The sequence below is a fragment of the Podarcis erhardii genome, assembly GCF_964252035.2.
Source record: "Podarcis erhardii genome assembly, chromosome: 2".
Classification (NCBI taxonomy): Eukaryota; Metazoa; Chordata; class Lepidosauria; order Squamata; family Lacertidae; genus Podarcis; species Podarcis erhardii.
In genome coordinates, this window is record NC_138498.1 from 78,635,569 (window position 1) to 78,882,998 (window position 247,430).

Here is a 247,430-nt window from a genome sequence, read left to right on the forward strand (position 1 = left end):
CTGATGCCATCAACTTCTTTTCAAAGCTTTCAGAACTCTTCAGCCAGATCGCCAGCTGTCATTCATATTTGTTCAAATGTTAAGCGCTAGTTTTGCAGCTTCAAGCAGGTAGATTGATCTGCTGAAGATGATGGCCCATTGTGTTGGCCTTTGTCAAGGAATCAACTCCTCCGTTTGCTTCCATGTGCACATCCAGCTGGGTTTTTTAAGTCCCTGTATGCCCCACTAAGAAAACCCTCTTATAAGCTTGGCTTTAGCCCATAAGAAGGTAACAGGGAGGATTTTGCTCATTGGTAGAAGAAACCAAGACCCCCAAATTGGCGTTACACTGAAGAGTCAAACAAACTGGGTCAACTTCCCTTTCTCTAAAGGAAACTCAAGCTAATCTGCATAAGGTTTCAATTCTTTAATCTCCTACCTTCTTGAGGAAAGAACAAAAAGCATTTTGCTAGGAAGATGGAAAGGCTGGGGGTTGATTTTTTTCTCTCTCTCTGAGAGAAGCCAGACAGGATGGAATGTTTCACAGAGACTTTGCTTATTGATTAATTTATTAATTAACTTACGTATGTCTCGTTGCATTTACAATCAAAGCATAACATAACACAATAGTTGGTGGGGCAGCACAGGTCAGGCAAGTTTGTTCACCTGACTCGAACACCGAGTATCTATGCTGGTTCCTGATTATTATCCATAATATGTTTCATTCAACAAGGTAATGGTTTGCAACATTGAGGCTGACATAATTAAATTGCATGCAGCAGAGTTCTAAGCATGTTTACTTAGAATTCAGTTCAATGGCTTATTCCGCAGTAACTATATTAACAGCACAGTCCTGTGCACAATTATTTAGAAATGAGCTTCAATGAGTTGATTGAATCTGTGACCTGGCCAAAGCATTTGGCTGATTGGGTGGTTTATTAATGTCAAATATCCTATGTCCTTTTAAAATGTGGTGGGATGTGTGTGTTTTTTTGGGGGGGTGTTATTGGGTGGTTGTTTTTATTTTGATTATGTATTTTGTGGTTTTATATTTTGATTTTATTCTGTTAACCGCCCTGAGACCTCTGAGTATAGGGCGGTATATAAATTCAATAAATAAAATGAAAATAAATAAGTAAATGAAAATGAAAACAAACTAATAAAATGTGCATGTTTGGTCAGATGTACCGTAAGTCTCATTGTGTTCAGTGGAGCTTACTCCTAAATAAGAGTGCACAGGATTTCAGCCTTAGATTAATAATATGGCACCGTACTTAAATTTCAGTTTAAGAGGGTCTGATCTGTGAAATGTGCCTGTGTTTAAGCCTTTATGAATAAAATCTTTCATTGCTCCTATGTTGTGGATGACCTTGCTGTGTTCTTGAGCTTTGCTGCAGACACTTTTTTGAATGGCCTGAACTCAAATTGACCAAGAAAATGAAAGGTGTGTTATCTATGATGTCACCTATATGCCACTGGGCTTGCTACATAGCTAGTTCATAGGAGAGAAATGTAGATTTTGCAGCATTTGGTTGTGAGCGTTGGATAGTGACAAGAGCAGCACATTTTAGCTATGCTGTTTGAGGGATGCCTGTGGAGAAGGAAGGCAAAGCAAGCAGGAAGGGGAGAGTCGCGAAAGAAGGATCGAGTTTACATCTGTAGCATTTCTGTTCTGCGTTCAAACAATGAATGATGGAGAGATGCACAAACAGATTGGATTTGTCATAAAAGACTGACCTGGAAGTGACATGGAAACACATGGTGGAATATGCTAGCGAACAACACCACTCCCACTCAAGTCCTCTAGTAAAGACGGACGGTTAAATCCAGTCAAAGGCGACTATGGGGTTGCAGCGCTCATCTTGCTTTCAGGCAGAGCACCCAGGGGAGGGGAAAGATCTTCCCCACACTTTACAGTGGGCTTTGAAGAAGGAAAGAAACTGGCATTAGTCTCTCTTGATGATTCAACATCTGGAGCAAAGTGAGCTAATCCCAGAGGATCTGGGGGGAAGTATGCTCACTATGAAGAGTTTCTTTGAGTTCTCTTTAATGCATGGTGAACTTGGTGAGGCAACCTGCATGCTAGGCCTGCAAGTCTGGGGCTTTTGCCAGGCCAGAGTGGGTGGGTTGCCAGCAGTGACCCAGCAACAGGATTTATGGGCTGCTGCCATTCAAACTGTATACTATATATAACAAAAGTGCAGCATATGTGAAAACGTATTTCAGGCGCATATTATATATGCCAAACTGCTTGTGTTATACACATTGTTTACTCATTATTAAATCAAGCAAAAATCCATCCACTTTCCTTGCTCTTCTAAATTCATTGTATGGCAACTTTCCTCTGAGAATTTAAATAGCCACCTGCTCAGCAACTTTAGGCTGCACACCTGCACCTATTTTTCCCTGAGATTAAGCCCCATTGAACTCAGTGGAACTACTTCAGAGTAGACACAAAGAGAATTATGGCTAGTTTGACAGCTATAGCCATTCCTGGACCGGGACAGCCTGGCCACAGCAGTTCATGCATTGGTTACTTCCATGAAGTTGTTACAGTAAACGCCACACTTTCCAACAACGAAAAAAGGGGTGCTGGTACTGTGTACCCTTGAGGACCCCTTGGGACTCTGTTTACTTCAAGGCTAGATTATTGCAATGAGCTCTGTGTGGGGCTTTGCTTGCGCTTGATTTGGAAGCTGCAGTTAGTGCAAGAAGGCTGCAGCTCAGTGGCTGAAAGGAGTGAGGCCTTGTGAGCCTATAACAACTGCACTCAGAGATCTGCACTGGTAGCTGACCTGCCAGGCAGAGTTCAAGGTGTTACTAGTATATAAAGCCCTTAAGAACTTGGGACCAGTTTACCTATGAGATCGCCTTACCTCACATATGCCCACCTGACCGCTTCAATCAGTGGAATTGGCACTACTACAGGTGCCACATAATACCCACTCCGCATCTGTAAGAACTCAGTTGTGGCAGCGAGACTTTGGAACTCCCTGCCTATAGATATCAGGCAGGCACGTTCACTGTATTCCTTTCAGCACCTGCTAAAGGCATTCTCTTTTTTAAAAAAAATAATATTTATTAAGGTTTTAAAGGTTACAAAAAGAAAAAGAAAACACACCAAATTAAACACAGACTTGTAACAAACAGAAAAATAGATACAATTAAACCAAAAAGAAAAAGAAAAAGAAAAAAGAAAAAAAATACAACAAACCTTCCCATAGCTTATCTTTCATTTGCTTGTTTCCTTGACCTCCTCGCACCTCCCTTTTTTGTATTCTAGTTCGGTTAGCTATTTCAATAAATCCTTTCCATCCTTCCCAATTTTTATCCTAATACAATGTGACTTTACCTTCCCTCCTTTCATCCATTAACAATCTATTTTTACTTAATCCTTTATAATACTTCTGCTAAAGCCACATAACTTCATTCCAGCCTCCTTCTAACATTCCTTAATTTTACAATGTTTCTGTAAATAGACTTTAAATTTCTTCCAATCTTCTTCCACCGACTCTTCTCCCTGGTCTCGGATTCTACCAGTCATTTCCGCCAATTCCATGTAGTCCATCACCTTCATCTGCCATTCTTCCCGGGTGGGTAGGTCTTGTGTCTTCCAGTACTTTGCAATAAGTATTCTTGCTGCTGTTGTAGCTTATATAAAGAAAGTTCTATCCTTCTTTGGCACCAATTGGCCAACCATGTCCAGGAGAAAGGCCTCTGGTTTCTTCAGAAAAGTATATTTAAATACCTTTTTCATTCCATTATAGATCATTTCCCAGAAAGTCTTAATCCTTGGGCATGTCCACCAAAGGTGAAAGAATGTACCTTCAGTCTCTCTACATTTCCAACATTTATTATCGGGCAGATGGTAAATTTTTGCAAGCTTGACTGGTGTCATGTACCACCTGTATATCATTTTCATTATATTCTCTCTTAAGGCATTGCATGCCGTGAACTTCATACCTGTGGTCCATAACTGTTCCCAGTCAGCCATCATAATATTATGTCCAACATCTTGTGCCCATTTAATCATAGCTGATTTCACCGTTTCATCCTGAGTGTTTCATTTCAACAGCAAGTTGTACATTCTTGACAAGTTCTTAGTTTTGGGATCTAACAGTTCTATTTCCAATTTTGATTTTTCCACCTGGAAGCCAATTTTTTTGTCCAGATTATATGCCTCCATTATTTGATAATAATGGAGCCAATCTCGCACTCTATTTTTTTAGTTTTAATCTATCTCCCTCTTGTCCCAAAATTTCCCAATATTTTGGCCATTTGGCCTCCATATTGAGCTTTTTCTGAGCCTTCGCTTCCATTGGTGACAACCACCTTGGGGTTTTATTTTCAAGCAAGTCCTTATATCTTATCCAGACATTAAACAGTGCTTTTCTGACAATATGGTTTTTAAACGCTTTATGTGCTTTGACCTTATCATACCACAAATATGCATGCCTAAAGGCATTCTCATTAAGATATGCCTAATCAGATATTTAGAAAGTTTGCAGGAGTTCTAATTTGTTTTACCCTGATTTGTTGTGGTTTTAACTGCGGGTTTTAAATTACAGTTGTAATTTTGTTATGTACTGAGTTGAATAGGATTCAAAATGCAGCAGTCTGATTGGTCCTAGAACAATGCAGCAGTATGATTGGTTCGCAGGAGCCACCCAATCCAGCTCCAGCTGGAAGTGAATCCACAACCTGATTTGGCTACAGGAGAATCCTGGAATTAGCCAGTCACGTGCAGCCCATTGTGTAAATAATGTATATAAAGCAGATATTGTGGGGGAATTTCCATTCCTCCTCACCACTATGAGCTGAATAAAGAGCATGAAATCCACTCTCAACTCTGAGTATATTTCAAATTTGTTGTGATTTTGTTTAAGGTTTAAGGTTTGTTTTTGTTTCGTTTTTTACAATCAAGCAGAATACAAGTTTTATGAAATAAATAAAGAAATAATTTGCACTGACAGTTTCTGTGTCCATTTGTATGACTTCTTCACTCTGTGTGAGGGTAATTGTCACCTAGAGTTTTCCAGGCCAAAAAAAGGTCACGTGTCTCGCAAAACAACCACAAATATCATGCATTTTAGATATGCTGTTTAGCAAGGCACTTCCTTGTTTTAATGAAGAAAGCATAACATTGAGGGAATTTTGGCTCAAAGCATCTTAATTCCTCCTTTGCCAGCCTTCGCTTCTCTAAACAGGTCTGTTCACTTCCAGTTGCTAGGAAACATATTTGCTTAACATGATCTGTGTTCTTCTAGAGCACAGACTCCAAGGGCAAAATTATGCTGACAAGAATAGAGCGTATTTTTTCTTTGTGGTGCCCAGTGTCTTTCATACCACATTAAATCTGAGTCCTCTGTACTGAAGCAAGCAGCACTTCTTCTGCTCAACCAGGACATGCTTCTGGCCAGGATCTTAGAAAGAGCATTTAAAAAGGGGAAATCAACAAATGAACTGAAAAGACTAAAATTTTCTTATGATAGTTTCTTACCCTCCCCCCTTCCGCCGCCACCACAAAAAGAGGGTATTGATGCATTTAAATTGTTCACATGCTGCTGTTATTTGAATTGGTCCATTGAGAGAGATTGGTGTGTTTTGTGCTGGGAATTCATTTACTCAAAGTCACTAAAGTTTCGGATTTTTACTTAACCATTTAGGAAGCAATTTTACCTCAGAATAGCTGAGACAACTCTCCCACAACAGACATATGAGGAAGAGGCAGCGGTAGTGCCCACTACAGTTTATTGGCTTCCCACAGAAGGATAGAGACCCCTGCTCTAATCTCTACAGCACATAGGCTCTCAAAGATTTTCACCGCAAGATGTTCTCTTGCTTCCAGTCTGTGTTTCAAGCACAGTGCTTACATTTCAAGCTCTACAGTGGTGCCTCGCAAGACGAAAATAATCTGTTCCGCGATTCTCTTCGTCTAGCGGTTTTTTCGTCTTGCGAAGCAAGCCCATTGACGGCTTAGCGGATTAGCGCTATTAGCGGTTTAGCGGCTTTTAGCAGCTTTTAGCGGCTTATCAGCTTAGCGGATAAGCGGATAAGCGGCTTAGCGGCTTAGAAAAAGGGGGGGAGGGGAAAAAACCCACAGGAACTCGCAAGACATTTTCGTCTTGCAAAGCAAGCCCATAGGAAATTCGTTTTGCGAAGCACCTCCAAAACGGAAAACCCTTTCGTCTAGCGGGTTTTTCGTCTTGCGAGGCATTCGTCTTGCGGGGCACCACTGTATATGGCCTGAGACCCAGGTTTCTGAAGAAATGCCTATTCCTATATCAACCTGTTCAGGTACTGAAATGATCTTTAGCAGTTCCCTTTCAGGTGCCCCTGTCATCTGAGCCATCCATAGACCAGGTGAGCGTTGGCAGGTAACAACTACAGAAAATGATTCTCAGTAGCGCCAGCCTTCCGAGCAAATGACAACATCATGCTATAGCTGAGATTCCTGCATCGCAGGGGGTTGGACTAGATGACCCTTGGGGTCCTTTCCAACTCTTAAGATTCTATCTATGATTGTCTGCCAGGTAACAATGTTTTTTCAAGTTCCTGGCTTTTGACATTCTAGCTGTTTTTTGCTGCTCCTTTCCGTTAGATATCTGGCTCTGTGGTTTTAATCTGTTTGCATCTTATTATTGTTACTGTTCTCATGTAAACTGCTCTGGTAGTACAGTTGAAGAGAAGCATGTAGAATTTAATAAACAAACAAACAATCAAGAACCTTGTACTGTTATGGACGGGACTGAGATATCACCCTTAGGACTATACCACCCTCCTCTCTTCTATTTTCTGCCCAGCAATAAAGAAGGCATGTTTGTTGGCCCGCAATGAAAGTCGAGCAACAGTTTGGTTTGTGCTACAAAAGGGAACCTACACAAAAACAGCATGTGGAAAACCTGACTGTGACATGTTGAGGGGGGAATGGCATTTGAGTCAGAAAAAGAGGGTGACAGAAGTATACTGGAAATATTAGGCCACTATTTTCTAGCAAATGAGATCACAAATCAGAACAAACAGAAGGCAATTTTCTTCTGCGTTTGTTGGCAATAAAACATACCCCCCTCTTAAAGGTGCTTGTTGCAACCTCAGAAGCCTGGAGGCAAAAGCTTATCAGACCTGCAAAAGAACTAAATGAAACACCATATATTAAAGTCAAAAATTATTATAGATTTATTTATTTCTAAAATGTGTACCCTGCCCATCAATGCTAATAAGCATTCCCATTCTAAATTCTGTAATAGAATGAGGGGATAAAAAGAAGTCTGTATTAGAATATGTTGTTAAGCTAAAAATAAAATAAAATACAACTCATTCAGCAATTGCTGGTGCAAAGAAACCTGACCTGGTCTAAAACTGTAGAATTGGAGTGACCTGTTGTAACAGAAGAACTAGCTCCAGCCCCTCCCACTGCCCCACAACACAGTTTCTCATCAGTAACTCTCCTCCAGCAGATAGAAATGAATGACCCATGTACAGTCTCCACTTGGGCTAATTCACAAGACAAAGCTATGGTACTAAACTTGTCTAGCCCCAGGCAAGGGGCATCACACCTCAATTATTGCATCGTTTCCAATACACAAAGCGATGTATGCAACCTTTCTGACAAGAAGCGAAGGCAACTGTTCTTTAGTTATACCTCTCATTTTTAATCTTAAGCACCTATTTCTGTCTAACGGGCAAACACCCCATGCACCTCTTTACTGCTTTCGATCTGATAACTACTCTTCTGCTGCCATGTTTGTCAATCTGGAAAATGAAATGAGGTAGATTTACAGTATTTTTCGCTCTATAAGACGCACTTTTCCCCTCCTTAAAAATAAGCGGAAATGTGTATGCGTCTTATGGGGAGAATGCAGGCGGGAGGCTCTGCTCAGCGCTCCCTTTAAAGAGCCGTTTGGACCGTGTGTGTGGCTCTTGGGGGCTTTTCCCCAAGGAGGAAGAAGGGCTGCCCTTCTCCCTCCTCGGGGAAAAGCCCCCAAGAGCCTCACACACACTCTGCGTGCTCTTTAAAGGGATTTGCATCTAGAAAACAAGGAATCTGGTATGGACTTCCACCATTTATTTATTTATTTAGCTGTCATCTTAAAATATGCAAGGCTAGTGTAGAAAAATGCAATACAGTGGTACCTCAGGTTACAGGCGCTTCAGGTTACATAGACTCCGATAACCCGGAAGTAGTAACTCGGGTTAAGAACTTTGCTTCAGGATGAGAACAGATGCTCTGGCAGCGCAGTGGCAGCAGCAGGAGGCCCCTTTAGCTAAAGTGCTACCTCAGGTTAAGAACAGTTTCAGGTTAAGAACGGACCTCCAGAACGAATTAAGTTCTTAACCCGAGGTACCACTGTACAGCACAATGGGTTTATAATAAAACCAGCATCTTTAATACAACAGTAAAACTGAGGCAACAAATGCTGAAACTAAAAAGCAAACTGGGCCAAACAGTTGAAAATGCATGAGGAAATAGAATTGTCTTGACCTAGCACCCAAAAGATTGTTGTGTCGGTACCAGTCAAACTCCCTTAGAGAAGATATTCCAAAGGTAAGGTCCTCTCATTCTCTCCTCAGGCCTTGGGAGGGTCGTCTTATACATGGGTAGTGCAGAGGGGGGACGGGCGATTGGTTGCATCCATGAGCAGGGTCTAGCGATTGGGTGGGTGAATGGTGTCTGCTGAAAGGGCTGCTTTGGATTGGCTGCTGCTTTGTCAAATGGGCAGGTTATCAGTGGATGTGGCAAGGGATGCTTTGGATTGGCTGCCGCTTTGGCAATTTTGCTTGCGTCCCCCCATTTTCTTAAATTTGAGCCCCCGAAAATAGGGGGTGTCATATACATGGGGGTGTCTTATAGATGGAAAAGTTCGGTAATTTATAAGCATAAACCATCACCACAACTTAGATTAAGTAAAACACAGTGCAGACCTATGCCAAAAACCTTCCAGGGAGGTTTTTTAACAGAGGTTGGATGGCCATCTGTCATGGATGCTTTAGCTGAGAATTCTGCATTGCAGGGGGTTGGCTAGATGACCCTCAGAGTCCCTTCCAAATCTAAGATTCTATGATTCTATTATTCCCTCTCCAGCAATGGTAAACCTCCTGGAATGAGAAGGGAGTAGGGCTGCCTTTGCCCTGGCGCCAGCTGGAAATGCTTCTTTTTTTGCTTTCATGCCAGCAACAGCTGTCATATAAATGGTATGTGTCAATTTAGCAGAAGAATTGGGAATTCAGCAAGAGGGGCTTTAAGAAAATAAAGCAGGAAATAGCTGGGTTGCATTTATGAAGCTGAATCCACCCAGAAGCAGAGTACTATTGTCTACTCTGACTGACACCAGGATACCTCCAGGATATTGGGGAGAGGGGCTTTTTCCAACTGTACTATGTGAGATCCTTTTAACTATATTTGTATCATACAAGTAGTAAAGAACATGTTCAAACAAAAAACATATCCAGCCTTCAAATCATTTGAGCTGAACAGATACACCAAGGGCATTAATCATAAGTGAAACTGAAGTTTTCCGAACACTTTAAAGCTGTAATTTAATTTGGCATAAAATTGCTTTCTGGTCACATGGTATATGTGATCAAACAACTGTGTCAGGATTGTTTTCTAGTGTCTTTGTGTGCCTGCAGATAGGATTATTTTAATCTCTTCATTGTTGTGCCTGGCAGAGTTAATTTCCAGCACAGCAAGTATTGATTAACACTGACCATATTCCCTTCCTTACCCCCATGGTATTCCATGGGGTTTGTGCTTGCTTGATTTCCATCCCCACTCAGGTTCAGGGCTGATATCCAAATTAGTTCCTGAGAGCATGTTTTCGCCACACACAAAATTCAATCCCAGGAATTATGTGGTGTTGTTGCTGAACACCCCCTTGCTGTGCCAAGCAGAATGCCTCCCTTTGATCTTCCCATGGATGTTGCAATGGCTATGTGAGTTCCTGTGATGTAAACAGATGCCCAAAGGCTGCTTACAAATCTCAGTCTGAATGCTCAAATGCCAGCTCCAAGTATAGCACAGAGTCTTATGAAATGGAAAGAGGGCAAAGTATTACAAAGAAAATGGCTTCATTTACTTCATGAAATAGCATTTGTGGCGATTCTACAGTGCTGTGTGTAATAAAATTGCCATTTTTTTACCGGTTATAACCTCTCTCTTTCCGGTTATAACCTCACTCTGGATATTTCTGTCCTGACAGTGCCATGAGAGTGTCTCTAAAGAAAAGAAATACAGTAGTACTCGGGTTACAGACGCTTCAGGTTACAGACTCCGCTAACCCAGAAATAGTACCTTGGGTTAAGAACTTTGCTCCAGGATGAGAACAGATATTGCGTGGCAGCGGTGCGGCGGCAGTGGGAGGCCCCATTAGCTAAAGTGGTACCTCAGTTTCAGGTTAAGAACGGACCTCCATAATGAATTAAGTTCTTAACCCAAGGTACCACTGTAACAGAGTGCAGTTTGGAGTGAAGCAAAGACTGAGAACAACACACTTTTGTTTGTTTAGTCGTTTAGTCGTGTCCGACTCTTCGTGACCCCATGGACCAGAGCACGCCAGGCACTCCTGTCTTCCACTGCCTCTCGCAGCCTGGCCAGACTCATGTCCAACCATCTCGTCCTCTGTCGCCCCCTTTTCCTTGTGCCCTCAATCCTTCCCAACATCAGGGTCTTCTCCAGGGAGTCTTCTCTTCTCATGAGGTGGCCAAAGTATTGGAGCTATAAGTTAAATAAGCAGGGAGACAATATACAGCCTTGCCGTACTCCTTTCCCAATTTTGAACCAATCAGTTGTTCCATATCCAGTTCTAATTGTAGCTTCTTGTCCCACATAGAGATTTCTCAGGAGACAGATGAGGTGATCAGGAACTCCCATTTCTTTAAGAACTTGCCATAGTTTGCTGTGGTCGACACAGTCAAAGGCTTTTGCATAGTCAATGAAGCAGAAGTAGATGTCTTTCTGGTACTCTCTAGCTATCTCCATAATCCAGCGCATGTTTGCAATTTGGTCTCTGGTTCCTCTGCCCCTTCGAAATCCAGCTTGCACTTCTGGGAGTTCTCGGTCCACATACTGCTTAAGCCTGCCTTGTAGAATTTTAAGCATAACCTTGCTAGCGTGTGAAATGAGTGCAATTGTGCGGTAGTTGGACACGACACACAGTTAGAACGACACACAGTTGCAAATAAAATGTTTAAAGTGTGTTTTAAGTGCACTATACAATGTGACCCTAGATGGCGATGGTGAGCCTTATGGAAAATTCAAAGCATTTTCAGAACATTATTTATATGTGCGTAGATTCCACCACAGAGAGAGCAGAGCTGAGCTCTGTAAATTCCATATCTTAGGGTCCTGCCTCACTTTCTAGAGATCTGATGCAGGAAAATGGGTCAGTGTTTCTGTGATGGAGTTTTGAAACAGTACCTCTATCCACACTAAACTTGTATGTACGTAAATAAGCTCAAATATTAGAAAATGTAGGGGACGCGGGTGGCGCTGTGGGTAAAACCTCAGTGCCTAGGACTTGCTGATCGCAAGGTCGGCGGTTCGAATCCCCGCGGCGGGGTGAGCTCCCGTCTTTCGGTCCCAGCTCCTGCCCACCTAGCAGTTCGAAAGCACCCCTAAGTGCTAGTAGATAAATAGGGACCACTTTATAGCGGGAAGGTAAACGGCGTTCCGTGTGCGGCACTGGTGCTGGCTCACCATATGCCGCTTAGTCACGCTGGCCACGTGACCCGGAAGTGTCTCCGGACAGCGCTGGCTCCCGGCCTCTTGAGCGAGATGAGCGCGCAACCCTAGAGTCGGACACGACTGGCCCGTTCGGGCAGGGGTACCTTTACCTTTATTACAAAATGTTAATTAGTCTCCAGTAACCTTCTTCCATAGGAAACCAAGCCTCGATAACCTCTGGACCTTGGGAGTTCTCAGCCCTCAGGGATGTGGGGAGGACATAACAACAAACTGGGCAGTGTATTTACAGTTGCATCATTTATTTTCTTTAGGGTGGTTTTTCTAATGTGCCAGTTGCCCTCTGGCTTCTTTTTCTACTGTTCTGTATGTTGCATTGTGTGATGCTGCAAGATGGCTTTTCTCTCTAATAAGAACCCAGGAAGCTGATTTCTACTGAGTCAGACACTGGTCCAGGTAGCACACAGTACACACTGAGTGGCAGCAGCTCTCCAGGGCTTCAGACAATGAGTCTCTCCTAGTCCAACTTGGAGATGCCAGGAACTGAACCTCTTACCTTCTGCATGCAAAGTGGTTGCTCCATCAATAAGCTTCCTCCTAAAAAACCCCACACCTCTATACAAGGTAGAATTCAAGACAGTGTTCAGTCTATGTATACTGCATAAGTCCTAACCCATGCCTCCACTGTGCCGATCTGAAACCCCGGCTGAGTAGCCCTAGAGCAAGCAGGTTTGTGTGATGGATCAGAACCCTTTAGCAAGTGCCTGCTGGGCCTCATCCTGAGAAGAATATGAACATAAGAAGAGCCATGTTAGATCAGACCAGAGGCTAACCAGGAGCCAAACAGGACATGAGGGCCACAGCAAGGGGTGGGGGCATCTGTCCATTTTTCTCAGTACAGTGGTACCTCGGGTTACAAACTTAATTCATTCCGGAGGTCCGTTCTTAACCTGAGATTTCACTTTAGCTAATGGGGCCGGCACGTGATTTCCGTTCTCATCCTGGGGCAAAGTTCTTAACCCGAGGTACTACTTCTGGGTTAGTGGAGTCTGTAACCTGAAGTGTTTGTAACCCAAAGCATTTGTAACCCGAGGTACCACTGTATCTCATTTTTCCATTCTCTCTCCCCGCCGCCATTCTTAAGTGCAACTATCTACATTTTCACATTAGTTAGTTAGTTAGTTATTTAGTTAGTTATAAAGAGTAAGTACAAACATTCATCCATGAATTTAACCTTAACAGACACATGTTGGCAAAGCATTTTTGCCTAATATACATATTTGTGTGCAATATAACACACCAGAGAGGACGCTCAGGGGCAACTGTGGGTTTGGGTTTGATATCCCGCCTTTCACTCCCTTTAAGGAGTCTCAAAGCGGCTAACAATCTCCTTTCCCTTCCTCCCCCGCAACAAACACTCTGTGAGGTGAGTGGGGCTGAGAGACTTCAGAGAAGTGTGACTGGCCCAAGGTCACCCAGCAGCTGCAGGTGGAGGAGCGGAGACGCGAACCCGGTTCCCCAGATTATGAGACTACCGCTCTTAACCACTACACCACACTGGCTGTGTGGATATCCCTCCCTCATCTCACCATCTCAGTCAGAAGTCATCTCTCCATCTCTCCAATGGCTTCATGAATTATTTCCTTGTTACAATATTCATGTCAAAATGCACAAAATTGTCCTTTTATGTTCATAACAATGCTTCCCTTGTTTTAAAGTCACCTTTGTGCATGGGGTGGTGGGGGTGGTGATGGCTAGACAGGATGGCTGTGTCTCAGCACTGTTCCAATGAGCCCATTGGAAATAAAATGGATAGGTCATCTTCTCTGCCGTCAACCATTCTTTTTTATTATCTTGACAGAACACATGAAGCTCTAATGATCTAAACTGGGTATATTTGAATAGACAGCAAAATGTTTTGCTGCTTACAATTTATTCATATAAGAGTGCCCCCAGAATGCTACTCAACCAGCCTATAAAAGGAGAGCCTTATGTTTCTGAGGCATGGCAGGATTAAGTCCAAACCAGTCCAAGCATGCATTCATGTGACCCTGGTGTGTTCATAGTCCGTTTTGTCTTCTTGAGAAAGCTCACTGAAAGTTTTCCTTTACGAAACTGAAAATCTTATGCAACCAACTTTACACAAAACAGGTTTAAGTGTCTTCCCAAAAGGGTAAGACCACTAGAAAAGGGCTTGTCTTCAAATATTGTTGCATGGCAGGTACTCTTCTCAGATTTAAATAATCTCAGCACTTGTACTTTATATGCCAAGACTGTTTCTACAGAATTTTGTTGCTCCCGGAGTTTTCTCCAGTAACAAAACTCTACTTTTGAAAGTGGGTTCTCCTTTAAATGTGAACCAAATCCAGTAGCTGCTCCACTGCAGTCCATGCCTGTTGTTTACATTCTTGCTCTGGTGTGGTCTTGTTGTGGGCTTATGCTGGTGATTGGCTGGGCATGTGCACCTGGTGAGCAGGGTCAGGGGTCGCCGGCAGTGGTGGCGTTGATATGAATGCCATGGAGGTATGTTTATGCCTTTTGCTGACCTTGGGTGCTTTCTGCCAGCAAGTGCTCTTCCCAGACACCGACAGGGATTTGGTCGAAGCATCCTTAGTTCTGGTGGATTGCAAAAGTGCAGGTTCCTATTTATTTATTATTTATTGAATTTATATACCGCCCTATACCCAGAGGTCTCAGGGCGGTTCACAGAAAAGTTCACAATATATAAAATGAAAATAAAAACAATTACCCAATAACAGCCCCCCCCCCACAAGAGCCACATTTTCAATCAGGTCAATCAAAGGCCTGGTTAAATAGGAATGTTTTTGCCTGGTGCCTAAAGGCATATAATGAAGGAGCCAGGCAAGCTCTCCCTGGGGAGAGCATTCCATAGATGGGGAACCACTGCAGAGAAGGCCCGTTCTCATGTTGCCACCCTCCTGACGTCTCGAGGAGGAGGCACACGAAGGAGGGCCTCAGAAGGTGATCTCAGGGACCGGGTAGGTTCATACAGAAACCTACTCAGGTTCAAATAGATTCATATCCTATAGTCTGGATTGCTCTGATCCCACCACATCCCAGATCATTTTTACTTTCAATATACAAACATGTGAATGATTACATATGTTCTTTCTAAATCAGCAGTCATTATGATGTAATAAGGAACCGGGGGAGGAACCCTCTTGAACATGAAGCATCATTTCTCTGGCAATAAATTCCAACAAGTTTGCACATGAACTCAGGACCATTGCTAGTTCCAACCCAGCCCTTGTATCATGACAGGATGGGTCATCCTGTCAGCTAAGGCAGATGCTGAGGAGAGCAAAAGGGATTGAAATGAATAAGAGAATGTCTTGCTCAATGTAGATAGAAGTGTTCCAAAGTTATTTATAAGTATGCTCCATTAGAATTGCAGGCAAGTAAATTTAGGAACGAAGCCTCTTTTAATAGACTAAACTTCGCCTTTTTATACCCAAGCCAATCTTTCAAGTGTGTATAGTTGTGAAAGCAAGTTGAGGTAATTATGGAGGAGCTCCTGCTTGAGGCTGAAATCCTACTGCTGAATCTTTCAGGGAAGCTGATTTTCATGCGCTGTGCACTCTTTGCTTTGCCTTTAACGCCTGCCCTCTCGTTCAGATTGGAGCCATCAAACCTGGAATCACCAGTGCATTGCTTAATTACTCTAATGAATCGATTTGTGTCTAAAGTGTCTTGGAAAAAAATATGAAGACAGCTCAAAAACAAAACAAAAAAATAGCATCTCAGCTCTCATTTATCACGGCTGGTGGTCAGCGTGCTGATAGGACGAGAATCTGGAATTCTGATATTGCAGATGTAGTTGAGAGGGCTTGATAGACAAATAAGAAATTGACTGTGAAATTGTTCTATGCAAATGTTCTTCCTTGAAAGGAGGTGAATGGCATGTCATCCTGTGGAACGATTTACATGAGCAACAGTGGCAGAGAGCCTCGTGAAACAAGAAAATATAGGCTCAGTTTGCTAGAATGACAATTTTGGTTCTTTGCTATTTTGATGCTTTGCTTTTTTATATTTCTTTTACATTGTTGGTTTTATGATTTTGTTTGGATTTGTATATTTTTGATATCGTTACGTTATAGCAGATTTGTAGAAGGCTGGCATGTGTTCTAACCTGGTTTTCTGTTTATTGTTGATTTTAATTATTTCTGAATGTTTTAAACTTTTTTTTACTGATAATGTCATTGTTTTACATTGTTTACCTTGTTCTCAAACTTAATACGTTCCGGAAGTCCATTCCAAAACCAGAGCGTTCCAAAACCAAGGCGTGCTTTCCCATAGAAAGTAATGCAAAATGTATTCATCTGTTCCAGACTTTTAAAAACAACCCCTAAAACAGCAATTTAACATGTATTTTCCTATCTAACAAGACCATTTCTGGGTTAGGGTTAGGCTTAAATTTAGGATTGGGTTAGTGTTAGTGTAAGGATTAGAATTAGAATTAGGGTTAGGGTCAGGGTTTGGGTCAGGGTTGTCTTATGTTTTCATGTGATTTTGATTCATTCGTGGATGGTTTGCTTTTTTCAATTTGTTGTATTGCTGCATTTTCATGAGTTGCAAGTTTGTTGGCTTTGTGGTTTTAAGACTCCACTTCCCAACTGAGAGATCCCCACCCAGCTCCTACTCCCATGCAAGCAGGAACGGGGACACTCAAAACGGAAGTGTGGCACTGAAAAAGGAAGTATAACACTCAAAATTGACACATTCAGATTCCGAGAAAAGTTCACAAACCGGAACACCTACTTCCGGATTTGCGTTGTTCAAATTCCAAGTTGTTCGTGAACTAAGCTGTTCAAAAACCAAGGTACCACTGTATTCTATTTTAAAAAACCACTTTGACGTTTCTTTTACAATCAAGTGGCATATAAATTTTATGAAATAAAATAATATAAGAAATATGCTGTTGAATGGTCTAATTAATAATAATAATAATAATAATAATAATAATAATAATAATCCAAATTTTAAAATAGCACTACTAACTACTAACTTGGAAGCATATTGAGACATACACCATTTAGAAATCAAGGAAATATATTTGGTTGCTTCTTTCAAACCTAGAAATTCTCATGAAACTCATTACCCCTTGACTCGGAAATCTTAATTTGATTGTGTTAAATGTTCAGGAGAGAGAGAGAGAGAGAGAGAGAGAGAGAGAGAGTGTACACACACACACATTCATTTTAATTCCCCAAATTGTGTTACATATCCTTTATCATAGTTGTATTTGCTTCTGCCTAGGAGATTTGACCAGCAGCTTTAACCTTCTCTCCCTCTGGGACACCAAGGCAAATTTTGGAAGGAAATCATTTTGGAAATTAGCTTGGAGATTTGCCCACTGTGTCTATGGGTAATATAAAATGGCAGGTGCAAGAAACGTAATATGGCACCTGGAACTGATATTCCTAATGTAAACTGCTGGGAACCCTAAATGTCACTGGAGCAGCATACATTTTTTAGTACATTTGTGAGGAGAAGTACCTTGTATATGGGGTGGAAACTTTCGTGTGAAGAAACTCTGTAGGAGAGAGAAACAGACACTTCTCTGAAAGTGATAGCTTTCCTGTTCTGACTGAGCACTAGATAGATAGATCCACAGGACACTGAATGCAAGCCTGGGAATCTGGCTGGCCGTAATATCACAGCAAGTATTTGGGCCCTGCTGTTATGAACAGGTAGCAGGTTGCCGAGGGAATACATTTCAGACTCGGAGGCATCAAGACACATTTGGTTCTGATAGCAAAGTGGTAACCAACTTGCACTAAAAATTCTTTAAAATGTGAGCAGTCAGTGTCATGCTGAAGCCATGAACGCACTCAGGATAATGGTTCTTCTTTCTCTGAAAAGAAAAGTAATTGGGAAGTTTCAAGGAAGAGCAGCTGAGATTCTCTTTTATGAGTGGCACCTTAGGAGAGGATTCTCAGGGAAGGAGGCAGCCTTGAGAAGTTCTGCACAGCAGAACATTCTCAGATTGCCATTCCCCCTGTGTGCCCCCTGAATCAGTTCTAGGGATTCCCTCAGCTTGCTGGAGAAGACCCAGGGAAGGGATGTGTGCAGAGGAAGGAAAGGAGGGAAAGGTCCCATGGACCAGGAGAAATCCTTGCAATGATTGAGTACAGTAGTTGAATACTCCCCAATGGGCTTAAGTTATATGGTGATTGATTTTGTTTAAAAGTTAGAAGAAACTTCTTAATAGTAAAAGCAACTTGGCAGTGAAACCAGCTATCTAGCAGGATCATGGGCTCTCCCTCACTACTTCACGAAAGGATGGACAGTCATCTGTTGGGTAGATGTCATGGACTGGCTGGATGCAGAAGAGGGGTGGGAGACACCAGTTGGGAAGCCCCCAGGGGAAGAAGGCTCAGAGCCAGGAGATTGGTGGTGGGATGACAATGAGTGGTCAGATGGAGAAGAGGTAGCAGACTGGGTGGAAGAGCTGTCAGAAGCTGAAGGAGCAACAGGGTTTAGCCTGGGGCAGAATCAGAGGCAAAAGTGGAGGCTGGAGGCAGCAGGCAGAGTTGAGAGTCAGGCTGGTGAAAAAGCCAGGAGGTCTCTCTCTCTCCTGCAGTGATCAGCTGTCCTCCCCCATCGTCTCCCAGAACCCACAGAAGTATGAAGAGGGCTGAGCAGAGACAGACAAGGTGTTGGAATCTTAGATTGCTTAGGAAGGACCTAGAGGAGCCTTAGAGAGTGATGGGAAGGCAGGGCCCTTCAGTCCTCACAACTGCCTCATTGGGGTAGGACCTACAGGGAAGAGTTGCTGTGCTCACTGAGCTGTTTTGTTTCTTTGAAGACAGAGTTGGCTTCACAGACACCTTGTGAGTTGTTGCTGACCTGCTCCCAGCAGCCGCCCTGACAATTACTTGCACTGAGCAGGATCTTGAGCCAGATGGTCTACAACGTGCCCTCCAACCCTATGCTTCGGATGTGTATCCCATCGCATTTGGTCTGTTTGCTGATAAATCAAGTCCCTAGAATTAATGCCATGAGTAATTACTTCAGTCAAAACTTACTGCTTTGGGCTGATGAAATTTATGCAGCTGACCTGGCAGCCTTGTAACCTTGTAAAAACTCTATTCCTCTGGCCTCTCATCTTTCCTCTCCCCCCCCCCACCGTTCTTAGGTTGAAACAGCGTTGATTGCAAAATTAGACTCCTTGACATAAAGAAAGGACTTGATGAGCGAGGCTTTTAGCATTTTTGTTAAAAAGATATTTTCTGACTGGACAGTAATGATGGCAGCATCATCTGTGCCATCAGCAGCTGCACACACTTCCAGTTTGCTAGTGGAAGGAAACTAGAAATGTATGCAGAAAGAATGGTTTGGATTGTCACACACAAAGCTTATTGGATGTCACTTAGGGTCATCCCCCTTCCCAGTCTGTAAAGCAGGGGTTGCCATTGGACTCCATAGCCAATCATTCCTGATGGCTAGGACTGATGGGAGTTGGAGTCCAGCAATATCTAGAGGCCACTGAGCTATAAAGGGCCAAAGTGGCCGACACATGAGTTCAGCCAAGGGCAGTTGTTTTGAAGGCAATAAGGACATTTACGAGTGAAGATTATGGATTTTATTGATTATGCAGTGAGTCTTGAGCATAAAAATGTGGGATGTGTTACATCAGTACAGTCAATTACAACATGCTTTAGTTCCTAGAGTGGACAGAGATAGGGGGGGTATGTAACTTCCTGTTCCTCTTGTAAATTACTCAGCAGATTAGTTTGACTCTATGAAAAGCAGAGTCACACAGCCATTTTGTCTTCTGTTCAATTTCAGCTCTGTTCAATTCAGTTAAGTTAAGTCTCTGGCTCTCAGCCAGCAGCATTTAGGCCCATCCTCACATAGGATGTGAGCCACTTTATATGTTTGTAACCTGAAGCTTAAAGCCTGCCTTCTAGGATGTGTACTGTGAACAACTCGTGAATAAACTTATTGTTGTACTTTTAAAGACAGACTCGTGAGTCTTAACTGTATTTTAAGAGGGAGAAAAGGGGACACCAAGTTTAATCCATCTGGGCAAGCAGGATTGGATTAGTCATCTTGTAAAGATTCAAACAAATCTAATCAACTAGCTTCCGTGAATATAGAGGGGATTTGCTCTGCTATATCTCCCACTAGAGTGAGTGAAGGAAGGATAATACTTAACAAACATTTTCTTGCCTATTATCCTAAACAACCCCCCAAAAAACACATGCATAATCTACACAAAGTATAAAGCAACAAAACCCTTCCTACTCTGGCTCATGCTTCTTCAGCTGTCGGAGAACCCCATAGAAATGACAGCAGACTAAAGCCTCTGGCCTTGAGCTGTTGCAAAGCACCACTCTGGATCTCTGGTCTTATCCTGACTTTTTGAACAAGGCTCCTGTGGCATATATTTATACTGCTGTGTCTGGGAACATGGGAGACAACCACTGGCATAATCTCAGGTACATCAAAGGCTTGGCCAGCTACCCTCTTCTATTATTAGCAGGGGGATTCAAATCACTGTTCTTTCCATAGCTTTCATCCTGCAAACCCATGAATCAATCATACATCTTGGCAATCAGCCCTGATGAACCTCATGTACTGATAATCATCACTGCCTTATCTCCATAGTCTAAAAATAAGATCATATTCCCTATGACATGTTGAATCTTCATCTACCACATAAAATTACCCCTTAAAGGATGCAGTCTCAAAGGTCAAAATATCACAATGGCTGATTCAAGCTCCATACAGGCCATAAATAAGGCATCAAGTATATACATTTAGATGCCACTTACTGTACATCCCCCAATGCAATACTTTTCCACGTGTTTCCAGTACAACATGTCACCAGAATCAAAATGTCAGCAGTCATGACCTAATTTAGGAAACACAATCTTTCTAAATTCTAGTGCAGTTCTGCCTTTCAGCAATTCTCAAAGACAGAAGATGAAAATTGTAAACCTTAACAATATAACAAGCCATAGAAACAAGTAAGGGTTCAGCATTCTCTCTAGTGACATTCTACTATCACATAAAACAACTTCACAGATGGCGAAACAGCGAGTACAGGGGATGCGCACTTCCTGTTCTCACTTTTTTCTTTAACGTTCAAGAAAGGAGATCACACCTCACATCCAGATTAGTTGCACTTGCTTCCAAAACTGGGACAGCACATGCATCTCCTTGGAGGGATATAAAACACACATGGTGTTCTTTGACATTCCAGAAGAAACATGAGAACAGGAAGGGCCACTCACACTTCAAGTTTCAATGGTACTCATGAAAATGTGTGAAAAATTCATTTGTGCCACTCAGTACTATTGAGGAGGAGGTCATGGCTCTTCTGCTCTGTTGCTTGCTCCCAAGATCCTTCAGTAGAATGTGGATCTAGCACTAGGTCCATCTTTTAAAAATAAATAAGTAAGAAATTTCATTTTATTTCATGACACTAGGCACATGGTGCATTGGATGACAACTTTAGCTTCCTTGTCATAAATCAGGAGAAATAAACATAATAAGAAGTGTCAGATTTTTTTGGCATTCTTGCTGAACACAAAAATGCCCAGAGAGGAAGTTAACACATCTTATCTTACAAGATGAACTGGAGCTTTTAATACAGGATGGTAAATATGAGCTGGTAGGCATTACTGAAATCTGGAAGGATGAGACTCATGACTGGAATGTAGGAATTGAAGGGTATAACCTGTTCAAAAGGAATAGACCAAAGAGGAAAGGGGGGGAGGAGGAGCATTATATATAAAGGATGTGTACACTCGTGAAGAAATTCATGAAAACTGTAGCTCCCTTTTGTGTGCTGGTCCTTTAAGAGTTGTAAAGCTGTAAGATTTGGGGGAAGAGATTACGTTCTTTAGCCACGGCACTGAAACAAGAACATTAATGGAATGTGCCTTACTCTGCTATTCTGTGCTTCTTGGATTTCAGTTTAAAACATAAAGGATTATGGGTTGCAGCTATCTGACATTAAGACTAAGAAAAAATATAGTCAGGGGTCAGGTTTAGATGAAAGCTAATGCAAATGAATGACCTTGCAGGCAGCCTTCTCTTAATCTCATTGTTCAGTGTCACAGGCCCATTTCCAATAATGGGAACTAGTTTAGGTTGCTTTAAAAGGCATTAGACCATTTCATAACAGAGGTCTATCAATGGCTGTTGCCCATGACAGCTAAATGGAGCCAAATTTTCGATACATATCAGAAGCTGGAGGCAAGCAAGGGATGACTATTGCCCTCATAGTTTTTAATTGCCACTGTTGAAGGTGCTTAGCTGAATGTACCCATGCAAGGCAATTGTGATGTTATTAATATTTTGTAGTTAATCTTTTGAAGAGAACAACCCACCCACCCCACCCCACCCCACACCACACCACACATGCACAGGTTATCACTATCTGTTTCTATAGACTGAAATCTTCTTCACACAGATCTATGAAGGAATACACTTCATCCCAAATAAACTTCACCCCATGAAATGTTTCCACATTAATACACTCATGGATTTGTCTTGCAATGCAGCAGGATAAGAAACCAAATTCAACACCCAGATAACAGTCCAGAACATGCGCAACCTCTCCTGCCTCAGATGTTATGGAGAAGGAGATCTGTGTGTCAGCATATTGATGACTCTTTTTCTCAAATTTCCTAATGACCTCACCCAGTGGCTTCATATAGATGTTAAATAGCACTGGGGACAAGGTTGTACCTTGTGTGACACCATAGTGCCAATACCATCTACTTCCGCAGCTTCAGCTTGAAATCAGTATGTTGTCATTGGAAAATGCCAGCAGAAATTCCCTACTGTTCTAATACAGGTGAGGAGAAACTTAGATGTTGCTAAACTACAACTCCCATCAGCCCCAGAAAGCATGGCTAATGGCTAGGGACAATGAGAGTTGTAGTTCAGCAACATCTGGAGAGCCCAAGGTTCCCCACACCTTTTCTAATGGCATTTTTTGAAGAATGTGGCATTTGTAACGTTCATATAATGACTAGGTGGGCATGCTCCGTTCTGTTTTCTGGTCTTTCATGCAGTACTGCCACCCTTTGAAAATAATCATTTGCATGCAAACTTGTTTCTTATCTGTCATTATTTAACACATAGTGGAATTTGCTCATCTCAGGCACTTGACCTTAAATGGAAACAACATCCTCAGCCTTATTGAGAATTCAAGAGCAGAGAACAGCATCCCTCTTATCAGTACCCTTGACAGATAAATTGTCTTGTTCATATTGTTCAGAGAGAGAAGCCAATGCTATATTTAGGCCTTGATTGTATTATTCTGTTTCCTTCATTTTTCTTCCTTGCTTGCAAGGTCTCAAAGATTACTTCTTTCTGAGGCCTCTAGATATTTCTTTATGCCTTTTTATGGTATCTATTCCCCTTCCTTCTGTGTTTTCCTTTCATTGCTCCTGATTTGTGGCTTTATTGTGTTGCCTGCTGCTGCTTATACTGTGTTCATTATGCCATCCAATTGTTTTATCTTTTTCATAGCAGTCTTGGAACATTTGTAAAAAGGTGGGACATAAATCCAAAAATAAATAAAGACGAGTTCAGAGGTAACGACGCTGTGAGCAAAGAGGCAGGAGTGTGGAAAAGAGCCTTGTGAAACAAAAACAGTAAACTGCCCTATAATTATTGCTGCCCATTTATTATAATCTGTTCATTAGGAATGCCAGTCTTTGGCTCATCCCTGAGATCTGTAAAACTACTGTAAAACAAGCGGGGCCTCAGCAAGTGGACGGGTTCTTGGGAAGAATTCTAAGCAATCTAAAACCTTATAGCCAGTGCTATTCTTGTTTTGCACATCGTCCCAAGGAGAAGTATATGGAGGTTGGCAGCAGAACCAGCAGTCTTTGTGTTGGCTCTTTAAGGTAAGTGGATTAGAGAGCACACAGAGACAGGAAACCTGCTAGTTTGCATCTCCTTCAGCTGCCCTAAGCCAAGAGTACCTAATTAGCATGAACATCCTTTCATGCCTTCTCTCGCAGCTCCCAACAAATAATCAGCATGAAGGAAAAAGCAAAAGACTTAAAATGCTTTCAGCGGAAGGACAGAAAACAATTCCTTCTTTGAGTACTGCTGCAATATGGTCCTCTTTGCACGCCATCTGCATGCAGAGAGGACCCCCAAGCACCCACCCTTTGGTGGGTCCACAACTGCCTCAAAGTAGACAAGGGGCCAGGAAACTGATAATCACTCTACACGGACATCTCTTTCTTTCTCTTTCTTTCTTTCTTTCTTTCTTTCTTTCTTTCTTTCTTTCTTTCTTTCTTCGAAATGCAGCTCTGGGGAACTGTAAAAGCCGATTGGAGCAGTGGTGGGGAAAAGAGTACTTAATCTCCCCCTCTCTCAAGCATTTTCCCATTCAAAATTGCACCCTACCCCACTGCTTTCTCCCTTCAGGGACATATTACCTTACATTGTTCCTTGTGTGGGTGGAAAACTCAGCTGCAGAGGCCATTTTGAGTGGAAAATATTAAGACTGAAAGCGTTAGAACCCCCACCCCCACCCAACTTACCGCTGCCATAAGCTTTTACTACATTTTTTTTAGTACAGCGAAACAAAATAAACAAGCTGTTGGGAAATTGTTCGTACAGAGCATCTCAGCTAGTCTGGACCCTGGTAGCTTTGGAAGTCTCCTGGTAGATTTTCAAAGTATGGCAACTGCCAGGGAATGCTTCAAATGTCATGTTATGTACTGTCTTGCAGAGAAAAGGACATTCTTGACCACATGGTCTGTTAGGTCCTTTCCAACTAGGGTCCCCCACCATTTTCCCTATTAGAAAAGGCTCTGTGCTTTTCAACAAGCGACGCTTTCACCATTGCTGAGGATTGCAAAGGGAAGGGTGGCAGCTTTCATCTTAACAGGGCTAAAGTCCACACGAACTATAGTGAGCGAAATAGCTCTCACTAGAAGCATAAATGTGGACTTCTTCATTAAAATAAAGGTCAGAAAGCTTGCTACTCCCATGCTAAGTTTTATTCCATTGGGGTTTAGCATCTTCATAAGTTAAACAAATAGGGAAAGTGCAGATTGGTTAGACTCTTCATCTGTGTGGTTACTTAAGGATAGGGTTGTCATACGTCTGGGATTTCCCAGACATGTGCATTTGGGGGGGGGGCAGCACTGCCATCCAGGCAGATTTTTGCATTTTGGATTAAATGTGTGCGGTTTGGAGGGGTATTTTATATTTTTATAAATATAAAATACATGCACAATGCTCGGAAGGCACTGTGCCCTGGAACAGGAACCAGGCATCAAGTGGCCTGGAGCAACCTGTTGGGGGGTCACACTAGGCCTGGTGTTGTTCCTGGCCACCCCCAGGCCTTCCACAGCTTTCCCGGGGGCGTGGTAGGCTCCGCGCCAGTCCCAGTGGCTGCCTGGCCTTGCATGACCTTCCCGGGGCTGCTCAGACTCCCATCGTGAGCAGGAGGCCAAAGACAGAAAAGGTAAGAGAGGGGAGGGGAGAAGGGGGGAGCAGGAGGGCAAGGAAGGGGTTAGCGTCAGGGAGGGGGTGAGCAAGGGAGATGTGGCATGGGGGGTGTCCCAGTGGTGGTGGAGTGCAGTGGCGTAGCATGGGGGTGCAGGGGGGGCCGGCCGCACTGGGCGCAACATCTGGGGGTTAGGGTTAGGGGGTGCAAATCCACGGGTTAGGGGGTGCAAATCCACGGGTTAGGGGGCGCAAATCCACGGGTTAGGGGGCGCAAATTACTTGCCTTGCCCCGGGTGCTGACAACCCACGCTATGCCACTGGTGGAGTGTCTGGGTTTTTGATCCCTGGAATGTGGCTAGAAAAGCAGGTGTCCTGTGCAATAAGTCAAACCATCTTCTGATGTCATCTTAGCCTTGGACAGGACGGTGAATTTGAAGCTCATCTATGCTGGCCCTGAAGCAGCATAGACTTCCAATAGATTGTGGGTAGGGGAGTGGGGAGCATATATTTGTCAGATATTTGTTCAGATATTAAAGTGTCCAAAGCCACAGCTATGCGATGTGACATATTCTATTTAGCATGACTTTATATATGCAAACTCATGCAAAGCCAGCCATGAAAGCAAGGCATTTGAGAAAATTCAAATTGACAATTCAGAGGGCAGAAGAAATCCACCACTACTCTCCATACATTTCCATGCCTCTTTCTTTTGTTGTCTTGCAGGAAGGCACAAACTTGATGTTATATGACCTAGTCAGAGCTGAGCAGGAAACGTGTTTGTTAACCCTTTCCCCTCTGCATACTTTCAGCTCAAAGTTAGACACCACTTTTTCATCCACCGTGATAAAGACATGGGGCACCTGGCAATAGGCTGGGTGTTTGCAGGCTGCTGCTCTTAGGGAAGGAGCCCAGATGTCTGCATGGCAAGTGTTGTAGCACCCTGCTTGTGGTTAACGCTTAGCTGGAATGAAATATTCAACGCAGCAATAGAGAAATTAAAATAGTAATTTATTTGTCAGACAAATAAATGAGAGGCTCAGTGGTACATGGTTACCAAGCTCTGGCCTGGCCTCCTGCCATTCTGGCCAGCACTTATATTTCCTTAATCCAGCCCCCTTGCTCCTCCTGTGGCTGCCTCTGTCCAATCAGCCTGGTTGAAATTCCTATTGGCTGTTTGCTAGAACCAATCACAAGAGATACACCCATTTCCTCGCCCTTTTATGGAACACAAAGAGCTATATATTGTTACATCTATAAATGACAAATAAGTAGTAATATATCTTACATATGTCTCAACAAGGAATCTTAATTACCAGCTCACCTCTTGCCCTCCTTGCCCTATTGCCTTCTAAAACAGATGGTTAATCTTAAATTTTTATCTTCAACAGATGTCAAGGATCTTGAGTTCACATCAACATTGAAAGATCTCCTTCATTTGATGGTTTCTAAACAAAAAGGCCTGACAACTATATATCAGGAGTGCTCGATGGCGTCTCCTGTCTGGCAGGAGGCTGGGCTCATTTGCCCCTCTGGTCTCCTATTGCAATATGACTCTATGAAATAAGAATCTAGCATTTCTTAAATCCTTTGCATAATTACATTTAAGCCAATATATTTAAGCTAATATATTTCATACATTATCATAGGTAGCCTTTTAAAAGGAATAAGGCCTTTGTAAAGTAAAAAAAGAAACTCAGTAAAAAACAGCTTTAAAAGAAGCCTCTTCAGTTTACACCCCTCCTTTCACAGCCAGCTAGATGCTTCTCCATTGCTCTTGGCCTTTCAACCTTAGGAAGAAGATATGGCTCATTTTACTGGGAGGCAAATGGTATTATTTTCCCCATTCCTAATGGTGTTTATCTCTGCTTTTTTTATCTTCTGTAACATGTAGGATCAGTGTCCTCGCTCTCAGCCTGTAATTTCCTTTTTTTTTTTTTACGACTTTGAGAATTGTTTTCTGCTATAAATCAGGGGGCCCCTTTCCTAGGAGGAAAAACATTGCCAAGGCCTTTTAGGCAGCTGGTCTTTTGCCTGGCATGAAACATTTGAAAATCTTTAAGCTTATTTTAAAATGCAAGCCCTGATTAAACATATAGAAGCTTTGATAAAAATGCAGGCTTATGATTAGATGCCTCATTCCCCCCTTTCAAGCTCAAGGACCTTCATCCCAAGTGTCCTTGATAGCTTGACCTTCATCATATTCCTGAGGTAAAGCTCTGTATAGGGCCATGATATGAGGTAAAGTTTCATTTGAAACCATCTTGCTAATTGTACTTCTAAAACACGAAATGATACATGGCATCATACATAAAACCATTACTACTACTGTCAAGAAAAACAAGCAAGACAATAGTATCCCTTTGAGTCCTGAAACATTAGGTAACCAATTGGTGAGCCATCCCATATCCCATCCTTCCCATGTTTGTACTGGGACATGTGCTATATTCTCCATCTTTGTGGCCAACACACGGATTGCCTCACCATTATCAGAAATGTTAAAGCAACAGGCATTCCCTGTCAAGTTCAAGACTCCACATAGGCCTCCCTGCCTGGCAAGTACATAATCCATTCCCATTTTCAGCTGCAAAATGGCGGCTCTACTTTCATCCAACTGTTGTGCAATAAGTCTCAAACTCTGGGCCGTTGCATTGGTTACAAGTTCCACTACTGCTTGCAATCGAATTATTCTGTTTAGATTATAAATAGAATCCCGTGCCCCTTGTATGAGCTCACCAGGATTCCAGGAGGCAGGATCATAATAGGCTATAATGCGCTCTGGTGGCCAATCATCAGTATCGCTCCAACTTTGGGTACTTCCTCCTGCTATATGAGAAATATCAGCGTTTCTTCGTGTACGCTTGGCCGAACTAGTGGGCATAATCCACATTGGTGGTAATACCCATCCCAAGAAACAAGTCCCACTCCATTTGGAAGGGAGTTTCTTGTATGCCCATTCTCCACATATCCACCACAACCATCGGGTCTGAGGTTTTTGGTACGTGGAGTGCAAAAGGCGAAATATCAAAAGGGGTAGAGAGTTCACAGTGCAGTATGTTAGATTGCCTTTTTCTGTCACAGTTATGTTCCATACCACTTTCCATGCATGAATAAAAGGAGGTGCACAGGGCAAGGTATTCCGAGTTCGATAGGTAGTACCGTTTGCCCAGGTTTGACTATTCTTAATATAATCCCAAGTATAGTGGCAATGGGAGGAGCCTATCATGGTAGGATCAGCTGCATCTGATGATTTATGCACACAGATTTCCCCTTGCACAGGTATAACTCGTATTGGTTTAGTTGAGTTCCATCCGGGGAAATTCTGTACTTCTGTTTGGTGTGGCATTTCGCTTACCATACCAATGGCACTTAATGGTATTGGTAATAAGGGCATACCTCCCTCTGAATCACCTGGCCCAAGAGAGCAAACAAGGCAATTAGTCCTATTTGCAACATTGGCTACCATCTCAGCTAAGCCTACCCACATATTGTGGTCATGGCGGAATCCATATTTAGCAAATTTGGTCAGATTCAAGGACCCTTCCCCTTCCCAAGGGATCAGGATTAATAATAAAATCATGTTGATGTCTAGCATATGCATTCCTTCCACAAAAGATTACCTTATTGTGATAGCAAATAAATATTAGTCCCAATATGATTCCCCCAGTGACAGAAATGGGGAACCACCAAGACCAAAACATATATCCCGAGGATCCCCAATGAGTAATATCCCTTATAATTGTTCCACAAGGGGGCAGTCAATCAATTGTATAAGAGAATCTTCCCGTTCACAGTCGCTGGTTCAGACGCTCCTCAAGCTTCAGGCGTGCGCAGGTCAGCCAGCTTCCAGGTTGTGGCTGCAGCAGGCCGGTCGTCTAAATGTTGCCCGTGACCTAGCCCGTTCCCGGTAGGGCTAGATACAGGGGTTTTTGGAGAGAGTCAGTTTTAAAGGATTAGAGGGGTCACCTTTGCACGTCCAACTGCCTTCAGACTTCTTCAAACAAGAGTGATGAATCCAGGGGGTCACCTCAGCTACCTTCACCGCTGTTGGAGTAGAGAGCAAGACGGTGTAAGGTCCACGCCACTTAGGTGCAAGTGGATCGCGTTTCCACTCTTTCACCCATACGCTATCGCCAGCCTGGAACTGATGAATCGGCTCGGCAATGCTGCACGGCGTGCGCTCAAGGGCCCACCTGTTAAGAGAAACAAAAACACGGGAGAGAGATTGCACTTGTTCCTGTGTCACATGGTCTCCTATTTGTTTAAGGTCAGCTGGAATATCCTGAACAAAGGAGGGCGGCCTCCCATACAGGAGCTCAAAAGGTGACAACTTAAGTCTTTTTGTGGGTGCACACCGAACACGAAACAGTGTTACGGGTAACACATCTACCCATCCCAATCCCGTTTCCTGGGTTAATTTTGCCAATTGGGTTTTCAGAGTCCGATTCATTCTTTCAGTTTTCCCTGAACTCTGAGGCCTATATGCTGCATGCAGTCTCCATTTCACTTGTAGGACTCGACATACTTCTTGTACTACTTGATCAATGAACGCTGGCCCATTATCACTTCCAATGCATCTAGGTAATCCAAACCTCGGGATCAGTTCAGTGAGGAGTCTCTTAGTTACCTCTCGTGCCTTTTCAGTTCGGGTGGGAAAAGCTTCAACCCATCCGGTAAGAGTATCTACAAACACAAGGAGATACTTGAATCCCTTAGAAGGGACCAGCTCTGTGAAGTCCACAATTAGGCTTTCCATGGGGACATATCCCACATGCTGAATTCCAGGAGGTTGTACCGGTCCCTGCCTGGGATTGTTTTTAGCACAAAGAACACATTTCTGTGAAATACAAGTTGCTAATTGTGATAGATTAACAATATACAACTTTCGACTGAGACTCTCTCTGGTTGCAGTACCGCCAAGGTGAGTAGATTCATGATAATTTCCTACAATTGTGCCTGCTAGATGATGAGGTACATAAATCCTATTGTCCGGCAGGATCATCCAACCGTCCTTCACAACCGCTCTTTCCTGTTCAGCCCACTTCCTCTCTTCTGGGGTATAGTGAGGTTTAACTTCTTCTGGAACTACCTCTGGTATGAGGGCTGCTATAAATCCTCCCACAGGCTTTTGGGCTGCCTCTCGGGCTGCTTTGTCAGCAGCATGATTTCCTCTGGTTATTGGATCCCTTCCTCGTCCATGACCTTTGCAGTGCATTACAGCAATCTGTTCTGGAGCCCATACTGCTTCCAACAGGATTTCTACTTCAGGTCCATATTTCAAGGCCTTCCCGTGGGCTCCGATTAGACCTCTTTCTTTCCATAGAGCTCCATGTGCATGCAGGGTTAAGAAGGCATATTTAGAATCAGTATAAATGTTTGCCTTACATCCGGCTGCCAATTGCAGAGCTCTAGTTAAACCTATAAGTTCAGCTTTTTGTGCTGAGGTGCCAGCAGGCAAAGCTTCAGCTTCCACAACTTCCTCATTGGTGACCACAGCATATCCTGCTCGTCTGGCACCTTCATGCAGGTAACTGCTACCATCAGTATAATATACAACATCTGGATTTTTCAATGGTTCATCTTTCAGATCAGGTCTACTGGAATAAACTTCATCCATTATTTGGAGACAATCATGTGATTCTTCATCATCTACCTCTGGTAGGGGCAGCAAAGTCGCTGGATTGAGCATATTCACTACCCGTAGATGAATCCTGGGATTTTCACACAATAAGCCTTGGTATCTAGCCATCCTTGGGTTCGTTAGCCAATAACTACCCTTATATTCCATGAGTGTCAGAACAGCATGAGGTACATTCACATACATCGTCTGGCCGAAGGTAAATTTATCAGCTTCTTTGACAAGGCTTGCAGTGGCCGCTACTGCCCTTAGGCATGGAGGCCATCCTTTTGCTACTGAGTCCAATTGTTTAGACAAATAAGCTACTGGACGGTTCCAACTTCCTAATCTCTGGGTCAGGACTGCCGCTGCAATCCCATTCTGTTCATGTACATACAGCTGAAAGGGTTTTTCCGAATTAGGCAATCCAAGGGCTGGGGCCTCCATAAGTCGTTGTTTGATAACTAAAAAGGCTTGTTTCTGCTCAGGTCCCCATACAAATGGGTCCTTTTCTGCACCTCGAGTGCTTTCATGTAAGGGCTTGGCCAGACTGCTGAAATCAGGTATCCATAGTCTACAAAACCCTGCTGTTCCCAGGAATCCTCTAAGTTGTTTTCTTGTGGTAGGTTCCTTGATAAGGCAAATAGCTTCTTTCCTCTCTGGTCTCAATGCTCGTTGTTGGTGTGAGATGTCAAAGCCCAAATATTTGACCTTTTCTAAACATAACTGTGCCTTTTTCTGGGAAACTCGGTAGCCAGCTTCCCAGAGCAAGTGGAGCAGTTCCTCTGTCCCTTCTTTACAGGTATCAAAATCCTTTGCCGCTAGTATAAGATCATCCACATATTGCAGAACCACCTTTTCTCCCAGTATTGAGGGGTAACTTGTTAGATCCCTCGCCAAGGCAGTGCCAAATAAAGTTGGGGAATTTTTAAATCCCTGGGGCAATCTTGTCCAGGTTAGCTGGCCTTTTGTTCCTGTCAAAGGGTCTTCCCACTGGAAGGCAAATATAGGTTGGCTCTGTGGTGCCAGCCGGCAACAGAAGAATGCATCTTTCAAGTCCAATACAGTAAAAAATGTTGCTTCTGGTGGGATCAAACTCAGCAAGGTATATGGGTTTGGTACATTTGGGTGCAAGGTCTCGATAGCCTGGTTTACGAGCCTCAAGTCCTGTACTGGCCTGTATTCATCTGTCCCAGGTTTTCGAACAGGCAAAAGGGGTGTGTTCCATTCTGATTGGCAGGGCTTAAGCAGACCATATTTTAATAGGCGGTCCAAATGTTTCTGGATGCCCTCTGCTGCTCGCCGGGGTAAGGGATATTGCTTTACAGATACAGGGGTAGCCATAGGTTTTAGGGTTACTACAATTGGAGCTATATTCTTAGCCATTCCTGGTGGGCTATTTTCGGCCCATACTCCTGGTGGCACCTGTAGAGTTCGGAGGAGCTTGTTTAATTCTGTATCCAATGTGGGTTGGACCTGCAAGGCTGACATTAGGCGCCATGATTGTTCCTTAGGTACTGAGAGGGTAATTATTCCTGCTGCTTTTGATGGCAGTTTCATTTCTGGACCTCGAGGAGTGAAGGTGATTTGGGCCTGCAATTTGGACAGCATATCTCTGCCTAAGAGAGGTATTGGACACTCAGGTATATACAAAAACTGATGGGTTAAACGATGTCCCCCAATCTGGCATTCCAAAGGTTGGAGGAAAGACCTCTTGGCTGACTGTCCAGTGGCACTTTTAATGACTACACTTTTAGATGCCTTTTTCTGCAATAGTTCTGGGAGTACTGAGTATTCAGCCCCAGTATCAATCATAAAGTCTATTAAATGGCTCCCTAATTGAATCGTGACCGTGGGCTCCTGGAAGCCTAACTTTATGGAGTCCGGTCTTTCCTAGTCTTGGGTAAAATCCTCTTCTGCCAGTCCAATGAAATTGTCTCTACTCCGTCCCTGTCCAGGTCTCTGATATCTTCCACCTCGGATCATTCCCCGTCCCCGTCCCTGGTTTCTTGGGCCGGAGTCTGGGCCTAGGCCTGGGCCTGGGCGTACTTCTTCCAACCTCAAGGGTTCAGGACACTCCCGCTTCCAGTGACCCTCCTTCTTGCAATTTGCACATTGATTCCTTCCCAGTGCTGGATTCCTTCCTCGCCCTCTCCCTCCATTTAAGGGGCGGTAGTCTTGCTTCACTGCTGTGGCTAGCATCACCATCTTTTCCTTCTGCCACTTCTTCTCTTGTTTCTCAGCCTCATCCCTATTCCGATAAACTCGGCGTGCAATGGCCATAATTTGGCTCATCAGCATCCCTTCCCATCCTTCTGATTTCTGAATTTTCTTACGAATGTCAGAAGCGCACTGGGCCACAAATGTAGCAGTAATCATTCTGCTGTTTTCAGGGGCTTCAGGGTCAAAAGGAGTCCATATACGATAGGCTTCCTGCAGCCTCTCTAAAAAGTCTCCCGGACTCTCATTTGGTTTTTGTTCTACTTCTGAGACTTTAGACATATTAGTGGGCTTCTGGCATGCCCTGCGGATACCTTGCACAAGTGTCTGGCGGTAGGTGGTAAGTCTGGCCAGGTGAATTGCATTGTTTGGATCCCAATTAGGATCTTCCAAGGGAAAGTTGTCCTGAAGATGACGATCAATATTAAAAATATTTCCCACTCTGGCCTGCTCACGCAAATATATCTGTGCCTTTTCAATTATGTCTCTCCTTTCCTCAGTAGTGAAAAGAGTATTTAGGAGCTGGCGACAATCTGTCCAAGATATTTGTTCAGATATTAAAGTGTCCAAAGCCACAGCTATGCGATGTGACATATTCTATTTAGCATGACTTTATATATGCAAACTCATGCAAAGCCAGCCATGAAAGCAAGGCATTTGAGAAAATTCAAATTGACAATTCAGAGGGCAGAAGAAATCCACCACTACTCTCCATACATTTCCATGCCTCTTTCTTTTGTTGTCTTGCAGGAAGGCACAAACTTGATGTTATATGACCTAGTCAGAGCTGAGCAGGAAACGTGTTTGTTAACCCTTTCCCCTCTGCATACTTTCAGCTCAAAGTTAGACACCACTTTTTCATCCACCGTGATAAAGACATGGGGCACCTGGCAATAGGCTGGGTGTTTGCAGGCTGCTGCTCTTAGGGAAGGAGCCCAGATGTCTGCATGGCAAGTGTTGTAGCACCCTGCTTGTGGTTAACGCTTAGCTGGAATGAAATATTCAACGCAGCAATAGAGAAATTAAAATAGTAATTTATTTGTCAGACAAATAAATGAGAGGCTCAGTGGTACATGGTTACCAAGCTCTGGCCTGGCCTCCTGCCATTCTGGCCAGCACTTATATTTCCTTAATCCAGCCCCCTTGCTCCTCCTGTGGCTGCCTCTGTCCAATCAGCCTGGTTGAAATTCCTATTGGCTGTTTGCTAGAACCAATCACAAGAGATACACCCATTTCCTCGCCCTTTTATGGAACACAAAGAGCTATATATTGTTACATCTATAAATGACAAATAAGTAGTAATATATCTTACATATGTCTCAACAAGGAATCTTAATTACCAGCTCACCTCTTGCCCTCCTTGCCCTATTGCCTTCTAAAACAGATGGTTAATCTTAAATTTTTATCTTCAACAGATGTCAAGGATCTTGAGTTCACATCAACATTGAAAGATCTCCTTCATTTGATGGTTTCTAAACAAAAAGGCCTGACAACTATATATCAGGAGTGCTCGATGGCGTCTCCTGTCTGGCAGGAGGCTGGGCTCATTTGCCCCTCTGGTCTCCTATTGCAATATGACTCTATGAAATAAGAATCTAGCATTTCTTAAATCCTTTGCATAATTACATTTAAGCCAATATATTTAAGCTAATATATTTCATACATTATCATAGGTAGCCTTTTAAAAGGAATAAGGCCTTTGTAAAGTAAAAAAAGAAACTCAGTAAAAAACAGCTTTAAAAGAAGCCTCTTCAGTTTACACCCCTCCTTTCACAGCCAGCTAGATGCTTCTCCATTGCTCTTGGCCTTTCAACCTTAGGAAGAAGATATGGCTCATTTTACTGGGAGGCAAATGGTATTATTTTCCCCATTCCTAATGGTGTTTATCTCTGCTTTTTTTATCTTCTGTAACATGTAGGATCAGTGTCCTCGCTCTCAGCCTGTAATTTCCTTTTTTTTTTTTTTACGACTTTGAGAATTGTTTTCTGCTATAAATCAGGGGGCCCCTTTCCTAGGAGGAAAAACATTGCCAAGGCCTTTTAGGCAGCTGGTCTTTTGCCTGGCATGAAACATTTGAAAATCTTTAAGCTTATTTTAAAATGCAAGCCCTGATTAAACATATAGAAGCTTTGATAAAAATGCAGGCTTATGATTAGATGCCTCAGTGTCATTTGCTTCCCTCCTAGCTACTGAACTATGGCATTAGCCATGCTGTGGGTGCTTTTTTGGCAGTGTGCCTCTACAGGGGAGACGAGGCAGAATGGAATTTGTGTCTTCTATTCATGTTGGGGCATTATCAAAACCAACAATGAAATAGGTTGGTGGACACAGAGGCACTTTGTGAATGTTTGTTATTTTGTACTATGTTTACCACATTGATATCACTGCGCTTTCGACACAAAGGTACTAAGAGAGCATAGGATGCCAACCAGGTACATCAATAAAAGCTCTGGAAAATGGTCATTGGTTCTAGGGCACTGGGTTGTTCTGCCTGTGCCTAGTTTAGAAGAGGATCCATTACTAGGCCAAAGCCAAGCAGTCACAGGGGTGTAAAATTTGTTAATTGGCAGGAGAATCCCTGCTGGCAGCTCACAGATCAGTCTATGGATCTATAGTATGGGTGCCACACTGCAATAGGGATTTAGGTGTCAATTCTATCAGTGAGCAAGGCTTGCTTTGCAAACAAGTTACTGAATGTTGACTCATTGAATCTGCCAAGAATTGCCAAAAGAAAATCTTGTTCCCAGGAAGGCAAGACACAGTTTTCAGTCACAGCCCTCTTCTATGCAAAGTGATGGTAACTATTTGTTTAATACCAAGCAAATTTACAAGATTTCCATAAGAATTAGTTATTGGGGGGGGCAACCCAAGAAAAATATGGACCCCCCCCCCCCCAGTTTTGGAGCATGTGCCTTCACTCCAGTTGCCAGACATTAAATTTTGGTTGGGGGTTTGTATTTGGTTGTGAGGATTGTTTGCATATGCATGCATTGCACATATGTATACTGGACATAGGGGGTATGCTGGGAAGCAACGGTGCAGCTATGGGGTTGGCTTGTGCATTCAAAGATGAAATGCCTGCCAATCTCCAGCTCTTGTCTCCCATGTGACCAGCATGAGGTGCTTTGAAGTCGATCTCTTTCTCTCTCTCTTTCTCAGACCAAAGGAAGGTCAGCCAGACCCACCTCAATGTGAATGCAGCTCAGGGCTCGTTTGATTCTCAATGGCTGGCACCACTAGTACCAGATAACAGGATTATCCCCCTACCCCAATGACATTCCCACATGCATTCTCCCATATCAGTGAACACTTGTCATTTGTTTCAAGCAAAGCTGCCCACTTATTTGGATACACCGTTGTCATAATGGCAAGGCCTGCCATCCACTTTTGACAATGAGATAACAAGCAGTTTTTTGCTGTAGAGCATATGGAGGAATTATTTTGGTAGCTGAGCTGTGGATTAGGAAGGGCGCTTCCATGTGACAATTTATTGTGGACCGGGTACTGCTCGTGCATGCAAGTTGTTGCGCAAAGCATCTGCATGGCATTGTCCTGATCAAACTGCTATCTCATCTTTCCCATTTAATCTGAATTCACAATTCCTTCAGAAAATCCAATTTTAAAACAAAACACTGAAATGGTAAATCTGGGTTAAATGCTCAGGCGTGTGGGTAGGAACATGAGGACCAGACAACGCTTCAAATAGAGAACTGCATCGGTAAAGTGGGGAACATGCCTCCCCGTCCCAGTTTGCATCTTGCTTCAGCTATGAACAAAGTGGGCGTTCTTTGGCAAGTCACTCTTTCTCACCCTCAACTCCCCCCCCCCCCCGCCAAACAAAGAAGCAATGTGAAGAACAATAATACTGATTTATGTTACACTTAAACCCAGGTGGCCTTACAATATTCAACCTTCCTATCCCACAGATTTCATCCACCAAAATGATAGCCATTTTGCTAATATTCAACAATTGCAATAAAAAGGTATGTTCTACTTGCATAGAATGTTCTCAAAATGACACTTGGCAAAATGAATTACTGTGTAATTCCCCTATAACTTGTGTTTGTAAACCAGACTTGTTCAGGGCTTAACTACACTGATGGTTCAGAACCACAAATGCATTGCATTATGCCCTTTTTGAATTCTGGATTGCACCTACCTATTCATACATGTTGCATGGTAATTAGGGTCCGAGTCTTCTTTGGAGGAAGGCTAGTCAGGTAGAGTGAGAGCCTCCATTGCCTAAATAATAATAATTTTTTATTATTTATATCCCATCCATCCGGCTGTGTTGCCCTAGCCACCCTGAGAAGCTTCCAACACACACAAAAACAAAATAAAACATCGAACATTAAACATTAAACATTAAACAGTTTCTGATTCAGGGCCTCCTTCAGATGTCTTCTAAAAGTTGTATGGGAGGGTGTTCCACAGGGAGGATGCCACTACCAAGAAGGCCCTCTGTCTGGTTCCTTGTAACTCCTAAGATGGGAGGATGTAAACACCGACTTGCTTCTGTTTCTTCAGTTTTCAAAGTAAAGTTTTTAATGACTATACAAATGAGGAACAGTTGTTGTTTTTTAAAAAAGAGAATCATATTCATTTCAAATGAACTAACAATTATAATTCATTTTTAAAATTTATGTTTTTACTGCACACTACATTAACCATATTTCTATAAAATTTACAGCACTATATTTTTAAAAGAAGAAGAGCTTAATGAAAATGTAATCAAAAAGCCATTTACAGGACACTTTGCTGTGCATGAGCATTTGAGTCTGTTTTCCTTCACATTTGTATTGTTTTTACTGGGATGTTGTTTGTTTTTCTACCTTGCTCCTGGGGGGGGGGGGGAATGTAACCAGAACAGCATACAAAATTATCATAATCAGCATAGAAAACAGCAGTAAGGAGGAAATATGGTATGTCAATATGTGGAACTGTCTATAATATAACAGGTGTTACACATGAAAAGTCAATCAAAATAAAAGCCTTCCTTCAGTTTCCTACAAAAGAAAGTGTGACAGATTTTGAATGAGAGAACAAATTTTAATTATTTGTAGCAATGGGTGGACCTGTCAATTTAGGTTTCTCATTTGTCCCAGTCTTAAATTCAGTTCTCCACTGTTATGTACTGAGTTGAATAGGATCCAAACTGCAGCAGTCTGATTGGTCCTAGAACAATAGGATTCAGAATGCAGCAGTCTGATTGGTCCTAGAACATTGCAGCAGTATGATTGGTTGGCAGGAGCCACCCAATCCAGCTCCAGATAGAAGTGAATCCACAACCTGATTGGCCTACAGGAGAATTCCAGGATTAGCCAATCACGTGCAGCCCATTGTGTACATAATGTATATAAAGCAGATACTTTGAGGGGACTTTCATTCCCTCCTCACCACTATGAGCTGAATAAAGAGCATGAAATCCACTCTCGACTCTGAGCATATTTCATCCACACTTCCATATCAGCTTGCGAATTTCTGTTTTAAAATTCTTCCTGAAATTTCATTAGCATTTTAGTGTGAATTTCTCCTAATACACATTTTTGTAGGCAATTGTGCCTCACAGACATCTATTTGCAAAGCAATTTTCCTTAATACGGTGCATTTTTTAATTTTATATGCATTTTTCTGCTGCTGCATACTTTTTACCATAGTATATGGATCTTTATACACATTGTTGTTGTTGTTTAGTCATTTAGTCGTGTCTGACTCTTCATGACCCCATGGACCAGAGCACACCAGGCACTCCTGTCTTCCACTATTACCTGACAGAATAATTGCATTGCAGAATTCAGATCAGTGCCCCTTAGGATGGATGCCTGTCTTCCAGTTTATGTATCATTTCATAAAGCGTGTATTAGGTAGGCTCATCTTTAAATGTGGACTGAAGCTAATCTCCCCCGCCCCTCCCTAATTCTTTGTAAAACACACTGAGAACTTGTTAAAGGGCTGGCCTATTACTCCCTACAATAAAAATATTTGGCTCTGGAAAGAAGAAGGATAAGAGCAAGAGGTCATAGGGAAGAAATCAGAAAGAACAGACGGCTAATCACTTTGTTCCTCCTTCTCTCTGTGTGTGTGGCCTTGGCTCCTTTTTTATAATGACACCATGGGGACATGAAAGTGTGTGCGAAAGAGGGTCTGTGAAGGGTGACTGAACTACATACTAGAAGATGCTACTTTTTATCCTAGCAGCTACTGGAGCCACATTTAACCTACATCAAATGAGGAAACTCTTTGCATACTCACTAAGGCAGTGTTTCCCAACCTTTTTTGGGCAAAGGCACACTTGTTTCATGAAAAAAATCTCGAGGCACACCACCATTAGAAAATGTTTAAAAAATTAACTCTGTGCCTATATTGACTATATATAAAGTAACTCTCTTTAATAGGAATCAAATAAACACAAAGAAAGTATTTTATAATTACTTTATTATGAAATAGTAAGTACCGTATTTTTCGTCCCATAGGACGCTCCGTCCCATAGGACGCACCTACTTTTTTGAGGGGGGAAATAAAGGAATTTTTTTTTTCCTTTATTTCCCCCCAAAAAAACCAGGTCGGGGAACAGTGGGATGGCGGTGCTGCGCCTCCCCGCTGTCCCCCGAGCTTGTGGGGCTGGCCCATGTCTGCCTGGCGCGAGGGGCGCTCTGCTTCAGGGCGCCCCGCGCGTCCGGCGGCAGGCTACAGTCCGCAGCATGGGGAACCCTCTGTTTCAGGGCGCCCCATGCGCCCCCCGGGTGCGCAAGGCTTGCCAACACGAGCGCGGAGCACGGGGCGTCCTCCGAAGGGCGCCCCGTGCTCCGCGCTGCCAGCTGCCACCCGCAAGCCTTGCGCTCCTGGGGGGAGATCCCCCGGGTGCGCAAGGCTGGCCAACACTAGCGCGGAGCACGGGGCGTCCTCCGAAGGGTGCCCCGTGCTCCGCGCTGCCAGCTGCCGCCCGCAAGCCTTGCGCTCCCGGGGGGAGATCCCCCGGGTGCGCAAGGCTGGCCAACACCAGCGCGGAGCACGGGGCGTCCTCTGGAGGGCGCCCCGTGCTCCGCGCTGCAGGCTGCTGCCCGCAAGCCTTGCGCTCCCGGGGGGAGATCCCCCGGTGCGCAAGACTTGCCAACACCAGCGCGGAGCACGGGGTGGCCTCCGAAGGGTGCCCCATGCTCCGCGCTGCCAGCTGACGCCCGCAAGCCTTGCGCTCCCGGGGGGAGATCCCCCGGGTGCGCAAGGCTTGCGGACACCAGCGCGGAGCACGGGGCGTCCTCCGAAGGGCGCCCCGTGCTCCGCGCTGCCAGCTGACGCCCGCAAGCCTTGCGCTCCCGGGGAGAGATCCCCCGGGTGCGCAAGGCTTGCGGACACCTGCGTGGAGCACGGGGCATCCTCTGGAGGGTGCCCCGTGCTCCGCGCTGCAGGCTGCTGCCCGCAAGCCTTGCGCTCCCGGGGGGAGATCCCCCGGGTGCGCAAGGCTTGCGGACACCTGCGTGGAGCACGGGGCGTCCTCCGGAGGGCACCCCGTGCTCCGCGCTGCAGGCTGCTGCCCGCAAGCCTTGCGCTCCCGGGGGGAGATCCCCCGGGTGCGCAAGGCTTGCGGACACCAGCGCGGAGCACGGGGCGTCCTCTGGAGGGCGCCCCGTGCTCCGCGCTGCAGGCTGCTGCCCGCAAGCCTTGCGCTCCCGGGGGGAGATCCCCCGGGTGCGCAAGGCTGGCCGACACCAGCGCAGAGCACGGGGCGTCCTCTGGAGGGCGCCCCGTGCTCCGCGCTGCAGGCTGCTGCCCGCAAGCCTTGCGCTCCCGGGGGGAGATCCCCCGGGTGCGCAAGGCTTGCGGACACCAGCGCGGAGCACGGGGCGATGGGATGTGGGAGGGAGCTCGCTCCCCGCCCCGCGTGTGCTCGCCGCCGCCGCCCCGCCTCTCGCCGCCCGACTCGCCCGCCTCCCTCCCACGGCACACCAGCCGACGTCCCGCGGCACACTAGTGTGCCGCGGAACACCGGTTGGGAAACACTGCACTAAGGAATAAATACCATTGAACCAAATGGGACTGACTTCAGCACCAGTTTAGACTGCAGTTGGGGATTCCCACAACTGAATTTTCAGAAAAATAAAGATTGGACAAAGAGGTTCTTGCCTCTCTTGCGTCCCACCCTGTGAACCCTCATTTTATCCTGATACATGTTTACCACTCAGTGAGAACTTAGGCATCAAACCACAGACTTTTTGACCACACTATTTATTTATGGGGTGGTGCACAACAACTGCTGTAAGCATCTCTATCTTTCACATGGGTAATAGATTAATGCTGTACAACTTTATAAATGAAAAAAAGGCTTGTGGGATAATCAGATCATTAAACTCTTAATATTTAGCAGCAGGGAGCCTGTTACTGGAAAAACATTTCCTGCTGGTTATTCAGCTTGCAAAAATCTATAATTAGAAATGCTGCAAATTGAATTTATCTTAATAATATTGCAGAAATACTTGCATTAATATAGTGGATTAAAACCTAAGTGAAAACATTTGTAATGGTCTTCTTCCCAAAGGGGTGTGTGCGTGCGGGTACATGTTCAACTCCAGGTTGACAGATTGCAAACCTTGAAAAGTATCCAGAACGGACACAAGATGACAGAATTCTGCCTGGCAAAATTCTCCCTATCACTACATGCCTACTGCTGCTACTGTCACCATTTTTAAGGACTTTCCAGCCTGCCATTAATAAGGCATGTATACCTCCCCCAAACCACAACATCAAACCAATAAAGTACAACATTGAAATTTCATGCTTTAAAATAGCAGCAAAGAACAGTTAGCATTCAAATAACAGTGACAGATAAAACAAATGTAAAAAATAATTTAGGGTTTTCCTAAATAACAACAGAGAAGAAGCCATATGAATTTTTTTGGGGAGGGGGAGGGCAGAAGAAGTCTTGTCCCTCTTAGTTCTCAACCTAACCTCTTTCATGTCTGGACCAGAGAGCAGAGCTTCAGATGCTCATCTTACAGATGAGGATACTGTGGGAGATCTCAGTAGGTAGGACACACCTAAAAAAAAGTGCTACTAATATCAATACTGTATAAAGATAGGTTTGTTAGATGGGAAATCTTTATCAGTTGATGACTGGTCAACCATGAGACCTTTGGGTATAGGGTGGTATATAAATTAAGTAAATAAAATAAATAAATCTGAATCACAGTTTATTCAGACGACACTCTAAAATGAACATTGATTGGTTGGCCTCTGTTCTATGAAAAAACATGTTTGAGAGACTAGATTGCATCCCAGGTGGGTATAAAATCCAAGGTAATTAACAGGAACCCTCTAGCAATTTATTCCTGCAAAGAGGTGCCTATTAAAATAAAAAAGGTAAAGGTACCCCTGCCCGTTCGGGCCAGTCTTGCCAGACTCTAGGGTTGTGCGCTCATCTCACTCTATAGGCCGGGAGCCAGCGCTGTCCGCAGACACTTCCGGGTCATGTGGCCAGCGTGACAAGCTGCAACTGGCAAGCCAGCGCAGTACACGGAACGCCGTTTACCTTCCCGCTAGTAAGCGGTCCCTATTTATCTACTTGCACCCGGGGGTGCTTTCGAACTGCTAGGTTGGCAGGCGCTGGGACCGAACGACGGGAGCGCACCCCGCCGCGGGGATTCGAACCGCCAACCATGCGATCGGCAAGTCCTAGGTGCTGAGGTTTTACCCACAGTGCCACCCGCGTCCCAAAGCCTATTAAAATACAAACGTCTATTAAAATAAAAAAATGGAACTGTCAGTAATTGATGGGACAGTTTCTGAAGGCACTGGTTACCCTGGTGTTTGACACTTGAGGTATATATTTTTAGGGCCCACCTTATTTCTGAGTTTGTAAGCTATTTAAAACTATTTTTAAAATTGTGTTTTAATAGCTGTAACCCATACTGGGGCCATTGGATGAAAGGTGGAATTACTACTACTACCAAAAGGAAATGCTCAGCAATCGATGCAGTTGGGTAAAGGTGGACTTGGTGAGTCTGTGCCACATACCTCTTCCGTCTTTTGATTAAAGCAATGCTCATTCCTTTATTTGCATTTGAATCCACAATCCAATGAATTCTGAGGCAAGGTCAACTCTTTCTTAAGCCAATGTAGCCCCTGTTCCCTGGTTCGCATAGATGCAATCAGCAATGCTGATTCGGGTTGCACTTCACCTACACAGCAATTTAACTGGTGAGGGTAGGTGGAAAGGAAATTAAAGCTTGTTAGTACAATAGGACAGCAGAAGGGTATAAAAGGGAGGTGAAGGGTGAAAGTAAAATAAACCATTTAACTGAAAGCAAGTGAGATTTTTTAAAAAAGAAACCAACAGGGTTGTGTTGCTCTTGTAATCTGTATTTAAGCATCTTACTGAGCAAGCCTAAACATGCTTATTCAGAAGTAGGGCCTATTGAGGAGGGTGGTCGCAGAGAGGAGTATGTTGGGTTTGAAGCAGTGGCGTAGCGTGGGGTGTCAGCACCCGGGGCAAGGCAAGTAATTTGCGCCCCCTAACCCGTGGATTTGCGCCCCCTAACCCATGGATTTGCGCCCCCTAACCCTAACCCCCAGATGTTGCGCCCGGTGCGGCCGGCCCCCCCTGCACCCCCCATGCTACGCCACTGGTTTGAAGGGCTGCCCAGTCCTAGTCCAGTTTAAAGGTGAAGAACCGTAAGGAAGAAGAACAGGAACTTTGAACTTGCTCATCAACATTTAGTACCTGAACAGCTCAACTGGTCAGTCTTCCCCACTATGGTGAAAAGCATTTCTCTTTCTAAATTTTACAGGTGGCATTTAGCTAATTTTTACTCAGAGTAGACCTGTAGATATTAAGGGGCCCAACTCATATTCATTTCAGTGGGTCTTTTCTGAATTAAACTTAGTTGAATACCACTCTACAACTATACATATAAATTAACATATGCAAATAATGTCCTCTCTTTTTGGCAATGGCCAGTCTACCAAAGAGTAACCCCTTTGACCTCAATGGGCTTTCCTCTAAATAAAGTAACTCCTTTGTAGCTTCCTCTGAAAAAAGGGAAATGGTTTAGGATTGCAGCTTTATTACCACAGCTGTCCAACTCCTTGCCCCAAACCCCATCATTCCTATTCATTGGAATTTTTTTTTAAAAGTTCAGGAAGTAAATTTTGTACATAAAATGCATTGCAGTTGACAGAATGCAAGGATATTGTGCTTTTTATAGTCTTAAGACTAGATTTGTAAAAACTGGATGATCTCATTCATTATAATGAATCCAGTACATTTTGTTTACAGGCATTTAATGTCAGAGGGGGGAAATAGACTCAAAAGGTTTTGACATGTAATTACATGACGTCTCATGAAGCATCATGTTCAGCATTTCAGATCATTTGAGAAAACAGATATGATGCAGCACAGCATTTTATATAAACTCTAAACCAGCCTAAAATAATCACTGTTTGCACTAAGACATGCCGTGGGAGAATAGTGTCCTTGTCCACAGTACAAACAAAGGGGAAAGGGGAAACGGGGAGGCATGGCTGCAACCCTGAGCAGAATACTGCAACCACGTGGCAATATTTTGTTCCAGGGTCTCACTTGTTCTCCTTTCTTCTGATACGCAGGGGTAAATGCCCTTGCTTATGTAACCAAAATAGCACTGCTCTCAACAAGAGGGAACCCCATGGTTTAGCACCATTCATGCAGGCTTTGGGGGGACCCTGTGGGTTGCAGAAGTACAAAAAAAAATAGGGAAAAGCCCTAAGGGGGAAACCCCAAAACAGCTCAAGGAGGACTGAGTTCAGTGGCCACTGAACTCCGCTGAAGAGCTAAACCGCTGAAAAGCTAAACAGAAAACTGGGTGGGAGCTTGTAGGCTTCCCTTAGGCATCTGGCTGGTGACTGTGAGAACAGGATGGTGGACTAGAAAGGCCATTGGCCTGATCCAGCAGGCTATTATGTTCTTTTCTGTGCTCAAGGGCCCCCAGAAACCTGAAGCTGGCCTTTTACTGATTGCCTACTGGCTCTGTTCATCAATAAGAAACTAGCAGAAGAAAATGGCATTGGTGTACTGTAAAGCAACAGAGGAATGTTTGAATGGGAATTATTGGCTAAAGTAACTTTGCTGATAAATGTGGTCTAGCTTTTCACTTTAAAACCACAAAACATTTTTATAAAAATGTTAATGACTTACGTTACTAGCACTACCCTAGAGACATACAGTGTGTTAGCATAAAGTCAAATTTTGCTATCACATTTAATTACGGTGTGCTGGATCTCCAGTTAAAAAGGAGGTCTTTACAGAAGCACAGAACTTCCAAATAAAAACGTTCTTTAACCTTGACAGACAAGGCGATTAGAACAAGGATTTGTTACTTGCAAGTATTGTTTTTATATAAAGCTTTCGTTTTCATATACACATTGCAAAATCATGCAAGTACCAGAAGTAAAATACTGAAATTTAGAAGTGTAATTTGTGATGCAAAAATAGCTGTCTGGTTAGGTAACCACTGCTTTTTAACAGCAAATGCAGCATAACTAAGACTTTTATGTTTTGTCACCTATTTCACAATTGCTGTAAGATCCATAAAGTGCTGCAAAACATGAAGGCATTGTGAAAAAGTCCCGAGGGAGAAGCTAAAGAACTGTGACAGCGTTCATCGTTAGAACTTCATTTAAATATTTCCTCTTTAACGTGCAACATCAAGGGTATGATGTGGCTTTGTTTGGTACATGTAGGTTATTACAGCACACATAATCCTGCATTACAGTTCCAGCACAAGGGCAGCACCAGCTAGTGTGCTACATAAAAATAGTGGCAGCCCAGCATGGGGGTAGACAACTTTCAGCATCAGGGGGAAGCAAGAGAGGTGGGAGTGCTGCAACCAACACAGCTGTACATCCACTCAGGGTTCAAATCTGCCCTCAGCCATGAAGTGTCGGGAGCTTGTCCTACACTTGAGTAGGACCCTCGTAGAGACACATGCCTAACTGGCATGTTCTCTCCCTCCTGGTTGGTGATTCGGGAGCTTTAAAAGCTTTCTTCAGCCCGAACATCACAGCGACCAATGTCAACAGACATCGACACAGGGATCCGCAGAGTCTTCACAGCTTGCGTAACAGACCTCAGCAACTCAGCATTTTGGCTAATCTACTTTATTTACATATAAACACACACGGAACACTGCAACATGGCTCCCTCTCTCTCTAGCATCAGACAGCAAAGAGGAAAAAAAGAACAAAGGACAATAGTCCCACTTCACGGAACACAGTAACACAAACATCCTGTCTCTGTCACTTCCCACACTGTGGCGTCAAAACATACACTATCATAATAATAATAATAATAATAATAATAATAATAATAATAATAATAATATTTTTTTATTTATACCCCGCCCTCCCCAGCCAAGGCCGGGCTCAGAGCGGCTTACAAACAATAATAAAAACAAGAAGAATGATTACAACTTAAAAACAAAAATAAAATACAACATTAAAATAATGGAACATTAAAATATTAAAATGTAGCCTCATCGCAGGAGGAGAAGGAAAAGAAAAAGAGAGAGAGAGAGAGAGAGGGAGGGAGGGAATCAAATTGGCTCCAAGCCAAAGGCCAGGCGGAACAACTCTGTCTTACAGGCCCTGCAGAAAGAAATCAGATCCTGCAGGGCCCTGGTCTCATGAGGCAGAGCATTCCACCAGGCCGGAGCCAGAGTTGAAAGGCTCTGGCTCTGGTTGAAGCCAATCTAACTTCCTTAGGGCCCGGGACCACTAGGGTGTTGCTATTTATGGACCTTGAGGCTCTCCATGGGGCATACCGGGAGAGGCGGTCCCGTAGGTACGAGGGTCCTAGGCCGTGAAGGGCTTTAAAGGTCAAAAGCAGCACCTTAAATCTGACCCTGTACTCCACCGGGAGCCAGTGCAGCTTGAAAAGCACTGGGTGAATATGCTCCCATGGCAGAGACCCCGTGAGGAGCCTCGCTGCAGCATTCTGTACCCGCTGGAGTTTCTGGGACAGCTTCAAGGGCAGCCCCGCATAGAGCGAATTACAGTAGTCAAGCCTGGAGATGACCGTCGCATGGATCACTGTGGCCAAGTCGGGGCGGGAAAGGTAAGGGACCAACTGCTTGATGCGGCGAAGGTGGAAAAATGTCGCCTTGGCTGTTGCTGTATCCTGCGCCTCCATGGAAAGGGAGGCGTCAAGGATTACACCCAAACTCTTAACGGAAGGCAATGGCACTAATTGGGCCCCCGCAAGAGAAGGGAGTTGGTCCCTCATCCCCATGCCATCCCGACCTAGCCATAGGACCTCTGTCTTCGAAGGATTTAGTTTCAATCGGCTCCCACGAAACCATCCAGCCACAGCTTCCAAGCATCTGGTCAGTGTGTTCGGGGTCGAGTCGGTGTGGCCATCCATCAGCAGATAGAGCTGAGTGTCATCAGCATATTGGTGACAGCCCAGCCCAAAGCTCCGGATAATCTGGGCAAGGGGGCGCATAAAGATGTTAAAAAGCATCGGGGAGAGAATTGCACCCTGCGGCACTCCACACACCAAGGAGTGGCGCGACGACATTTCCCTCCCTAGTGCCACCCTCTGTCCCCGACCAGAGATAAAAGAGCACAACCAGTTACAGGCTATGCCCTGTATCCCCACGTCTGCGAGGCGGTGGTCCAGAAGATCATGATCGACCATGTCAAAGGCTGCTGACAAATCTAAAAGGACCAGCAGTCCTGACCTGCCTCGATCCAGTTGTCTACGGAGATCATCTGTTAGGGCAACCAGAGCCGTCTCTGTCCCAAAACCAGGACAGAAACCGGACTGAAATGGATCTAATGCCGATGTTTCCTCCAGAAACCTACCAAGCTGTTCAGCAACCGCTCTCTCATTTACCTTACCCAGGTATGGAAGATTTGAAACTGGGCGGTAATTGGATAGGTCTAAGGGATCTAATGAAGTTTTTTTTAAGAGTGGACACACCACTGCTTCCTTCAGTTCCCCTGGGAATGTCCCCGTGTCAAGGGACAAATTGATAATTTCAACCAGGGGGGTCCGCACAACATCTGGACACTCCCTAATCAGCCAAGACGGGCACGGATCAAGGAGGCAGGTGGTGGGCCTACCAACTTGGAGGAATCTATCCACATCAGTAGGGAGTATCCGATCGAAATGGTCCAACACTGGACCTGAAGTCAGTCGAGGGGCCTCCAGTTCAGTCACTGTATCTAAATTGGCAGGGAGGTCACGGCGGAGCAACAGGATAGACAAAAATCCCATGACTGCAATCATGGAGCAGGAATTCTAACATAAAGCTTACTGCGTGACCTTGGGCCAGTCCCTGCCTCTCAGGCTCACCTGCAGGCATGCCGCCATTCCGCAGTTCAAACCATGCTCAAGGCAGCTTACAGCATGAAAAAATACATTAACTACAACATAAGAAAAGTAGTCATAAACAAAAATTTAAACATTTAAAAATACAAAACCAGACTGAACAATTTCCACATAAATCACAACAAAATAAGATGCCAAAAAACCCAACAGCAACACCCCACCCCCAACAAAGCCCCAGCCCAACAGTCTATTCAACACCCTCAGCTCTTGTAGCTGAAGTTAGTCAGGGCCTTGCCGTCCCAGGACAAGTTGAAAATGAAGGGAGCAAGTCTTCCAGAAATCACAGCCAAAATGGTCTCTGGCCTCTCCAGCTACCTCAGCTTCTGTAGTGAGAATCAGCCAGGGCTCCCAGGCCAGATGGAAAAGGGCAGCCAAGATGGTTTATGGCGTCTTCAGTAGCCTCAGCCTAACTTACCCCCTACCAGGGCTAGTGGCTGTGGGGATTAAATGAGAAGGGGGAGGACCATGTATGCCAGTTTCAGTTCCTTGGAGAAAAAGGTGGGATATAAATGCAGTAAATAAATGATTATGCTTGCATAGTAATGGCTGTGACACACATGCCTCCAACACTGCCTCCTGATGCCTAAATAATAAGGATATACAGTCCCATCCTTCTAGCTCCACGTTTTGACTACTGTCAATTTCATGGAGCTGATAATCTCACTGGCTGCCACTCCAGAAGGACACAACTGTTACCCTTGTGGTGGAATTCAGGATGAACTCTTTAGCTGGGGCTTCCCACATCTCAAGCCGACTGTCTTTCTTCAGTCTCCCAGCCCTACATGATTCCTGGTACAAGATCTGTTGCCTCTAATTCCTGACCACCAACAATTATCCCACTGCTTTCCATTTACTGTCAAGAGGCTTAAGGGGTGATAGCCAACAAATAAACAAATTATTGCAACTACAAAAAGTGAACATCTGCTTAGTTTGGGTTCAATGGAAGTGCAGGCACCCAGGGTAAACTAGTGGCCTTTCTCAACCCAAAACCTTGAGGTTTGAGGACAATAGATGTGAGCAAAAGCCTTTTGTTGTCTTTCTAAGCTTGCCAGCCAATCCTTCCCTGTGTTTAGGATCTCCTGATGGGGATCTTAGCTACATTCTGCTCACCTCTTGCCCACATAAACAAAATGCAAGGAGAAGTATTTGGAAGCAACAAAAGGATGCAGGATACAAGGAGTAATTAGATACATCTGTTGAGAGCTTTCCTCTCTTTTGTGAGTGATAAATAGGAAAACTCCACTTGCCATTTGCAAAGCTGCAGTGCTCTTTCCGTTTTTAATTTTGCCAAGTGAACTTAGAAATTAGAGATTATTGTAGGAACCGATACTTAATGAGTGAGCATCATTTAGAATATTCAGCGTTCCCTTACCGCCATCCAGTTTCCAAGCCCTAAAAAAAAAAAAAAATTAAAATGCCACTAATAGGTTCCAGAAATATGTAGGATTGGATGCAAAAACAATAGACCTAGGTTACAGCTGTTCCTGCAGCTGCCATAAGCCTCAAATACCCCAGCCATGACAGTGATTGATAGCCAAATTACAGTGCCACTACATTTTTGTGTCAGACTAATTATTACACAATGCATCAGTTGCTCCAGGGAATTTCTCTCATTTAGCTGTACCCGAGATTAATTCCCACTCTCCTCTAGAATAATGTTGAATAAATTAGTGTGTGCAACTCCTTGCCTACGTATGTGTGTGCATGTTCATATACTTGCCTGTGGAATACTTTCTGGATGAGCCACAAACTATTAGAAAACAGAATTTTTAAAGACTGTAAGACGAGTCTGCTGAATCAGGCCAATGGCCCGTCTAGGCCAGCATCTCTTCTCATAGTGGTCAACTAGACGCCTGTGGGAAGCCCGAAAGCAGATCCTGAACGCAACAGCACTCTCCTCTCCTAGGACTCCCAGCAACTGGTATTCAGAGACATACTGCCTTTGACAGTGGAGGTAGAACACAGCCATCATGGCTTGTAGCCTAAAAAATTAATAAATCCAGAGGCATACCATTTTGGGAGTGTACGTGAACAATCGTGGAGCAATGGTTATATATTGTAAGTTCCAAATATGTCCAACTTTTAAGAAGGATTTTGTTAACAAAGTACCCCAAATATCCCTTGGGCACAAAATTGTTCTGCGTCATACCCTTACGTTTCTCTTCATACAGCAAATTACCATGCTTAATGCTTCTTATTAATTACATAAGAAGGCAAATTCTGCTCTCATGCATGCTGAAGTAAGATTGCTAACTTTGCCAGCGTTTCTGTGAATTCATAAGCTCGGAAGAATCTGTCCCAGGAAGGGGAAGGCTTCTGCTATAATCTCTTCATTCATTGTGTGCCTGAGGGTCTAATGATAACACTTGAAACGTAGTGCATAATAGCTTCAAAATACAGTCTGAAATGAGCTGCTAATCCTTAGCAAAGCTTTGTGAGTAAACAGGTTCTATGGACAGAGCGAATAATAACTCCTATATAGTTAAACGGCTCCATTTTCTTGCTTCGCTCTCTGACACTTTTCCTAAATTGTGCACTTGGGAATAGCTTTTTCCTTTGTTTGTTTGGTAGTGGTGAGTAAAACCTAGAATGAAGAGTGGGTATTTTTAGTGTAAACCACTATGTTTCTGAAAATAAAGAAAACTAAAGCAAAAAAAAAGTCAGGGTAGGACCAAAAAGTAGAAATCTGAAACATGGCCTTGCTATGTCACCATCTCTAGCTGTTCGCTCTGTGAAGAGTATGCTAATATTGTGCAGAAAGTGCACTGGTGGAAGTTACAAAAGTATAAGACTGGGACAATAGCTAATTACAACATTGCTATTAAATGATGGGCTTAAAACAGGATTAAATTAAACCCCCCGTAAACGAGACACATCAACTCACGCTGGTACATGAACCAAGGGTTCTTAGAGATATGAGCTTCCTTTTGCTATAAAGGGGTCTTCCAGTAAAATCCTATCCTAGATGATGATGGTCATAGGAGCAAACTCCTAGGGCCTGAGGGGGCTTCACCTCCCCCCTCAATAATATATTTGAGAGGGCTAGTGTCCCCCAAAGTTGATGGGCATTGCCATTCAAATGGTGTGTGCGCACCGCATTGTGTGATCAATTATGTGGGGTGGGGCTTACCTGAGCACCCCCAATATTTTATTCAAGTTGGCACCCCTGATGATGGTACCTCTTCAAGGTCCTCAACCTGTGGGGTGTCTGGCTCATTCTTAGAGGTGTCTGGTCAGGGCTAGGCATGGCGACAGCAGAGGGTGGTGAGAAAACCAGGTTTGACACATCAAATTTATATTAAAGGGAATGATAAGTGTGCTGTTTTGTTTCGTTGTTTTGTTTAAGATTGCTGGACATCTTTTCTAAATATTTATTATTTTTTATAAAGATAGAACACTGCTATACACTTTGGAGCAGTTTCCTTCTGCTCAGTCACCAAGATCTGCTAACCAGTTTCAGCCATTTCTTCTGACTAACAACATTGGCTCTTCAGTACTTAAGGATATGGTGAACTGTTCCCACAAGCAGCTGTTCCATCCTCACTGTGGACGAGGCCCTTTGTCCTGTGGCACAGCAGCTCCAAGATGGTGGAGAAGGAGGGATTCCTGTCCTTCCTACTTCTCAGAACCCATCAAAAGGAACCTTGGCTGCCAGGCAAACAAACATCCATGTATGACCATTGCCTGGTTGTTGCGGCTGCAGTTCCATCACTGGAGGGGTGCTTGGGCAAGGTAGATGTAATCTGATGACAAGTTAGCAAAGCTGTGGCATACTTTGTGGTTTTCTGGGTTGGCCTAGTGATCTGTAACTCCCTAATCAGGCATGACCCTGCCTGACCTTTTCCCTCAGGTAGAGTCCACCTGTGTAAAATGGGCAACAAAGCCTGGGTGGCAGCCTGTGCTGTGGCCTCTTAGTTTGCTTGCAGTTGTACATGGGGTTGATGGGATTTAGGCTGCTTCACTTCTCTCTCTTGTGACAGAAATGACATTGGGCACAATCAAAACAGGAGGGTCCATAGGGGCCTAGCCTTGTCTAGACCCTAACCCCTGACTTGCCCAGTGGGATGATGAGGATTAAAATTTGTATACCACCCTATACCCATAGATCTCAAGGCAGCTCACAACATAAAATGGGATCCTGGATGCCTGGCCTGCCCCACACCAGGGTCCAGACTGGCCAACTCCCCAGGGTACTGGGTGCCTCCTAACCATTCCTACTGCAAGGGCTGATTGGAATGATGAACCAGTCCTTATCCTGCTGCCATGCCAACCCCAGTTACCTGCTGTCCAATCCATAAAGCTGTGGTCTTGTTACACCCAGCACTGTTGCCTATGGTGACTTATTTCCACCTCTCCCACGAACTGCATATCTGTGACTGCCGGACAACAGGGCTACTCTGTAAGCTGCTTGAATAATATGGAAGTGCTAAAAAATTAAGATGCAAGGCAGGAATCTAAGCCCTTGCCTCCCAGCCCACCCCGTTTTGTCATTTAAAGGATGTTCTTTTCTCAGTAAGGAATGGTGCAATAAATTGCAAGAGAAAAACCAGGATCAATGAGTGGCCAAAATAAAAAGAAAAAATCATTGCTAACTGGAATTTGAAACAACTGCACTTCAGCTTAGCTTTGCATGCAAAACAGTTAACGATTTACTGCAATGCATTTTCATGTCAATTCATGTACAATAACTGGACTGATTTCATGGCAGCAGATTTCTACCAGGGCTATACTTATTTTCATTCTCTTCTGAAATGTTCTGCACATGAGCAGATATGAGTGAACTTTAAAGGGTGGTATTAGTTGCTCAGCCAGAGAACACTTTCCCCTTGCTCTTCATTTCTCCCCCTCATTTTTTCTGTTTTGCTAGGCCTAGTAGTACCCACTAATATGCCTGAAGCCACATCAGTCCGGTCAAATGAAATGTTCCATTTCAGCATGACACGTGCTCTTGAAGCTTCAAGAGTCACGGCTTCCTTTATTCTAGAGATATTGTTGAAACATGTATATGCCTGCAAGTTATTTGCAGGAGGGCACCAGCAAACCCTCCTCACTACCAAAAAGATCCTCTGTTGGGAATCGGGTATGGAAAATGTCTCCCTTCTCACCATATGCCCTAGCCGGGCCAAGGGAAGTAGCCCTTCCAGCCTCACCAGCCAGCTGAGAATTTGTATTTGCACTCTATGGGGATAATTCTTGCCAGTAAGATAGCAGAACCCATGTCCAGATTCTTCTAGTACCACAATATACTTCTGCAAGAGTTGGGGTTCTTTACCGTAAGTAGAGAAAATCCCTTGCCCCATTCTGCTCTCCCCCTCCCCACCCCACCCACAGTTAAGTGCAATGGATGGACAGACCACTTTGTTAATATATAGAAGGGAAGAACTGTGAACTCCCTGTGAAATTTGTAAGGCAGGGACAGGAGGACAAACTGTGAACAGGAAGGAAGATGCTTGCACAGATAGAACAGTTACCTTAGTGCAGGCTTCCTCAACCTTGACCCTCCAGATGTTTTTGGCCTACATCTCCCATGATCCCTAGCTAGCAGGACCAGTGGTCAGAGATGATGGGAATTGTAGTCTCAAAACATCTGAAGGGCCTGCCTTAGTGCTACATTGAAAACAGCCCACTGAAAGCACACTTAAAGCACACCATTTTGACTGGCCTAATGAAGGTGTTGCTCTACTATGGATTTTGTAAAATAAACAAGTAAATATGGGTCAGCTACCTGCAATTTTTATATTACATCTGGCCCGCTCTGGACAACTGGAAACAACAGAACATGCCTTTTTTCACTGCCAGTACTATACAGATATACAAGCTAAGTTCATCTTGCCTGTACTGTACTACATAAATTTCCAGGTTGCACAGAACAACTTTATACCTCTCTGCTACTTCAAGATGAAAACCCCGATGTTACATACTCAGTTGCTAGATTTTGCACTACCGTGATGGATATATGTCGAAGGATAGTTTGCCCCACAAACTAGGCCCAAAATGCAAGGCCTGTGCTCCTCACGCTCCCTCCCTTATAGTCGCTTTTAACCATTTGTCCTTGATTCTAACTTTTAAAGTTATGTATGCTATAATTACCTTTTAACTACTAGTTTTTATACCTTACCTGTTTTAAGTCTTATGTGTTCAGTTTATTTGTATGTTTTATCTTATGCTGGTCTGTGACTGAAATAAAGTTTGATACTGATACTGATACTATATTACAGTGGTACCTCGGGTTAAGAACTTAATTCCTTCTGGAGATCCATTCTTAACCTGAAACTGTTCTTAACCTGAGGTACCACTTTAGCTAATGGGGCCTCCTGCTGCTGCCGCACCGCCGCCACACAATATCTGTTCTCATCCTGAAGCAAAGTTCTTAACCCGAGGTACTATTTCTGGGTTAGCAGAGTCTGTAACCTGAAGCGTCTGTAACCCAAGTTACTACTGTACAGTAAATCTATGTATCTCTGTTACCTCTTAGGCAGACCACTTCCTCTCTATGTTAGAAAAATACTGGGGCCTAATTTGAATAGTAGACTGTCTGGCATCTGGTGGGCTCTGGAATTGTGTTGTGCTCTGGAATTGGCCCCTCCCTTCGGTTGTTCAGTTAAGTTCAGTTGGAGAGGCCAACTGTCATTCTAGCTTTATTCTTGCCTCAAGATGTTGTTTTAGTTTCTCTCAGACAGGATGTTATTGTGTTACAATTTTATTATTATTAAAGCTTTGTTTAACATGCGTGAGCCGCTTACTTTGCTGAAAAAAAAGAAACTCTGCTGAAGAATGGTGGAATATCCTAAACAGGGTGAGTGAGGGGATATTCCCAGTCTGACAGTTGAGTTTATTTTTATTTTTATTTTAATCACGCGGCCCTCCACAACACTCTGGAGTCCATTTTACTCAAGCGTGTGTGCCTTCATTCCAAAAGAGAACTTATTTTGTTCACTTGCAAAGTTTTATCAACTACAGTGGTTCGCTACTTTAAAATGATTTGGGTCATTCTATTCACTCTGTGTGTGTGTGTGTGTGTGTGTGTGTGTGTGTGTGTACATTTCCTTATAACCACATTTGTTGAAGAGGGCCACCTCCCATGTGCACTTCTTGCACTGTTTTTGCTCTTGACAAGCTGTGTCAGGTTACACCATAACGCCACATCATTTTACTTATTGCATTGTGCCTAGTGCAGCCTAATGCTATTTGACACAGTACGCAGGATAGCTGCAAACAAACACATTTTTCTGTCAGCTGTCTTCTGTTTTGAAGAGGAAGAGGCCAAATCAGAGCTATTTTAACACTATAGTGGATAATGGTTAGAAGGAAGTGTGGCAGAAGTAGGGTTTCATATGAAAAGTTTTCAAGGGGAAAGGAAATAGGTTAGGGGGCAGGATCATTGGGCACCTGCCAAAGCAGAGGGTTCCCCTGGGTCCGTTCCTCCTTCTACTTGTGGTCACTTCCTGTTCACCTGTCACCTCTAAGCAAGAGAGCCGTGAAGAAAGGAAGAGGCAGAGCGGTCACTCACCTTGATCCCTCGCTTTGGCCAGATGTAGAAAAGAAGAGGGGGGCTGGTAACATTTTGCTCAATGGCCCGTTAAAACCAGTACTAGAGCAGATTAGTGTTCTGGGGTGAGCAACTTATATCTGAAGAACATTGAACCCTGTAAACTCTAGCCTCCTGTGGAGCACTGTCCTTTTTTGGCTCTTAGAAGCTACCACAGAAGACAGAGAGGTACTCTCTGAGGAGACTCTGGGAGAGTTGTTCCATAGTTCTGTTTCTATCTCACCCTACCACAGTGATTGTTGGTAGGGAAGGTAATGTGTACACACACAAAAAAAATTTTTTTTTTTGAAAATTGAAATTAATTAATTTTACTTTTGTGTTCAATAGCCTTTGCTGTGTATTAGTGTTTCCTGTTCTACATGCAGTGCCCATCTGAAAACAACACTGGTCTTGGTGCCTTGTGTTATAGTTGATTCCCTGATTACACCCATATCCTTTTCCACTCCACCTAAGAAATAGCAGCTGATAGGCTCCTGAGTTCATTTGAAACACTATTCAAAAACTATATCGTTCAAGCAAGACTGATTATAACATGTCCGGAAAGGCAAAACTGTCCGTTCGGATCAAATCAGCACTCAGGGGATTTGTTGCTAAGATTTATTTGAAGAATGTGCCAAGAATTAAGAAAGTGTATAGGCAGAACTTCCTCCTTCATCCTGGAACTATAAACCCCCATTTATGTGTGACCTAATTTATAGTCGTCTATAGTTCACACAGGCCGTGTTTCCTGTATTTCTGCTTTGGAGATCAGCTGAGGCAACACTGTTAGGTGACTGGAAATATCAAGACAACAACCCTGTGTGCCTATTGGCTGTATCCAAAATAAACAAGGAACAAAAAAGGCAGAAAATAAACACCAGACAAAAAAGAACCCCCATGGGGATAAAAACAAGTTCTATCCAGCTGATCACGTTCACTAACCACAAAGGTTCAAGGTCTACTATGTGCATATTGCTATTTGGCCTAGATTCTACTACATTTTAAACAACAATTTCAAAAAACTACAAGAAACCTGGCAAACTATTCAAATATTACTTTTGCCGAGAGCAATAGGTAATAACACAAAATCTGAAGTTTGTGATAATCAGTGACATTCAGTTCAAATGAAAGCTGCTCTGCAGATTGGCTCTAGTATCTTTACAGATTCCCATTTTCACAGGGATTAATGTACCCTTGCAGGCCTTACTTATATTTAGAACTGAAAACTGAGACTCTCACAATGCAGCACTGTCAGTGTCAGCTCAGAAGTCCTACTGAGTTCAGTGGGATTTACTCCTAGGTAAGTGTACATCCAGTTGCAATCTCAGGCTCCAAATAAGTGTCTATGAATCCAATTTAGGACATTTTTGAGCAAACACCAGTGATATTTTCTCTCTATTTTTATTACTTCCCCTTGTATTTTTATTATGCTTTTCTTTTATCATAGGACCCAAAACAGTATACATATCCTTCCCAGGTGGTCACCCATCCAGGCACTAACCAATGTTTCAGCAAGTAATGGCCTCATTTGTTTTAGACCAGAACCAGGAATCAGGCCCAACTCCCAACCAAGTAAATGCTTTTAGGTTTCCATGGGGCCACAGTCATCTCTGGATACAAACCGTGTAAGGAGGATAGGAAAGGGTTTAATGGACATAAAAGAGGACATAAAGTCCAGCCAACTAGAAATCCCCAACTAGAAATCCCCTGTCCATGGAACAGGTGTGAAGTGCAATACTGTGCTGAAAGAATAATTTAGTACTGGAGATGTACTATTGCCCACTGACCAAAATGCCCAGGGTGATCTTCCCAGGGTGATCCTGAGATGGAAAATTAAATCTAGAAGGCATCCAAAGGAAGAAATGTAGTTGTAGTGGGTGACTTCAATTTCCCTTACGTAGATGTTCTGCTTATGACAAAGGGTTCATTACTTTCTAGATTCCATAAAAGACTGTGGCCCTGGACTCACTCTTCTGTGGTGGCCAAGGCCTGGTGTGAGATGTGTTGTTGAGTCAATTGGAAACAGCGTCCATGGTACTATCAAAGTCAACATACATGTAAGTAGAATAGGAACCAGGGTTGTGGAAATCTTTCCGTTTCAGTTACTTTCCGTTTCTCTCAGTTTCTCATGTTTATGCACACTTTACCTTAAGTATATGCATTTTTGTACACATTACTTAACTAGAGAACTACACTGCAAAATTTGGAGAAGTGTGCACTTTGAAAGATGGCTATCTTTCAGTGCTCATGCTATTTTTCAAAAGTGTAAATTTAGGTAGATTTCACCTTTAAATGTGAACCAAATCAAGTTTCTCCCTCATCCCTGAAAGGAACAAAGACATTCTACACAGAAGTTTAGAAAGGTTTCTTTGGTGGTAGTGGTTGTGGGTGGATGGGGTGGGCTGGCAGAACATACCAGAAAATGTATTAAATCAGATTTATATACTGAGCTTATCACAAGTAGAAGAGGGGGAAAGAAAAGGAAGGACTATGGGCGCAGGTATTGGACAGGATGTGTTGGTGTGTCCCAATGTCAAACAGGTGAGCCTTTTACTTATCACTCTCAATGTCTTCCCCTTCTTTCTCAGCTTGTGATTTTTATGTGTGAAGCATGAGAGACAGGATTCTAAATGAAGCTCTTACACAATCCTGCAGATAAACACATTTCATGCTGAGCGCAGGCTGGAAAATAAAGGGAGGATTATAGCTCAGGTCCTTTGCTGTTTTGAAGCGGATCACCCCAGGGCAGCAATAGAAAAGAATTTAAAACAAAAGTTCGTAGTGATTCAGAACAAAATCTTCTGACCCTTCAGAAATGGCAGTACTGTTTTCCAGTACTTTGGTCTCTATAATGCAGAAGATTAAATATCTTCACTAAATATGTAAACTAATTTGTTCAAGTGTATCTTGGAAAAGTGAAAACTTACCATTCCTCTATAATCGGGGAACCAATCTCTTTTTCACTCAGCCACTTGATAGCTACTTCTATTTAAATAGACTCTGTACTTCTGAATGTAAACAGTTCCTGTCAATGCGAGCATTCAGCAGCAGATCCTGCCACTGGGTGGAGCACATTGTGTGGGAAGAGGAGCAAGGATCTTCTTGTGATGCCCCATTTCTGCGACTCGCTTCCCTGGGAGGTATGACAGACCCCATGGTTCTTTGACTTCTTCTAGTTATTTCTCTTCATCCAAGCTTTTTAATGAGGCCAAATGTAAATTGATGAGTGTCTGCTTGCTGTATTGTTTAGGTTTCACTCATGTCCTGCTTATTATGTGCTTCCCATTTGTATCTGGTTGGCCACTGTGAGAACAGGATGCTAAGCTAGATTGCCTGATCCAGCAAGGTTCTTCCTATGTTCTTAACCCAAAAAGTATTGACCGCTAACTGATGAACAAACAAAAAAAAGTAACTTTATGACCTGGAACAATAACGTCAGCATTCCCCATACTTCTGGCAAACCTTTAACCTCAAACATTAAGAGTTTTATTATTCAGCATTCTTCTTATAGAATGGTTTATGAAAACAAACCATTCCACCTTGAGAATGAAGCTCATCTCAGTTGTTTCGTTATGAGCTTGCTTTGAGCCGCTTTTAATATAGTTATACTTCTTCTGAATTACCTTTTCTCATTCTTCACTATTAGTAAAGGCAAAGGGACCCCTGACCATTAGGTCCAGTCGTGACCGACTCTGGGGTTGCGGCACTCATCTCGCTTTATTGGCCAAGGGAGCCGGCGTACAGCTTCCGGGTCATGTGGCCAGCATGACTAAGCTGCTTCTGGCGAACCAGAGCAGCGCACAGAAACGCCATTTACCTTCCCGCCGGAGCGGTACCTATTTATCCACTTGCACTTTGACGTGCTTTCGAACTGCTAGGTTGGCAGGAGCAGGGACCGAGCAACGGGAGCTCACCCCGTCACAGGGATTCAAACCGCCGACCTTCTGATCGGCAAGTCCTAGGCTCTAGTTCGCTTTTGTTAAAATGAAATATATTGTGTTCCTTAGTTGGGGATGTAGTCATACAATTACCTATAGCCATTCTTGGCAATTCCAGAAGAATTAAAGCTGTTGTGGTATAATATCTGTCACAAGGCCATTGGACCATGTAGCTCAGTGTTGTATGCACTAACTGGCAATGGATGACAAGGGTTTTAGACACAGAACATTCCCAACCCAACCTGGAGGTGCCAAAGGTGGAACCTGGAACCTGCATGCAAAAGCAAATACTCTACCACTGAGCTACAGCCCCTCCAAGCTTGACTGAATATGGTGTGTACATCCATTCAAAGGGTGTGTTCAAGCTGGCACATCTCCATGCCAGGACAAAAGTGTGGTGGGTAAGTTTGGCCTTACCATCAGCCTGATGAAGACCACCTTTCTAGGTCAGGATGTCACCATGTATCAGCATGGTGATCACATGCTTGATGTGGTAGACAATTTTGTCCACCTGGGTTCCACCATAACCAGTATCCTCTCCATCAACACTGAGCTGGACAAGTGTATTGGCAAGGCAGGTATGATAATGGCTCGTCTCTCCAAAATGGTATGAGAAAATGTGTCTACCAGGCTTGCATTTTGAGCACACTGCTTTATGAACGTGAGTCGTGGGCAACTTATAACCAATGCCAGATTAAACCCTGTGGAGGCCCCATGGCAGTCGAAAACTCAGGGGCCCCCCTCATGTGTGTGCTCTAGTGGGATAGCATTGAACTAAGAAAGCTTGACTGTATTTTTTTCAAGATCAAATCAATATTATTTTGATCCGTTGTTGCAGGGCCCCTAAAAAGCATGGAGCCCATAGGCCTACTCTGCCTATTTGGTAATCCAGCACTACTTATGACCATCAGGAGCAATGCCTCAACACCTTCCACATGCACTGTGTCTGGCAGATTTTGGGTATCACATGGCAGGACAGAGTTTCAAATAAAGATGTTCTCTCTCAAGCCCACATTCTTAGCATGTTTACACTCCTGTCTCAGTGATGTCTACACTGGCTTGGTCAAGACCACAAAATGGAAGGTGGCAGGATCCCCAAGAACTGATAGAATTCCTGCTCCATTATTGCAGTCATGGGATTTTTGTCTATCACATGACGGTGTATGTTTTGACTCCACAAAGTGGAAAGTGACAGAGACAGGATGTTTGTGTTACTGTGTTCCGTGAAGTGCGACTATTGTCCTTTGTTCTTTTTGCGTGTCGAGGTCCCCAGGTCCACCCCAATAACTCACACATCACACAGAAATTTTTGTTTAAGATTTTTGGCATAATTTTGGCCACAACTTTATTAAAATACAAATTTGTGAGTGGTTGCGTAGGCATTGGTTGCGACTAGCTGCCCCCACCATGGGGGACAGTCTGACATTCCGCACGATGCGAAAGTCAGAATGGGGGAATACACATAGCTCATTGCTATGGCCCGAGCCCCCTTGACAGAGTGGACAAGCAATAGTTAGCTCCCAATTCCTTTAACGGAATCCCTTGCAGCAGCATTAGAGGGGCAGGCACAGCCAATCCATGCCCCTCAACCAACCAAACCATAAACCAATGCCTAACCGCGAACCTTACAAGTTGTGACGATTTGCTACGCAGTAGGCAAAAACCAAATGGCCCAGCCAATCAGCCAGATGGACAAAATTCCTACCAGGCCCCCGCTCCAAAGCAGACGACCCCATGACAGGCATAGCAAGGTCAAAGCAAACAACCCTATTCTAGGGAGGGAGGGATGGGCAATCCAATGCACTGGCAAAAAGAGAAAGCCCTAGCCTCGTGCAAGGAGTTTTACTATTTCTGGCTGTCAATCAATAAATGGCAACATTAACTTCTTCCCAATAACAAGGGAAGCCCCAATCGCATCAGTGGCCAACGATCAATTAGCCTGCCCCCCAACTTTGGAGTGTCCTGGCAGCCCCCACCGCAACACGTGCTCTCCATGAAGGAGAACACGCTTTCTCTTTGCTGTCTGATGCTAGAGAAAGAGGGAGCCATGTTGCAGTGCTCCATGTGTGTTTATGTGTAAATAAAGTAGATTAGCCAAAATGCTGAGTTGCCATAGCTGTCAACCTTCCCTTTTTTTGCGGGAAATTACCTTATTCCAGCGCCGTTTCCCGCTGCTATCCCAGATTGTTAGATATCCTGTAGACTGTCCCCAGGACAGGTGAGGCTGCTGATCCCTTATTTTTGAGGCTGCTGATCCCTTATTTTCAAATCTGAAAGTTGACAGCTATGTGAGTTGCTGAGGTCTGTTACGCAAGCTGCGAAGACTCTGAGGATCCCTAAGTGTGCCGATGTCTGTTGACATCGGTCGCTGTGATGTTTGGGCTGAAGCTCCCGAACAATCGACCAGGAGAGAGAGAATACGCCAGTCGGGCATGTGTCTCTGCCAAGGTCCTACTTGAGTTTAGGACAAGCTCCTGACAAGAACGTGCTCCACGGGGAGCTGGCTTCCAGTACCAGACCCATTGGCAGGCCAGCTTTGTGTTACAATGATGTCTGCAAACGTGACGTGAAGGGTGGCAACATTAACCCCACCCCACCATGTGGGAATCACTTGCAGATAACCACAGAGTCAGGCAGTCAAGTCATATATCAGTGACCAGAGGAAAAAATGACCACTGGGAGGACTGCAGATAGAAGAAATGCCTTAGTGCACTTGCAGCAGCACAACCGGATGCCTTCATCTGCCCTGGCTGCAACAAAACATGTCTCTCCCATATTGGTCTCTACTGCCGCAGCAGGTGCTGCAACCTTCCAGCAGTTTGACTTCACCCCCAAAGGTGCACTCCTCCATTTGTCTCCTGAGACAGACAGATGCCAACAACAAGTAACCAAACAAGCTATAGGCGTCAACGTAATTCAAAGGACAGTCATAAAACAATTCATATGCAGGCACAGAAATATTGTTCGGATCGGTCAGCTGCTTGGCTCATACTATTAAACACCTAGGAAAAATGTTTTCAGGTGTGCCTGTGCTCTTCCTAAACAGGGAAATTCACACGGCATTTTTCACCTCTCATCGCATGAAGGTCACGGTTCCGCAACACTTAATCGTTATTAATGCAATCTTTTAATACAGTTTGTGCTGCGGATATTTGCTGCAGGGTTATACATGGGCTAAATGAATTGTTTGCTGTAGAGATGACTGCGGTGCAGTGAGAAAGTGGGATATTGTTTGTACAGATTGCTGAACCCAAAAAGAAAACCAGAACGTTCTGCATATATTGTGGGCAGCTTAAAAACCAAACACAATTCGGCTAGATTAAAATAGGAACGCGTTGCCCCCATATAATGAGGGACATTATGTAAAGCCCAGAATATGTTTCTGGAATCGCTGCAGATTGCATTTAGGAACATCATCTCTCCTTGATTTCCTTCTGGTGGCTGAATTGCCACCTAGAGAGCAAGGGGCTGCAACGCCCTGGCAGCCATCATAAAGAAAAAGCTATGCATGGAGAAAGGGTTCTCAATTTATTTTCAAAATGTATGTAAACCTGCTATGTTATGGAAGTTACTGATTATATAATAGCAGCACTTTGGGAACATAAAGAAACACAGCCTGAGTTGACAGCTCCTGCCTCTTTATTACGTTATGTCATTCTTTAAAAACCCAAATATAGTTCACCTTTTCCAGCAAAGGGTTTCAGTGTGCAACAGAGGGTGCCTGTGCAGTTAAATAGAGAAGAAAGCACTTGTCAAAACGGGTTGTGACTATTGTTGGCAATTGTGAACTCAGCACGGCATGGTTGCCTTTTTTAGATGTGTGTATGTATGTAAATCACCAAGCTCTGAAGGCCTCATTGCCTGCTATGCATATTACATCTCAAGATAACCGGGAGATGGATGTTTATAAATCAGAGTTATCAGTGAAATATAGTAAAGCTATTTTTATTGTGATCACTGAAACATCAAATGCTCAGAGGAAAGGTCATACCTCTTCAAAGAACATAATGTGTATTCATCATAATCTTTCAAAATAAATTAACAATTGGGCTTTTCGTTTTTGAGTAAACAGTGCCATCACATGGCAAGTAAACAAAAATGAATGCAGAAAATGGATCATTGGGTTTGCTTCCATTTATAGAGGAACAATGTCAAGACGCATCCTTCCTCTAATGTGCTTTTTTATAGCTTTTCAGCACCCTGTGAATACTTTTTCATTCACCCACATTTTTAACTCAGGCCGCAAATAGTTTTATACTATCTCTGTTGCAAACTTTTTTCCTGTCTTTCATTGTTTATTGTTTATTTTAATTATCATATACTGTATTTTTAAAATTATAATTGGTATAAGCCATGAGGAAATATTTATTGATGGGTGGCTATAGAAATTTTGGGTCATGTCCCAATCTCTTCCCCCCCCCCCCACCTGAGAATAGAGGAATAGAAAAGCATGTTTTTTCTTCCTTTCCTTTTACCTAAAGCATCCCTGTGCAGGGCAGGGCAGGGCGGTTTTCTTTAACCTTGCAGCATACACCCACCCAATTCTAATCTCCCAGGCATAGTTAGAGACTTGAGCAGGCAAATTCTGTCTCCCAGTTCCCTTTCCTCCCCACCCCATCAGCATTTTGGTATTCAATACATCCTATAAGCAAACAGGTTTATGTCAGAACATTTGATCCTGCCCCTTTTCTTTTAATTTATAAATGTGTTTCTAATTATATACTCCTGCATACCTAAGGAGTTCACTGTCTTGTTCTGGGGTAGCTCCATTTCACTTCCAAAATGACATCTTCCCAAGTTTCCTATTATTATTTGGGTAGATGGGAAGATGCAATGACATTATGACAGCGTAATTAATCTGGCAGCAATTAAATTACACTGTCCTAATGTCATTGCATCTTGTACCTCTTACATTCTTGTGCCAACAATGTTACCTAACAAGTTCTATTAAGAGGAATACTAAGAAAACGTCACAAGCCACTTTTCTTTTTAATTGGCTACCACAGTTTTAAAATATCAGGAAAATGATGCCCCCTAATAATCAGAATGGAACGAAGTTTACTGGGCCTAATGCAATATTGTGGTATCTCAGCATTTCTTTCTTCTGTAACAGCCAGAAAGGCTGCCTTTTCAATCTTATAAAGAGGTATCCAATACCTTTCTATTAATTAGAGAAAAGGTAGAAACTGAGAGCAGATACTAACAAGAGATTATCTCCAGCTGTCACTGATCTGTAGCAAAGTGCTTTCATTTCAGTGAGTCTCTTTAAAATTTACCGCATTTTTCGTTCCATAAGACACACTTTTTTCCTCCTTAAAAAGTAAGGAGAAATGCCTGTGCGTCTTATGAAGCGAATACGTGGTCCCTGGAGCCAAATTGCCCAGAGGCAAAAAGCAGATCATGCTTTTTTTTTTTTTAGGAAGAGGGAAGGGGATGTTGAAACAAAGCCACTGAGCAGTTGATCAGCAAGTGAGAGATAAGGGGCGCTCGCGATAAAGGAGGCTGCCTGGGAGCGGGGAGGTAAAGACAATGAACTTGCAAGGAGAGGAGACAGGAATACTAAAACAAGCAATGAGGAGAGAAATTAGAAGAAAAGGAGGAACAAAAAACTGCTCCAGCTAAGGAAAAGACGCTAAGGCAAACAAGAGGGAAGGGGGTGTTGAAAGGCAAGCTATCAGGAGGGAGACAAGAGACGCTAGCAATAAAGGAGGCTGCCTGGGAGCGGGGGAGGTAAAAGCACATGGATCCTCAGGATTTTTGCATTGGGTCACCCCAAATTCTCCATCAGATCACATAGCATGCCCATGGCTACAGCCTGCACCAAAAAAATCACGCATCCATCGTTTCGTGGGGCCGCAATGGCGCAAAAAGGTGGTTACAAAGCACGGATCCACATGGATCCTCAGGATTTTTGCACTGGGCTACCCCAAACTCACCGTCAGATCACATGTCTGTGGCCACAGCACGAACCACAAAAATCATACATCCACTGTTTCTTTCAGAATATTTTTTTTTCTTGTTTTCCTCCTGTAAAATCTAGGTGCGTCTTATGGTCAGGTGCATCTTATGGAGCAAAAAATACAGCATGATGAATTGAAAAAAATGTTTAAAATAACTTTTGTAAAAACAAACAAACAAACCCAGAAGCCTTTTATTCAGAATTATAGGTACTGACATTCCAAAGGAACAGAAAAGACTTTTCATGTATGTGACAACAGCAATGCAGGTGCTACTAGCCCAGAGATGGAAAGAAGACATAGTCCCTACCAGAGAGGAAGGGCAACCCAAGCTGTTAGACTATGACGAAATGACAAAACTGACCAGAAGGTTCAGGAACCAAGAAGACCAAAACTTCAACGAAGAATGGGGAAAAAATGATAATTTATCTAGGAGACCACCGTAAGCAGATGAAAACCTTAGCAGGATTTTAATAACACTTGTAATGTAGCGAATATTATGGATAATGTGGAAAGATATAAAATATGGACTATGAAATAATATGCAGTTGAGAAGGTGGACAACAGGATCCATGGAAGGGAAGGTGGGAAGTCCAGAGATTTGGAGAAATCTCTAAATAGGGATATGTAATTTGGATTGTTATAATTCTATATTTGTAAAATCAAATAAAAATTATTATATATGTAAAAAGGGAGGCTTGGGCGGTGGTGAATTGGGTCGGCACCTTCCCATTTCATATCGGGTGACGAAACAGGATGGCACCATCCTTGCCTGTCCCTCAAAAATGCCATATAAGAAGAGGAAAGGAATTTCTGCAGCAGGGCACTTTCCCTCCCCTCCTCTTCTTGAATGTACACTCTGTAAAATGGAAGACCCTGCAGTATGAGGAGAACAGTCTTATAGCACACAGTCAACCCAAATGGAGGTGATGATCTTCTTGTCATTGCCGCAGTCCCATCCTTGAAACTACAGTCTGTAAAGAGGAAAGGAGACACTCTAAGCAGAACAAGAGGAGAGAACTGCCTTCTACTAAGCTCATTCACAGGGCCATCTTAAGCATATGCGGCGCCAGGGTGCAAAGATCCACCCAGCAACACTAGGTTGCCCAGAGTTGTCAACCTTTTTTAGGGGGGGACCCCAAAGTTATTGACTTTTTTAAGGAAATAGTTGTTTACCTTTAGAACGGCTGTGGGACACAGGGACTCACAGCGCCAACCAAAAGGGGTGCCAGCGCCCCACGCACAGGGGTGTACGAAGGGGGTGCGGGTTCCATGCTGGGGGGGGGAATGTCGGGTAGGACGCATAGTCACTGCGCTGTCCGCCCGCTGCCTCCCCCCGCGTGGCGGTTAACTGTTTCAGCTGCGCGCACAGCACCCAGAACGCCATGTAACTTTGTGGCCACTGCGATGCATCCTGTTACGTGCGCCAAGCTGTGGGTTCCTTTGCCGGCTTTTCTGCTGTCGGCGCATGCTCCCAGCACCGTCCAACGTGGGGTTCCAGTGCAGAACAATGGAGAATGCAAGCAGCATCGGAGGCAACATCTCTGGACAGGATCCGTGTGCTCCTATTCATCGGGTTTTGTTGCTGCCTTCAGTGCTGTCAGCACGCGGCAGATCCCACCACAACGTTACACAGCGCTCTGGGCACGGCGCCAAAACAGTTAGCTGCCATGCAGCTGGGACAAGAGCCAACAGCCGAGCGGAGCCAAGCCTGCTGCTGCGGCTCGGTGCAAGTTCAGGGGCAAACGTTGGAGTCCAGGGAAGAGCCACCTGCAGCAAAAGAGCCTTTGGCACTCCGATGGGCTCTGCTCCGCTCAACTGTCGGGGCTCTTCCCTGGACTCGGCCCCGGACTCTCAGCCTGATGTCCCTGAGAGCCCGGCGCCCTGGTGCCGTGCACCCCTTGTGCCAACGGTTAAGATGGCCCTGCTCCTGTACAGGATATAGCAAGTGCCAGATTTATGTCTAGGCTAAGTAGGCTGAATCCTAGGGCCTCTAAATCTAGGGGGCCTCACCAGCCTGCCCGCTCCCCAGCAGGCAACCTCCCCTCTCCCAAAATTGCAAACCCAATACTTCATGCAAGGGCAGGGCGACTTGGGCCTCTAAATCCAGGAAGCCTCACCAGCCTGCCATCTCCCCAGTGCCACAGTCTCCCCTCTCCCAAAATTGGAAACCCAAGACTTCATTCAAGGGCAGGGAAACTCAGGCCCAGCTACTATGAGACTCAGGGCTAGCCAGTGGGGGCCCAATTTGAAGAAGTGGGGCCCAACTTTAGGTTGGTTTGGGTTTTTTTTGTAGGGCCCCAGTTCACAGCCAAAAGGGACGTGGGTGGCGCTGTGGGTTAAACCACAGAGCCTAGGACTTGCTGATCAGAAGGTCGGTGGTTCAAATCCCCGCGATGGGGTGAGCTCCCATTGCTCGGTCCCTGCTCCTGCCAACCTAGCAGTTCGAAAGCACGTCAAAGTGCAAGTAGATAAATAGGTACCGCTCCTGCGGGAAGGTAAACGGTGTTTCCGTGTGCTGCTCTGGTTCACCAGAAACTGCTTAGTCATTCTGGCCACATGACCCAGAAGCTGTCTGCGGACAAACGCCGGCTCCCTCGGCCTATAGAGCGAGATGAGCATGCAACCCCAGAGTCGGTCACAACAGGACCTAATGGTCAGGGGTCCCTTTACCTTTTTACTTAGTTCACAGCCAAAGTCTGCAAAATCTCATAGATATAAATAAAATCCATCTAGTTTGCCCTGGGTGGGTCCCCCCTTAGGAGCGGCCCGCAGGGCCCAATTTGGCCCAGTTGTTTCAATTGCCTTGAGGTCAGCCCTGATGAGTCTGTGCAGGGGTTGGACTGACAAGCCCTGCACCTTCTAGGTCCCTGGTGTCACTATTCAGAGTATAGACTCAAGGACTTGTAATGGAAATAAAGGGGGGCACTTATTGGGAATCAGTTTTGTCACCTCCCCTCCCCAAAACCAATTGGGTACTACAAACAGTGACCCCTGTTGATTGTTTCTTTGATTTGTGGTATTATTTTATTTCAGATACAAATATGGAAGCACTTTGCCATTTGGTCCCACCCAATGCATGCAAATGTTTGTATTCTATTATTTTCCCCCTTCCATTTAATAGTGTCTTTAATTTTTTTTAATCTAAACGGAGAATAATGGATGGACACACAAGTTGTGGCATTTCTTTTCTTTTTATTTAATAGGCTTTGATTAAAGTCTTTGAAGTGGATGAAAGCTTGCTGTTCCTGCTGGACTGTATTGTAGTCTTCTTTTCTTTTCACACTGTGGCAATTTTAATTTTATTTCTTTGTGCTTTCCTCACTTCCTGTATTTATGTATGATTGAAAATTCAGTAAAAATATTCAAGGGGGGGGGGGAGAAAAGAAATAAAATAAAAATGGCAATTCTGGAGAGAGACTTAAAACTCCCTCTCATGGGTGTTTGAGTTAGGGCATCACCATTCCAATTCTTCCATCTTCTGCTTAAAAAGCCTACAGTGGCTGTAGTGAAGTGCCTATGCAATTGCCTCATCCTCCTGCAAGTCTTTGCATATATGTACATATAGAAACACGTGCAGAAGGATGAGACACATAGGCTGTATTCACACAACATTTTATTCTAGAATGGAGATTGAGTACAGTGGTGCCTCGCAAGACGAAATTAATCCGTTCCGCGAGTCTCTTTGTCTTGCGGTTTTTTCGTCTTGCGAAGCACGGCTATTAGCGGCTTAGCGGCTATTAACGGCTTAGCGGCTTAGCAGCTTTAAGAAAAAGGAAACAAACTTGCAAGAACTCGCAAGACGTTTCATCTTGCGAAGCAAGCCCATAGGGAAATTTGTCTTGCGAAGCACCTCAAAAAACGGTTTTTCGTCTTGCGAGGCATTCGTCTTGCAGGGCACCACTGTACTTGTGTTTTTTTCTACACTATACGCACACAATCTAGATCTACTTCATATCTTTTTGTCCCTGAAAAGTGCTTCTGCATTCTGAAAATAAAAGCTCATTGTGGATTGATTCTGCCTTACCCTGCAGTGTATTCATCTGAAAACAGATATAGGTGGCCTCAGCAAAGCGGAGTGTATCTACACCTGTCCAGTGATGTTTTGGGTGGGTGTGTACCAAAATCACAATGACCACATCCTTCTTCATTCACCAGTGCAGGGAGGAAGGGCACAGGTAACCTAATCAATGAAAGGGTTTTCAAATGCGTTTCAAGTAGCCTCTTTCACTAGGGCCACTATCAAAACTCCAGACATGCACATCAGAATCCACACAATCCATGGTCTCTCTCTACACACAGCTCCAGCAATTTCTCCCCTGGATGCTGTCATCTCATCATCATCATCGTCATCATTTTATTTGTATGCCACCTTTCCATAGTTAAAACAATGCTCAAGGCGGCTTACAACATGACAAGATTTACATAATTACCAACATAACAAAAGTCATAAACAATAAACAAAACACATCAAAAGGTACACAACCAAATGGAAAACAATTTCCACATAAATCATAAAATCTAAAACTAAAAAATACATTAATATCAATTACAATTTAAAATGACATAGATAAAAAATAAAAACAATTTTTAAAAATGAGCCCTCTCTGTCGAGCAGCAGCAGCAGTAGTGCTTTATGGAGCCTGTCAGGCCCCGTCCCAAGCCAGGTGGAGAGAGGCAGGGCAGGGCCCTTCAGGCTCCCAGCCTTCTGCCATGCATCACTCCAGCCACCCCTCTACAAATCCTTAATAATGAGCTTGTTGGACTGCAACTCCCATTACCTCTGACCATCAGCCATGCTGACTGGGGCTGATAGGAGGTAGTGTCCAACAACACCATCTCAAGGGCACCATGTTGGCACTCCCTGTTGATGATGATGATGATGATGAAATTATTCTAATTTACCCACCCTCCACCCTAAGGTCCCAGGGTGGGTTGCAACATTAAAACACAATATTAAAAGCAATTTGTGTAAATTTGTAAAGTTGTGTAAATTGTTTTACACAACTTATGGAAAGCAATAGGGAGAATGTCTCTGAGGAAACTATAATCAGTGTTTATATTCCATTAGTTTTGAATGTTTTCCCAAGGAAATCTCTACAATTTCAAATATTTATTTCTTCCCTTGAGCTCATAAACTACTAGAAATTATAACTGCAAATGTTGAGAGTTATAGCAAAATGAAAATTATACTCACAGATGATAGTCTCATTAGAAACTGCAATAGCCATACTATATCGTGTGTGTAGCGACATTAAAAGGAATAACAGCAATGAGGGATGCCCACTGTAATCCATTAAGATGTTCTAGTATCAGTTTCTAAGACTGAGTCCATACCAATGCTTTCTAACTGTATTTATATCAGTGCAGTGTTTCATGAACTCGTGTGCTATTCAAAGTTTTGGATTTGGCTCATTCCACATTCTGTATTCTCTTGTGCCATTTGAAGAACTGGTAACTCATCAGGAGGTGGTTCACTACTGGATCTTCCTGTTGAACTCAGTTTTGACTCTCTGTGTTAGGAAGGACACATCTGGTCTCTGGTTAGGATCAACTCATTGTTCCTGTTGTTAAGTCTCCTGGATTACACATTACTTGGTTGGAGAACTGCATTGATAGTTGAGAATTTCAAAAGACTGATATATTTTGGCTCACATATTTGGTTAAAATCAGGTAGGCTCACCTTTCAATGCAAACTGAATTTCTCCTCAATCCCTACCAGTGAAACCTCTGTATTATTATTTTTTAAATCATATAATTGTAGAATATTTTGCTTCCATGCAAGAATTTTGTCCTGAAATACATAGTATAACATCAATGGAAGATGCCTTTGAGCACATGCAAATTTTCTTTCTTTTATTTTATTGAGGACCTGGCCAAGACTCCATCATGTCTAGAGCAATAGCACGGAAATACCTTTGAAAACAAGGAGTTTCCTTTCTGCTCTAAAGGAGCAGACAGTCTTCATTTTGAAAACTGCACAAGGCATTGCTGAAAGAAATATTGAGAGAATGCCACACACACACACACACACACACACACACACACACGCACACACACCACACCCCTGCCCTATCTCTCCATTACTTCATACCACCTAGCCCAATGGTAGTCCCCACAGACCCTTTTGCTTATAAACTTTCAGTGTAGTATAGGGAACGGATTGGGCACTTGCTGCCAGATGGCATTCACAGTCTACAGATTATGAACATACTGGTTTGTCATCATGGGTGTCATAGGAGCCAACTCCTAGGGGCTGAGGGAGCTCCCCCCCCTTCCCTGAAATATTTGAAGGAGCCAGGGGCCCCCAAGTTGGTGGGCGTTGCCATTCAAATGCTGAGCATGCACCTTGTCATGTGATAGATGATGCGGGGCACAGCTTACCTGCCCTTCCCAATATTTTATTCAAGTTGGCACCCCTGATGGGAGTAATTGTGTGTAGTCTCCTCACACTTCACAGGCTGAACAAATTGTTGTTAGAACTTCTGGAGGCAGGAGCTGGGTAGTTAAGTGCTTACAGTAAAGTCATAAGGGGAGAATAATACAAAAAGCAGAGATAAAATAAATAAATAAAATCAATTTGAAATTTACAAGAGCCAAACACTTTGCACCAACTAACTTGTAGATGTAGACAATGTCTCACATGGTGATACCATTTTAAATAATTTCTGCTCTGCCACCACATGGTGTCACTGGTGCTTTGCAGCATGAGGAACGCATGAGTTTTAGGAACATAAAATGATCATTCCAAGCAGTACACAGAGGAAGAACATTAATACACGAATCAATGGTTCTCAGGACAGCGACCAAGAGTAATGAACTAGAAACCATTTTAACAATAAAGAATAAATACATTTTTTCAGGTTGGGAAATAAATCCCATTCTACTAAACTGCATGTTCAGAACATACACTAACAATTTCATACAGAGTAAAATGCTGTTGGTGGCTGTGCTCTCAGTGCATGCAGACCCAGGCTGTGCCTTTTGGCCTTCCATTCTGCCATTTTGTTTGTAGGAAGCTGAAGAAATATTTGTGAGGCCAGACTGACACGGGTTCCAACAGCTATGGTGGAGAAACAGAGGGAAATACTTCAGATTGTAACCTCCCCAGATTTCCAGTGGTCCCAAGATGATGGACACCCTTTAGTATAATGATTAGTGGACATTTCTTTATAGATAAAGATCAGGCAACTGTCTTCTTTACGTATAGCAATAAAAACTGGGCCACTCTCATGGGCTCCATGGAAGATATTAATCCTTTGAGGAAGAGTTAACTGCAACAGCTGGTCCAGGCAAAGTGAAATGACTGCTTCAGGTGGCAAATGAGTAGCATAGTGGTGAGAGCCCCCTTGCTGTTTGTTCTAGGGCAGGAGTGGGCAAACTTTTCTGCTGGTGGGCCGGATCACCTGCACCTGCGTCGCTCTTTCCCCGCTGGCTTTCAGAGCCATAATGGGGATGGAGGAAGTGTCTACGGCTTCCTATTGGCTGCAGGAGCTTCCTGCAGCCAATAGGAAGCCGTGGCTGTGTCCCGGAAGTCAGTCCCCGTGTGGTTTAGCTTCTCATGGGGACTCACCAAGCGGGCGACAAGGACCAGGGGCTGGTTTAACAACCCTCACAGGCCGTATCCGGCCATCGGACCGTAGTTTGCTGACCCCTGTTCTAGGGCCCCTGACCATACATTCAATTGGAGCTATATAGGGTACATCACAGGTGTACAGTAAAAAGTAAATTGCCACTTAATTTCTGTATGTGGAAGAGGAACATCATCTTGTCCTTCATCCCAGACAGCAAAGTGTATTGGGCCAGCCCTGAGGGCATGGCAGGAACTTGCTGGTTCTCTCACCTTGGAAGGTGGTCAACTCTCCTTCATTGGAGGCTTTTAAACAGAGGCTGGATGCCCATCTGTCAGGGATTATTTAGCTGTGGTTTCATCCTTGCAGGGGGTTGGATTAGAACAAGCATCCCCAAACTTGGCCCTCCAGATGTTTTGGGACTACAGCTCCCATCATCACTAGCTAACAGGACCAGTGGTCAGGGATGATGGGAATTGTAGTCCCAAAACATCTGGAGGGCCGAGTTTGGGGATGCCTGGATTAGAATAACCTTTGAATCCTCTTCCAGCTATACAGTTTTATGATTCTTCTAGCCACAGAGTGAAGGGCTCTTTCAGCATGCCTCTATATTATGGGCAATGTATTATTTGGAGTAGTGGGTTGACTCCATTTCAGCTCTAATCCTCTCTCCCTCGTCTCCCGCTGTAGCATTTGTTAACATTAGGCATGGTTCTTCTTGATTACTTTTACATAGGAATTTGTTTTAAAATCCACCCCCTAAACAAATTTTGGATAATTATTTCCTACTCAGCATCACGATCACAATTTAGAGGGGCAGCGGCAGACTTTCACATGCACATTGCAGAATGTAAAAATATAGCATGCGCAGCCCACATGTAATGGCTCCCAGTCATTACGCATGAAGGCATGCATGGAACTTTACAAAATGCAGGAGGACTGTTCCCTGCTCAGGAAGCTTAAAATCTCAAAATCTGACACAGGGGAGAAACAGAGGAGGAGATGGGGGGAAACAAGCCCTTCACAGGCTTTATTTTCCATGCTCTGATAGAACACATGAAGGGGAGAGAGGAGCTGTGTAAGTTAGCTATGATCCCAACATGCTCATGACACTCATAGCACTTGGATGTTTCAAGTGTTCAAGAGAGCATGCAGACACTGGATGTGACCACAGCGGCAAGGTAATGTTGGAAAGATGCTGGGATGGTGTGACCCCCCCCCCACTCCCCATGTGCATCCTAAATACAAGGAGGACAGTGTCTGAATAGGACAACCCATTTGCAGTACAGTATGGGAACTAAGAGATTGTTCCCTTTTTTGGAATGGACTAGTCCACAAAACCTTATGCCATTATAAGGTATCACCAAGATAATATGGCTACCTTACCCTTCCCTGTGGAGCCAATTACCATCAACAGTTATAAGGTTGTAGTGACCTCTGCTTCAGAGTATCTGAAGAAGTGTGTATACACACAAAAGCTGATAACTAGAAAGCTTAGTTGGTCTTTAAGGTGCTACTGGAACATCTTTCAATAATTTTTTTTTAATCTTTCATCATAGTTATTTATGGCTACCTATGAAATTCATTTGGAATTAAGTCTCTCTTTTCTTTTTGTCAACAAGCCTTCTAAGTTCACCTCTTTCCCAGTCTGTATCTGTATTGGAATTGTGTTAAGATATCTTAATTTTTTTATTGTTTTATCACTTGTTTAGGAAGCAGGAAGGGATATAAATTTAATAAATAAAATATTAAGTCCATTGACTTCAGAGTACCCCAATAATCGGACCAACTCTTTTCAAACACTAGCTCTGAAGAATCAATGACAATAACACTGAACTTGTGAGCCAAGGCAATTTTCTCTCCTGTAGCCCTCTTCAGTAAAAAGTAGTCCTCACCACCAACTGAAAGGTTAAGCAATAACAAACTGAGAGAACTTGCTCTTCACACACTCCTTTTTGTCAAGGAGATAATGTGCCACCCTGAACCTGCTGTGATTCAGCACATTATATACTTCAACTCAGAAGCATCTACTGCAGGAACGCATTGTTCCTGGGGAAAGATAATAAAGCAACAACACCCTCAGTGACACCAATCTTCAGAGTCAAATATTGGATTTCCTTAATCAAACATCACTAAAACAGCAAAAGTCACTCATGTACACTTTCCTGCTTATGGAAGGAAACCTGAAGCTTTCTATGTTTAATGGAATAGGAACGTGTAGCTGAGTAAGGCATTCTGTTCTGCAGCAAATCGACTATCAGAATGCATAAGGTGATATGCAATGTTCTCCATACTTGGAACAGACCCAGTGAAATCAATGGATTTAAATCTATTAATTTCAAGGAACCTACATTGAGTACAGCCTAGCTGGATATCATCCATAGTTCCCAGAACTGGAGATGGGAACGAAAGGAGTAGACGGTCGCCAGAAATTATACATGTGGTACATTTCTTCTTTCCCCAACCTGTCTTTTTAAGACTGCTCAATCTCCCTAGTACACCATCAACTGTAAATGGAGAAGTGAAAATAAAACAAATTTCCATTTGCAAACATATTTTAAGAAGTTCTGGACTTTGACCATCTCTAGACTATTTTCACCTGGGCATTCTCCTGGTTATTTGACTGCCTTGTGGTTGGCTGGCCAATGCCAATTACCAATCAAGCCTACCAGGATCAGGAACACTTTATTTATTTTTTCAGATAAATTTTTATTATTTTCTTTATATATTCTTTTCCCAGCAATCCTTATTATCACAATATAATCCCTTTGACTCTGCCGAGTCTTGACTTCCCTCCCTCCCTGCCGTTGGTATATAAATCACATTCTTATCACATATATTATTCTTATATCTCTACTATTTTACATTGAAGGTATTATTCCAGTCCTGCTAGTGTCTTTAAGTTTTTACAGGTCTCCTTTAAATATTCAATAAATTTACTCCAATTGTTCTTGTATCTCTGGTCCTCTTGGTCCCGAATCCTCCCTGTCAATTTGGCAAGTTCCGCAAAATCTGTCATCTTCACCTGCCACTCCTGGATGGTTGGTATATGTCTTGTGTTTTCCATTTTTGGGCCAGTAGAGTTTTTGCGACGGCTGTGGCATACATAAACAAATTCTGATCTTTTATTTTAATCTCTCTTTCCACTAGACCTAGCAGAAATGCTTCTGGTCTTTTGGGAAAAGTGTACTTGAATATCTTTTTAAGTTCATTATAGATTTATTCCCAGAATCTTTTAACCTTGTCACAGGTCCACCTGTCCCCATCTACTTCTTTACATTTCCAACATCTTTCTATACATTTTAGCCAGTTTTGTTGGCATTAAATGCCATCTATACATCATTTTTAATAGATTCTCCTTCAAAGCCATACAGGATCAGGAACCCTTTAAAGCAGACTGTTGCCATACAGTCTTTTGCCGATTGCCCGGTGCTGCCTCAGTACAGCTGTGCACTTCCATTGCTGGAAAATGGTTTTTCCATGCGAACCAGGAAGTGACCTCTCCAGGCAACAGAACAACTCTTCTCTTCTTATCTCTGTGGCTGCAATCCTCTGAGTGACTTGGCCACCATTAGGTAGTTGAATGCACATGTGTACTCCATCTGTTTCCCTCCCACCCTGCCTCTGCATAGCCCCAGGCACTAGCAATCCACTCTATGCCACTGTTTAAACCTACCAGTTTTAAGATCAAAGTAAAGGCTATCTCATGTTTGTTCAAACTCTGCGAATCTGTGAAACTGGGAGCTAAGGCAGATGCTTTAATGATGGGAACATGAGAAGAGTAAAACCAGAGAAACTAAATTCTGCTTGACTTCCAGAAGCAGGTTGTACGATGTGTAAAAGGCCATGTAAAACATGAACATTAACAGATAAGGAAAAGTCCAGAAAAGAGAATAAAGTGCTGTCTGAATGCAGGCTGGCAATAGCACCTTGTTTCCTGTACTGTGATTATAATTACTCCTCAGTGGAAGGCAAGCTTGCAAAGAGAGAAGCTTTTTCATTTGATAACTGCCACTTCTACTGGTCAAGTGAATTGGCCCTAAAAGCAGTAACGTTAATATTTAATGCATACCAATGGCCATTCAACCACCACTTCTGTTTCATCGCTGTAGCACTATTTTCTTGGGGCCAGGAAAAAAAGATGGAAAATAAAATAAATTTTCATTTGCAAACATATTTTAAAAACTGTGCAGATGTAAAAACAACAACAACAACAACCACACTACCCTGTTCATTGCACTGAAGAAGTGCAAACTGCAATGGATAATTCTACTTTTATCAGTCTTTTTGCTATTTCCCCCATACATACATTCTTTTTTAGAAACAAAGGTAGCATTTTGATATAATAAATAAATATAATACTCAGAAGTCTGCAAATAGGGTCAGGTGAGAATAATAGCCGAGTGCTGAACACATACTTTGCATGCAAATGGTTCCGGGTTCAATTGCTGACTTCTCTAGTGTAAAGGAGGCAATCTGGAGCTCTGGATGAGATTGTGAAGAGCTGCTGTTGGTCAGAATAATGGGCTAATCAAGGTTGTGGAACCTGTGGCCCTCCAATTGCCATCAGCCCCTATGGTCAGGGGCAATGGGAACCACAGCACAACATTTGGAGAGACACAGGTTCCCCAGCCCTTGGGCTAGATGGACAGATTGTCTAAATTGGCATAAGGCAGTTTTCTATCTTCTCTGATATCGGATGCTGGAGAATATACCACTTTAGCAACCATCAACTTAAATCCGCTATCTATCGCATCAGATCAATAGTTGCCTCTTCACGCATTTCAGAATGCAATTTCACAGGGACATCTACTACAAAAAGGAGACAAGTGTCACTTTCTGGTGCCCATACCTGAAAGATGATGCAAGTCACTCTTGGATACTGCAAAGCCTTGAGAGTAACCACCACTCAAACCAGAAGAATAACTGCAATCCATTGGATTTATACATTGGCATTCGAGGTGAGGGCATTGTTTTTAGAGGGAGTGTGTCCATATATTAGACTAGAGGGCATTCACACTCCACATCAGACAGCAGAATCAATAACAGACCTTGTGTTAATAGCTCAGCAGTCTGCCTTTTTTATGTTTTATTTCACTTATAAGCTGAAATCCTTCTCTCAGTCAAAATTGCCTAAAACCAAAAACGCCAGACATGGAAACCCAGTAGGCAAAAGGCTCTTGACATTACTTTTGGATTTCTGGGGAAGAGGGCTGAAGAATTGGTACTTTAGCAAATAATACCCTTCCTGGAAACATGCAATTTTTTAAAGAGCATATTTCACTTACCATAATTTGTGTCACAGGCATCTCACAGGTGACATGAGTTTGTTTGTTTTTTAAAGAGTGGGAAATGTGGGTAAGTGATGGCCTACATATTTGACATTATTTTCTTCTTTTAGACTGCAATAATATATATTGTTCTTGTGCAGAGCTGAACTGAGACAACCTAAAGCCCTTATATCACAGCTTGCCATGGAGGGCTTGGGGGAGGGAGAGAAAGAAAAGCAAAGGGTTCCCCCAGTCTGTGTAACCTAATCACTGGTGGAGGAAGGGGTGTGTGGTGGATGTGGTCTGCCCCAGGTGCCTTCCCTGAGGGGTGTGTGACATCACCGTGCCACCCCCCCCCCCGGGATGTTCAACGCTTGCCCTGCCCCCCAGGTGCACAGCATGTACACCGCTCTGGGTGCCGGATCAGCTAGCTCCACCTCTGTGTGCTGTGTGCTTTATCTGAAAGTGGCTTTGGGATATAATACAAGTTTGCATTGAATGCATAGAATCATACCCTCCAACATTTATCCAATGAAAATAGGGATGTCCCATTCCATAATGATAATTTTACTGTTTATAGCCCACACATTTTACTGGACTACCCCAGCCACTCTGGGCACCTTCCAACATATTTAAAAACATAATAAAACATTAAACATTAGTGGGGAAAACCTTCCCTATACAGGATTGCCTTCAGACGGCTCAGGGGCCAGATAAATCCATACCCTCCAACATTTTCCCAATGAAAATAGGGACATCCTAAGGGAAAGTGGGACATTCTGGGATCAAATCAGAAACCAGGACAGCTTCTCTAAATCAGGGACATCCCTGGAAAATAGGGACACTTGGAGGGTCTATAGAATTTGCTCATTTCAAGATGCTCTTATCTAGAACACTGTCACAATATTTCTGCCAGGACACACCTAGCAAAGCATTTGTGGGACTCATTGGTAAAGGAAGTCTTATGAGATGACAAAGAAGGACCTCAGATGATACCACAGGAAATGTATGACAAGGCTGATTTTAGGAACACCAGAAGTATTTTTCCAGGAAGCAAGATGCTCACACATACTCCCAGAAGTGTGCAGAAGCAATCTGACAATTTGGCACCTGGTGTTTACAAGATGTGCTAATTATTTCCCCATCACAGATCGCTTTAATTGTATACAAAAGCAAGTCTGTTCTGTACCTGCCTGGCAATCCAGGAGTACTTATTTAAAATGCTCTTCATAATCTGTTTCAGAGCTTCCTCCAATTAATCGGAAAACATGGAGCATATTCAGCAGACTTAAAGAGCTGGGTGTAGGAAATGCCCCCACAGAAATTAAGAGACAGGTTGAGTTCACATTGTACTGGTCTTCCAACAAGTACATACTGGTATTTTGTCTCCTTTCTAGTAGAGAGTCCATGTGTAAGATCTTTGCTAGATGTGATGGCACAGGTGGTGAGTCATGCTATTTATTCAAGAGGAGAAGATGGAAAGATAGAAAAGTGTGTTTGCATGTTACCACAAAATAATATCAGCACGATCCATTCCTCCTTCTGCATGAACTCTGGATAGGGGAGGTGTTCTGCCAAAAGTTTTGTTTGCCGAGGCAGTAGTTCTTTTGGATTCTGCTCCTGGAGAACCCTTAGACACAGCAGTGAATGATTCCACCCAGAGCTGGCTGATGCCCAGCAACCTCTCGAGATATTTTGATCTAAGCTGGGTTCTCCCTGACAGCACCCCCAGCTGTCATATTTATAGTCTGTATCCTGCTGAGTTAGCTAACTGGTGCATTACTTAGGCCAATGTGAGAGGCCTCTGGGATTCTCCCATAAGGATCAAAGGGATGGATCATGAGGCTGTAGCTGTAGCTGTAGTCTCATGACCCTGCCTCTCAAGGTCACAGCATGTGACTTCACCCAAGTGATATCTAAGAAAGAACAATCTATTAATCAGGGGTTGTTTTGTCTACTGTGCATTCACATAATAACTGCTGAGTCTAGTGGAATATAATTAATGTTCTCATGACTCAAGCCCACACTGTTTAACTTCAAGCAAATGCTAAGTCCAGGCCTATGTCAGGCACCTTTGAGGGCATCAAAGGGGGTAATTGCTGCACATCTTTCCTAATTCCTCATAATACAAAGGTCTTCTGGATATGACCCAAAGCAGGATGAGAACTTCACAATGGATCCTTCATTTGAAATCCGTGTTGTCTCTGAGAACTAAATTTAAAATACATGTCAGATAAAAGCATTATGAACAACTTTGTATCCAACTAAATCATTGTGCAAACAGAATGACTACAACTCACACAACAGAACTTCCCCTCCCTCTCCTTCCCTTGGACAACCCTCAAATCTCCTGGGACCTTGTAACCAGGATTGTAAACAGGGTCGTTTGCCAGAGCGTTTTGAGGGGCAGGCCTGGAATGCTGTCTCCACAAGAGACAGACAGCACGGGAGCTGCTGCAGTGACTTGCAAGTCCTGTGCCATGCTTGTTTTCCTGCCTAAGAATGTCCAAAGCTACACCTGCAGGAAGTGCAAGCTGGTTGCATTGTTGGAAGAGAACTGGGTGCTACTGGGAATGTCTCAATAGAGGCAAGTGGACTGTCCTGGTACAGCAGCACAGGTGGCATGCCCCTGGGGAGGAGGAAGCTCGCCCATTGCAGATGACGAATGCTCGGAGGAACATGACACACATAAGCAGGATTGTCAAGAGCCATGCCATGACACTGGAGCTGCAAAATTGATTCCATTACCACTTCTTTTATCATGCACCGCTCAGCAGCTGATGCATCTCTCTCATTAGTCCTACACAAAGGCAGACCTAGTTTTCAAGTGACAAGCAAAGAAGGTCGTTCCAATTACATTTATACCAATCAATGTATCTAATGGCCATTAGGCTGTATTGTAAGCTACTGTAAATGTTTCAGCCGTATATCCCATGGAAGCTGAACATTTTACTTTGCTTTCCTTTAAGCACCCATAAGAAAAAGATAAGAGAGCATTTTAGTGCTGAAAGCCTGATTCATAGCGTATTCAATAAGACCATTTCTTACCTCTACAAATTGGTACAAATTGAGTAGAATCAAAGCTGAAAGACTTTTTTAAAATGGAGAGTGTTGTCTTTTCCCCAGTGATCAATCAAAATATTTTTAAAATTCTTGGTGCTGTAAAAAGCTCAAGCCCATTTTTCAGCTCTGGGTGTATTGAGCTGATATCTGCTGCTTTGTTCTATTAAGATTCTCATCATATATTAGCTGTGAGGGAGGCACTTTTCTTCCCCATGTGACTGAGGTACTAGTTAAATTAATAATAAGGCTTAGATTACCACAGAGAGGACATAGTAAAGGCACAAAAGCAATTGCTTTAGGATAGATTCAGACGGTTACTAGCTATAAGATGACTTCCGGTGGGGAGTTCTATCATGTAGCTGAACCCTGCAGAAAGGGTCCAGCTACATCACTACCCATCGCTTATGGGTGGTTAATTACAAGCCTACTGGATGAGCAGTGTGACCAAGTTCCCCACAGGGAACTAGACTGCGCAGTCAATTCCTGCAAAAACCAGCTGGCTGTCAGGGACTTGGGAAATGCTATGCAAGGGACTTCGACAGGTGGGTGGGATAACCCACCTGTCAATCATCTGATCTCATAATGACACCAGGTGACGACTGACAGTGGCATGTCCCATCCCGTGTTGGAATACTTGGGTAGAGACTGATAAGGATCTAGCCCAGGCTTCTTTGACCTCGACCCGCCAGATGTTCTGAGACTACAATTCCCATCATCCCTGACCACTGGTCCTGCTAGCTAGGGATCTGAGACTACAATTCCCATCATCCCTGACCACTGGTCCTGCTAGCTAGGGATCATGGGAGTTGTAGGCCAAAAACATCTGGAGTGCCGAGGTTGAGGAAGCCTGATCTAGCCTGTCTGGCCTGAAATGTTCCCCACCCCTGGCCTAGAAGGATGTTATAGCTGATAGTATTGACAGCCATTGAGAGATCATGCGGAATCCAACAAAGGCAGAATCCCCTCTCCCAACACAGATTTTCCTTCAGACCAGCTGAGGCAGTTTTAGTTCAAAATCCAAGGCAGAATAATGATTGGGATGGAGCTGAATAATTGGTTTCATCCATGACCCTCTGGATCTGTGAGGAGACTGTACATGCAGATAGAAAACATTGCCCAAATACAGAAGATTTGATGCAGCAATTGTTGTTGAGGTCAGCCAGGTCTAAGATTAATTTATTCATCAGTGGTTTCACCATAGCTTCTCTAAAAGCTGTGGAAGCCAACTCCTCTGTCAGTGAAACATTGTCTCCAAGCAATCTGTTTCAGAATCTTTGATTACAGTGAACAATGACTGAGCATAAATGAAGCCAATCTCACTTCTGTAGGGATTCTATACAAAAATATCAACAAACCAAGGAAAAACAGAATTTGAGAGACAACTGAATCTTCTTCCAAGTAGATTTCTATATTTCTACTACTAACATTTCTGACTGTTCTCTGTATTCTGAAGAAAAAAGTTTTAAAGAATGAAAACCCTTTCATTATTTAAAGAATGAAAAATAACAGAAGCTTGAACTTAGCAAAAATGCAGCAAGAAGTACTGATGGCGCACACGAAATACAAATGCTCCCCTCCCACCTTTTTGAACTTCCCCCTTTTGAACTGCAACTGACTGAACCAACGAGCTCATGTAAATGACGCAAAATGTTGCAGAGGAAAAGGGCAACTTGTCCTTTTCCATTACTTCTGCTCAACTGACAAGTGCATCTATGAATTTTGTTCTATTGTGCCATTGAACTATTGACAGGAGAGTTCTGTCATCTCCTTTGGAAGCAGGTGCCACTTGTTCTATACACTTCCTCCTTTTCATATAGTGTTTCTTCGTCATTGTGAAGTTCAGTCTCTCACATGTGTCGCCTCCCCCCCCCCGCCCTCTCGGAGTTGAGAGCTCTGAGAGGGTTGAGAGACACTTAGCCATGAAACCAAAAGTTGTGCTGAACAAGAGAGCTCCATAGGTGGAAGGAAGAAGCAGGAAATCTTGTCTATATGCAAAATTAGTGTGGAGTCAAGGTATCCATTCTCCTTTTATCTCATTTGCAGGGTATGTTGAGTCATTGGCAGTGTGCATGTCATACATTTAAAGCACATTCTCTCCCTCCCCCCCCACACTCCCCACTATTTCATGGAGCTAAAATTCCCAGCGCCCCTAACAAACTACAGGGTATGAGGTTGGAAGAAGAAAGAGAAGCTCCCAGGTGGGACCTGGGCGGGGTTACCTTTCTCTGTGTTGGTCAAGTTAAGATTTACTTGTGAAAGAGGACTTTGTATGCTTCTTCTGCTTCTTCGTTTTTCTTTCTGTTTAGCGGTTTTTTATTGTAATTATCAATAACATCTTATAAATAAAAACGGGGAAAAACAGAAACAGCAATCCTTAAGAAAGCAATTAAACACTGATAGAATTAAAACTATATATATTCTTAAAAATAAAATAAAAAATAATACAGTACGGCCTCACCTCAAAAAGGATATTGTAGAGTTCAGAAAAACTGAGAAAAGGGCAACCAAGGGAAGACATGATAGAGATCTAGAAAATTATGGCTCTCATATAATACTAAAACTAGGGGACGTCCAGCGAAGCTGAATGTCAGAAGATTCTAGACGAACAAAAAAATGACTTCTTCACTCAGAACACAGGGAAACACTGTGATTTGCTCCTATAAGAGGCAGTGGTGGGTCTACCTCCACGGTTGGAGGCAGTATGCCTCTGAATACAATGTGCTGAGGATTACAAGTAGGGAGAGTCGCTGTTGCACTCATACTTGGCTTGCAGGCTCCCCACAGGAATCTAATTGGCCACTATGAGAACAAGAAGCTAGGATAGTTAGGTATTCTTATGTTCTGATATTAACCGCATCTTTTGGTGATTCTTTACTATCTTATCAGATCTTCTGGGTGGCTGAATTATTTTTCTTGAGTGTATTCCCACAAGAGGGGAGAGAGCCATGAAGCGTACAGAAGATTACAGACACAATACATTCAGCAATTAATTTTTCTTTCCAAATATAGACACTGGACTATTCAGAAGCTCGCTTCTCTTGTCTCCTTTTAGGCTCATTCCAAACTGTAAACTAACACGTAGTGATGTGAAATGTTTATCAATCCATCACAAAATAAGATTATAAATGTTTGGATTAAAGAAAACTATAAAACATTATTTCAGCACTTGTTTCAGACATTCCTTCCTTTCAGAAAATGATCCTGAGTTACCAGAAATACAGTGCGTTCATAAATTCAGTTAGAAAATGCTGCCAGACTCATTTCACAATAAGCTAGTGTTGGAATATCAGTTGCATTTCTCTTACTCCCCACTACCCTGCAGTGAATTTCAGTGGCTGCTTTGTTTTTGGGTTTTTTAATGCAACATGCTGCAACTATTTATTTTACTGGTGCATTTTAAACAAATTATTTTCAAATTAAACAAATTATTTTCACTCACCAACAATTCTAATAAGGCTCAGAGTTCCTCTGAAGAGAGCAGAATGCTTATCAAGAAAAGCTCGTGATGAGAATAAGCATCATTAGTCCACACAGTTCTGTAATTGTGCATCATAGTGATGACCAGATAACTACAACTGACTCAATATTCTTGTTACATTGTTTTGAGTATTTTGCAGTGTCACTGGCGTGTTGCTTTGTTATTTGTGTGTGTTCACAATATTGTCATGGATGCTGCGTCCAGCAATTAGCCACGCCAGACACTAACTGAGGGCCCCAGTGGCTCGGCTATGCTACCTTACAACCCTTCTTGTCCAGCCTCCGGACAGCTCTTTTAATGCTGGGCTGGTGGTGGTACCACCTTTGAATGGGAGACAAGCTCAGCTCCCATTCAGTTAATTTGTTTCCAGTAGACCAGTATATTCCTGTTTCTATGAATTCTACGAATTGTCACCTTTATAACAAAAACTAGAAACAAACCTAGTCAACAGGTTGAGAAAGTAGTTTAACTTTTGTTAGATCATGTTCATTCTAATAACTTTTGCCAAATCATAGTATCTACAATACAGACTTCCCCTAATGTGTATCCATTATGGATGGTCTTTGTGGATTATTAGCCCAATAAGTGGTTCAATAATTCCAACTGGGAAAAAGTAGCCTTCTGTAGTGAGCAATGAGCAACAGGAGTCCATTTCCCCACTGCTAATATTTGAATCAGCAGGAGGATTTATCTCAGGACTGCAGCAAGGTAGAAAAGAGTTAAATTCCCTCTCCGCGCCTTCCCAAATCCTGTTGATTATCAGCCTGCCTTCTGGCCCCAAGCTGGTGCAATTTGAATTTTCAAAAAGTCTTCACTAAATGCAAAAAGGTGTCCAGCAGTCCACCTTTACACTTGAGAGACAATTTATCACAGGGGGTGAATGCTGGCAGAGGAAATGTTATATGTCATGCTATTCATAATTATCCTGATGAGGTATTTGAGAAGGGGAAATCAAAGTGAGCATCCCTGATGAGTCTCCATTTCCTAGATGAGCCTTGCAGCTCAAGAGGAGGAAGCAATTTACAAAAGAGCGTGAGTAAGCAAGCCCTCCCCATATATAAGATTATGATATAGCCAAAGGACAAAACTTGTTAGCCTGAAAAATCAAAACTAGATTCAAATTTGATGGGTGAGAAAAATCAGAGCTGCAAAAAGTAAGCAACAAAATGCTTCAAACCTAAATTCTGAGATCTCAGATAAATTTCATTCTTTGGCTGCATCAATAGATTTTCTGCATATACTGTAGTAATTGTACATCACAGCTATTTTACCCCTGCAAACTGCATTATAACTATAGCAGTGGACTGGTGTGGGTGGGTGGATCAACGGACACAGCTGGAGGAAATACAATCAGTGGGCCAACAAGCCAGTGGATTAATGAAAATCGAATGGACTGGGGACTTTTTGGTTTTGTTCATAGTTTTATGGAAAGACAGTATGATACAGTTTAATCTCAAACTAAATGGCCCCAGCAACTAGGACCCCCACCATGGAAACACACATTCCCATCCCCAGCACCCAGTTATCTTAATAACCAATGGCATCTTCTATTTTACAATAGAAAATAGAAGATGCAATTATTTCTGCTCAGAGGAAAGGACATCTTAATAATTCAGAGCACATACAAAGAAAGACACAAGAACTAGTGTTAATAATTTATTATGATAGAATTTTAATACAGAGCTTAATAATAATCATAATAAAAATGAAGTACATAATTTGTCAGAGATGTCAGTGTGGTCATCAGAGATAATTTCAAGTTATATTATTCCAAGTGAAAGTCCATACCTATGCATATATACAGACTGGGATTTATAATTATTGCTTTTTAGCTGCTTTGGGGGGGGGTATTCTTATTTATTATCATTTCAAAAGTCAGTAAGTAGCAATTCCTCTTCCCTGTTGCCCCTAAGAATCCTCCTTTTAAAATAGTTTCAACCAAGAGCGTCTAGCATGTGTGTGATTTATAGCTACCATTAATAACATGAGTCTATGACACAATTCTGGATTCCAGCTGCCCACCCTTAGCCTCTTCCAATTGTTTTAGTTCTACTTCTGTGTGGTTCAGCCAAGACTCCTCCCATCCTTTTTCCTTCTAAGTTATAAGAAGTTCTGTAGCCTCAATGTCAACACCAACACCTGTGACTCATCCCAGCTGTTTCTTATCTGCCTTATCCAGTCACTGGGGGGGGGGGAGAGCTGCTATTTGATCTGTTGGCAAGCCCTGTTGACTGGGGCTCTGGTTCTGTCTCTAAGCAGGTGAGAAACACAGGGTGCAGAAGGGCAGGCCCTAGAAGTCCTTAACATGTCTAGCTTGTACCTGCATTACTGATAATCAGATCTCTATAATCAGATACTATAAGAGATCCCAAGGCATTGCCTGAGAGGACATGGTGCAGCCATCTTTTGAAGCTAAGCTGGAGATGGCCTGGGAACACCACATTTCTGTGATGCAAAATAGATGAGATATAATAAATGTACTAAAAAAACATTATTATCAGTTTCATAGCTAGGTCTGTATAGAAAATGAGGTATAAATCAGGGCTGGCCAGCTTGCTGGAGTACCATTTCCATCCTTTCTGATCATTCACTAAGCTGGCTGGGAGTCCAACAGAATCTGAAGGGACATAGGCATAAGTAACTAGCAGGTCCAGCTCAAAATGTGTTTTAATAACATTTTTAATTAATTTTTCATTTTATACATCTTAAAATAAACATTTTACATAATACCATGTAACAATTGACTTCCCTCCTTCTCCTTTCATGGTTCATTTTACTTATCTATCATTTCTGCATATTTTACTATGCCAATCTGATCGTTTCTCCATTTTTCAACCTTCAAATATTTGCCATACTGTTGAATTTATCTAAATGCTACGGGCGTTTTCAATTGTACACAATTATTTTCTAAATATTCAGCCAAAAAATGCCACTCCTCTTTGAATAAAGATTCTTCTTGCTCTCTTATTCTGTAAGTTAAACCTGCTGCTTCCACAAATTCTGACATCTTAAGTTGCCAATCTTCATTATTAGGGATCTTGCTCACTTCCCATCATGGCAAAGTAGGTGCCTTTGAGAAGCCCACTAGGAAGACATGGTGGCACTGTTCTTCACCAGCAACAGGAATGTTGTGAGTAAATTGTGTAAAAGAATAAGTGACTTACCCACCTCTTCTTTCTAGGGATGCTTTAATAATTGCCAGCAATATATTGTTATAGGATCTCTATCAGAGTAATGTGAATAGAGCAATCATTGTGGGTGTGCCTTGAAGCAATGTTGGGTCTCAGTTTGGCTTTGAACAAATGAATATTGTGGGCCAAAATGGTTGGCTGATGTCCCTGAACAATCTGTGGGTGTCCATTTATGGGAAATAACGCACCGAGACATATTCACTTGCATTTCATCCTACCATGCAAGGCACACACACACATATCAACATCAATAAAAGCTGAAACACAATCTCGCATACAGATGTTTGTCATCCCCAGTTCCTGACTTTGGGGTAGAATGTGTTTGTCAGTAGCTGCAAAATGTGTAGCCTTTGTTGGCTCCAGAGCTGCAGCTAAACTGTCAAATAGTTACTGATATGATAACATATGACTGCATTTGTATATCTTAATGACAAGATTCCAGAAATGATGGGCAGACAAGCTGAGCTCCTTGTTGGGGGGGAGGGGGTGGCCCTCTATGATGCCATCTATTAAGCCTGTACTGAGCCATATCTGAAAATGTTGCAAGGTACAGTATTGTCATTTAGGCTGAAGCTAGTGATAAAGAGTTTACCTCTGTCCAGCATAATTTATATACATTATTGATTTCTGTATATTTTTGTTTTACATCTTGGAATACGAGGTTACAAAAATGAAAACAAATTTTTATTATCTGCAACGTTTTCCACTATTAAGTATGGAATTCCTCTCATATCCAATGCAGTTTGCCTTCCTCCCGAACATGGCATCTAATGCAACACTTCTCTGGAAATCTATTGAAATACTATTTCCTGAAATGTGGTGGGGAAATGTGAAGAGCTTTATATCATGGAATTTCAATTACTTGACAGGATGTAGCAATATTTAGCCAACAGATGTGTGCCCGGAATTCTTAAAGACAAAGGGCATTCATATTGTAGCTGTGCAGCTAAAACTGACCACCAGGAGATAATATGAAATTTTGGACTGGACCCAGAATGTTACAAAGAGCTAATGGATGGTGTCATTTGAAACTTCCCATTGCTGTATTAAACCTAGGATGAGAAGAAAACCAATGAACCAGAAATTAATTGCAATAGGTTAAATGTCAATACGTCAAATAGATTGACTCCCATATATTAGTATTACATATTTATTAGACGGTACCTAAGCATATATAGGTCATCAGCTGCCACAGGAATACTGTATACTAGAAGTTACCTAAGAAAATATAATGTATTAGTTGCGTCAGAACTGTGTTTTGGAAAAAGAAATGTATTACTCTTGATACTACATGAGCCTGTTTTTTGAGATCTTCTGGGTAAGCCTTTCTCTGTGTCTCACGACTTTCACATACATGGTGAGGACAGAAGTGAAGGCCCTCATGGCTGCTGCTCCCAGATTGTGGAACTCTCTTCCACAGAAGGCTAGGTTTCCCCCTCCTCTGTTTTCATTTTGCCAGCAGAGAAACACTTTTTTTGCTCAAGAAGACTTTTGGCCACTAACTGGCAAGTGTGACAGAGACTTCTGAAGGTAGGTGTTGCTCCAACACTTCTTTTTCTAGAAAAATAGCACTGGGTTCAGGAACAGAAAAATTTAGCTCTTTTTAAAATTTCCTGATGGAGCTGTGCTTCAAAATTTTGTGGAAATAAGGAGCTGGTAACTATCAACCAACTTCAGCATCATCAAACTTAAAATATTCTAGGGAATCGGGTTGTTCACACATTGTGGAATGTGTTGTGCAACACATTTATTATCGGGCAAATGATAAATTTTTGCAAGCTTGACTGGTGTCATGTACCACCTGTATATCATTTTCATAATATTCTCTCTTAGGGCATTACATGCCGTAAATTTCATACCTGTGGTCCACAACTGTTCCCAGTCAGCAAACATAATGTTATGTCCAACATCTTGTGCCCATTTTATCATAGCAGATTTTACCGTTTCATCCTCAGTATTCCATTTCAACAGCAAGTTATACATTCTTGATAATATCTTAGCTTTGGGTTCTAATAGTTCTGTTTCCAGTTTTGATTTTTCCACCTGGAAGCCAATTTTTTTATCCAGATTATAAGCCTCCCTTATTTGAAAATAATGAAGCCAATCTCGCACTTTGTCTTTAAGCTTCTCATAACTCTGCAGTTTCAGTTTGTCACCCTCCTGTTCCAGAATTTCCCAATATTTTGGCGAATTGGCCTCCATATTGAGTTTTTTCAGAGCCTTCCCTTCCATAGGTGATAGCCACCTTGGGGTTTTATTTTCAAGTAAGTCTTTATATCTTATCCAGACGTTAAACAATGCTCTTCTGACAATATGATTTTTAAATGCCTTATGTACTTTAACCTTGTCATTATTCTTTGCAGTTCCAATTATTAGCTAAAAAAATTACCAAGGCTGGATGAGAAGAATGATGATACATCACTTCCACTTTTTTTGTTTATCAGCAATAAAGGTAGAAAATATATCACTCTCTTGATAATCAAATGTAATTTGTTCTTCCAAAGGTCAGACATTTGTCAGGAATTTAAATCATCTTCTGGATAACACTGGACAGCATATAATCAAACCAGCGTAATAAGGATGGGGAACTATGGCCCTCCATATGTTGTTGGGTTCCAGTTCCCATCAACCTCCACCAGCATGACCGGTGGGATGGGAGTTGATGATGGGAGTTGGAGTCTAACAACATCAGGAGAGGCCCAGGTTGACCACCCCTGCTCTACAATCTGGGCCTCAGAATAATTTTAACAGAGATGGTGTTCTATAACAATGGTCCACCAAGTTCAATAAATAGGCTGTATATTCAACAAGCACGAATGTTCTTAAGCACACTAAAAAGCAATGCAATTTAAGAACAGGATTACAGTGTAAACTTGAGCAGGGCCGGCCTATCCATGAGGTGAACTGAGACAGCCGCTTGAGGCATCAGTAACTAAGAATTGCCAATGTGGACACCACTGGTGGAAAAGTAAGGAGAAGCAGCTGCGACGGCAGCTTTTGGGTTCCTGCAAGATGTTTCAAGAGCCCCATGGAATCTCACAAGATCTTGTGGGACTCTCGTGAGATATCAGCAGAAGCCACTGCCACATGACCCAATAAATGAGGCTTTAGCAGCAAGTGGGGCAGCCATGCAGTGCAGTACTTTCCTGTTTTGTCTCAGGTGGTGAAACAGGATGGGCCACCTCTGAATTTGAGTATTATTTTCCTTGTCCTATAAAAGCTGGTACTGTTTCTTTCTGGTTCCTTTCTGATTCAAAGTGTATGAGAAGCATTCTGCCTTTATTAAGTCTGGCTCTCATCTGTATAGAGCTGAGAGAAAATTTATCAGAAGACATTTCCCCCGCTCCAAATATTCTCCATGATGCTAGGAATGACACTAGACCTGGAGCACTGTGCCGCATGTAAAATGGTGGTCAGGGTGCTAATATAGTTGCTATTGCTGCCCTTGGCAGCTGTAGAAGCAGTAGCAGCAAGAAAGGGAAATGATTTAAGGGAGGAAAAAGCTATGTGTCAGGGGTTCAGGAGCAGAGGCACAGGGGAGAGAGGAAACGGAGAGCGAAGGGGAAGAATCTGAGGGCAGCGTAGGGGAGTATGACAGTGGCCCGAGAGATTCCATGAGTTTCTCCAGCGATTCAGAAGATTCCCAGAGGGGGGCACCGATGGCCAGGGCAAGGGGGGTCCCAGGGGGGACGCACCAGAAGCAAGGGGCCGGCGGGGACTCCCAAAGCAGCAGCGGAAGATCAGGACCAGTTCCCCCACCAGAGCGTAGTGGGGGGGAAGAGTCCCATGCATCAGGGCCAGCGTCTCCTCCTGCAGGGAGAGAAGATGAGTCAGGGCTGACCACGCCTCTGTTGGAGAGTGAGGGAACGGAGGGGAGGTCAGGTCCAGCTAGCCCCCCTGAAGGGGGAAGCAGTGACAGGAGCAGTGTAACGGTCAGCAGGAAGGTTGCCGGCTGGGCGCGGGCGCCAAGTTCGAATGTACAGGCGCGCAGGACAGCAGAAAACCCGGATTGGGAACCAGGTCCTAAAGCACGCCGGAGGCAGGGGGAAGACTCAGGGGACTCAGCGTCAGAAGAGTCCAGAAAGGGCAAGACTCCAGCGGACAGGCGGACCCAGAGGAGGAAAGAGCAGAGGAAGAGGTGGAGCAAGGCTAGAGTCTTAAACTGGTGTCTGGGGGGAGGAGATTCAGACGGAGCTTCAGCGGTCTAGAGTTTGAGACGTAGAGCTGCGCGCCGCGGCTTTGAAATCGAAACTGAACTTCAATAAAGACTTTTGTATATAACAAGAACTGGCGTTGGTCCTTTGTGAGCTGGGACCTCGGGCAGCTCTGACACTATGCTTCTGCTCTCGTGGCAAAAAAGAAACTGCTGATATGTGCTGAGGGCTATGGTTTATTTACTTTCTAAAACACACCAAAAACCTATTCTTTCACTCCCACCCCCCATTTAGTCTGTAAGGATTCACACACACACACACACACACACACACACACACACCCCTTAACTCTAGATTCACATGTGCTAATTTCCCCTGATATTTTTCAAAAGCACTTTGCATCTGTTTGTTTATTCAATATCATTTTGTGTGAATTTTACAGACAAAAAGGCAGTTCAATATATATATATATATATATATATATATATATATATATATATATATCCATTTAAGTTACTAATATTAATGCCAACTCGCATAGAGATCATGTTGTTTTAATTAAGAAAATTTTATAAGAGTTAATCTGAAAATAATAATCTAAAACATGCCTTTGGACAGTAAATGAATTTCTGGGCCCACACACAGTGAAGCAGGAATAGTAAATAACAGAGAGGAGCCAAATGTTGAAATAAAAAGGGCTACAACTTTATTGGTTACAGAAGGAACAGGTTAGGTGCTGGCATGGGGCATGTATTCAATAATCGAGAAGCCTATGCGCTGTTCAGCCATGTTGGGGTCTACCACAGTATGAACTACTTCCAGTGGGCTCCCGGGGGCAACCTGGTAGGGGGCATTATGTCCCATCAGCCCCTTAGCAGGACTCCTAGACGGAAAGTGCCATCCTCAAAGATCCTGTGGGAATCACCTCATGGGATGCCCTTCTACTGTCCATCCCTTCTAATGACCCAGCCCAATGCCTCTCCTGCCATAACAAGATGTAGTGGGGGAAACCGAACAGAAGAAAACCATTGCTATGAGGTAGACAAAAGCCCCCTCTCCCAAACCAAATCCTGTAGGTAAAGAAAATCCTCCTTGGACCCAAGAACCAATGACAGACTGGTGTCCATAGCAATGAAATAGGTCGAGATCACCTTCAACACAGAATGCCTCACCTTTCAAAACCATAGGACAGGTGGGTGGGAAAGCAAGAAGGACTGAGGCGATGAGGGCAGGAGGGATGGCCCCTTTATGCCCTGAGAGCAGACTGGACAGGGTGGATTCTTCAGTCTGCCCCACTCTCAGGTCCCACAGAGAGGAGCCCAGGCACCACAGTAGATTGAGTGCTCCATATAAGGTCCTGCTCCCACACCAAAGCGCTGCAAATTTGGCTCCCTGGTGAGGCAGGGAACCAGAGACATGTCATAAGAACATATTATAGACTTGACAACACAAGGGGATTTTTTATTTTTTAAAAATCACATGCCTCACATATCTGATAACTGGCAGATCCCTCCTCTTTCTTCTCTTCCATAATTATCAGATACTACCTAGTCATCAGGCCTTTACAACATAAATACAAAATGACAGATATGGGAGAGGAGGAATTATACTTAATTTAAGATCCAAACTACTAATTAAATAATAGGAGGAGGCTGAGATTACTAATTAAACAAATGTTATTTAAAGTTGAATGTGCTACAGTTGTGAGATGCTTCCTTTTAGCTGCAAATGCTTGGATATGTTTCAAGTGTTACAGTCTGAGGGTGTTGACAGGGTGTCTAGACAGATGTGACCAACCACTTGCAGATTTAACCCTTACCCATCCTATCTAATAATATTAGGCTGGGTTGGGTGACTACTGTGCTTGGAAAGTGACAAATCTCTGATTGAGGAAGTGGCGACTGCCGCTTTAAAAGAGACAGCTATGAGACTGTTATTGAAGAAACCTGCTCTGGACTCAAACAGTTTTCCTATAATTGACAAGTCACTAACATCTCCTTTTGGTCCAAGGTGCTTAAGCAGGTGGTGGCAGCTCAACTCTAGGCTAGGGGTTCCCAGACTGTGGTCTTGCAAGCTGTATTCAAGTGGTCTGCAGTGTGTCTGCGTACAACAGCAGGAGCAAAAGCTGGCACAGAGCTTTCAATATTCATATTGATTTTTAACTGTGTTTTCACAGCTGTTTTCATTTCTTATATTCTTGGATCAACAATTTTAAAAGAAATATCCTTCATACAGTGATTATTAGCTTTAATTCAAAATAAATAATTCAGCTTAGAGTCCCATAATTATCACGGTTTCCATAACTAATTTTCCTACCTGCTTTTACCCCACCCTTACATTTCATTCTGCCTCACCACTTTCTTCAGCTCCCTGGAGAAAGCTGTTTACACCCAGGAAATCTAAAAGAAAAATACTGGTGGCTAATTGATTTCAGATTTCATCTTAAGTTGTTCTTGTTCTTGTTTGTATCAGGACAAGGTGGTATTTTTACAGGATTGAACTAGTGAGTCCAGAATGTTTACCTTAGTGTGGCACTGAATTCTTCCCAGAGATTTTATGTTAAACTTTAAGTGACTAACAGCATAAACCTAACCTTGTTGCTGGCATCTATCTGTTTTCATGCCCAAGCCATGTTTTCAAGAGAGCCTTAGTCATCGGTTCTGGATGTCAATGCTCTCATTACTTTTCAAGTGGAGACTTTCATCATGAAAGTAGCTGAAAGCCAGTGTGGTGTAGTGGTTAAGAGCGGTGGACTCATAATCTGGTGAACTGGGTTCGCTTCCCCACTCCTCCACATGCAGCTGCTGGGTGACCTTGGGCTGGTCAAACTTCTTTGAGGTCTCTCAGCCCCACTCACCTCACAGAGTGTTTGTTGTGGGGGAGGAAGGGAAAAAAAGAATGTTAGCCTCTTTGAGACTCCTCCAGGTAGCGATAAAGCGGGATATCAAAATCCAAACTCTTCTTCAAAGGATGGGTAAGTAACCAGAAAGGCTTGAGTACTGTTTGATCATGTGATCATGTTTTCCCCACGACTGACAATGAGGGGAAGTTTGTGTGTGGAGGGGATGCTGGAGGAAAGGGCAATCAGCACCAGAAGAATTTAGAATTGACAAGGGTGTAGCTAAACTTTTCTTGTTAGCATTCATGGACTAAAGAGGGGCTGTTGGCTGGGATGGGCCTGGCAAGGCACCATGATAGGGGGCTCCTGTGAAAACAACAGTATTGAAGATTCAAAATGTCAGGCTCGTCCATTTCAGTAAATCACGAACTGAGGCTCTCTTAACAAACAGGCTGTTTACAAAGCACCTTTGCATTCTTAGGACTCAGCTACATTAGTAAAGAAAAAGCATTTTAAATTCACTATAACACTGTGACACAAGATGGCACTGTGGAGTTCTGTCTTTTGCCAACTTGATTTCCCATTATAAGGTTTACAACGTGTTTTCCTGAAACACTTTTTTCACGTATCTGGATCCAGCCTCAGTCTCTCAAATCTCCACTAGGCCCCTTGTATTGATTTGTGCTGCTGTTTCCTCATGGCGCTCCAAGCTAAAAGGAACATTTACATTCTGTGAAAAAATGGCTTGTATCCTTTTTCAAAAGCTTTATAGATAGTAATGAAAATAATATCACGTTGTTCCAGCGAAATAGGTAGGCATAAAGACTTTTAGGACATTAGATTTCTATTTGACACTATTATGAGCAAGAGTTGAATAATCTCTACCACTATCTATACTGTATCTTTAATAAAAGCTTGAAAAAAATACAGAAAATTGTCCATAATTATTTGAAAGCTGGAAAATACATTATGGATTTACAGTGAGGCGATATTATGTTGTTCCGTATTCATTGCAACAATATTTGGGCCAGCCACTAGAATTGATGGCTCTTAAAAAAAATTAATTATGGGCTTTAGCCATTACATCTAAGAATTAAGTTTCCATAGTAAGAGGCAGTTCGCCCAGGAACAAACAATTGCTCTCTCCGTTATGCCCTGCTTCTGAGATTCTAATCCTCCACTAATATAACATAAGAAGAGTCTGCTAATCCAACATCCTGTTCTCACAGCTGGAAACCAGATGCCTTTGGGTCACCTAAAAGTAGGACTTCAGTGCAACAACAGTCTCCCTGCTTCTGATTCCTGAAAACTGGTATTCAGAAGCACACTGGCTTTGACAGTGAAGGTGGAACCTTATCCATTGATAGGCTTGTCCTCCATGAATTGGGTTAACTTTCTTGAAGCCATCCAAGTTGATGGCCTGTGGGAGTGACCACCATAGTTCAACTGTGTGTTGGCTGGAGTATGTTATTTTGCCTGTCATGAATCTTCCAAAATTCAGCTTCTTTGGATATTCCTGAGTTCTAGTGTTATCAAAGATGGAGTAAAAAAAAAAATCTGTCCATTTCCTCCACACCATACATAATTTTGTACACCTCTAGCATGTCTCCTCTATCTTGACTTTTTTCTAAACTGTTGGAAAAGAGTACTAGACTAGATGGATCTTTGATCTAGATGGCGCCAGGGGTGCCATCTAGGGGGTGGGATCAGGGAGCCGAGCCCCCCGCTCCGACTTCAGGCAGGAGGCTAGTCCCCCTCAATATTCCGCAACCTGCGGTGGGCCCCATCAGGCCTACCTGAGATGTTAGCGATGTTGACTAGTTCAAAGAAATTCAGTGAACTTCATGACTGACAAGGGATTTGAACCACTCAGTTTATATCCAACTATCTATCAACTACATCACTTCTCTCAGTTTCAGATGTTAGTCGAGGAGATACAGTGGTTGTTGTTGTTGTTGTTTAGTCGTTTAGTCGTGTCCGACTCTTCGTGACCCCATGGACCAGAGCACGCCAGGCACTTCTGTCCTCCACTGCCTCCCGCAGTTTGATCAAACTCATGCTGGTAGCTTCAAGAACACCATCCAACCATCTCATCCTCTGTCGTCCCCTTCTCCTTGTGCCCTCCATCTTTCCCAACATCAGGGTCTTTTCCAGGAAGTCTTCTCTTCTCATGAGGTGGCCAAAGTATTGGAGCCTCAGCTTCACGATCTGTCCTTCCAGTGAGCACTCAGGGCTGATTTCCTTAAGAATGGATACGTTTGATCTTCTTGCAGTCCATGGGACTCTCAAGAGTCTCCTCCAGCACCATAATTCAAAAGCATCAATTCTTCGGCGATCAGCCTTCTTTATGGTCCAGCTCTCACTTCCATACATCACTACTGGGAAAACCATAGCTTTTACTATACGGACCTTTGTTGGCAAGGTGATGTCTCTGCTTTTTAAGATGCTGTCTAGGTTTGTCATTGCTTTTCTCCCAAGAAGCAGGCGTCTTTTAATTTCATGACTGCTGTCACCATCTGTAGTGATCATGGAGCCCAAGAAAGTAAAATCTCTTACTGCCTCCATTTCTTTCCCTTCTATTTGCCAGGAGGTGATGGGACCAGTGGCCATGATCTTCGTTTTTTTGATGTTGAGCTTCAGACCATATTTTGCGCTCTCTTCTTTCACCCTCAATAAAAGGTTCTTTAATTCCTCCTCACTTTCTGCCATCAAGGTTGTGTCATCTGCATATCTGAGGTTGTTGATATTTCTTCCGGCAATCTTAATTCCGGCTTCGGATTCATCCAGCCCAGCCTTTCGCATGATGAATTCTGCATATAAGTTAAATAAGCAGGGAGACAATATACAGCCTTGTCGTACTCCTTTCCCAATTTTGAACCAATCAGTTGTTCCATATCCAGTTCTAACTGTAGCTTCTTGTCCCACATAGAGATTTCTCAGGAGACAGATGAGGTGATCAGGCACTCCCATTTCTTTAAGAACTTGCCATAGTTTGCTGTGGTCGACACAGTCAAAAGCTTTTGCATAGTCAATGAAGCAGAAGTAGATGTCTTTCGGGAACTCTCTAGCTTTCTCCATAATCCAGCGCATGTTTGCAATTTGGTCTCTGGTTCCTCTGCCTCTTCTAAATCCAGCTTGCACTTTTGGGAGTTCTCGGTCCACATACTGCTTAAGCCTGCCTTGTAGAATTTTAAGCATAACCTTGCTAGCGTGTGAAATGAGTGCAATTGTGCGGTAGTTGGAGCATTCTTTGGCACTGCCCTTCTTTGGGATTGGGATGTAGACTGATCTTCTCCAATCCTCTGGCCACTGCTGAGTTTTCCAAACTTGCTGGCATATTGAGTGTAGCACCTTAACAGCATCATCTTTTAAAACTGTAAATAGTTCAGCTGGAATACCATCACTTCCACTGGCCTTGTTATGTGCAGTGCTTTCTAAGGCCCATTTGACTTCACTCTCCAGGATGTCTGGCTCAAGGTCAGCAACCACACTACCTGGGGTGTACAAGACATCCATATCTTTCTGGTATAATTCCTCTGTGTATTCTTGCCACCTCTTCTTGATGTCTTCTGCTTCTGTTAGGTCCTTACCACTTTTGTCCTTTATTATGGTAATCTTTGTACGAAATGTTCCTTTCATATTTCCAATTTTCTTGAACAGATCTCTGGTTCTTCCCATTCTGTTGTTTTCCTCTATTTCTTTGCATTGCTCGTTTAAGAAGGCCTTCTTGTCTCTCCTTGCTATTCTTTGGAAATCTGCGTTCAGTTTCCTGTATCTTTCACTATCTCCCTCACATTTTGCTTGCCTTCTCTTCCCCGCTATTTGTAAGGCCTCGTTGGACAGCCACTTTGCTTTCTTGCATTTCTTTTTCATTGGGATGGTTTTAGTTGCTGCCTCCTGTATAATGTTGCGAGCCTCCACCCATAGTTCTTCAGGCACTCTGTCCAGCAAATCTAAATCCTTAAACCTGTTCCTCACTTCCACTGTGTATTCATAAGGGATTTGGTTTAGATTGTATCTTACCGGCCCAGTGGTTTTTCCTACTTTCTTCAGTTTAAGCTTGAATTTTGCTATAAGAATCTGATGATCTGAGCCACAGTCAGCTCCAGGTCTTGTTTTTGCTGACTGTATAGAGCTTCTCCATCCTTGGCTGCAGAGAATATAATCAATCTGATTTCGATGTTGCCCATTTGGTGATGTCCATGTGTAGAGTCGTCTCTTGTGTTGTTGGAAAAGCGTGTTTGTGATGACCAGCTTGTTCTCTTGACAGAACTCTATTAGCCTTTGCCCTGCTTTGTTTTGATCTCCAAGGCCAAACTTGCCAGTTGTTCCTTTTATCTCTTGATTCCCTACTTTAGCATTCCAATTCCCTATAATGAGAAGAACATCCTTCTTTGGTGTCACTACTATAATGTCTTGTAAGTCTTCATAGAATTGGTCAATTTCAGTTTCTTTAGCACCAGTAGTTGGTGCATAAACTTGGATTACTGTGATGTTAAAAGGTCTGCCTTGGATTCGTATTGAGATCATTCTATCATTTTTGAGATTGCATCCCAGTACAGCTTTCACCACTCTTTTGTTGACTATGAGGGCCACTCCATTTCTTTTACGGGTTTCTTGCCCACAGTAGTAGATATGATAGTCATCCGAACTGAATTTGCCCATTCCCGTCCATTTTAGTTCACTGATGCCCAGGATCTCAATATTTATTCTTGCCATCTCATTTTTGACCACATCCAACTTACCCAGGTTCATGGTTCTTACATTCCAGGTTCCTATGCAGTATTTTTCTTTACAGCATCGGACTTTCCTTTCGCTTCCATGCATATCCGCAACTGAGCGTCCTTTCGGCTTTGGCCCAGCCACTTCATCAGCTCTGGATCTACTTGTACTTGTCCTCCGCTCTTCCCAGTAGCATGTTGGACACCTTCCGACCTGAGGGGCTCATCTTCCAGCGTCATAACTTTTATATGCCTGTTGTCTTTGTCCATGGAGTTTTCTTGGCAGGCATACTGGAGTGGCTTGCCGGTTCCTCCTCCAGATGGATCAAATTTGGTCAAAACTCTCCAATATGACCTGTTCATCTTGGGTGCCCTGCTTGGCATAGTTCAAAGCTTCTCTGAGTTATTCAAGCCCCTTCGCCACGGCAAGGGAGTGATCCATGAAGGAGGATACAGTGGTACCTCAGGTTATATACGCTTCAGGTTACATACACTTCAGGTTACAGACACCGCTAACCCAGAAATATTACCTCGGGTTAAGAACTTTGCTTCAGGGTGAGAACAGAAATTGTGCAGCAGCAGCGCAGCAGCAGGAGGAGGCGGCCCCATTAGCTAAAGTGGTGCTTCAGGTTAAGAACAGTTTCAGGTTAAGAACAGACCTCCGGAACGAATTAAGTACGTAACGAGAGGTACCACTGTATACCATAAGGACAAGTTGTTACATTTCTGGTAATAATATTGGGACTATATGACAAGATACACATTAAAAAATAATAATAAATCTGTAGCCAGAGATTTTAAAAAGTAAATTTAGAGTCTGTGAGCTGTAATCACCACTTGAGATCTACAGCTAATCTAGAGGTAAGGGGGAAATATAATTCAGCAGTGGGAATTGCAGAATATTATATCATATATGTGCTATATTTCCTTGGCAAGTAAATTAAGCATTAAAACTCTCCTCTATGAAGTTACACAGTGTCCTACACCACCCTTTTGTCTAAGGGCTTTTTTGCACAATGCTTAAAGTGGCTGCTGCCTCAGTTGTGCTTGCAATGTGATTGAAACATCTACATTGGCTAGAATACCAATTTCCATTAGAAATGCTTCACCTCACCTTCCTCTTTGGCATTAATGGCAATCTGAGTAGCCAGTGCAAAACACAGTAGGAAGGCGCCAAGATAATTAATGCTTACAACAGCCTAGTGCTTTCCTGGCATTGCTCTTGCACAGCACAGAACACAGGGCTGGCCCACCCATGAGGCAAGGTGAGATGGTGACCGCAGGATCCACAGGGGCAGTATATCCCAATGTATAGTTTTATTCCCTACTTGTTCCTATTGTTCTTCACTTTAAAACCTAAGCATTGAGCACATAAAAAAGCTAGCCTTGCTCTTAAAACCCCACACTTCCCTCTTTAGCATTGGACCAACGTCACCCATTGTTGCTACAACCCTTCGTTTACAAAGAGACAATTTAACTCCAATATGATGTGATATAATATAATATATTTTTTGCTACCTCCACCTTGAACCAGTACTTAGTTCTGATCGACATTTTCACCTCTGTAAATTTGAGTCAGTCAACACTGAAGCTGAGGAGCAGAGTTACTTGATTAAAAAAAAATGTGCCAGATGGAGCTAGGGTGTCACACCTGAACAGATGTGTTGAGGATGCTGACACAGCTTGCTAAACTGCTTGAAAAACATTGGTCACTTAGAACTGTAAAAAGCAAATATATTTAGGATACAATCACAGGCTGCGAAAACAAAACCCTTAGTCAAGGATTAACAACCTAGGCTCTTCCCAAAAGCAAAACCAACAACAATGCTTTTACACATGCAGTTGGCATCTGTATCTTGTACACTTAACCTCTCCCTATTGTGGTACGTGCATATGAAATGCAAATTGTGGCTTCAGTGGGACAATTCAGATCAGAAAAGTGTCAGGCGCCCCAGACTTTGCTTCCATCAGTGGAAAAATCAAAAGCAGACTTCTGCCCATCTTGCAGACAGATGGAGGGGATACAGCTTTTGCTGGGACAGCCCACTGCAGTCGCCCAAATCCAACTCCCAGATTGTTCCACATGGCTGAAGTACCCCTAGAACAGTGTGGGAGATGTTGCTGGGAGCTGAAGTGGAAGGGGGATCCACAGAGGCCCCTTTCAACAGAATACCTCCAATGGATCCCTCAATTTTGAACCTGATCAAAACCTTTCCATGGACAGAAGGAACCTTTTCATCTGTGGAAGGTGAAATCTTGATCAACTTCTGAGGAATAAAAAATATAAGACACAACAATTGTAGTAATACCAAACAATTTATTTTGAAGAAAAAACCATTTATTCCTGATGTATCACATACTTGGTACTTTCAAATGCAGTTTGGGCATTATGCAGACCATTGCATAATAGATGGTGAATATTTATTTTTGCATGCTCAGTATATAAGCCTCTTAGCAACAAAAAAAATTGTAAAATCCATTATTGTGCATCCAGAAATTTTACTAAACTTATCAATTAATCTGATTAATTCCAATAGGAATGTTTTAGGACTACTAGAAAACATCAGCAAATCATCTGCATACAAAGCCAATTTAAATTCCAGTTGCTCATGCACAAAACCATAAATCTTTATATTCTGTTCCAAACATAGATCAAATATCAATGGAGAAAGAGGGCAGCCCTGTCTTTCTAAATCAAACAAATATGAAAGGATTCTAATCTAAGATGCAATTTAGGGATGAGGTACAAAATTCTAATCCACTTCATAAAATCCTGAGGAAATCAAAAAAATTCCCAAAGTAGCAATAATAAATTGCAAAGAAATATCATCAAATGCTTTTTCGACAGCAAGAGATATGATTGCAGCTGCATCCATTCTTTTACTATGTAAAGCAACCAATTTAGTTACTGGTCTTAAATGAGCAGTGAGGTAACAGAAGAAAAAGTAGTTCTTCCGCATTTCACTCTATTGCCACCTCAGCCGGTGCTTGCTTCATGCTATGAAGAATTCTCTGCCTCAGCTGGATTTTGGAATGAATAGAATTGTTCTTCATGTTGGCTACAGAATATAGCTGGGAATTTCACACAGAAAAAATATGATCATATTCTCCCTCACCAAATGACAAAGGCTTGTCTCTGCTCAGAAATCTCTCATGAAGAATCTGGAGACATCAACACATGATGCTGTCCTACACCCCACTGAGGCTTCCAACTTTCTCTGGCATGCTGTAGCAGGAATTCATTAACTGTAAATCACAAAAATCTCGTAATGTAAACAGGAGGTCTGCCAGCAGTACATGTAGGACCTGCAACATGGTGAGCTTGCTCTATATCTAGCTGATAATCTTCCAAAAGCCCCAATATTTCATGTAATATGTCATCTATAAATTTAAAAGTTTGTTTTCCTTCAGATCCTTCCAGGGAAACCAGTAATACATAAATAATTTCTATGACTGGTTTTCATATTGATTTATTCTGGCCACTGACACCGCTGTTAAAATTTCTTGTAGTGCTGCCACTGCGTCATAAACTGCAGACTTCTTTTCCAACTTAGAAATTCTAGATTCTGCCTCTGTGCCAGGAGAAGCAATCATCTCCAAGAGCGCTGAAGTTGAATGACAGAATATTTAATCAGCTTTAGCAGCTTTAATTACCTGCCCACCTCTGTAATGATCAACAGAGCATTAGGCTCTTCAGAAACCCTCAATGTATTAGCAGCTGAGGGAAAGGACTGGTTCAGTGACCTATTGGCAGAAGCACTACGAGTTATCAGAAAGCCATTCTACTTGGATGCTGTTAAAACTCTGAAAAAATACAGCTTTCATAATTAATAGGAAAGGAGGGGGGAGATAATCACCTGTTTATCTGGTTTGGTTTGAACAGTTATTAAGAGACAAAATAGGTGAGCAGTTGAGCATCCTACTGAAAGAGCATCCTACTAAGCCACCATATAGAACCAAAAATCCAGCATAGATTTCTTAAGGAGTGGCCTTGCCAACACCTGTCTTAGGTGGCCTATCATGTAAAGTGGTACTGATCATCTCCCTGGGCCAACTGGCTGCCTTCTCTGTGCCAGTTTTCAGCAGCCAAGAGGAACAAGGATCTGGAGTTCTGAGCTGCACCGGACAAGGCAGCCTCAGCATGAATGCTGACATCTCCCCAAAACATTTTTTTCCTCTTCTTTCTTTCTTTCTTTCTTTCTTTCTTTCTTTCTATATGCTACCCATCTGCCTGGGTTGCCCCAGCCATTCTGGGCAGCTTCCAACAAAATGACAGCAAAACATCAAATAAAAACTTCCCTATACAGGGCTGCCTTCAGATGTCTTCTAGGAGTCTGATAGTTGTTTATTTAATGTTGCTGGGTTAAGTACCAGTGTTGTAACCCTTCATAATTATTTCCATTAACAGTTTAACAGAAAGACAAAGCTGCTCCTTTTAAAAGTATATTGGTTGAGCAATCAAAATTCCAACCATATCTTCCCATTTTTTCCTGAATTTATCTTTCATCATTCCATCAATATTCAAAGTAATATTGCAAAATTTAATTCATAATCCTTTCCTTTCTTCATGTTCTTGTGATAATTTTTCAAATTATGTTAAGTTCTATGTCATATTTTTTCCTCATTTGGAGTGATATAACTATGAAACTGCAGCTATTGAAACCATTGTGGTGTGTTATTTCCCAACCTGTATCTATCCTGAGGGAGCTTTCCTTGGTATTGCAACAAAGGTTGTGTTCCACCCCCATTCACTGCCAAGTGGTGGCAAAATTCCAGGAGGTTCCAGGCACTCACCCAGGGTTGTGTTTTTGTTGGGAAACAGAGGCATAGTATAGACTAGTGTATTTAAGAAGGATGTTTATTTTACACATGTTTACACCTAAAGCCTTCAGTGGAGGGGGCACAGAACATTACGCCCCAAAAGTGTCTCTCGTTGCTCCCCTCATAGCTTCAGTGACCTTGGGTCCAAAGCAGATCCCAGTCACAGCCCCCAGAGTCTTGGTACAGCCTCCTACAGCCAGTCCCACATGGAGTTCCCCCTACTTCCTCCTTGTTGACTTCCAGCACACCTTGCAAATCGCAACACCTCCTCGTGTGTCTGCTCACACACACACCCCTTCTCCAGACCTCTGTTTTTTAAAAGAACGTTTTTTCCTGTGTGACATCATGTTCACATTACCCTGGCAACCTGTGTTTCACAGATCCAATAATCTTCCTTTGATGGGCCACCAGAACCTTTGTCTTGCTTAACGACTCCCCCCCCCCCCCCCCGCTCCACTCCCAATGCAGGACATGTATTTTTTACACTGAAAAGCTATCTCTCACCCAGATGAAGTCTCCAAGCATCTAGTAATTCCTTTTCTTCTTCTTCTTTTTTGAGATTTATTTATTAATGTTCTTATGTTACATCGGTAAACATTATCATATTACATCACAAGGCTTATTATAATATAATTTTCAGCATGTATACAAAGTTTATATACAAAGTTTATATACCTAAAGAAAAAAAAAACAGGGACAAAAAACTATCCCTAATATTTACTAACGCTAATAATGAGTGCCTTTACACCCATAAACTCTGGTACCCCAAATCTGTAACAGTATGTTTTGTTGAATGTCTTTTTGCTATATACAAGGATATACAAGAACTGAGATAAACATTCTCAAATTATACTCTGATTTTGTTCAGTTTCCTCATTAACTCTTATCAGGACTTTTCTGTCTGAACTTTGCGCTATCTAAGTAACTTTGCAAACATCCCCCCCCCCCCAACAGTTTCCCCCTTCAACAATAGGGTTTTGACACATCAGGAAATATAACCTATTAAGCCGCTTCTTTCTGAAACACAGACTGGAGATTCATGCCAAGCAAGCCAACGCTGATTATGAATCATCATTTCATATGAAAAGCAACAGAACATTTAACAGCATCCAAACGAAGCAGAAGGGAAGACACATGTCTTTGTGTTGCCAGTAAAAGAAATAAAATACAGCCAAGCTATCAGGCAAAGATAATCCAGATCCCAGCTGGGTAGCATGATGGTGTGCAGCTGGGACATAAGGTGGGGAACAGGCAAATTGTGGTGCCAGCCTGGAGCTGGCACAGTGATGCCATCAAGTGATAGCCGTGGCTTCAGGATCCATATACTTACATGAGGCAACACTCTGTGTTACTGCAGCACTGCAAACCTCAGTCTAACAAGTGCAGATGATTTATTTTGATAAAGTGTTTATTTATAAAATTACAGAGAAGAATTTCACCTATCAGTTGTTTAGCAATCTGTTTTGTTTTTGTATCCGACAGTGAAGGTCCCCTATTGGTTCTGCTGCCAAGTGTTCCAGTGATTCAGAAATTAAGTCTTCAGACAATGGTTGTGCTCACATATAATAGATTGGTCATTGGCTTTCCTGTATCTTGGGTGAGCCATTCTGGGCATCTCTGATTTAATGTGTTGCTGTGCACGTACCTCTTGTATCCTCTTGATATTTGTTCTACTTGCCCGCTAGCTTCAGAAATAGTTTCAAGGCTGCAAAAGGCATGGAGGCTGCTCATGCTAAAAACAGTTTTGTGAGGAAACATATTTTCTATTTTCTCAGTTCAGACAAATCCTCTGAGAGGTATCTGTCCATACTGGGTTTTCTGCAGCTGAATTATTTTGAGGTACAAGAGATTGGATGAACCTTTAATTTTATTGGTTTGGGGGAAAATATTTATATGTAATAAAAGCCCTTGACATTTTAATTCTTTGGCCAACTGTAGAACCAGGAAAGGTACGATCACTATAGTGATGAACTAGCACATTGAATGAGAAGCAATAGATTTTGGTTCATCTTATACTTTTTAAATGCCACAAGGTTCAGGACCAGGAGGCCTCCTCTTATAATGTATTGAGGGGAAAATAGCTGTGTTTGGAGTTGTGGGGAAATTTAAGTAAACATTGTCTGCTAAACAAGAGGTACACAAGGCCTGTTCTTGTCCCAACCTGGCAGGTTTCTGGCCTGCGACCATGGAGACAAGGCAAAGGGCACTCCACTGCTTCAGAATGAGTGGTAGCAAATTGGGACAAGCATCAAAGCTCTCAGAGAATCTCAGCCTGTACTTTAAGCTAGATTTAGATCTGCTGCCAGCAGAACCATCCATTTGGATATCTAGTTTATGTATGATGGTTCCCTATCCTCCTGCAGGTCAAAGGGTGCTCAATTATTCAAGACATGCCTTTCAGCCATTGATTGATTGGTAATATTTCTGTAACTCCTATCATACATAACAAGGTGGCATAAGAAACAACAACAATAAAATGACATTCAGAACAAACCCACGGTTATTTTAAAAGAAAAGTTTTATAGAGTAGCTAGTCAGGATGACATGCCTTGCATCAGAGTGCCTATCTATCAGGACAGTAATGCAGGGGGGGATATACATATGCTAGTGTAAAGTGTACATAAAAATGCATAAATTAGAGAAAATAATTTTGTTTTCTCCAAATGTATTTATTAGACAAAACTGTGTATATTAGAATAAATTTGCTGATGAAAATTCATGTGGACTTCTTTTGGAAGAAATGCAAACAGACGTAGAAATGTGGGGAACTGAACATAAGACTGGGAAAAGAACAAACAGAGAAACTGAAATTGACAGATTTGTCCATCCCTAGTTCATATGAGCATCTATGAATTGGCTCCACTAGAGCAATTGCACCACAGTGACCTCCTCATCACCTCATCCTGCCCCTTTCCAGTAAGTAGAAGTGGCCCATCTGTGAACAGGTCAGATGGACTAAACTCACACCATCACTGAATATTGGCCATGTTGGGAGGTGCTAATGGGAGTTGGAGTTCAGCAACATTTAAAAGATGTTCCCCACCCATGTGTTAGATGTTACCCAATTTGGCAAGGAAAGAGAGTGCAGATGACTAATGATTCCTACTCTTGTCGCGTCTTTCAGCCAGATCTGCAAGTTTTTAGAACAGAGAAGATGGGGGGAAATGCCAAATAAGAGAATGCATGAACATCAGGGCCTTCTTCTTTCCTAAAACCATTCAGACAATCAAGTTCCCAAACAACACTGTCATAAGGTCACAGAACAGAATTAGCCCTCATCAAGCCCACAATTGCAGCCATCCAACAGTCTAGGGCCTTCTCAGCCATTCCCAGTTCAGATATTACAGAGAAATAGAGTTGGGTATCATTAGTGTACTGATGACACCTTTCTCAGAAACTCCTAATGATTGCTCCCAATGGCTTCAAAGTGTGGGTACTAACTTATAAACTCAGTGCTAGATTACTTAAAAGACCACCTTGTCCATTCTGCACCCAATAGATCACGGCAGACGGCAGGCTGGTTTCTCCTGCACGTTTCAAAGGTCTCATAAGCCTCCTCTGTAGCAATTTGAAGCAGGGCTTTTAGTGTGGCCAGCCTGCTATCTGCACTTTCCAGAAATAATTGAGGACATTTTTTGTTCAAACAGGCTTTCCCAGCTGGATAAATGGACTTTTACCACAAGTATCTACTTTACTAGAAGTTTAGCCTTATTTTTAAATGTACTTGCTGTTTTTCGTGTTTTTAATTATTTTTAATTAGATCGCCTTGAGACAGTTGTTTAGGTGATTAATAAATCAGTGATGATGGCAATGAAAACAACAACAAAACTATGGGGAAACCAGAAGAAGCATGATGGGAGGGGTGGAGCTAACAGAAGAACAGACACAACCCAACAACACTTCTTTACTCATGCTGCCCCTTTATGACTACCATGCCTGAATAAGGGCTTACCTGAATAAGGGGAAACTGATGGTGATTCATGCAAAATCATGTCGACCATTTGTTGGAAAAAATATTGCTTTGGTGAGGATTTTAGCAGTCTTTATTTGGTCAAAAATATGTTTAGAATGGACTACTTGCACATCTGTTTCCAGAACAATGTGCATTTTTTGAATTGTCTTGGAACTGTAATGTATTTACCATGTTTGTATAAAGCTTTATAATTTATAAAGCAGTTCACAACATTAAAAGCGGGTACAATCAATTCAAGGAAATAAATCTTAGTGAAGCTGGAAACAATTCAACAATAACAGCTGCTAGTTTGATCCCCAGTGGCTATCAGTAAGCAGGAGCCTTTTGCATGTCTGTTTTTTAAAGCCTGCAGGATAAACATATTTTTACCTGTCTCCAAAAGTAAGGTATGGTCAAATGAACCTGGATGAGGGCATTCTTAAATACAGAAGGCAACAACTGAAAAGGCCCTGCTCCTAGTGAATGGGTTGGAATCTTACAGCCACAAAAGATGGAACCCTGAACAGTGCTTCTCCAATAGATTTAAAAAACACTAGGGAGAAATGTTCACAATCGTTTTGCTAGCAATATGTACTACTGAAGGAGCATCTCCACCCCCATCGCACAGCCCGGACACTGAGATCCAGCGCCAAGGGCCTTCTGGTGGTTTCCTCATTGCGAGAAGTAAGGTTACAGGAAACCAGACAGAGGGCCTTCTCGGTAGTGGTGCCCACCCTGTGGAACACCCTCCCTTCAGATGTGAAGGAAATAAGTAGCTATTCTATCTTTAAAAGACATCTGAAGGCAGCCCTGTTCAGGGAAGTTTTTAATATTTAATGCTGTATCATTTTTAATACTTGATTGGGAGCTGCCCAGAGTGGCTGGGGAAACTCAGCCAGATGGGCGGGGTATAAATAAATAAGTTGTTGTTGTTGTTGTTGTTGTTATTTAAATTCTAAACATCAGGAAGAACTTTCTGACAGTAAGAGCTGCTCAACAGTGAAACAGACTCCCTCATGAGGAGGTGCACTCTCCTTCTTTTGAGGTTTTTAAGCAGAGGTTGGATGATCATGGGTGCTTTAGCTGAGATTCCTGCATTGCAGGGGGTTGGACTAGATGGCCCTCGGGGTCCCTTCCAAATCTACAATTCTGTGGTTCTATGATTAATACTTCTGTTGTTAAAAGGGAAAGCAGTTGGTCAAATATCTGTTATGTATGAAATACTATTGCAAAACCTTATTAGCCAGTTTTCATTATAGGAAGGTCAGCACTCCTTAGAAATCAGAAATATGGTTATAATTCAAATGCAAAATTGGCATATATATAATTCAACATCTTGCATTTCTTAAAGAGAACCAGCTGGAGAAACTTTTATAATCATGTTGGTGATCTGTTTCCACTTTAAGCTCACATTGGTATTTAGCGTGAATCTTATAATACAATGTACTAGCTTGCATATACAGTGGTACCTCAGGTTACAGACGCTTCAGGTTACAGACGCTTCAGGTTACAGACTCTGCTAACCCAGAAATAGTACCTCGGGTTAAGAACTTTGCTTCAGGATGAGAACAGAAATTGTGCGGCAGCAGCAAGAGGCCCCATTAGCTAAAGTGGTACCTCAGGTTAAGAACAATTTCAGGTTAAGAATGGACCTCCAGAACGAATTAAGTTCTTAACCCGAGGTACCACTGTAAGTATCTTTCATATTTAAAGTTAAGTATAAGGAAAATATTGATTGTTTCAAATATAGTTTGAGCATACTAAAGAAAACACACTGCAAGGGACACTAGTTGCTTACATAAAGCTACAGTGTATCTCAATTACATATTTTCACATTTGCCAGATCTGAAATCTAGCATCTTCTTTCAATTTCAGTTTTCCAGAAGCAGCTTTATTCTACATCATGAATTAACTTTGCATTTTCCTCAGCCACAAATCCATGGGCACAAAAAGTCATGCCCCCTCATCTGCATTTTATTAAACATTATTAAGATTCCCACAGAACTTCTTTATAGCTTTCGACCTGTAATTCACAATTATCCCAATCACTCTGGCTCTTCTATAAGCCAAGCATTTCACACCTCCTTGATTGATTGATTGATTAATTAATTAACTAACTAACTAACTAGAGAGGTTCGAGCAATCTTCAACCCAATTATTTTAACTGTTCCATGCTGAGATCTATCAAGAATTCAAAAATCAAGCAGATGGGGGCTAAAAGTGTGTTTGGCTATTTTAAACAAATCTCATGATTCCAAGAGACTTTGAATGTGAGCTAAATGAATGGTCCAATAAATATGGGATGAAGATAGTATTTAGTTCTCATGAATACTTAAACATGTGTACATCAAAGCTATCGAGGCGACTCTCAGTTCCTCAGACATGCCTTTATCTTCATGCATTGAGAACATTAGAATGGCAGTTGTCTGCTTACATACACACAACTTGGGTTGGAATAGAATTCCTATAGCTGTTAGAAGAAGAGGGACTATACAGGAACATAGAAAACTACCATAATACCAAGTCAGATCACTGGCCCATCTATACTGTTGCACACTACCAGTGATAGCCTTGGGCTCTCAAATTTCAGCGGTACCCTCCATTCTAAATCATAGCTGTGGCATCCCCAACAGTGCCCCTGAGGTTCTGCGCCCAGTGCAACTGAATTGGCTGCACTCCCCTAAATCTGCCTCTGATACCACCCCATGGGCATAGCCAAGCGGAGGCAAGCGGGCAGCTGCCCCCCCAATCAAGTAAATCAATAAAAATGCTTAACAAACTGAGGTTCTGCCCCCCACAACATGAAGCCTGGACGTGATATTATTGCTACCCCTACAACTGCCAATGGGAAGAGAGAAGATGAGCAGTCTTACTGACAAATCAGAAGACAGAAGGGTTTCAAAACAATTTAAACTCCAGGATAATAGATAGATATGCAGCAGACATCTAACTTGTTAAAGGTTGGTGACTCAAGTTGGCTGTGTGCATAGTTGGACTAGATTAAGGTTCCCAGATGTCCCTGTTTCCCGGGGACAGTCCCTGGACTTACAAATCAGTCCCCATACAAAATCCATTGAAGTTGAAGTGTCCCCGGATTCATTGAAAAAAAATCTGGTAACCTTAGACTAGATGACCCTCAGTATCCCTTCCAGCTATACAGTTCTATGATTCTATGATCTTTCAGATCAGTCATGACAGGATTAATTCATCCCAAAACATAACAAAATTAAATTCTTTTTTTGTTGTTGCCATTATTTAAATTTTAAAAACTTTGCAAGTTTCAGTCTTCACCATGAAAGACAAGATAGCTCAGGCATGAAGGAATATATTTCTTAATCAGAGGATAAATCACTCTCATTGCATTGCACAGGTTGCATGCAATTTGAGCCAGCTGATCATTTCCGGGAGCAATGTAATTTGAATTTCATTTTTATTGCATTAACCTTGTTTCCTTATATGAGATGGCTCCTTACACTAACAAGTTTTGGGACACAGCAGTAAAGACGAGCATTAATATTGGCTGTGGATGCCCACCCAACCTGATTTATGGCCCTGATTTACTGATCCAGATCATGCCCAGTCCAGATTGTGCCCCAGAAAATACAGATCTCCAAAAATCCCACTGATTTCCAGTGGAAAGCCAAAGCAGTCCCAGCTTTCTCATTTTATCACAAATGGAATCTGCAGATATGGTAGCCCCTACAAAGTGGATTAACCGTTCCAAATTTCAGACAGGTAGCTCCAGGTGTTTTCATGTTAATCACCTTTATTTTTTTATGTTTTCAAAGTAAAATGACCATTTTTATTTTCCCCCACGTAGGGGCATGAAATTTTACAGGCCTGCTAGCCCCTACAACAGGGGATTCAGACTGCCAAATTTCAGAGTTGTAGCTTCAGGGGGTTTTATGCTATCCATCTTCAAAAAAGGTTCTTTCTTTTTAAAAAAGACTGTTGAGTACTTAATTCTTCTGTGTTTGGCCTTTCACTTCTATAACAGTTTTGAAAAACAGTTCCCTGGAGGCACAACTATCTCCAGGCAGAAAAAAACAGATGACACCCTTGCCTGGCAGGCACTGAGATGCGTCTCCTGAGTGATGCAGGGCTGATTTACAAAGCAGCAAAATGGGCAGGCATGTAGACAGGCAGAGCAGCAGCAAGGAGAGAGGCATGCCATGGGCAGGCAGCATAGGCAGGCAGAGCCTAGTGGGCAGGAGGGGGGAAATAACATGCACACAAAACAACCCGGGACTCTTTTGAGGGGCAGATTGTCACAGCCAAGAGAAAAAATAAACCATGGAGCCACAAGAAGATGCTGTCACATAGGAGGCAAATTGCCAACAGCAGGAGCAGTGAGTGAGAAGGGAAATAAAGTATTTTATTTAGTCATTGCCTAAGTGTTTTCCTAAGTTAACTGTTAGGGTATAAAACAACAGAGTATTAAGGATTGATTAGGAAAGGATTGGCATAAGCAGTGCTTTTTTCCTATAAAAATACTGTATTGGCCTGATTATATTATATAAGCTGTACCCAAATATAAGCCGCACCTTTAAAATGGGAGGGCAGGGGGAAGAAAAAATACCCGAATATAAGCCGCTCCATTCCTTGCTGCTTCTGGCTACATACTGGGGGGTGGGGGTGGAAGTGTGCTGTGTTTGCCAGTGGCCTTTCCCCTTCCTTGCTCTCCCTTCCCGGCCTTGGGGGAAGAGGACAGGGGACTACACGCGGGGCGGGCACTGCTTTGCCCTGCACTTATGGCTACATACCGTACGGTCACGAATATAAGCCACACTTTAAATTTGGAGAAAAAGTGAGGCTTATATTCAGGCCAACTCACCATGGAGTTGTTACAGTAAGTGCCACACTTTTTAACAACAAAAGAGGTGCCAGTACTGTGTACCCTTGAGTACCCCCTTGAAAAAACAGCACTGGGCATAAGGGGATATAAACCAGGGTGGTCCGCAAGGCCCTTTTTCGGTGGCCCTTGCGAAGTACCAAAGGAGCATCATTATCGGCAATGGGAATTGGAATGACAACATCTGAGATCCCTCCCCCGCAGTTAATGCCTGGTGGTGGCAGCAATAAATTCCCTGTGCACGCACAAGATGGCACTTTAGGGCAGGCATAGGCAAACCCGGCCCTCCAGATGTTTTTGGACTACAACTCCCATCATCCCTAGCTAACAAGACCAGTGGTCAGGGATGATGGGAGTTGTAGTCCAAAAACATCTGGAGGGCTGAGTTTGCCTATGCCTGCTTTAGGGGTTCGGCACTGAGCAAGAAGTGAAAGAGGAAGCTGAGGTAGGACCATAGAGAAGTGAGCGGGCCAGCGACGAGATGCCGGAGGCCACATGCATCTTCTTCCTTTCTCAAACCACTTTCCAGCTGGGAGCTTCACACTCCTGGAAAAAGGGAACCAAAGGACCCGGTAGATCCTTGGGCAGCTGCAGCTCTTCCTGTGAAAGGAACCCAGTGAGAGAGGTGGTCACCCAGCAAACTTCATTGCCATGTGAGGATTTGAACCCTGGTATCCCAGGCCTTAGCCCAACACCTAATTATTGGAGCAGGGGTAGGCAACCTAAGGCCCAGGGGCCGGGTGCAGCCCAATCACCTTCTCAATCCGGCCTGAGGATGGTCCAGGAATCAGCGTGTTTTTACATGAGCAGAATGTGTCCTTTTATTTAAAATGCATCTCTGGGTTATTTGTGGGGCACATGAATTCATTCATTATTATTATTTTTTCAATATATAGTCTGGCCCACCACGTGGTCTGAGGGATGGTGGACCAGCCCACGGCTGAAAAAGGATGCTGACCCCTGTATTAGAGTCTAATTTCTACATTTGAACTGTGACACCCCAATGGCTGCTGCTACACTGGTATTCTCCACAGCAAAATGTGTCAAGTAGAGAAGGAAAACGTCCATGTACAGGAGTCTTATCTGTGCATATGTTTATTTTTGCCCAGTTTTCCCTGAGGCATTACATGGGGTTTTTTTTAAAGACTGGTCTGTCTTTCGTTGCCCCAATCCCCCGACGACCCAGAGGAAGCTTGGCGTGCGCTTCCTGCTCCTTCCCCAAGGTAGCCCCTGTGTTTATGCCACAGATTCCCCAACGGTAAAAATGCAGCAAGTCCTCGTGCTCGACAACTGGAGGAAGCCTTCAACAGGTGCCGTGAGGGAAACTTGGTCTCAGAGCCTGGCCATGGAAACTCTTCCTTTCTCATCAAACACCGAGCCCACGCAGTGCTGCCTCTAACTTGCAGTCAGAGCGGGCGCGCAACACAAAAGGAAATCACCTCAGAAAAAGACGCGGGGCCTGCATGGTCCTTGGGGGCGGGGATGTTTGGCGTAGGCATGAAAAGATATCTGCATGCTGGTGGGTGCCGGCCGGCTGAGGAGCCGCGTTTGGCTCGGGATCCCCTTGAAGCCCCAAAGAGCGCGCAGGGCTTCAATCCTTTAATCCTGCGCGCGAGAGAGGTGAGAAAAGCGCGGCGCGGGCGGCAGGCGCGAGAAGGAAGGAGGCGCTGTGAAGTCAGCTCAGGCGGCGAGGAAGGATCCCCCCGGGAGTGGGAGTGAGTTGGCCAGCCGGCGGCGGCGGCGGCAATATAGGCGCCCCCTCCTCTGTTCCAGGCAGCCACTTACGAGCGGCTCACTTGAGCGGCGCTTCGAGTTCGCGCGGGGCGGGAAGGAAGCCGGACTTCTTTCCGAAGAGGATAGAGCTGGCCCGGTCCCAAGCCTTTGAGGTGCAGCCCAAGGCTCTTTTGCATTTCTGGGGAAACGGCTCCCCGCCCGCCCACTCGGCGCAAAACTGCAGCGCGAGGCGAGCAACCTCTGCGGGAGTGACTGAGCTCGGAGGGGAAGCCTCCGGAGTTCAGGCGTAACCAACAGAGCTGGGTGAGGTTGCTCGCGCTTGGAGCGGCGGGACTTTCTCCCTCTGCTCTCCGAGCCCGCCGGAACAGGACCAGCAGCGACAAGAGGCTGTGGCGCCTTCTCCGGCTTGCAGACCGGCTGAAGCCTCGGGAAGTTCTCGGCGCCCATTTGTCAAGAGAAGGGCAACTTTGGCGTCAGTTCTTCTCTGCCTCAGTTCCACGTCGGTGAGTAAGTAAAACGCGGGAGGATGGCGGAGCGGGGAGATGACATCCACGGGGGACGTCTGGCTTTCCTCGGGGGTTGTTACCATCTTTTTCTACCCTACTGAGGGAATAGGCTGGAAAGCATTTGGTAGTGAGGGAGAAAAGAAACTGGTGTTTGGGACAACCAAGCCTCTGACTTGCAGACTGCAGTCCAAAAGAGTTGCAGAAAGGGGCAGCGGGGTTGGGAGCGAGGGGGCAGAAGGAGCAGGATAAACATTTATTTGGTTCATAAAAACAGTGAGGGCTGGCCCATAAGGGCCAATGGGGCACTACTGCCCTCAGGCAGCCCAGAAGGTGCCACTGCCTGTCACGTTTCCCTGCAGGGAATTAGATTCGTTAGTTCTGCCTGTCACTGTCTTAGCCTCTGCCTGATGTTTGCTTCCCTGCCTACTGCTCTACCATTCTCACTGGGCAGAAGCTGTAAGGAACAAAATGGTCCAGGCTGCAATTCTAAAAAGATTTATCAAGGGATACCATCAGCAGCAGCATCATTTTTAAATTTGTATACCGTCTTTCTATCTCACAATACTCAAGGCGGTTTACAAGCTGAAGAAACAAAAAATGTACATCTTATAACAAACTAATGCAATACAAAAATGTGATAATAAAACATAACTTTAAAATAGGCAGCCTACATCAACAAAGTAACATTCAACAATCATTAGACCAGTATAAAATAATAATACCAACATATAAAAGTTAAACAGAAATCCACTCAACAGTTGCAATAAATAATATCTAAAATATCATCAATAAAACAACATCAATATGCCCCATTAAGCTCGGTGAGACTTCTGAGTAAACCCACTAAGGCCTGGGCTTTCTGTTTGTCTTCTATGGGGCTTTTTGAGAATCAATAATGATCTCTTGCATTGGCTTTCGATGACTCCTGCCCCAGTTAGGACCCAACTAAATTATATGGGAAATGTATGGTTGTGTTTTCCCTGTCTGTGGTGTGTGGGATCTTAAAAAATAAAATCAATAACAGCAGCAGGCACCCTCAGATCAGGAACTCAGCAAGGGAGAAAGGTGGCTGAACTCCACTCCATTATTGCCCAAATTAACACACACCCCAGTTGGTATTTATCCCCAGAGTTATGTTCCTTTTGTGCCAACCCTAACCATAGAGCCTTCTTTCCAACCACACAAATCTTTAAAATGATGCCATGCTTTCAACATGCTTCCCACATAACAGCTTTTTAGAGAGTGGTGATAGATTACTTCGATTTGGAAGACACCAGCTTACGTTATTGGATGCTAGAAATCCTTACATTTCAATAACCTGGGTGGTCTCAAATTTTCCTGTGGGCTGTGATGGCGACTAAAAGCAATGACACCAGAATTTTATCCCCCACCCCAAAAGTGAGGGGCAAGGCCCTTCCTTGTTTGCCTCCTCTGAGAGAGGTCTGGAGAGTATCAACACAAGAACCATTTTTGCAGAGCCTCTCTTGTTTTTGGAATGTTCTCCCCAGGGAGGTTCAGCTGGTGCCTTCATTATACACCCGATCTTTGCCTGATCAACATCCTATATACCATATTTATGCAAATCTAATGTGCCACCGAATCTAATGCACACCTCAGTTTTCAAAACCTTGAAATCAAAAAGTATTTGCTGGGGAATTTAAATGTGCCATAAAACTAATGTGCATCCTAATTTTTGTGACAAAATTTGGCCAAAAAAGTGTGCATGACATTCATGTAAATATGGTACATTTTGTTTGTGGACTTTTTTGTTTGTTTTTGTTTTTATTATGTACAGTGGTACCTCAGGTTACAGACGCTTCAGGTTACAGACTCCGCTAACCCAGAAATAGTACCTAGGGTTAAGAACTTTGGATGAGAACAGAAATTGGGCAGCGGCGGCAGTGGGAGGCCCCATTAGCTAAAGTGGTACCTCAGGTTAAGAACAGTTTCAGGTTAAGGACAGACCTCCAGAACGAATTAAGTTCTTAACCCAAGGTACTACTGTATTTTCTGTTTTTAGCTTGTTCTTTTATGCTGGGAAGATTTGTGGATGGAGAGCGATATATAAATTTAATAAATAAATATTTTTTTAAACAAACAAACAACAAACTACATTCTCATAGCTTGCCCTAATTCAGGCAGGATCATAGCAAGGCAATTCTGCAAATATTTGTTCACAGGTACGAGGAAGTGCAGTTTAGAATACTGCTGCTCTGTCTCTTTGGTGTTGTAATGAATTATTTTCTGCATGTGATGAAGTAGTCAAATAGCTTCTTGCCTACAGGCATGCTAGAATCAAAGATTATATAGAGCAGGGCTGGAGAACAGAGTCACCCATCCACCCATGTTGTTGAATGCACATCATCCCCAACCAGCGAGGTAGTAGTCAAGGGAAACAGATATTAAGAACATAAGAACACCTTGCTGGATCAAGCTAACTGCCCATCTAGCTCAGTATCCTGTTCTCACAGTGGCCAACCAGATGCCTGTGGGAAACCAGGGAGTAAAACATGAGCACAAGAGCACTCTCCCCTCCTGTGGCTTCCAGCAACTAGCACTCAGAAGAATTGCTGCATCCAAATGTGGAGGTAGAATGTAGATCATAGCCATCATGGCTAGTAGCCATTGATAGTCCTGTTCTCCATGAATTTGTCTAATCGTCTTTTAAAGCTATCCAAATGGGTGGCCATGCTGTGGGAGCGAGTTCCTAACAACATCAGGAGGCCCAGCATCATCCCAAAAGTGTTGGGCTTCATGGAAAAGTCTTAGGTGAAATCAGCTCTAAAAAGGTTACTGGAAATATGCCCTCTCTAGTTTTTGAGCAAGTGTCCAAAATCATAGGCAACATAAGAGTAGACAAAAGTTGAAGCTTACTCAGTACCAATTTTTCAGCTAGTGTGCATTGTGAGTATACACAATATACACCAGGGATGGTGAATTCCTGGCCTGCAGGCAGTCGGTGACATAAAGCTTAGTTTCGCCCCTGCCTGGAGGCCTTGTATAACCTGCCAAGCCTTTTAAATAGGCTTGCCCAACCCCCAACTGGATATGCCAGTCGTATCACCAGCGGCACTGAGGAGTGCTGAGGAGCAGGCTGGAGTTAGGAAATGAGAATGAGTCTTCTAGTCTGCACCAATATTTCATGAATGCTGTTGATGGCCAAATACTCAGGAAACATTTAACAATTTTTATTTAACAAAAATGTTGTATTGTTTGATTGTAAGAAGCCCTCTAAGCGGAGCAGTTCCAAACACTCTTTCCTTTTTCCTGAGTGTTCTGATCTGCCCTGCAGTGACTCTTAATGACCAGGGGTAGGCAACCTAAGGCCCGGGGGCCGAATGTGGCCCAATCGCCTTCTAAATCCGGCCCGCAGACAGTCCAGGAATCAGCGTGTTTTTACATGAGTAGAATGTGTCCTTTTATTTAAAATGCATCTCTGGATTATTTGTGGGGCATAGGAATTCATTCATTTCTCCCCCCAAAATATAGTCCGGCCCACCACATGGTCTGAGGGATGGTGGACCGACCCACGGCTGAAAAAGGTTGCTGACCCCTGCTTAATGACAGTGGTATGGCACCAGAGCAGAGAGCACTAGGGGACGAAAATCATGTCATCCCTGGCACAATTGAAAGGACAACATCAAAGTGCAAATTCCAAAGCGCTATGGGCCAAGAACAGGGAAAGGCCCTGAGACACAGAGAATGTAAAATCAGATGGTGGAATTGAGCAGATCTTCACAACTTGCATTTGCAGGGGGGCTTAGTCAAAAGCTTCCCTCATCCCACCTACCAATGAGCCTGAAATAAAATACTGGGTTGTAGTCAACTAACATTTATTCAAAGTAGTCCCATTGAAATGAATGGATCTAATATCATTAATGTCAATGGGTCTACTCTGAGTAAACATTAGTTGGCTTCAATCTATTGTGTGCATGTGCTCTCGTGTGGGTGCCCACATTCTTGGAGAGTGGCATACAGCCCAAGAAGTACCGTAGGTTTCCAGAAGGCAGTGTGTCCCTTTGGCTGAAATTCACTAACCCCGAAAAACATTAATATATACTGTAGATTTGTTGCAGATTTGCAATCCTAGAAGAGCTAAAATCCTAGTGCTCTTTCACAGTCCAACCTGTCTGGTAATAACAGGAAGTAGAGAAAATTAGTTCCGAATTAGTTGATGTGTTTATTCCTTGCAAAATTTAACTTTGCAATGATAATTCACTACAGAGGAAATAATGGTAATAACTCTGTGAGCAAGCATAATTACTCTCTGCATTTTTTAAATCGCGCAAAACCCTAATTGTGTTTGTTCAGAAAATAATCCACAGTTGAATTGCATCATTGGTTCCCACTCACTTCTGCTGCCACTAAAAAAGAAGAAATAAGTACTTCCTTGCTGTCTACCACATCTCCCCTACAGATTGAGTCACCATTTTTCCTGCCATGGCTTTGACTCAGAAAAGCAGTGATTGGGCATCGTAGACACAATGGCTGCAAAAATGTTGTAGACTGAAAAAAAGTGTCATCTTCCATATGCAATTGTAATTTGCTATGAAATCTCATATGTGTACACATGCTCCACATGTATATTAAAAATGTGGGAGAAGCAGGACTCCACCCTGATATTCCCAGCCCTGACGTAACCCCAAATATCTGTGCATTGAATAGAATGTGTATAAAATAGTGATTATGTATGCACAGTTGTATACATACAGTTCCACATGATTCAGACCCCTGTGAAAACGAGGGCCCTAGTCTTATAAAATGTCTATACAGGTAGCTCCTTTTTACTTGTTCCTCTAAACAGGCAAATGTTTGTGGTGCAAGATGCATGCCAGCATCAAGTTTGGGGGCAGCCAGTGGCGAATGATCCAAATCCCATCCACATATTTAGTGACTATGTCAAGAACATATGAGTAGAGCGGGGGTAGTCAATGAGGCACCTTCTAGAAGTTGTTAAACTACAACTCCTATTATCCCTTCCCACTGGCCATGTTGGCTGGGGCTGGCAGGAGTTTGTGTCCAGCAACATCTGAAGGGCACAATGTTTGTCTATCCGTAAAACAATTCCAAAACTCAACATAAAGTATTAGGAAGTTGCCACTATTTTGGACAGGATTCCTATGAAGCCACAGCAGTAGAATTTAAGGTGATGCTTTTGTTGTACTGCACACTACTTAATTTCTTGAGTTTTCAAAAGAGCTTTGCATGCCACCTCCTTTCTGGTATTTATCTCCATGGCTATTGCTTCTGCTATTTCTTGGACCCACCGGTCCTCCCACACTGGAAGTTCACATTGGTGGAAAGACAGAAGTTTTCCTGGCTCTTGCCCAACACATGCAAAAAGGGCTCTTACTTGGAAGTTTCAAGAGAGATCTTTATTCAGGCAAGTAACAATACAAGCCCAGCAGAAGATACAGGGCTCAGGAGTCGTGGTGCAGGAGTAGGGCAAGAAGCTCAAAACTGGATGGAAGCAATGGAGATGTCCAACAAGCTATCCATTGTTCTGCAGCCTCTGACCTGCTTCTTTGTGGGGTCTGGCTTTGGACCAGGCCACAACATGAAAGTTACGCCATGGTTTGACTAACTGTTATGTGTGAAACTGGGCTCATAGTTTATTTCCCTCAAGCAAACAATGAGTTGTAAGCCAAGAACAAACCTTATGATTTGCTTGGAGAGAGAAAAAGCATGAGCCTGGGCTCAGACATAATGCTAGGCCAAACCAGGGCTTAACTCCTGGTCCTCTACCAGCAGCAGAAGCCTGGGAAAGGTGAAGCAGTCATGGTCTCCTCTCTGTACATCATCATGCCTGTTCATTTGCACTTAGCCATGGCTTGGCTTAGCATTATGTCTGAACCAGGCCAGTGTCTAGCTGAATGACTGCCATGATGAGTGGTATATGTGGATGGGGCTTGTATGTTGGAAGGATTCAAGGTTGGAGTATGTTGCATTTTCTTGTGAAATCTCTGTTGATGGGAGATGGGACATCCAATGTCAGGGGTCCCTAGGTTTTGGTTTACTTTTCCACATAGAACTGAAGTGCAGTTATTCCAAATTACACTTGGAAGGTAGTACACTTGTCTCATATTTTGTCTATGTTTAAACTCAGATTAGATCATTAATAATTATTCAGATATTGCCCTGTTAAAAAAGTATCACTCTTTCAACTCCAGTCCAGTATTCTTCTAGTTGCCACTTATTTTGTTTGTGACTAGGGCAGCACATTTTAGTGACTCATTCCAACTAAAGTGCTTACTAATTTAGACAATGAACAATTTGTTAGCTGGAAGAGCCAGAACTAATAAACTAGTTGTTTATGTTCTGTGGACAATCTGAGGCCTTTGTGGTATTTGAATAATGCATTAAAAACAACAACCCAACCATGTCCTTCAAAATGCTGCAGAGAAGTGGAGACAAATCACAATTAAAATTAACTTCATTTTCTGTGGAAACTGTATTGGTAAAGTACAATAATCACATGAAGCCCCATGGATATGGATGAAGGACTAGAAAATAAAGTATCAGAAATGTACAAGATTTGACATTCATGTGTTTACTGTGCTGAAGACTGATGGAAAACATTTTTGTTGAATTGCATCTATGTTGTTTATATTTTATCAGCTTTTCTTGATACTAAGTCTTTTTCTTCCACTAATGGTGTATCTGAAGCCACTGGTCCCTTCTACTATATAGTAGCTTGTTTTTGTGATTTAGATACAGTATCTTCAACCTTTTCAGACCCACTTTTAACCAAAACATGCATTTGGGGACCCATTTCTTAATCATTTATCATATATTTGCATGGTGGTAGTGCTCCTGTTGAGACCCACCAGTGGTCCCGATCCACCAGTGATCTAGATGATTATGGTGAGTGTGGAATATCCTGTTTGAAGGGCCTGTAACTGTGGCATGCAGCATTTGGGGAAGACCCATAGCCCCTCAGTAGTAGAGCACATGTTGCTGGAATCTCAGGTAGAGCTAGGAAGGATTCTGGTCTCAAACAGTATACACTACTGAGCTAGATGAACCAATGATTTGACTCAGTCGAAGGCAGCTTCCTGTGTTTCTAACGTTCCCAGCATTCCACGTAGGCATGGACCCAGAGTTGTCCTTCTTTGAACAGAAGGTTCTTTCTATTCATGGAAGGACATCCATCCTTCCACTGGCACAAGGAAGGGAGGCCATTTTTGTTGATTCTCCCATCCCCTTGCCAGTGCCATCTCCCATGCTGTTTTGAATGCCCCCACACCAGCCTTCCATAGTAGATTTGTGGGGAGCAAAGTGGGGTGCAGGGAGAAGGGTGAATCTGCAGAAAAAATGTCCTCCAAAAATGCTACAGGCAATTTTTTAAAAATGATCCATTTTTCTTTCAACATTCTTCTTCCAAAAAGTATAATGTTGTACAGTAATTAGATCAACTTACTTCTACTCTCCTAGCCTGAGCTAATGATACCATGTGGAATTCAGACTGGATGATTTAGTGAAAGAAAACACACATGGAGAAAGACATCTGCAGATGGAAGATATTAAAAACAAAGATGGAAAGCAAAAAAAAAATGTGTTGTCTTCCAAAAGCTGGATGGATGGAAAATGAAAAATAGCATTATCCTTATCAAACAAAACAGTAAAGGAATAGTTCTCAGCAGTGCATTTTCAGTGTGTGTGCTCTCTCTCTCTCTCTCACACACACACACTCACTCTCTCTCTCTCTCACACACACACACATATTCACACTCACTCACTTGTACATATAAAGCGTGTTCTCCTTCATGGAGAGCACATGTTGCGGTGGGGGCCGCCAGGACACTCCAAAGTTGGGGGCGGGCTAATTGATCATTGGCCACTGATGCGATTGGGGCTTCCCTTTTTGTTGGGAAGAAGTTAATGTTGCCATTTATTGATTGACAACCAGAAATAGTAAAACTCCTTGCACGAGGCTAGGGCTTCCTCTTTTCGCCCGTGCATTGGATTGCCTGTCCCTCCCTCCCTAGAATAGGGTTGTTCGCTTTGACCTTGCTATGCCTGTCATGGGGTTGTCTGCTTTGGAGCGGGAGCCTGGTAGGAATTGTGTCCGTCTTGCTGATTGGCTGGGGCCATTTGGTTTTTGCCTACTGCATAGCAAATCGTCACAACTTGTAAGGTTAGGCATTGGTTTATGGTTTGGTTGGTTGAGGGGCATGGATTGGCTGTGCCTGCCCCTCTAATGCTGCTGCTGCAAGGGATTCCGTTAAAGGAATTGGGAGCTAACTATTGCTTGTCCACTCTGTCAAGGGGGCTCGGGCCATAGCAATGAGCTCCTGGTTGCATTTGGGGTGAGGGCAGGTTCCCTGCTCCGCGTAACCCCCAAGTGTATTCCCCCATTCTGACTTTCGCATCATGCGGAATGTCAGTCTGTCCCCCATGGTGGGGGCAGATAGTCGCAACCAATGCCTACGCAACCACTCATAAATTTGTATTTTAATAAAGTTGTGGCCAAAATTATGCCAAAAATCTTAAACAAAAATTTCTGTGTGATGTGTGAGTTATTGGGGTGGACCTGGGGACCTCGACACGCAACCAGCAGCTCCCAAACTTCTCCCCACAGACAACTTGGGAATTGCTGGTGGTCTTGGCAGACTGCATAATGATTTTTCTGCTGGTTGTAGCTATTTTAATTTTACATTGCTGGCAATTTATGTGTTTTAAAACTAGCTTTCTGTAAGACATTGTGAAATCCATTGTGGAGCTTCATAGTGCTAGTGATAAAGATAAGAAATAAGCAATGTCAGATTGCCCTTCAAGAAACTGGTTATTTGTGTGTTATAGTCATAACATGCTTCTTTTATATAGCATTTTTTTAATTGCAGCCATTAAATCTTCATGAGTTCAAGTAAGGTATTTAAGCTTTTGTGGTATATTGAGGGTTCAGAGAAAACAATAATAAATTCTTCGAATTCATTTCTGTCCTGCTGAACGTCTCTGTCAAAGGGAGCTGATAATTAAGTGATTTGAAATAGGGAGCAGGCTTTCCATGGTTGCAAAAGAAGTGGAACATTTCAAAAGTTAACAAGGAAAATATGAATGTTTTCAAAACAGTAGCTGGGAAATATTTGGGGATTTTGTGTACCGATCAAATAAACTTATATATTCTCATAAATCTAAATAAATTACAGTCTTGTGTGCTCTGTTTTTAGACACAAATACAAATTCTGAGGCTGATTATTCTCTGGCCACATTAATAATTTCCAAGCTCTATTGTTTTTCTATATGGTTTTTGTTATTTGTGCTGTCTTAAGATAAAGTAATTTTGCTTTGATGTAGCATTTTGCATTTAGCAAGAGTCTTTTTCTGTTGATTTCTGTTCCTATTGATGTTTTTACACAAGACCCACTTGGACAATAAGTACCATGCAAAATGAAACCAAAAAGGCTTACCATAATTCTAATAATAAGCACTAATTAATTTTGGGGGAAATAATAATTAATGGAGAGAAGGGCCATAGTTCAGTGGTAGGTAGAATATTTGCTTTGCTTGCAGAAGAGCCCAGGTAGGGCTGGGAGAGTTCTCTGCCTAAAACCCTATAGAGCACTGCTAATTAGTTTAGACAATACTGAGTGAGATGGACTGAATATAAGGCAGCTTCATAAGTTCTGCTAATTATCTTTAAGAACAGGGGTCAGCAAACTTTTTCAGCAGGGGGCCAGTCCACTGTCCCTCAGACCTTGGGGGGGATGGACTATATTTTGGGGGGGAAATATGAAAGAATTCCTATGCCCCACAAATAACAGAGATACATTTTAAATAAAAGTTCACATTCTACTCATGTAAAAACATGCTGCTTCCCGGACCGTCCGTGGGCCAGATTTAGAAGGCGATTGGGGTGGATCTGGCTCCTGGGCCTTAGTTTGCCTACCCACGTTTTGGAACCTATAACCATGAGTACTATTTTGCCACTCTTCCCGTTCAAGCACTGAAGGATTCAAAGGGACTGAATGTTGTCAGGTCTAGCTCAGTGTTTCCCAACCTTTTTTGGGCAAAGGCACACTTGTTTCCTGAAAAAAATCTCGAGGCACACCGCCATTAGAAAATGTTTAAAAAATTAACTCTGTGCCTATATTGACTATATATAAAGTAACTCTCTTTAATAGGAATCAAATAAACACAAAGAAAGTATTTTATAATTACTTTATTATGAAATAGTAAGTACCGTATTTTTCGTCCCATAGGACGCTCCGTCCCATAGGACGCACCTACTTTTTTGAGGGGGGAAATAAAGGAAATTTTTTTTTCCTTTATTTCCCCCCCAAAAAACCAGGTCGGGGAACAGTGGGATGGCGGTGCTGCGCCTCCCCGCTGTCCCCCGAGCTTGTGGGGCTGGCCCATGTCTGCCTGGCGCGAGGGGCGCTCTGCTTCAGGGCTCCCCGCGCGTCCGGCGGCAGGCTACAGTCCGCAGCATGGGGAACCCTCTGTTTCAGGGCGCCCCATGCGCCCCCCGGGTGCGCAAGGCTTGCGGACACCTGCGTGGAGCACGGGGCGTCCTCTGAAGGGCGCCCCGTGCTCCGCGCTGCCAGCTGCCGCCCGCAAGCCTTGCGCTCCTGGGGGGAGATCCCCCGGGTGCGCAAGGCTGGCCAACACCAGCGCGGAGCACGGGGCGTCCTCCGAAGGGTGCCCCGTGCTCCGCGCTGCCAGCTGCCGCCCGCAAGCCTTGCGCTCCCGGGGGGAGATCCCCCGGGTGCGCAAGGCTGGCCAACACCAGCGCGGAGCACGGGGCGTCCTCTGGAGGGCGCCCCGTGCTCCGCGCTGCAGGCTGCTGCCCGCAAGCCTTGCGCTCCCGGGGGGAGATCCCCCGGTGCGCAAGACTTGCCAACACCAGCGCGGAGCACGGGGCGTCCTCCGAAGGGCGCCCCGTGCTCCGTGCTGCCAGCTGACGCCCGCAAGCCTTGCGCTCCCGGGGAGAGATCCCCCGGGTACGCAAGGCTTGCGGACACCTGCGTGGAGCACGGGGCGTCCTCCGAAGGGCGCCCTGTGCTCCGCGCTGCCAGCTGACGCCCGCAAGCCTTGCGCTCCCGGGGAGAGATCCCCCGGGTGCGCAAGGCTGGCCGACACCAGCGCGGAGCACGGGGCGTCCTCCGAAGGGCGCCCCGTGCTCCGCGCTGCCAGCTGACGCCCGCAAGCCTTGCGCTCCCGGGGAGAGATCCCCCGGGTGCGCAAGGCTGGCGGACACCAGCGCGGAGCACGGGGCGTCCTCTGGAGGGCGCCCCGTGCTCCGCGCTGCAGGCTGCTGCCCGCAAGCCTTGCGCTCCCGGGGGGAGATCCCCCGGGTGCGCAAGGCTGGCCGACACCAGCGCGGAGCACGGGGCGTCCTCTGGAGGGCGCCCCGTGCTCCGCGCTGCAGGCTGCTGTCCGCAAGCCTTGCGCTCCCGGGGGGAGATCCCCCGGGTGCGCAAGGCTGGCCGACACCAGCGCGGAGCACGGGGCGTCCTCCGGAGGGCGCCCCGTGCTCCGCGCTGCAGGCTGCTGTCCGCAAGCCTTGCGCTCCCGGGGGGAGATCCCCCGGGTGCGCAAGGCTGGCCGACACCAGCGCGGAGCACGGGGCGTCCTCCGGAGGGCGCCCCGTGCTCCGCGCTGCAGGCTGCTGCCCGCAAGCCTTGCGCTCCCGGGGGGAGATCCCCCGGGTGCGCAAGGCTTGCGGACACCTGCGCGGAGCACGGGGCGTCCTCCGGAGGGCGCCCCGTGCTCCGCGCTGCAGGCTGCTGCCCGCAAGCCTTGCGCTCCCGGGGGGAGATCCCCCGGGGGCGCAAGGTTTGCGGACACCAGCGCGGAGCACGGGGCGTCCTCCGGAGGGCGCCCCGTGCTCCGCGCTGCAGGCTGCTGCCCGCAAGCCTTGCGCTCCCGGGGGGAGATCCCCCGGGTGCGCAAGGCTTGCGGACACCAGCGCGGAGCACGGGGCGATGGGATGTGGGAGGGAGCTCGCTCCCCGCCCCGCGTGTGCTCGCCGCCGCCGCCCCGCCTCTCGCCGCCCGACTCGCCCGCCTCCCTCCCACGGCACACCAGCCGACGTCCCGCGGCACACTAGTGTGCCGCGGAACACCGGTTGGGAAACACTGGTCTAGCTGAATGTCCCCCAACTTCCTACTTGGCGACTTCTTTATGGACACAGGTGAGCTAAGGGTACTGTTGGCCTGAATTTGCATTCAGAAGCAACAATATACTGATATGTAAAAACACATATATGCCACCAAAGGCCTGTCCACATTTCCATTTGCCCCATGCTTTCTAGCCGTGGGTCTGAGGGGCTTTTCGTTTGCCCCATCACTGTCCCCAGGAAAACCCAATGTTTACCTACTCCTAAACTAATGGTCTTATATAACGTTAAGCAGTTTTGGATAAATTTACTCAGTCCTTCATGTTATTTAAACATGCATGGGTCTGAGTGACAGGTGCCTTCATTACATATCTTTAGGCTCTTATCACACACCTTTGGCTAATGAAACAATCTATTGCCTTTTAAACTTTGTATGAGGGGGGAGGGTTATTGTTTCTGTTTGTTGCTGTGTTATGTATGTTTGTGTTTTTATGTTGTAAACCTCCCAGTGATCTGATGAAGGGCAGTATAGACATTTAATTAATAATAGTAATAATACAGGGGCCCTTTTCAGAAGGTGATATGCATTACTTCATTTATTCCACATCATGGGAAGTAGTCTGCTGTGTTTGAAAGCCTTCCTGATTATTCTGTTGAGTCCTGCTCTGCTGAGTCCTGCTCCGAGTTTAGCACCTGTAAACAGCATATAAATCAAATCAAGCTCCCCTGCTCAGGCTTCAGTTTTGTTAAGACTTTGGTTATGTTTTTCAGAACAGGTTTTGTTTTCTTTTGAAGTTTTACATTAAAAGTGAAACCTCATGCAACAATTGAAATTTTGCTGTATCCAAAATATGATATTGCCCTGTAGTGTGTCATGACTATTCTTTTCCATCCCTCCTGATCAATTTTCCTTGTTATGTTCAGCTCCATCAAAGCTTGATAATCTGACTGAACTATTAAATGTATTGGCATTGAAGATCTAATGCAATCTCTTCAAACATCAACTACTTAAGACACTTCTAAATTGTACTTTTTGTGCATTGCATGTGAAAGATTCAAGCATATGTAGTCAGAGACCTCTAAAAATAATATCAACAGTGAACCAGCAATTCCTTTTCTTGTCCATATAAGTACAGCAACACCATAGAAGAAATCCTTATCTCTTTCTTAAACTCAGCAATACTTATTATCTATTTTGCATATGTTGTGTTCATTTCTGGGGTTTTTAGGCAAAGCTAACATTGTGATTAGAGAAGTCCACTTATCTTCACAATATTATGCTTTATCATGGTTGGTAAACATAACCAATCTTCATTTGTGGTTTCCACACATTTCAGAAATATCTTCAAAGCCTTGTAAATTAAAGGATACAAATTACTTGGAGAATACATTAATCTATAATTAAACACAATGAAGTAATATTAACAATATTATATTAAAAGCATGCACACAGCAAAATGACACTGCTTACCAATTAACAGAAAGTTCTCTGTTTCCTTTTCTCAAATAGCGCTAACAAATTCTGTCTAGCATCTTCCTTTGGACCCAGTGGACCACACATAGAACTCTGCTTGCTTTGCATCTCCTTCCCATTCCACCCTTTTGCATCCACTTAAAACACCACTTCTGAGGAGGCTGCAGCAGCACAGGGACGTGGCCAGGGCTCACATAGGCTGTGTTCCATAAGCAGAAGTGTCTTTCTGTTTGCAGAAGACATGTTTAATTCAAAGCCATTGACTTCCAAACTATCTTTAAAAGCACCTGCTCTCCTAAACTGGACTCCAACTGCAATTGTTAGAGTAACAATTCATTATCAGATTTCGAAGACCAAATTGCTATTCATTTTTTAAAATAAGCAGTTATACCTCTTTGTCTTATCCAAAACTGCTTCTTACTGATCATGTAGATAGAAGATACATGGTTTTCGATATGTTGCTTTTCATTTTACTAGACCCCCTTCTAGGTGACCAAGGCTTCTATCAGAGTACTACTGTGAGGACAAGGAGAGTGCAGTAAATAAGGTAGTACTGATTCAGACTTCCAGCTCATTTTTATAATATCTGAGAACTTTCCTCCACAGAGCCCAATGAAAACCTTAATAAATTTAATGCTGCATATATGTGTTGACGGACTGACTTCAGGGAACAAAATGTACTTATTGGCTTGTATGTCATTACTTTTTCTTCAGCATTGTCACACTGATTGATGCAGGACTGCACAAGCTGGTTGCTCTTCTGGATCATTCTTTAATATGTGACTCAATCACTGCCATTGCTTAATCTGTCAAAGCCTGCTGGTGTAATATGCGTCCTTTCATTACCCCCCTCCTATACCTGTAGTCATACAAATGAAAATATCACAGTGAATCAATATTCTCATTTGATTGTCAGCCACAGCAGTTGTTTGTAGGTGTTAATTCACAAACCAACTTTTGCACCTGCTGTTTTTTTCCTGTGGATATCCTAAGAATGATTCATTCGATCTCTACCAGTAGTATAATATATATTGTTGTGATATTACTGTGTGCACGCTATGAATGAACTTGTTTTATTGGGCCACAGGCACAGCCCTATCTTAAGAATGGGGTGGGAAGTAGTTTATAGTTAGAAAATGGTTCAACAGACTGATTTGAAGCTTGGCAGGGAAAGTAGGTTTCAGGAAAGGTAAAGGGACCCCTGACCATTAGGTCCAGTCGCAGACGACTCTGGGGTTGCAGCGCTCATTTCGCTTGACTGGCCAAGGGAGCCGGCGTACAACTTCCGGGTCATGTGGCCAGCATGACTAAGCCGCTCCTGGCGAACCAGAGCAGCGCACGGAAACGCCGTTTACCTTCCTGCTGGAGTGGTACCTATTTATCTACTTGCACTGCGTGCTTTTGAACTGCTGGGTTGGCAGGAGCTGGGATTGAACAACGGGAGCTTACCCTGTCGCAGAGATTTGAACCGCTAGCCTTCTGATCAGCAAGCCCTAGGCTCTGTGGTTTAACCCACAATGCCACCCGTGTCCCAAGTTTCAGGATAGTTTGTGGCAAATTTGGGGTAGAAAACATAAGAAATGGCACACGTTCAGTGTGAACCTTATGTGAGAGAAGGTTAAGTGGAGAGGAGTTGCATGAAAAACTGTAAATCAATTTTCCATCATCTGGCCAGTTTGGGCCAGTAATTATAACATCAGTACTTCTGATTTCAACAGGGAAACAGTCATGGGCATAGCCAAGGGGGGCAGGGAGCAGCTGTTTCTCTCCCCACCCCACCCCCCAGGTAGATCAAGTAAAACAATAGAAATACTTAACTAACTGACCAGTCACATAGGTTTTACACCCCCTAACAAAAATCCTGCCCCCCCCAAAAAAATCCTGCCTACGCCCATGAAAACAGTTAGATCTGGTTCCCAAGTTCAGTCTTTCCCCTCATCTTACATTGTCAAGACAGAGAGATCACAGGAGTATGTACATTACGGTTGGAGGATGGATGGCGGCTAACGGATTGAGGTTGAATTCTGACAAGACAGAAGTACTGTTCTTAGGGGACGGGGGACAGGCTGGTGTGGAGGACTCCCTGATCCTGAATGGGGTAACTGTGCCCCTGAAGGACCAGGTGCGCAGTCTGGGAGTCATTTTGGACTCACAGCTGTCCATTGGACTCACATCACATCAATTCTGTGTATGTCCATCTGGTATGCAGGCTGAGACCCTACCTGCCCACAGACTGTCTTGCCAGAGTGGTGCATGCTCTAGTTATCTCCCACTTGGACTACTGCAATGCTCTCTATATGGGGCTACCTTTGAAGGGGACTCAGAAACTGCAATTAATCCAGAATTCATCCCCTTTGAAAATCTTTCAGATAGTTCCTTAAGTAATATGATAAATCACCTTACCTATATGATGAAACGAGAGGTATGAATCTTAACTGTCATTTACTGTGATACTACTGCAACTAGGATGTGGGAATAATTTATAAGGATAATTGTTCTTTGAATATGCTCATATTTTTCTTGTTTGATAGTGCTTCCCCCTTTTTTCTGACATCAGAAAGTACAGTGAGGTTATATATTCAGTTTTCATGTTGGACTTTCTGTATTCAGTTTTTGTCTGCAGTAAAATGGCTAATTTGCCTGTATCTTTTAAACATTCTGTAGGTTACTGAGACCTAGCTATATTAATGCCTGGGGTATGGATCATTTCCCTTCTTTGTAATGGAACAGAGCACCAAAGCCTATACAGTATTTAGGGGGGCCTTCATGTACTTACAATTTTTGCTCTGTTATATTGTGTCTTTATCTTTCCTTTTCCCACTGCAGTAGTTTGGACATTATTTTTTAAATCATAGCAATTTTTCTATTCATACCTACATTCTGACTGAGATACCACTTGCCACATGCTGTTTTGAATCTAAATCTGTTGTCATGAGATTCCATTTCCCTATTCTTTCAAACATGTAGCTACATGAATAAAGGAATAAAGCAGAAATTCTTATTCTAGATATTAAATTTTCTCAAGCTTATGGTCATAGAGTTGTATCCAGATTTACAATTCAGTCCTAACCAAGTCTGTTCAGAATTAAATTCAGTGGGGCTTGCTCCCAGGTTAGTGTGGTTAGAATTGTCTGAACAAAACCCTTATTACTTGTTCACTCTCTGCTCTAAATAAAAACATTTCTATTCATTTGTTTTGCTGCTACCCACCACCCCCTTATTCTATCACCATATACCTGTAGCACTTTAATATTCAGCTAACATTCTATTAGCTACCTATTTTTGCCATGTAAACTCTGCTGTGCTGAAAGTTTGGTTTTCCCCCCACCCTAAACTTTAGGTTTCATCTGCAGTGGCTGGAAAACTGAATGGAAGTCAGATAGACATGCTAGGTTGAAACCAGGTAAGCAGATGAAGGGAAATGAAAGGGCTGGGAAGGAGAGGGTTTAAACAAATTGGTTTACCTATATTCAGTACGTCACAGACATAAAAGTACGTAATTATAGTATGTATAGAAAATATGGGATAGTGCATGAAAGCTTCAGTGATCCCAGTGAACTAGAATATTCTATGAGAAAGCTTGGGTCTCGCCATACAGTTCTCACCATTTTCACCATGATCCTGCCATCCCTCTTTTTGTGTTTTTTTGTGTTCAGTAAGGTCAGAGCTGTGTGGTGCACCTACAGAGCTAATCCAGTACTCCCACCAGCAGGTTTGCATAGCTCTGATCTCACCACTGTCATGCCCTAGTAGGTGCTGCAGTGATGCTAGTGTTGGGGATGTGGGAGCACCCTTGTTCCTCCTACCCCTGTTCCCAATGTAGATGATTATTTCCCCCTCCCCTTGTTTCTTACATAGATCTTCACTCACCTTTTACTCCCTGTTGTGGGGAACCACTTTTTTGTGGTTCGCCTCAGGTGCCAAGATGACCTGGGCCATTCCTGGTATCTACACATGATACGGTAGTCTTGCTGAAGCTAAACAGTGAACGGGTGTGAGACTGAGAACCTCAAGGATGCTGCCTTGAGTCCCTGCATTGTCTTTTACGTGCCTGAGCTCCCTGAAACTAGCATTCCAATTTTGAAACCAGTATTTCATTTTTGATAGCAACGCAGCACATTCAAATGCATAATCTGAGCATAATATGTTTTTTCCCCACATGCAATTGTTATATGATCCTCTATATACTATCCATCCGTGTGCTCTTCACATTTTTTTCTACAGTGTTTTTGAAACTGTTGATATTAACCCTGATACAGTGACAAGGATTCAAGGAATGAATGACAAGCCCCTCTCCATCTCTGATGGATGCCAAATAAGTGGTTGCCAATAAGCCCGTGAACACTACAAGGCATGCACCTGGTAGTATGGTATCCATTCAAGTATGGATTAATCTGCATAATCAAATAACTATTGTTACCATTTTAAATGCATTGAGGCTGATGAAAGCAGGATAGATTCTGTCACTGGTGTTCATCAATTTAAGGAGTTTTACTTCTGCTGGCATTAATTTTGGCTGCTCTTATTCCAGTTAAGTTTATGAACAAATGTGCTGAAAGAAGAAAGGATCTCCAAACAAGTCCATCAACTACAAGAGTTTGCCTACTTGTTTAATGGAAATCTTTTTTTTCTAAAGAGGACAATAGCCTTTTCTTTCACCTGAATTCTGAATCATGGTTCTGAATCATGGTTAATGAAGTTGCAGAAAAACATAGTTATGCTGATAATTATTCAGAAGTCATACATTCATTTATTTTCGTTTTAGAAGAAACTTAAAACACCTGGTCCCAACATCAACAGAATGTTTTGCAATGCATAAAAAGTAAACATAGAACTTTGCACCCTTTTTTGCAGGTTAACATCTTTCTCAAGAGTGAGTGGCACGTGAAGGTCTGGTTAAAACAGTTTCCTCAGTTGTCCCTTGGTTCATATGAGAAGTTGTTGATGAATGAATATGTAATTCTCTGGCAAAGACAAACTGCCAGCAAAAAATCAGAGGCCAATCAAAATGCACTTTCAGATTTTATTCAGAACTTTTCTTTGCTGTTTTACACTACTATTGAATGGAAACCTGACCAAGATTAAAAGCTGAAATATGCTGACTGCTAACTGTTCAAAAATTAGCCTCCAATTCTTTGCTTTCTAATAAAAAAAGGACAGAGGAGGAAATCGAGAGACACCCTCCATATCATTCAATGATCATTTCCACTAACAGCAAACCAGAATGACTTTGTTGGGAGAGTTACTAAGTTAGAGAATGTGATTAAATATATGAGTGGACGATGAAGGGGTGCATCACTGATACTCCTTTAGGAGAATCACACTGCAGGATATCAAAAGGCTGCCCTTGGGAAGAACGGTGGGGTATACATTTACCATATTAGTATTTACCACAAATCAAAAATCTCTCAGCCTCTAAGAGTTCAGCAAGAAATAAGAGTTTTGGTTCGGCTTCCTGCTATTAGTTGCTGACCATTTTATGTATTTTTGACAGCCATTCTTTCCAGCGACTGTACAGCAATGAGAATCGTGCAGAAGCAGCAAAGTTGGACTGTTAATAATTTATTTGCTGAAAAGTTAAATATATATATCTGAAAGTGTGTTTATACTACTACTAATATAGCTAGTAGGAAGCAATGGATCAGGCACATTCCCTAAACAGTCCAAAGCACATATACAGTGTGCAGTAATTGGATTACAATTTATGGTTTTGTAGAGCAGGGGTAGCCATTGCAGTGCCTTCCAGATGTTTTAGACTAAAGCACCTTTTCTTCTCAGCCAGCATAGCTGATGGTCAGGGATGATGGGAGCTGTAGTTCATCAATGTTTGCAGGGGGCTACATTGCCTGTCCTTCTAGAGCAGACTGGTGGGCAACAAGGGGCGTGAGGAGAGGGAAGAAAAGTCCTATTGCACATGCAGAAGTCCTTGCGCTAATGGGACTTCATTGGATGCAACCCCGCCTGCCCTGTAGTTCATATAACTGCTGTAATTGAATTTTGTGCCATTACTCCTTTTAACTTTTTCTGAGGGAAGATAATAGGCACATAAAGATACACATAAAGATATATACATGTATATGTATAATATGAATTGTAATTGTTTAAAAGGCCTTTAATGATACAGCACAAGAGATGTGGACCGGAAATCCAGGTGCTTTTGCAAATTTTTGCAGTATAGTTTCTTTGTAATCTTTTTTACCTCAGTCAACTCATCCCTTGCTTCTTATATCTGTCAATATTGTTGGAAAATTTAGCCTGTTGTTGGAACTTCTTCTTTTTTTTTTTTTCATTTACAGATTCACGAAGGCCGGGAGAAAACAACTGACCTACTGATTCTTTTCTTCAAACTTTAGTGAAGAGATGTGTGTGATTAACAGAACCACAAACAAGAATTCTACAGAGGCTCAACCTGTTCTAGGACTGGTCTTGGGTAGCATCTCCCTGATCACAGTTGTCATGAATATTTTGGTCCTGTACGCAGTGAGAACAGAAAAGAAACTGCAGACTGTTGGCAATCTTTATATTGTCAGTCTTTCATGTGCTGATGTTATAGTTGGTGCAGCTGTCATGCCACTAAACATTGTGTACTTGCTGAAGGATAAATGGATCTGGAATAGAAATGCTTGCCTCTTTTGGCTGTCAATGGATTATGTCGCTAGCACAGCCTCCATATTCAGTCTCTTCATACTTTGCATAGATCGTTACCGTTCTGTCCAGCAGCCACTAAAATATCTCAGGTACCGGACCAAAACTAGAGCCTCTGTTATGATAACAGTAGCTTGGCTGCTCTCTTGTATGTGGGTAATCCCAATCCTTGGCTGGCGTAATTTTTATAAGGACAGCAACACAACTGTTAACGATGGGGCTGATAATGGAAATATATGTGAAACAGATTTTTGCAATATCGTGTGGTTTAAAGTTTTGACAGCCATGATAAACTTTTATGTGCCGTCACTGCTGATGCTTTGGTTCTATGCAAAAATATACAAGGCTGTCCAGAGGCATTATCGGCACCGGGAGCACATAAATGGGTCTTTTATATCATCCTCGGAAAAATCAGGTATGTACAGTGGAAGGCTGCAAGAAGTGCAAAAGATTTGTTTTGGAAGCGCAAGTAAAGATATTGGACACATCTCAAACGAGAACAGCTGTGACCAGAACAAAAGAACGGCAGCCAACTATCCAGCAAGCAATTTTGTTAACGTCCCAAAGGGTTTTCGTTGCAGTAACCATGAAGTAGCGGAGCTTAGCTGTTTTCCTCTAGCCCTTGCACAAAGTGACATGAAAACAGGCACTGCAGGCATGAGGTATGACTGTGTCAATAAAAGCACTCAGAATACAGAGAGCCTTTGCCTCCAAGACTTTGAGTTAAACAAGACTTTGGATGAGAAGATTTACGCAGAGCAGCCTCCCTGCAGAAATTACTCTGATTTTACTCTAGAGGATCATCCGTATATCGAAGGATGTTTCCCTCAGTATACCAACAAAAAAGACAGCACAAGTCTCCGTCAGTTGAAAAAGACATGGGAGAAGCTACGCAGCCATTCCATGAGTGTTAATCAAGGGTTGCGTATGAACAGAGACAGAAAGGCAGCCAAACAATTGGGATTCATAATGGCGGCATTTATGCTGTGCTGGAGTCCATATTTTGTTTTCTTCATGGTCATGGCCTATTGTGAAAGCTGCTACAATCGGCCAGTTCATATGTTTACTATTTGGCTTGGCTATATAAATTCTACTTTAAATCCATTTATATATCCACTCTGTAATGAGAACTTCAAAAAGGCTTTCAAGAAGATATTTCATATGAAACCCTAACTTCTTTTTTGGAATATTCCGGGGTGGGCTGAGGCAGGGGATCCTCAGTATCATGGTGGAAGGAAAAATTGACTATCTGGTACTATAAAGAATAATTGCAAATGCAGCGAATTCTTTTAGAACTTCCTTGGGAACTGAAGAAATTGAAAAGAGTGAAAAATGAAAAGGAGAGATTTGGACAATTTAAGTAAAATATTGTGCTTTATTAATTAAACACTCCCAAGTTTCAGCCTCAGGATTGTTTTTGTTTTGAAAATATTTTCACTGTATTTTTATTTTCCAGTTCTATTCTTTGTAACAAAACTGAGACAAAATTAAGTATTTTAGCACTTAACCTAGTTTCTTCACTTCAGTGGTCAGTTTGCTACTGTCACTTGTCTCTTGTTATTATTATATGCTCCCTGATTCCCAGAGCAATGAGAATGATTTGGTGGATATAGCAATCAGTTTTACCGCACACAATATTGGCTGTAACATGTTTCAAATACTTAGTGGTTGGTATACCTCCCTCTGTTGAACTGCAGATTGTAAACTACTTGGGGCTGAGACTTGTCCTTCTACACTTGATGAAGCACCATGCACACTGCTGGTGTGTGAGAGAGAGAAAGAGAGGGAGGGAGATACATACGCACACTCTCACACTCACATACAGGTCAATGTCAGGGCAATGCTGCAATATTCACAATGTAGTTCTCGCAGTAAACCAGTCTCATTTGCCCAGAAACCATCTAATAGCTAACAGCAATTGATACATTGCTGCCTTCTCTCTTCAGCTCTCTGTAAACATCACTTTTTATAAATATCAGAGCAGCATTCCATAAAACACCAGTTGCAAAGGAAAATCATTAGAGTCTTATTAAAGAAATTAGACAGCAATGCTTCTGAATGCCAGTTTCTGGAAACCACAGGAGGAAAGAGTGCTCTTGTGCTTGGTTTCTGCTTGCAGGTTTCTCACATGCATCTGTTTGGCCATGAGAACAGGACAGTGGCAGACTTGGGTATTATGGCACCCTGTGTTAAGCCAGCATCCCCCCACCCCCGGCCTCACACTGCCAGGAAATTACTAATTAGGCTTTGGGAAGGAGTACTGGGTAGATTTACAGACTCTTGCATGATGGAAATATATGGAAGCATTCCATGAAATTTGCTGCAGTGGTACTACTAAAAGAATTTTTAAAATGTCTAGTTCCACCTCAAGCAGTTGTTTGAGATGTAAAGGCAAATATACTGACTTTTTAATATATTAGAAATTGTGTAAAGGTATTTCAAGTATTGCAACTTCTTGAATGTTATTGAAGAAATAATGAGAGATGTGCCTGTTTACATTATATTATTAAATGATTTGAGAAACTGTGTGAAAAGGAAACATAGGACTTAAGTGGACAGTTAGTTAGCAAGTGCAAATCATCCTTGTGAAGAACTGGAAAAGTAATAGGAAACAATAAACTGCTGAATGGTTTAGGAAAGTATGAATGAATTGATCATGTGCAAACAGCTCTTACCAAGGTCCTTCTGAGTAGTAATAGAACTGTGACTAACTTTGGACTGAAAATTAGAGAAAACACAAGTGAAACCATGTAAAGAACTATGTTTGTTTTATAGACCACAGGAATAAATGGTTTGTCTTCTGTATATTTTAATATATTAATGTGAGATTGTAAATGGTTTTAATGTTGAACTCCTTAAAAAATTAAAAGTAGCTAGCAAATGTTCTTGAACAATATTTTACTGTGCATCCAAACACCCAGCAAGAGCAACTCCCTCTCAACTTGCGTCTAATGTGGTGAAACACTTAATTCCTGATATGCAAACCTTTTGTCTCAAAGGGTGATTCCTCAATGTTATGAATTAGCATCAGTTCTTTTTCAGTAAGACTCTTACTTTGCCTATGGTGACATCTGGCTAAATATTTTTGATGAAGCCTATTCTTATTCTTCATATTCTGAATGCTTTCTGCAATCCTGTAATATGGCAAGATTCCAGAAATCAAAAATCTTTTCACCCGTGCTGCTTCGCTCATACAAAATGTTGTATATTGCCTCCTAACTCTCATTTCTGAGGTTACAATGATATATTTAATTAGGAAAACACATCAAACAACATTTCAGAGACTGCTATCATCATATTCATAAACTAATTGGCAGGACCCACTACTGCAAGCTAGGAGCAAATTCATTCTACGTTTCCATTAAATGCCCTAAAACACTGTTTGATGTCACTTTTCCTGGGAAATGCAAGTTCCTAAATTGTACAAGTTCACACAGATAAAGTATTTTGAAAAATAAGTTTAAATGCACAGATAATTTATTTGAATCCAGGTACGTAGTATGCTGTGCCATTGGTAGCTGTGTGCCCCAGGACTGCAGGGAAACAGGAAGAGCATGTTCCCCCTTCATCAACTCTGCTATGCTTTTTTAAACTATCTGGCCTTAGGAAGAATTCTGTGTAAAATGCAAGCTCACTTATGCCATACACATTGTAAACACTGATTGGTTCTAATGAAGGTATTGGGCTATTGTCCCTGTGATTTCCCAAACCCTCGTCCCCAGCTAGACCATAACTTCTGTTATGTTTCCAAAATAAGCAATCTAAACATGGTATCTAGTGAACTTTTTTGAGATAAATGACTAAAGGGAATTTTTTCCGCTCCCCAAAGCCTGGGGATTTAATGTTTTTGTAAGATAAGGAATGTAGCAAGTATATCTGTCTTCTGAGTGCTTTCCATTTTCAAAGCTGGATAGCATGCTGACTGCTATTTTTAAAATGTCGCTTTTTAGTGTGAAGTAATCTGATAAAGTGTCAAGGAAAAGTTAAGCCGTAAATGCAAAGGGGCTTCAATCTGTATTTGAATTACTGTATTTGAACTGTGACTCCAAAAGCTCCACCAACCTACAGAAGATCCTGACAGTTGTTTGCTAAAACTGTAGAACCAAAACATTGAATAAAGCTGACATTATTAAACAGGCTACCTAGTATTTATGTACATCTAAATCCCACCTTTCCATGCAGTACCTCAGGTATGAGATGCTACTAGCATCTTTGTGGGCTTAGCTAGTCTCTCAATACTTGCCCCAACCCACCACCCTGCACAATTTATTCCTTCTGGTATGACACACACTCCCTTGAGGGACAGGTAGGAAAATGCTATATTGTAGAGCTTTGTTTTTGTTAAACAAAGAGCTAAAACAGATAGTCTTATCTTATTTGGCATTTAGGTGGGCACAGAGATATACTACGGGTTTCATGACATGGCACTAGCTAGGCCATATTGTGTGAAGCACACTAACCAGGGGTGGGCAGAAGGTGGATCAGGGTCTACTACCAAATCCTGATCATCAAGAGTTTGTGACTCTCAGTGGTTTAACAATGTAGACAAAATAAAGATTCCCCCCACCTCCTAATTAGGCTGCTGAAATTTAGAAAGCATGGAAAAACAGGAATAGAAAGGATTTATGTCTGAGAGCGCCTGTTTTGGTACTGAACACACCTTCCTGGGCTCAGCATGTGCTTAGAGGCAAACCTGTCCTGCAATTGTGTCTGCCTTCCTGAGCCACTATTTTACACCTGGCTTCAGCTGGTGGACCTGGGGTTGTAGATTTTACAGGGAAGTCTGTCTACCTCTGCATTAGAGTATGTTCCAAGCAAATGTCTCTACAGCTTCATTCACTTCAAACGTAACATTTTCCTTTGTCAGCAGCCACAGTCTCATCCAAAGGTCTTAAAAGCCAATTGTTTCAAAAAGAAAATAGGAAGAAAGCAAACAGATGAATGCTTTCACCCAGACACTAAGCTACTGCCATATGGTAGAGATCAAATGTCTGGATTCTTAGAGAAAGGCTGGAGTGTATTTTTAAAATGTGGACACTCAAGCAACCCATATATGTGACGCACTCGGAGTCGGAATGACATTCAGGAGTGAAACCACCTGCACCATCTGTTTCAAAGAGAAGAAGAGATCTGTGGTCCATTATGCCATGGGAGCAAAGAGAGTGGCACTGCTTGAATTTGCAACTGCTTATTGAAAGGGCTATATGAATGCTTCTAACGCATGGGTAGTACAAAAGTAGGGGCGGTAACATTCAGCTTCTAAACAATCCAACATTTAAACGGTACAGAACTCAGGTACTGATGAGAAGCTGTGTCACTTATTGTTGCAGGTGTCACAGCAGGCACAACCTGGCAGGCACCTGTGACCCATGAGCAGCCATGATTGACATGTTACAGATAGGTAGCCGTGTTGGTCTGCCATAGTCAAAACAAAACAAATTCCTTCCAGTAGCACCTTAAAGACCAACTAAGTCAGTTCTTGGTATGAGCTTTCGTGTGCATGCACACTTCTTCAGATACACTGTGTATCTGAAGAAGTGTGCATGCACACGAAAGCTCATACCAAGAACTGACTTAGTTGGTCTTTAAGGTGCTACTGGAAGGAATTTGTTTTGTTATGATTGACATGGTTATGGAATGCGAAGTAGGGCAGGGGTTCATCACCATCCCAGCAAACAGAGCTCCATGAAACAAGGTGAAGCGCAGCTTTTGTTAAGTAAATAGCAGCTGCAAGGAAGGGCGGGGGTGGGGGCAATTACCAACTTTCTCTCCCTGTCAACATCCTGACAAAAGTCTCATCAGAAGTTCCTTTCACTTCAAGGGAAGCCTCCCCTGAACCCAATGAGAGATTTCCTTCCTGTGCAGCTTCTCAGAAAAGATTTGGAGGGCGGGGGCGGGGGGGGAGACATCTATCACAGTCCTATGGTCAAATTCATCGTACTGGGATCCCACTGGTGATTTACTTGTATTGTCAAATACAAGTGCTTCGTGCCTTCTCCTTTTTGTGGTCCGGAAGATGCCAGTTCCCACGGCGTGTGTGTCTGCTTATAAAAACCCTGAGTGGAAGAAAGCGGGTGGTTTGCTGAGTTTCGGGGTTGCGTTACTACGAATTTGTCTTTGGGTCACTTAGAAACCCGCAAGGGGGTTGTTGTGGTAAATGGAGGCACAGACTACAATCACACGAAAAAATAAGGGAAAAAAACACTTTAGGAGGAACCGCCCGACAGCAAAAACCTTCCCGCGGGTGGAAGGCAGCAGGCGAACTCCCTGCGGAGGTAACTGGTGGCTATGCAAGCTGCAGCCACCGCTTGACAAACCTTCCGAAGGGGAGGCTAACGTGAAGCCGAGCTCGACTATACACGGCAGAGAGAGGCGCCTCGGCTTGAAAATGCCGCGCAGTGCCCTCCCCGCCTCCTTACTGGTTCCCACGTTGGACATGCGGGACAACACAACCCCGACAAACGTCAGCGGGTCTTGCCCCAGACTGTCGTCTCCAATGCGCTCGGCTGTCCCAAGGGGGACCTGCCAGCCACTCACCCCCCCCACCCCCCACCCCCTTAAAACTATATCGACACTTCCAGTCCCTCGCGGAATTTCCGCAGCAACCAACTCATATAACTAGAAACTTGGAACTGTACTCGTATACGCGTGAGCGTTGTAATTTTGGGAAGCTCCTCTTCCCTCTCTATATCAGCCGCCCTCAAGCGGCGGCTTCCAAACGGAACCGGAAGTGGGGGAAGGAGCGTGACTAGCCTACGGTTGCCCTATCTCTATGTTGTTCTGCGCTGGCGGCCGCCCCGCGTTCATAGAGATAAAGAAAGCTCCCGCACGGCCTTTCCGCTTCAAAGGTTCTAAACTTCCGTGGCCCTGCGCGCATGTCACGAGGCGGGACGAAGATGGCGGCGCTCTGCGGCGGCGGCGGCTTCCGGTGTCCGGCGATCCGTTGAATGGGCGAAGCGAGGAAGTTAGTTCCGGAGGAAGGCTGCTCCCGCGGGTGAGAAGTTAGCCCTGTTTCTTGGCTTGCGCAGCTCTCGAACCCTGTGCTGTTCACTCTTGCGCGGTGAGTTCCAGAGACGTCGCTGAAGCAGCAGCAGCAGCAGCAGCAGGAGAATGACGAGCGAGGGTAACGAAACGCGGAACCCGGCGGAAGGTGGACCCCCCAAACTGCAGTTTGTCCCCTTCAGCAGCGCCTTGGATGCTGGCTTTTGGCATGAGCTGACCCAGAAGAAGCTCAATGAGTACAAGCTCGACGAGACCCCCAAGGCGATCAGAGGCTATTACTATAATGGCAAGTACACCGTGGGCCGTTTCTCTTCTCCGGGGGTGGGTGGGTGGGAGGGATTGTGGACCCCAGTAACAGTGGTTCATGCTGCTGGATCACGCCCTGCGCAGGTTAAAGGCAGATTCTCACGATGCTGAGGACGTGTATGCTGGCAAAATGAAGCAATTATAGCATTGCTTCACTACGCGAAGTGTAACCTTCTCCTCCTGCGCATGTTTACTGGACGGTAAGCGCCGCTCTCGAATTCCGCGGCATAGGATATTGTAGCCAACCCCACACATTTCATTTGGAGTAAGACCCACTGAACTGAGCGGCAGTTAACTTTTGAGCCAAACGTGCATAGGATCTCGGGGTTTTCAGTTGATGCAGATGCTTTGTGGGCCCCCTGCAGAGGCTTCAACTTCAGTGTCCATCCATGTCACTGAAAAAAATGTACTCATTTATATTTGTATACCGTTTAATCATCAAGACTTCTAAGCAGTTTATATAAAGCAGTATAAAATATACATCAAAATACTGATAAGATCAAATGTTGAAAACAAACTCCCCTATGTTTTCCCCAAAATACAGTGGTACCTCGGTTTAAGAACAGCCCTGTTTACGAACTATTTGGTTTATGAACTCCGCAGAACCGGAAGTAGTGTCCTGGTTTGCGAACTTTACCTCGGTCTAAGAATGGAAGCTGAACGGTAGAAGGGCACTGGCGGCAGCAGGCCTCATTAGGGAAAGCACACCTCGGTTTAAGAACGGTTTCGGTTTAAGAACAGAATTCGGGAACAGATTAAGTTCATAAACCGAGGTACCACTGTATAAGTAAAACTGGTGGTTTGAAAATATATAAAATAAAATGGTATGTTGAAATTCATGCAATAATTAACAAAGCTTTTAGAAGGCACCAGAAGCAATAAACGTGTTTGACTAATATCAATGGGCAGGGAGTTCCAGACTGTAGTGGTTGCCACACTGAAAGATCTGTTCCTTGGAAGCATGGAGCAAACATGACGTGCCCCTTGTAAAACTGTCTGTTCTGCAGATTGAAGCAGTCTGTTGGGCATATAGGGAGAGTAAAGCGATCCTTCAAATAAACTGGCCCTAAACACTTGAGAACTTATTAAAGCTAGAAGTGGCATGTCCCTGCACTGCAACAACACAGTCCCAAGTCAAGTCTGTGGAAATCTTTTTAAACTCAAACTTAAGCCCCTTATGTTTTATCTAAGCTTAGGAGGCTAGCTTGCTCTGGATGGCAGGAGTCTGTGGGTACTGATAGGCAAATTTATTTCTGTTTCGCCTATCTGGAACAGAGAAATAGGAAGTACTTTATAGTTATTCTCTGTTAACTCCTTTCCTCTTTCTTGAACAGCTGGTGTTTCACTCTTCCTCCATTAATATGTGTGAAGGAGCCCACTGACTGCATACCACTGCCTCTTCAAATTGAACAGGGAAAAATTACAACCCCAAATTATTTATCTAGGCTATCTACTTTACCTTACAGGGGTGGGTGGGTGGGTGAAGGGGGGGGGGAGGAAGCAGAAATACGTCCTTTTCAATCACATTGTCCTTCATACAATATTTCTTCTGTGAAATGGGGAACCAGTTATGAAACCGCCATATGAGGAAATAATATCTTGTGAGGAAAGCGCATATATACTCAGTTATTAAGCAATCTTATGAGGGAGTATATTAAGATTGTTCCTTGTCTAGCACACAATGTTGCTTCCCTTATGGGAAAAATGTACCATCAAACATATACCCATAGATACAGCCATTCTAAAAAACTTTTTTTGTTTTGTTCTTCTAGGAGATCCTGCTGGTATGCCAGCTCGTTTAACACTGGAATTTAGTGCTTTTGATATGTAAGTAACTTAAATGGTTCCTATGTTATCTTTATTTCTCTATTTTATTTCTCCACTTGCAAGTAGCCAATATGGCTTGACATATGCTTTCATATGTAGCAATATCTGTGCTGTTCTTTTTAGATTTTTCCATTCTGGATCCTCACAATGCTGACATTGCATTAGAGCAATTCCATTTCTCCCACACCAACCTACTTTGCCTCCTAGTACCCCAAAAAATCAAGACTTCTTTTTTTTTAAAAAAAGAACTAGAATGGCCCTTCAAAAACGCTTATGTGAGAATGCTTTTTTGCACACCATTCCTCATTTACTGGTTTTAATGACGCTTAGGTGTTGTCCTTTTCACTTTTACTATACCCCATCCTATCATTTGGTACCATGGTGGGAAAATGTTTCTCAGCACTGGAATTCTGAATGAAATTTTAATATATAAACATAAAACAAAGGACTGTCAGTACCTTTTCACATTCACATGAAGGTAGAATGAATTTGTGGAGAGGAGAGGAAGTGTGACATGACAAGTGTTCCATAAAACTAGGGTCTCTGAATTAAATGCATGGTTCCTGCTAGATACAAGCTGTGCAGCCAAGTGATGGGGGACTTCAGTGATCAGGCAGGGATATAAAGGAACAGGTGTCCTTGAGGTATCTTGGACCCAGATTGTTAAGAGCCCTGTAAACTCAAGCAAGATCCTTGAAGATTGTCAGAGGAGCAGGGGGAGTCACTTCAAATGGTCAGTAGGAAAACAGAAATGTTTGATGAGCAATACTATGTAAAGGGCGTGGCATTCTAGAGATAAAATGATCTATGGTTTTTGTGACTTCCAGCAGATTAGCATGAACTTTCAATGCATGCCTTTTAACATGTCAGGTGTGGTTTTTAAAGCCCCATCCCAGCTGTAAAAAGAGGACATAAATCTCTACTTATGAAAGCGAATCCATGGTCCTATTCCTCTTTTTGACATAGTTTGACAAACCAGGTGGAGATTCTGCAAAACTGAAGAACAGTGGCCATAGGCATAACTGTTTGTATTCTGTTTCTGGTTGGAAATGTGCCTCACTCAGTTTCTGGTTCTTCTCCCATAGCTATATTTTTATGAGACATCTAATCCAACTTCTATTCCTTTTCCCTCTGCGGCTGAGATCCATTCAAATAAATGTTAGATGAGTTTGAAATTGTTCTGGTTTGGATATGCAGTGTATATTGATCGGGGTGGGGGAACCTGTGGTCCTCCAGATATTGTGGGACACACAGTTGCCATCAGCTTCTGCCAGTATGGCCAGTGATCAGGGATGATGGGAGTTGTAGTTCAACAGCATCTGAGGGGTCCATGGGTTTTCCACCACCCACCCCTACGTAGCAGCCTTGCAAAACTGAATAAAATATCCAGTTTTTCATAGTTTATTTCCAGATCTTTGGGAGGGAAATGTGCAGAGTACCAATAGCTCTGGTTTGTGTTAACACCATAACAAATACTGGAATATAGTTTTTGTCTTTTTCCTTAGGAATGCCCCAACACCAGCACATTGCTGTCCTGCTATTGGAACATTGTATAACACCAATACTTTGGAAGCATTCAAATCCTGTGATAAGAAGCTTCTTCTTGAGCAAGCCGCAAATAAGGCAAGATAAAAGTGTTACTATTGGAAGTCACTTTTAAAAACAGCATCGAAACTGTGGCAATGACGAAAAGGACCTATGAAGTTGTGATCCTGTTTTGGGAAGCAATTTACAATGTGATCCTGTACATGCTTATTTTGAAGAGAGCTCCACTGAGTTCCAGAATGCCTACTCTCAAGTTGAGTGTGTGCAGGATTTCATTATTTGTTTCTCAGGCTGACTTCAAGAATGAGATTAAGCAATTTCAGTGCCATATATTGTCAGAAATATATATATATTGTCGTGTGGTATTGGCTTTGGTGACCTGTTTTGATGCTATCCAAGGAGTAGGAAAATAAAGGCTAAGATGACAAATCTCAACACAGATTGCTTTATTGAGTTTATTGCCCTCTGTCATCCTATATGGCAGATATTATACCATTGGGAAGCAAATACATTAACCAATATACCCACTATTTCAAGGAACTCCTTTTATTTAAGCATTTAGTGCCTTCCCACTGAGTTCATTGGGCTCAATCAAGGATTGTGATAACTGATGCAAATGTTATGCCTGTACTGTACTCATAAGCTGGTTTAATTCTGAAGTTTTTTTCTGAAATAACTATCATTTGTAGCTTTGTGAGAATGCTGAGAATTCTAATGGCAATATTGGAATGAAACCTTGACTGTTAATGCTGTTTAAATTTGCAGTGTAGGAATGCCCTTCATGTATTTGGCTTTGTAAAGAATGTAGATTACTGTTACACGGTTTTCAAAATACCTTTTATATTTCTAGCATATGCTGTTCGGAGAGTTCAGGGGTCTCTCTAGGCCTTTGCATTTGAAATAAATTTCAGATACAGCGTGAAAGTGAAAGCTCTCCATGGGAGAAATTCAGATGCACAAAGAAGGAAAGAGAGCAGTCCACAGAATTACATGTGTTCTCCCCATCTGAAATGAATTCTTCTTTCCCTGTTCAGCATTATGTATGATTATCGTTCACGTGCATGCTCAAACTAAGCTAACATTAGTCCATTTATTTAAGTAAGTCTATTCTGACTTGGTGGCATAAAACATATAAGAACAGTATATATTAATATTGTTGCAATGATGAGACAAATTCTAATACCTTTATTGATGATTTTCTTCTTCTTTTCTACTGTTAGATATGGGATGCAATAACATCAGGGACTGCTGTTGAGAATCCTGTCTTACTGAACAGATTTATCCTATTAACATTTGCTGTGAGTAAATGGTGTTTTTTATTTTTTAAAATTTTTTAGATGATTCACAGCTAAAAACAAAGCATTTGCCTAATAGTCAATGAAGACTAGCTGATGGGTCATGAATCTAATGCGCCCAGGCTGAAATGTCAGGTTTACACTGCGATCTCCTGTGATTCCGGGAAAGGAATCTTCTGTGTCTGGAAATATCCCTTGCTATCTCTGACGTATAGAAAAATGAGAGCAAGTGGTACTTTCTAATTTATTAAGGACCTAGTTTTGTACTGTATAAGAAAATGTTGTGTGTCACTGTAAAAGCAATGCCACAGTGAATGTGATGGCTCCTAATTTTGATTTTACAGAATTGGGTTCCTTGAATCCTATTCCTAATTGGCACTTTGTAGCCTATGATGGCCTAAAAGTTTTATATGCTTCCCCTCTGCTATTCTCTCTGTGCATGTCAGTGAAGTGTAGTTTATGGCAGTACCCAGTTGTCTGACATTGCATGGGTACATTGGGAATGCTGCATTATGTATTCGCTAAATGACTAATTTTAATAGTAGTCATTGGATCAAACAACTCTTTCCAAGCTATTACGTTTTGCAGTTATTTCATTATTGTAGTTTTAAAATGTTCTAACATGTTTATACAATTTCCTCCTTAGGATTTGAAGAGATATCGTTTCTATTACTGGTTTTGTTACCCTGCACTTTGTCTCCCAGAAGGTATCCCTTTGATTCAGCAGCCTGTGTGCCTAGGTGCAAAGTTCTCAGCTACTCAGGTATTTTTTAAAAAACAACAACAACAACACTACTAACCTAAAACTTTTAGAACTTTATCATTGTCAGAATGGTTTATTCATTGTAGCACTAAGTGGGGTATGCATGCATGGAACAAGGTCTGTTCATTCAATGGGATTTACCCCCATTCTCCTCCCATGTACTCCTAAACCTGTTTTGGGTTTCCTTCCAGCCCTCCATAACTGCTTTAGAGGCAGGGAAGGGGCATGCAGAGGGAAGGAGGGAAGTCCCACTGCATGATTGAACCTTGTTCCCTGCACACGATGACTTAGTTGAATCCCACCCATTACTTCTTTATTTATGGAACTCCATTCCTGTATAGTGTACTTAAAGGAGTACCTCTGGGTTTCCTAAGGCCGCATTCCTTCGCCCCAGGCAATAACCCTCACCAACACTGCTTCATGACCTTCAGTCCTACTCTTGGGCTGTAACATATCCTTAAACTGTGAAAATACCTCTTGTTTTCCTGGATGGAAAGTGGAGAGAGGGATGTCCTCTGCCTTCTGTGTGGTTGTGATGTGTAGAACAGGTGACAATTTTGTTCCTGAGTGCCTTTGTCATTGCTGTTGAGCACATAGGTGGCCTTGGTACACTAGTGACCTGCGTGTGATGAAATGGGTTGGTGGCTAGACTTCAGGCGGCATGAATCTCAGTCTGAACTAAGTAGCATTTAAGAAACAACACTGAATTGAGCAAGCCTGTGTTCTGTCTTCGTTTTAGATTGAAGCTCTCCAGAATGCATATGATGAACTTTGTCAGAAAGAAGGCCTTACAGCTCTGCCTTTTTTTCTAATCAAGTACCACGACGATTCTGTCCTTGTCTCCTTGCTCAGAAACTGGGATGACTTCTTTTCTGATCACAAGGAAAAGGTAAAACCCACCCTGAACACAAGATTCTCTATTGCAATTCTCTTTTACACCTTTGACTCCATTTACTGGCTTCACAGCACATGAAAATAATTCCTAGATCCATAAGCTTTTTCTTGATGAGGGTGGGAGAGGAGAGCAGGTTAGCTGGATATCTGAAAGAGGATTTTGCGTAAGTTAGTTGGATATCTGAAAGAGGATTTTACATAGGGTAGTTTGGTGTCAGACTTTTCTAAGTGCTGGAGGTCACTTACTTTACCTTGCTGTGCTCAGATACTTTATGGCTTTTCTTCAGCCTAGCTCTGATGCCATAAGTCAGGCATGGCCAAACTCGGCCCTCCAGATGTTTTGTGACTACAACTCCCATCATGCCTAGCTACCAGGACCAGTGGTCAGAGATGATGGGCATTGTTGTCCCAAAACATCTGGAGGGCCAAGTTTGGCCATGCCTGCCATAAGTGAACCAGCTTCTGGGGTAAAATGGCTCAGAACAACTGAATGTTACAAGATAAGAGAAGAGGCTGGATTTTGCTCCTTTCTCTCTTGCACACTAGGAAGTAGACCTCACTCCCTGCTTTTTAAATAAAAGGGCAGGCATGTTTAATAACACAGACTCCTCTAGTCATTAGCCAACTCCGTTAATTTAGCCTTTTGTCTGGGGCAGCTACTCAGGCACCTGCTGCTGGGTAGGGGTTTCACCACACATCAGGTTTCTTCCCTCTCCTGCCAGCAGATCTGCTTTCTTTATCCAAGATGCTACATGTAGAGCTTGTGCGTTCCTTGATGGCACTTGTCTCGCAAGCTGATGAATGTTAGAATGTAAATGGAAAACCGATGTGCTGCAAGGTTACAATTGTATATGTTCAGCTCTGTGTCCCTTGCATATTTACAGTTGTACTGTGGTCAAATAAAATTAGCATACAGTACATATCAGTAGTATTCAGTAAGTGCTAATCCTCTTGTATTAACTGTTAATGGTATCTTTTTTTCTTTGCAGGTGACAATTGGTGTTTACGATCCCTGTAATTTTGCCCAGTATCCTGGTTGGCCACTGAGAAACATCTTGGTCCTGGCAGCACACAGATGGTATTTATTACGATTCCTTAAATGTGGCTTTCCCCATGGCTACAAACCTAAACCCATTTACCTCGAAGCAAGTCCCATAGCTCCCCTTGCCTCCTTAATTTCCAGAAGGTTATCCAGCCCTCTGGATTGGATTTAGTGAGGGGGGCAGGGAATCACTAAAAACTGCATTCCTGCTCTAGTATGCTGATGGAATCCTTTCATCAGACGATGAACTGCACTTCATAGTACCCTTGGTTATGGTTAGGATTGGTAGCATTCTCTGGAAAGATCACCAAAACATGGTATTAATTTATGAGCTTTGGGATTTTCTACAGTATTGTCAGGGCAAGAGTCTCCTTCAAATTTCAGTTTTGTGTGATAACCCTGAACTGACCTTTGGCTGAGCCAATTGTACAATGCATACCAAGAATTTACAAATGAAGATTGCAGTTCTTAAGAGCCCTCCCATAGGTTCTGTCTATTGAAACAGTGGTGATTCTTCTGCTATGTGGTTTAGCAGAGCACATTGCTCTCGCAGATTGCTTCTGGTGCACTTGTTCATCTTGCTGTTCCTTATTACAGTGAATAGGTTTGTCTCTCGAAAATGTATATGGCCTGTTGGACTGTATCCAAATCAAATCCTGTTGGGAAATTTTCTTGGCATCACATTCGGATAATTACTTGTTGTTAATCCTGGCTTTCTGGCTCTGCTGCTGTTAAAGAGTTCTTTATTTCTGACAGGGGCAGCCACCTTCATTCTGTTCAAGTGCTCTGCTTCCGAGACAGGACCATGCAGGGAGCAAGAGACATTTCACACAGCACCCTTTTTGAAATAAAGCTTCCACAAGTGACACAGAATTCAGGTAATCCATTTTGGACTGCTGGGGCTCTGTGTTTAGTGTAATGTGGTCAATATTCCTCCTTAGAATATTTTTTTTTCTCTCTCTCTCTCCATATTGCTGTGATGATGAAAACTGTGGTACTTGTCCCTGACTTTGTATGTTAAAAGCTTCTATCAGTAAAGGCCTCTTCAGTGAAAAGTCCTTGGAAGGTGCCCATCCTCTCTAAATCATATGACAGTTTTGAAAGCGTTTCCTGTACTTGCAAACCATTTATGCCTCTGTTGTTTCCATTACGGTGTACTCATCAACATAGCTTTTCACAAAAAGCTGTTCAAGAGGAAGGTGAAGGTAGCCTTGTTTCTATGGCATTAATTGCCAGAGATCATGCTAGAGGCAACCAGCTAATAGGATTCTTAATTTGTTTTGGACCGTTCATTTGACTTCATAGTTGCCTTCTTTCTTGTGCTTTCTTGTCTGAAAAAGGCACACTTGCCATTCATCCACAACCTTCTGAACCCATCACTTCGTTAAGAGTCCTTTTTATTTGCTTCGGGAAGATCAGCAAGTCCTGTTCTCCAATTATATATTGGCTGCCAGGCCAGTTCCAAGGATAATCCAGAGTCTTCGTTCTTTAAGCCAGGCAAATTCTCCTGTTGGGCAGCTGAGTCAGGCAGCAGATACTGGGAGTAGGCAACAGTGGTGCAGTGCTGAAGAACAAAGATGTGTGGGTTCCATGGCCTGCCCTGCATCCTCTAAGCTGACCTGCTGCCTTTAGGTATGGTGGAGCAGGCTGACACATCAGTGCTGAAGTAAGATTCAGGACCACAGTGCCTCAATGACCGCCTCTCCCCATATGAACCAACCTGGGCCCTACGATCATCATCTGAGGCCCTTCTTTGTGTACCCCCTTTTCTACAGTGGCTCCCAACTTGCGGAATGCTGTTCCCAAGAAGGCTCACCTAGCGCCTTCATTATTACATTTCTTAGGTACCAGGCGAAAACATTCCTCTTCTCCCAGGCCTTTGGATAAATAAGAAATTTATGCCCTTTTTAAACTCTGGGTTTTTGTTTGTTACCACATTGCGTATTTTTGTGTTTTTGTATTGTAATCCTCAGATGAAGGGTGGTATATAAGTTTAATAAATAATATAAACAGACAAAAAAACCAGTTCATTTGGCCTTTTTGTTTGGAAAGGCGGGGTAGGGGGGAAACCCCCATCTTGTCTGCCTCAGGTAGAAAAATGTATTGGGCAAACTTTTCCCAATGTAGACTGAGTTTCAATCTTCTCCCATATGATTCTGCCAGTCTCTGATCATCTGGGGCCATTTTGTGTTCCCTGCAGTCTTCAGAGGTGTATTTAGTTAGTGGCAACAGGCAAGAGTTCCTTTTCTCTCTTATGTCATTCTGTTTTCATTTGAATGCTTTTCTGTTTTAGTGATCATTTGATTTCTCTGCTAGTTACGCTTTTTTCAGTTGGCTCCCGGTTTTAATAACTGTGAGCTGCTTTGGCCTTTTCTAGTTGTCTGGAGTAACTGGGTTGTACATTTTATTTCTAATATACACCGTATGTTTAGATGTTCATCTCCACAGATTGGGATAAAATGTGATTTGGGGCCACTTGAGGAGTTTAGTAGCTCAGTGAGGGTTTGAATGTAGGTCAGATCTATCATTCCTTTGATTTGTATTACTTGATTCCCATTTAAGAACCTCAAGAAACTGAGCTTTTAAAATAAGGCAGTGCTAAAAAAAGAAAGAAATAGCTGCCACTAGCAACAATGCCAATCAATTGCTGCATTATGAAACTGATTACAGAGCTTAATCTGCACTCATGTGTTGGCTTCAGAATGTAAAGTATGCTAGAATTTATTTTATAGGTTGCTACTCTATAAAGTCCTCAGCTGCACAATAAAATATTCTATCATCCAAAGTCTCACTTTTATGGCAAGTTCTAGTGAAATCTGGATTCTTGTAATCTGGATTGACTGGCAGTACTTTTCAATATATTCTAGAACAGCCAATAGCTTTTTTGAAATTACACCTTCGAAATTACACCTTTGAAATTACAGTAGTGACTTCATATAACTGTAGTTCTCCACTACTCAAACTTTTAACAATTTGCCAGTTATGATGAGTGGGATTTTGCTGTCTCAAACAACATTTGTATTCTTCAACACAATTATTTTTCTCTGGTGAGGCAGGTTGTCCAAAAGCTGTTGGATGGGAGAAAAACCAAAAAGGAGGTATGGGCCCAAGAATGGTCAATCTGAGTGAGTGCATGGACCCGAAAAGGTACGTACCATTACAAGGCTTCACACTCTGAAAAGCAGCTTTGCAAGATAAGAAATACAAGTTGGGAATACCACTTAAGTTCCTGAGGAAGCCAGCTCTTAGCATTACGGACTCATTCACTATTTACTCACTGTCTACAGAATTGTTTTTATTTTTTCCTTAAGAATCTCTTGGCTGTTAGGTCACTCTGTGTACTTACTTATCGATACCCATTTCTTTAACAGTTTGAGGACTCTCGGTTCTTGATTATCTTGTAGATTGCAGTCTTCCTAACTACGGAAGCTTCTGGATGTGAAAAAGGAATACAGTGGTACCTCTGGTTACGTACTTAATTCGTTCTGGAGGTCCGTTCTTAACCTGAAACTGTTCTTAACCTGAAGCACCACTTTAGCTAATGGGGCGTCCCACTGCTTCTGCGCCTCTGCTGTGCGATTTCTGTTCTCATCCTGAAGCAAAGTTCTTAACCCGAGGTACTATTTCTGGGTTAGCGGAGTCTGTAACCTGAAGCGTATGTAACCTGAAGCGTATGTAACCCGAGGTACCACTGTACAGTAGAACCTCTACTCACGTCCATGATCTGTTCTGAAGGCCTATCCTTATGGCAAAACGGGTCAATAGTAGAAGCGCCGTTGTGCGCAGGCGCATTCGGCGGCGGCCCGTTTCTGCACACGTGGCAGCCGCTTCTGTGCGTGCGCAAATGGCAGAAGTCGCTTCTGCTTGTGCGCGAATCATAGAATCATGGAGTTGGAAGAGACCACAAGGGCCATCGAGTTCAACCCCCTGCCAAGCAGGAAACACCATCAGAGCACTCCTGACATATGGTTGTCAGCCTCTACTTAAAGACCTCTAAAGAAGGAGACTCCACCACACTCCTTGGCAGTAAATTCCACTGTCGAACAGCTCTCACTGTCAGGAAGTTCCTCCTAATGTTTAGGTGGAATCTTCTTTCTTGTAGTTTGGAACCATTGCTCCGTGTCCGCTTCTCTGGAGCAGCAGAAAACAACCTTTCTCCCTCCTCTATGTGACATCCTTTTATATCACGGCAAACCTTGTGTTTACGTCCGGGTTTGCTGCAGTCACGACTTGGAACTGGCCTAATTAGAGCGGGACGTAAGCAGAGGTTTTAGTGTATATTAGCAAGGGAGCTATGTGCAACAGCTGTGCTGGTGGTTTTCAAATTTCATTGAATCCTTTCCACAATTGTTTTTTGAGGCTTACCTGTTACAGAGGATTCTGGGTACATTCAACTCACATAGGGCACTGGCGAGGCATTTTTTTTTTTACTTAATCAGTGTCTTACATGAGCTGAAAGGGCACCTTAAAGCACACTCAGCACAATCCTTGCGCCACATCATGCCTGCGAGGCTTGTTTGCCATTACTGATTGAAGGATGCCAGGTTGAGCTGAGATCCCATAACAACATCTATTGCATTCTGCTGATTAAGTTTTATGAGTCTTGCACAAAGAACCATGTAGGAAATGCAATCTGGCTTTAGGAACAGCAAATCTCTCATCATTTGTTACCTTCCTCCCTTGTATTTGGGCCTCTGAAGCATCAATTGCAGCTTCCCTTGAGAGTCAGATTGGAAATTTAACCCAGAGCCAGAAGACCACAGTTAACTACTTGTTTATTACATTGACTTAAAGGAACATAATTTGCATAACATAACAGACGCCAAGCTGCAGGTCATGAAAAGGTTGGTCGTTTTACAGCATTTAAATTTTGAAATTGTTTCCTGCTAGTAAAGAGAAACTCCCATCAGCCTCCGGAAACTGTGCACAGAGAGAATTATAGAAATGCCAAAAGATGAAAGGCTTTCCCCTCATGGTTCATTGTTTCTGATCTTTCAGCAATTTTACCAATGCATTTTCAAGTTTTTCTTCCTCCCTTCCTAGATGGTGAGATTTAAAACCTTCTTTTTAAATTCAAGTTGTGGGATCTTGGGAGACTTGGGGTTCTGTAGACTAGAAAAGTATCATAAGGACTTGTATGTTATAACAAGCAGGAAATCTGCAGCTGAAAAATGGTCTGTTCTGTTTCCCTGCTACATTTTCACCCTAACTGTGAGGAGAGCTTAAACATAGCCATTTGGGGCTTCTCTTCCAATTATTCTGATACTTTCATAAATTTTGATGCCAAATTCTGCTTTCATATTTAGATGAAAAGCTAAATTAACTTTTAAATAAATACACGAAATCTGAAAAAATGGCCTGCAGAAGTTTGCTGGAGTATGTAGCAAAATATTTTTCCAGACAGCTGAAGAATTCAAGTTAGCTGGGTAATAGTTTTATTTCAAGTTTCGTTTTACAAAATTGTTTATCAATATTTTAGATTAGCATTCTTTTCTCTAGATTGTGTCAGATAGTGTTTCAACAGGGTTATATTTGGATATTGCATGGATACATTTTATATTTTTGATTTAATATTGGCATAATTTACAATCCTTCCAGTACAGTGGTACCTCGGGTTACATACACTTCAGGTTACATACGCTTCAGGTTACAGAGTCCACTAACCCAGAAATAGTGCTTCAGATTAAGAACTTTGCTTCAGGATGAGAACAGAAATTGTGCTCCGGCAGCGCGGCAACAGCAGGAGGCCCCATTAGCTAAAGTGGTGCTTCAGGTTAAGAACAGTTTCAGGTTAAGTACGGACCTCCGGAACGAATTAAGTACTTAACCTGAGGTACCACTGTATTTACTCTGTCAATAGTATGTTCGTGAGGAAAATATTCCAGCCACTGGCTCAAATAATATTAATTAATTTTATAATAATTAAAAATTCTAATTTGACCTTAATTTTTAATTAATTCCTGCAGAAGAGCTTAAACAATTTTACAATAACTATTTTTTAATAAGAAGAATAGACGAGCAAATTGGGGGGGGGCACAATTTAAATTCTGACAGGGTTTTAATGAATAGCAAATAGTGCTATATAAATGCAATTGCTGTCTGAGGATTAAATATTTTTTTTAATAATTTGAGTTCTGTTTATTTGCTGTTTAGGAGTAAGATTCAATGTAGAGTCACTTGTGCAGCAATGTCCCTTAAACCATTTTGGGGGGTAGGTTCTGAATGGGGAGAAGAAAATCAGAAGTTCCATTGTTTAAACCAACTTCCAGTTGAATTTAAATTCCATGAACAGGCAGACATTGTTCAGTGTCGCCCTATAAATTCTTCACTATCTGATTTCCCATTGTAAATGAGCACATCATATCTAGGAACACAAACAGGAGATATTTTGTTCTTGTTCCTATATTACTGGATGGGAATAATTCTGACAGGTTCTTCTAAGAGAGAGAGCAGTACAAGAGTGATCTCTTCGGCTGACGATGTGATAGTATGATGTGATGCTGCCTCTGTTACATGTATAAAAAGCTCATAAGGCTTTAACCAAGACAGCTAAATTTATTGCAGAACCTAAATGTTAGATTTTCTTTTTTGTTCTCTAGCTTTTAGACTGTGGTGATATTAGTTGTCTTAATACTGGGTATTTGGAGATGGGGACAAGAAGAAAATGTAATGCACTATTGTAAGCTCTCATTAAAATATAGAGGAGATGAAGGACATCAGTGGTGTACTGATGTTCCAACCGAAGGGGGCGAGCATAACCGTTCTTTAACTTCCTGTTCTATTTTATTTTATAGGTTAGCTGAATCATCGGTGGATCTTAACCTTAAATTGATGTGTTGGCGGTTAGTGCCTACTCTTGACCTGGAGAAAGTTGTGTCTGTGAAGTGTCTTCTCCTAGGAGCTGGTACGCTGGGTTGTAGTGTAGCCAGAACTTTGATGGCAAGTACTGAAGCTACTCCACATATTCAAACGCTGTCCCATTATTTTGTATCAGTATCTATGAAGCAAAATAGGTGTCCAATAAGAGTCCTTCTTTCTTCCTCCTGTTCATGGGATTCTCTCTTTGACAGCCCCTACCCTGGAGGCTCAAAAGTGTGCTCACACAAGAGCCAGTGTGGTGTAGTGGTTAAGAGCGGTAGTCTCGTAATCTGGGAAACCGGGTTCGCGTCCCCGCTCCTCCGCATGCAGCTGCTGGGTGACCTTGGGCCAGTCACACTTCTCTGAAGTCTCTCAGCCCCACTCACCTCACAGAGTGTTTGTTGTGGGGGAGGAAGGGAAAGGAGATTGTTAGCCGCTTTGAGACTCCTTAGGCTAGTGATAAAGCGGGATAGCAAATCCAAACTCTTCTTCTTGTTAACATGCAGGAAGCAGGCTGGGCCATCGTATCCTTTGCAATGAGATGTACAAAATTTGCCAAACTATACCTTAACAAATGAACACTATCTAATTAAGGTGCATATAACCCTTCTTCAGGGGTTTGGAAGGGAAATGGTTTCTATCAATTGGCTGCATCTTTATTTTATTAGTGGTGTAGTGCAGCTTGTGAAATAATCAACCTGAGTCCTGAGTAAAGCCTGGGATTAACAGAAATAAAACATAAACTGTGATTAGTGCATATATTCCATTCTGCTCTTCTATTTTACTTTTGCTATTAGTTGAAATAGCATAATTGTTCTCAAAGTGTGAGATGGATTTCTCTGAGGAGTTATCGAATATGGAATGAGCACACTACTGACCACACTTAGGAGGATGGCAGCACAAGAACGGGCCTTTTCTGTGGTGGCTCCCTGTTTGTGGAACGCTCTCCCCAGGGAGGCTTGCCTGGGGCCTTCATTACATATCTTTAGGCACAAGGCAAAAACGTTTATAACTAGGCCTTTGGCCAATTAACATTCTATGGCCTTTTAAATGTGTTTGTGGGAGAAGGGTTATTGGTTTGTTTTTGTATATCATGTATTGTGTGTTCTCATTTTGTAATTTTTTTGTTGTGAATCACCTTGTGTCTTTGGATAAAGGGCGGTATACAAATTTAACAAATAAAAAGTAAAAAAAAAATAGATTAGTGGTAATTCTTGCCTTACTCAAAGAACTATTTCATTGCTTGTGGTTTTCTACTCAGGGATGGGGAGTCAGGAAGATCACATTTGTGGACAACGCAAAGATTTCTTATTCCAACCCTGTGCGGCAACCACTCTATGAATTTGAAGACTGCCTCGGGGGTGGGAAGTCCAAAGCACTTGCAGCAGCAGACAGGCTCCAAAAAATATTCCCAGGAGTGGTGAGTAAAATGCATTGAGACGTGATTTAATGATCAAAACACTTTATTAGTTTCAATAACGGCCTAGGATTTCTTCTCATGCCCATTCTTCAAAAGTGAACTAACCCACAAGGAAATAATTCTGATGTTACGGTGACTGACTAGCTTTGACAGCTAGTCATTTACATGGAAAAAAGAACTGAAATTAAACCTGCTTGAAGCAATCAAAATAAAAACAAGGCACAAAGGAAGAGTTTAGGAAAAGTAAACTGAGCACTATTTAGCTGTGCTTAGTTCTTCATCAAAATGAAGTGACAGAGGAAAAGTGTCATTTAGCACAGAGTGTTATTCACACAGCCATAAAAATAATCTCTACTACCATACCATTTATAGCAAATACAGGGTATATCTGCCTTATTAGAGACCCTTGCTTGGAATGCATGCAATTGCAGACTGATAATTCTAATTATATTTGCTTGAGAGTAGACATACCAGCTTATTATTTCAGACAGCAATTGCAGGAAAAAAATATTACATGTTGGCGGAATCCAGTTGATCTTTCTAATACAACTGCTGCAACGAAGGCATCTGCTAATTGCTTCTTCAAGCGCACGCACCCCCCCAAAAAAAAGATAAGTTGGGGACTCAGGAACTGTCTAGGACAGATTTTGGGGTACAGGGTTGCAGCTGAGAGGGGAATTGGCAAGAATAGCATGCCTCCCCGTTAACTGGTGTCTCTCCTTGGACCGAAAGCCTTTTAAACCAATCATCAGTTTTCCTCAGAGAAAACCTGGTACTGGAGTGTTAAACCAGGAAGCCATGCAGCATGAAGTAGAAAATTCAGCACCTTCCTAAATTATATTTATTTGTATATTTACATTTCTAACTCGCTCTTTATCAGAACATTATATTAGGATGAGGTCCAACCACATAAGCAGTAGGCAGCAATGGAAAGATGGAAGAAAACTAACCCTACAGGTGTTGTCTGAAAGACTGTGCTGTGTAGAATCATAGAATCATAGAGTTGGAAGAGACCACAAGGGCCATCGAGTCCAACCCCCTGCCAAGCAGGAAACACCATCAGAGCACTCCTGACATATGGTTGTCAAGCCTCTGCTTGTGTATTTTGGGTTGTATTCAGTACTGCGTGCACTAAGTTCTGCCCTTCCTCTGCTCTCCCTGTCTGCTGCCAAAATCTACTCTCAAATCTACTCTACTCCCCAATCCTTTGGAGTAGATTTTGGGGGTGCACACAGGGCTGGAGAGGAGAGGGAAGCTCCATTATGCAAGTGGAAACCGGTTGCACAAGCTGAACTGTTGGACACAAGGCTTTATATAAACATTTCTGCCCCATCAGTTCACTCTGGGCAGCAAGAACAATAAAATGAATAATAAAACCAGTCATAATTAGGCTCTGTCTGCACTAGACATATGGAAACTGTTTCGATTTAACAGTTTCATTATTGGTTTTTATTGCAGTTGGAGCTTTTTAATTAGTCTCACAACTGTCTCACTTATACAAAATATTTCTCCATTCGTAATTATTGACAGCTTTTACTAAACGGAACTAAATTTCTCAGCCTTGTGAATCCTCCAACTAACTCCCTGTGTATAGGTTTTGTTGTGTAATCAACAGCCTTCATATTTGGGTTCTGATTTTGGGATCTGACTGCTCCATTTTTGAGGGACTACATATTGTAACTTCCCTAAATCTCCTAATCATGGTTGGAGTATTAGGAGTATGCTGTGGGCTTAGGTGTTCCCCTTTCATGCTCTGAATTCTGGTAATGGCCTTTGACTGGCCTTGACTGTCCAGGGGTCCTTTACCTTCTTTTTAAAACCTTACTCAAACATCTCAGCCACACTACCCCCCACTTGTGTGGGCAACAATCCTTAGTAGATCCACTTTGCCCATCTTTCAGAAGCACTGTGTTGGATACAACCACCTGTGGTTTTTTAAAGGTACTATTTCACGCTACTGAAAGATTCACTGCGATTTGAAATAATGTTTTTTTATGCCATCTGCTGGTCAATAAGCTCAACTACACAACAAATCTGAGCTTTGTATTAACAATACAGTATCTTATATGCAGTCTTAGGTCCCCCTGTGTTTTTAACTGTGTTATTTTAAAATTAAACCCATTTGCCTGTTTGTACACACAAATAACAAGGTTATTTTTGAAATACTATTTTCTTTTAACTAGCAAATCAGAGTGTGCTTCGTGTACTGAAATACTGTTTTGACATTTACCACATGTAATTCACTGAACCTGAGTATGGATGCTGCTGGTGTACCTCCCAGCCCATTCATTGCTCAGCAGCTTCCCTGGCCAAGCTGACAGAGGAGCTCTTGGAGGTGCTTTTGGAGAATTTCTTCACCGTGGTGCTATGGTGGCCTCAAGTGTGCTGTGACAGCAGAGCTGGTCTCTGCCTCCAGATGAAATAATCCATGTTACGATGATTAAAATGGTTCTATCCTCCTCAGTATTGCAATTTTTCTGGAGCCTGCTGGCTTAATTACATGAAATAACCAAACACATTAACAAGTGGGTTTACCTAATTATGGTTAAAAGTTGTATTCTGTGTGAAAATATGTGTGTTACTCTTTTCTTTCTGCTTCATTTTTTAGAATGCTGAAGGTTTTAATATGAGTATCCCAATGCCGGGTCACCCAGTAAATTTTTCTGACGTCACCTTGGAGCAGGCCCGCAAGGATGTGACACAACTGGAGGAGCTCATTGATGCCCATGATGTCATCTTTTTGTTAATGGACACCAGGGAAAGCCGGTGGCTTCCTGCTGTTATTGCAGCCAGCAAGAGAAAGGTATCCTACTTCATTAGTATCCCAGAGGCCATGATGTAAGTAGCGCATTGTAGTCTGTGGTGGCCATTCAAAAGCATTTGCAGTTGCTGTTTTAACACAAATCAAAACCCTTCAACTGCAAACATTTCCCAATGACTTAATGCTCTTAGCCATCTTCTGCTTGGAATCTCCCTCAGACTGAAACCGCTTAGTTGTTAGTGTTAGTGTAACATGCTCAGTTCCATTTGCGCATTATTATAATCACATTTCTGGCTGGCCTTTATGGCAAGACCCTGTGTATATACCCTAATATTTTGAAGGGGAGTGGTATCCAGGAATATATCTCTGCATACTTGCCTGGCAAAGGATAATGTGGATTGTATTGTATTAAAATATATAGCTTAGAGTTTTGATCTGGTCTTCTGCTGCTTTTGGTTTTTTTTCTCTTTTAATTTTGTTTTCATAACTTTAATTTGGCTTGTAAAAATTGAATAAATATTAATAATTTCTTAAGGTATTTATGTACTTTTGCTTATAACCTAAGGGTAACTCTAGTCTGTTGAACACTAAGAATGCTGGCAACTGTATTTGATCTGTCAGGTTGTGGCTATTAGTTTCTGTCTTCAGCAGTTTTTACCACTTACTTAGAAAAGAAAAGAAGCTTACATGTGTTTGTGGGAATAGCTACTGAAGACCTGTAGAATTATCTGCTGGTTTTTTCAGTCTGTAGAAGTACTAGAGGTGGAAATCATCAAGCTGAAATAAAAATAGTTTACAGGCTATGTATATGATAATTTTGAAGTGAAGTGTCAGATGAAATGATGTAATGAAATTATCAGAGTATATAACTACTGTACTTTTTGTTCTTGGTCTAAGCTTTGTTGAAATAGCAAGATATGGGCAAGATCCCAAAGTAGATAACAGGATGGGTCTCTAAACCTCTCTCTCTCTCTCTCTCTCTCTCTCTCTCTCTCTCTTTTGCCTTGGGTTTGTGAACTCATCTTAAGTCAAGGTATAGAAGCGAAGTTGGAAAACAGGGATCTAGCCATGGACTTGTATCCAACTATCCCACAACAGTTGCAACCAGTGATGCCAATCAGTGGAATGGGGAGAGAAGCAAGCCATTTTGGCTGCTTTCCCCTGTCTCCCTGCAGTAGTTGCTTTCCTCCCATCTGATCTAGCATGTCCCCCAGCCCTCTGTAGTATATTTCAGGCCGGCATGAAGGTTGCAGGGAGGGAAGGGGAGTTGCTGAGAATGACTTTGTTCCCTTTTCTACTTACGGAAGCCTTCAGTCAGCTGAACGGTACCATTGGACACAACTCATAGTTTCCAATCTGGGTTTGTACATAGTTTTCTGTTTGGATTTACACAGAATAACTATGGCTTCCAGCAAGCCAGGGAGGGAGGAAAGGAATTGCAGTGCATGAAGGTGATGAGGGAATATGTGCATCCAAGGCTCCTTCATGTAGCACAGGGGCAACCAATGTGTTCTCCAGATGTTGTTGGCCTCCAGCTCCCATCATCCCCGATCACTGGACATCCTGGCTGCGGCGGATAAGAGTTAGAGTCAAAAGCACCTGGATGCCACGTTGGGTACCCATGATGTAGTAGCATTGTCAATAACTTATTTCGTCTATCAGTAACTTATTTTGTAAACAACATTTACAATATATTGCCATTCACGGCCTAGGACCCTCGTACCTACGGGACTGCCTCTCCTGGTATGCCCCACGGAGAGCCTCAAGGTCCATAAATAACAACACCCTAGTGGTCTCAGGCCCTAAGGAAGTTAGATTGGCTTCAACCAGAGCCAGGGCCTTTTCAACTCTGGCTCCGGCCTGGTGGAACACTCTGCCTCATGAGACCAGGGCCCTGCAGGATCTGATTACTTTCCGCAGGGCCTGTAAGACAGAGTTGTTCTGCCTGGCCTTTGGCTTGGAGCCAATTTGATTCCCTCCCTCCCTCTCTTTCTTTTTTCTTTTCCTTCTCCTCCTGCGATGAGGCTACATTTTAATATTTTAATGTTCCATTATTTTAATGTTGTATTTTATTTTTGTTTTTAAGTTGTAATCATTCATCTTATTTTTATTATTGTTTGTAAGCCGCTCTGAGCCCGGCCTTGGCTGGGGGGGGGGGGGGCGGGGTATAAATAAAAAATTATTATTATTACTATATTTCTGTAATTTTTACCCCACAATAAATAGGTTTTTGCTTGTTCACCTGCATTTTATTTGATTACCACTTTCTATGCTTTTCATTGTTTTGTACAGCTGGTAATCAATGCTGCCCTGGGATTTGACACCTTTGTTGTGATGAGACATGGACTGAAGAAGCCAAAGCATCAAGAGGTGGGCGATTCTCCCTGCAATAATCCTTCAGCTTCAGCCGATCTTCTGGGATCATCGCTCTTTTCAAATATCCCTGGTTACAAACTTGGTTGCTACTTCTGCAATGACGTTGTGGCACCGGGAGATGTAAGTATAATTGATGTGAATTGCAACTTATTGTGTTATTGTATTTTATAGTCCTTGATTTTTAATAGAAGAAGAAGAAGTGTTTGGATTTGATATCCCGCCTTTCACTCCCTTTAAGGAGTCTCAAAGCGGCTAACCTTCTCCTTTCCCTTCCTCCCCCACAACAAACACTCTGTGAGGTGAGTGGGGCTGAGAGACTTCAAAGAAGTATGACTGGCCCACGGTCACCCAGCAGCTGCATGTGGAGGAGCGGGGAATCGAACCCGGTTTCCCACATTACGAGACTACCGTTCTTAACCACTACACCACACTGGCTCTGCAACCTTTCAGTGTGTTTTTATTATTATCATTAAGAATATCACTTTAAAATCATTATATATATATATATTTTCCCCTGAGAGCACAGTGGTCCATTTGTTAGCATTCGTTTTAAAAGATAGCCTTTAAAACGTTTTGCGCAATTATGCAGATAAAAAGAACTTGAAAGTATAACATTGTGAGAGCTGCCTTCCTTTGTAGTCCACCAGGGATCGGACATTAGATCAACAGTGCACAGTCAGTCGACCAGGATTAGCCATGATAGCAGGAGCCCTTGCTGTGGAATTAATGGTATCCATTTTGCAGCACCCAGAAGGGTAAGTCATAATTGTGTGGGTGGAATCCTGTTTTCACAAAACATTAATAAAATTAATTAATCAAAATAATAATTCTAGATGGTTAATAAATGGAATTAATTAACTGAATACATCTCCTTCCCTCCACTTTTTTTGTTAGTGGCTATGCCATTGCCAGCAGTAGTGATGACAGAATGAATGAACCTCCCACCTCTCTTGGGCTTGTGCCACATCAGGTTAGTAAACCAAAAATAAACGCGCCGTTGGCTTGCTATGTCCTGATATAGAAATGTGTCAAATAGACCCACTTGGCATATAACACTGAACCCATGGCTAAGCATGAGTATGCGACCATGACAATACTCATAGTAAAAATTCTGGTTTCTTTGCACCTCCTTTGAACTGGCTTCTGTGCCACCTGGAGCTAGGCCATGAGTTGCCTTGCCAGTGCGAATCCAGGTTGGGATGTGGTATGTCTCCCCTGGGGGATGTGGGTGGCGCTGTGGGTTAAACCACAGAGCCTAGGACTTGCTAATCAGAAGGTTGGCGGTTTGAATCCCCACGATGGGGTGAGCTCCCGTTGCTCGGTCCCTTCTCCTGCCAACCTAGTAGTTCGAAAGCATGTCAAAGTGCAAGTAGATAAATGGGTACCGCTCTGGCGGGAAGGTAAACGGCGTTTCTGTGCGCTGCTCTGGTTCGTCAGAAGTGGCTTAGTCATGCTGACCACATGACCCGGAAGCTGTACGCCGGCGCCCTCGGCCAATAAAGCGAGATGAGCGCCGCAACCCCAGAGTTGGTCACGACTGGACTTAATGGTCAGGGGTCCCTTTACCTTTACCTTTTTATGTCTCCCCTGGAAGTAGTGAAAGGAGAGGGGATGTGGTCTGTGGAGGGTTCTGAGGGCTAGGGCTGCCCTTGAGCCTGAGGTTCACCCCACCCCCTTACAAAAGATTATATCCAACTAAATTATTGCACGAGGAGAATAAATGTTGCCTCTGCAATATAACGTCTTCCTCCTCCTTTGCCTTACTTTAGCCCCCTCAGCTGTCCCTAAATCTGCTTCAGAGGGTTGGAAGACACGCCCCACAAAGCAGATTTGAAGAGCGTTGAGGTGGAGGGTTGAGTTCTGCTGCAATTTCAGGAGACGTTCTGGGCTTGCAATGGTTTAGTTGAATGTAACCCAATATTGTTAACTAGTTAAATCCACTTGCTATGACATCCAGCGACCTGTTTATGCAAGAGCTTTCCTTTTTAATTATTGGTAATTGAACTGATTATTATACTAAGACTAGTTTTGGGGGTTTTTAAAAGTGCAATTACTATTGGGGTTTTTAAGTCACCAGTGGATGCTGCCTCTTAAGTGACCCCGACAATTCTCCTGTTACTTGTTAGTGCTGTTAACGTTTTCAAAACTACCCTTTTGCTCTTTTCAGCAAGGAAATAGATTGAGATAAGACTAGCTTGTAAAAGCTAAGCTGTACAAAGTGCTAAGAAATCATCAGGGTTTGTTTGTGTGTGTGTGTGCTTTCAAGAGTTGATTGTACAATGATGCATAGTTGCACTGCAACATGTTATCCTTTATGGTCAGTTTTTTCTTTTTCCCTCATTGTTTTCACAAATGCTTTCCTGCTGGCTAAGAAGATGTAATACTATCCCACTTCTGTTTGCTGATACCGTATCCATTTAGAATTAGGAGGGAGAGCTTTCTTTGGGCCAGAGCTCTCTCTTCTTATGCTTATCTGAATCCGGGCAAATTTAGGTGGTGGACCAGAAGCTAATTAATTTGATCTTTTCCTCTCATAGTAGTATTTTTCTTCTTGTCCTTTAAGGTCTTCTTGCTGTGAAGCAGTCATCTTCTCTGAATGTTTCACAAACTGGACACAAATGCACATAACTATATCACAAAAATTATTAGTAAAATTATTTCCTTTTTAGCAGAGAATTTCTTAAGCGTTGTAACTCTGAACCGTCTGTGGCAGAGATTTGATTTTATTATTTGTCTGTTTGTTTGTTTGTTTGTTTGTTTCATTTGTTTATATTCTTTATTCATTTATTTCATTTATATCCCACTTTTTCCTCCAAAGAGCTCAAGATGGCATACATGGTTCTCCACCTTCCCCCTTCATTTAATGCCCAGTACAACCCTGTGGTGTAGGTTAGGTGGAGAAGCATTGAGCAGCCCAGAGTCACCCAGCTTCAAAGCTTCATGCCTGAACAAGGATTTGAACCCTTATCCCCCAGGTTGTTGTCCCACACTCTAACCATGACATCGCAATGGCCTGGATGGGTTTTAATTTAGTATTTAATTTTTCTTTTCTTACTACATGCCCTCTTCAACATCTTAATATCAGCTCAGTTTGTTCTTTGCCCACAGTTTTTGCTTCAGAATAAAATACCCACTGTTGTTTTGATAATTATTATTTTTTTAAGATTACAAAGCAAAGTAGATAATAGTCTATTTAAAGAACCAGTTCAATAATTTTGTTTCCTCTAAAGACACTTCAAAATTAAAAGGGGTCATCCCTCTTGCACTGGTCATATTGGTGCAGGGTAAGATGTAGGTAACATAAACAGTAGCAATATATCAAATACTGTGATTGAAGTAAGAAGGCATATGTCAAATTCATATAGGCTGATTTTCTGAATATATACTTTAACGCAGTCATGTTCAGTCTGTTACTATTTATATAAGTATTTATATAAGCATATTCTTAAAATAAGCTGGTTTATATAATAGTAGAAGAATCTGAGCAAGGATACCATAATTTAAACAACAATGGACATGTAACTAGTGAGTTTGGGAAGGTACTACGGTTTGCATCATGCAGTTAAAAGATTCAAAGATCGTTACCCCCCCCCAAAAAAAAGACATTTAGAATTGAAGTGTTTGATCCTTTACTCATAGGATTGGAAAAGATTTACAAGGATTTGATAGATCTGTGGATGCTGTATTCACAGTTAGAGTAGCAATTGAACTACTGTAAACAAATACCTGTAAGAACTGGTCCTGTGCTCCATTCTGGATTAATGATTCTGCTCAATCATGGTTTGGTGTTTTTTTAAAGAAAATGAAACCATGCTTTTAAGAACACACAGATGTCAGCCAAAAAACTCTTGCTTCAGTGCGATTACTGTTTTAGCCACTGAGGAGGAAAGAGATAAAACTAAGAAAGGTGATCCCTTTTATTGGTCTACAGGATCACATTACCGTCTTTGTTTCTCCTGAAGGGCTTATTAAAGCTGGCTGGCTGACTGGAAATTTCAGTTGCACACAAAACTTCTGTAATACACAGAATTGGTTAGTATCAAGCAGCAGGAAACAGAAGTGTGTGCACCTTTTCCATTTCAGAATGGCTGCAGAGCAAGAACCCGAACAATACATTCAGTAGCAACAGTCGTCATGCTTTCTTCTTTTCTCTCAATTGTTGCTTGCTGCAGTCAAGAAGTTTCAACTCCAGGTGGTGCTGTTTCTGTATACAGTGAGATAAATGTGCATGCTAGTCCTCCTACCTGCACAACCAAAACATATCATGTGCCAAGTCAGTTTCAGCAGAAAGGCCTGCTGAAGTCTGTGTACTTGTGCCACAAATAATGGGTATCTTGGCTATACTTTCTTCAAAAGATGGTGCTTGCAAAACTCAGCCAGCACAATATTAATATCATATTGCTGCCTATCTCTTTGACTTGCAGATTCGAGGGTTTTTATCAAGATTTGATAACGTCCTTCCCGTCAGCCTGGCTTTTGACAAATGCACTGCCTGTTCTCCCAGAGTAAGTTTGGTTTTTAATGTAAACTGTTTTTTCCTCAAAACAATGCTTCCACTTTGTCACTGTTTCGTTTTTTTACATGCAAGCCTTTCCCTTGTTTATTTTGAGATGTGTACTTTATGTCACTGTTGAGCATTGTGCTACTAACTAAACCTTTCTTAGCCAATATAATCTTAAATAATTTTCTACCCTCCTTTAAATATGGAATTTCCAAGTCAATTGTCTTAAATAAAACACCTCTCTTTTACCTGTACAAGGCGGTGAATAATATCTTCATTTTTTAGCTCTGTGTTGAATGAAAATAACCCTGCTGTAGTTACCATTGTAACAGGCAGTCATTTAATTTTTTTATTAAAAAATGTTATATATATATAAATGTTATACACACACACACACACACACACACACACACACACACACATATATATACACACACACACACACACACACACACACACACATATATACACACACACACACACACACACACACACACACAGTGGTACCTTGGGTTAAGTACTTAATTCGTTCTGGAGGTCTGTTCTTAACCTGAAACTGTTCTTAACCTGAAGTACACTTTAGCTAATGGGGCCTCCTGCTCCTGCCGCCACGCCACCAGAGCACGATTTCTGTTCTCATCCTGAAGCAAAGTTCTTAACCCGAGGTAATATTTCTGGGTTAGCGGAGTCTGTAACCTGAAGCGTCTGTAACCCAAGGTACCACTGTATATGTATCCTTCACAAAGTCTTTCTAATGGAGGTGAGTCCAGCTGTCAATGGAGGTGACCTGCCTCATTACCACCATCTCTCCTCCTTCCACAGCCAGAATTTGTGGTGGCAAGTGGGAGTGTGGAAGGCAGGAAGACCAAAAGTAGCCAGAGTCAAAGCCAGTGCTAGCCAGAACCAACTAATTCTAGTTTTGAAGCCACCTTCCTCCCCGCTCAGGCAACACTTGTAGGAGAAAGAAGCTGACAGGCCGTGCAACCCACCTGGATTGTTTGCAAGCAAGATGGCAGACTGGTGGGGCCTGGCTGAGAGCAGGGTGAGATTGTTGGTGCTCCCTTCACCCTAATACACTCAGATCCATGGTGCATCACTCTTTTTATTTTATAGAAGTGTGTGTCTTCACTGGCCCTTCTCCCACTTCCATGTCTCAGGTGATGTGACATGTACCTTCTTCCACTCCTTTCCAGTGATTGATAGTGCTTGCAGCTAAGTAATAATTGTCAAGTTTGTTGTTAAGCCACTTTGGATAAGCTTAGGAATGTGGAAACCTCTGTAGCATGGATCCTTTCCTTATCACTCTGGAAATGGCAGGCATTGAATGTTGGTTGGAAAGAGCCCATCCCATAGCTTCTTTCCCTGCTCATTTTGTTCTAGTTCCCAGGAGAGCAAATGTTAGTGTGGAAAGGAGCTCTAATGGACTCCCCTTGGTCCTATTCTTCTGTTGTTTCTGGGAAAGCATGGGGGAGATCATGCAATACTGCAATTTCTGCACTTCTAAGATATTCTCCAAAGATGCCCGCAATCAGTTTGCTGAACTCCGCCACTTTCCCCTATTGTCCTAGCCTCAAGCTCAGGGTGAAAATGAGCTCAGTACTAGCCAAAATATTTTTCTGTCTGAGGTGGAACCCAAACCCACTACCCACTTGCTAGGGCTAATACAGTGGTACCTCAGGTTACGTACTTAATTCGTTCTGGAGGTCCGTTCTTAACCTGAAACTGTTCTCAACCTGAAGCACCACTTTAGCTAATGGGGCCTCCCACTGCTGCTGCGCCACAAGAGCACAATTTCTGTTCTCATCCTGAAGCAAAGTTCTTAACCTGAGGTACTATTTCTGGGTTAGCGGACTCTGTAACCTGAAGTGTATGTAACCTGAAGCGTATGTAACCCAAGGTACCACTGTACTTTTATTACAGTGGGTGGGTTTCCTCAGCCACTCTGGGCAGCTTCCAACAAAGATTAAAAATACATTAAAACATCAGTCATTAAAAACTTCCCTAAACAGGGCTGCCTTCAGATGTTTTCTAAATGTCTGATAGTTGTTTATCTCTTTGACATCTGATGGGAGGGCATTCCAGGGGCGGGCGCCACTACCGAGAAGGCCCTCTGCCTGGTTCCCTGTAACCTTACTTCTCTCGGGGAGGGAACCGCCAGAAGGCCCTCAGTGCTGGATCTCAGTGTCTGGGCAGAAAGATGGGGGTGGAGACACTCCTTCAGGTATGCTGGGCAGATGCCGTTTTTTAAAATCTTATTGCAACTTTCAGGTATCAATTTCTGCCTTTATCTATCACTCGCTCCTTCTGATTTTGCCCCCAAAAGAGGCTGATTGACCCTTACAGCTGGCTGGCCCCAAATGAACTCTTTAGCTGCCCCGTATTCATTTTCTCCTCTCACGCCCAGAAGCCCATTCCTTTTCTTCTTCCTTAATCCTTCTCTATCATACTTTGGCAAAATAAATGACACATACATGCTAACCAGAGTACACTATGCAAACATGCACCAGTGTAATGAATTATTCTCAGTATTTGGCTTCTTCTTACTCAGAAGTTTGACATTTAGTGTAGACTAAATCAAACATACGTTCACAATCAGCCTTTGAGGCCTTCTCAGTTCTACAGCAGTTTTCTGGGGTAAGTCCATGTTTAAGCAATCACCTTGACTGGGATATATTGCTGTGAATGCTGAGTAGGTCTGACTCATAATCTGGCTCACACATTAAGTGCTATTATTTCAGTCATGCCAGATTCATTGCCGGCATTTCTCTTTAATTCCAGAAAACAACAGCACATCCTTCATACACCAATTTTAAATATCTAAGGCCTTCCAAGGTGGTTTTGGGGATTGGGTTGGGGTCAGGGACATAGTATAAGAAAGGCCTTATAAAAACGTGGAACCTTTCCTGCTATAAATTCGCCTGTTGCAGTGGAATGCCAGTCAGTCTTGCTAATATAACTGCTGTACTTTGTCAAGACTACAATAACCTTCCTGACATTGGCTGTTCAAATTCCTCATAACGTATGAGAGCATGTGCTATGAGCCAGGAAGCCTCTGGTTCAAATATTACTTCATCTGTGAACATATTAAGAGGCCTCAGGCAAGTCGCCATTGCCTCTGTCCCAGTCCCTCCCCCTTCTGCTATGTGAGAATTAGCTTACATGACTGATACAACTGAAACGATAGAAATGCTTTGATTTTCTTTTCCATTCCCCTGCCCAAAGTGTGGAAGTAAAATGCAGATGGAACCTTTTCCCTGTTTCAGGTTTCTGGAAAAAAATTGGGAGGGATGGGGAGAGATGTGTTAGGAAATGATTTCCTCATTGTGGTCATTTTAAGAGCCCTGCTTTACATAAACAGGTTTGATGATTTAATAAAATCTGACTTGGGTTTTAACAGCTGTGCTATTCCCATAGTGATCACTTTTCATGTGGTGAGAATATTAAATTACTTTTTCTGCTGAAAAGGTTGCTTCAAGGGTACATGTATTTCCTTACAGTATAAAAGAAACATTTATTTACATGTTCAGCTTGAATTTTTAGAATCAAAATATGCTTTGTTGCCTCATAGGATCAAGATTTCTGATGCCAATGACAAATATAACTATGGCAGTTCAGTTCTGTACACTTTCCCCTCTTCATAATGCATTAAATTGTCATAATTTCAACATTGACATTTCCCATGTTTCTGGCCGAAAGTTTCTTGGTGCTTGAAACTACGAAGAATTTCTTAAAAAAAATTTTATGATGCGATTTCTTTTAAAATCTTGCATCCATTTTTTCAGTATAGATATACAGCTGATAAGATATGAAAGGACCTGTATAGGCATCTTAAGAGCTTCCATTTCATACTTATTCAGTTCCAGAAATTGCCAAATTTCTTTTGGTATTCATGTTGCAACTTTGTCAGAAAGAGAACTGAACAATCAACGTCCAAGTTACACTTCTGTCAGATAGATCTTCAGCTCCATAAGGTAGCCAATGAGGAATTTTGATGTCTGCTGTGAAGCCAGTACCTTAATTTGGGCCTGAATTTGTCTTCCATATTCACCGCCCTTATTAGCAGTACAACTGTTATGACTGGAATGACAAACAGCTGCCTCTAAGATTAGTGATCATGTGCAGCCACTTGGGTGATTGTTGCAAAACAGCGTAGTAAGTATACCCAAGCTTCATTTGTGCTAATGCTGAAGAGTGTTTCTAGACTGTTCATCAGGAATAACTGTAGCTTAATCTCAGCTGCTTAACCAACCATATATACATCACCACCACAGAGTAACTAAAGCTAATTGAAGGTATCCTTTCCCCTCTTTTTTAAAAAGGTACATCCTGAATTCAGTACTAGTTTCTTTTTAAAAAGAAAATATGATTTAAAAAGCTGTTTAACAGATGAGGCAAAAGAATCAACATGTATCTATACTGATGTCTTGTGAATCTTTTGAAAAGTCAGTAGGCAGAGATACAACGCAAATGGAATCACTGCAGTGTGGTTTGGTTATTTAAAGTAGTTATTTTAAAAAAGTACACTAAAGAGATACGGAGATTACAACTGTCAAGCTTAAAAGAAACTGCGATATCACATTTCTGAAAATGTGAATAGTAAAAAGTATTTTTAGTGCTTTGAAATTTATTTGGCTCCTTATGAAATATCAGCGATGGCACAAGGCACTGTAGGGTTTATTTGAGGGAATTCTTCATTCTTAAGCTACGATTCTAAACATAGCTGTTGACATGCAAGTTCAGCTGAAATTAGGGGTGCATACTTCCAAGTAAATGCATTCAGAACTGAGGTGTGATGTCTTCTATAGCATGCTTGATTTATTGCGCATAAAACATTGTGAATTACCAATTAATACTACGCTTATAAGTTGAAGGCTCTATAGTTCATTTTTTAGAGTAAAGGTAAAGGGACCCGTGACCGTTAGGTCCAGTCGCGAACGACTCTGGGGCACTCATCTCTCTTTATTGGCTGAGGGAGCTGGCGTACAGCTTCCGGGTCATGTGGCCAGCATGACTAAGCCTCTTCTGACGAACCAGAGCAGCTCACGGAAATGCCATTTACCTTCCCGCCGGAGCGGTACCTATTTATCTACTTGCACTTTGATGTGCTTTCAAACTGCTAGGTTGGCAGGAGCAGGGGCCGAGCAATGGGAGCTCACTCCGTCGGGGGGATTTGAACTGCTGACCTTCTGATCAGCAAGCCCTAGGCTCTGTGGTTTAGACCACAGAGCCACCCGCATCCCACACATTTATTATTATTTTTTACTGCAAAGGTTGCTTGAAAATTTTCCACAGCTTAGGACACGGAGGCTGTTTCGGTAAATGGAACAGTATTGGTAATGTTCCCAGTTGCAGGGGACTTAGAAATATTGCCAGCCTGTATGTGAGGCACAATTTTTGTGGTGCTCGAGATGCATTTATCCAGCATTTAGTGGGACAAAAGAAGAGTTAATGCTTCTTTGTGCCTACATGAGTGAAGATGGAAGAAAAAGTGGCATGTACGTCAAAACGATTTTGCCTTCCAATTTAAGGCCATCCAAGTTTGTTGTTAGGCAGAAAAGGGCTAGCCAAGTTTAAAATACTGGAAGGTCACTTTTCACCTTCCACAGACTAATACTGATGTTTTTCGTAGCTCTTATAACCAAAATAAAGATCTAGCAAATACATGAAGTTACTTCCTCCATGGATTTCTAATGTAACATAAGAACTGAATTACTCATACAAAGCCACTTAAGAGAACAAAGGCTTTGCAGCCTGAAAGAAAAGGAACTGTTATCCCATACTCTCATTCTAGTCAGTTGTGGGGAGGGGGAATTGCCTGTGCTTTTTTGAAAAGAAACACAGATGTATTTTAAAAGCCTTGGTTTAAAATGAATTCTCTGTAAAATGGTCCTTGACAACTCTCGATCATGTGTCATTTTGCACAGCTGAACTATCTAACAAATAGATTTGGTTCTTCACTCTGGGCATCTAGCCACTTATCCACACAATGCAAGCCTAGCTTTGTTTCACAGTGAAGACATTAATTTGAGTGCTTTCATCGTGTTTAAAAAAATTGGCTGTCCTTTTTAAGACCTTGCAGGAACTACTGGGACCTGGTTGTTGATAGCCATCTTAGTCTGCAGTATATATATATATATATATGTGTGTGTGTGTGTGTGTCTATTTGCAGTGTAATCTTATGTATGGCACAATATGGTCTGGTCCCCAGTCTGGGACATGAAAACTGGCCACATAATTTTAAAGTGGTAATCTCATCCTAAGCAAGAAGAACATCTTGGCTCGTACGATTATGAGTTTTACTTGTAAATAGGAACAATAGTCCTGGTTTGGCTGAATTGCTAAACTGTAGTTTAGCACTACGTGAAAAAAACATTACCTTTTTCTCCAGTGAGGCCATGAGGAAAAAATCGGAAGAATCTGCTTTTTTGTTTAAGCTTAACTGCACTTTGACATTGCATCTGAACTGGGATCTTTGGTAAGTTTAAACTGTGCTTTATTGAAACAAGCCCAGATCAGTAACCACATTTGATCGCATTCAGACATAACAACAAACTGCAGTTAATTTAAACTAGTAAATATATGTTTCTCATCTCCTTGCAACTGGGAGGGAGGGGAGCATGCAATCCAGGGTCTCACTCAGGTTTGTTCACAGAGTTAATAAACTATGGTTTAGCATTACGACCAAACTATATAAAGCAAGGAATATAGTAAGGAGCTCCTATGCTTAAGAAAATGCCATATTATGAAGGACACTGTAGCCTATGAATGGGAATAGGGAATTAATTTATTGAACTTTAACGTCTTACATTATAGTGTTGTCTTTGTTTTTATTTAGCCTTTGAGCAGGGGTAGGCAACCTAAGGCCCATGTGCCGGATGCAGCCCAATCGCCTTCTCAACCCGCCCACGGATGGTCCAGGAATCAGTGTGTTTTACATGAGTAGAATGTGTCCTTCTATTTAAAATGCATCTCTTGGTTATTTGTGGGGCCTGCCTGCTGTTTTTACAGGAGTAGAATGTGTGCTTTTATTTAAAATGCATCTCTGGGTTATTTGTGGGGCATTGGAATTTGTTCATATATATTTTTTCAAAATATAGTCCGGCCCACCACATGGTCTGAGGGTTGGTGGATCGGCCCATGGCTGAAAAAGGTTGCTGACCCCTGGCTTTGAGTGTTTGTGTTGTTGGAAGATACACTGAGACCAATTGACAGTGAAAGGCAGGGTAAAGGTAAAGGGACCCCTGACCATTAGGTCCAGTTGTGACCGACTCTGGGGTTGAGGCGCTTATCTCGCTTTATTGGCTGAGGGAGCCGGCGTACAGCTTCCGGGTCATGAGGCCAGCATGACTAAGCCGCTTCTGGCGAACCAGAGCAGCGCACGGAAACGCCATTTACCTTCCTGCCAGAGCGGTACCTATTTATCTACTTGCACTTTGACGTGCTTTCGAACTGCTAGGTTGGCAGGGTAGAAATGTTATAAATAAATACATGCTACAGTGGTACCTCGGGTTAAGTACTTAATTCGTTTTCTGGAGATCTGTTCTTAACCTGAAACTGTTCTTATCCTGAAGCAAAGTACTTAACCTGAGATAATATTTCTGGGTTAGTGGAGTCTGCAAGCTGAAGCGTATGTAACCTGAAGCGTATATAACCCGAGGTACAACTGTACATGCAAAAGTGCACAGGAGAAGCACAATGACTAACTGCTTTACTGCAAAGCAGCATTGGGAGAAGACAGTTTGGCACAGAAAAGAAGTAGGTGGAGGTTTCTTAACCCCTTTCTAATTCAACATCTGATTATTATTATTGTCATCATCAAGAAATCTGAAAAATACAGAAATTAGGGCGTCTAGAATTGGAGAACTGGAACTATGGCAGCTGTACTAGAAGGACTGAGATGATTCTACAACTGAAACCAAGTGAGCTATTCTGACCTTGAATGAACCGACACTCACAAGGAGGCTCGGAAGGAATCGGGACATGTATGTTTGGCAAAAGAGAGCCTTACAGTTTAAGGACTAGTGAGAGTTCTGCCAGGGATGTTCTTCAGAATTTGCTGGGTGCCTGGAAGCCGAAATGTGAAATCCCTTCTTTTCAACTGTGCCAAGTTTAAATAGGATTTCCAAGCCTAAGAACTCTTTTCTAGCAGATGGTGGTCTTCCCCATGGCAGCCCCTAAGCTGTGGAATTACAGTAGCTCTTGTCGTATGCTGATGGTGCACCTCTTTACCATGGCCTTGGAAATCTAAGAGATTCAGGGTCCATCTTATTCTCTTGACTGTATTTTTAAAAAACTGTAAAATTCTCAAGGGTCTTCCAGCCAAGAAGAACAGCTTTTCAAGGGCTGCAGACAGAACGGCGTTGCGGGGAAGCCCTGTTCCATTCATGGAAAGAAAGTTAGGATCCAAGCCATTGTTGAGTGTGACACTGCAAGGAGCGGAACAGCTAAACAAAGAATTCAGTTTTAGCAGATGAGTAACACACTTCTGCTCCACAGAACTTAAAAGCAATTTATTTATTTATTTATTTAGTTCTGAGACTTTAAAAAGCTTTCAGATACGTAAATTAGATAAGTCATTTATGTTGTTGGCAAACGTACAGAGATAGAGATTATGAAAGTTAAACCTGGGATTGAGAATTTGGCTGCTTTAGTTTCTTCTATATATATATATATATTTCTACATTTCTAATTTGGAAGGTAGTTGTCACTTAGGGCTTTCTTTTAAGAACTTTGAAAGGGGAAGATCACAGTTCTTTCCTCTCTGTTCTCCTCTTTTCTTTTCTTTTCTTTTAAAGAGCAAATCCTTTGATAAATCTTTTTCTGGCACAATATTACATTAACATCCTTACATTGTTAGGAACGTGTAATCTAATTCTCTTTAATTAAAGCCGGAAAAGGTTTCATTTCAGGCTTTGGAAAGTGGTGTACCATTAGGGGGGAAAGGAACTGGTATTGCCTTAGAGGTGTTGGGTAAAAATCACTACCATTGTTCTTCCTATAGATAACGGGGGGGGGGGAGCCCTCCAAAGTATTGCATATACTGTTATGATACAATAAAAAGAAAATAAACCTCTCCTGAGGCATTTTTGTGATAACACTTTGGTCAGCTTATAGTAAAGGAAGAGGAACTGTGATGGGAGTGGAATACAGTGGTACCTCGGGTTACAGACGCTTCAGGTTACAGACTCCGCTAACCCAGAAAAAGTACCTCGGGTTAAGAACTTTGCTTCAGGATGAGAACAGAAATTGTGCAGCGGCAGCAGGAGGCCCCATTAGCTAAAGTGGTGCTTCAGGTTAAGAACAGTTTCATGTTAAGAACGGACCTCCAGAACGAATTAAGTTCTTAACCCGAGGTACCACTGTATTTTGGGCTGAAGGGGGGGGTATCACTTTGTACAGTGGTACCTCTGGTTACGAATTTAATTCATTCCGGAGGTCCATTCTTAACTTGAAACTGTTCTTAACCTGAGACACCACTTTAGCTAATGGGGCCTCCTGCTGCTGCCGCGCCACGGCGGCAAGATTTATGTTCTCATCCTAAAGCAAAGTTCTTATCCCAAGGTACTATTTCTGGGTTAGCGGAGTCTGTAACCTGAAGCGTATGTAACCCGAGGTACCACTGTACTCATTTATATTTACTTTGTATACTGTTTGTAACCCGAGGTGTTTGTAGCCCGAGGTACCACTGTACTTGTTTGCATAGAATGACATCCTTTCGAATGAGATCCTTTTGAAGCTCTTCACAGTTGCTTTTTGTTTTAATCACCAGGAAGAGTGAACATTAATAAAAATTAAAGTGGACCCAGGGCTGTAGAATCCTGAGGAAAAGTTGAGAGCATTGCTTGCGAGAACCTCAAACTTCTTGGGGGCTTGTACAGGCAGAGCTGCTAAAGTTAGATGAGTGCTGCATGTTTTTAATCCACCCAGCGTGGATGGCATGAAACTCTTTTTCCATAAGAATAATGAACAGAATAGCCCTGCCAGGAAATAGGGCCAGCATATGGCTCTCTTGAGAGTGTTGCAAGCCAGAATGACACAAATGAGTGATACTTGAAACTTATAAAGAGCCTTTCAATCCAAAAGTGGAAACTGAAATGAAACAAGATGGAGGAGAGAAGCCTCAGTGCCTTGGCCACATACTTTTCTGAGCACGCCATACAGTAGGCAGATATTTCTGCTTGCCATCAATCACACTGCAAAAATAATCCGCCATGCACTTCAGTATTGACATTTATGAGCACTTTTACTGTCACTCGGGAATAGACCAAACACTTTCATATCACTGCAGATCTTACTGATACCAAAACAACAGTCTTTCATATACCGTATATGGATTAATAACAGGAAGCTTTTATAGTTGCCACATCCAAGGGTATTTTCTTCCACACACTGATTGTTTTTTATTTAAAATAGTTATTGCAGGAAAGTGAGGAGACAGTTCTACATCCACAGGTTTGGGTACTGCAGCCAAAAATGATGCCATAGCTGACTTGTGGTTGGTAACTCTCCAAGTATTTCAACATAGACCTCCCCATCCTCTTTCCCTCCTGCTCCCCTATTTCCTGTTTGCACCTGTCCTGCAGTCGGTTTTACAAGCTTTATTTTTATTATTGTGGCCATAAAGCTATGTAGTACATTTATAACTACAATAGATATAGATGCAGTTTCATTTCTGCACTTGCGTATTCTCGTAATTATTAACGGTGAATCCAACAAGTCAGTTGCCAGATTTAAATTTTTCAAATTGTTTCTGAGGCAGAGGGTGTGGTCTGTTGAGATTTGGCCTAGCCATCAGGCAACAGAGCTTTTGCTGGCTGTCTCACTCATTCCACCTGTGATGCTTCCTGTGCCTTTCACTGATCCAGTCTCTTCCTAGCATATATACTCTTTTCCTCATGGCAGCTGGGTCTGTCATAATTCCAAATGCTTAATAATTGCTCAAAAAACAACATTCTTTTGTATTCGCCCACATACATTGGGCGGAATAATTGCCTTGTCAACAAATCCCTTAGTACACCGTGTGGTGTGTGGCATAAACAAGTAGAACTGATCAGATTTTAACAAGCAGATTGAGCACAAATCTAGCACAAAAGTGTACAGGCATGTGGAAATTGCCACAGCTGGCTTTGATTCTGATGCTGTCTTCTACATAATAAGAGTAATTTTTAAGAACACATGGTCTAAGAGAACTAGGTTCTGGATTACATACCTTGCAAGCTAGATCCTATTAGTCATAGAACTGCGGAGTTGGAAGGGACCATGAGGGCCATCTAGACCAGCCCCATGCAGTGCATGAATATTTTGCCCAATATTTTGTGACTCGAACCCATGACCCTGAGATTAAGAGTCTCATGCTTTACCAGCTTCGTTTATCCAAGGATAGGGATAATGTCTGGATTCTTTATTGACCTGAAAAATTGTGGAAGTATTTTGAAAAATATATATGTAAACCCTTTATTTTTGTGTTGAAGTAATATTCAGCTAGGAAGAGTCTCATCTCCTCATTAACCTTGAAATTGTGAAATACTGTATCACTATCCCATATTTTCCAGCAGGAAGTATTGACATGTGTTTTGATTAAATACAGTGTTTCATTTTCATAGCTTCTTCATTCAGCTGCTAGACTGAATCATCTCACTTGTTCTCACACAGTTCCTCAACTACTTTGATATACTGGACATATATGGTAAAGCATTCTGGGTAGTATTTGGTGTTCTGTGGGTTGCTCCAACCCTGTGGAGCAGCTTTGGGGAAGCTGCATGGTGCACAGGGAGGCAGGGTTGTATTTGAGGGAAGCAGTTCCATGTGGTCAGAGAGATAACCTTCTCTGCTATCTAATGAAAATTTCCCCCCTCTGAAGCAAGTGACCTCTTAACTTCCATAATCTCCAGCCAGCATGACCAGTGCTCAGGGATGCTGAGAGTTGTAGTGTCCAACAACATCCAGAACTGTAGTTTTCCCATCCCTGCTTTAGGAGTAATTCCCAATTCACACTGGTAGGTATTTCCTTCAAAATTTCAACAGGGGAGGAATAGTTTAAATCGGTTATCAGTACCACCATTGCAGCAGATACAGTTTGAATGTTCTAAAACATGCCCATTAAATAACTTCCGGGTTGGCGCCTCCGGCAATGGCTGAACTCCGATCGGGAGGAACTTACTCCGTGAAAAACAGGGTCTGACCGCCACGGCGAAGGCGGAGACCCATTGAAATCACAGGTGGAAGAAACCTGTGAACCTGGGATGCGGCTGGCACCTTTTGCGCCTTCCCTACTCGCGGGGAAACCCTGTTTAGGGGATCCGGAACGACGTGGGGTGAGCGGTGCGGTGCTTTGAATCGACTGCTTCTTTCACGGGGTGAAGCCGCATTGCTGTTGCTGGAGAGTGCTGACTTTTTCCTGTGGACAATTGGATTTTAAACAACTACCCGTGAGTAGAACGAAAAATTGGATTTTTAACTATCTTAATTTGGTGCCGAAGCGGGAAGGTCATAAACAGGAAGTCCGCCTTCCGCTTTTGTAAATAGACTGAAGCAAAGACGTTACAGGCTAAAGCCTTTGATAAAAGATTAAATTTCCATCAGTTAAAAATACAGAACCCCCCCTTGGAAGCAGGTGAAGAGGGGGGAAGCTTTGAATTTTGAACTTAGTAAGCCTGCAGGAGTGAGGGGAAAATCAAATCACTTCAGCTCTGAAACTGGGAACAGGTTGCCAGATGACATTTGGGGAAAGTTCGTTGACAGAACAGATTTGACAGCTAGTTGAAATAAGAGCAAGATACTGTTTCCATTGTCCTCTTCTGCATTCAAAATGGAGGAAAAGTAACCGAAAATTGAAACTTTGTTTATTGCTTGAGCTGTGCTTGAAAGAGCTCATACAAGTGGAGACTGTTTCCCTCTAGAGGGAGCTTTTGAAACTGTTACAGGAGTGTAACTGGGGGATCTCCAGCTGCAAGATAAGGATTCTGAGGACCAGTGATTGACCTTGGACTATTCAAAATGTTGATAGGAGAAGATATTGTGACTTTATTATTTAAAATAAGTCATTCGCTGGAAGAGCTTAATAAAAAGACGGATGCCACAACTTTTAAAGTTGATAACCTGGAACAGAAAGTGACTAATTTGATACGAGAAGAGAGCACCAATACAGAAATAATTCAGGACTTGGCACAGGAACCTACTTTGGCAGAACAAATGGTGGAGGAAAAGGAGAAAGTTGTTGTTTTTGAACCTAAAATAACACAAGTGTGACTCTTAGTTTTACAGAAGCAATTTGAGGACTATAAATTGAGGCCTTCTATGACTGAATATAGAAAAAGTCAGATTTCGAGGATTGGTTCCTGGTTTGGACTGAAGAAGGAAAGTCGGAATGATCCCTCTATCCAGGGATTAATTGATTTTTGGGACATGGATTTGGACTTGGAGGAGATTGAAGGTTTGGGGGCCTTTGGATTTGGAAGAATCTTGAAATACGACCTGAAATACTTTATTGACCCTATGGAAATTTGGCTGAACTGTCCAGAAGGAATAAAAATATTGTTAAGATGGAGTTTTCTCGAGATTTGCTCTCTAGCATCAAAGAATATGAAGGAGATCAGCAGAAGGGACCTGGAAAAGAGTTAAGAGCCTCGGACATAAGATCTCCAGGTTGATGGACTATATGGAATTGACGGAAAGGACTGGCAGAATCCGAAACCAGGGAGAGAAGTTGATGGAAGAAGATTGAAAAATTTAAAGTTTATATATAGAAATATTGCAAAATTAATGAGTGATAGAAAATTGGTGGATTGATATTTTATGGATTTAGCAGAAATGTTATTTGGAGGAAATTTAAAAACTATTTACAGAAACATTGTAAAATTAATATCTGTTAGAAGGATGTTGTAATAATATTATATGATTTTAGCAGGAATGATATAAAGGATTTGGGAATAACTGACTGTTAATTGGTGAAAGGAGGAAAAGTAAAGTTACATTATATTAAGACAATTTACAGGACAAAAAATTTAAAAGAGGGAAAGGATTTGCTGAAATGGATAATTGACCTAGAATACAAAAAAGGGAGGTGGGAGGAGGTCAAGGAAATAAGCTAATGAAAGATTAGTAATGAGGAGATTTGATGCATTTTTCTTTGTGTTTTTGTTTTTGTTTAACGGGTTCTATTTCTCTGGTTTTTTCCCTTTTTTATATTGTGATGTGTTGTTTTGCTTTTGTTTAATGTGGCATTTTTACTTTTTCTTTCTGTAATTTTTGAAACTTTAATAAATATTATTAAAAAAAACCATGCCCATTAAAAATGCAAAGATGCATTTAACCTCAATTGTAATTTGGTCCAGATACTCAGTAATGAGGAGCCTCTGAGTCTTGAGACTGCACTCCTGGGGAGCTAGAAGTTCCAAAGTTGCATTTTTATGTTGTGGTTAAACTAAAAAAAATGCCCAGAAGGCAAAAATTAGCTGAGTTGTCTAAATGAATTCTTCCACTTCCAGATGCAGTAAATGTCCAAAACAAATATACTATGCTATGAACATCAACTCAGGTGTATGGATGCCTCTGAGAAAATGAACCATATCAACGTATATAAGCAAGGCATAGCTAAGGTGTCAGAGAGAGAAAGCGAAGGCAGCAGGCTGAGGGGAGATGTAGAAATGCATATGTGAAATAAAGCAGGGCGGCTTATGTGCACAATTCAGCCAATGAAGGCTGAATACTAGGCCCAGAGGGCAAGAAAGAGCTGGAAAGGTTAAAACCATGTTCAAGACTGCAGTTTGAAACTTAGGGAATAGATGTATGGCTAGATGCCAGTGTTCCCTGGCTCTGAAAGGAACACCATCCAAGGAATGGAAATTCAGTTCTCCAGGGGTAAACCCAGAAGCATAACAGGGCAAGAGTAAAACCAGAGATCTCCTGAGCATAATCATTTAAGCTTTTAAGGGATTACTTCAACATAAGGGGGGAAATAACAAACTCCAAGTTTGTCGTTATTCCTCCCTGCCCTTGCTTTTCCTTGGGTTGGAATATCTGAAACATCTTTATATCCAAGCTGTTGTTCCCTGCACTTGGCTAATACGCTAAAAATCCTCTCTGCAAGAAGAATGTGCTTCCATATGCAAGGGGGCGGAGAGAGGCGTTTTTTTACCAGTTTCCACCCACATGCTATAGTCCAGTGTCTTGCATCACATTCTGTTCTGGAGGGTTCCTTGCCCTATGGAGCAGCTTTTCAATGGGTTTGGAGGACTATAATGTGGGAGGAACTAGTTAGCCCTCCCACCTACAATGCAATATGGAAGTCCCTTCTGCTCACACATTGGATCTCTGCGTCCGATCTGTTAAAAATTGTGTTCCTGTGCTTTGTGCTTTCTTTATCTGTGTGTATTTTTGTTTCAGAGTGATGCTAGTGTTTTGAAAGCAGGCTTGTCTTTTGATTCTTGCATATCGATAACCAAAATCTGGCCTGAATTTTTATGTGTTCTGTGTTGTTCTTCCAACAAAATAGATTAACATCAACATCTTTGAGAGGATGATAACTGGCAGCTCTGGAGTTTGTAGATTGACTTCTGTGTAGGGCATGCTCTATATAGATACATCTGGTTAGGTTGTTAAATAACTTCTTAGAATACTGGAAGGTAGTTTTAAAAACTACCGACCTCTCTAAGATAGTAGAATTAATTTGCTTTGTGTACATTATACCATCATAACATTAAGACAATCCAGTGGGTGGGAGCCTGTTACCTTTTCTCTTCCAACGTTTGCACCTTTGGGTTCTGCTTTATCCTCATCACTATTCTTTGAATTCAAGCAATAATTAAGATGTCTCGAGGCACTGCAGTTGTGTGGAGAGGTTGCAGCTCCTGTAAGCCATCCAGCAAGGCTGAGCATTGCTATTCATCTCCACAAAACTTTTATGCATATATATTTCCTAATCCTTCTGTATATTTCAAAGTCCCTGCTTTAGCAGTGTCTTAGCATTATACCTCCTGTGGGCCTTAACTCTCTGTTCCATTCATCTGTGTTTTCCTCATACCTAGCTCTTTCACTGAGTTTATAGAGCCAATTTTCCTTCAAGCCTTTTTTCAACACTCAATGAAGTTTTATTGATGCCTTTCCTGAGCTTTTCTGGCCTCATACTATCCTTCTTTCCACCTGATATTGCCCTCACACACACCCCAAAAAAAATCCAGCCTGAGCTTGTTATTTATTCCTGTTTCATCCATTTCTAACTAATCAAGACAAGGGCAGTCTTATTTCTATGTTCTGAATAACATGTATCAAGCTGTTGGCGCTGCTCTGGGTGACCACAAAGGATAGTGCCTTCTCTGTGGTAGCACTGCATTTAAGGAATTTGCTCCCGGATCAAATCCACTTGTGCCCATCTGATTACTTTTGTAAGTCACCTTGGAGGCCCTGGGCCAGATTTAACCAACCCTGTGCGCTAGCAGAAGCCAGCACAATGGGGCTTTCCCCACCCCCACCCCCATATCTGCTCTGGAGGTTCAAGAGAAACTTCACAGCGGTGCACAGAGGGGAAACAAGGGAGATCACTCCATCTGGCAATCAGAAACGCTTGTACTGATGGAATGATCAAATCAACTCCACCTTCTATGACCGAAGGTAGGATAAATTATATTTTAAATTAACGTTAGGTTATATTGGTGGTACTTGAACTGTTCACAATTTATTCAAATTTGGAGCCATTTATTTATGATGCTGAGAGCAGCTTACATTTGGTTCCCAAGCGTGTCCCCTCCTCCCCCCCCCCCCCGGCACCTTAGAAAGGCAGACCTGCTTAGCTTCAGCGCTGGACAGGATAACAGCAACACTTCCTTAAGTCAATACTGATTTGCCTCCCTCTCCCTTTCAAAGAAAACCTCTGATAATAGTGTCTGCTTTTATATGCAGCACAAAAACTTGTTGCTATTTCTTTGGAAATTATACTGCATTTTTCTGCCTCCCCATTCTTACCATGCACATTACCTGGAATACAATTTGACTAGGTAGCTGTGCTACAAGATGGAAACCTGGCATTAGGTTTGATTCAGGATCCTGGACTCCTTGTTTAATTAGCTGTATACTGCTGTCAGCTAAAAACAATCAACACTGGCTGCAGCTTTGCAAATGAATGGTTGCAGCTGAGAGAGATTCCTCTGAGTTTCCTCCTTTAGCAATGCAAGGCCTAGCTGGATACTTCTGAAGAGATGAGCAAGCAACAGGAGGTATATGGCTGTTTGAAGACTCATACTTAAATAGGATTGAATTTCATGTATTGAAGCCTAAATTTCGGGGGGGGGGGGTTAAGTAAAATATCCTGTATGTAAGCTGTTCTCTGGGCTTCTTTCATTCAGAAATTAACTGAGATAATGTTTGCATTGCAGCTGTATATAAATTGCACTGGTTGCAAGGGAGACTGCTGAGTTTCACAAGTGGCTGTGAATATCATCATTGTTCATTTGCAATGTGTCTATCCTTGAAAAGCTGAGTATTGCAATATGTATTTAGGTAGTGTTAAATTAATTTTATTGTTCAGTTTTGGCATAAGAAGAAGAAGAAGAGTTTGGATTTGATATCCCGCCTTTCACTCCCTTTAAGGAGTCTCAAAGCGGCTAACATTCTCCTTTTCCCTTCCTCCCCCACAACAAACACTCTGTGAAGTGAGTGGGGCTGAGAGACTTCAGAGAAGTGTGACTGGCCCAAGGTCACCCAGCAGCTGCATGTGGAGGAGCGGAGATGCGAACCCGGTTCCCCAGATTACGAGACTACCGCTCTTAACCACTACACTACACTGGCTCTCTCTATATTGTACAATATAGAAGATTAAACTAGGAGGCTGTGATTTATATGTTTATTTTATTATTTTGTCCATCCTTTATTAACAGCCAGGTGTTTTGTTTTGTTTTGGTCTGTTTTGTTTAAGTTTGTTTTGGGATTTGATTCTTGAACAACAACAAAAAGGAGTAACACCCTTCCCTCTTGTCTTTTGTTTTGCAGGTCCTTGAGCAGTATGAAAGAGATGGCTTTAATTTCTTAGCAAAGGTTTTTAATTCTTCACATTCCTTCTTGGAAGATCTCACAGGTCTGACTCTGTTGCATCAGGAGACCCAAGCTGCTGAGGTAAGGTTCTTCAAAGTGAATCAGTTGTTATAGGAGCAATATTTTTGAATAAAATGCACACACGCACACACACACACACACACGATCACATACATACACCTGTTACTCAAAAACTCTTATGCTGGTCTGTTTGTGTCCGTACACCAACTGTGAGAATTAAGTAACAGCTGCTGTTCCACAACAAGAGTTCCTTTACAATTGTAAGGAAAATACAATGGAGGAAAGTTGTTTCTTTCATCACCTGGATGCAAGCTTCCCAGAAACATATAGTTGGCCCAGTATTGGAAATGGGATAATGAAGCTGACAGATCCTCACTCTGGCGTTGCTTGGAATATCAAGCCAGGTAAAAAGTGAAGAAGGGAGTCAGGGCAAATATCAGCATTGAGTCCTACCTGGGTGCTAGGCCCATGGCAGCCGCTTAAGAATGCCAGGTGGCAACACTGGCCTGGTGTAGTTGCCTCAGTTTTATTAATAGATGTTGCAGTTGACTTTGCTGTTGACTATTATAAACTTCAATGTTTTGGTATGATTTTATAAAGCTCTCTTCAACTGCGGATTAATGTTGAAGTCTGACATTTTTTGTAACAGGAAATTGGTTTGAAGTTATAACCAGAGAACAGTTATTAGAGTGCAATTTATCTCCTCAAAATATGGATAACCACAACTTTTTCCACTGTTGCATGACTCAAGAACTACTTTGTCTATTTAGCTTCAAAATGTGCTGTGGAAGAAGTATTATTTCCCCTGAGAAAAGAGATGGGTCAGGTATCAGCCAGTTAGTTTCTCTAGATGTGTCTGGAGACATTGCTACTACAATCAGCCAGTGTGATGTAGTGGTTAGAGTGTTGGACTAGGGCCTGGGAGACCTAGGTTTATACCCCACTTGACCACGAAGCTCACTGGTTGACCTGGGGGTAAGAGAATGTGCCAGGAGAAACATACCCCACAGGGTTGTTGTGAGGATTAAATGGGGAGGGGGGAACCATGTACCCCACCTTAGAGAAAGCTGGGTTGGAAATTTAAGAATAATCAAAATTGATAAACAGTAAAAGGACAAGGGTAGCACTCTGCTAGAAACAGCTGTTCTCTCAGCAGAGCCAATGAAATAGCCCTGCTTCCATCTCTCTCTATTCTAGCCTAATGGAATGGCTGCTGTTAGGTGAAAAATCAGTGGAGGGACCAGCCTGATGGAGCTGGTCTTCCTAGCAGAGCCAGTGAAATGGCCCTCCAGCCTGCCTTCTTTGGGAATGGCTAGTAAAAAAGGGAGGGAAAGGAAACGACAAAGGAAATAGACGAAGAGTTATCTGAATCACAGATGTAGAATTCATTGTGTAGATTCAACATTACAGATACACCATGATCAAGCAACTTATTGTAAACTAGGCATGCCTCTAATTTACAAAGTTGCTGCCTGCTCAAATTTTTTAGCCCACTCTGCAAGGCATTCCCCTTATTCATGCTGAGCTACTCCAGCAATTAAAGTGAAAAACAATAGCCTGCCTACTTACAGAGGAGCTCTGGGTCACCATTACATATTTGCATAACTTTTGATTAGGCTGCATGCAAAAACTTGAAATGGCAGTTTATTCATCGAGTGAAACAAGCAAGGGTTGTTGCTAACATAGCCATTCATGCAAGGACTTCTGCTCCTTCAATGGAACCTCTCCACCTGCTCCCCCCTGCCCCCCACATCATCTTTCAGAGGATTGAGGGGACAGATTTGGAGAGTGTATAAAGAAAGAAGAGGGAGGGGAAGTTCTGCTGTGCAAGCAGAACTTGTACAAATGGAAGGCCACAACCCCAAAAGTTTATATTAGGGGTTTAGAAATGACAAGGTATCCTAAAAATGCCAGTAAATATGTCTTACTCTGACATCTGGTTTTAATCCGGCAGGAAGTCATTACCAAAAAAAAAAGCTAGGGAATTTCATTGTATCTTCATCATGGCTTTATAATGCAATAGCTGTTGAGGTCAACTCCCACTTCATCCCAAGTGGCCTTGTTTGCATTGAAGGCTGTTCACTTGGGGAACTTCTTCTGCTTGCTCTCAATACTTAGCTGATGTGGCTGGTCTGTCTCCATATATACCTAGGGTTTATAGCTAGTTCAGAGAGAAAGCATATTAATAATCTCTAGTCAGGATGCTGAAATGGGATAAGACAATCTAGATTCACATTGTGCGAATCATACCGTCTGACTTTTGAAACAGACTCTTAAAATTCTTTACATATTAAAAGTGTTGGAGGAAGTGTGTGTGTGTAATAATAAATATCATATATAAATCAATACTCATTGATGTATAAGCCTTTTGCTTTATTCTGTCCTCCTTTCTACTTCTGCATCCCGCCATTTCTTCCTCCAAAATGACTTTATTTCCTCTGTGCTAAAACCCTCATCTTTCTTCTAAAGGTATCTTATTTAGATTATTATAGTATCCTCTTCCTTGGCCTTCCCTCCAACCGCCTGTTCTTAGTAAACTAAAGAACAAAACAAGAAAACTTGCAAACTCTCTGAAATGAATTAATTAATTTAAACTGTTGGAAACAGTAATTGAGAGTAAGCTGCTTGGAATCTGTTTCTGGAAAAGTGATTAGAAAGTTTCTTGTATTTTCCTTCTAGTAAAACGTCTATTCTGCAAGGTGTGGTATGTGCAGCAGAGAATGTGTTTCAGTGCCCATATAGTCTATATGTGGTATATTGCATCTCTTTGCCATTGAGTTTCATTTTGAATTTTCATTGCACTTTCCTATAACATAATCCTGCTAATGTAGTCACCTACCACCCTCACCTGAATTCTTTTGAAATTCGATCATGATACATTCAGTAGAGCTGCAGTTCATTTTCATCGAATTTAATAGGATTGTTGTTTCCTCAGAAGTGATAATCAGATCAGAATGTCTGTGGCAAAGGTGCCATATATAATTTTAATAGCAAGAGGGGGCAATTGCCCTCGTCTCCTGCCTGTGGGCATTCCGTAGACATCTGGTTGGCCTTTGGGGGAACAGAATGCTGGGCTGGATAGGCCTTTGATCTGATTCTTCAAGGTTGTTCTTAACATCTTTCTTTATGCTTGTCTTACAATTGGTATGATAAATCTTCTGGTACCAGCCTTTGTATTTCTTATCAAATTACACGAATGCAAGTGAAATTCTGAGTTGGGGGGGGGGAATTGGTTGTACTGAAGGACTGCACAGACAGAAGGTATGTAATGCTCTGAAATCAGCTGCACATGGCATTAACTTGGTGAATTTACTTAACGACTCTGCTCTTCTAGAGTGTTTGGTTCACTTTAGAGCAGCATCCTGTTTCCTTGTTCCTTGTCCACTCTGTTCACATAGAATATTGTTTTCATTTTAGATGAAGCGCAAAGCTCTTACCATCATGAATAATGATGTTTGTAGCTTCTACCCTGTTAAATGAACAATCGTGCCAGTTTCTTGACTGTGATTATTTTGCCCAAGAGATTTTTAGTCACCAGTAAGAGATGGTTCTAGACACTGGAAATAATTGGCAGTAATAGCAAAGATAGATAAGCTTACTTGATCCGTTGAAGCTTTTAACAGATCAGTTTTTGTAGCAGAGCAATTACTGAAGGATGGAAAGAAAAGACAACACCAATAGCTAATGTGTTCTGAGTCTCAGCTTTTTGTCACAGGGAAAAATGAAGGCGGATTCTTCCCCTTCCCTCAATTAAAAGTCTTCATGTAATTTTTGGAACTTTAGTAGCTTATTTAATCTTTAGAACATACACCGCACCCAAAGATTAAGGGTCATAACCAATTCCTAGTCATACTGACCCATTGTAATCAATCAATTAAGTCTACTCTGAGCATGACTTAATTGGATACCACTGTATAAGTAATTCCTTGCACTGGGTTTTGAACATAAATATATTTGAGAGGTCTTTGCATCCCACATTCTGTTCCTGGTTTTCATATCTTTTCACCTCTTCATTCAGAACTTTTAATTTGTTTTCAGTGGCAGAGGGTGTTGAAAATATTAATTGACTCACTGCCTTCTGAAATATTACAATAAATGCCGCTGGCCTTTTTGCCAAGGTAAAGCTTAGAAACACGTTCTTTCCCTCCAGTATACTTGTAATAGTTCTGAGTTGTCTCTGCCTCCAGTATTGTTTCACTTGTCAGTAAATGAAATGAAATGATCTGTTGCAGGCTATGGAATGGATTCAAAGACTCCTGTACATGAGTGGAAGGCATTTTTGTGCTCAGATTTTCTTCCCAAGTTGCTGTCCTGTTGTGTACTGTTATACAGAGTCTCCCAATCATCTGAAATGCTTTTGGGGTGGGAAGGTAGCATAGGAGGAAACTGGCACCTCCTTTCCCCATGCATGGTGTCTGTCATTTTATGCTTGAAAATATTTTGTATTCAGTCTGTAGTAGAGAGCTTCATATATTATACAATATTAAGAGAGAAAACTCTGAAGTGTCTTGGAAGGAATTAAATTGTTTGTAGGCTTCAACTTGGCGGAAAGGCTAGCAGCATTTATGGCAATATTTCAGAACACAGTGAATTAGTTAACATTTTCAACAATGTCCCTATCTCTCCTCTTGCCCAGAGGGATCTTTGGACCCAACCCTTTGTGATCAAATTCTTACTAAAAACTTGACTAGAACTATAGTTTAGAAAGGTAAAGTATTCTAGTACTTAGGCTGTAGAGTCAGAGTCAAAATGCCATACATCTGTTTAGTAGTAATGCCTCAAAGCCAATGTTGTATGTACTATAATACTAGTAATACTGTAACATTTTATGTAACAGAAATATTATATAACAGTGTAATAGTATAACAACTAGTACAGTGGTACCTCGGGTTACATACACTTCAAGTTACATACACTTCAGGTTATATACGCTTCAGGTTACATATGCTTCAGGTTACAGACTCCGCTAACCCAGAAATAGTACCCCGGGTTAAGAACTTTGCTTCAGGATGAGAACAGAAATTGTGCTCCAGCGGCGCGGCGGCAGCAGGAGGCCCCATTAGCTAAAGTGGTGCTGCAGGTTAAGAACGGACCTCCAGAACAAATTAAGTACTTAACCCGAGGTACCACTGTATAACAATTACTATAACAAATGTAATAGTAATACTATAACATTGTATTACTACTATTACTACTACTACTACTATTCATTAAATTTATATACCACACCCTTCATCTGAAGATTGCAGGGCAATTTACAGTATAAAAACACAAATTACATAATACCTAACATAACAAAAAATATATGCCCCCATTTCATTGGTGAGATTCTGGTCTACCATCTTGCTGTCTCATCATTGCATTGATCATATATGGAGCAAAGTGCATTTTTCTATTTTTGCACTTAGACCATATGTTGCATTTGTAACAGAGTGGCTAGGGAAACCCAGCCAGATGGGCAGGGTATAAATAATAAATTATTGTTATTATTGTATTGCTAATAAATCACAGAAACAACTTGCTCTAGGGCCAAAATTATTGAGAGATGCTTTTTTGTGCCCTTCCTTATTTCTGTCACTTTGGTATGTTGTTTATTCTTTTGAATAATATTTCTTCCCTCTACAACACTGTTATTTAAACAGTTAGCTTTGCCTGCCCCCCCCCAACGTCCTCTATTGCCTCGTCAGTGTGTGATTTTTGGTGTGTGTATTTGGTCCACATGTTCAGGTGTTTCTACTTTTTTAAGAGGCCTTCGTATACATGGAAAATTAGCATGTCAGTGTTCTAGCTTAGTCTGTCTTCTTATGTGTATTTTCAGTGCAGAGAAACCTCTAATGTGCAATCTGCGCTAAGATTTTTTAAAGCAAGTAAGGAATGTTAATTGAAAATATGTGAAAAATAAATATCACATCTGCAATTTGTCAATCATTGTCATATTTTTAAAAGAACCACAACAAATCCCTACCCGCCCGTCTTTCAGCTATATCATACATGGCCTCCTCTCTGAAATTTATGTTTGCATTTTTAAAGGTTACGTTGTTTTTGCAGTAGTAGCAATAGTTTAGTTTAGTTAATTTGGTCTAGAGACCATAAATGTCAGATACCGAGCTGGGTTACCAAGATAACCACAACATGCCTTCACACAGATTGTGCATTTTAAAATAAATAAATAAAATGATAACAAAAAAATAAAATCCACTATCAACAATAATTTAAATACCGACAGTTTTGATTCAGAACTCTGATGTTCCCTTTAACAATTGTATTCTAGGTTTGATTGCTACTGGAAGTAATGTGGCTGGTTTTTTTGGAATCTTAGGGTTGGAGTCAGCCATTAAAACTGAAACATAAAATTCAGCTGAGTTCCCAAAATGTAAAGAAAGTACTGGGGAAAGAAATTGTGATATACCCTTATAAAAAGTACAGTATAGGAGAACATACACTAGCATTTTAACTGAGCCATTTTTCCAGGACAGACTCTCAAATACCAATACAGTCTCGACCTTTCATAACTGTAACAACAGCAACAAGAATAAAATATTTATATGCTGCCCATCTGATTGGGTTCCCCCAGCAACTTTTTTATTATTTTCAATGAAAAAGATCTGGTCACTTGATGACATGTGATTTGCTTTGGGTGATGCTTGAGGGTTGGTAATAATAATAATAATAATAATAATAATAATAATAATAATATATATAATATAATATATATATATAATATAAAGTAGGCTTTAAAAATTAAACATGTTAAGAGAAGGAATCATAGGAAATCTGCATTTAAAAATGCCCTTGAAGAAAGAATTCAGGCTCTTCATACTAGCAAAGTTCTGAGTTTTCATGCACCTTTCAGAACACAAAACTATTACGTCTGTGGACAGCTCACCTCATATATATTGTGTAATTATTATACCTGCTATATGTTGCGAACAGTTGCCAGTTGTGGCATACTGCTTTCCAGTCTTGCATATAAAAAGTGAAGGAGTAATAAATGGCGCTTTTAAAGAGCTGTAAATTCCTTCCAATTTTGTTCCTTTGTTGTGAAGCACCCTACAGGGATATGGTTTTAACCTCTTTCTGTGTCTTGGCTCTATGAAAGTGGATTGCAGTTATGAAAAAGTGACTAATCTGTATGCCAGGGCCTGCCCACATTTCTAAACCCCAGAGCTGCGTACCCAAATCCCGGTTCAACAGTTTCAAAATGTGTAGCCCCTTAGCCTGCCATTCTTTCCTTCTGGACAGACCTCTACATAATGCCCCCCTACTACACTTTACTCTGCAACAGAAGCCAGACTTTTGCCTCGCTGAGCCCAGTATCTTGTCTCTTGGGGCTCACATTTTGTACTGTTGATTCTTTCCTCTAGAAAATCTCTGTTTGAAATGGAGGCAGCCAGTAGTTTTTATGAAAGCTGAAATAATCTAGAGGGAGGCATCCGTTCTCATGGGGCACATTCTCTTTTTGTCCCACTATCACCTCTCTCCAGATAAGAGTTTCAGGTTTTTGAATCTATTTTGAAACCAGCAAAACAGAGATGTGAACAGACCACGAGTACTGATCCAAACCACCTTCAACTCTCCAACCATACTTTCCTATCCTACAAAGCGCTTGTTTAATGCTGTTTCTGTTTACTTTGTTGACCAGCTCAACCCACTCATGGTTTTAAAAGCAGAGTGACTCAATCATAGCCTTGCCAGGCTGGGCTACATACTGTGAGTGCTGTCATTTTGAGACATGGGTATCCGTATTTATCTCGTTCTTAAGTTTTACCCGTATACTAAATATTTGTACCAATCACTGCCACCTCTTATTGACTCTGAATAAAGACTGTTTTAATCTCTTATTATGTTACATTCTCTTGACTCTGCAATCAATTCAGAAAACACACTAAACAATTCCTTATCAAGCAAGGTACAAAAGTTTCCTATTGTCCTCCTATTGTACTTGAAACAAAGATAATTCTGGAACTTTGGCTTTAATTTTTATACACAAGAAGCCTGTAAGTCCAAAGAATGCTAGCTTCATATGGTGTGTAGTTCAAAAGTTATTTTAAAACCCCTGCAGGCATTATGTATGTTGTGGGTTCATTCCCAGGAAATTAGCCCTTCTGGAATAAACAAACAATGGATATGGAGAATCTAAAACCCTTTGTACAGTCTCAAACCACCATGCAGTGCTGTTAATTGTATTTCCTCCCTTCCTCCTAGGTCACTTCTATCCTAGACATATAACCCCACGTCTAAGATATAAAACAGCTAACTAATCACAAGGGGGTAATTGGTCAGAAAAAAATTCTCTTGCAAGCGTAATGAAACATAAGCTTTAACAATCACATTTCGGATAATGTAACTATGGCTTGTGATGGTAGAACTGAATTGGAAAATTATAGAGATGATGCTGCAAGAAGCATGAAGCAATAGCGTTCTTATCCCTTCACGTTTTATAACGGTAAAAATAAAATGTCTTTTAAAGATGGAATGTAGTTTTACTGGGAGTATTTTATTATGTTGCAGGAAACAGTACCTGCTTCTTACATTATGATTCTATGCAAGCTCCCACGTACATTGAAAAGAGTAATAAAGTACAATAAAATTATAAAAGCTGATCAATAATGGGTGGCTTCTAGCTTTTGCAAATGGTTTGAGTGCCTGTTTGAACTGAACTTTTACACTGCCAGCTCCATGTTCCACTGTCCTGGCCCACCCCAGCTAAGGCAGACACACGTCTGAGAGTCATGTCTTTATCGACAAAAGAAGCACTTACAGCAAATCCCAAGGTGCTTCAGATGCTCATGAACACACACCTCTATCCACTAGACAGCTGTTCCTCAGATCTGCACCCTGTGGAGCAGTTGCAGCAACAGTGAGCCCTTGCCCTCTGCCAACTTATATGTCCTCCTGGGACAGGTTGTTGCTGTTCTTCCTGCTTCAAGCCCCTCCTGGTTCTAGGAGACAGCGGGGCAGAGGAAGGTGGGGAGTCTAGTGACCCATCTGTTGCCAGAACAGCCCCTTCTTCTTCCTCCCCATCCTGTGCACCCTCCTCTTTCTCAGACTGCCCTGGCTCTTCTTCCTGCCTCTGCCCCATACTCTTCAGAGCCCTGCCAGTCCCTGACAGGCACCTTACATGAGCTCGTCAAGCCAGTGTCAGCTTGTCTATAAGAATCAACATGACGGAGTTCAGCTTCATACTCCACCCCCATAACTTCTCACTCTCATGGGAGACAACTGCTAGCTGCAGGGTACTTTTCTGTCCTGTTTTAAAGAAGACAGAGAGAGACTCGTTCTAGAATAAAATGTGAACCACTATATGCGTGTGCCTAGTGGTTCCTGGCATTCAAGCATATGCCCAGTATTTTCAGGACTAGTTTTACTCTTGTTGGCATAGCCTGACACGGCTTGAAGAATCCCTACTTCCTTGGTCACCTACTTGTTTGCCTGAAAAATTGTGTCGAAGGTACATTCACCAAAAGGAGTCATTCGGTCTGGATAGCGTTGGGCATGCAGACGTTGCACGAAATGGAGAGCATTCTTACTGTTGGTCTCTAAAGATAGGCTGCTAGTGGAGAAGGGAGGCAGGCTTGGTATTAGTATACGCCACCCAGAAAGCGGTCTAAGAGTGCTAGAGAAAAAGGCAAGTGAACTTGGGTGCCCTGTGTAAGTTGTGAGTACTAAGATGACTAGACAGGTGCTGTAGTCTAACAGCTTTTGGAAGCATCAGCCATTGGGGATCAGAAATGTGGGACAAATGAGAATACAGGCGTACCTTGGAAGCTGAACGGAATCTGTTCCGGAAGTCCGTTCGATTTCCAAAACATTTGAAAACCAAAGCGCGACTTCTGATTGGCTGCAGGAAGCCGTGGAAGCCCCATCAGATGTTTGGCTTAAAAAAAAATAGTTCGTAAACCGGAACAGTCACTTCCAGGTTTGTGGCGTTTGCGAGCCAAAACGTTCTAAGAAGTAGGCTGTTTGAAAACCAGGGTACGACTGTATAGTTCTCTAGTTGCTGTAAAATGTTCTGAAAAACTTAATTACTTTCTTTATGCTTTTCTGGTCATAATAATATTTGCATCAACCATATTGTGGCTCATACATTTTTAACTGTTTGAAGTGTTTTGGGGATCACTGATTTTAAAGCTATGTAAATTAGGCATTTTTATTTGCCTGCAGGCAAAATTCATAAATCTTTTGAGTAGTTTTGTGTTTCAGAATATCCACCAATTTTTAGCCTTTGGGATAGACTACAGCTATTGCTTAGGTAGCAAGATTTTATTCTTCTTTAAATTTTTATTAGGTCTTATACACACATTATTACAGCTGGGCTTTTAAAATTCCTTTCGGATTGGTTGCCAAATAGATAGTTCACTTAAAATATTTTTCCTGTTGAAGAGTTTGAGCTTTTCCATGCAAATTGTATTCTACTTTCAGTATGTTCCAGGGCAATGAAGAATAAATAGGCCGTTTGAAATACTTTCTGCCATTCTTAGCGTTCAAAACTCCCATTGTTCTAGGCACTTTTTGTGACAGGGAATTTCATTAATGCAAACAGTTTCTGAGCTCTGGAAGCAGCACTGTGCCTAAGATTTCAGATTAAAATTGCCACTGCTTGAATGAAAGGAGGACCTTTTTCTGCCTTTCCCACTTCTAGCCACTCTCTGAGGACTGCAGAAGGGACCCTCATAAGAATATTAGGAGGGCAGGCAGGGGAAGCATGGCTTTGTTTTTTGCAGTCTTCACATGAGGACTAGATCATGTGAAAAATGAATATAAGATTTTAGCTGCGGTTCATTCATTTTCTGCTTTTGTATTTTTATAAAAAAGTGTGCCTAGATATTCCATTGCAGCACCCATAACCTAGGTTTAATGTGCCATTTAGCTCCTAGTTTTCATATCTCAGTTTCTAACACTGGTCATTCTCATGTGATGAATAAGACAAAACTACATGCAGATAAACCTTTTGCTGTATTTAAGAACATAAATAATAGCATGCTGTGTCCACAAACAGACAATCACTTGCCTGGTATATAGGCCCCTGTAGGTCTTTGGAGTTGGAAGAGAAAAATTTGGTTGCAGTTGTACAAATTACTTCCAGATGTAGATTTCAATAAACACATAGTGTTGTTGCTTTACCCGAAGGTGCTATAAATTTCTTGAGACAAGTCTGCATCTAGTAAACTGTTGAGTATTTGAATACTAATGAAGTCACTGTATTCTGTGTGAATGCAGTCTCTTAATGCTGAATGTTTCAGGACCTTTCCACTAAGATGACTTTTTAAGAGTATTGTATTTTAATAGTCATGGCCATCTTTAGCATATGCGGCACTGGGGTGCAAATATCCACCCAGTGCCCCCAAATTTAGTTTAGCTGCCCCCAAATTAACTTTAATTGAGCTTTTTTGTGAGGGGGTGGGAGCCAAAGTTGTTGACCTTTTTCACCTGTAACAATGATGCAAGCAGCCGTGTGGGCACAGACAGGGACACAAGGCGAGGGAGAGTGGAGGGGGAGGCCACTGCATCCTTTTTTGCTGGGTGTTGAAGTCCCATCCCAATTAGTTGGGCTCAGCAGCTGCAGCCATGGTGGCCTGAGGCAGATGGGCCTCACTGCCGCCATCCTCGCAGGGCGGGAACAGGGCAGGGAGGAGGCAGCCCGGGCGCCAGCTTTTGCCTCAGCACCACCTCACAGAAACGGCTTGGCTGCCCCCTCTCCTGTGCCCAAGCTCCACCGGGTCCTGGTAGTTATCAACCCACCCGCCCTGCGGCCCCTTCAGGGGCGGTGAAATAGGACCCGCCTCTCACTCACCCAGGCCCAGGGATCGAAACGGCATTGATGGCCTCGTTACCCAGTGTGAGTGGTCCTCCTCTCAGTGGCTCTTTTCCTCAGGTTTCTGGGCACTTCAGTCCCCCCACTTTTTAATACAGTACAGTGGTACCTCGGGTTACAAACGCTTCAGGTTACAGACTCCGGTAACCTGGAAGTAGTACCTCAGGTTAAGAACTTTATTTCAGGATGAGAACAGAAATTGTGTGGCGGCAGCAGCAGGAGGCCCCATTAGCTAAAGTGGTACCTTAGGTTAAGAACAGTTTCAGGGTAAGAACAGACCTCCGGAACGAATTAAGTTCTTAACGAGAGGTACCACTGTATACAAATCACACAACACAAAGCCGCCTGCAAATAAATGGTGTCAGGCATGACACTTAAGAGGTAATGAGATTAAACTACAGTCTCGTTCAGATTAGCAATGAGGAAAGGAAAAGGAAATGAAAAAATGCAAGGTTAAAAACCTGCAACAATGACGCAGGAATATTTGGTGCTACGGAGTAACAAAGCGATGGAGGAGGGGAATGGGGACTTTCACTCCACTGCTTTTCACTGCCGCTGATAGAGAGGGAATGGTATACAGGACGTATACATTTGGCGCCCCCCAGAATTCAGTGCCCAGATGCCCCACACCCCTTGCACCCCTGGGTAAAGACGGCCCTGTGAATAGTTGACATTATGTTTGTATACTTACGACTCCAATCTGTACAGAAGTTCCTTTAGGAGTTCATGTTAGAGTAAACAATGGGAGGGTGGTTATGTTTTGATGGTGATGTGGATGCACTTTGGGCCATACCTCACAATTGCCATCTGCAAATTCTGTACACATGGGACTGGGTCTAAACATGTCCTTCCATTAATTCAAAGGCTCCTTCCATTTGTGCAAGAGTTTGATCCAGGAGACATTCTTGCTGGAGGAAAGGGAGAGAGGTAATTTTCACACATTTCTGCATGTGCACACCCGATTTCCCAGTCCTCCAGAGCATCCTTCATCAAAGTCCTTCATAAAGATGTTGAACAACAACGGGCCCAATGACAGAACCCTGATGCACCGCCCCCCCTTGTCCATTTTTACCAGGATAATAAGGAACCATTAGTGAACATTGTTTGGTTTCGGTCAGTCAACCAGTTATAAATCCACCTAACAGTTAGCTCGTCAAGCCCACATTTACCAGCCTTTCTGCAAGAAGCTCATGGGGTACTTTTTCAAATGCCTTCAGCATTCCCCTGATCCACCAAGCTTATAACTCTATTAAAAAAAAAACCCAATGAAAATAATAAAAATGCAAAGATTATTGTAAATTGTATAATGTGGAGGAAATCAAGTTGGGGCGGAAGGAAGTGGGAGGAAGGACAAAAGAATAATATGATGGATTGAGGAAATATAAATGTAAATGTATGGGGGGATGGGGAGGAAATAGTGTTGGTTTTGGTACATCTGTATTGTAATGTAATGTGTGAAAACCAAAAAGAAGAGAAAGAAAATAAAATAATAAAAATCCCTGTTTGGCCACTATGAAACAAATTCTCAAAGGGACTACAGGTTACACAAGGAACATGTGCCTGCCTTTAATAAAATAAAATGCACCACACAGCACCATCGGGCTTAGAGTTTCCCTGCCCCTTGCAAGCTATAACCAATAAAGTGAGTAGAAGCAAGGAAACTCTGAGCTGCTGATAGAAGCCACAGGTTTCTCATAATATGTCATTTGGTCTGAAGCTGCATTGGGCATCTAAAGTAGAATATATAAATATTCTCATTTCGGTTTCAGCAGGAAAAACCTGTCCTGAGAGCTAAACAGCTTTCAATAGGTTCCAGTATTTCAGAGAGGCGACACTTTTATTCCTGGTTCTAAAATTATTGGGTTGGGAGAAGTTAGCCTATTCAGTCTATGCTGAGCCTTTGGGGACAGCCCATGTAGTTTGTTTGTGGTTAGCAAAGCTAAGTTGAGCAATTCTTCTGGAAGACTATTGAACTTGAAATAAAATGAGACTGTAGAAACCACTGTTGGGAACTGAAAAGACAGGGAGAGAGTGCCAGCCCAGAACCATGGCAGACAGTGTTTAGTTTGGAAGCCAAATGGAGCAGAGCCAAGCAGCAGTGCAAAACGCACAAGTCACATGAGAAATTAAATGAGTCTCAGTCAGTGGAGAATGTTTAAATGTGGCCTGTGTTTTAATAGAGAGACATGGAGGGACAGAAGCATGATAACAGCATGGAATGATTTTCCTGCATTGAGTTATCTCTCCTGGCTTGTAATACTTGTAAAGGGTCGCTGCTGTTTTGCTCATTTCATGCCTCGGCTCACCCCCCCCCCATTGCGTCTCCACCCCCATCGTTCAGCCCAAACACTGAGGTCCTACTCTGAGGGCCTTATGGAAGTTCCCTCACTGCGAGAAGTGAGGTTACGGGGAATGAGGCAGAGGACCTTCTTGGCAATGGTGACCTCCCTGTGGAACGCCCTCCCATCAGATGTCAAGGAGATAAGAACTACACATCTTCTAGAAGACACCTGAAGGCAGTCCTGTATCAGGAAGTTTTAAATGTTTGACATTTTACTTTGTTTTTATATGTACAATGGTACCTCGGGTTAAGAACTTAATTCGTTCTGGAAGTCCATTCTTAACTTGAAACTGATCTTAACCTGAGGTCCCACTTCAGCTAATGCCGCCACGCAATTTCTGTTCTCATCCTGAAGCAAAGTTCTTAACCCAAGGTACTATTTCTGGGTTAGCGGAGTTTGTAACCTGAAGCATCTGTAACCTGAAGCGTCTGTAACCCGAGGTACCACTGTACTGTAATCCGCCCACAGTGTCTGGGGAAACCCAGCCAGATGGGTGGGGTATAAATAATACAATTATCATTATTGCTATTAGTGTCCATGTGCACCTCTGTTTATCTCCCAATAGCAGCCACTCTGTTTAACCCCCAATAGCAGCCACTGTAGTTTAGCTCTCAAATTTATGCAGTATCTTATTGGACAGAGCTGTGATGCATGTTAGGTTTCTGGGGTTTTTTTGGGGGGGCGGGGAGGTTGCCTTGCCTTGCTTTAGTGAAAGAATCAAACATGACAATACAAATGCAGCTACTGAATCTGAGGGAAATCAAGTCACTCCTGCCTTCTCTTGGCAGGGAATTCAGACATCCAGTGACAGCTGTGTGTGTAGGACTGCATTGTTGCCACAAAAAGGGAGACAGCCCCCTGCATTTACTTTCTGCACAGCCATTGGAGAGAACTCAGTTTCATCTCCTCTCTAGTGTGGGCCAGCACTCTGAATAGTTTCAAATGGTTAGCACTGGGAGCAGATGAAAGGGGACCCCTTGGCTATATAGGTGGTACCAAGGGGCCAAGAGTGAGCAAATGCCCACCCTAAAAATAGCCTGACAGTCTGTTAGCCCAGCATGTCTGAATGTGGATATAAACTTGTTTCTGTTTGTATCATATCATACACCATATTAAAAATTAAATGTGATATGGAGCTTCCCTTCCTCTCCCTCTCCACCCCCCCCCCAGCAGTCTACTCCACTTTTTCTGGAGCCTCTGCTGCTTCTGGCCATTCAGGCTTCTTGCATGTTTTTGGATTGGGACCATAGTTTAGACGGCACTCTAAAATATATTTTTTGTATTAAATTCTTTCATCAACACTCACCGTAGTTTACTATGGAAAGGTTGTTTTAGATCTGCCATCCATCTGCCTCTCTCCTTCCTGCAAAAAGAGAAGCACAAAAACTTGTGAGAGCATGCATAAGAAGACTATTTTGAAATGCCATTGTGCAAGACTTAGAGCAAGCCTATAAAGATTTTTATTTGCATTGACTTATTCCGTAACTAACTGGCAGCTTTATGGATTCAAAAGAAGCTGTAGAAATCCTATTATTACGTCTTCCGGAGTTCCTTATATAATTGCCTTCTTTTTTTTCCTCTTTTTCTTTTTGCCAATGGCTTTAAAACAGGGGTGGGAAACCACTTCCAGCCTGAGGAATTAAACCTTGCCAACTTTCCAGGGGCATGGCAAGAGGCAATTTTTTTGGGGGGGGGGGTAGTTGTACATATTTTACATTAACATTAAATACTTACAGATGTAAATATTATGCATTATATTTACAAAATCAATATATTTTATATTCCTATTTTATGTTTAGTTTTAGGGGAAATTGTGTGTAAAATATGTCTATTCCTAGGAAAAGTGTGGAAAGTGGCGAGGCAGAACAAAATACTTAACAAATGATTCAGAAGATGTCATGTGGCTGGTGGTTGGATGAAGTTTGCTAGAAATGGCTTCATGGAGGGGCTTGGTGGGTTGAATTAGACCCACATATCACAGATTTCCCACCTCTTTCTAGTGACTGGAGATGGCAAAGTTGTCTTTCAGCTCCTTTTTTTTTTTTTTTTAAAGGCTTCTTTTTCTTATTTTGATGATGTTTGATTTTAGGTCTCAATATTTTGCTTCAAAAATTGATAAAGCATTGCAATAGTTCATTTACTGTGCTTTTTTTTTTACGAATACCTCAGCTATTCTGGTTTTACTGATTTCGCTGAAACTTGTTTGTGTATCGTTAACAACTCACTGGATGCTTCCTAACACTGAGTCAGGAGATGGAAGAAAATCATCTTTAAGATACTGTTTTTACTTCTAAAATAAATCTGGCAAAATTTGGTGCTCTCTGGAGAGGGGAGGGAGAAGGAGAGAGAGCACCCTTTAGGCACCTGGGATATGTTTATGTCAACTTCACTGTTTACTTTCTGACCCACCTCTCTCCTGGCCCCTATCTCTTGACAGTTGGAAAGAGAACTGCATTGCAATGACAGCTACCTTTCCAAGCTTTTAGGAGCCGAAATAGTCCTGTGGAGCTATTTCTGGCTGTGGAAAGCCGGAAAGAAAGGCGAGGTATAAAATTATGCAAGGGGTGTGGAGAAAGATCTGCCTCTCTCATACTTAGCACTTGAACTTTTGGCCATCCCCTGAAGCTGGATGCTGGAGGATTCACAACAGATAAAATAAAGTACCGTACTTTTCCGTGTATAAGACTAGGTTTATTTCTTTAAAAATCATGCTAAACAATGGGGGTTGTCTTATACATGGGTAGTGCATTTGATTGGTTGCTGCCGTGGCTGTTAGCAGCTATTGTGAATGTTACTGGTTGCTGCATCAATGGGTGGTGTTGATTTGCTGACACTGCCACAATTGGGCGGGTGATTGGCAGCTTCTGGTGAGAGGATGAGACACGGATTTTGTGACGTGTGCGGGTGAGTGATTATAGGCAACCCCCCTAAAAAAAACTCAACAACCCTGGATAATCCCCCCCAAAAAGCTCCACAACTCTGTGCCATTTCCCCCCATTTCCTGAAATTTGAGTCCCCCAAAATAAGGGGCGTCTTATACATGGGGGCATCTTTTGCACAGAAAAGTATGGTATTCCATTGTGAGGACAAAGTGCATAGCTAAATCATGGAATTCACTCCCAAAACATAAAGGGATGGCCACTTTAAAAAGGGATTAGACAGATTTGTGGAAAATTGGGCTATGTTCTCCTTCCTCTCAGAGGCAGCATGCTCCTCTATGGCAGATGCCGGGAAACACAAGTGGGGAATCTTGTTACACTCCGGTCTTGCTTTCAGGCTTATCATAGGCAGCTAGCTGGCCACTGTGAGAACAGGATGATGAACTAGATGGGCCAGAGGCCTGATCCGGCAGCCTTTTCTTATGTTCCAGTTTCTTGATCATTTTTGTTGTTGTTTTCTACACATTTGGTGGCTAAAAAAACTTTGAAAGGCACTCATCGTGTTTCCTGATCCTGTGAAATGTAATAATTTGTCAGCTATTCTTTTCCAAGGTAAGCCCAAAGGCTTACCGGCTTTGCATCATGCTGTATACTAATGTTAATATCCCTGACCTTTTAGAAAACATGCTAATTGCAGCAATTTACTGTGTTGCAGTAATCCTGCCCCATCTCCCTTCCCTCATTCACTGTGATGCTCTGATGTCATGTTCATGAAAGCTCTTGCTTCTGGGTGAAGGAATGTTGGCAATTCAGATTGTGAAAGAAACAAAAAAGCCTCTTACCAAAAAACTGCTTTAATATGTCAAAAGTGTTACTACACTATTCGTCTTCAAGATAACCCAGTGAATTCTGCTCTAATTATCTCGTTCGACATCTTCAATCTCAAATTAGCTGCTCTAATTATTATTAAACTTGTATATGACCAGAGGGGAATTTTAAGTTTTGGTCAGTATTAAGTTCCTTTGAACGCTTACTTAAACAGAAGGTTGAATCCATATTAATGTATTACATAGCAAGTATATTTCTGTATATTCCTGCCAACCTAGCAGTTCGAAAGCATGTCAGAGTGTAAGTAGATAAATAGGTACCACTCTGGCGGGAAGGTAAATGGTGTTTCTGTGCGCTGCTCTGGTTTTGCCAGAAGCGGCTTAGTCATGCTGGCCACATGACCCAGAAAAACTGTCTGCGGACAAATGCCGGCTCCCTTGGCCAGTAAAGCGAGATGAGTGCCGCAACCCCAGAGTCGTCCGCAACTGGACTTAACCGTCAGGGGTCCCTTTACCTTTATATTTCTGCTCATAGAAAAATACAAAAAAGTGGAAATTTAAGGGTATTAACTTGTTGGCAAAACTTTATTTGGCCAAATAGTAACAGTAGCTGCCAGTTAATCTGCTCTTTTACATGGTGTTTCTCTCAGGTATTATTGTATCCTCTAAGCTGTGATCATCAAAATCTTCTCAATTACAGTCTATGATTTGACTTTATTTGGTATTTCCGGAGAGACGTCACAGGTTTATGACTTTAAATCATGGTAAATGAAATGGAAGCATGTAAATATGGTCCTAGCAAAATTTCTTTTTATTGTTAGAGAAGAGGGAGTGTAAGATTAACAACTTGCTTTACAGTGAAGATGAGATCTTACTGCACTAGATTAATTATTGTGTCAAACAATTCTAGTTTCTAATGAAAATCAGATGCTGTACAAATTAGGTGCAAATTCTGGGTGGTTGTTTTCAAACATGCCAGAGAGTCAGTGGTGGTCATCTGCATGTTAATATACACCAAAGTGCTTTACACAGAAGTAGTGCGTCTGACACCAAATGTCAGTGTCATCTCTTTGCATTCCAGGTCATTGTGCACTTGTGTGAAATCAGAAACCCACTGAAAACACCTGCAAACGCCTTGTTCTGCTCCTATCCCCATTCCACCCTTTTAGTGATGTTTCTGTTACGTCTTTGATGTTTCTAGGTCACTTCCAGGTTCGGGGCTGTGCGCGTGTGTACGATTGTGCACATATTGGTCACTCCTAAAACAGGAGTTGCCTGTAGTTCAACCTTTGGGTATTTTATTTGTTGGAAATGCATGTATAAAACAGTGTTTTAAAATTCTTATAAAAGTGAGGTGCAAGACAGCTTTTCTGAAATCCTAATATGGGGAGAGCTTTGGAACTGCTATGCAATAAGGTTAGTAACTGGCATTGTTTTCACTTTATGGGGATGTGGTAAGGACCTTTCTTTGTATCAAGCTGAAGTAAATTTAGAGAGTGCAGTTCAGAGATTTATTTAAGTGGGAACTTCATACAGTGCTGCTTTAGCTTTTAATGGACGAGAGGGACTGTGGGAAGCAAACAGTGTAACATCAAATTTTAAAAAGTGGGTTGGTGGGGAGAAGAATCCAGGAGATTACAATCTATTCTGTGGTAAATTGGTGGAAAGTATTATTATTTATCAAGCATATAGAAGGTCACACAATTGGTCATCTTAATATGCCAATAGAGTAAAAAATAAAAAATTAACAGAGTTGCTGCTCCACTGAGAGATCTAATATTTGGTGTTGACAGAATTTACACAAACATCAACACCAGGCTTTTCAATTAGCAAAGGAAGTAAAGTCAGCTCCCTCTGGGAAGTTTTGCACAGATTACAATAGATCACAGGTTGTAGGAATAGAGCACTAATTTGCATCATTAAAAAAATCAGAAGAATAGACATCAGCATCCTCTCCCAAGGGTTCGAAATTAGCAGGGCACCAGGCGCATTTTGCACCTAAAGATTCTCCATTTGCGAGCACCTCAAAAAGTCTGGGTGCTATTTTTTGTGCATGGCTGACATACAAGGATTACTGAAATGTATGTGCTTTGAAGCCTCAAAGTATATGTTAAGGATAGGCAATATGTTAAGGAGTTTAACAGTAAAGAGTAGTGTTTTGAAAACTGAAGTTTGGTACCAGTATTTTTATTGTAAACACCAAATTAAACATGTATTATCAATTTCTGCTAAAAATGTGATATTAACAATGTGTCACTTACGTGAATTGCGTATTAATTCATGCTTATCAAAATAATAAAAAGTGTTACTGACACTCCCACCCCCCACATGGCAATTAGACATTCTGTTTGGCACCCACAACCCAGGTCCAGTAAGCCATTTGGCTCCCAGCTTTTCTATCCCAGTTTGTAACACTACCTCCCCCTGCCCCCCAAAACCCCAGAACCTAGTTCTTGCCTGTCTTGCCTACCTTTCTTGCCTACCTTTCAGGCATCTTGCTGCTGCTTCAAACTTCAATGTAGTTTAGGAAATTCAAGCAAAATAGCAAAGGCACTAGGCACTAGGCACTAGGCACTAGGCAAAGTGCAGTTCGGCATTGCTCACTTACGTTCCAGTCCAAATAGTCCCTCCGTCATGCCTGCCTCTCTCCTATCCAAATCTGCAGCTGCTCAGGTGAGGAGGAGTAGATTCTGTTTTGCTCTTGACTTGGGAAATTAGTGAGGGAGCATGAGGAGACCCCGCTGTGGTGTTGCCCCTCCCTCTGCCCCAGAAATCTTCCTGAGCTGTGAGCAGCCTTGTAAAGCAATTAGAGACAGACAAACAAGACTACCTCCCACTGGCCCCTTTCAATACTAGACAAATAGCAAAAGAGAACACCAGGACAGGACATACTATAGCAGGCATTCTGGTGTTATAGGGGAACACCTGGCCACCCTAATCAATGGCTACTAATTCTGGTGGCTGTCTGCTACCTCCAGGTTCAGGGAGTTGCTGGAGAGCAACAGTAGGAAAGGGCTTTTGCCTTCATGTCCTGCCCTTGAGATGTTCAGAGGCATCTGGTTGGCCACTGTAAAAGGCAGGCTGCTGGACAGGTTTGGTCTGATTCAGTAAAGCTCTGATGTTCTTATCCCCCTTGTTGGCTTCCCCTTCCGCTGCAGTTTCCCACGCAGGATTAGGAGACCTTTCTGGGCAGATTTAGTGGGAGGACACGCGTTTCACCCCATGCCTTGGTATTGTCCATGGAAGGCTGCCACCATGTATTTTATGTTGTGTATGCAACCCATGAAAGGAATTTATAAGCTACTTCTAGGTAAGAATGTGACGAGCAAATTCTGGTGTGTATTGTTGAAAGACACTCATACACAATTCAAAGTGCTGGTTTTGTCGTATATATGACCTTGTTACGTGAAGAACAATCTTCTCAATGTGTGGGCAAGTATATATGGGATCAGCAACAAAATCTTTATTCAAGAAACCCCAACTTCAGAAGTTAAGGGGATCCAGTGTGGTACCTTGAGTTTGGAATGCCTCCTTAAATATTTTCTTGTCACTGACCAAGTTTTCTGTTTCTTGATGGAATTTATCTCTTGACATCTTGTGGTTAAATTCTATATACAGTGATACCTCGAGTTAAGAACTTAATTCGTTCTGGAGGTCTGTTCTTAACCTGAAGCACCACTTTAGCTAATGGGGCCTCTGCTGCCGCCGCACAATTTCTGTTCTCATCCTGAAGCAAAGTTCTTAACCTGAGGTACTATTTCTGGGTTAGCGGAGTCTGTAACCTGAAGCGTATGTAACCCGAGGTACCACTGTACATTCTTATCTTTGTAGTAAGTGTGTTGTAAATGGGTTTATGTTTATGTTTAGTTTGGCTTTTGTACTGTGCAAGTTTTTTCACTCTTTCTCTGTAACATACCATATTTTTCGCTCTATAGGATGCACCGGACCATAGGACACACTGGATTATAGGAGGGGGAGAACAGGAAAAAAAAAATTCTCCCCCTCTCTGCTCAGCGCCCCTTCAGCGAAGCGGCCAGAGAAATGGAGCCCCTTCCATTTCTCCTCCCACTTCACTGAAGGGGCGCTGCGCAGCTCTCCCTCTCTGCTGAAGCCAGGAGAGTCTTCCTCTCCCGGCTTCAGCAAAAGGAACCCGAAGCTTTTGGAGTGCAGCACGAGGTTCCGCTGCGCTCCAAAGGCTTCAGGCGGCTATCCCTGAAGCCTAGAGAGCGAGAGGGGTCAGTGCACACGACCCCTCTCGCTCTCCATGCTTCAGCGAAAGCAACACGAAGCCTCCGGAGCGCGGAGGGAGTGCTCCCTCTGCGCTTCGGAGGCTTCGCGTTGCTATTGCTGAAGCCAAGGAGCCTGCATTCGCTCCATAGGACGCACACACATTTCCCCTTAATTTTTGGAGGGGAAAAAGTGCGTCCTATAGAGCGAAAAATACGGTACTTTTGAACATAATTTTCAGATGGCAAGTTTGTTTTTTAAAAAAAGAAGAAGTAAAATTAGCACCCATTTTCAATAAATACTTCACCTAAAACATTTTTGTTTCATCCTCATAAAACAGGAGAGGAGTGTCAGTAGTCCTTCAGTTGTTGTTGGACTCTAATTCCCATCAGTGCCAGCCAGCATCACTAGTTCTGAGGGGGGTTGGAAATTGTGGCCCTCCAGATGTTGTTGGATTACAAGTTGGCCATCCTTGCATTAAATACAGCATCTATTTGAAGGAGTGTCTCTTCTTAAATTGGGGTGACTAATTTGGACATCCCCTAGTAGGGTGCGTCATTTTAGGGGGTGAAAGTTAATTCTAGCAAATTTCTTCTTCACTCCTTATTTTTGGAATTTGAAAGTTGGAAAATTCTACATGCCCTAATTCCTGCAGCCTCCCCCCCTCTCCCTCTCCCTCTCTCTCTCTCTCTCTCTCACACACACACACACACACAGAGAGAGAGAGAGAGAGAGAGAGAGAGAGAGACGATTTCTCCCCTTTTGCTTGTGGCATAGTCCTTTTTTGTTCCATTGGCACACACTTGTTGATGTAAAAAGATGCTGGCACAATCTGCTACTTCTCTTCAGATTGCCAGGGTCACTCTTAAGGCATTGGAATTACTATGAACATTTCAGCAGTGTATATTTCAGTGTATATATGTAGCAACAACTGCTAGTTCACACATCAAATTTCTCTATTGGAAATGGTCAGGAGGAATTTTGTGCAGAGGAGCAAAAGGATTCAGGGTTTCTCCTGGCATTCTACCACTTGAACGCTTTGCTGGAAAGTGAGCATTAAGGGATGCAGTTCTTCTTTTTAAGCTTTTACAAGCATGCTTTGTTTTTAATGTGTGTTGCAACTGAAAAGCAAGTTGCAGTAAAAGTCAGTGAATGCAAATCAGAATGAAAGTTTAGTAGACAATTCCTATAATCCAACTAGCCATCATTAGCTGCTGTCATGCCCTTGTTCTTACCTGCCCTAAACAATTTACCTTGGAAGATGCAGAAAATCAAATGCAAGGTAGTTTTCATAAAAATTGTAGTCCAACTGTTCTGGATTGCGTGGTTGGTGCTGAAATAGCAATGCAAAGTGAAAACATCTGCCTGACAATCTGCCAGAACCTTTAAAAGTTAATGAAAACAGCAAGGAAAAGGAAAAGTGAGATATACAGGTTTATGCACACAATTTTGCTTTGGCTCTAGGTTACCATGGCAAAAGGTAAGTGCTGAACTGCTTGCCTCTAAAGGTGCACCGTTATATAGTCTCCCTCTGTTACGTGCGCTATTAGAGTTTTTCTTCTACTTTTAGTTTACTCCTGACTGAGATTGGTTGATTGTCAGAAGTTGTTGGAAAAAAGAACCATATGCTGTTTTGAGTAATTTTTTAAAAGGTACTTTCTTCTCCTAGTATATACTCCTAATATGTACTCACATGAACTCCTTACAAAGGAAACAAAACCCAGACAAATGAACCCCCTTAAACTCCCCACTGCTTGGAATTGGGGAAGGCATGACAATATAATCGGCTGTTGGGATGTTGTGAATCATTGTTTTTACTGACAAATGGGAAGGGCAACCCTCAGTTCGCAAATGCTCCATCAATGAGAGCGATGTTTCATGATTTCCTCTCTTTGTATTTAAGCTGGCATAGAATCTTCACAGTAAGCTGATGATTGGAGTAAAGTTAAGTAAATGAGGCCTTCAGGATGATACAACTTTGCTACAGAGCATTACCTGAAAAGTCACTTCCGTTTTTCTTCTGCTAAGTTTCCTGATTTGAGAAAAAATAAAAGGCATTTCTCCTGAATCCAATCTTCTAAATGGCAAGCAGTTGTACTTAGCCTGCCAAGAGTTTATTTCACATGTGGTTGATGCCAATTTTCTTCTCACATATGTGAAATTCATTTGGCCCATAGTAAATAAAATACATATAGTAGCTTTTTAAAAATATATTTTTGGAAAAGTGTTGGCATTTAAAGGAAAACAGCTTATTTAATAATCTCTCTCCTTCAGTAAACAATTAAGATTTTAAATCTCATTAGAGACTGCCAAATAACTAACTTTTAAGACGCGAAAGATCATGGTTATGAAGTATTTTCATTTTATGAGGTTATTCTTGGAAAAGTAAAGTATCATGTGATAATGCATCACAGTACATGCATGTGTGTGTAATTCAAGCATTGCACAGTCATTTCCAATGACTAGAAGTTTATCAGTTCCCTCTCATAGAAGAGAACAGAAAAGTCTTTATTCAGAGTTTGTTTAGTGGAACTCCTTTAGTGCCCCTTCACAGTAGGCTATCTTACAGAATGACTTTCATGGTAATGCTCTGTAACAAATAACTGGCTTGCTGTATGTATCTTTTTTTAAAAAAAAAAAAACAAAACCTTGCCACTTGCATAACCTCTTCAAACCGTTTAGCCACATCAAACAAATATACAGAGAAGATGCAATCTACAGCAAAGTTTTCAGTTAAATTTAGTAGTTTAGGTTAGTAAGGTTTCTGCTTAAACATCGTTTATCAAAATTATTCCCTTAATAACAGAAAAGAAAACAACACTAAAAGAATAAGATTGCACTGAAGATCCCCAAAGCTCTTATGACCTCTTCTGCTGCCCACCCAAGGATTTATCTGCAGCCAGTTCCAAACAGCTGTGCTGTTTTTATTGCTTCAGTATATTTACAAGATTTTGAATTGTAACTAGTGGTGTCCATGTGCAAGCAGAACCGACTTCAGCCTGCTCAGCATAACTTTCCCCTCCTCCCCCTGCACCCATTCAGATCTGCTGCAGAGCATTGAGGGTCCCTGCAGAGCAAATTAGGGAGCAAGAAGGGGAAGTTCTGTTGCACAGGTGGAAGTCTTGTGCAACGTTGAATGCTATTCTTTTATTCTGGTCTTACACAGCTCTCCAACAGGGGTTGAAGAGGGGACACAAATTTTAAAATATCCATTCAATTTTGGCTTCTTTGTTTGAAGAAATGAATGGTGGTAAAGAACTTGGATGACCATGGCCCTGGCCATCAAGCGATACCTTGGGAATGTTCTGATAACTGCTTCATCCTTAGTTACAAATACAGTGGTACCTCGGGTTAAGAACTTACGTAATTTGTTCTGGAGGTCCGTTCTTAACCTGAAACTGTTCTTAACCTGAGGTACCACTTTAGCTAATGGGGCCTCCTGCTGCCACAGCGCCGCCACCACACGATTTCTGTTCTCATCCTGAAGCAAAGTTCTTGACCCAAGGTACTATTTCTGGGTTAGCGGAGTCTGTTACCTGAAGCATATGTAACCTGAAGCTTCAGTAACCTGAAGCATCTGTAACCTGAGGTACCACTGTAGGGAATAGTTCTATAGTTGGTGAGGAAACCACTGAAAGTGCCTTTCTACATGCCTTTGCTATTTTAACTTGGATCATGGAAATAGTTTTCCAGGGTGTATTTTTAGTTCACGTTTCAAACTGGAATGGGATATAAGAAAGAAGGTCGCCCCTCTTAAAGGCCACTATTTAGTGCATACTGTAGTACCTTCAGATGGGATTCTACTATTGTTTTCTCTAATGCTTTTAATTTTTATTTTCTTTATAAAATCCTTTTGGTACAATCTGACTGCTATGCTTTAGAATCCTACCATCCAACCCACTTTCAAATATTTGAATATGGCAATCTTATTGCATGTTCTCTAGACTGAAGGCACCCAACTCCTTCAACCTTTCTCCCACAGGACTTGGCCTCCAGGTTCCTCACCACCTTCATTTTATTTAATTTATTTATTTATTTTTATTTTTATTTTTTATACCCCGCCCATCTGGCTGAGTTTCCCCAGCCACTCTGGGCGGTTCCCAATCAAGTGTTAAAAACAGCACAGCGTTAGATATTAAAAACTTCCCTGAATAGGGCTACCCTCATTGTCCTTCTCTTGACACATTCTAGTTTTAACAATACCCTTCTTCTGAAACTGGTGCTCAGAACTGGCCATAGGCTTGTGAATTCTTTGAAGGCACTTCAATTATTGTTTTATTCTTGGATAAGCCATTTCCTTTTCTCTTTTGTGTATATGACGATCCTTTAAAGCAAACCACCGTGAACTCAGTACCCCTAGAAAATGGGACTTAGGAAATACTTCTCTTCATAAGTATCAGCGTGCAGGCATTGTCTTAACAAGTTGAAGCAGGAATACATGTTTCTCAAATCAACATGCAGTCCATGGCCATTCAGACCTAGCACCAAGGTAACACTGGAGTGATACTACTATGTATTGTATCTTGTATGGTACCTAGAACAAAGTACCCAAGCATAATCAACCCACAAGCATGATGGGTTCTAGTTTATCATTGAGTAACTTCCTACCACTATAGGAGCTATAGACTGCTTTCACTGGAAGAATCTAAAAGAGCACGGAGAAGGAAAATCTGTTTTTTTAAAAGTTTATCATAATAATCATTCTTAGATTGGATGGGAGGTATGCATTTATGACTCCAGATAGTCTATATTGCTAGAAGGACTAATAGATTGAAAACCTTTTTATACAGCAAATTGTTCATACATTTTCTCCATTAAGTCTAGCCAGAATATCTATCCCTTACTGCATACACACGGCTTTTTGCAAGCTAGAAGTTTTACTGGATTCCTCTATTCTAGTTTAAGCTTCACTTACGTACCTTTCCATTCAGGCTCTTTGCCGTTATTGTTTGTTGATGAGTTTTTCAGCTGTACTGTCAGGTCAGAGGAAATGGAAATATATAGCGGGATGTTTTCCATATGCTGAAGATGTAGTAACTGATATTACTTCAAAATTACAGTACAGTTAACTGTACTGAACCATTGCCTACTTCTACTCATATATAATATTTTCATTATTTTAGTGTTCACGTTTAATTTTAGATATGGAGTAATTGCTATATGGAGTAATTGTTTTTTATCCACTAGTTTCTATTAATTGTGACACATATTTATCATGAACCCCAAGTTCCAAAGAAATCAGTGGGGAGTAGCATAACTAGGCACAGAATCACAATTTCTACCATTTGTGATATCTGCCATTCCTTTAAATTGTTCTGCATAAACAATTTATTAATACTTGTGATGGTACAACAATGATGGTTCACTTCAACATGCTTCTTTAGGAGTTGTTCCTCCCCACATGTCAAAATTCCAAATGTGCTCACTAGCCCAGAAAATTTTGCAACCACTGCAGGTAATATTTTCTCTGTGTGGGACAGCCTTCATTGCAAGTTGCGACCCATCTTCTGAGGCCAAGTGAGATCTAACCTGAAACTACTGCAAGTGTTAGTCTTAACCTTCAAGTCCTGTGTTAGGTACAATGCAGATACTTCCACAGGGAAGTCAGTAAATATAATCTTCAAAAGGTTTAGGAATGAGTCATTTTTATTTAGGCCAGTGCTTGCAGAATCTATTGTAGTTTAATCTGTATTTCTAATATTTTTAGGCTTTTGTGTTGTGATACGTTTATTGAATATGGCCATTTGTTTCACTGCGCTATAAGCATCCTTTCCTCCCAAAAGAAATGGAAGATAAACACATTTAAAGTACATAAATAATACTGAAAGCTGGAGAGACTGCTGTTGACAGTGGGTGCAGGGAACATAGCAGTCTGCCAAGAGCTTAGTCTACTCAGTCTTATTTTGTGCTGCTTAAGATATGGGCATTTATTAAGCCTTAATGTTATGATTTTCCTTCACTTAATTTTTTTTCCTTTGGAAAATTTGAATCATATCAAATGGCTGGGGAAAATAATATACGCCAAATGAGCAGATACAAGAAATCATAATGCAAGGCTGCTTTTGATTTGAAACTACAAAGTAGACAGCAATGTGAAGAAAACTGAGGTCACTGTGGAAGCATGAACCCAAACTTTCAGAAAGACTTTGAAGCAAATATAGTGGTAGGATGTCATCAAAAACTAAATAAATAGCCAGTGAATCCAAGAAGAATGAAATCTCATATCCCAGACATTACTTATTATTTATGCCTACAGTGGTGCCTCGCCAGACGAAATTAATCCGTCCCGTGAGGCTCTTCGTATAGCGGTTTTTTTCGTCTTGCGAAGCAAGCCCATTGACAGCTTAGCGGATTAGCGCTATTAGCGATTTAGCGGCTTTTAGCGATCAGCTGTTAAGCGGCTTATCAGCGGATCAGCTGATTAGCGGCTTAGGAAAAGGGGAAAAAGGGGGGGGAACCCGCAGGAACTCGCAAGACATTTTCGTCTTGCGAAGCAAGCCCATAGGGAAATTCGTTTTGCAAAGCGCCTCCAAAACGGAAAACCCTTTCGTCTAGCGGGTTTTCCGTCTTGCGAGGCGTTCGTCTTGCGGGGCACCACTGTACTTTCAAAGACAACTATGGGCTAATTGAGGGCTGCTTCCACCCAGCAGGTGCTGCAGTTTTTCTGTGATATAGACATTTATATATATTTACATGTCCTCAACATGTTATTTGTTCAGTTCCATGGTTTTCCAGTTTGAACAACTAGATTAGACAAATCTTATGTTGACATTGATCTAGGTCAGCAAACTTTTTCAGGAGGGGGCCGGTCCACTGTCCCTCAGTGGGGGACCGGACTAAATATTTTTTTTATAAAAAATGAACAAATTCCTATGCCCCACAAATAACCCAGAGATGCATTTTAAATAAAAGGACACATTCTACTCATGTAAAAACACACTGATTCCCAGACCATCTGCGGGCTGGATGGAGAAGGCGACTGGGCCACATCCGGCCCCCAGGCTATCTAGGTGTTGCAAGCCTTGAACAGAAAATAATAGAAGAACCTGCTTGATCAGACCAAAAGCCCATTGAGTTGAGCGGTCTCACAGTGGCCAACCAGATGCTGATGTAAAACAAGACATGAGGGGAATAGCACTCTCCTGCTCATGAACCCAAGCAACTATTATTCAGAGGCATACAGTTTTAAGTCTTGCTTTGGAAAAGCATAAATGGAAAAGCAGAGCAACTGGCAATGTTGCTGAGTTCTTTTGTAAATTACAAATCAAGTAGCAAACTGGATCTTATTTCCTTCCTAAAACAGTGCAGGGGGGGGGGTCTAGCCTAAGAGAAAGAAATAGACAAAGGAGGGTATGGAAGCTGTGTACAACATATATTTGCAATTTAAAACCAGTAACTACATAGATTGAAGTGTTGCAGCATTCTGGCACAGCTTCTGTCACTTTGGTTGGTATGATACTCCTCCACTTCCTTGGAGTGTAGGACTCCTTGTGAGATGGGACACTGTTTCCTGCAAACGTTCCAGTGTAGGGAAGTCTAGTAAAATATGGGATGTCTGCCATCCCTCATTAAGATGCAGTTTGGATAATGTAACTTCGTGAGGATATTTATTGTTCACAAATGCTCCCCCCCCAAAAAAAATAAACCATCAAGAAAGAGCCCATATCCAAACTTGAAGAGAAATGCTAGAAGAATATAGAATTTCTGTGTGTTTATAATATTTCTGAAGTGCATTGAGTTTCAGCCTTTTGCATTAACAGAGTCTGTAATGATATTTTATGACAGGAGAACTAAACATGAGTTCAAAACCAATCTCCTTTTCAGGCTCTGAGCAAGGCATGTACTAGGCTGAATTTCGAAGACTTTTATTCCAGTTGCCTTAAGTAGAAGGAAAGCTAAGAATCTGCCGGTAGTTGTTTTTCTAACTTGCAACCTTCCTTTATATAGAATTTCCTAATTAAATATCTTGGATGTCATTGACATTTGGATCAGAAATTTCCCATTTCCTTTGGCTTTGAAACAGTTTTATTTTTCCCTGCTTAAAGGAAAAATTTAATGTTGCATTTTATGAGTTTATATTAAGAATGTTTGGCCTTCAGTTTAATTAAATTAAATAACCTTCCAGGCAGTGGTCTTGATTTCATTTTGCAGTGCAAACAGAAACAATTTATTTATACCTGCTCATTATTCTTCTCTTTATTACCGTCTATTGTTGTTTCTTCCAATTTGTAGATTAATCAAATCTTGGAACAGCTGCACTGCAGTTCAAGTTCTAATTAGGATCAAGATTTAAAAAGAATAATACTTTAAAGGCAAACTCTTTAAAGGACTCTTATTGAGGAAGGTTTAATCTGTTTGCAATCAATACCCAACTCAGATAATTCTGCGGTTAAATTCTAGAAATTGGTATATCATGAAAACAATGATATACTTGTTACAGAAGAATGGAGGTCTGCCAGAAGAATGAAAGTCTGCCACTAAATAAGTGTATGAGAGGACAACTTGGAAATCTAATGCAGAACCATCTCCTTGTAAAAATAGTCTTGGCCAAGGATACCAATCAAATCTACCCCAGTGGAGCAGGATGTCTGTGTCTTTCAGATTCAAAGGGCAAGATAAAATTTTCAAGATAAGAGAAGTCTCTTAGGGATGGCAAAGTAGTGACCTCCATAGGTTGCTGGACTGTACCTCCCATCTTCCCAGCTGACAGGATCAGTAGTCAGGGAAGATGGGAGTTGCAGCCCAACAACATCTGAAGCCACACTGGCTATGTCTGCTCTAAGGTCCTCTATGATGGACAGTGTCCAGACAGCCTCTCAGATCCTGGTCAGCAATTAATATTAATAAGGAACCATATTTTCCTTTGAAAGTAAATTCCAGGGATGCAGGGTCTCAACGTCTTCAATCTCATGTTGATTCAAGAAATGTTATTGAGGCCTACCAGATATTGTGGAAACCTCTCCCCTGAGGAATTGCAGCCCCATTACCCACAGGCACTAGTGACCTCTTGCAGCCTTCCAAGATATTTGCAGAGCTTCCACTTGTCATTTCAGAACATTAAAAGACTGACAAACCTTCCTCTGCCTCAGCAGCCTTTGGTAGGAAGGAGTGTTTGCAGAAAGTAGTGTCCTTGTAGGATGCAGATCTATGAAAGCCCACCCTTCGGATAGCACTGCACTGATAAATCCCTTGGGTGGAAATTTCCTTATCATATATTTCTGGTCTGTGTAGATTAGCTTAGGCCATTTCTCTGCTGAGATATAATATTGTCTATGCTAGTATTGCATTTGAGCAGGAGGTGTCTGCCTTTTCTAGGGAAGTCCCTAAAGGGTGGAGGCAGTGACTTCTCTGGAACTGGAAATAAGAGGCAAACTTGTAGCTGAAGATGAGGGAGGGGAGTTACTGTAAAACGGTTAAAAGCAAGAGCTAATATTACTTAACCGCACCACAGGAAGTCTATGCTCCTTTCCAGAACACACAGTCTTGTGAACATCATTTGGAAGGAGATGCTTCATATGGCAAGCTTTGTATTAATATATTACTTGTAGCTTTGAAGTGAAATTGGAAATTGGCAAGACAAAAAAAGTTAAATAGTGTCATAGTGCTGTGTTATTATCTGCCAGTCCTCCTTTCTGGAAACATCTTGAGGACACAATTAAAAACAATTAAAAATTAAAGACTTATGCCAAAGGACAGCTATAAGGTGCCCAGGGCACCTCTTTCCCCGCCCCCCAATGTCCAACTCTCATCCCATGATCAATTGATATCAGAAGTCATGAGCCAACAGAACCTGTTCAGTTCTTAGCATAGGGTTGCTGACAGAGCTGCCTCCATTCTATTGCTAGATCTGGATTGAAATTAATCTCAACCTCATCTTGCGGCCCTTGAGTGTATAATTTTTTGAAGTATCTCTGGAAGCACTTTCTAATTTCCATGGGGTTCTGAATGTTTCTTCCTTCAATTTCTAGGTTTGTAACTGTATTTAATTTCTGTCTCTTCTTCAACTGCCAAGCAAGCAGTTTCCCACATTTATTCGCCGATTCAAAAGTTTTTTGTTTCATTAATTTAATCTTCCATTCTATTTCTTGGTTTATCAATTTGGAATATTGTGCTTGGTATAGTTTAATTTCTCTCAGAATCGGCTGTGACTTCGGGTTTGATCTTAATTTCTTCTCCAATTCTTTAATTTTCTGCAAAATCTTATCTTTCCTTTCATTTTGTGTCCTTTTCTTTACGGCGTTCTGTTGTATCAAGAACCCCCTCATCACAGCTTTGCTTGCGTCCCAGATAGTTCTTTTTTCCACCGTAGTGTTCATATTTATTTCAAAATAATCCTTCAGAGTTTTTTGGGCCTTCTTAATAATCTCCTGGTCTCTAAACAAGCTATCATTCATCTTCCATCTAAAGGAGCCGGTTGGCAAGAGTGTCATATCCATCTTCAGCGCGTTATGGTCGGAGCAGGTATTTGGGCAGATTTCCACTTTTCTAACCTTGGGTGCCAGACCTCTAGTTATCCATATTTTGTCGATTCTTGTCCAAGTCACCTGGGCTTCAGAGAAGAATGTTCCCTCTCTTCCCAGGGGGTTCTTAATTCTCCAAATGTCAATCCAGTCCATATTGTCAGTCATTTCAAAAAAGGTCTTTGGTAGTCTGCCGTCTTTTGTAACATTTTGACTTTGTGACTTATCCATGTTAGTCGATACGACCCCATTCATATCTCCCATCATAATGATGTTGTTGTAGTCCAGATAGTCCAGCATAATCTCATGCAACTTCTTATAAAATTCCGATTTCCCATCATTTGGTGCATAAATTCCTAATATCAGAATCTTTTCTCCTTGATGTTGTATCTCAATTGCTAATATTCTTCCATGTTCATCTTTAAATAAAAATTTAGGTGACAGGCTCTCTTTTGCATATATCACCACTCCTCGCTTCTTTACTCTGTCCGAAGATATAAATTCTTGGCCAAGTCTTTTGTTTATTAACACCTTTCTAGGGAGCCTAGTCACATGTGTTTCTTGTAAGCAGATAATGTCCAATTGTTCTTTTTTTAATATATGAAAAATTTTCCTCCTTTTTTCCGGAATGTTACAGCCATTAATATTCCAACTCAAAAGTTGCAGAGACATCCTGAATAAATCTGGTTATTTTTCAAGGGGTGGTACCTTGTTCAAAGGATCTTCAGGGTCCAAGGGTGCAGTTACCTCTGGTGTTTCAGGCCCTGGAAGTTGGTCAATTCCTTTGTGAAGGTCCTCTCCGTATACGTTCAGAAATTTATCTCTATCTTCCAATGTTCTGATTTTGATCTTCTTCCCTCTAAAGGTAAAAGATAGTCCTTGAGGAAATTCCCACCTAAAGATAATTGAATTCTTCCTTAGTAATCTTGTCAACTCCAAATAGTTAGATCTAAGATCTAACAGTTGTTTAGGAATATCCTTGTAGATCTCAATTCTTTTATCCAAAATGTTCAGTGACTTTCCGTAGTGTAGGCCCAGAATCTTGTCCCTTTCCTCCTTTGACCTCAATGTTATCAAACAGTCTCTGGGCTTCTCTTTCTTTATAAGTCTTCCGAGCCTAAAAGCTGAAACAATTTTAAAATCCTTTTCCTCTAGACTCCAAAATTTGGAGAATTCTTTGGTCAAAAACTCAGCTAGGTTGCCTTCTTCCACTTCTGGTATTGCTCTTATCCTTAAATTGCTCTCCCGGTTCCGCAGTTCAATCATAGATAGATAGGTCTGGTGTTCACCTACTTGTTTGCAGAGTGGTCTTACCTCTTGTTCTAAATTTTCAAGTTTTTGGCTGGTATCTTCAGCCAATTTCCGATTTTCCCCTGCAGCCTCCTTCAATTCTCCAATTGCTTGAGTATTCTGTGCAACTTGTCCAGATAGTTTATTTAAACATTGTGTGTTCTGGTCAATTTTATATGTTTGCTCATCGGCCTTCTTGTCCAAAGATTCTACTTTCTTGTCCAGAGATTCTAATTTTTCAAAAATTTTCTCTAAAATAGCAGTGCTTGCCCCTGAGGCCATATCTTCAAATTGTAATTCCTCAGTTTCTCCCTCCCCTGCCCGTGGCAGAGAGGCAGCTACCTCCTCAGAAGGCAAAGTAGGCACAGATGATCTACGTGCCTGTGAGGCTGCGGTTAAAGTTGTCAAAGTTGTTTGTTTAGTTCTTCCTCTCCTTCTTGCACCACTCATTCCAAAGTTATCTAAAAGTCAAGGTCAAGCTGAGTTGTTCCCATGAGAAAGCAGCGGCCCAGATGGTAACAGTCAACAGAGGGCCGGGAAAAAGAAAGTAAAATAGAAGTCACTGCTATAAGTCCCAAGTCCTCTAGGGGGAGTTTAAAATATTTCAAGGAAGAGATCAATTTCAGTTAAAATAAAGTCAGATTTCTAAGTCCAAGAACCTTCAATAAAAAATTTTTCAGCAGAGTTAGGGTTTAATACAGCAACAGTGTTTCTGATGGTGCAAACTAGTAGTCCAAATGCCTCAAAGTAGCAAGTTCAGACTCTCTCAGATTGTTTCAAAGTTCAGATTCAAAGTATCCAAACTGCAAACTGCAAACTGACAGCTCAATTTCTCAGGCAGCTCCAGCACCTGGGGTTTTTAGTTAAAATGTAGCTCCAAAAGAAGAAAGATATCCCCATGCAGCTAAAATTCATAAAGTCCAGTACATGAAATTGTTATTCCACTTAAGATAAAGTTCAGTGGGTGCTCAGATCAAATAGTTTAAAAAGTCTCTCTTTGCCTCCACTCCTCCAGCTCTTTGCGTTCAAGTTCAACAGGAGCGGAAGACGGACTTCCTGTTTTTCGTCACTCCGCTTTCAGCCAAATTTAATGCTTTAAGGTTCCAAATTGCATACAGTCAATTATTTACTCACGGGTTGTTGTTTTCAAAGCAAGAATTTCAGGAAGAAAGGTCAGCGCTCACTGGCAACAGCTACGCGGCTTCACTCCGCCGATTGCGGAACGACCCTCAACGCCGCAGCCTCCTCTGCGATCCGGAGCCCCTTACGGGGTTCCTTCAACGTTTTGGGGGCCGCTACTGGCGCCCGCCGGGTCCCAGGACCGCAGGCTTCTGCCACCTGCGGGTTTCCGTTGTGGGTCTCCGCTTTCGCCGTAGCGGACGACCCTTTCTCGAACGGAGCTCCCTTCCCAGTTAGGAAAGGGCAGCCATTACCCTTCGCGCCGCCTCCGGAAGTCGATCTGGATTGAAATTGGACTAACATGGTATTTCTCATCTGAGAAAACCTGGGGAGTGACTCAGGGGATGCAGAGTGTGAAAACTGTCTCTCCCGCTTTTGTCAGCAGGGGCTTCAAAGGATCCCTTTTTGTCTTCAGAAGAACAACTCAGGATCTAATACATTTATAAATACAACACATAAAAAGGTTTATGTCTTCATTTGTCAAGATATTGGCTTGTATTCATATGGCATTCTGAACAATTCTGTAGCTAATTTAGTGTAGTTTAACATACTAAAGTTTGAAACAATTGAAATTGGCTATATTAAACTATATTATTTGGGCTCCAAAATGAACTTTCCATTCCATATGACCCAGTTCTAGCAATAACATAATTGTGTCTGCTCCTAGTTCTTCTCTGAAGGCTGAGCTGGGTGATTTAACACTGCAGTGAGGGGGAGAGTGTACATGGGCTTGGTGCTTCCAACTGTGTCATGCAACACCCTATTCCAGGAAACGCCACCCTCTATTGTTTCCAAGCCCTTGTGCACATTACCTAATTTAATTGGAAAATTGTGGTGTCGACCGGAATAACGTCTTCATGAAGGAAGGGAGCAATTTAAATTTGTAGATTCAAAAATGTGTACTTGGGGAAAATATACATATATTTATAATAAGGGATTTACAAAATGGGGATTACTGTTATTAACCACAATATGCTGATGACATCAAGCTCTGTATTTCATATCTGATTAGCCTGGAGCAGCTGTCTTGGCCCTGAATCAGTGCCTGGAGGCTGTGGTCAGATGGATGAGCCCTGTTCAGCTGTGTACGTTTGCCACTTTTGGAACAGGTACATAGTGACTCAGAACTCCCACCAAGTCCATCCTTTTTGTAGGATAAGCAGGTGGCAGTGCTAACCTGCAGTGCTTTCCTTCAATTGAACTGGCATGCCTTTGTTCCAAGTCAATACACAATCCTTGCATAGTTCCCTGTGTCTCTGCAACCTGAAGGGGTGGCTACTCCAATTCGCTCTACATGGGATTGCCTTGGAAGACTTTCAGAAGCTGCAGTTAATACAGCCTGACATAGACAAGCACAAGTCCTATGCCAGCTTCCCCATGAGGGGAACTCAATTCAAGGCACAGGTACTGATCCTTACAGCTCTTCATGACTCAGATGTGAATATAGCTCAGAATGACATTTCTCCCACCATGTGACTAACTGCCGGCTGAGATTATCACCATCAAGGGCTCTGCTCCACATTCCTTTCCTTGAGCAGATTTGGAAAAATGTGATACAAATGTGTGTGTGTGTGTTTTTTTTAAAACTAAATATGTTTGAAAACTCATGTAGCTAAGAAAATGACATGTGAGTCTGGAAGTTCCTAGCTCAAATCTCTCCTCAGCCATAAGCTTGCCAGGTAACCTTATAGCAAGTCACTATGTATCCCTCTCATCCATTTTGCCAGTACACTATGGAAGGTAACACAATACCTGACCTACTTTACAGAGCTTTTATAAGGATTATTCATGTAACTAAGCCAGTTTTGAGCATATGAGATGCAGTCTAGAATTCTAAATACTGTGTATAATACAAGTTTTTTTGCTTAAAAAAATTGGGGGGTCTTGTACACAGAACATGCGGGAATTTTTAAAATATTTAAACATATGTCTAGGATTTTGGCTTGGACGGTCTAAGGCAGTCCCTCCTGCTGCCGTCCCCCTTTCTCCCCCTCCCCCCAGCTGCATGCTGGTGACTGGCTCGCCTCCTGACCCCCCCCCCCCCGGCTCAACCACCGGATCGAGAGCGGCTGCCTCAGCTACCTCTCCTTTGCCCTTCTTTCCTTTTTTCCCTCTTCCCCTCTCAAACTCCCACCCTGCCCCCAACCCGCTCACCACCTTCCTCAGCTCAGTAGCATGGCCCGATGCTGAGCAGCCACTGCCTTCCGCCAGCTCTTCCTTGGCATCCTGCTCAGGAGGCTGCTTCTCCGCAGCAGCAGCAGCTGCCACCGAGGGGGAACGTGTGGTGCCACCCCTGTCGCTGCCTTTGCTTCTGCACCACAGTGCACCTCATGCTGGAAACTTTGAGGGTGATCGCCCCAAAAAAGATCAACAACTTGCCACCGCCAATCATCCAGATTTTCACTTCTATTTTAGGATTTCATTTTCTTATTTTTGGGTTCAAAAAAATAGGGGGAGTCTTATACATAGTTTGTTTTTTAAAAAAGTATACAGGCACCTCCTGATTTGCTTGGGGGCTGTATTCCAGGTCATTGCGTAATAAACCCGTTACATCGTCTTCCAGGTCTGAAAACAACCTGTGCATGCATGGTCGCATGGTCTTTGAGTGCACGCCAAACGGTGGTTTCCTGTAATCTGATTCCTATGCACCATTTTAATTGCTTGTACTGGAATTCAATGATATTGAACAGGAAGTAGGCAGACTGCATTGCAATCACTGGTACTCAAAATGGGTGCAGCTTTTTCAGTGCAGAAAATATTGCAGGGGGTTGACCATCCAATTGTACAATTCTGAGTCTATGAGATGCCATAAGTAACTTGCATTATCAAATTCTGTTCACATTGTTTCCCTTTTTGACATGCTGCCTTCTAGACTGTTCAGCGTTGTAGCCACCTGTTGTTGTTGTTGTTGTTTAGTCGTTTAGTCGTGTCCGACTCTTCGTGACCCCATGAATCAGAGCACGCTAGGCCCTCCTGTCTTCCACTGCCTCCCGCACTTTGGTCAAATTGGTAGCCTCAAGAACACTGTCCAACCATCTAGCCACCTAGTGTAGTTTTATAGAAAGCTGGAGCATAAAATCATTATCTTCATAACTTTTTACTTTTTTAAAATGTCCATAATGAAGTTGTAGAACTAACTGCATTCTAGAGGATATATCAGTATGTAATTTGAGGTGAAACAATTTGTAAAGGAAAATGAATTTCAAAAGGTAGGATTTTACCACATAGGAGACTATTTCAATACTGGCTGGTAGTTTTTTCACCTGTAAACTTGGAAATAAGTGTTATGATCAGAAAGCTATGATCTCATCCAAGATGATGGAAATCAAAAGCTTGGCAAATTAAGTCACACATCATTCATTCATTGAGATCACAGAGAGAGAGAGATTATAAGGAAAGTACAGCTTTAATTCTCCATAAACATGTCTAAACAAGACTTTAAAGAATATTAAAAACTGCAGGGTGACCCACACCCAACAAAACATCTGCCAGAGCAAAGGAATATATGAAAACTAGAATAAATGGCATGGTCTTGTCACTAACAAACCTCTTTTATGAGGTCTGTTTTTATAAATCAGTTGCGTTAAGTAGTGTTGTTGGGATACAATTGTACATACGGTGTGGTATTCAACTATGTAAAATAGAATTATTTAAATTGAAGATTGTAATAATGGTAGTTTGTGGTGTGTTTTTTTCATCCTTTTCATTACATTGATAGGCTAGATTTTAAAATGTTTAGTTTGAGATGAAACTTCTCAACTCTGAATTTCCTAACAAAGGATCCCACCCCCTTTTTTGTATGAAAAAATTCTCAAATAGGGGGTGGAAATTGGATTGGCAGAGCAGAGTTAATCCTTCCCCACTCAAAAAAAAAAAAGCTTCTATTTTTATATAATATGCATGTAGTACACCAGGCTGACTTCCATCAATTGAAATCACAATGTAAAATTCTATTGGTGAGATAAACATCACACAATAACAACCCCAAATTAAAACTTTAACAACAGTAATGTCAAACTTAAAAGAGCAGGCACATCAAATAAAACACCGTTCTCCACAAACTCAGCCTGACAAATTAAAAGCCTTGAGGAATTGAAAAAGTCTGAGAGTTGAAGATGGAGCTCTCTGAATCTCACGGGGCAAGATGTTCCATAAAACTGGTGCAGCTGCTAAGGAAGGCCTTACTTCTTGTCCCAATCAACCTTACTGGGCAAGCAGGCTGGTGTGGGAGGAGGAAGTAGTTCAGCAAATTGACTACCCCAATTTACAAAATGGTTTATTGAAATAACCCAGGATTACACCATGGCTGGGGAATCTGCATGGGATCAATTCCAATCTGTTACCTCCGAGGATGTGGACAGGCTGCTTGGACGAGTGAAACCGACCACCTGTCTCCTTGATCCTTGCCCATCCTGCCTAATAAAAGCGAGCTGGGAAGGGCTGAGCGATGGGCTCCGCGGGGTGGTGAATGCTTCTCTCTGTGAGGGAGCCTTCCCAGACCCACTGAAAGAGGCGGTTATTAAACCACTTCTTTAAAAATAAATAAATCTTTAGACCCGGCCAATATGGCCAACTATCGCCCAGTCTCAAATCTTCCATTCTTGGGCAAGGTGATTGAGCAGGTGGTTGCTGAACAACTCCAAGCACGCCTGGAGGATGCGGACCATTTGGAACCATTTGGACTGAAACTGCCTTGGTCACGCTGGTTGTTGATCTCCAGCGAACTAGGGACAAAGGTGAAAGCTGGTTCCTAGTTCTGCTGGATCTCTCAGTGGCCTATGATACCATCAACCATAAGATCCTTCTGGACCGTCTAGAGGAGCTGGGAGCTGATGGCACTGTTATGCAGTGGTTCTGCTCCTTCCTCCTGGGCTGTGTTCAGAAAGTGGGGGGGGGGATGAGTGATCGCTGGGCTCTCACTTGTGGGGTGCCTCAGGGTTCCGTCCTCTGCCCCATGCTTTTTAACATATACATGAAACCGCTGGGAGAGATAATCAGGGGGGTTGGGCTGGGTGTTCATCAGTATGCGGATGATACCCAGCTCTACTTCTCTTTTAAATCAGAACCAGTGAAGGCGGTGAATGTCCTAAGTGCCTGGAGGTGATTGGAGGATGGATGGTGGCTAACAGATTGAGGTTGAATCCTGACAAGACAGAAGTACTGTTTCTGGGGGACAGGAGGCAGGCAGGTGTAGATGACTCCCTGGTCCTGAATGGGGCAACTGTACCCATGAAGGAGCAGGTGCACAGCCTGGGAGTCATTTTGGACTCACAGCTGTCCATTGGACTCACAGCACATCAATTCTGTGTCCAAGGCAGCTGTCTACCAGCTCCATTTGGTACGCAGGCTGAGACCCTACCTGCCCATGGACTCTCTTGCCAGAGTGGTGCATGCTCTGGTTATCTTCCACTTGGACTACTGCAATGCGCTCTGTGTGGGGCTACCTTTGAAGGTGACCTGGAAACCGCAGCTAATCCAGAATGCGGCAGCTAGACTGGTGACTGGGAGTGGCCGCCGAGACCATATAACACTGGTCCTGAAAGACCTACATTGGCTCCCAGTATGTTTCCGAGCACAATTCAAAGTGTTGGTGTTGACCTTTAAAGCACTAAACGGCCTCGGCCCAGTATACTTGAAAAAGCATCTCCAACCCCATCGTTCTGCCCAGACACTGAGGTCCAGTGCCGAGGGCCTTCTGGCGGTTCCCTCACTGCAAGAAGCAAAGTTACAGGGAACCAGGCAGAAGGCATTCTCAGTAGTGGCAACCAATCTTTGCAAATACTGTATTTGGATTTACTGCTTGAACAACTTGCTCACCCTGATCCTATCCAACGTCTTTTACCTAGCGCCGCCAGAGTGTTCAGAGAGGTCCCAATATAGCCCATGCAGCTCATTGTCTACCTTTTTGTTACAGCAAAAAATTGTTACCCCTAATACTCAGCCCTTATTTTCAAGTTTCAACGGGAAAATGGAGAACAATGTTTTTTATCCACAGTACAGTAAAAAGTTACCTTTTCCCATCTGAAGGAAACATTATTTACGGAGTTCCCTTGCTGCGTAACTTCCTTCCGTAGACTACTCAGCAAGTGCCCTGGTTACATTGGCACAGAACTGACCAAAGGAAAGGCCCTGAAAACAAAACTCCCATCTTCTGACGATAGAATAATTGTGCTGAACTTGTTCTGTAATTACTGCCAAAGCAACAGTTACTAAATCCGTCTGAAATATAAAAAGGTAGAAAACCTTGAGAGATGAGATAAGGCTTGTGCTTTGATTGGCTAGGAAAGTTTCTGTTCACACTTGTCTGGTACTACATACAGAGCTTTCTCTCTTTGTAGCCAAAAGCATTTTGTCATGTTGATACTGGCAGTGCAACTGCTCTGATTTTAAAACTGTATGAAAGAACTTCTTTTATCGTTTCTAATATGTAGCTTCAGGCCAAAACAGACACAGCAATATTAAAGCACTATGTTCAGAAGTAAATTCCCCCCTACACAGCCTTTGGGAATATGACTTCAATAACGAACTCTGAAGCCGTCCTTTATCATAATGACAACTGTTGATTTTCCTGTAATTGTTCAGCTGAGCTCCCACTGCTTGTCACCTAATTAGCCATCTGGCCATCCGTCCTTCCAGGATTTTTGTTTAAAATTGTTTGCTGGTTAACACCCAAAATATCAGGAAGATGTTCCCTAATATCTCTTGATGCTCTTGGACAAGCCAAGGACAAGCCTTTATAACTGCACCTGCAAGCTGTTAGGAGGTCTTAGTGGGGGAAAATGAGAATAAACCAAACAACAGCCTCAAATTATTGAGGTTTTAAAACCATGCACCTAACATTGACTTTGGAATAAATGCAGTCATGGTAAACAGAACTTACAGATGCAGATGTTAGTGCATAGGGATTCTCGTTGCAAAACTGATTATTTTGCTTTTCTTCCAAAGGTTTAATTTAAAAAAAATTCTTTATTGTTGTGTTTTGTGAAGATAGATGCCTCTTGCAAGAATATTTATATTTGTATCAAAATATTATTGAGATTTGCTAATTTGGAACAACCATTAATTTCTGTGAGATGAATTCAAAATCCATGTTAAAATAAATGGAGGTTGTACAGCTTCAGCAGTTGACTGTGTCCTAAAAATATATTTCAACTAGCTACGATGCCAAAGACAAAATTAAATGTCTCTTTAAATCTCTGGTTAAAAGTAAAATGTTGCCACTGTGGAATCTCAGGAGACCAGTTTGTGTACTCTGTAACGGCTGGCAAGTACAGCTAAACTTTCTTCATCCTCATGCTATTAATACTATGTATTCTTTTTTACCTCTAAACTTCAATTGCTCGCACCAAATACAGCTTCCGTTTCTTAGCACTTTCAGTAGTTTGTAGGAGTCTCTAATTGTTAGAGGTTTCCTTCTGAGGAAGGCAGCCCATGGGATTGTAGGATGGATGTATTTTAGGGAGGTGCCTCTCATATTTAGGTTGTGGGATGTGGGTGGCGCTGTGGTCTAAACCACAGAGCCTAGGACTTGCCAATCAGAAGGTTGGTGGTTCGAATCCCTGCAACGGGGTGAGCTCCCGTTGTTCGGTCCCTTCTCCTGCCCACCTAGCAGTTCAAAAGCACATCAAGTGCAAGTAGATAAATAGGTAAGGTAAACAGCTTACCTTCTGGCGGGAAGGTAAACAGCTTTTCTGTGCGCTGCTCTGGTTTGCCAGAAGCAGCTTAGTCATGCTGCCACATGACCTGGAAGCTGTCTGCGGACAAATGCTGGCTCCCTCAGCCTATAGAGCGAGATGAGCACGCAACCCGAGAGTCATCCACGACTGGACCTAATGGTCAGGAGTACTTTTACCTTTACCTTTAACCTCTTAGGATTGCTTTCCTTTCAGAGAAGGAGAGGAATTTGTTTAATTTTTTTTTGGATGAACTCTAATTGTTTTGTGTTTGGGGCATATATAGAGCCAATTGTCAGTTTAGTTTGGCCATCTAGTACCCCTTTAGGAAAAAATGAATCTGCCTTTTTTGTCTTTTAGCACTGTTGTGGCTTCAAAATTTAGGTCTCTACTGAGAAGGTCCACCTTTGAAAAAAGATTACAACACCAGGTTTCCAAGCCCATACCAATTAAAATGGGACTAATCATACACAACAACATACTCCAGAGTTAAGTAACTTCATCTGTGCCCAATAACAAAGCAAATTAACATTTAAACAGGGAATCCCAAGAGGGCACGTATCCCAGACCGAGTGGCCCAGACAGGTTTCAGAATCAGGAAACTGAAAATAAGCAATCTCCGTTAAAGCTGCCTGCTTTGCAAGCTTGGCTGTTTCTAAACAGTTTAGGTGATGTAAAATTGAAGCCAGAAATGTCAACTAGACAAAATGGTAGTGAATGATTATGTTGACATTTGGAAAAAAATGGAAAGGAGGGTTATTGGGTGAAGACCAGATCTTAATTTGAACAAGGCAGAACTTGCTATAAAAACCTTTACAAAGCAAGCACAACAAAATTGTTTATGGATCTCACAGCACAATACCTGGGTTTACTCAGTGGGATTTAATACCAAGAGAAACACTGTAAGTACATTTTGTATAGGTTTGCCTGCCACAAAATCTGATGTTTTCTTGTCCCCAGGCAAAAAATATTTTGATTTGTCTAGCATAGCCAATGGTCAAGGATGATGGAAGTTGTAGTTTAAAAATTAACGGGGGGGGGGGGCACTGTGTTGGCTACCCCTGGTCTAAGTCTTTACAGCAGGCCTTTGCCTAAGCTGGAGTTGACTGATGACTTAGATTAATTCTGTTGGTTTCTCTTGCTCTGCATTTTGTTGACCTTTGTTGCATTTTATATTGGTTTTATGATACTTGTTAGCTACCATAAGTTTTTGTAAACTAAAACAGAATATACACATTTTGAATTTATTTCTGTGTTTCTTGTTATTATAGTTGTGTGTGTGTGTGTTTAGATCCACTTTTTAAAGTGGTGTTTTCCATTTCCTAAAATTCCTAAAAACAGTGTCTTTAAAAATTGGTTAATTTTTAAAGACACTGTTTCCTTGGCTTGTTTTGTAAATGGTTAGCTGGCATGGATAAATGAATTCTGCACTTTTAGTTCTTCCTAAGCAAGAGATGAAAATGATAAAAAAACATTTAACTAAATAGTTGCGTGTAGCTGAAATGGGGTTAGAATAAGATGCGCATATATGGAGTTGAACAGCAGAGTATATCTTTTTAATGGACAGTGTAGCAAGAACTGGCCAATTTACACAAAACAAGATCTATATTTAGGGAAGTGAGTTAAATGGTGCCAAAGTAAAGAAAGAGATGATCAGAGCTGTTCTTGTAGCCTGTTTACTTTGGACTGAGGAATTTGCCAGCCCAAGGCCTTGCATTATAGCTGTACAGTACAATCTTGTCTCCCTGTATTTAAATCCAACACATTCACAATTTCTTCCTGAAAAAGCTCATGACATGGAGCAAAACAAAATAATAATAATGATAATTTACAGTTCTCCTACAGACATGCACTAGAGGGGAAAAACAGAAGATAAGAACCTTCTCCTCCCCCCCCCCAAACATACACCCCTATCTTCCCCTTCCCCCCAGCTGGGCATCTTTGGACCACTTCACTGCCTCATTCACTTCTTAGTTGTTGGGCTTAAAAATCCCCCTCTAGCAACCCCAGTTAGGGTAAAGGGCTTAGGAGTTATTGGCCCTGGTAGCCTTCATGATGAGCAGGAATTTATTCCTTATTAACCCAGTCCAGAACATTTTCAACTCCTAATTCGACTGACACTAATAATGCAAGCTTGCCCATTCTACTAGGCAGTTATAGAGGTTTTTCCAGTTGAGAAGGAACAGCTAATAAATCCTGCCCTTAAGATCTATGTGTCAAAGAATATTGCACAAATGCTTTACGGTGCTGAAATTTGGGAAAGTGGTGTCAAATCTGAACTAGAAGTTCTAGAGAATTAATTTATGGGGGATTTCCTCCTGGGACTCAGTCAGCTCATCTTAGTGCTCAGTTGGATATCCCCTCAATAGCAGCCAGAATTGATCTAGCTTATCTTGGATACTGGCATGGACTAAATGCCTTTGAGGGACCATATTCTCACCTAGGTCTGCTAGTTGGAGCAACTAGGGATAGGAGATTGGGCACAAAAGTGTCAAGTGTCCTTTAGTAGGTATGAATTTAGAAATTGGGTCTTGAATCATGGTGCCAACCAAGACAGCATCCATTATCGCTGGCTGTTACTCTATTTGGTACCCTCAAATTAAGGAGAACCACTCAAGGCCTCACTACTTTGAGACACAGACTTAGGAAGTGAACAATTATTCGCCATCATCGTCAATAATAATTCACAGGTTTCTGCACACTGGGTTGATATTTGCACTGAGCCACCCACCACTACTCCCAAGAGCTTTCCTGCTCAGTTACTTTCACTTCAGACCCACCCCATTAGTGGATTGAATTGGTTGGTAGAAGCAGCAGCCACCATGTGGCATCTCCTTGGCTCCAAGTTTCAGAGGACGGCAGGAGGTTTTTCTTCCAGGTGGCACAGCTCTTTAGACAGCAGCTTCAAATTGCAGCACAACAGACAGGTTTCCCTTGTCTGTCATCTTTGCTTGGAGCTGAAGAGTGGGCTGGAGATGATCCCTGACTGCTTTAGAATTCTGGTCTTCCTCTGGTCTTCAGCAGTGGCTCAAACCCTGATCAAAGGTGGGTTGCAAAAGGAGCACTACCACCATGCAAATACTATATATGGTAAATATAAATATACCAAATACTATATATGGTAAATTTTACCAAACTGGAGATTTGGCAAAATCTCCAAACACATGTTTGGATGAAAAGAGGGTTCTGGGTCTGAAGAGGCTGATGATATCTGCTTTAAGAGTGGCAGTGAGGAGGAACCTGTGGGCCTCCAGCCATTGTTGGGCTTCAGAGTTGTGCAACAGGGTGCCATGTCCTTAAGCATTAAATGGTGGTTGTAGTACGTAAAAAAAATATAGAAAGTTGTTTTAAAAACCTTCGTTATTCAAAAGGGCAATTATGCAGCATTATTAAAAGGTGAATGTTGTGCTGTTAGCCTTCCAGTGAGTAACACTATGCATAAACCACAGCTATGCCTTCTAATGTGCACTTATATAAATCACATTGTCTTCATTATCTTCTGTTGCCTGACTTTGGGGGGGTTGTGTTCAGATAAATAAACTAATAATTTCAACTCTTGGTCAAGAGATATATTTAACAGTCATAAGAGCACATTTTTCTGAACATTAGGTTCCTTATTTTTGTAACAGTTTGGAGTAAATATAAGAAAGAATTGAGGGCATTTATGAAAGAAGGGGCCAGGAATCTTACTTGTACTATATATCTGCTGGCTGTATTAAGATGCTTTATGGAGAGAATTCATTTTGCAGCTTTGCGGCACAGTCTCATTTTGGGAATGCACTAAAGATATTTGCAGCCCTCGATTCATATTACAAAAAGTAGCTTCTCACACCATCACTCACACTGGGATTAGTGTGCTCTTTCTCTAGTCCCTGTTGATCCCATAAAATGAATGTAATTGCATTTGTATAATAGCTTAAAAAGATCAAAGTAGGTCCCATAAGGGGAGACAGTGTTGAGAGCCAAAACAAGCTGTTTGGCTTGTAAGCAATTGGAAGCCTTTAAGGTACTGACTCACATCTGCAGCATACTCTGCAATTCTGACTGCTCTATAGCATATGTTATAGCACATGTTGCTGAAGAAGTCATTTCTGCTTCGGTGAGTTGAAGAGAGGAAACATCAAATTCTTTAGATACCAACGCCTTTATCTCCTCCTCGCAGGTCTTTAGAATTGTACTGTGCGTGAGTTCGTCTTGGAATCGCAATAACCAGCACTGGACACCTCCCTTGTTTTAGGATGAGTTTTCTTTTGTGGGAAAATATTTTGCAACATTTACAGTTTTCTCATAAATACATCTAAATATTACTTGACACTCAAGGAAATCTTTAAGCTTTGTTCACTTCTCTCTAAAGGAAAACATTTCAGGTTTAATTCAATTTTAAAATGTTGGATAAATTAGAATTATGCAGATATTGCTTATGGAGAGCACAATATAGTTCATCATCAACAGACATGTAGCATTTCATATACAAAAGGAAGGTATGAAACCTTTAATATGTCATTCATTCTTTTCTTTTTTTAAAAAAAAAATTATAATGTTCAGGAGTGGACTTTATCTAGCAGGAATGTTTTCTGCTTGAATAAGCATCAGTTGAATCATCTTGCTAGCAAATGTGTCTTGAACATAGAATTAGCATTGATACTGTTAAGTGAACAGTAGAGAGCCGTAAAGGCAGCCTTTATTACATAAATAAGAGTGTCATGACTGAGTATACAGTGGTACCTCGGGTTAAGAACTTAACTCGTTCCGGAGGTCTGTTCTTAACCTGAAACTGTTCTTAACCTGAAGCACCACTTTAGCGAATGGGGCCTCCTGCTGCTGCTGCGCCACCGGAGCACGATTTCTGTTCTCATCCTGAAGCAAAGTTCTTAACCCGAGGTACTATTTCTGGGTTAGCGGAGTCTGTAACCTGCAGCGTATGTAACCTGAAGCGTATAACCCGAGGTACCACTGTATATGTATAAATGAGACAAATCATTTATACTCCTGAGGGATAGCTCAGTCGGTAGAACATGAGACTCTTAATTTCAGGGTTGTGGGTTCGAGCTTGACATGGAGTGAAAGACTCCTGTATTGCAAGTGGTTGAACTAGATGATCCTCATAGTCCATTCCGTTCTATGATTTTATGTGCAAAGTGCACATAGCAACATGCTGTAAGTGACAGATGCACTTCAATAAAAGAAAAGTTGATTTTGTGTTGTAGTTGTTAAATTAAAAAGATTGTAATCAATAGAGAAAGTGGTGGGAGAATAAAGATACAATTGGATATATGTAATTTGCATCCAGGTAATAATTAAAACCCAGCAGATGATGGCCTGGTTTGCACATAATGCTAAGCCAAACCAAGGCTAAATATGAATGCGCAAGCAATCACAGTAAAATGGGATTAACACTAAGCCACACCACGACTTCACTCAGAGTAGCATAGCAGCAGGAGGAGGACTGGTGAGCAGAGAAGCACCTGCTGCTTTTACTGTGAGCTTAGGTGCCAACTCCTAGGGGCTGAGGCACTTTTGGACCCCCAGTGTTTTTTGAGGTGGCTGCCCCCCATTGTTCCCAGGGCAGAAGAGGGCATGGTCCTTCTTCGGTGACTGACATCTCACCACCACTGGCTGGGGCAACTTCCTCGTCCTTTCCTTGCATGGCAGTGGGAGGGGGGACGATGGGGGCCGCCACGTTCGATTCCTCCCCCTGGCTCCTTGTGATGTTGCGCACTTGGGGTCAGGATGTCATGTTGGGGCCCCACAATCTTTTTTAGTAGTTAGCGCCTCTGACTGTGAGTATTCACATACTTATGCATTCACACTTTCCCATGGTTTGGCTTAACATTCCATATTCACCAAAGTATTGCTGGCATCCTTCTGCCTCAAGAGACAGTGGAGTATGGCTCGGTCGGGAAGGTGAAGTCAAACTGCTCCGCCAGCTCCCCACAGGGTATTTTGAATGTGGAGAAACAAGGTCTGCATATTTAGCTGCAAAAATTCCAAATGAAAGAATCTTTAAAAATAAGGGGAAAGAAGGAAGATACAAAATAAAGGGAACAAATGTTGAATTTGGAGTGAGGACATTTGTAAACTTGGGAGTAAACTGATGCAGTGGAAGATGTACAGAAGCTTACCAAGTTGAGGAAAGGCACAACCATCTTGTTAGCTGCTGTGCTGTTAAAAACCTGTAGCCTTTTTTTTTCAAATATATGAAGAGAAAAAAACAACCTGCAGCCTTTTCACAAAGTCTGTTCTGACATTGCCTTTAATATGAATGCTACTCTAGGCAATTAGTTCACCTGGTAACAACCTAACACACCCTTTCTCTTTATCATTTCATTCCTTATTTATATATTCAGTGTAGTCATTTTTACCCATACAGCCTGGACAGTGAGCGGCCTTGAGCTGGCTGTGGTTGGAGATGCAGAATTCTGTGGACCTTCACCAGACCCTGCAATGCACTCCTTATCCTCTTACCTCTTACTTGAAAGACCTACATTGGCTCCCAGTATGTTTCCGAGCACAATTCAAAGTGTTGGTGCTGACCTTTAAAGCCCTAAACGGCCTCGGTCCAGTATACCTGAAGGAGTGTCTCCACCCCCATCATTCTGCCCGGACGCTGAGGTCCAGCGCCGAGGGCCTTCTGGCGGTTCCCTCATTGCGAGAAGCAAAGCTACAGGGAACCAGGCAGAGGGCCTTCTCGGTAGTGGCGCCCGCCCTGTGGAACGCCCTTCCAGTAGATGTCAAAGTGATAAACAACTACCTGACATTCAGAAGACATCTTAAGGCAGCCCTGTTCAGGGAAGTTTTTAACGTGTAATATTTTACTGTATTTTTGGTTTTTATGTAAGCCGCCCAGAGTTGCTGGGGAGGCCCAGCCAGATGGGCGGGGTATAAATAATAAATTATTATTATTATTATTATTATTATTATTATTATTATTATTACTTCAGAAGTTCCTATACACAAAGTTTTAGGAACATGTAATGCATGAAGAGAAGAAAATGCTTATTATAGATTTATTCTATATTAATAAATAATTTTGTAATATACACATGCCCTCAACCTTACATTTAATTCTTTGTACTGAATTGCTAAAGTTTTCTTACTCTTGATATATGTTTTTCCACTTCTGCTTTAGTTAGTAATTGTTTTCAGGCAGCTTTGTTGCAGGAAGCAGGTGAAAAGCCTTCATTGTTCCACAGAAAAACATTTGCTTCACCTAGAATTGTTTTTAGCTGTGAATGAATAGGAAAAGAAAGGGTAAAGCCCTGTTTTTATCTCCTTCCTGTTGTACAAGATAATTTCACACATATGGGGCTAATAGATACATAGTCCTGCATGGGCTTAATATGAACCTGAAATTTAAACTCCCAAGTTAATATTTAAAAGCCAATACATAACTGGAACATTCATGTATTCTGCTCAGGTGTGTACTTTTCTTACAGACTAGCCTTAATTTGACATTGAGCTTATGATTTCCCTGTTCATGATCTCTCCTGAAATTATGTCTAGCTTTGCCTCAGTTCTTTCTCTGATCAGGTTTTCTTCGCTACCTTACAAGCTTTACTGAAGTCTTTACCAGAGGTCAGCTGCCAACCACTGACTTCTGGTCTTCAAAATGACAGCTGCTGAACTCTTCTTCCCCACTTGGAATCCTCCTTAGCTTCTGCCTTCTGTAATTTCAGCTTTAAGGTGTTTGCTGCGTCATCTGTTGCCTATAGCAACAGTGATTTCTCAGTTCCTATCCCCTCTCTGGAATCTTGCTGCTGCTTAAGTTGTTTAGGAGACAGTGAAGAGATATATCAAAGGCTAACCCTTTTACAGCGCTTAGCCTGCCCTTTTATTCTCTCCAAACAGTTGCCACATTCTCACTAATATGATGAACCCCATTGGCCTAGAACTATGGACCAATAAATTTGAATGGAGTGTCCCACAAAATGATCTGCTATATTTTGACCTTTTCGTATTCTACTGAATCATATAAAAGCCAAATGTGACAGCAAATTGTTGTAACTGAAACCTTGCAAGTTACATAGTCTTGAGCAACAGCATCAGTTTAACTGCCTCTTGCAAACTACCAACTGAAGCCCAATATGGCAGCTGTAATCCAGCAAAATCTGGGGAGCACCATGTTGGCTATGTCCACATTAGAGAATGGCAGAGTTGGCAGATTGCAAGGTCAGCCTTGAGTATTTGTTCTACAGTGGTACCTCAGGTTACATACACTTCAGGTTACAGACTCCGCTAACCCAGAAATAGTGCTTCAGGTTAAGAACTTTGCTTAAGGATGAGAACAGAAATCGTGCTCCAGCGGCACGGCGGCAGCAGGAGACTCCATTAGCTAAAGTGGTGCTTCAGGTTAAGAACAGTTTCAGGTTAAATACGGGCCTCCAGAATGAATTAAGTACTTAACCCGAGGTACCACTGTATTTGCAAAGTCTCTTCATACCTAGTTTAAATTCTTTGGTTACTGTAGGGCAAGCCTTCCCCAACCTAGTGCCTTCCAAGTGGTCATTCTGGCTGGAGCTGATGGGAGTTCCAGTTCAAAACATTTTGAAGGCACTAGATTGAGGTAGGCTGCTGCAAAATCTTGTAACTGAAAAGGCAGCAGTCTATTAAATCGAGAGGTTTGTCTAGGTTCAACCTCTCAAAATACAGCTTTTTAAAACCAATTCTTCAAAACTGAATAACATTCCCATCCAGGGAATTTCATTCAAATTCCGAAAGAGCCCAGTTTTGGCACCAAATCTGAAATACATGTAATCCTGAGTACTCCCTCTACAATACATACATGCATGTAGTTTAATAGTAAAGTAGCACTGTGGTTTAGTAAGCACAAGCTCCCTTTTGAGCACATCTTTTGCTCTTGAAGAATGGTTTGTATGTGTTATGTTGATTTCTTTGTACTTCCTTACTTAACCGTATTTTTAAAAAATATATATATCATATTTATACTGTATAAAGCGTAGCTTGGGGGTGTACAGCTAACAAAATCCCCGCCTGCAAATGATCAAAGCATGGAACTAAAATATGAAGCACAAGAAAAATACAATCTTTCTTTTCCATTCCTTTTTGGCTTCCACACAGTATTTCCAGCTGGGTATGTGTTGCCATGAGATGAAGTAGAATCAAGTATATTGTAAGAGAGCACATTGTTATCCAGATCAGTTCCATTCTAGAAAGGAAAGTTAGCAACTCGTACTTTCAACAAGACTGGAGGGAGGATTCCTTATGGATTATGAGCCTGGTTGCCTACCACCCCCATAATTTCCACGGCAGCAGGCATAACTGGCAAATAAATGTGCAGGCAAAGTGAGCGTGAAATATCTACTTGCATTTCATCAGTTATATTAATTCATACAGTATGAACAGTTTGGGAAGCTCTGCCTTTTTTGGATATGTATGTGCTGTAGATAAAAAAAACTAATTTGAAGGATTTTCAATATAACACCTTTAATTACCAAGCTACTTGTTTGAAATCACCGTATTTTTCGCTCTATAAGACGCACCAGACCACAAGACGCACCTAGTTTTTGGAGGAGGAAAACAAGAAAAAAAAAATTCTGAATCTCAGAAGCCAGAACAGCAAGAGGGATCGCTGCGCAGTGAAAGCAGCAATCCCTCTTGCTGTTCTGGCTCCTGGGATAGCTGCGCAGCCTGCATTCGCTCCATAAGACGCACACACATTTCCCCTTACTTTTTAGGAGGGAAAAAGTGAGTCTTATAGAGCAAAAAATATTCTTATCATATTGTTTGTGATAATTGGCATATTTATCTTACGTGTTGGACAGGATGATTCTCCACCTGCCTCTTTTCTAATAAATCTTCAGACTGGTTTACCTTGAATTTAGAAAAATATTGTTTTGTGTTTCAGCTTGGTTTATGTATCATTCTCTAGCATGCACAAGCATGGTATCCCCAGTCTTTTTTTCAAATAGTGCCTCTTGGTAGTTTCGCTTCCCTCAGAAGTTTAGGGGCAAACATTCTCTGTGGCAGTCCTAAAATTGTGGAATTCTCCCACCTAAGAGGTACTTCTGGCTTCTTCCCTATACAACCTTCAACAAATGCTGAAGAGACACCTCTTTACCCTGGCCTTTGACACCTGAGATGTGTGTTTTCAGGGCCCACCCTATTCCTGTGATTGTACTGTATTTTAATTCCTGTTTAAAGTTTTAATTGTAAATTGTTGTAACTCCCTGGTGATGGTTGGGTAAAAAAGTTAATAGTAGTAGTAATAATAATAACGTAAAAGTTCTGATATTTGTTGCCTCATAATTTAATGTAAGAAAGAGGCTGTCAATTACCAATTGTATAAATGATATGAAAAAGCACTGAAGATACTGAATAGCATTTTTCTTCCTTTTTCCATTTCAGATCTGGGACATGAGCGATGATGAAACACTCTGAAAGCTCAGTGAATGAAGAGAAAGATGACCCACTTCAGGGTGTGTTGGTCTGGTTTTTTGGTCAGTCATATGACAAATTAATGATTGCTTACTTAACTGTGGCTGTTGTAAATAGAAACACTCACGGTGCACAACTTTTACTGGGATGGGACAGTATTGCAATTCAAGGCACTTGTACTATGAGTGTAATTTCTCTTTCTATTGTGTGTGAAATATATATATAAGAGAGTTACAATTAAAATCTCTCTATTTTTTTCAGCTTCTAAATATAGCTTATATTTAAAATGCCTCTGAAGAAAACTTCTCTGTTTATTTTTCTCCCAGTTTGACTTCTTCTTTTAAGTAAACATTCTGAACAAATTATGCCTTTTGAAACACTTCAGGGATTTATGGCCAATGTATCCTTGTCTCTGAGGTAGACAATAAGAAATTAGTCACATTGAGAATAAATAGAATGAGAGGGTCCACATGTTTAGTCTCTCAAAAAGACATTTCCTCTGGTTGTTTCTGTATATGGCAACACTCTATATATTCTCAACTTTTAGTGCCTTTTAAAAAAATGGTAGTTGATAACTCATGATTTTCTTCCTTCAAATACTAATAGTTCATTTCTGCTGCCTCCATAGCGAGGTGATTGCCCACCAACATCAAAACTATGCCATGAGCCTCTAAAGTATAATGAATTTAAATAATAATAAGGAAATCTATGTTATTTACTGTTTTTAATACAAGTATTATTTTATCTTCTTTGTCAGCACATAAACAATCAAACAGCTATGCAGAATCTTCATGCTAGCATTTTGTGCCCTTTGCCATTGGACTACTTTCTCAAATCGTATCTGGTTGCAGTCACAAATCTGGAGAGGCTCAGAGTAGCCAGGTTATGGCATATCATGTTAACAGCATACTTTTAATCTGTATATTGCTCACTGAATCTTGTCTCTACTTGATTTCTTATTTCTACTAATTACGAAACCCCTGTTTATGTCGTCTTACATTTTCTATCTAGTAAGTTAATCTAGCTCTTGGGAAGGGGTGTGCATTTTTAAAAAATCTCAACACTTAGAAGCTGTACGTTAGCAATAGCAGAAATAGGAAGCACAGTTCTCATGTGTATGCAAGTGCAATCTTTTAATTTAAAATAATGAAATTGCATAATGGCCTTCAGGCACCACTTGCTGAGGAAATTCAACATCTCTGATGACAGACTAGAACTCTACACTGGGAAAATTTAGTACTCCGCAGCTTGCACTGAGTCACCAGCACAGACGTCATTTGTAGATAGTGAAACAGGAAACTCTGTTTTGAAATTCTACAGTCTTGATTAGCTGAGAGTCCAAAACAGCTCGGGGTCCCAGGAATACTCTCCAATGAATGTCTGTCTTGACGCTTGGATTATCAAGATTGAATTTGTCAACTCTTTTTCCCCTCCGAGAGTTTTAGCTATATATGACATTTTAAGCACAGGGTAATACGATGTTTCCTTGCTTAGTAATTCCAGTAACTTAGAGTTGTATAAGACTGAGCTCGCTTCCTGTACATATGCTTCCCAGATGTCTGTGCTGTGCAGAAGTACTCCACTGTGACTTAGAAAACCTTCTGTTGTTTAACTTTATTGTGTTTTCCTCTCCCCTTACAAACCAGAATGGCGCTCTTGCTTGCTTGCTTGTACGCTTGCTTCTAGGTGTTTTTTCCCCCTTTGTAAAATGTTTTAAGCACTTAATTGAGGAAAACATAATGAAAGATTTTATTCTAATGAATTAAATGTACATTAAAAGAACTTCCAAGTACTTTTACTCACTGCCTTGTTTGCATAGATAGACTTCTGGCACCACCATCTACTGTTGTCGTTTGATAATGGAGGAAGTTGAAATTTGAGCTCTGGGGAATGAATGGGTGTGTTTTTGCTGGCATGACTGTCCAAAAGTAAAAGTCTTGATTATTATTATTATTATTTTGTCATAACAATGGAACCAGAAGTCATACAATTAAGCTGAAAGGTAGGAGATTCAGGACAGACAAAAGGAGGAGTCTTTTTTAATCATCCCCGCTCCCACATTAAGTTATTTGCCCTAGACCAAAGGCCTTCATACTCTCTGCATCAGTCCGCACTAATGTTGCCAAGTTAATTGTGTCTTCATTTAATTATCATTTTACTTCTAAAAAGTATTACTTAACCTGTTCTTTCCTGCCTGAGCAGGTCACAATAAAATTTCAAGTTCACAATACACAATAACATTTTCATACACATCCAGAAATACAAAATCAGCTAAAGCCAGCAAGATAAGAAAGGCCTGGGCACACAAATGCATTCTTGGCTGACATAAAAAAACCAGGGAGGGAGGGAGCTCCATAATGGTGGGGGCACTGTTGTGAAGGCCCTGTCTTGTGTTGCTGCATACCAAAAACTGGCCAACTCCTGTATACTCAAGAAGGCCTCCCCCCCAAAGGTCTTAATAGTTGGCAGTCATTTATGTAAGTTTTTTTTTATGTAAGTTTCATAAAATATGTTAAAATAACAATGGGTACAAGGAAGAATTATGGGCAACCCTACAGCAGAACGTCAGTAGTGTTAAGGAGCAGCCATCCAGCTCTGCTTTCTGGAGACAGCCCTGTAGGTAGAAGCAGAATGACTGTTTCACCATGCCTTAGACTCCTAGCCCACTGAGCCACTCTAGAAGGATATCATGGTCAGTGGTACTGAATGCTGTTGAGAGAATTAGCAGAGTTGCTGTCCCCCATCCGTCTCTCAGTAAAGGCCATCCACCCATCAAGGTGACCAGGGCTGCTTCAGTTCTGTAATCAGGCATGAATTCAGGTGGGTAAAGGGGCATTGTTGTTTCTGCAAGAGCGGCAGGTGAGATATAAGCAACCAGTTTCGCATTAAACTGCCCCCTGCATCTCAGGGAAGCAAGTGAGAAGAAGCTGGCATTGGTGTGATTGCTGATACTACTGTTGATGTGGGAGCAAGGCAGGGAACCTTAAACTACATTTGCCTGACGCAAGAAACATAATGCTTCTCTAGGTTGATGCTGTCCCACCCAAACTTTTGGGGGGAAGTTCAGACAACTTTTGTTGTTGTTGTTTCAAGCACTCCTATACAGGAGTGGATTGAATTCAGTTGCTAAGAGTGTTATCTCATAGCTCTCTATTTTTGTTTGGTTTGTTTTTTTGCCTTTCCAGAGTTATATGTCTTTTCCAAGACAAGGTGGTTATTTTTCGTACACCACGAGTGCTGTGCATACATGAAAGGATTTAGGCTGTAATGTGAGTCATTTCTGACATCCTCAATATTTATCTTAGGTAGACCTTACTGCTACACATGTGTGCACAGACTGCTGGGCAAGCCCAAAGGCAATATCTTCATAGGGTACCTGTAGAACAAAGGCTAAACTACTACACAGTGATATTACTCAGACTGTAATAATACTGCAGTTGCACAAGTGTCACAGAGGGTAAAGGCTGATATTCAGAATATTGCCTAATACTTTAAGTCCTTTGTCTAGGTCAGCCAAGTTGATAAACTTGTGTGTCGTGCAACAACAAAATAATTGTGTGAAATGACTGGAGTTTTAGCATCCTTGGCTTTGGCACTTTTGAGTGTTGTTCCTAACCATTACCTCAGTCATTCTTAAAGTAGGCCTGTAAGGTGGTCATGCTGGCCACATGACCCGGAAACTGTCTGCAGACAAATGCAGGCTCCCTCGGCCAGTAAAGCGAGATGAGCCCTGCAACCCCAGAGTCGTCCACGACTGGACCTAACGGTCAGGGGTCCATTACTTTTTAAGGTAGATTAGTACAGTGGTACCTCAGGTTAAGTACTTAATTCGTTCCGGAGGTCTGTTCTTTAACTGAAACTGTTCTTAACCTGAAGCACCACTTTAGCTAATGGGGCCTCCTGATGCACCGCCAGAGCACAATTTCTGTTCTCATCCTGAAGCAAAGTTCTTAACCCGAGGTACTATTTCTGGGTTAGCGGAATCTGTAACCTGAAGTGTATATAACCTGAAGCATATGTAACCCAAAGTACCACTGTAGTGTTATCCTTATCTTGCAGACAGTGGCCTGAGGCCAGGTAGCAAAGTTTGTCTGTGGCTCAGGTGAGTCTCGATGTGGGACTTCCTAGCATATGCATTTAGCTGCTGCTTTGCATCCCTGCGAACATGAATGTACACCACATGGCCGAATCTTGGCCAGTGCAGTTTCTTGCTCCATTGTTATGGGGCATCCCTGTAAAAGAGCCTAAGGGGGTACTGCATGTCCAGATGGCCAGCTCAGGCCTGACAGGTCCGTGATCATAAGGATTGTGTAGATATGATGCATGTCGTAAACCTTGGTCAACCCCTACCAACCACCAGTCAGCAATTGGGCTGGTTGATTTCTCAGCACATGCCAAAACCTTCTGTAGTCGATAAAGTTGAAGCCTGATTTAATCTCAGAATTGTTGGCCTATGTCTTAATGTATCATTGTGTGGGCACCCCCACATTGCCTAGGTCCACAACTAACCTTTGTGCCTTTGTACCATTCTGACCATGGTGTTGCAATGCCACTATATCCTTCAAATGTGAATTGAAGTCAGGAGTGATCCACACCTCTGCCCATATTCGGTTCATGTATCTTGTACTTTAAGGTCTATAGAAAGTTAATGGTCATTTATCTTTCAGCTTTCACCATTAGATGAGAGTCATGTTTTGATTGCATGCTTCCCCATAAAATGTCAACCATAGCTGTCAATACTGCAAAACTGTTTTGAAAGCTGTTTTTGTCCTTTTCGAAAGACGACTCATGCCTACAGTACAAATGTAAACTACTTTGAAAGCAGGACAACTCCTGTAACTTAACACAAAGATTATCCTCAAGGATAATCATTTTGTAAAGGTGCTAAGAATTCTTCATTGGAGAAGTGTACCCAGGCACAGAACATGTACTTTCCTGGCACCAGCAGACAGGGCCACAAGATTCTAGTTGGCATAACCTGAGGACAGGGAGGGCATTTCACTGCTAGAATGACTCTAGTTTTGAAATCAAACCAGTATGGTCTAGCTATGGGTGTGGAGCAGCAAATTAAGAACTGCTAGTGGAAACATGCTTAATATATGGCAAATGTAGTTTTAAAGCCAGCTCACTCTCTGTGGAAATTAACCTTGGGCTCATTGTTTGCCAACTTGCACTTTGGTGCCCAAGTTATATTTCTAATGCAATAATTTTAGTAATTTGTGAAATAAATATGTGACTAGCATTGTGTGTGTGTGTGTGTGTGTGTGTGTGTGTGTGTGAATTTGCGTGTGTGATACTGAGATATAAGGAGAGGCAGAGGCCCATTCATTGGCAGGTAAGTATTTTTCAAATGCCCTTCCCTTGCCAAAGTTGGGAAAGGACTTGGTGAGGAAAGCAACTCAAATTGCAAGGTATTTGAGATAATGGCTAAGAAGGGGTTGGGGAATTTTGGATATGCAGAGAAGCAGAAAAGAATAGTTGCGACAGACTAGAGCAGCTCACCCTCAGAATTTCGCTGGCTGACCAGTCCGATGAAGCACCTGAGTTCTTGCCATAGGGAAGCTGTGCTTGGGCCTGCTTCGCTTGCTCAGAGCCACATCTGATGATCAAAGGCTGCAGTGGGGTGTGAGAAGAGCAGCAACTCCTTGTGCTATCAGATAGTAGATACTATTAAACAAGGCCATCAGGTAATGACTTCAAGCCCTGGTGAATGAGGAGCTGAAAAGTGATGTGGTGCCGTTATGTAAGAATGAGGACACAAGGGCAGGAAGCTGCTTGCCGCTCAAAAGTACTTCACACAGTGCGTAGTTAAACAGTACACACACACACACACACACACACACACACACACACACAATTTAAAACATTTTAAAACTATTTTGAAATGGTACATACCCTCAATGCTAATATTTTAAAGATTGTGGGAACAGTACCTTAACCGTCTGCACAAATAAAAGTTTTTAGATTCCTCCTGTTTACCAGCTCCATCTGGTACGTAGGCTGAGACCCTATCTGCCTGCGGACTGTCTCGCCAGAGTGGTACATGCTCTGGTTATCTCCCGCTTGGACTACTGCAATGCGCTCTACGTGGGGCTACCTTTGAAGGTGACCCGGAAACTACAACTAATACAGAATGCGGCAGCTAGACTGGTGACTGGGAGCGGCCGCCGAGACCATATAACACCGGTCTTGAAAGACCTACATTGGCTCCCAGTACGTTTCCGAGCACAATTCAAAGTGTTGGTGCTGACCTTTAAAGCCCTAAATGGCCTCGGTCCAGTATATCTGAAGGAGCATCTCCTCCCCCATCGTTCTGCCCGGACACTGAGGTCCAGCTCCGAGGGCCTTCTGGCGGTTCCCTCACTGCGAGAGGCCAAGTTGCAGGGAACCAGGCAGAGGGCCTTCTCGGTGGTGGCGCCCGCCCTGTGGAATGCCCTCCCATCGGATGTCAAGGCGATGGACAACTACCTGACATTCAGAAGACATCTGAAGGCAGCCCTGTTCAGGGAAGTTTTTAATATGTGATATTTTAGTGTATTTTTTATCTCTTTTGGAAGCCGCCCAGAGTGGCTGGGGAAACCCAGCCAGATGGGCGGGGTACAAATAATAAATTATTATTATTATTATTATTATATTATTATATGAGAGGGAGGCACACCTCAGTAGGAAGATCTTTCCATAAAAGGAGGCACCAGCATCGAGAAGCCCCTGTCATTGAGTCAGTGCCAACCCAGCAAAGTGGATTTAAAAGAAAACTAGACTATTTCCCCTTACATTTTTGAGCCATCAGGTAAACTGTGTGCAGGCCTGGGCTTCTTACCAGTGCTTGACTTAAGAGTGGCATATAGAGGCAAGCATGTCTGTTCTTCACAGTTGTACAACAGTATGTTGTAGACACAGTGCAGAAAAGTACAAATGTTTTAAGAGGCCTCGTGTTTGTGGCGAAGAGGAAGACACTCGCACCGCTTTCCTTGTCCAACTGCAGTGTTGCCAGTGAGTCTTACTATCTGGTGGTTACTGCCACCACCACACTTTTTGTGACCCATAGCCCCAGAAACAAGGGGGGGTGGGGAATGGGCAGGCATGATTAATTGTTAAATCCTGGTATCCCAGACTTAACACCCGTTGCGGCTTCAGCCTTGCAATTTATGCCATGTCTGGAGCCAGCTCTCTAGGCCTCTGATTCTCCCTGACAATAGAGCATATTCCTGGCTTTACTGACTTTGGTTTTGGGCTTCCAGTAACATGGAACCCATAGCTATTTAGGCACATGGGGATTCCCAAATCCTGAGACTGGCAAACACACTGTAGCTGCACTAATCCAATGATGAGACTGTATTAAGAATATATTAGGAAGTGGGCAAGAAGGTCCAACAGAGATACTGAAACAAAACACAGCCCGATGACTCCAAAATCTAGCCCTTCCCCTCTCTTTTGCAGGAGTGACCTCTGACCAATGTGGTCAGGTTCTTCATGTGGGCATCTCAAGTACTCTTTTTGAAGAGAACAGGAGAAAGATACCTGACAGCTTGTCTTATAGAAATGGTGGGACCAAGAGACCAAGGTCCTGTGTGACAAGGTTTAAGTAGGCTCCATTCCCTTTGATAATTGCAAACATTTAGCATAAGATGATAGCACCGT

General features: G+C 42.3%; 2 protein-coding genes and 2 long non-coding RNA genes across 15 annotated transcripts; 2 read left to right on the forward strand and 2 right to left on the reverse strand.

The window, feature by feature from the left end:
- The first annotated feature begins 54,964 nt into the window (after positions 1-54,964).
- On the forward strand, positions 54,965-138,776 carry HRH1 (histamine receptor H1). 7 transcript variants are annotated; one of them, XR_014152904.1, is made up of 4 exons: positions 54,965-55,108; positions 57,779-57,897; positions 107,582-107,759; positions 108,604-109,391. XR_014152904.1 is itself a non-coding variant. In XM_081848242.1 (4 exons), the coding sequence occupies exon 4, from the start codon at positions 135,783-135,785 to the stop codon at positions 137,238-137,240; it is 1,458 nt and encodes a 485-aa protein (XP_081704368.1). In that variant the 5' UTR covers positions 54,976-55,108; positions 57,779-57,897; positions 132,763-132,825; positions 133,647-135,782; the 3' UTR covers positions 137,241-138,776. The 7 variants fall into 7 exon arrangements, 6 of the variants coding, with proteins under 6 accessions (XP_081704368.1, XP_081704369.1, XP_081704371.1 ...); XM_081848242.1 differs by lacking the exons at positions 107,582-107,759; positions 108,604-109,391 and adding exons at positions 132,763-132,825; positions 133,647-138,776 and having other exon boundaries at positions 54,976-55,108; XM_081848243.1 differs by lacking the exons at positions 54,965-55,108; positions 57,779-57,897; positions 107,582-107,759; positions 108,604-109,391 and adding exons at positions 115,079-115,884; positions 132,763-132,825; positions 133,647-138,776.
- Positions 138,777-142,784: 4,008 nt separating this feature from the next.
- Positions 142,785-241,581, forward strand: ATG7 (autophagy related 7). Of its 2 annotated transcripts, XM_081848029.1 has the most exons (19): positions 142,785-143,355; positions 145,148-145,202; positions 146,708-146,825; positions 147,968-148,045; positions 148,689-148,805; positions 149,545-149,694; positions 150,689-150,777; positions 151,498-151,619; positions 153,798-153,888; positions 157,536-157,680; positions 158,861-159,019; positions 161,628-161,822; positions 164,073-164,276; positions 164,796-164,911; positions 165,051-165,126; positions 168,581-168,661; positions 186,640-186,762; positions 239,760-239,830; positions 240,547-241,581. In XM_081848029.1, the coding sequence occupies exons 1-18, from the start codon at positions 143,178-143,180 to the stop codon at positions 239,790-239,792; spliced, it is 2,130 nt and encodes a 709-aa protein (XP_081704155.1). In that variant the 5' UTR covers positions 142,785-143,177; the 3' UTR covers positions 239,793-239,830; positions 240,547-241,581. The 2 variants fall into 2 exon arrangements, with proteins under 2 accessions (XP_081704155.1, XP_081704154.1); XM_081848028.1 differs by having other exon boundaries at positions 142,789-143,355; positions 239,760-241,581.
- Positions 188,243-227,845, reverse strand: LOC309334380. Of its 5 annotated transcripts, none has more exons than XR_014153055.1 (5): positions 227,733-227,845; positions 202,166-202,222; positions 196,127-196,255; positions 193,616-193,792; positions 188,243-188,863 (listed from the first exon to the last, which is right to left on the reverse strand). It is a non-coding gene; the product is annotated as an uncharacterized lncRNA (long non-coding RNA). The 5 variants fall into 5 exon arrangements; XR_014153056.1 differs by lacking the exon at positions 227,733-227,845 and adding an exon at positions 216,970-217,059; XR_014153058.1 differs by lacking the exon at positions 227,733-227,845 and adding an exon at positions 207,049-207,125.
- LOC309334385 lies at positions 235,318-237,094 on the reverse strand. The gene is made up of 4 exons (XR_014153064.1): positions 236,965-237,094; positions 236,331-236,620; positions 235,611-235,859; positions 235,318-235,567 (listed from the first exon to the last, which is right to left on the reverse strand). It is a non-coding gene; the product is annotated as an uncharacterized lncRNA (long non-coding RNA).
- Positions 241,582-247,430: the final 5,849 nt, after the last annotated feature.

Excerpts from the sequence above, each read along its gene's own strand:
- ATG7 (XM_081848029.1), top strand. The coding sequence starts at position 143,178 with ATGACGAGCGAGGGTAACGAAACGCGGAACCCGGCGGAAGGTGGACCC. Across the intron at positions 168,662-186,639 it reads GCACTGCCTGTTCTCCCAGA|GTCCTTGAGCAGTATGAAAG; the intron begins GTAAGTTTGGTT and ends TTTGTTTTGCAG. Across the intron at positions 186,763-239,759 it reads AGGAGACCCAAGCTGCTGAG|ATCTGGGACATGAGCGATGA; the intron begins GTAAGGTTCTTC and ends TTTCCATTTCAG.
- HRH1 (XM_081848242.1), top strand. The coding sequence starts at position 135,783 with ATGTGTGTGATTAACAGAACCACAAACAAGAATTCTACAGAGGCTCAA.